Raw genomic sequence first — 243,793 nt, forward strand, 5'->3', positions numbered from 1 at the left:
GGACATGTGGATGGCTGACAGGGGTAGGGGGCAGATGACAAGAAGTTAGTTAATGGGTACAGTGTACGTGATTCAGGTGGTGGACACCCTAAAAGCTCTGACTTGACTACTATGCAAACTACACATGTAACAAAATTGCACACGTACCCTGTCAATTGGTACGATAATAATAATAATAATGAATAAATAAGAATCTTTCACACAGTGATCTCCCCACGGCTGGCATTGCCTTAATGAAATGCTGTCAACTTCCTCCCTTAGCAGATTACCAAAGCTACCCTCAGGCAGAGGCCAGAAAACACAGAAGCAAAGAGTTGGGAGAGAATTTTTGGCCTACCTGGTCAAGGCCCCTCCCTGCTTGCCTTAGAAATAGGAGACGACCGGCTGCCGCACACTCGTCTCAAAATCGAGGGGTCTGCAATGCATTCGGTCAAAGAGAAAGGATTTTGCAATTGCAATCTGAAGTCACGTATCACTCCAAGAGGTTTTTAGGGCTAGTCATTTGAGTTTTTATAAAAAGGACTGAGAATGGGGGTTACAAAGTGATTGTGAATTCTGAAATGTTCTTACATGCAATACTTTTTTATTGCTTTTAGAGAAACCTGAATGTATTTGATGAATTTTTTCTCTTAGAAAAATGGAAGGGACATTAAAACTGCCAGGCATGGTGACTCACGCCTGTAATCCCAGCACTTTGGGATGCCAAAGTCATCCACTTTGGGTGGACCACTTGATGTCAGGAGTTCGAGACCAGCCTGGCCAACATGGTGAAACCCCATCTCTACTAAAAACACAAAAATTAGCCAGTGTGATGGTGGGCACCTGTAATCCCAGCTACTCGGGAGGCTGAGGCAGGAGGATAGCTTGAACCTGGGAGGAGGAGGTTGCAGTGAGCCAAGATTGCACCGTTGCACTCTAGCCTGGGTGACAAAGCAAGACTCTGTCTCAAAACAAACAAACAAAAACCCTGCATATACACTCACACATATGCACATTCGCACATATACACACACCCATACATGGGTACGCACGCACACCACCATTACCACCTCTGTGTTAATGAAACCAAAAAGAAATTTAGCAGATTTTAAGGGTTTTATTTAAAGAAATTATATGTTAAACCATTGAAAATGAGGAAAAGATGGTTAAGAAAACCCAGGATTTCATGAAATATGAAGCTGATAAGAAGGCGAAGTTTCTTCTTTGGTTTCGGAACACCCGGTGAGCCAGATGCATCCTCTGGAACCAGCTTCTCTTAGTAATGGCAGTCTAGAAGTTTAAATGCAAGATGGTTGGTAAGGGAACCCCAGAAATGGGAGTGCCTAGGCTGCGAAGCTGGGGTGGGCGCGCATCACTTTGCCCAGGAGCTTCCTACTGAAGAAGGAGCTCCTTTCCCGGGGAGGGGGTGTAAAGGGTCCAAATCTTCCCACCCCAGGCCAGAGTTTCCTCTGTGGGGCGCATTCTCCCCAGACAAGTGAACATTTTCTAGGTGGACCTTTAGGTCACATAAAAAAATCACTCGGAAAATCCTGAACATGAAATATTTCCCTCTTTGGAGTGCTTTGATGTCCTAACAAAAGGAAAATAAAAGGCATCCTTCAAGGACCAGTAGCTCTTTCCCCATTTTCCTGGATCTGCTTGGTCTTTTTTTACCTCGCCACACCCCGAGTCAGGAACACACTATCACTAAGCGGGTGGGAGAAGTGGACCCGTTCACCTCTGCCGGCGGGACCCTCCCAGGACTGCCCGGAGCAGGACGTTGTGGATGAGGTTTGTCATTCGGGGTCATGTGGGGGAGAACGGGGAAGCCACGGGAGAAGGGGCCAGGTCTGCTTGAGTTGGGCCCTCTCTGGTACCCAGCACAGTGCAAGACACTCAGTAGCCTCCAAATGCAGATGGGTTTGCAATAAAATAGGCAACGCCTCTGAACGTTGCAACACCTGGGGAGGCAACAGGGATAAGCCGCTGTTTCTAGAACCATCACAGATGACGCAGTGGCAATGCTGGAGGCTATAAACTTATTGAAAAGACGCTGTCTTTGCCAAGAACATTCTGGAATTGCCTTCAGAATCCCGTAGGAGGCAGGGGCCCTGGCCTCGATGGCATTGAGGCTGCGAGGCAGCTCCCCTCCCTGCACCCCACCTCTACGGACGGAGGAGGAATCATGGTGTCCGGGAACCAGACAGAGAGTCCCACAGCGACGTTACCTTCCACAGACTTCGGGAAGAAGCACCAGGGCACTTCAAAGATGAAGTTGGAGAAGCAGCACTTCCGAGAGGCGCATTCCTCGGGGCTGATGCCCGGGTAGCCACAGTTTCTTCGGTCTGAGACCTCCATGACGCACTGATCCGACTCTGCCATGGGACAGGCACAGCACCGAGACCCAGTCAGGCCTGCTGTGCCCTGGAAAGCTCCACCCCTTCCTCCTCTGAGAGCAGCGCTGATTTGCAGCCTCCGTGGATCATGAGGTGCTGCCTGGGGCAGCATCCCCCGGGACGGCCTCCCCCGGGGACTGTGGAAGTGTCGGCCCCTGGGACCGCCTCCCCCGGGGACTGTGGAAGTGTCGGCCCCAGCGACGCTTGGCTGGCCTGTCCTCCGCGAAGGTGGGGCCTATGTGGGGTGGTCACAGTCAGAAGCTCTGGAGTCCCCCGCCTTGGGGAAATCATTTTGCCTCTCGGGACTCAGTGTTCTCAGTAAATGGGGTGGTCCCCCGGGCCAAGATGAGAGAGGGTTTGTGGGCACCTTGGTAAGATGGAAAGCGTTTGGACATGGTATTGATTCCCAAAGACACTGCCATTCAGTGGGCGCTCGTGAACAATCCACCATCTGCCTGGTTTGCCTGCGGGGCCCAGCAAGCCTCCCAGCAACAATCTTGGGGATGAATCCCCCTTCTCCAGAGGACGTGCCTGGTTCCACACACACAGGTGCACGACACACACACAACCTTCCTTTGAGCACTCGTCGGCGTTACGACTTGGGTCCTGATCCCGTGCACTAACATAAAACTCACTCCCAAAGAACCCTAGAAGGCTTCACTTCCTTCCCTAACATTTGAGGGCTGTCAGCCCTTATGTTACTACTGTCCTATTAAATACCTTCATTTCCCCATGGAAGCTTCTTCAGAAGTCACACTTCAAAAGCTAGAGGAGACCTCCTATATATATATATATATTTTTTTCTCAACTAAAGTAAAACTGATGGCTCCACACACACATCTGTTGAAAGAACTAACAGTGTAGAAACAGGGTAGGTGGGAAATTTTCATCTCACTGTTGGCTGACCTGGGTTACCTCTAGACTAACAGTCCAGGCTGGCCCCAGGCTAACCAACCTGGGCTACCTCTAGACTAACAGTCCAGACTAGTCCCAGACTAACCAATCTGGGCTACCTCTAGACTAACAGTCCAGGCTAGTCCCAGACTAACCAACCTGGGCTACCTCTAGACTAACAGTCCAGACTAGTCCCAGACTAACCAACCTAACCAACCTGGGCTAGCTCCAGACTAAACAACCTGGGCTAGCTCTAGACTAACAAACCTGGGCTAGCCCTAGACTAACCAACCTGGGCTACTAGCCTCAGACTAACCAACCTGGGCTAGCCCCAGACTAACCAACCTGGGCTAGCCCTAGACTACCTCTAGACTAGCAGTCCTCTAGGCTACCTCTAGACTAGCAGTCCAGGCTAGTCCCAGACTAACCAACCTGGGCTAGCTCCAGACTAAACAACCTGGGCTAGCTCCAGACTAACAAACCTGGGCTAGCCCCAGACTAACCAACCTGGGCTAGCCCCAGACTAACCAACCTAGGCTACTAGCCCCAGACTAATCAACCTGTGCTAGCTCCAAACTAACCAACCTGGGCTAGCCCCAGACTAACCAGCCTATGCTAGCCCTAGACTAACTAACCTGGGCTAGCTCCAGGCTAACCAACCTGGGCTACTAGCCCCAGACTAATCAACCTGCGCTAGCTCCAAACTAACCAACCTGGGCTAGCCTTAGACTAACTAGCCTACACTAGCCCTAGACTAACCAACCTGGGCTAGCTCTAGACTAACCAACCGGGGCTAGCTCGAGACTAACCCACCCAGGCTAACCCTAGACTAGCAACTGGGCCTCCTCCAGCCCCTGCTCTGGGCTCCGCCTGTGAAGCTGGGTCCTGGGTTGCCAGCTGCTGGCCCAGGAAGATTCCCTGGAAGATTACCTTGCTTTGGGAGGGGGTGGAAACACCAGGGGACCCCAGTGACACTGGAGTCGAAACAGCATCCATTGTCAAAACACTGGTCACTGGTGATTCCAGGGAAGCCGCAGTTCGTCCTGTTACGGGGGCTCAGCCTGGAGCACTGGCAGGGGGCTGTGGAAAGACCCTCAGTCGGCCCCACCCTGGTACCCCAGACCACACTGCTCCTTCTCTCAGAGGTTCTAGGGGATGCCTCTACTGTCTTGTTGCCACATAGAGAAACACAAAGTCTTATCTTGCCCATATTTAAGCAATGCAGTTTCCTCCTGAGAAGCCGATAGGGCTTTGCTGAAATTGTTATATTAGTTTAAAAGGAAAAAAAAAAAAAAAAGCCAGGCATGGTGGCTCATACCTATAATCCCAGCACTTTAGGAAGCCGAGGCGGGCAGATTGCTTGAGCTCAGGAGTTCAAGACCATCCTGGGCAACATGTCGAAACCCCATCTCTACAAACAATACAAAAAAAAAAAATTGGCTGGGCATGATGGTCCACAACTGTGGTTTCAGCTACTCAGGAGGCTGAGGTGGGAGGATCACTTGAGCCTGGGAGGCAGAGGTTGCAGTGAGCCAAGATCACACCACTGCACTCCTGCCTGGGCGGCAAAGCCAGATCCTGTCTCGGAAAAAAACAAAAACAAAACCCTCCTAGAGGAGGGTGAACAGATGGACCCAAGGCCAAGATCCAGGCGAGAGGTGAGTGCTCTGGGACTCCAAGGACCCTTGGTGGGAATGCCCTCCTGGCCCGACACGGGGCCCGCTGACACCTGCCGTCACTCAGCCTTTCCCTAGGAGGGAGGCCCTTCTTGGAGCCACCCTCCTGAGCAGCGGCAAATCCCATGTGAACAACACACATTGCCAGATGCCTTTATAGCCATTCCCCCTCTCAAGTTAATTTATGGTTGTGCTTTTTTTTTTCTTTAAGAGAAATAAAGAAAGCACATAAAAAGACCCTCTCCTTCACTTACAGGGTTTCTCACTCCCCGCCAGGGCACATAGCCCCAGGACGAGGAGCGCTGCCAGGAGCTGGGCGTCTCGCCGTCCCATGTCTAGCTCAGCTGCACCCCAGGGTGGCTTGCAGAATGCATGGTGCCCACTGCTGGGTATGTTTTATAATCTCCTCTCTGTTTGTCCAACAAGCAGAGATAACCTTTCTTCTCTGCCCCGTGGCCCCAGCCCTTCCACCGTGGAGGCGAAGAGGAGGCAAGAGGCAGCTGTGCCCTGTGCAGGCGAGGCTTCCGGGCCAGGGTGACTCTCTCCCTGCTCGGCGAGACCTCTTCCTGCCCTGGACAGGGAGTTGGGTCATGCCAGGCTGCCAGCGTGGAAAACCGGCCACGTGCAGGTCTGGGGCTGGGCACACACAGGGTCACACCCAGGAAGGGATAAGCTATGCATTTCTATTGATAGAGTGGGCAGGGACCACAGGAATTTAGAAAATATTAGGGCCAAGTTTACTGGGGAAAACGTACAGGCCAGCAGATAGCATGGAAAAGTCCCCTCCCTGAGGAAGGGAAGCATCTCAGAGGAGGTAAGAGACTGCTCCCAGGGCTGTGGTTAGAGCCTCCCCAACCACAGCACGATGCCCTTTGTCCCATCTTCAGCAGGAGGGGCTGCTCTCCATGGAGATGAGGCTGACAGGGTCAGCGGAGTAGCCTGTGATAGGCAGGTTTTAATAAGTTCATTTTCAGCCAACCCCTGAAATGGGTTATTTTTGTTCCATGGGAATGCTCTACATCTTCTGAAAGATGGCACCTGGGACCCAGCCCGTGGCCTTCCTGGGGTGGGATGTGCTGGAGAAGGATTCTGTGGACCTGACAGAGAAGACAGAAGCCAGAGAGTAGACACCCGGAAAGAAAGAGGGGAAAGTGTGGTGGGAAGGACAGAGGGGACCCGAAGTTCCCCACGCCAGGGAAATGACAGGGGGTTGCCAGTCTGTTTCTGATGGTTGAGCAGTCAGGGGCCCAGAGACGCAGGAAACCCAAAATCCTTGGTCCACCACGGGGCTGTCCTCAGGGTCTGGAGAGCAGGCCCCATACTCCAGGCCCTCATCCTCCAGGCCCCATCCTCCAGGATCCATCCTCCAGGCTCCATCCTCCAGGCTCCATCCTCCAGGCCCCATCCTCCAGGCTCCATCCTCCAGGCCCCCATCCTCCAGGCCCCCATCCTCCAGGCCCCATCCTCCAGGATCCATCCTCCAGGCCCCCGTCCTCCAGGCCCCCATCCTCCAGGCCCCATCCTCCAGGCCCCCATCCTCCAGGCTCCATCCTCCAGGCTCCATCCTCCAGGCCCCCATCCTCCAGGCCCCCATCCTCCAGGCCCCATCCTCCAGCATCCATCCTCCAGGCCCCCATCCTCCAGGCCCCCATCCTCCAGGCTCCATCCTCCAGGATCCATCCTCCAGGCCCTCGTCCTCCAGGCTCCATCCTCCAGGCCCCATCCTCCAGGATCCATCCTCCAGGCCCTCGTCCTCCAGGCTCCCATCCTCCAGGCCCCATCCTCCAGGATCCATCCTCCAGGCTCCATCCTCCAGGCCCCATCCTCCAGGATCCATCCTCCAGGATCCATCCTCCAGGCTCCATCCTCCAGGATCCATCCTCCAGGCCCCCATCCTCCAGGCCCCCATCCTCCAGGCTCCATCCTCCAGGATCCATCCTCCAGGCTCCATCCTCCAGGCCCCATCCTCCAGGATCCATCCTCCAGGCCCCCATCCTCCAGGCTCCATCCTCCAGGATCCATCCTCCAGGCTCCATCCTCCAGGCCCCATCCTCCAGGATCCATCCTCCAGGCCCTCGTCCTCCAGGCTCCCATCCTCCAGGCCCCATCCTCCAGGATCCATCCTCCAGGCTCCATCCTCCAGGCCCCATCCTCCAGGATCCATCCTCCAGGATCCATCCTCCAGGCTCCATCCTCCAGGATCCATCCTCCAGGCCCCCATCCTCCAGGCCCCCATCCTCCAGGCTCCATCCTCCAGGATCCATCCTCCAGGCTCCATCCTCCAGGCCCCATCCTCCAGGATCCATCCTCCAGGATCCATCCTCCAGGCTCCATCCTCCAGGATCCATCCTCCAGGCCCCCATCCTCCAGGCCCCCATCCTCCAGGCCCCCATCCTCCAGGCTCCATCCTCCAGGATCCATCCTCCAGGCTCCATCCTCCAGGATCCATCCTCCAGGCCCCCGTCCTCCAGGCTCCCATCCTCCAGGCCCCTGTCCTCCAGGCCCCGTCCTCCAGGCCCCCGTCCTCCAGGATCCATCCTCCAGGCTCCATCCTCCAGGCCCCCATCCTCCAGGATCCATCCTCCAGGCTCCATCCTCCAGGCCCCATCCTCCAGGCTCCATCCTCCAGGCCCCATCCTCCAGGATCCATCCTCCAGGCCCTCGTCCTCCAGGCTCCCATCCTCCAGGCCCCATCCTCCAGGATCCATCCTCCAGGCTCCATCCTCCAGGCCCCCATCCTCCAGGCCCCATCCTCCAGGATCCATCCTCCAGGCTCCATCCTCCAGGATCCATCCTCCAGGATCCATCCTCCAGGCTCCATCCTCCAGGATCCATCCTCCAGGCCCCCATCCTCCAGGCCCCCATCCTCCAGGCTCCATCCTCCAGGCTCCATCCTCCAGGCCCCATCCTCCAGGATCCATCCTCCAGGCTCCATCCTCCAGGCCCCCATCCTCCAGGCCCCCATCCTCCAGGCCCCATCCTCCAGGCCCCATCCTCCAGGATCCATCCTCCAGGCTCCATCCTCCAGGATCCATCCTCCAGGATCCATCCTCCAGGCTCCATCCTCCAGGATCCATCCTCCAGGCCCCCATCCTCCAGGCCCCCATCCTCCAGGCCCCATCCTCCAGGCCCCCGTCCTCCAGGCCCTCGTCCTCCAGGCCCCCGTCCTCCAGGATCCATCCTCCAGGCTCCATCCTCCAGGCCCCATCCTCCAGGCTCCATCCTCCAGGCCCCCGTCCTCCAGGCCCCCGTCCTCCAGGATCCATCCTCCAGGCCCCCATCCTCCAGGCTCCATCCTCCAGGCCCCCATCCTCCAGGCTCCATCCTCCAGGCTCCATCCTCCAGGCTCCATCCTCCAGGATCCATCCTCCAGGCCCCCGTCCTCCAGGCCCCCGTCCTCCAGGCCCTCGTCCTCCAGGCCCTCGTCCTCCAGGCCCCCGTCCTCCAGGATCCATCCTCCAGGCTCCATCCTCCAGGCCCCCATCCTCCAGGCCCCATCCTCCAGGCTCCATCCTCCAGGCCCCCGTCCTCCAGGCCCCCGTCCTCCAGGATCCATCCTCCAGGCCCCCATCCTCCAGGCTCCATCCTCCAGGCCCCCATCCTCCAGGCCCCATCCTCCAGGCTCCATCCTCCAGGCCCCCGTCCTCCAGGCCCCCATCCTCCAGGCCCCCGTCCTCCAGGCCCCATCCTCCAGGCCCCCATCCTCCAGGCCCCCATCCTCCAGGCCCCCGTCCTCCAGGCCCCCATCCTCCAGGCCCCCATCCTCCAGGCTCCATCCTCCAGGCCCCCATCCTCCAGGCTCCATCCTCCAGGCCCCTGTCCTCCAGGCCCCCGTCCTCCAGGATCCATCCTCCAGGCCCCCATCCTCCAGGCCCCGTCCTCCAGGCCCCCATCCTCCAGGCCCCATCCTCCAGGCTCCATCCTCCAGGCCCCATTCTCCAGGCCCCATCCTCCAGGATCCATCCTCCAGGCCCCATCCTCCAGGATCCATCCTCCAGGCCCCCATCCTCCAGGCCCCCATCCTCCAGGCCCCCATCCTCCAGGCTCCATCCTCCAGGCCCCATCCTCCAGACCCCATCCTCCAGGATCCATCCTCCAGGCTCCATCCTCCAGGATCCATCCTCCAGGCCCCCATCCTCCAGGCCCCCATCCTCCAGGCTCCATCCTCCAGGCCCCATCCTCCAGACCCCATCCTCCAGGATCCATCCTCCAGGCCCCATCCTCCAGGATCCATCCTCCAGGCCCCCATCCTCCAGGCTCCATCCTCCAGGCCCCCATCCTCCAGGATCCATCCTCCAGGATCCATCCTCCAGGATCCATCCTCCAGGCTCTCGTCCTCCAGTCTCCATCCTCCAGGCCCCCGTCCTCCAGGCCCCATCCTCCAGGCCCCCATCCTCCAGGCCCCATCCTCCAGGCCCCCATCCTCCAGGCCCCATCCTCCAGGCCCCCATCCTCCAGGCCCCCATCCTCCAGGCCCCCGTCCTCCAGGCCCCATCCTCCAGGCCCCCGTCCTCCAGGCCCCATCCTCCAGGCCCCCATCCTCCAGGCCCCATCCTCCAGGCCCCCATCCTCCAGGCCCCATCCTCCAGGCCCCCATCCTCCAGGCCCCATCCTCCAGGCCCCCATCCTCCAGGCTCCATCCTCCAGGCCCCCATCCTCCAGGATCCATCCTCCAGGCCCCCGTCCTCCAGGCCCTCGTCCTCCAGGCCCCTGTCCTCCAGGCCCTCGTCCTCCAGGCCCCTGTTCCTCCAGACCCTCGTCCTCCAGACCCTCGTCCTCCAGACCCTCATTCTCCAGGCCCTCGTCCCCCAGGCTCCATCCTCCAGGCCCCCATTCTCCAGGGCTCCATCCTCTAGGCCCCCATCCTCCAGGCCCCCATCCTCCAGGCCCTCATCCTCCAGGCCCCTGTTCCTCCAGACCCTCGTCCTCCAGACCCTCATTCTCCAGGCCCTCGTCCCCCAGGCTCCATCCTCCAGGCCCCCATTCTCCAGGGCTCCATCCTCTAGGCCCCTGTCCTCCAGGCCCCCATCCTCTAGGCTCCATCCTCCAGGCTCCATCCTCCAGGGCTCCTCTGGGTCCGGGTCAAGTACCTCCAGGCTCTCTGCTGACTGTTCACCACTGGGCAACCACAGGGACTCGATCCATGAAAACTCTGGCAAGGTCAGTTTCCTTGTTCTACATCCCTGTCACTTTAGTCACCATCATGATATAAGTGCCTGAGTCATTGTTTTCTCTCATATTCCCACCCACCTCTCCTCTCTGCTTCCTCCCCATCAACTCGACTTCCCACCGCTCACTGCAGCCCCTTCAGGATTCCTGCTGCGACCACCTGACCCATGCAAAAGAGACCACTTCTCGGCCTCTCACACTCTCCTGGCCCTGGCGGAAGCCTGTGTTGTCATAGGCATGCTTCCCTGGAATCCTGCTCAGGCCCCCACGCAGGGACACTGAGTGCCCACAGAGTTGGGAAACCATTACACGAGATGGGACGTCTGCAATAGAGTGGCATCGCTAGTTGAAAGTGAAGCTGTTCACAACCTCCACAACTGTACTTGGTGGCCACGTCCCCATCACATGGGCTCAGACTGGGGGGACTGGACATTGACTTTGAGCCCCAAGTCTTCACCCTCATGCAAAAACCATCCTCCTTGGAGATGCAGGCTGGGAAGGGCGCCATGTCCGGAGTCCCTGCCCTGCTGTCATCTGCCGACCTTTGTGCAGCCTGTCCCTTTCGTTAAGAATTTCAGCACTGAGTTCACTGTGTTCCTTGTCATGCTAAGACTTGGCCACATCCCAGGCATCTTCAACATGGCGGTGGATGTTTCATCAAAATTCACAGTCGCTCAGATTTTGTTTTTCCTCATCTCTAGGAACTTCTATCTCCACTCCACTTCTGCCACTTCTGCCACCCTCCCATGACCACACTCAGAACTTGAGCTCCACCTCTGAAAGAGGGTATGCAAATGTCCTTTCTGCCCAGGATGTCCTAAGCTCCTAACATTCTCCCTTTGTCTGAATCCTAAAGCCCTCCAATCCCCTATTCCCCTGTGAGCCCCCTCCTGTCTATCCTTCCTTCCTGCTTCTCCAGCCTGATTTCAACGGTGCTCACTTCACCCACCGTCTTCCTCACTGCTGTTTCCCACTGTCTCTGTGCCTATGCCATCTGCCTAGCGTGGCCGACACCTACCTTGAATTGTTGCCACTCTCAACGCATGATCTCAGCGCCATCCAGGCACTCAGGGCTGGCGCCCTCCTCTTTCTGTCTATCCTTCTCCACCCCTGCTCACTTCCATTTTGCACACTTTGGGGATGATACTTTCCATCAGTTCACATAGAAAGTCAACAAATGGGAACCACCTCAGCTATCACCCATGTGGACTTCCGCTTTTGACTATGGAGTCACTGGTACCAGGCTAGCCTCCCACCATGAGTAACTCTAAAACTACATAAGTAACAGTCTGCAGATGCTGAGCAGCAGGCAGTGCCAGACAGCGACCCCTGAGAGAAGAGAAACAATAGGGGGAGTCCCATGGCTGCCTTGGTTTCCTGGAGACGCTCTCCAGACTACAGCACAGGGAGGGGAACCCAAATAGCACTGAAGTCCCATCGGGCTGAGGAGACAGAGGCCAGAACTGGAAGCTTCTGAGGCAGGCGGGTTATCAAGGTAAGAGAAGGAAGCTCCAGAAATATAAAAGTGTGTCCTTTGAGCTTTTCGTCAAATACTATGCTCTTCGTGCCCACAAGGCCAGGCTAAATAGCCCCTGGGGACAGAACAATCACTGGGGAGGCTGAACTGAACAACTAGTGTAGGGTTCGTGGGGCTGGAAAGCATTTGAGCTCAGAGCAGCCAGAGGTGTTGACCACTTCAAGCATTCAATAAAGGCCATGCCGTAAAAAGAAGGCTGATCTTTCTAGAGGAAAGCTACTCAAAATCCATTCGAACAAAACTTTAAAACAAGTCTTGCAGGAATCAAGTTAACCTGCAAGTAAATTAACTGCTTGTATTAGTTCACTCAGGTTGCTGTAACAAAATACTACACATTGTGTAGCTTAACCAACAGAAGTGTACTTTCTCACAATTCTGGTGCCCAGAAGTCCAAGATAGGGTGTCAGCACATCTGGTTTCTACTGAGGCCTCTTTCTGCTTGCAGATGGCTTTTTTTCCCCATATCTCACATGGTCTTTCCTCTGTGCACGCACATCCCTGGCGACTCTTTTCTTATAAGGACACCAGTCAAATTGAACCAGGGCCCACCCTAAGAGCCTCATTTTAACCTGATTACCCCTTTTAAGACACTGTCTCCAAATGTAGTCACATTCTTAGGTAATGGAAGTTAAGGCTTCATATATGAATTTGGGGGAAATAATTCAACGGATAACACTACCTGAGAGAGCAAAGCATTCAACACTTTACTAATGAAGACAGTAAAACCTAAATACACAACATAACATCCCTAATGTCTAACAGAAAATCAGAAGTTACTAGATGTGTGGAAAGAACTAGGAAATATGGCCCATAATCATTAGAAAAATCAGTGAACAAAAACAGACTTAGACATGGCATAAAATGTTCAAAGATTGAAAGAAAAACATAATATAATAAAGGAACAAAAAGGAATCTCAGTAGATAAATGGAAACTAAAAATTAACCAGGTACAAATTTTAGAAATAAAAAATACAACATCTGAAATGAAAAATACACTGTATGGGTTTTCGATTAGATACTATTAGATGCTGCAGAGGAATGGTCAGTTTACTTGAAGTGAAGCCAGTGCAAGATAAACTATGCGAACTAGAGCATAAAGTGAAAAAGGGCTAAACAAATAAACAAGATTCCAATGACCGGTGAGACAATGTCAAGCAATCTAACATACATGTAATTGATGTACCAGTAGGAGAGGAGAGAAAAAAATCTTTTAAAGAAATACTTGATCAAGAATGAGTATTGAGTAGATATTCATTAGATTTTTCTGAAGTTGGTGAAAAGTATAAACCTACAAATCTTAGAGGCTCAAAGAACTTCAAGGAAGATAAATAGCAAAAATATCACATCAAGGCACAGCATGATTCGTCTGTTGAAAATCCGGTGACTTAAAAAATTCTTAAAGCAGCTGGAGGAAAAGACTTCTATAATTTGAATGTCCCTCCAAACTCATGTTGAAACTTAATCCCCAATATGGCCGTATTGAGAGGTGGGGCCTTTAACAGGTGATTGGATCACGAGAGCTCTGCTCTCATGAATGAATTAATCCACTCATGAATTAATGGATTCATGGGATGATGGATTCATGGGTTATTGTGGAAGGGGACCTGGTGGCTTTATAAGAAGAGAGACCTGAGCTAGGACATTAACACACTCAGCGCCCTCACCATGGAATACCCTGGGCTGCCTTGGGACACATCTGAGAGTCCCCACCAGCAAGAAGGTGCTCAAGAGATACAACCCCTCAACCTTGGACATCCCAGTCTCCAGAACTGTAAGAGATGAAGTTCATTTCTTATAAATGACCAGTTTCAACTTAGCAACAGAAAATAAGCTAAGACAAAGACATACAGCATGGAGGAGAACATAATAACAATAATGACTGATAACACAGTATTATTTACTCAACACTCATTCTTGATCAAGTATTTCTTTTTATCTGATAATGCAAACCAGAAGACAATGGGATAACGTGTAAGTGCTAGGGAAAAGTTCTATATTCTGAAAATATGCTTTCAAAACAATTGCAGAGTTGATTCATTGTGACAAAGACTGTAAGGCCTCCAAAACCTACAATATTTACTATCTAGCCATTTAAAAAAATCCAGGCTGGTTGCAGTGGCTCTCGCCACAATCCCAGCACTTAGGGAGGCCTAGGTGGGCAGATCACCTGAGGTCAGGAACAGCCTGGCCAACATGGTGAAATTCCATCTCTACTAAAAATACAATAATTAGTCAGGCATGGTAGCTCATGCTTGCAATCCCAGCTACTTAGGAGGCTGAAGCAGAAGAATCGCTTGAACTCAGGAGAGGTTGCACATACCCCTATATTGTAGTCTTAAGCTGTCTAAAAATAAAATTTAAAAATAACAATGGAGGGAAATATTTGTATTCTATTTTTCTTAAGAAAATGTTACAGAAATGAGCCTTATGAGCCTTAATCCTTTTTCCTCCCTCTATAATCTTGTCCTGAAAATAAGATATTTAGTATACTGGTTGTTGGGAGACAGTTCTCCATAAATTTCTCACATTTCTGCACATCCTGTGAATAAGAAACTAACTATCCTTATGGCATAAGACCTAAACTTAAGGCACAATATTAAGTACTGCCTTGACATCTGGTGAAACAGAGAGGGCCTCAAGCAGCCTCACCGAAAGTTCCCCTCCCATCTCTACTCATGGATAAGGTCCCCTAGCCAAACAACCCTCCCTATCAAGGGATCAGGCACCGTGCTTGCTTATCCGTGAGTAGCAGATTTCAGTTTTCTGCCAGCCCACAGAATTATTTAAACAAGCCAATTGCATCCTCCTGGGGGAACCACTAGCCACTACGCCCTCTTGATACTACAAAGCCTGCTTTCCACAGCCTTTGCTTATTCACTCTGCTCCTGAATGCCACCTCTGTGTGGCTCCACATGGCACAGTGTCCTCAGCCCCTGAGCTATAAGGATATGGGACTCACAAACTGCTATTGTTCTCACCTATGTTGTGTTGGGGGTGGCGTGTTCAGTCATCCCATCATCCTAGGGTGAAATCCCCCCCTCACTAACGAAATGCATAGGAGGCAATTAAAACAGTTCTTTCTTCCAGACTATCTCTCCAAGGATGTTTGGGTCACAAACAATCTTGGAAAGTGGATAAAGTGTCTCCCTCTGAAGCAAAGAGCAGGCAAGCTCACTGTCCCTTATAAAACACTTGGATCCCTAAGTCCAGGGCTTCTCTCCTATAAGGCAACCCACTGTGTGTGCAGGCACCCATCTGAGCCCATTCCCAGTCCCAGTCCCTTGGGGGTCTTGGAGGCAAAGAGAACCAACACAAGTAACCTTTCTTCATGCTGCTTGCTGTAGCATGAGTAATAAAGTCATTTGTCTTTAAACCAGGAATCTCCTGTCTTCTGCCAGCAAACAGGAAACTGGCAGACTCACCTGCTGGCTTGCACGTAGGATATAATAAGCTCAGCCCTTCCCACTTCTCGACACTGATAGACTAGATCAGATGAAATGTAGAAAATCCTTCCAATACTTGCCTTTAGCTTCACTGAGTCCCCTTGTAGCACGTGCATGTGTGGGCATGTATGGTTTGGTCTAATTTAGTCTGTTTGCTACCTCAAAAATGTCCAGCTCAGGGCACTGTTAAGAGCTGAAAAGAACAAGTCAGAAATCCTTTAAAAATAATACTATTTATTCTTGTGTTACCAACTGGTGTCTTCTGTCTACTTGGACCTTTAAGTCAGGGAGCCCCTTCTTCCTAATGGCCATCCCTTCCTTCTGGTAAGTTACAAGGACTGGGATTTGCCAGGTGTGTGTCTCTTTCTTATGAGCTGATGTTTCCTATCAGACTCATAAAAATTAAATATTGCAACAAACCACCCCTCCCTCTACTTGCAAAGAAAGGTGAGGGAGTTTTCTTAAGTTAACGATATCTTTCCCAGTGACCTTACAAATATGAACTTAAGCCACAGCTTGCCTTCGAGAATTAGTTCCTGGTCTGACCTTTAGTTCAATAAATGCCCTGAACAGAACCCTGTTGTGTAGGAAATTATCTAGAAGCAACTGTGGCCTCCGAGTACATAGCCAGTGGCAGAACAGAGGTGTGCATAGACCAAATTAAGGTGTGAAACCTGCTATTTATTAAATCGATTGACAGCACGTAGTGAAAAATGAAGGGAAAGAGAAGGTGAACACCTCATAGAGGTGTGGGAGGGTAGAAGGACCACACGCCTGAATTCTGGCCACGAGGAACTCACGCATCCTCTCCGTCTCTCCACCTTCTCCACCAGGATCATAGTAATGGAGATCTCAGCTGGGGACCAGGAGGTGGAGGGAGCCTGGGGCTAACACATGCTCTTGCTTTGTCTAAGAGATTCTGGGGGAGGGCTTGTGAGCTCAGCTGCAGCCCCGCACGATCCACAGAGCAGCCCATGTTTACTGCGCATTTCCGGGGCCAAGCGCAGGGTGGGTGGTCACCGTGAGCTGCTGGTTCAGGGCTGAAGGAGTTGTCAGCCTAGAGCACACCATCGGTTCCCTGTGGCGCGGCCTTCTCATCCTTTTCTCTCCCTAATGACGTTCTTGTTGGTTCCGTCCTTCTCATCACACAGCATATCTCACAGAGGACCACGCCTTCCCTGTCCACCTTGAATACTCCTTATGAATGTGTGCCCCCATATGCACCTGACATACCTCCAGTTTCCCAAAATCCACTTTGTTTTCTTGCCTCCCACAGCAGAATTGCCTTGTCTCACACAGTGGTGACAGCACTCTGTAATAATCTGCATGGGCCAGGGCTCCTTGGTTGCAGGTAACAGATACCACTGTTACGGCCCAACTCTGTTCTTCTATGTTGAAGCCGGAACCCCCAGCGCCTCAGAATGGGATCACATCTGAAGAAGGCGCCTTTACAGAGGTGATTAAAATTGTGAAATCAAGTTTAGCCTAAAGCTTCCCCCTTACATATTTTAAATTTGGACTAAAGGTTTCTCTGTACATCGTGAACTATAACAGGTGGAGGCGTAAACCGACCGTAGCCTACACTTGTGCCCATCACCGAGTTCTGACCAATCAAATGCAGCCAACTGTCCGAACTGAGGGGCCAGTCACCGAGTTCTGACCAATCAAATGCAGCCAACAGTCCGAACTGCGTTCAAGTGAGGCAAAGGCGGAGCTGTAACCAGTCCGGCTGTTTCTGTGCCTCATATCCATTTTCTGTGCCTCACTTTCCTGTCTCTGTCCATAAATCTGCTTCCACCCCATGACTGTGCTGGAGTCTAAGCCTACTCTGACTCAGCAGGCTGCCCGATTCGTGAATAGTTCTTTGCTCAATTAAACTTCTTTAAATGGAATTCAGCTGAAGTTTTTCTTTTCTTTTCTTTTCTTTTCTTTTCTTTTCTTTTCTTTTCTTTTTTTTTTTGAGAGGGAGTTTCACTCTTGTTGCCCAGGCTGGAGTGCAGTGGCACAATCTCAGCTCACGACAACCTCCGCCTCCCGGGTTCAAGCAATTCTCCTGCCTCAGTCTCCGAGTAGCTGGGATTATGGGAATGTGCCACCACACGCGGGAAATTTTGTATTTTTAGTAGATGGGGTTTCTCCATGTTGGTCAGGCTGGTCTCGAACTCCTGACCTCAGGTGATCTGCCCGCCTCAGCCTCCCAAAGTGCTGGGATTACAGGCATGAGCCACCACGTCTGGCCAAGTTTTTCTTTTATCAAGTTAAAATGGGGTTGTTAGGGTGGGCCCTAATCCGACCTGACTGGTGTCCTTATGAGAAGAGGACATTTGGACACACAGACCCCAGACACACAGACAGACAAGCATGGGAAGAGGCAGCACAAGGGTGCTGCTTGCAAGCCAAGGAGCAGCTTACAAGAAAAGTGTAAACTGACATGTAACTCCATTGAGCAGATCTGAAGTGGAAGGGCGCTTTTTATTTTTTTTTTTTAAGACAGTGTCTCACTCTGTCGCCCAGGCTGGAGTGCAGTAGCACAGTCTCGACTCACTGCAGCCTCCACCTCCTGGGCTCAAGAAATCCTTCCACTTCAGCCTCCCTAGTAACTGGGACTACAGGCATATACCACACACTCAGCGAGTTTTTGTATTTTTAGTAGAAACAGAGTTTTGCCCTGTTGCCCAGGCTCCACTGAGTGGAGGCCCAGGGAAACCACAGGAAGGCAGTGACCCACCTTGTTAACTGGCTCTGCCTGCAGTCCTTGGTGAGAGCGGTTGTTCCTGGCCATCGTGGCTGGGCCATAGGCTCACTGCTCTATGGTAGATGGAAGATATGGGCCTTGGTAATATACTGAAATGCCACAGGAAACCAAACCAGAAGTGATTTAACCCACAAGCACACTTAGGTTTATTTAACATGATGTCTCAAGGTGGGTGGGGGGCTCAAATCAGTAGCTCAGGATTATTAAGGCTCTAGCTCTTGGGCCTTACCTCATTATTACATAATGGCTGCCTGCAACACCACATCACACCCACCTTCCACAACACCCAAAGGCAGGCTGCAAGGGCTGGCCTAGGAAGCCAGAGGGCGCTCTTCATTCATCAAGGGAGAAGCTTGCCCCACCTTCAAGGAGATGCCCCCTATGTCTCATGGGCCACATAGAATTGCATGGCCACTTCTGGCTAAAAGAGGGGCTGGGAAAGTGAATTCTTTCTCCCCCTTCCTTCGTAGAGTGCAAGTTAGGTAAGAAAGAACGGATGGTGGACAGCCAGGAAACAGTCAGCTACGAGATGTTGTGTGGAAAGCCCACCTTTCTGACACTGGAGAACTGTGGGAAGAACGGACAGGCCACACACCAGCTGGGCTCTGAGAACCCCCAGCTTCTGCTCCACAGTGAGCCAGCAGGAATCCAAAGGGCATGGGCAGACCCCAGGGGCTCCTTCACCCCACCCAGGGGTAGAGAGGGCAAGACGGGGTAGAGCGAGGTAAGAGACTGAGCAATGCGTTCCCAAAGACTGTGACCGACATAAGCTGTGCAAATTATTATGACAAACTGAATTTTAAGAGGAATTGGACTAAATAAAGTTAGCTCGTTTTTACCTGTAATTAGCAGACAGAGAGTGTAAGATCAGACATACCATAGATGGAAAAGAAAAGCTAAAACTTCCTTGCACATCTGAGAGGTAAGAGGAGGTGTCTGTGGTCCCCCTGACACATACGTGACATATGTATTATTACGGCTCATGTGTGTGCTGCTGTGTGCAGGGGGCAGGGGGCTTCCCGTTCCTGATGGTTCTTCTTGGTGGGTGTCTCCCGGCCTCTCAGGCCTCTTTATCTGCTGAACGTGGTAGCCAAGGGTTTGGGAATGATTTGCCAGACTGGTTAATGTGGAAAGAGCTGGCCCCGCTCAGTTCTGCACCTCCCTCTTCCTCCCTGGAACCATCTGGCTGCAGAGAGCAGGAGCTTTCCAGAGCTCCCGGGGGACCCCATCTCCAGTATAACTGTGCAACGTGTGCCCAGCACAAGAGCACCAGATGGAGGGACAGGTGGGAGGAGGAGGAACCCAGGGTGCATTTAGCTTGGGGCTTGCTGAGCTGAGGTCCCCAGAGCAAGAACGACTAGGTTGGGGGGACACCCTCTCCCAATCCTTGCCAAGCTACAGAGGGGCCAGTGGGAATAAAGTGACATTTTGGCTTCTGTATCCCTCCCCTGCTGTTCTATTTTCTAGTTCGTTCAGATCTGAGGTTGGGGAGGGGTTTTCCTGGAGGGGTCAGTCCATTCCACCCTCTGCAATTTTTATTACACATGCTTTCAGACATTCTGCTACAGGTTTCATCTCCTACGCCAATTTCTATTTGGGAAAGCAAATAAACGGAAAGGTAACTTGTATCACTTGGTCGCTGGGGCATCCGCGGTGAATAGTTAAGAAATGCCAGGGGAGTCGGTGTCCATTTTCATGCCTGGACAAGAGTGCGGCTTGGACTTGCATCCTGCTGCACACCCCACCGTCCTGCTGCACACCCCACCGTCCTACTGCACACCCCACCATCCTACTGCACAGCCCACCGTCCTACTGTACACCCCACCGTCCTACTGTACACCCCATCGTCCTACTGCACACCCCACTGTCCTACTGTACACCCCACCGTCCTACTACACACCCCACCATCCTACAGTACACCCCACCATCCCTGCTTTCTGCACTCAGCTGCCCACTTGTATCCCAGCTCAGGAAGCCCAGAAGATGCAGAACCTCTGCGAGAGCCCAGGGCGAAACGCTGCGCTTCACTTTCAAAGAAAGGAAAATCATTCATATTCTTTAAAAGAATGAACAGCACAGATTAATATCGATCTCTTTTAATTTTTAGGCCAATTTTGAGTAGTCAAAGTCAGAGCAGTCAATCTGTGTTGTGAGCCAAGGCACAGCTGCAGAACCGTGTCTGAGGTGTCCGGTGGAGGTGGCAGCCGAGCTCTGGGACTAATCACCGTGCTGGGGACGGCACCGCGTCAGGATGCAGGCAGATCCCTGCAGAAGTGTCTAAAATTCACACTCCTCTACAGGGGTGAGGGGGAGGGAGGAAGAGATGCTTTAGTGAGGATAAATATTTTCTTTCACATTTAAACAATTACAGAGTTTTTACTTTAAAGTATCAATAGGCACATTCTTTAGAAAACATGAACTGTCAGCCGGGCACGGTGGCTCATGCCTGTAATCCCAGCTCTCTGGGAGGCTGAGGCGGGCAGATCACCTGAGGTCAAGAGTTCAAGACCGGCCTGGCCAACATGGTGAAACCCCGTCTCTACTAAAAATACAAAAAAAATTAGCTGGGCGTAGTGGCACACGCCTGTAATCTCAGCTACTAGGAAGCTGAGGTTGAACTCAGGAGGCAGAGATTGCAGTGAACCAAGATCGCACCATTGCACTCCAGCTCAGGGGCAACAGAGCGAGACTCCATTTCAAAAAAAAAAAAAAAGAATACATGAACTGTCTTCAGATTTTGTCATGCCTTCCCCCTCTATCCTAGGCAAGCTAGAAAGCGTTACCAACAGTGGCTCTTCACAGGCTTTTAGTTAGAGATGTGAAGAGAAGCCGGGGGGAAATCGGGTTTCTTCCCAAGTCCGTTAGCCCTGCCTTTCTATTCCTGGACCTAAATGCAGCCTGACTCAGGCTACCCCATTGCACCACCACTGGCGGCCGTGACTCTGGGTAAAGGCATAGCTGGTGATGCTGATCAGAGCCTCTGTAGTCTTAAATGACTTTTCTAACTAATTCTAAATCTTCAGAACCCATGGTATAAAAAGGCCATACCTTCTGGAGGGACGTCGATGGTATTAGGATAGAAGCACCAGGGGACCCCACGAACGGTGTCGTCGAAACAGCAGCCCTTATTTGCACACTGGGAGGGCGTGACACCAGGAAAACCACAATTCTGTCTTTCACGGGGGGCCACTGTACACGTCTCTGAAAGTGCACAGGTAAGAAGCAAAGTAAGTTGTGGGCTGAATTCCTTGATGTTATCATGCACACACCCATCCAGCTTCCTTCTCCAATGACATCAGCAACTGTCCAGTGAGGCAGATATAAAACCCTCAGGACATGAGAGGGAGACGTGGTCCTCACATCCTGATGTGCAAACATTACGCTCAGGGAAAATGCAAGGTGCCCCGGGTTTGTGGACTTTGCATCTTTCTAGGTAACTTATTTATTCACTTTTTAATTTCAACAAATGATTATTAAATTTTACTCAATACATAAATATTTACTGAGCACCATTTGTGTGCATGAGAAGCGGGAGCTATCATGGCAAAAGCCAGGCACTGTGCCAGGTGAGAGAGACCCAGAAATTAAAACCAGAGAAGTCATTAATAAGAGTCTAAATATCTGGGCCCAGGCTCACGCCTGTAATCCCAGCAGTTTGGGAGGCCGAAGGAGGTGAATCACTTGAGGTCAGGAGTTCAAGACCAGCCTGACCAACATGGTGAAGCCCCATCTCTACTAAAAATACAAAAAATTAGGCGGGCATCGTGGCACACGTCTGTAATCCCAGGTACTTGGGAGGCTGAGGCAGGAGAATCACTTGAACCCAGGAGGCAGAGGTTGTAGTGAGCCAAGATCGCACCATTGCACTCCAGCCTGAGTGACAGAGCAAGACTCCATCTCAAAAAAAAAAAAAAAAGAGTCTAAGGATCTGATGGAGGAGAAAGGCAAGAACATGTGCGAGACAACGCAAGGCCATCGTCCCAGGGTGCCCAGGGTAACCACGGGGGTAGGGCACTCCCCGGAGAGGCCAATGACAAGCAGGCTGAACAAAGCAGGGGGGCTCCCTGCAGGAGGAGGTTCACCAGGTGAAGATGGAGCCGCATGGGCAAAGGCCATTCCAGAGACCCAGGTGTGTTCAGGAGGTGGAAACCCATTGCAGGTAAGGTGAGAGGACCGGGTGGGGTGGTCTAGTTGCCGACGGAGGGTACAAGCTGTGAAACAGCTTGAAGCAGGGCAGTGAGGAAAGGGATCTAGATGAGGAAGACACGTGGACAGATGGGGCTGGCTGGGGGCTGCCGCAGGATCTTATGCAAGAGGTGCTAACACCAGAGCTTCAGGCTCTGAGCTCCGCGGAATCAAAGGTCTCAGAAAGCAACCTATTAGGATCTGGTGGTTGACAGCCTGCAGCAGGGGGTGAAAGAGGAGCCCAGAGCACCCTCCGGTCCCTGTCCCTGTCTTGGGGCATAGGAGGGGAGGAACTCAGTCTGGCCACACTGGCTCAGGTGAGGGCGCCCCAGGGGAGGCCGAGAGGGGCTGTTCTCTTGTCTGCTTTGCTATCGGGGACTGCCTCGAGCTGTCTTTGGAGAAAGTGTTCCTGGCTTGCTGGGAAGGATCCGTGTTCACCTCCCGCTGCCCAGCAGCTTCCATGGGAACCTTGCCCTCCTGGGGTCTGGACCCGTCGCGAAGTGAAGGTGATCATCGCCCACCCCCGGGGCACTGTGGGGGTCAAGAGAGGCCCCGTGGTGAGGGAGGATCATCATCCTGGGGGTCGGGGGGGTTTCCTCCGCAGGGAGGAAGATTTCCAGCCCCGGCGCTCTGCCTCTGGCAGACTCTGTCTTGCCCACCCGCTTTGTCGCATGATGGAAATAAATGGAAATGGTTTACACACACTAATGCACTAAACTGTAATCACAATTTTCTAGATTTCAGTTGTAACAGGATCATGGACCTGAGTGACCCGCAAAGACGCTCTGAGCCTTGAGCCAGAGGGTGTGTGGGGTGGGGAGAGGAGTTTGCCACGGCCTCTGTGATCCCACAGCACAGGGGGCAGAGCTGGGGGCTGGGGTGGGGACAAGGGCGCAGGCAGATGGGCCTGGGGGTGGCCAGCACGGGGACCCACCCAGTTCGTTCTGTACACCGAGGCCACTTCCTCTCTCGGGTTCCAAAGCTCCCCCGCTCCCTGCCATGGGCTTGGGGGTCTTCCCACTGCAGCCCAATGCTGGCTGCTCTTCTATGCTGCCCAAGCCCACCCCTCAGGCCTGGTACCCCACAGCAGCGATCAAGAGGTGGCTGGAGGGCAGTGGGGGCACGGACAGCACCACTGGGCGCTCCCTCTTCAGGCCTCTCTGGAAACCCTTGCTTTGGAAACGTGGAAAGCCCTTTCTCCTGCCCCCACCTTGAAACTGTACCTAACAACGGCAAGTAAGTTATTCAGCTCCCCGCAGCTGGCAAAGTGCAAGTCGCAGATGCTGCCACACAGCATTTCCTGACAGCCCTAGGGCAGACCGTTGATCCATTCTGCAGGTAAAGGAGTTGAGATGCAAACACTTCCCAAGGAAGCAAGAATGGCCTCCTCCTCCACTCCCTAGAAGGACCCAGGGCAACCGATCCACTTGACAACACCAGGGAATATGGGTTGCCAGCCACGCACTCATGAGAGAGGTGGCTTTGACTCCCAGAGCATGGATCCCAGGGGAGCCCAGGAACCTGTAGGAGAGGGTCTCCCCGTTGGCCACCACTGGGACGGGCATTCGGGCCTGTGGGAGAGGGTCTCCCAGGTGGCCATCACTGGGACGGGCATTTGGGCCTATCTGGATGGGCCTTGGGAGGGTCTGCCCCTGGGGGAGACGTTGGCATGAACACTCAAAAGCACTATTCTGAGACCCCACGCCAACACTTCCTCTTTGAAACATGACACTTGGGAGGATTGTATAGTCTTCCTAACACAGGAAAACAGCCCCGACTGAAGGCAGCCCCCTCCTCGTCGCACTTCTCGAAGGTCTCCGGGGGCCCTGCCACCCTGCTTTACTCTCCACCTGCTTTTGCCGATCCTGTAAATTGGATATACTTTTAAGGGCCTAGAACAGCACCTGGCACAAAACAGGTGCTCAAAAATATGTATGTAAAACAGTGGCTCCTGGCGGAGGCTGCCCGAGCTGGCTGTGGCCCCACAGAGCAGGAAGAAGCACGCCTTACCTGTCTGAGCCTCGGCCAGGGTGCCGAGGGCCAGCATGGACACCAGGACCAGGGCGCAGATCACCTTGTTCTCCATGGCGGCCATTGCCTCCTCTCTGCTCCAAAGGCGACCCCGAGTCAGGGATGAGAGGCCGCCCGAGCCCCGGATTTTATAGGGCAGGCTCTGTTTGCTTAAAGAGCGTTAGATAACATTTGCCTAAGGAGGCCCGGGGATCCTCTGAGACAATAATCTCCACTGATTTTTATCAAAGGTGTTTCCTAGACATGGTCAAGCTACATGGAAGGATTTGCTGATAGACAGAGACGACATGTGGTGAGGTCATCTTGGCTGAGGGATCTGAGATTCAGAAAGTCCCTCTTTCCAATGGGAGTCTCCTCCAACCTGACCTTAATCCAGGTCCTACTCATATCTGAGAGGCCCTCCCGCCAGGGTAAATACTGTACTCACTGCAGAAGTGATTCATAGTGAGAGATGGCCGGAAAAAGGCTTGGCCGTGACAACAGTGGCTCACGGGGTGGCCACCGTGACCTTGCAGGGGGAAGGGAAGGAGCTCATGAAGCCCATTCCATCTAGGCCTAAGCTAATTCTTTTACAGTGGAATTGTTTTAATAATGAAATTGTAGGCCTGGCGCAGTGGCTCATGCCTGTAATCCCAACACTTTGGGAGGCCAAAGTAGGCGGATCACTTAAAGTCAGGAGTTTGAGACTAGCCTGGCCAACATGGCGAAACCCCGTCTCTACAAAAAAAAATACAAAAATTAGCCAGGCATGGTGGCGGGTGCCTGTAATCCTAGCTACTCTGGAGGTTAAGTCAGGAGAATCACTTGAACCTGGGAGGCGGAGGTTGCAGTGAGTCGAGATCACCCTACTGCACTCCAGCCTGAGCGACAGATTAAGTCTCCTTCTGGGAGGGGCTGGGGGCAGGAGGGAGAAAAAAATAGTATATACGAGCTGCCATCAAAAACTGACAGAGTGAACGTGGTTCACTCCCCTGTGTCTATGGGGCTCCCTCCCTCCCCCTCCCACGCCTTCCCAGTTAGTCCCCTGGACTCCTGTATTTCAGAGGACAGCCTCCTGCTCTCCTGTACCATGCCTCACTCCCCTCCCCTGCTTGGAGCTTTCTCTTTCATAGCTCTTATTACCTCCTGCTGGATAAAACAAGTGACTGACACGTTATGTTGGTTATTTATTCATTGCACTCCTCCCTGCAGCAGACGGGAGGGCGCATGGGAGCAGGGGTCCTCGTCTCCTAGTGCCTTGAGGTGGCCCCAGACCCTAGAACAGTGGCTTTGATTGGCATTCGAAAAACAGCTGTTGAAGAGCTGCATGAAGAAATGGACAACAGGAGCAATCTTTTCTTCTTCAGTGAGAAATTAGGCCCTGAGGGGAATGCATGCTAGCCTAACAAAGGTACTTTCTTTTCTTGGGTGACCTAGTCAGTACATTTCTGCAGCCCCTCTGGGAGGGGAGCCTGGGCCAGAATGGGGGCGGCCATGTTCCTCTTCGCTCCATCCCAGGACCCAGCCCCTCCTCCAGGGCTGCCACTCCTGCGCCGGGGTCTCCACTCCTGGGCCAGGGTCTCCAGGAGGGGCCTGACCGCAGGACCCAGGGAGGGGCCAAGGCCTGGTGTCCTCTGTGGTCAGCTTAAGTTTATTGAAAACAGGACGGGGGCACCAAGCCCAGGGTGGTGCTCATAGTGACGGTGGTTTTCCCTGCTCTAATTTCTCGGATCAAAATGGGGGCTCTTGGAAATGGGATGTAAATTGCACAATCATTTGGAGAAAAGGTGGGCAGTGTTCGGTGAGGTTTAAGCCATACAGATTTTACAGCTCAGCAAATTCTTCTGTTTCCAGGCCTGGTCTCTTAATCCCAGAAACATGTTCATACTTGGGCAGAAGAAAACACAGGCAAAGATATTCTTTTTAGCATTGTTTGTAACAGCTGGAAACAGGGAAAGAAGGAAGGAAGGAAAGGAGGGAAAGAAAAGCAAAATAAATATTCATTAACCAGGGAAAGGGAAAATGAACTTAAAATACAACACAGTCATCCCTTAGTCCCCCTGGGGGACTGGTTTCAGGACCCCCCGGGGATGCCAACACCCACAAATGCTCAAGTCCCTGGTATAAAATGACATAGTGTGCAGAAACCACGTGCATCCTCTCATACACTTTAACCATCTCTAGGTTAGTTATAATACCTGATGCAATACCTACACCTCATTTCATTCTGCAGATTCTACATAGTACTTGACTTGCGGCACACCCAAGTTTTGATCTTTAAGATGTTGTAAATAAGATTTCAAAATACTTTTTTTTTTTTGAGACAAGAGTCTTGCTCTGTTGCCCAGGCTGGAGTGCGGTGGCATGATCTCAGCTCACTGCAACCTCCACCTCCCAGGTTTAAGTGATTCTCCTTCCTCGGCCCCCTGAGTAGCTGGGATTACAGGCATGTGCCACCACGCCCAGCTAATTTTTGTGTTTTTAGTAGAGACAGGGCTTCACCATGTTGGCCAGGCTGGTCTCGAACTCCTGACCTCAGGTGATGCACCCGCCTCAGCCTCCCAAAGTGCTGGGATTACAAGTGTGAGCCAATGTGCCCAGCTGGATTTTAAAACAGTTTTGATCTGACATTACTGGAATCCATGGATGTAAAACCCATGAATATAGAGAACTAATTGCATACATGTATTATACTTTACATATATTATATATGTATGTATGTGAGTATCTTTCAGAAGATGAAAATGAATAAATAATGAGAAATATTGAAAACAAAGCGAAGTGAAAAATCCTTTAAAATGGTTTGTAAAGTAGGATATCATTTATAATGTAGATTTCCAAACTATGTGAAACAATGTGATATACTGTTGGAACTGCATCCAGATGAACAAAATGATGACAGTGTAGACAGGAAGGAGACACTGACTTCAGCATGATGGGTCTGTCTAGGAAGGAGGAAGCAGGAAAAGGCGGCGGGGTAGGGCGCAAAGGGGCCTTCGATGTCTCCGTAATGTTTTCTTTTGTTGAAGAAAAATCTGAGGGAAATAAGGTAAAAAGGTTAGCATCCATTAATGAGGGGCAGCGTAGATTCACGGATGTTGTTCTAGCATTCTGTACATGTTTGCAATTGCTTTCTTGGAAAGCCCAGCTCCTATCTCCTTGGGAGAGCTGTGAGATAACTACCAAGTGCCGGAGTTTGGCCTCCCACATTAGGGCTGGAGCGGCTGGAGCTGCCCCCAGGACTCTCCGTTTCTCGGGACAAGAGCTTTATCCCTGTGAGAGTGGGCGGAACCCAAGACCACACCATACATAGCCTTATCCATAAAAACCTGTTGAAGACAATTCCAGTGTGGCGAGGGAGAGAACGCAGAGGCGAGCGCCAGTCCATCATCAGTGGGGGACCCTGTGCCAGCATTTTCACAGCTCTGGGTCTTAGTTTTCTTATCTGAAAGACGCAGTGGCTGGGCCACAGGACATCTGAAGACTCCGCACCTCAGACCCTCTCCGGCAGGCATCTATGGCCATGGGGGCGTCTGTGGCTGTGCAGGCATTGCTTGTTTCCTGCGCCCAGCCGACCTCCCTGCGGTCTGGCGAGAGCCCCTCATTTTCAGTGCGAGGCCCCGCAGCCGCCCAGATTCCCCACAAGGGGGACGCGCAGTTGGGGAGTCAGTCTCCTCCTGACGCTCCCCACCTGCCCGCTGCCCCTGACCTGTGCCTTGGCAGGAGGGGGTTCTGTAGGTGGCCCTGGAGGGAGGGAGGAGTTTGGGAGGAAGTGGATCCGGGGCTCTCCTCCAGGATCCCTCCTGGGATCACCTGGGACAGGCCACGTCCCCCTCTCAGCCACAGCCCAGGTGGGCGTCCTCTCCACACACCATCTTCCCCAGGCCCCAGAGCAGACCCCTCACTCCCCTGCCCCAGCCTGGGGGGTTTACCAGCCGCAAGGAGACTTTTACACTGTCTTCACTCTCCTCGCATTGCCCAGATCCGCTGTGGCGAAGCCCGTTTCCTGGCAGGCCTCTGGTCAAAAAAGCAACTGCCACCCGAGGGACCCTTTACAAGGACACCCAGCATGAGGCCCTGGGGTTGGGGTCCTCAGGTATTGGAGGAGGCAGGTACTTTCCTGGCCAGGGAACTTGAGGCACAGACCCACAGCGTGGAGCGGGACCACATTCCTCAAATTAACCCAGAAGGAGAGGGGAATGAGTGGAGTGTGAGGCCAGGCTCCTCCAGGGAGAGTGGCTGAGGCGCTATGCTTCCATGGTGACAGTAGGGCGGTAACCTCGTCAAGTTAGCCAGCTTCTTCCAGAGCCACACACACCCAGAAAGGAAAGAGGAGATCCAGGACTCAGCATGGACGCAGGACGATCAGAAAGGCGTCCTTGGTGGCACACTCTCCAGACACCATCCACTCCCTCCGGACACCGCTCACACCCTCCAGCCACCGCCAACTCCTTCTGGCCACCAATCACACCCTCCGGTCACTGCTCAGTCCCTCCAGTCAGGGATCACTCCCTCCAACGACCACTCACACCCTCCAGCCACTGCTCACACACTACAGCCACCACTCCAACCCTCCGTTCAGGTCTTACATCCTGTGGCCACTGCTCATTCCCTCCAGTCACCACCCACACCCTCCGGCCACTGCCCACACCCTCCAGCCACCGCTCAAACCCTCCGTCCAGGTCCCATATCTGATCACTGCTCACTCCCTCTGGCCACAGCCCACACCCTTCAGCCACCACTCACACCCTCTGGCCACCGCTAACACCCTTTGGCCACCACTCACTCCCTCAAGCCACCGCTTACTCCCTCTGACCACCCCTCACACCATCTGGCCATTGCTCACACCTTCCTGCCACTGGCCACTCCCTCCAGCCAGAGCTCACTCCCTCCGGCCACACCCTTCAGGTGCCACTCAAAACCTCCGGCCATGGCTCACACCGTCCAGCCACTGCTCATACCATCCAGTCACCACTTATGCTCTCTGGCCACCGTGCACTCCCTCTGACCACCACTCACACTCTCCGGCCACTGCTCACACACTACTGCCACCACTGAGACCCTCCATCCAGGTCTCACACCCTCCAGCCACCACTCACTTCCTCCGGACACCACTCACACACTATGGCCACCACTCAGGCCCTCCATCCAGGTCTCACAGCCTCCGGCCACTGCTAACTCCCTCTGTACAGGGCTCACTCCCTCCGGCCACCACTCACACCCTCTGGCCACCGCTCACTCCCTCCGGCCACCGCTCACTCCCTCCGGCCACCGCTCACACCCACTACTTTGCCTGGCCTTGCTCTACTTTTGAGTTCTGTGTATGACACGAGCTGATGCTGATCTGCTGAGCAACCTGTTCCGACAGAAGAATGCCAAGTCCACAACGCACACAGGAGAGATGACAGTAATGGAGCCCCTGGAATTCAGTGGATGATTTTGATTCACGTCACCAGTCCATGCAGACACGCCAGACAATGAGGGAAGGAAACATATTATTTGGAATCAAAGGACAATAATACGTCAAGCACCAAATGCTACAAAGAAATCATGAAAATAGGCCTTAAACGAGTCATTCCTAGATTAACCTCCCCACATGTGAAAATAAGTCTTGGAAGTAGAAAGGGTGGGTTTGGTTCTGGTCCCTAGAGATGAAAACGTGCAGTGACTGCAGTTCTGCACTTCTGGGCTGGTGCGTCTTTCCTGAGTGGCTGTTGGTGGCTTTGCACGTGAGGTCACATAACTGCTTATCTCGTCAGGAATTTTGCAAGACCCCTGGAGAGAAAACCAGATGGACCTGTGGGAAAGGCCGCCCTTGCAAGTTGCTGCTTCTTTTGTTCTTAGTGAAGATCAGAAAGGAGCGTGAGGCTAGGCGTGGTGGCCCATGCCTGTAATCCCAGCACTGTGGGAGGCTGAAGCAGGCACATCATTTGAGGTCAGGAGTTTGAGAGAAGCCTGGCCAACATGGTGAAACCCTGTCTCTACTAAAAATACAAAAATTAGTTGGGCATGGTGGCGGGCGCCTGTGGTCCCAGCTACTGGGGAAGCTGAGGCAGGAGAATCGCTTGAACCAGGGAAGCGGAGGCTGCAGTGAGCAGGGATTTCGCCACTGCACTCCAGCCTGGGCAACAGAGCGAGACTCCATCTCAAAAACACAAAAAACAAAAAGCAGCTTGAAGGTTGTGCTGGAATCAGATGGAAGGGTGCCTCTTTCGGGCCTGCTGCTGGTGCCGGAACTCAGAGCTCCGAGGGTGTCTGCTCATGTGCAGGTTCCTACACGGGAGGCCAGGGGAGGATCGGGCTGTCTTCATCACCTCAGGAACTCAGGTGGCTGCTTGTCCCCTTCCTCTTCAGGTTTTTAGGTCTCTCTATAAATGAAAACAAAGGCATTATTGTTTTTAGCACTTCCAGCCATCCGTCCAACATGATGACGGAGCGGGCACCTGCATTTTGCCCTGTGGGAATTGTGGGGCTGTTCTCCACGATGAAGACAAGGTTGGCCTCCCCCTGGGGCTGCCAGCTCTGAGCGGATCCCAGGCAGGCATGAAAAGCTCCAACCAGCAATGCATCCGCAGGTCCCATCTCCGCCCTGTGACAGTTCCGTCACTTCCGTAGGAACCTTCCAGGTCTCGGCACTATGTTCCTGAGTTCTGGTTTGAGTCAGAACAATTTTGTTTTAAACCCCCAACTAGATAGAGAAAAGTGCTGGATGAAAATGAAGATGAGGCCACGGGCATGCCACCAACTAGCACACGGGACACTTCCCCGCGAGACTGAGTCTTCGGAAGGCCCTCACGTTGACTTTCCTCACAATGGACAACTGAAACCCACAGCGGGCCCGCTGGAAAGCCTCCCAGGAAAGGAAGTCTCTTCTGGGTCTCCCCTAGGACGTCTGAAGAGGGACTTGGGAAAGGGCGTGTCTGAGGCTGCGCATCTCTCGCATGCACTGGTGGGTTGGAGGCAGCGGATGTCTAAGGCGTTGTGCAGGGAGCAGGGGCCCCAGGCATCGCCGGAGCCAGCGTCACAGACGAGCTCCTCCACCGCAGCTTCACCACAACAGGGGAAACTGCCTCCAAGACCCTCCCAGCGTTTCTCAGTGTGCCCTGAAGCCCCCATGCAACACATTCACCAGGGTCTTCACCCCAGACCTCCCAATCAGACTCCAGATAAACGCCCTGCAATCTTCACATTTAACAAACAGCCTGAGAGAGGCTTCTGCACCCCTAAGTTTGAGATCTGTTGATTCTGCTGTGCAGTCACACTGGGGCCACGTCAGGGATCTGATGTGAGGCACACTCTGCCCTTGTTAGCTGGGGGGCCTCATGCAGGTGGCCTCCGCTGTAGTACAGGGAGGGTCACAAGGTTCTGTGGCCCAGGACGGTGCTGACATGGGAGGGGCTGAGGCGGCCCCATCATGGAACCGTTGTGAGCGGGCTCCCCAGACTGATTTTGAACGTTTGTCTCCAGCTCACCCACGACAGCTGGAAGACATGGCGGTGGGCTTCTCTGCCTTGCGCCTTCAGTGTCTTAAGGGGGACTTTTAGGATCACCAGCTCAGTGCTCAGCCCCTGGGGATCTGTGTCCCGTGAAGGCCTCCATGTACTGCAGACCCGTGTGGAGGACCGGCTTCTCCTTTCCTGCCCTTTGCCCTCTGTGCCCGCACGACCCTTCTGTGCCCCAGGCTCCCACAGCACCCTGAACAGTGAGGAGGTCTCCCATTCAGTTGTCCATCCTGGTCCTTTCTACAGTGCGGGCGGGCTGGGCTGAGCTTTATACTGAAGAGCATAGCAGGCCACTCAGTGCCTAGTATGGGGCCAGGCTGCCTCTCCCAGCAAGGTGAGCAGGAGCAAGCACTTTCCACCGAGCCGGAGCACAGCCCTCACCACGCCCCGAGGGTGTGCTCAGGGCTGCAGGGCGGCAGTGCTGGAGGTGAAGCTAGCCCAGGTCTCAGTCCCAGGCCTCAGTCCCAGGCCTCACCCTGTGCCCGTGGGCACCATTCTTTAGTTTCTCATTTAAAGCACAAAATCAGTGAGAGCAAAATGGGAGTTAACGCCTGAGGCACATTCAGCATTTGATGTCCTTTCTTGGCCAATTGTTTCAAATTAAATGAGCTTTTTAAAAAGGTCTTGGAGCCTTGGAGACAGAAAGCTGACTGGTGGGTGCCAGATGCTGGGGAGGAAAGTGGAGTGGGGAGTAACTGCGTGCTTCTGGGGTGCTGCGTGTCTTTTGGGAGATGAGAATGCTGGGAACTGACAAGGGTGGTGTCTGCACAGCCCTGGGAATGTGCTGATGCTACAGGGTTGTTCACTTTAAAATGGTGAATTGTATGTTATATAAATTTCACTTGAATTAGGAAAAAAAAGTCCTTACTTTGACGTCATTGTTAGTTCTTGGAAACTATGACTTTAAGCAAAATGATATATAATGAAACCAATTTTTTTTTCTCATCGACTTTATAACAAAATTACACTGCAAGCAAGGACGTTGCTGGAGGGCCTGTGCGCACTGTTTCTCCTCCAGCTGCAGTTTCTAAGATCCCATCAACCGTATTCAGTGAGGACCTCCTGTGTTTGAAACCATCCCAAGGAGTGGGGTGAGAGACTTCATCTGAGATCAAGCCAGCAAATGTTTCCCCAGCGCCCACATGAGAAAGGCGCCGCGTTCACCTGCCAGCGCGCAGCTGCCAGGGTCCCAGCGAAGCCCTAAGCCTCCTTCTTCCTCCTCCACCGTCTCAGGTTTCCCCTCCATGCCCGGGTCCTGCCAAGCCAGCCTCGCTGTTGGGTGCCCCCCTGCAGGCCCCTCCCACTTCCACGCCTCCCCCTCCAGGACCCTCCACCCCCCCACACCACCAATGCAGAGCTCCCCAAGCCTCTCCTGACTGCTGCCTCTCATCCCTGGCTCCCAGCGAGGTTCCAGCCCCTCAGCAGGCAGGCAAGGTCCTCTCCCGCACTGTCTCAGCCCCCCGCCCCCTCCCACTTTCTCCCTGCTCCTGGCGCACACGGGGCACGCCCGACCCATCCCCATCCCAGCAGGGGCTCCTCCTCGCTGCCTCCTCCTTTCCCATGTCGTGAGGCTCCTTCTTCCTCCCGGCCCCAGCTCCTCTGCCTGCCAGGCTGCACCCACCCAGAGCTGCCCAGGACTAGCTGTGATCTCTGTTTTCAGCACAAGCGTCTGACACCCTGGAGCCACCAAATCACTGCTGCTGAATTGACAACCACTGGGTCACGCCCTGGTTTTTATAGCAAGACCAGGGTTACATTTAAGGGACCTTAGGGTCAAAAGCCAGGGACAACGTGAGCTGGGGAGGGCGCCGCACCCACCTCCATCTGCTCGTGGATCCAGTCCAGGAAGGAGGTGACACGGGTGTACACCCCAGGCTTGTTCACCTCTGCGCAGCCGATGCCAAAGCTGGTCGCTCCCACTAACTTCCACAGCCTCCTCTCTTGACACACCAGGGGCCCCCCGCTGTCCCCCTGGGTGACAGGAAAGAAGCAAAGATTGGGGGACAGTCACCGCCATGCGAGATTGCTTTCTGTGGACAGTCTGCCGTGTGAGGCTGCTTGCTGTGGAGTTGGGACCCCCCTTCATGACGTCACAATGGATGACCCAGGTTACAGAAGGGAACCCACCAGCCCTTCCAGACACAGCATCCCCAAGGGAGGATGTCCCTCGGCCCCTTTGGGGTGCTGCCTCCAGCTGTGTGTCCCTTCCAGAATGCAGACCCTGACCCTCTGAAGCTCAAGGGCAGCTGGTGAGAGGGAGGGTCCACCTGGCCAGGGCCCTCAGGTGACCTGTGATCCACCTAGTAGAACTGGAGTCCCATCCACTGCAGCTTTCAGAGGGCCAGATTCACTGGTTCCCCGCCACCTGCCTCCCCACCACCTGCCTCCCCTGTGGTCCCCCACAAAGTCAGAATTGGAGGGGAGCAGCATGAGACCCCTCCCACCACCCAGCACTCACGCAGAGCCAGATCACTGGGTAAACACAGGCCTGGCAGCCAGGAAAAGGACTGATATCTTGAGCAAATTTCTTCTCCACGCCCTGTAAATTTACTTTTTGTTCCGTCACAGGGAAACGCTGGCAACGGCCTGTCCCAAGGGCTGGGTCACCCTGCCACGGCCTCGCCCACCGCCGTGGCCCCGTACCTGGCAGCTGTCCACGCCACCCTTCAGGTAGCCCGCGCAGAGCATGGAGGGGGAGATGATGCCACCGTACACGTCCCTGTGGTTGCAGATCTTGTTGGAAATCAAAGGGACGGCCGCGTGGTTCAGGACAGGGGAGGCGTCACCTGCTTCAAAGTGAGTGAGGGGATGTGTGTGAGAAGGAAGCCCGGCCCAAAACACAGAAGGCACGTGCTGAGACCAGGGGGGTGAGGGAACGAGGGACGAGGGGGATGCTCTCTGGTGTGACGCAACGGCGGAAAAGGACAGAGCCCTGCGGGTGGGACGAGCAGACTCCCACTGTCTCGAACCACGTCAAGCCCGAGCTTGCCCTCCTACGAGTGGCCGCAAGGGGCCACTCTGCTTCAAGGCAGGGCCACCGACTCTCCTAAGGTGTCCAAAGAGGAGGAGGAGTGGGGGCAACAGTGGCCAAGACACCTCCCCAGGGCACCAGCCCAATCAGCCATCAGAACACCCCAGGTTATGGGAGGGAAACTGAGGCTCAGGAAGGTCACTCCCTCAGCGTCTTTGTGAACTCTGGGATGGTCAGCAGAAAAATGACCCCAAAGACATTCTCACCCCAATCCCCAGAACCTGTGACTGTGTCACCTTACAGGGCAAATGGGACATTGCAGGTGCATTGAGGGACAGGCCTTGAGTGGGGAGATGATCCCGAGTAAGAGGGTGGACCTGACGAAGTCACAGGGGTCTTTGGAGGAGCCGGAGGAGAAGCTGTGACGACAGAGCAGGGACCAGAGTCAGAGAGTCAGAGAGAGATTCGAAGATGCGGCATTGCTGACCCGGAAGACCAAGGAGGGGCAGAGCCAAGCAGTGTGGGCAGAGTGCAGACGCTGGGAAAGGCCGGAGACAGATTCCCCAAGGGCCTCCAGGAAGAGCCAGCCCAGCCCACACTTGACGCCAGCGCCCTGAGACTGAGTTTGGACCTGTGACCTTCCTAACTATGAGATGATACCTTTCTGTCATTTTAAGCCACGAATTTGGGGTCGTTTGTTGCAACAGTCACAGGAGACTTAATCCACGTGCAATGGGCCAAGCACGCCCCCGACACCGAGGGATGGACCCCTCCAACTCAGCTGGTTTGTGACCCAGGCATCTTGGTGTTTTAAAGACTCCATAGATTCCATGGAGACAACAAAATCACACAATGACAGGACACTGAGGGGCTGCTCTGGGGAGCACATGGTATCACAAGACACTCAGCTTCCTGCCCGGAACGTGGCGAAACAGCTCAATGCATTATGGGAGAAGATTCCAGGACAGGCTGGAGCTGAAGCTACATCAGGACAGGGGCTCATCGGACCTTTTGCACTGGACAGAGCAGATTGACAGCTAGAAGAAAATCGGCAGCGGGATGGAGAATCTCCTGGGAGGATGAAGCTGCTGCACAGCCTCCTCTTCAGAGCCCAGTGTCATCAGAATGATTCTGGTGGGCTGGGTGGTCCGGAATGAGAGCCCACCATGAGAGGAAGGGGAGCGTAGATCGGTGTCCCAGCTCCCACCACACACCAGGGGTGCTGGTTCTGATGAAGCTAGAAAGGCCCTGGACCAGCCACACTGGCACAGAACTGGGCCTGGGCTATGTGGGTGGGTTGGAAACTACAGAGAGCTGTGAGTGCCCTCGGCCAGGTGGGCAGCACTGCCAGTGGGTGGGGGGTAAGTAAGCCCCACAGACTCGAAGCATCCGGGTCAGCTCCTGGGTGCCTTCAGCCGGGGGTGGGCTCAAGTAATCGGTGTTGAGAGGAAAACACTGAAATTCCTGTGTTAGGTTGAACTGTGGGCCCCTCCAAAATATGCCTACCTGCCACTATGGAGCCCAACCTTATTTGGAATAGGGTCTTTGCAGATGTAATTAAGGTAAGAATCTCAACATAAGATCTCCCAGCGTTTAGGGTGGACCCTAAATCCAACGACTTGCTGTCCTTATAAGACACAGGAGAGGGAAGTTTGAGATACAGAGACACAGGGGGCAAAGCCACGGGAGGAAGGAGGCTGAGGCTGGAGATCCAGCTACAAGCCCAGGAATGCCAGTGCAGCCAGCCGCTGCCACCAGAACCCAAAGGAAAGGGGTCAGAGCCTCCAGGAAAACCACCCTACAGACACCTCAACTGCGTGTGGAAATAAATCTCCACTTTTTTTGTTTTTGTTTTTGTTTTTTTAAACGCAAAGTCTCACTCTGTCACCCAGGATGGAGTATGATGGCATGATCACGGCTCACTGCAGCTTAGAATTCCTGGGCTCAAGCAATCCCACCCCAGCCTCCTGAGTAGCTGGGACCACCATGTCAGGCTAATTTTTGTTTGTTTGTTTGTTTGTTTTGAGATGGAGTCTTGCTCTGTCACCCAAGCTGGAGTGGAGTGGCATGATCTCGGCTCACTGCAACCTCCGCCTCCTAGGTTCAAGTGATTCTACAGCCTCAGTCTCCTGAATAGCTGGGATTACAGGTGTGCGCCACCATGCCTGGCTAATTTTTGTATTTTTAGTAGAGACAGGGTCTCACCACGTTGGCCAAGCTGGTCTCAAACTCCTGAACCTCAAATGGTCCACTTGCCTCGGCCTCCCAAAGTGCTGGGATTACAGGCATGAACCACTGCACCCGGCCCAGGCTAATTTTTTTTATTTTTTGTAGAGACAGGGTCTTGCCATGTTGCCCAGGCTGGTCTCAAACTCCTGGGCTCAAGCAATCCTCCTGCCTTGGCCTCCCAAAGTGCTGGGATTACAGGTGCATGCCACCAGGCCTGGCTAATTTTTGTATTTTTTGTAGAGATGGTGTCTCTCTATGTTGCCCAGGCTGGTCTCAAACTAATGGCCTCAAGGGATCCCATAGACTCGGCCTCCCAAAGTGCTGGGACTACAGGTGTGAGGGAACACACCTGGCCAATTTCCATCGTTTTAAGCCACGCAGACTGTGATAATTTGTTACGGCAGCCACGGAAAATGAATCCTCTTCCTACTAACAAAGAAAGTGATTGATGGAAAAACCTAAGACTCATGACCAGCTCTGTACTCACACTAAGGAAAGGGTGGCCCAGGCTTCATTTGCATGGACTATGGTTACTGCCACTCCCACTTCCCTTATTATTACAGCGATCTCATCTGCTGCTGCTTCCACTTGCTCTTTGTAGGATGAAAGAACACATCTTCCAAAGTCCCACAAGACAAAGAGTCTTCACAAATACGAATCTTTGAGTTCTGAATGAAGCCTGGGAGGGTTGTCTAGGTGGGCTCTGTATGTCCTCAGTTAACAAGGCCGGGGGTCCGGGCAGGGAAAGGGAAACACCTGCTGTGTTCGAGAAGGTCTAACTCTCTCCTGAGAAGGTCTGCAGGGTCATGTTGTCCCCATAACAATGGAACTGTGACTCCTGACCCACAGTTCCTTGGCTGACTGTGTGTCCCGAGAAGCTGACATGCACTCCCTGGCCGGGGTATCTGGGCAGCCCATGGGAACATCACACTGGGACATTGGGGGAGCCCCCTCCGCAGCCCTCTGGGTTCTGAGCTCCTGGACTCCGAATCTTGGCTTCAGCCCACTGACCTCCATCCTCTGTGGCCCCCCATCCTGACGTCCAGCACACTTTTCCATCGGGGAAGTTCTCTTCAGAGTTGGGCAGGCACACAGGCTGGATCATTTCTGCTTGAAGGGAAACAATAGTTCACAACTCAATTGAAGCAGGAGTCCGAGAAAACAATCTCATCTATGCTTCTGCCTCTGAGGAGCCCAAACTATCTCCCAAGGGAGGGAAGGTCAAGCCCTTGGTTACTTGAAACCGATCAGCTCACAGCAGGAGCACCTTACCCCATCCACCACACCCAGAGCATTTAAAACTGTAAAAGAGCCCTCCACCGTGGCAGCGTGAGGGAACCTAGACCAGGGTCAGCACACCTCTTGTGGAAAGGGCTGAATAGTCAATGTTGTAGGCTTCGTGGGCTGTGCGGTCTCTGGCTGCCATTGGAGCATGAAGACAGCCCCAGGTAATAGGTACCCACATAGGTGTGACTGTGTCCAGTAAAATGTCTATTTACCAAAGCACGATGGGGCAGACCAGGCTCTCAGGCCAGCACGTGCCCACTCCTGGCTAGATCACAGTGTGGGTGTTGCTTATAGAACACGGCTCCATGAATATTGCTATGGTTCCTGGGATATCTGGAGGCGACAAGTTTGCCTGTGTGTAGGGCTGGGTCCTGTGGGCCTCCCCCAAAGCCAGAGTGCCCTGCACATACCTCGGGCTTTCGTGTGAACACACCCTGAGGTTCCCCGAGCTTTTCTGTGCAGAACAGTAATGGAGAGGTAGAGAAGGAATAAAAGAACTCACTTGAAACTTTGGCAAAGTACAAGTGCTGGCACCTCATTTCCTATAACCAATATCATTAATAATAGTTGGCAAACTGGCACCACCATAATCATTTTCCTGCTTCTCTGAAAATATTTGTTTCTGGGCATTACGTGTCCATGTGATGGATGCAGTAATGACTCTGCCAGGTAGAGCCTGCAGCTGGTCTCAGGTCAGGATTCTGCTTCAATAAGAGGGAATTCACCTATTTATTATGCTTTCCCTGCTTTCTTAAGAAGGAAAGAGGGCTTTAATTTAATTGGGAGTAGTCTCCTAGTACTTTGTTTGCATCTATGAGATGTTTGAAAGTTTTATCAGGTGTGGCCCTTCTGGCATTTTTGTAATGTCCAGAGGGCAGGGCTTGACTTTTTCAAGAAACAGGGTCTTTAGGAGCTGCTGGTTGGGAGAGAACTTTTCTCTAATTCCAGGGAGCTGAGGGTGCCCAGCATCTTTCAGCTTGTAAAGAAATGAGAGGACTCCACCACACCACCTGGCCAGCCTGGGAGGTTCTGTTTCTCAACCAAGATGGCCCCTCTACCTGGAGAAACCAGGCAGGTGGGAGGCACTGGCTGAGTGACCCCTCCACAATAGGCTCCTGGACAGGAAAGTGCTCTTTGTCCCTACAGATGGATGACTCTCTTCCACCACCTAGAGGCCCCAGGTGGTCTGGCCTCAAGAGGCTCTTCCTGCCTCCAGGTGGCACCAACAGGGAGAAGGTGGCACCAACAGGGAGAAGGTGGCACCAACAGGGAGAAGGTGGCACCAACAGGGAGAAGGTGGCACCAGACAAAGCACACAGCCCACGAAGGCTCTAAAGTTATCGTTGGAACTACAGCCCACCAATCTACCTGGCAGAGTCATCAGTGCATTCATTCTGTAGGCCAGGATCTACAAACTACATTTAAGCAGGGTAACATTGAAAATGTAGGTAGGACTCAAGTCTGCAAACATGAGAGCCACATTGTCCAGGATACAATTGAAAATCACTTGTCATACCAAGAGCTAGGAACATCACAACTTTAATGAGAAAAGATAATCAACTGATGCCAACACCAACATGAATCAGGAGTTGGAATTATTAATATCTGACAAGGATTATAAAGCAGCCACATAAGAATGCTTCAATGAGCAATTTCAAATCCTCTTGAAACAAAGGAAGAGCTGCAGAACCACATAGAGACCCAGATGTACCATTGAACGTGAGCGGCCCGGCCAGCTTCATGAGGGCGATGTCATTGCCCAGCCTCTTTGGCTTGTACTTGCTGTGGTAGACAATCTTCTCCACCAAGTGGGATGGGGCTGGATTGTCCAGCAGGGAAACTAGACCCACCTGGATGGTCCATGACTTGGGGAGGTACAAGCTGAAATGAGAAGAGCAAGAGGTGAAGCACAGGAAAAGTCCAACCACTGAACTCATTGACCTCAGGTATCCTGAAAACCTAGGAAGATGGTGGGAGAGGTTATCAGGCAAGATGTGGTCCCATCACCCTGCTTGTTTATGCTGTATATGCAACTGCACTGCCACACCCTACAGAAACACAGACCCACACCCCATGTGTTTCCCAGACAGGCCTCACTCTCAGCACCTCTGAGGTTGTCTTGGCATTTGAGGGCTGAACTCAACGTTGGTCACTGCAAGGAGTCTATCAGGGACCATTCTTCATCAAACAGCAACAAAATAGGGGGTAAAAATATCAGGGAGAACCATTGTGTTTGGAAGTCTTTTCTGTAGTTTTCTTGCACTCTAAGCTCCTGAGATTTTAAGAAGAGACCCAGTACCTGACCCGCAACATATTCCCTCTAGCCTCCCACACCACCATCTCACCCTGTCTCTGCCATAACATGGTCCACTGGAATTAGCTATGGGAAGATCTAGGTCCTTTCATTTTTGTGGGTTTCCTCCAGCACAGGAGCTTCCTTCCTCTTCTGTCTGCCCTTTTTCTAGGAGCTACAATCCTTAAAACAAGCTCAGGGTCAGGAGTTACCCCCAGCCGATGATGATGGGTCCACAGTGAGGCTGGAGACTCCTCTCCAACTGTACATTACTTGGAGGTTGGTCTCTCTGTCTTCCCTCTGGACCCGCTTCTCACCACCCAAAGCAGCCCCACCCTGACATGACCCAGGAGTGAACAGGGGTCTGGGAAGATGGTCAGCAGCACTCACTCGTAAACACAGTGTGCAGCGGTGACGATCCACAGGGGCGTGATGACAGAGCCCCCGCACAGGTGGTAGCCCTGGAACTGAAGGCTGGCCTGCCAGGGCCACTGCGAGAGCAAGGACATGTTTCCACCCACGATGCGTGAGCTGTAGCCCCTTCTATGACCACAGGCTATGGAGGGGAACAAAGGCTTGTGGGTCCACCCTGCAGACTTCTTTGGGGGACATGGTGTCACCACCATGCACCTGCTCCTCTCTCCCCACCCTCACTGCCCCCGCTCCCAGAGCTCACAGCAGCTCTAAGACAAGTGCTGCAAGGGGGAGCTCAGCAGGGGAGGTGGTCAGGCTCTTGGGGAGACCTGAGGATGGTGGGTGCTGTGGGGCATGCAGTGGGAAAAGCACCTGCCCTGCTTGGTCAGTGCCCAGCATTGGCAGCACCACTCCCCATCCTATTCCCCCAGTGATGACAACACCCTGGGATGTCAGGAGCAGGCAGGAACCTTCTGCGGCCCCCTCCTCACTGCTGCTGGTGCATGCACCTCCCTGACTGCTCCAGACCCCACCCTTGTGGTGTGAACACTCCCCTCTGCCAGGAACGAGGGGCACTGCCCGAGGCCTGGAGTGGGCACTGTGCACGTGTAAGGAGGAAGTGGGAACTGAGTCAGGGACTCAAGGCTCTTCAGAGTGATGGGACATCATGGGCCTTGGTCCTGTCCGCTGCTAATGAGTTGCTCTGGCTGTCTCCCCCACCTGACAGGTGAGGCCGACAGGTGAGGCCGACAGGTGAGGCCGACAGGTGAGGATGACACTGCTCCCCTCCTCCAGCAGGTAGGGGTACACAGAGTTCCCGCCTGGCACCCAGGAGGAAGGGATACAGAGCCCCATGGGGGGAGAGGACTCTGAGGGCAAGGAGATAGGACTCAGCATGTACTTGCTCCCCCTGGACCCCTGCCTTTCTGGAACTCTTACCTGTGCACTGCAAGGTAACCACGTGGCCAGAGGCACATCCCTCCCTAAAGCGGAGAAAAAGTAGGCTCCGTGAAAAAGGCCCCAGATCTGTGAAAGGAACACTCTTAAAAACTCAATCTTAGGGTAACAGAAAAATAAATTCTATTTCCCCCTCTTTGAATATAGATTACAATTTTAGTCTATGTTCAAAAAAAAAAAAAAAAAACCATGAGGATGAGGTCACACAATTCATTGTAAAACACTCGACTAACAGTGAAGTATTGTGTATACAACAGGCCGTTCTGTATTTCTAAGCTTTAGATAGCTAGTGATAAAGGATGTGTAAGGAGATATATTCTATCAACATATCACGCAGTCATTGCATGGCGATTCAGCCCAATGTTCTCCACCTCCTGGCCCCTAGGGACACAAGAGTGCCCAAGGGACAGCGTGGCAAGCTCTCTAGGACTCCTTGTAGCCTGGGTTCACACACCTGGCAGAGGACTCCTTCCCCAGAGCAACAAAGTGTGATTGCCCCAAAATTGACACTCCTACCCCCACCCCCACACACAGGTGGAGACCAGGGTGTGTGCTTTTCTCATAGTGAAGGGAAAGGGATCCCAAAATCTTTGTAATGTTTTCTGCCTTTTGAGCCCCAGCTTATCATGCAAGAGAAAGCTAGTGTCACCAGACTGCGGATTTAGCACCCAACACATGAGCTGTCCCTCCAGACTGCATGTGGGTCCCGGGGTGCTTATTCATCCCCGACGGACAGACCAACAAGCCTACTGTTCCCAGAGCAGAAAATGCACATCTTAGGGTTTGGGCCTAGATGTCAGGGAGAGAATATGGAATTGGATTCAGAACTCTTGGCTGTATCTGCTACACACCGTCTAACCTGGGGCAAGGCATGTGGTCCCTGTAAGTTTCAGTTACCTGGTGGTTATTTAAGAACACCTGGTTTTACCTTCCCCGTGAGTTGTTGGGGAAAACATGTAAAATAAATAATGAATGCTAAAATACTTCGTAAACAAAGAAGGATAAATTTCTATCTTAATTTCTGTTTTTCTTCCTTTTACCCTCCCTCTCTTCCTCCCTCCCTCCCTTCCTTCCTTCCTTCCTCCCTCTCTTCCTCCCTCCCTTCCTTTCTTCCTCCCTCCCTCCCTTCCTCTTTTCCTCCGCACCCCCCTTCTTGTTTGCCTGCTTTCATTCCCCAGACACACCCAGAGTGCCTGTCACATGACAGTACATTGGTCACACTCACAGCATTGTTACCCTTCTACTCTATTTCCTTCCCTTTCTTTGTTGGGCCATACTCGCCCAGGTTCTCACACCCCCAGCCTGGCGCATCCACCAGTCTCATCAAGGTGGCCAACTCCCACCTCCCATCTGAGATAACACATGCATGCCTCTTAAGTCCTTGTAGAGTTGTGCATAGCATCACAAATCCAGCAGGTGACTCGATACCTGTGCAGACAACAGCATCGCCTGACCACCTACCTCACATATACTGAGTGGTGTAACGCAGTCACCTTGTCATCTGGCAAGAGGTGATCGATGGACACAAACTCCTCCCGGAACTGCCCCTCCAGCGAGCTCACTCTGAGGTTATCTGAACTTACATAGCTGCAAGCACATCAGAAAGACAGACCCGACATGGTAACTTTACACTTTGAAGCATTCAACCGATGTGCAAGTCACAATATTACAGGGATTGTACATGGGGGATGTCATTTTGTCCCCCCAAACCCATCAAAGGCTTCCTTTGCCAAGAGAATGAAGTTCACTCACCCTGGCAAGGCATTCAGTCCAGGCCTGCTGTGTTCTGGGATGACCCCCGCTTCTGGCCTGTACCTGACAGCCCCGTCCACCCACCCTGGGCTGCAGCCACACAGTGAGTGACCACCTCCTATGTCCTTGGTTGAGTCACTCTTTGCGCATTCCAGTGAAATGCCCTTTGCTTGGCCTGAAGCAAGTCCAGAGGGGAGGTGAGCACAAAACTAGGTGCAGTATTGTCGGGGGGCACCCAAGCAGGGACACCAAGCTCTCCAAGAACAGTGAGTTGGAGGAACAGGAGAGACATCCCTCACCTGCCCAGGACCAGCGCAGAGCCCCACTGGAAAGAGATGAACACATACAAGAAAGCGATTCCACGAACACCAGAGCCCAGCTCATGTTTACAGTGCCAGGACACAGGTCTTCTGGAGAACAGTGGTGAAAGTGATGCAACTTTTTAAAAAAGAATCACATGTTTGGAGAGTCACAAGATGGAAGATGGTGAATAAACAGCCATGTTCTCCTTCCCTTGTGAAATGAACAAAACACAGTACAGTAGGCTTGTTTTCATAGTGAACACACCAGCTTATCAACAGGATTTCTTCAGCTTACTGTAAATGCTATGGGGGTGTGTACGTAGAATACAAAGTTCAGTCAACTTTGAGTTTTGAGGAAAATGTAATCAAGGCGGCGGGCACGACCTTCGCAGCCCCTCCAGGGATTACTCAATGCACGGATTCCGCTGGCACTGGCATGAAAGAGCCGATGGTTGCTGGGATGGCTTGGCCCCAGGGCAGGTGGCGGGGCTTGTGCCAGGCAAGGGGACCCCAGTGCTGCAAGTGGAGCCTCATGAACTGTCCAAGTCTCAAAATGGTAACAATGACAGCCACAACCACACACTCGCCCAGTGTGCTCTTGCCCACCAAGCCCTTCCACACTCACAGCATCAGCGGAACTTCAGTTCCCCTCCAAGTACGTGCTATTATCATCCCTCTTTTCTAAGAAAGGAAACTGAGGCATGAGCTGTGTGTGGAACTTGCCTGAGTCTACACTGGGATTTGAACCCAAGCAATCTAGTTTGACCATCCTTTGGTTATTTATTTATTTATTTATTTATTTTTGAATCACAGATCTCTGACATAGGATGTAGTAGAGCAGAGAAGATTAAAGAAGGATTTTAAGGAGAATTTAAGAAAATAGAACAAAATGCAGAAATAAATCTTAGAAACTGAAGCAATGGATAGAGAACAAAAGAACAAGCCTATAGAGAAGAAAGTAGGCAATATTGGGGTGAGAGACGGGGGACATTGCATTCCCTGGATTTCCTTGTAGAGAGAGCGTATTAAGGATGAGAAGGAATATTTTACCAAATGGGCTGGGGTGGAAGAGAGACGGGAAGGCTACCCCCACCATGAGGTGGCCTCTACCTGATGCCTGGGACAGCTGGGGCTCCTGACTTGGGTCTGCTGGGTGGGGAAGGAGAGGGATTGAGCTGAGTTTTCCTGCATAACAGAGCAGAGAGGCCTTGGGGTTTGCTCAGACAGAGCGGTGGTCCTCCAGGACAGAGGAGGAGGGCAGAGAGAAGAGAAAAGGAGGCCCCCCAACACCCCCCACCCAATGAGTCAGAGGAAGAGGCTCAGCGGGGAAGAGAAATGCCCAATGGGGAAGCTCTCAGCTGTGTGCAGTGTGTGTGTGTGCGTGTGTGTGTGTGTGTGTGTGTACCTCTTCCTCCTTGTCTCTAAGGAGTAATACATCATTCCTGAAGACGTTAGTGTGGATGATTTTTGCTCTTCTCATTGAACTTGAATTGCAGCTCATTTCTGAATCTCAGTTGGTGTGGAGGGAGAGGGAGGCAGACCTCAGGGCTGGAGGCTGGAGGGCATTTTGGCTTCCACCAGCTTTGGGGAAAGACAGCTGAGAATATGATTCATGGAATTTGAAAACTGAGACTCTGTGGAGGACTCAGGGCAGTGTGGCTTTAATGACACCATCTACTTGAGTGCAAAGCAGAATGCAGCCTGCCTGCTTTGAGTGCTGAGACTTGAGAGCAAAGGGGAGTAAGGAGGCTGCTAGGGGAACCCGTGGAAGTACAGCGGCTGCAGGAAGTCAGAAGGAAGGATGCCAGGGGAGAGAAGGAGGCCCATGCCTAGGCCAAAACTGTGTCACTCCAATGCAAAAAATCAGGTAGGCAACACAAACACTAAAAAGTGAATAGTCAACTGTTATAGTTCTTTGTTCTACATGTTGCTAAACAACTGTTTTGGATGATTGTGTCTTCACTAAATTTCTGACTTTCAACAATTGGTTCTGTGGGGTTCTTGGGAAGCGTGCATGGGCATTGATGTGACCGCCAGGACCAAGCAGGAAAGTGTCCAGGAAGCTACTCTAGGAGCTGCAAGCTGAGGAGCTGGAGGGTTTTTTGGTTTTGTTTTTGTTTCTTACTTTGAAACTTTTTATTGCATGTTTGTATCTCCGATCCTGGCCTCACCCTGAGAACCCCCAAACATGCCACTTCCCGTGTGCCTTGAGCAAGTCACTTAGCCTGTCTGGCCTTGGTTTGCTTGCCTGTGAAGTGAGGATGATATCGGGCATCCTAAGGTGGATGTGAGGATGTAATCTGAGAGTGTTAAAGCACCCAATAGTGCTCAACTAAATGGTAGTTGTCTTTCTTCATTGTTATCCTCTCTGTGTTTTGCCCATGGGTTGGAAATGCTCTTTAACTTACCTTGGGAAACCCAGCTGGGCACAGGCAACATTTGCGTAGTGACCCTTCCAGTCATCGGAGCACATGGTCTTCCACGAAGCAGCTGTGAACACCTGGAGCACGGCATTCTGACCACTCACCCGGACTGGCCGATGTGCGGAAAGAAAGGCTCATTAGTGGCTGGTGGAACCCTGAGACCATAGGCAGGGGTTTCTCCACAGCCAGCTCAAACCCCTCCTCTGCCAAATCTGACCCACTTCTTGTCCACGGCAGCCTCCCCATCACAGAGCAGTGACTCTGGATCCCTGAGACTTCTTGGTGGTCTCATCTTATTGCTTATGTGGTCTCCCCAAGAGAGTCAGAGCTCCATGGAAGGCCCTCCCTGACCCCCAGCCCAACATGTCTTTGGGCAAATGCCAGTTCAATCCCAGCTGAGGACATGACCTAAAAATGGCAATGACTTGGACCCATTTTACAGATGGGAAGGGTTAGGGTTGGCTTCTGCTGCTTCCTTCTGTTTCCCCGGGGAGGAGCCATGACCTTACCACAGCGGTACTCGTCCTCCCCGTCTTTGCAATCCGAGACTCCATCACATCGAGCTGTCAGCTCGATACACTTAAAGGATGAGCGACATCTGTACTTCCCCGAGCAGTCGAAGTGGACTGGGAAAAGGGAGGAAGGCAGGAATTAACCAACAGCTCTTTCAGAGTGCAACACTAACAACTGTCCCCCTGCCACACAGTGCGGAGCTGGCCCATGAATAATGAAACCTGTATTGAAATTGCATCCCTGTCAGCAGCCTGTTTCCTGCAGCCCAGTTTCTGTTTTGAATTCCAAGGGGTGGGGCTGCTGTGCCCCACTTTATCTCGCTATGTGGCCTGGCCCAGGAACCACAGTGCAAGGTGAATTTAGACTCTGGAGGTCTCAAGGTCAAGAGAGAAACTGCATGGCGGGGGGCCGACCTGCTGAGCCGGCCGAGCAAGGAGTCCTGACTGAGAACTGCTCGGCCTTCCTGGTTTCTCTTACCGAGGGCAGAAAGTGAACGAAGTGTGGACCACACAGTGGGGCAGGTGGCGAATTGAACTGACCTGTGATTCAGGTATTTGAAAGAAAAATTGTTCCCTATTAGAGACCCTCCATCCAAATGACCCACTTTCTCAAAAGCCACATGCACCTTATTGTAAAAACAGCTGGTGCGCCTGCATTGCATGAATAGGTCTCTTTGTCTTCTCCCCGCTGCCCCGGTCAGTGCCTCCTTCCCACCTGCAGGATTCTATTTCATCAGCTGCCTTTGGCCACTCCTAACCGGGCAGGTTCCTTGGTGACAAAACCATGAGCATGGCCAGCAGCCCTTGCTGCACCCCAGACTGACTTTACATTCATGTGGGCAAATAAAACTTCAAGTCACCAAACCAAAAGGATGTTTGCCTCCAGTAATTAAGGCTGGGCAGCGGCAAAATGCTGGGGTGAGAGGGGGCGCTCATGAAAGTTTAACTACTTGGCTAGGTATTTGAGATCCTACTAAATAATGAATTGTACTCACTGCCCAGACCAATGGCCAGTGCTAATATCAATGCAATGATCCCAATGACGATGATTGGAAAAAACTTCAATGGCAGCAGTGACAGGATCTGTGCAGCGACGGCATCTGCATCTGAAAACCAGAAAAAGGAAGAGCAGAAAGCCATAGAACCTGACTTGGAGTGCCATGAAACTTACAAATGTAACTATCCTTTCCCCCTCCCCTCTTTGCAGAGAAGTCTCAGCCCAAAGAAAGGTGCCTTAATTAGGGAAAGGGCCACCCACCAAGGGGCACATTCTCTAGTTCAGTCCTACCTGCTCCACCTCTGACCCGGTTATTCCATGGGGGATGAGGGGATGTGCTATGGGTTGAATAGTATCTCCCAGAAAGACACATTGAGGTCTTAACTCTTAGTACCTCAGAATGGCATCTTATTTGGAGATGGCCTTGAGAGTCTTTACAGAGTCATCTAGTTAAAATGAGGTCATTAGGGTGGGCCCTAATCCAACGTGGCTGTTGTCCTTATAAAAAGGGGAAAACAGCTGGGTGCCGTGGCTCACTCCTGTAATCCCAACACTTTGGGAAGCCAAAGCGGGTGGATCACCTGAAGTCAGGAGTTCAAGACAAGCCTGGCCAACATGGTGAAACCCCATCTCTATTAAAAATACAAAAATTAGCTGGGCATGATGGCAGGCACCTGTAATCCCAACTACTCAGGAGGCTGAGGCATGAGAATCACTTGAACCTGGGAGGCAGAGGTTGCAGCGAGCTGAGATCGCACCGCTACACTCCAGCCTGGGCAACAAGAGCAAAACTCCGTCTCCAAAAAACAAAAACAAAAAGGAGAAATCAGAACACAGGGACAAACATGCATGAAGGGAAGAGGATGGGAGGAGACACAGGCAGAAGCCAGCCTCATGAAGATGAAGGCAGAGATGGGAACAATGCATCTGCACGCCAAGAAATGCCAAAGATTATTGGCAAACCACCAGGAGCTAGGAAGAGGCAGGGCACGGTGCCCTATGGGTTTAAGAGGGAGTATGGCCTTGATGACACCTTGGAATTCGGACTTCTGGCCTCCAGAACTGAGACAATAAATTCCTGTTGTTTTAAGTCACCCAGTTTTGGGGACTTTGTTTCAGCAGCCCTATGACACTAAGATGGAGGGGAAGTAGCATCCCAACTTCCAAGGCTGTTCCCCTGCAGAGGAGGGGATGAAACCCACATGGGGGGCTTGCAGGCAGAGGTAGTGCTGAGATCTCCCAGAGGAGATGCAAGGACAAGATGTTGATTTTTGTTTGTTTGTTTAAATTTTTTCTTATAGAGATGGGGATCTCACTATGTTGCCCAGGCTGATGTCAAACTCCTGGGCTCAAGCGATTCTCCCCACTTGGCCTTCCAAAGTACTGGGATTACAGGCGTGAGCCACCATGTCCAGCCGAGGACAGGATGTTGATACACCATTCTCCACAATTGCTGTGCACAGACACTGACAGCTTTCATTCCAGATCATCTCTTCAAGAATGTGTGTAGAGCAAACAGCCTTGGAAGATACAGATAGCGTCTCCCTCCAGAGCAAGAGGCAGGTTTGTTTACTGTCCAGTTTAACAAATATAATGCCTTCCTCCAGAGCAAAGTTTGCACAGGTCTGCTTGCAGACCACTATAAAGATGAGGGTTCCCTTAACTCTGGGATATGCGGCAGCAATGCAAACTGCCTGCACGTGCAGCATACACATAGGCTGCTCCACATGCCTCTGTGGGACTGAGAAGGCAAAGGCAGCCAGCACAAACAGGATGTTTGTGCCCCTTGCTGCACTGTGAGGAACAGAGTCCTTTGTCTCTGACCCAGGACTCTCGTGTCTTCCAAAGCACCCATGAAACTGTGGCAGGCTAAATTTTGGCTTGCAAGTAGGGTGACATCTCAGGCCCTTTACAGTTCTTGCCCCTAGAACCAGGCAAATCTGGTGGAAACAATATGTAAGGAGTGTCCAGATGCCTCACCAGAAGTATAAGCCTCTCTGGGCAGCAGGAGAATTCCCACCAGCACTCTTCCCTCCTGGGGAGAGCAGGCCATTTCACCTAAATTACCTCATCAATCCTAAAAATACATGAATGCCCAAGTTGTCTTTGTTAAAAATAAGGAAGATTGGAATCCAGAAAGGGGAGAGAAGCCTGCCCAGGGTCACACAATTGCCCAGGATGAGACTAGCACCTGCCTCTCTTCTCCTAGTCTTGGACATGTTGAGCCGAGAGCTCTGTCATGGAAGAGCTAAAAAGATCTTTCCCTGCCTGACCATAGAGACTCACAACTTCACCCTCTGGCAATAAGGAGTGTGATTATGAAATGATCAATATCAGCTGAGGCTGCCTAAGAAAGAAGAGAATTTGAAGACAAAAATGATGAAAAGACATGGAATGCGAGGAGAAAAGAGTGTGCAGAGGAGAGGGTGAGCAGGAGATGGAGGAAGAGCAGGGAAATAGAAGCTGCACTTCGCAGATGTGGAGGCTGGGAGGAACGCAGAGTGAGGGAGGATGAGAGATCGTGGCAAGTTCTGTGTTTTAGGCCTGGACAAGCTCAGTGGTTTGTTGACGCTGCATTATCCATACCTAGAACAGCAGGGGACACACAGTAGTCCTTGATAAAAATGTGCTAGATGAATGAGTGAATGACATCACGACAATGAAGGCCGTTTTAACTCAGTGTCTGAGACCAAGTCCTTCCAGGACAGCCCATCTGCGGTGGTGAGCTGGCAGAAAGGATCCTCTCTCCACCCTCACACCTCGATCCCCCGCACACTAACAATTCTCCTCTATGAGGATGCCCACCCTCCGTCTTATACTTAGAAATCTGCAGGAACCCCAGGAATGACATCTTCACATTCCAGCTGCTCTGTATTTAAGTTGGATTTAGAAAATGACCCCAAATTGTGACATCAAAGATTGACATTTAATCGAAAGGCTGTGTCAGTTCCCATTTGCCCTGCTTCTCTGCCAGGCTGCCCTGAGGGCACTGCAGGGGCCCCACGCCTCCTCTGTGCTTGGTCCTTGAGGACATTGCCTGGAATAAACAATGAAATGTACAGCATTTCTCCAAAGAAGGAATGCAAATGGCGCACAAGTATGAAAAAGCTTTCAACTTCTTGACCAGCCTGCCCAACACGGTGAAACCCGCCTCTACTAAAAATACAAAAATCAGCTGGGTGTGGGGGCACGTGCCAGTAATTCCAGCAACTCAGGAGGCCGAGGCAAGAGAATCGCTTGAACCCGGGCGGTGGAGGTTGCAGTGAGCCGAGATCACGCCACTGCACTCCAGCCTGGGCGACAGAGCGAGACCTCGTCTCAAGAAAAAGAAAAAAAAAAAGCTTTCAACTTCTTGAGAAATGAAAACAATGCAAATGAGGCATAACTACATACCAACTTCACAACGATTCACATGAAGTGAAAGGAAATGGCCCCCCACCTACAGTCACAGGGGTAGAAACTGTGTAAACTTCCCAGCTGTGTAAACTTAGACACCGGAAAGCTCAAAAACAGATGAAAGTTTTGACCTAGCAGTTCCACTTCTAGGAATTTATCCTAAAATGTCACCATAGATATACGCAAATATCGACCCCCAAGGACACTTAGAAGAATGGCACTTATAATATTGATGCACAGGAAACGGACCAAATCACCCACAAAAAAGAACGGGTGAAATAACAAATGAAGTACATATATAATGGAATACCTATAGGAGGACAAGATGATATAGAAAACGGTTGGCGAGATTTTCTGTAAAGGACCAGACAGTAAATACAGCACTTAAACTTCATGGGCCACGTGGTCTGTCCTAACGACCCCGCTCTGCTGTTATGGCGTGAAAGCAGCCACAGACAGTATGTGAACAAATGAGCATGTCTGTGTTCCAATAAAACTTTATTTACAAAAGAAGGGGGTGGGCCAGATTTGACCCATCAGCCATAGTTTGTCAACATCTAGAAAATATTTAATTATTTAATGCCATAGAAAGGTGAAGGTGATATCGTTAAAATTTTTTAAAAGCTTCAAAATAATACAAATAGTACATGTTACTTCCAAAGGAAATATAGATATATAGATAGAAAAAGGCAAGAAATTCAATAATAAATTGCTAATAGGATTATCTCTGAGTAATGATGCCATCGTGGGTAATTTTTAAAAATCTTTTCAATGAACTGTATTTTCTAAATTGTTCTTCTAATGAACAATACATTACTCTATTTATGAGGAAAACTTTTTGTTCCTCCCCACTACTTAGTCATAGCAAAATAATCAAAAAATAAGAGAAAGGAATATTATAGTGCTATTAATATTCATATTATTTATATTATAAAATATTAGGAACAACTATAGGTCAAACTATGATCAAATGGCTATGTAAACTGCATATCTACTTGATGGAATACTGTGATTCCATAAGAAAAAATTTATAAAAACCTTTTATGGGAAAAAACCCACCTGCCTATATCTGTACTGTGCATGAAACCACACATACGGGCAAAAGCAGGAAGAGACTTTGCAGCCATAAAAACCAGGTAAGTTTTGGGAGTCAGGTGATTGCAAGATTTTTTTTTCTTTCATTGACACTTAGCTAATTTTGAGCCATATTTTTAAATGCGTGTCTTTTCAGTTACTTGAAACCTCTTCTCCCACCTCCCATCCTTTCCAAACCTCCTCCAAGCCAATTTTCCAGTTGGTTTAAAAGAAATCATTAGGGTGACCCCCACTCCCACTTTCTGGAACCTCAGGCAGAGCTCCTGTGGTTCCTCCCTAGCACCAATGTGTCAGGAATCTGCCTGCGTCCAAGCCCTGACTTCCAGAACCAGCAACCCCACAGCTCCCTTTGACCAGTCCTGACTATCTCTGGTCAAAAAGATCCTAGCCGTATAGGTTGCTAGAGAGTCCACTGTTTTATCAGGCATTTGTGACTTATTTACGAAACCAACTTTTTTCCTTCAGTTGTTAGGAGCCACTCCGTCATCTGCTGCTGGATTTTAATCTAGGCCTCTAATATCTTTGGCGACATCCGGTTTATCCTGAGTTTTCGGAGGGACTGGTGGCCACTGCTTCTCAGGACTTCCTGGAGGACTCAGAGATTTCCTGGCCAGGATCTGACCTCCTTCAGGATTGACAGGGCAATTGTGGAGCCCCAGTCTCTGAAAACCTCCAACAAGAGAAGAAAACACCGGTCTCCAGGGAGAGAGCAAGGGGCTTAACGAAACGATCCCCTCTCCAATGCCCCTTCTCCCCGAGATTCTGCAGATCTAGGGAAGTGCAGGTGTCCAGCCTGTGGGTGTCAGAATGGCTGGGGAGACATTTCCCCCACAGGGACAGTCAGTCACATTGGTCACCTACATGAGGGTATGGGCAGAAATCACAGAGTCCTCACCTGGGTCCACTTACCTGGTGCAACAGGACTGATTTTCAAATCGTCAAGGCCAAAAAGCGATCGGAATGAGAAGGGGGCTTCAGCAGCAGGCGGATCATTTTCCCCCATGGTGACTGTTTCAGGACCTCTGACATCCGGCTCCGCCTCCACCTCTACCTCCTTAGCCGAGGAAGAACAGAAAGCATTTGTTCCCCTATTTATACTTGTAGCATCAGGTGCATCTTGATCATACGGTAAATCTTTGAAATTCGACAGTCCGCACAAAGCGCATTCAGTATCGATTAACCAAAAACAGTCATCTGGTGAGAATGCATTTTTGTCTGAGCTACAGCAGATAACAGAAAAGCTTCTAGAATTCGCAAAAAAAAAAAAGTATGAACTTATTTCTGCTAAGACAATGACTTTCCCATTGTTTGTCCAACCAATCTTCAAATCGATTGCTTTAGAGAGATTCCCTCTCACCATTTAGAAGTTGCCATATTGCTGTTGTTCAGAAGATAAATTACTCTCAAAGCCCTTTCCATTGCTTTTTTGCGATTGTTTTCACCTGTCCCACATAAACGCAATTCTTTCCCTGTGCGTGTGGTACACCTACCATAAGCATAAGTAGTTTCGGTACTCACATAATTCCCGAGTCCCAAAAATGTAGATGGCACCACGGAAGAGATAGTAGGCCACAGTATTACTGGCTTCCCATAAACACAGCCCTTTCCTGGCTCACACGGGCATGACCTAATTAAGAATGAAAGTACCCAAGCCGTCCGGTGCCCTGTCCTTCCCCCACATAGCAAAGTGGGGAGTGGCTTTGGACCAACGACTTTCATCAAAATAACCCCGGGGCTGTGTTTCCTACGAAAGAATTCCACCTATCACAATGCCAAGGAGACCAGAGACCTTTCTAAGTCATTCCCTGTAACTCTGAGAGGGTGGAGGAAACAGGCAAATAGCAGAAGCTTCCCAATTAAATTCTAGTTCCCTCTCCCAGATATCAGGCATGGCTGCTCTGGGAACCTGCTTCCTCCAAGGGCTAAAATCCACAGGGGCTCCAGCAGGCACATCAACACAGATACTCAGATCATCCGCTTTCATTCCCTTTGTGACTACCTGTTGTAACGTTTGAAATTCCAAAGGGATCTAGTAAGCCATTTGAAGCAACCTGTGTTTCCCAAGATCATAGTAAAATCTAAACAAGAGTTTTGTGCCAAAAATGTTCATTTCATTTCTATCGCAAGAAGAGCTTGAAAGAGTAACTTAGAAAAGCAAGAAGTTCATGTTGGGCCATTTTCTGGCTTTCATTCTTGCTGATACCTCTGTTTACTATCAGCATGTAGCCAATTACATAGTTTATCCATATAAAAAGAATAAGTGGGCAAATGGCTTCTGAAAGATGGAACCTGGGTGAGAACATCCCCTCCCAAACAGGCTGTGGTTGGCAGGCTGTACAACATTGAGAAATGTTGAGAAGCATCTTCTCTCCTCACACCCATTTTACTCACCATTTCTGGAGCTGCCATCATTAAAAGCAGAAATAATTTCCTTTTTCATTATAAAAACAAGTGTGATGGTAAGCAGGCCGCCAACAGGTTAGTCCAATAGGGGAATATTTTCCCCAAGTCATTCAGCCTTGTCGACTCAATCATCACAGCAAATGGCATTATCGCGGGCATCTATGTAACCCAAGCTGCCTTGTGGCTATCAAGTAGCCCTTCGTGGTATGGCTGCAGAGACCAGGGAGGGAAAAATGTGGCTTCCCTTTAATTAGTCAGTAAGGTGAGCAAACCTTTTCAGAAGCTTTGCATCAGAGAGTGATCGGAACACAGCCGCTCCTTTTACTTGAAAGAAGGGGTAGGCTCTGCCCAGTGCTGAGCATGTGGCCGTCAAGAGGGCAGACATACTCTCTGGTGGGGGTTTCTGTCCCTCCCTGTAACTGAGCCCCCAAGTTCAATTCTGCAGCTGCTCCTGCAGACAAAAGATGGGGAGCCTGAAGATGCTCATCACAGCCTGCGCTCCACAAAAGACACGTCATGTTTCCTTCCTCGGGGGCCTCTGCATCCCAAGAGGCTTCTGCACACAGCACTGCTTAAAGGGGTTTAACCGCTGCTGTGGGGACCAGAGCGCTGAGCATCTTCGAAGGGCTGAATTTACCACTGTGGATGGCAACTCGCGAATCCATGCATTTATTCAGCAAATACTTAGCAAGCATCTGCCATGAGCCAGACTCTAGACACAGTGCAGCCAGCAAGAAAAACAAAGTGCTCCCGTGGGGCCCCAGATGTTAAGCGCTAGGAAGAGATTAGGCCGGGGAGGGTCTGAGAGAGGTGAGGGCAGAGTGGTACAGGACAGCCTCTAGGGAGAGTGATGTTTCAGCAGGGACCTTGATGATGTTTTAGTAGAGACCTTGGTGACCAGTGAAGTGACATTCCTCCAAGGAGGGCGACCACCAGCTCCAAAGCCTGGAAAAGGGGCCACGCTGGAGTGTTTGAGGAACCCCAAGAGGGGCCGTGAGCCTAGAAAGCAGGGAACAGGGAATAGCTGATGGCAGATCCCACGGCCCAGGGGCATGGGAAGGGCTCTGGTTTGCCTTTGATGTGTGGAAAGCCTTGGGCGATCTGGATGGGGCAAATTTGGATTGACAGGCAGGGCATAGAGTGGGGTAAGGATAGGGGGACACAAGGACAGCCACAAGGAGGCTGCACCTCATGGGCCACAAGGGCCATGACTCAGCACGAGTGGTGAAGATGGTGAGGACTGGCTGCCTGAGGTTGATTTTGAAGGCAGAATTGGCAGGATGTGCTGACGGCAAACGCCTGAGAGATGCGTCCAGGCAGTCCTTGATTAAGACAGTCTTACTTTCTCCGTCCCAGTAGGTACCTGCCCACACACCTGTCAGTGCCTTTGGCTGTGATCTACGGTCTCCTTCAAGCTCACACATCTCTCCTTCACCTATTTCCTGACTACTCTTTCTGGTCCTTCAACGAATGTTTGCCCTCAAAGGCAATGACAGGAAATTTAACATGTCATTCTTTCTTTGCTTTTACCTGTGTGTTATAGGAGATGCTCCCCGCCGGAGTACAGCTCTGGCGGGACAGAGTCTGGAACGCACTTTCACTCCTAAGACCCCGCCGTGCCCAGCACAGCCATGTGTGTGTGACAGGGGCTCTGTATGCATAGAAGAGCTGATCATAAACCCTGGGGGGACAAATAACACCAAATCGACATGCAATAACCAACTACGAGGGCATGTTAACACGTGTGTCAGATGTAGGTCAAAGGTCAAGCCAGCTCCCCACGGGGTAGCAGGGAGAGGCCCTACAAGGGTGGCTGGTCTTCCTTGCTGTAAAATATCCTCTCAGAAAGTTTACCGACAAATCAATTCCATTGAGCTCAAACTAAAATTTTGAGGAACCAAACAAATAAGCTTATCTGGGGCCCAGCACGTGACAGTTACGCAGCCAGTGCCATGAGCAGACTTGGTTTCAGGGCATGAGCGCCTTATCCTATCCTGATGTCTCCTGGGAGCCCCAGGAAGCTTTAGTAACGATTTGCAAACAGCTTGAGTTACAGGCACATTCTCTTCAATAAGTGAGGGAGGAAACTGGTAGACTCTTCCCTGATGGGCTTGGAAGAGAACTTTTCAAGTTAGGAAGGTAGGATGAAGCTAGATGTAGGCATCTTCTTGCTTACACAAATAAGATTTTTTTAAGAGAAATTCATAGAAGCATTTTTCATTTTAATATGTTATAAACATAACACAATTGCTCAAAACAGGGTTTATTATTTAGAAGAGAAAAATATACTTGAGTAGAGACTATATTTCATACCCAAATCTACTTTTTCCCTCTGGGTCACAAGCTTTCTCTATTTGCAGACTTTCAAATTCAAGATAAATCATTTGATTGTGGAATTATTTCATCTTTTGAATTCCTCAAAGAAAAAGGATAATGAAGTGTGTGGACATTATGCTAAATGAAATAAGCCAGACGGAGAAAGACAAATACTGCAGGATCGCACTTATATGTGGAATCTTAAAAAAAAAAAAAAAAAAAAAAGTTGAATACATAGAGAATAAAGTGGGGTTCTCAGGGGAGGGTGTGGGGGCAGAGAAGGGTGTAGGGGCAGGAAATGGAGAGGTGTGGGTCAAAGGGTGCAAAGTTGCAGATGTGTAGGATGAAGAAGTCCAGAGACGGAAGATACAGCTGACAGCCAGAGGTATAATATCTTATTGAATACTGAAAATTTGCCCACAGCAGATTTTAGTTTCGGTTACCATGAAAAAAAAGTAAAAAAAGTAACAATGCAAGATGATAGATATGTTAATTTGCTTGATGACAGCGCTCATTTCACTATTATGAATATAGCAAAACATCCCATTGTACACCTTAAATACGTACAGTAAACAGAATATTATTATTATATTTATTTATTATTATTATTATTATTTTGAGACTGTCTCACTCTGTCACCCCGGCTGGAGTGCAGTGGCGTGATCTCAGCTCACTGCAAGCTCTGTCTCCCGGGTTCACGCCATTCTCCTGCCTCAGCCTCCCGAGTAGCTGGGACTACAGGCTACCACCATGCCGGGCTAATATTTTTGTATTTTTAGTAGAGACAGGGTTTCACTGTGTTAGCCAGGATGGTCTCGATCTCCTGACCTTATGATCCGCCCACCTCAGCCTCCCAAATTGCTGGGATTACAGGCATGAGCCACCGCACCCGGCCTCAAAAGAATATTATTTAAAAATCAGGCGGGGCACAGTGGCTCACACCTGTAATCCCAGCACTTTGGGAGGCTGAGGCAGGTGGATCACCTGAGGTCTGGAGTTCCAGCCTGGCCAACATAGTGAAATCCCATCTCTACTAAATATATAAAAATTAGCCAGGCATGGTGGTGCACGCCTGTAGTCCCAGCTACTCGGGAGGCTGAGGCAGGAGAATCACTTGAATCCAGGAGGCAGAGGTTGCAGTGAGCCTAGATCACGCCACCGCACTCCAGCCTGGGTGACGGAGTGAGATTCTGCCTCAAAAAAGTGAAAATAAAACTATATAAATAAATATCATAATATGCTCACATTTAATGGTGAAATATTGAGACCTTGTCCTCTGAAATGGAGAGTTATACAAGAAGGTGCACTAGTACCACATCTGTTCAACATTTGACTTGGGTTCCAAGTCAGTGCAATAAAGGCAAAAAAAATAGAAGGAACTATTATGCGTAGAGCTGCCATGAACATTCATAGACCAATCTTTGTGTGGACACACATTTTCATGTATATTTACCTTTATAAGAAACCCTCCAAATGTTCCCCAAAGTGGTTGGACAGTTACGCATTCCCACCAGCACAGTGTGAGAGCTCCTGTTACTCCCCAGCCTTGTGTAAACCTGGTATTTTCCATTTTAGCTCTTCTGGTGGGTGTGCTGTGGAATCACATTGTGGTTTTAATTTGCATTTCCCTGAGGACTAATGATGTTGAGCATCTTTTCATGTCTATGTATATATCTTCTTTTTAAAAGTATCTTTTTTGATACTTTGCCCATTCTTAAAATAGATGCTTGTTTTCTTATTATTTGTTATAAGTATATATAAAATATTCTGTATATTCTAGATACAAGTCCTTTGTCAGCTATATGTATAGTGATACTTTCTCCCAGTCTGTGGTTGACCTTATTATACTCTTTATGATGTCTTTCAAAGAGCAGAAGTTTTCAACTTTGGTGAAGTCCAGTTCATCAACTTTTTCTTTTGTTGGTTTATTCGCTTTATGTCCTAAGAAAGTTTTGCAAACTCCAACATAGCAAACATTTTTTTCTAGGTTTTCTTAAGGAGTTTTATAGTTTTAGCATTTACATTTTGAGTTAATTTTTGTATATAATGTGAGGTAAGGGTTGAGGTTCATTTTTCCTCATACCAATATGCAGTTTTCCTAGCACTAATTTTTTTTTTTTTTCAGACAGGGTCTCATTCTGTCACCCAGGCTGGAATGCAGTGATGCAATCACAGCTCATTGCAGCCTCGATTTCTTGGGCTTAAGCCATCATCCCACTTCAGCCTCCTGAGTAGCTGGAACTAATGCCACCATGTCTTTTTTTTTTTTTTTTTTTTTTTTTTTAAGAGATGGAGTCTCACTCTGCTGCCCTGGCTGATCTCAAACTCCTGGGCCCAAGTGATCCTCCCACTTTGGCCTCCCAAACTGCTGAGATTATGGGCATGAGCCTCTAGCACCATTTATCAAAAGCATTATCCTTCCCCCATTGAATTTCATTGGCATCCTTGTTGAAAATCAATTGATTGTAGGTGTGAATCTTTTTGCACTACCCAATAACACACTATGACACACCATGGCAACCTGATTTGTAAATGTTTATGAAAAAGCAAAGGACAAAACCAGAGGGTTTAGCACTATAGCGATTAAAACAGTGTAGAATGGGCACAAAGAGGGACAAATCAAACAAGAGAGCACACAAGTTAGAAAAAACTAATCCATATACAGTCACTTGATTTACAATAAGCCTCCTACTGCAATTCACTGGGCAAAGGATGGCCCTTTCAATGCGGAAGTAGATGAAAGTTTACCCCAACCTCACGCCATACACAGAATGAGTTCAAATGGATCATAGAGCTAAATATGAACAGCAAAAGTAGCAAAACTTCTAGAACAAAACATAGATATCTTCATCAATGTTGGATTAACAACAATCTCTTGAACAGGATGCAGAAAACTCTAACCAGAGTTCCCACAAATTGATAAGAAAAAGCAAACAACCTAGTGAAAAAAAAAAAAAAGAGCAGAATATCTGAACAGGAACTTCCCCAGAGAGGATATTCAAATGGGCAATAAGCCTGTGAAATGGTGCCCAATATCATTATCCCTCAGGGAAATACAAATGGGAACCACAGGGAGATACAACTACACACCACCCCCACCACAGAGTGGCTAAAATTAGGGACTGATAATATTAAGTGTGAATGAGGATATAGAGCTTTGTACAACTGCTTGGCAGTTCCTAATGGAGTTTCACGTGCTCTGTGATCCAACAGCCCCACTCCTAGATGCACACCTAATAGAAATGCATGCACAAGGCACTCAAAGACACATACAAGAACGTCCTCAGCAACATTAGTTACAATAGCAAAACAACTGAAAACTTCCTGAATGCATATCAACAGAGAAATGGATAAATGAATTATGTTATATTTATTTTATTTATTTATTTTTGAGCTGGAGTCTCACTCTGTCCCAGGCTGGAGTGCAGTGAGGCAATCTTTGCTCACTGCAACCTCCACCTCCTGGGTTCAAATGATTCTCCTGCCTCACCCTCCTGAGTAGCTGGGATTACAGGCATGCACCACCATGCCCGACTACTTTTTGTATTTTTTAGTAGAGACAGGGTTTCAACATGTTGGCCAGGCTGGTCTCGAACTCCTGACCTCAGGTGATCCACACCCCTTGGCCTCCCAAAGTCCCAAAGTGCTGGGATTACAGGCGTGAGCCACCACGCCTGGCTGGTATATTTATTAATCAAATACTACACAGCAATAACAGTGAACTAACTGTGGCTACAAGCAATAATGTGGATAAATTTTACAGGCATAATTTGAGGAAAAAGAAACTAGATATGATAGAGAATATGCTATATGGTTCTATTTACATGAGGCTCAACCACAGGCACAATTCATATACAAGTGATACAGCAGTTTACTTTCTGGGGCAGGGAGGAGATAACTGGAGGAGGCTGAGCTGGGGGCAGAGGTGCATCTGAGGTTCTGAGAATGTTCCAGAGCAGGCTATCTCCACCTTGGCACTAGTGAAATTTTGTTGGGGAGACTGTCCTGGGCACTGTGACATTCCCGGCCTCTACCCACTAGTGCCGGTACCACGATGTCCACCCCACCCACCACCACCCCCGCCTCATTTTGGAAACAAAAATGTCTCCAGACATTGCCAAATGTCCCCTTGGGTGGAGGAGGTACAAAATTCCCCTGGTTGCCCTGTTTGATTTTGGGTCGTGGGGGAATTAGGGGTGTGGGCTCATTTATGGAAATTCCTTGAGCTATATACATATGATTCATCAACTTTTCTGTACACATATAAAGCTTTTAAAGTTTTTAAAATAAAAAAAACAAGTCAATGAATGACTGAAAGAACCAGTAAGTTTTCCAGCAATCCGAGACAATAGACAGAGTGGGGTTTAATGTCTTGTTCACAGACAAGGAGACTGGGATCCAGGGTGGGTCAGGGCAGGGGGCCAGCAGGATCCAGGAGGGAACTCATTCCCTGACTTCTCCTCCACTTCCTTCCCCCATGCTCTCACGCATTCTTGCTCCCGAATACTAGCCAAGTCCCTATAGAGGCTGATCCCATGCAGGGGCTCGGTTGGACCTTTAGCCTCAAACCCCCGTGGTGGAAACAGTTAGGATTGGTGGACGCTGCACCCAGCATCCTGCAAACAGAATTCTGAAAACTGATATCTCATGCAAACAGGATATCAACTTTTGTCAGAAAGATCAAAAAGAGCTTGAGGTTTTTCTTCACAGCCTCAGCCTTGCCTCTCCCCCTCTTGTTTTATCTCCTCATTTCTGTGTGCAGGCGAGCTTCTTGGCCTACGGGCAGGAAGAGATGGCAGCGGGGGAGACGCAGCTCTACGCCAAGGTCTCCAACAAGCTCAAGGGCCGCAGCAGCCCCTCGCTCCTGGAGCCCCTCCTGGCCATGGGCTTCCCGGTGCACACCGCGTGAGTACTGCCCAGAGACCCCGGGGCCCAGCCAGTGAGGCCCAGCCAGTGAGCCAGACCCTGCTGCGGCCCCCGGCATGGAGCTGCAGGGGTGTAGGGTACGGCTTTCTGTCAAAGCAGTGCACCTTGCAGGGTAAGACACTGCCTCTTCACAGGGCCCTCTTCTGCTTTTCGTAAATGAGGTGACCTTGACCAAGCTTGTCCAACCCACGTGAGGCCCAGGACAGCTTTGGGCTTAAGCCATCATCCCACCTCAGCCTCCTAAGGCTGCCCTGTTCAATTTGTGTTGGCTGCCCAACACAAATTGGTAAACTTTCTTAAAATATTATGAGATTTTTTTTTTTTAGCTCATTAGCTATTATTAGTGTTAGCGTATTTTATGTGTGGCCCAGGGAGGCACAAGAATACCCCTGATATTCTTGACCTTTTAAAGACCAGCTCGGCTGGCTGACTGGGGGACCCTGACATTTGTGAAAATCAGAAGCCATGTATTACTCCGGGTGCCCCATTTTGGGGGTTTGGAGGAGATTGGGGCCTGGTTGTAATCTCTTTGTGTGGAGCTCAGTGACTCTGAAGGTGGCGTTTCAAGATATTCAAACTCTAACGTGAAAGGCCCCAAAGGCTGCCGAGTCTCTAACACTGGGACCAACTGTCAGCAGGGCTGTGCTTCCACGCTGCCCGGGGAAAGTCACTTGTCCTCAGAGACAATCCCTTGAGTGTCTGATAATGAAACAAATGGGTAGAAAACTTCAGACACAGTGTGAGCGCGACCCTGCTTACCCAAGGGAAAGGCCTGCATGTGGAAGAGCTTAGCGTTCAGAGTTACCGCTCTCGGAGAGGGAGGACACGACACCAACATTGGGTTACAGCCTTCATGGCAAACCAGTGCCTTAAATCTGACCCATTCATTTTTTCACATGGAAAAATGTATCAGAAACACACTTTAAATCTGACCCATTCATTTTTTCACATGGAAAAATATATCAGAAACACACTTTAGGTAACTTTGGGTTGGGGAAGGAGCTAAACTTTCCTTCCACACTATAACAAAAGCTTGGCCAAATTGGGTGAAGTAACTCTGAAGCTAGACAAACCCATTTCTTCTCCCCAAATCAGGGCTTTGTCGTCACCGTTATGTTCAAGCTAAGCCAGGGGCCTTTGAATGGGGAGTGGGGTCAGGCATGTGCAGGGTGGCCACCGAGCACCGTCCAGGCATTACAGACAAGGCAGCTTTTGTCCACTGCTCGCCACCCAGTGCAGGCAGGACACTGGGCCCAGAGAGTGCATTAGTGGCGGAGGTGGGACCCGAACCAGCTCTCCATGCCTTTGAAGGAGTCTACGCTGGATTTTACTACTAAACCTATAGCATGGACTTCTACTCAAAATTCCTTCCAGTTTAAACATTAAGCACATGTTGGAGGAAGAGAAATGTGTGTTAATTTCCCCACACCAGAGCACCTCATAGTAAGGGCCCTGCACCAAGGCTGTCTTGTTCAAACCTCTCCAGGTGGCCACAGCCCCATCGGTACCCACCCAAATAGCAGCATTCGGCATCATGTGGTGGGTTCCTCATGGACGCCCGCTGTTTCCAGTCTGCATTCCTGATAAATTACCTTTGCTCTATTCCATTCTGTTTCATTTGGTCCAGTTCTGCCCAATTCAATGCAATGTACTTACGTCCCAGGTTACCATGATGAAAAAGACTCAGTCCTGTGTTCAGGGAGCTCTTGGTCTAGCAGGGGAGAGCCGTGGGTGCAAGGGGACTGTGTAAGCTGTGACAAGTGCCTGCCTGGCTGCTTTGGAAAGGGCTGTTTCCCAGCAGAGAGGTGTGGGAGGTGAGCCTGGGGATCAGGGTCGCTGATGCTGGGGTGAGGAAAGCGTGTGTCTGAGCCAGGGGCACGTTCCACAGGGTGGGTCCATTTGCTCTAGGCAGTGGGGAGGGGCAGGCCAGGGAGAGGAATTGCAGGAGCGGGCGGAGGTCAGGTACTCAGCACTGAGACCCCGTGCCAAGGGCTGAAGCGGGTAGCCAGGGAAGGACAGTGAGGGGGAGGTGTGAGCTGGTCAGCATTGTCCAAAACCACGATGGCAGCACTCAGGGGACAGGCGCTGGAACTTCCAGCTGGAAGTTCAGCATCAGGCCCTCTTCAGAGCACCCCCCAAAGATCCTGGGTGTGCAAGGCTACACCCTGCCTCTCTGACCCTTTTCCCAAGAATGAGCGACGTGACTCTGTGTCTGTGTCTGCTCTTCTGCAGGCTGAAAGCGTTGGCAGCCACGGGGAAGAAGACGGCGGAGGAGGCCTTGGCCTGGTGAGTGCAGCTGCTCCTGTAGACCCAGGGGCGTTTGGGCTGAATGCCCTGTGCCTAACGACTCCCTCCCACCAGGGCTGACGCCAGGAAGAGCCGGGCGCCTCTGGGTGGGATGGGGCCACTGCGGAAGTGAAACAAAATAACCTCTCTGCCTACCCATAGTGCACTGAGGGAGGGGCACAGGGCTTTGGTTAACCATGGAAAGAGAAAGAGAGAACTCTGAACAAGGCTTTCTTCACTTACAAACCTGATTCAATCCAATTTGACTGCCAAGAAGAACAGGTTCACGTGCTTTGTTGAGTAAATGGGGAAGACATGATTGTTGTGTTGTGATAAGCACGTAAATGAGGGTAATTGTTAGAATAAAGTAATTAGGTTAAAAATGGTAGCATTTGGGTTTTATATTAGTACTGCTAATATTCAACCTATTTGAGTAATTGAAGAGCAGGCTGGGATTTTGCATACTTGTGTTTGATTATGTCCTCCTCAACTGCCTACTACGATGGATAAGATTGAGATAGATAGGAGGATGTTTGTGTTTATTGATGGAAAGATTTGAGACATAATTGACATCTTTGCTGATAGAGACTAGCGGCCACCATGCTCTCGGGCTGCCTCTGAGGGGAAGGGAGTTTACTGGTGGTCACGAAGCCAGGTGTGTGGGTCTAAGGGTGCCAGGTGTGTGGGTCGGGTGAGGGCTCTGATTCGAGGTGACCTCACCAGGTACCAGCTGCGTGAGTGATTCTGCAAGCCACCCACTGCCACGGGCCTGTTCTCTGCTCTGGGGATGGAGAGGAGGGCCACCGTTTCTCTAAAACCCTCTCCCACCTGGATGTGCTGTGGGGAGTCCTTCATCCTCTGCCCTGAGACAGCCACGGGGAAAATCAAACAATAAAAACCAGGTCCCAGGAGGCTGGAGTGTCCTCCCCAAAGCAGGAGGGCAGATACTGATCCTGGGTCTCTGAACGTGCAGTGTTCCCAGTGGGATGCCCCCTCCTCCTCCAGAAAGTGTAGGCCACGGGCAAAATGGGCAACCCCTTCACAGAGTCCACTAAAGCCAGTTGCCAATTTTGGATCAGAAACAAGCCCACTGCTGTGAGGGGCATGGCCAGCACCTGCCCACTGCAACCCAGTCAATAAGACTAGGAACCCCACCAAAAAACAGGGAGGCAATGGGGTCCCCTAGACTGTCAAGAGCACCCCAACCTCTCACTAGTAACCAGGGAGGTGGTGCAAATTAAGATATCATTAGAGCAAACAAGGTAACTCCAAGTGTTCATGAGGGTGAGGGAAGCGGGGCCTCACACGTCACTGGTGTCACTGAGGAAGGCAGTGCTGGGTATCTGCCAACCTTGGCAACATGCACAGCCCACCAGCCTCCGTCGTGTGTCTAAGCAGATTCCCTGGAGAAATGCAAGGAGCCTAAAGAGACATGTACAAAGATCTTGATTGCAGGGTTATGAAATGGTTTTAAAATAAAATAATTTAGATGTTCATCAATGCGGGAATGAACAAGTGCAACATTGTATATTTATACATGAACTATTACACAGCCTTTAACAAATTCGCACTGACAAACTTCACTAGACATGTGTGTATCAACAGGGATTAATTGAAAAGACATGGTAGAGGAAAAATGCCAGTTGTAGAATAATTTGAATAACAGCTTATGATTTATGTAAAACAAGTGCTATCTATAAGTCCGTTACTTAAATTTCTGGGAGAAGACAAAGCAGCTTCACCCTCTGGGTGAACCCTGGAAAGGGGGAGGGTGGGAACCACGATGGAGAGGAGAGGTAACTTCTTCTGTGATTTTTATTGAAGAGAATGTGGTCTTGCGTAAGTTCTAGTGATTGAATACTACTTTCTAAATTGAAAATTATATCACAGGCACTTTGCTGAGTAATTAGAAATTCTTCCAAACCATGATTTCTAATGAATGCATGGTAAATAGATTTGCTATCAGTTATGGAGTTTTTCTTCTTTCTTCTAAATAACCCTAAATAACCTTCTAACTTTCTTCTAAGTAACCCTAAATAGATGTTTCATGTGCAAAGTTTTGCCTATACAGTACTTTGTGCTCTTTCCTCGGGAGAAATTTCTGGAAGTAGAATTATTAATGCAAAGAATGTGGGCATTTTAAGACTCTCGATACCTATTGGCAAATTGCTTCACATAAAAGTTGAAAGGTCTGTCCTTAAGTCCTGCTGCACCTTTTACACATTGAGCAGAACTTTTATCCTTTTTATTGAAAAAATGTTTGTGAACTTGACAGATGAGAAAAATGCCGTCTCAGAGCTATTTTATTTCCATTTTTATTGTTAGTGACAATGAACTCCTATGTTGGGTCATCCGTCATTTTTCCTTTAATTTAAAATAACTGTCTGCCTGAAATCCCAGCCAGTCAGGAGGCTGAGGCAGGAAAATTGCTTGAACTGGAGAGGTGGAGGTTGCAGTGAGCTGAGATTGTGCCACTGCACTCCAGCCTGGGTGACAGAGAAAGACTCCATCTCAAAAATAAAAAAAAATAAAATAAAATAACTGTTTGAATCTAAAGAAACGCAGCAGGTACCTAAATTTTGTCTAGGTTTTTGGTTTTGGTTTTTATATATAATTTGAAGTTTGAGGTAAAATACAAATGTGAGGTTTTTCCACAAAATTTTCCCACACCATCAAGGAGATGCTGGGCCCACGGATCATTGGAAGACCAGGTTTTAGGTCTTGCTGTCAACTTTCTTTCATTTTTTCTACCTTTGACTTTGGAATCAGACTAAGGTGGGTCTGAGAGCAGGACTTACACTGACCAGGTCTGTGCCACACACAGCTGTGCTGCAGTGCCTCCCACCAGTAGGATGGCTGTGACATTAATTTATGTCATGAGCATATATGATGTGTTCAGTGTGCCCTACAATTCTGCATTGCTGTCATTGTCATTCTGTTGTGTGTCCTCAAAGGGGAAAACCCTTTTTGTTGTGACGGTGGGTGACGCCGGCTTGCTCTCTGTTGCAGGCTGCATGATCATTGCAATGACCCTTCCCTAGACGACCCCATCCCCCAGGAGTATGCCCTTTTCCTCTGTCCAACGGGGCCCCTGCTGGAAAAACTTCAAGAGTTCTGGAGAGAGAGCAAGCGCCAGTGTGCAAAGAACAGAGCTCATGAGGTCTTCCCACACGTGACACTCTGTGACTTCTTCACGGTGAGTCAACCCAGTGTGCCTTCAATGCTCACGGCAGCTGGAGGCATTTTTCTGTGCTAACCAGGCCATGATGGGACAAAGTTGACTTATTTAAATGGGATAGTCCAGAACTGCATCATTAGCTGGCACCTTCACATGAGCTGTCCTTTATTTTCCTCTTTGCCTTCATCTGGTCAACTCCTGTTCATCCTTCAGAACCCAACTCATTTATCCTCTCCCCTTTTTGAGTCTTCTCCAGCTCCCCAGGCAAAAGGAGTTGCTGCCCATTTTCTTGTTCATGTGTCTAGTGGCACTTTTGTATCATATGGGCCATGTGTCTGGTGCAGCACCGCATCCCTCACCAGACCGAGTCCCTCAAGGGAAGGCAGATGCCTCACTCATCTTTGCACCCCCAGAAACTAGCACAGCCCCTAAAACAGAGTTTGTGTTTCCAAAATGTGTGGTAAGTCAACTTAAGGACGGGTGATTGTTGGCTACCCCCAAATGCAGAACTTTTCCCTGTCTCAGGGACCAGCCGTCTGATTCAGAAAAAAAATGGCCCAGTGGGTAGCTCCACAGCAAAACACAATGGCCCAGCGGGCAGCTCTACAGGGGCACCGGGAAGACAAGAAGAATGTGGGAGCTGCTCAGGAGAAAAGAAGGAGAAGGGAGAGACAGACAGCCACTGCTCTACTCAGCTCCGCCAGAGGGGCTTAAGGAAGGGCACACCCACTTCCGCTACCGTGGCCTGGCCCCAACTCTGCTGTTGGCAAACTGATTTGTTCCACCCATTTCAAGGAATTCCATCAGGGCCCAAGGAACCCTCCATTCCAACACCAGGCCCCTCGGTGCTTGATGGAAAGGAGGAATGCAAACCTCTGAAGGGAAAAGATTTCTGGAAGATGTCCCAGGAGAAGCGGTACCTTCCAAAGCCTCCAACCACCACCCCAGATTGCCCGAGACTTGCAGGGATCCCCGGAGCACAAGACTAAACCTGGAAAAGCCCCAGAAAAATCGAGAGAGTTTTCCCCCTACATCGACATCAATGGTACTTGTGACAAGCTGACTCCCTTCTGGCTCACCCTCTGGAGCCAACGGGGAAAGGCAGGGCAGCCCAAGCCATGTGACACAGCTCAGAAATCAGAGCAGGCCTTGGCCCCCCGCTCTTTCCCCAGCCCACTGAGGCGCAAGCACACACACACACACAGATAGACACAGAGACAAACACATAGCTCACACACATAGACACACACAGATTGACACAGAGACTTACACATGCACACAGATACACACACATACATGCATACAGACATACATAGATATAGACACACAGACACACACAGACATGGAGACATACACACGGCACACACAGATACACACACATACATGCATACAGACACACACAGAGACACACAGATACACACAGACACACACAGATAGACACAGAGACGTACACACAGCACACACAGATACACACACATACCTGCATACAGACATACATAGATATAGACACACAGACACATACATATATACATGCATACATGGATACAGACATACACAGACACACACAGATAGACACACATACACACTACATGTACATAGGTACACATGCAAACAGATACACACAGATATACACACACAGGAATACACAGATACATGCACATAGACACACACAGACACACACAGAGACACACATTAGATAGACACACATGCACAAACACAGACATGCACATACATGCACATACATAGACACATGCACACATACAGACACACACATAAGCACCACATACACACATATGCACACAGATACACACATGCATACACACAGACACACATATAGGCATACGCAGACACACATAGACATACGCATATGCAGACACACACACAGACACACACACATATAGACATATGCAGACACAAACACACTCACACACCTCCCTCTGTCGTTAGCTCCTCCCAGTCCCCCACCCCAGGTCTGGCCTGGCCGTGGTTAGTGGAGCTTCCCTCACAGGCAGAAGAGTGTAATGGAGACTCACTGTGTACCTTGATGCTGTAAAATGAAAACACTAATCTTCCGAAGTGTGATATTGATCACAGCTACACTTATAACATGACTATTCTTGAAAATTACATATCTGAGGCCAAGAAACACAATGTGAGACGGATTCAGGAATGGACACGCGTTCACTGGGTGGTTTTGTGTTGAGTGCCGTTGAGGGCTGCAGAGAAAACAGACAGGGAGGAACGTCAGGCCGGCCTGTCCACGGGGAGACGGAAGCTGCATTAAACACTGTGATCTGGCCTCATACTTGGGCTTGTTAAGAAGCACTGGGAGAAATTCCGAGGGCAGCCCGGTGCTGGAAAGAGAAGGGATCAGGCCAACTCCCGCCAGGAGGATGTGGTGTCTGGGTTTCCCCTGTGGTCCGATGTGGCCAATAGCACTGGGAAGGTCTTCAAGCCCAAGGAGCAGCCTCCCCAGGGCGGTAGGCAACACCGAGCCCAGATGTCAGGAGAGGCTGCGTCTGGCTGGAGGATGGGGGTGGGAGCCCCACGGGCAAGGCTGTCGGGCCAGCACCTGTCGGGCTCCATGGGCCTGAGGGATTCTCCAGGTGACAGAGAGCCTGCAGCCTCAGGGGTGGGAGCTGCATCAGAAAGAGGGTCCTGCAGCCACTCAGGGGGCATCAGGGAGGCCGGGCCAGGGGCTGTGCAGGCTCAGGTCCTCCAGGGAGCAGACCCCAAGGCAGAATTCCCAGTGCAGGAGACGCACAGGGGAGAGACTGCTGGTGAAGGCAAAAGAGGAGGAGAGGGTTGGAGGCAGGCAGAGCCTCAGTACCTTAGAGGAGTCCCTGTGGAACCCGACTCAGTGCTCAGCCGTGGACGAGAGGGCGGCCCCGCAGCTGGAAGTGCAGCTGAGTCCCCCTCACTACAGGCTCTGAGCAGTGCCTGGGCAGCCTTGGAGCCTGCTAGAAACGTCCAGAAGCCAAATCATGCAAACCTGAGCAAAGCAGTGTGCCATGGGACTGAGGAAAGGGCCTAGCAGGTGATGAGCACGTGCCATGGAGGGAGGGGATGCAGTTCAACAACCAGGGGATTTCCAACCTGGGCACCTAAAGGAGACTCCAACCCGCAAAGAAACTTACCTGAAATATTTGAAAAAACCGAGGTCCAGGTATAGAACAAATCCATAACCCCAGACACAAAGGGACACGATAAATTATGTTACAGCACTTTAAACAGAAAAGAGTCTCACTTTAATTGCTGCCTGATTGTTATTAATTAAATTAATAGATGACTTCTGATGAGAGGTGTGGAAACACAGGCTCTGTCTCTGTCCCCTTAGTGTGAAGACCAGAAGGTGGAGTGCCTGTACGAGGCGCTGAAGAGAGCTGGAGACAGGCTCCTGGGCTCCTTCCCCACGGCCGTGCCCCTGGCTCTCCACTCCTCCATCAGCTACCTCGGCTTCTTCGTCAATGGCAGCCCCGCAGACGTCATCCGGGAATTCGCCATGACCTTCGCCACAGAAGCATCTCTCTTAGCAGGTGGGCAGCCCTGGCCAGTTGCAAACACAGGGCCGGATTCACAGTGAGTGAGCCCTCTGTGGCAGGGACTAGCCCCCGGCACATGGATGCAGTGGGTGGGTTCCAGGGGAGCAGAGCCCAGCAGCAATGGTGGGATGGCTGGGTGGGCTTTCTTCCGGGCTCAGTGGCTGCACCTGTCCTCACCCAGGCACTTCCGTTTCCCGCTTCTGGATTTTCAGCCAGGTGCCTGGACATGGCCCTAACCTGAGGCTGAGCAATTTAACTAGAGCCTCCTTCGTGAGCCACTACATCCTTCAAAAATGTAAGCCATTAGAAAGCTTCCAGACCAGCTTTGGTCTTCTCTTTAGGCGGGAATAGCCTTGTTCTCATTATGTGGTTTTTAAAATGCTTAGCTATATGCCAACAGCCTGGGAAAGTGCCCCAGAAGGGTGTGCCAAGCATCAAGCCTGAGTGGGTGACTGTGACGGGGTTGGAGGCTGGTGCACACAGGGAGTCAGGGCCTCCCCACCCCAGCCTTGAGTGGGAGACACACAAGTCCTACGTGACTTATTTCTGTATTTTCAGTATGAGCTTAGTGCTCTCTCCTTGGCCTCTCCGGGGAAAGATTATTTAGACTCATATTGAGAATCATCAAAATTCCCTTCTCTCCAAACACCAGCCCTGGCCTGGAGACCAAGGCTACCATTGGGGTTTAGTGGAAAGGATTGTGGACTTGACGTCAGAAGATGTGATTTTTTTCTGTGTCCCTGATGAGTGGCATGCCCTTAATCAAGTCATGTCCACTCTCTCTGTCTCTTTTTCTTTCTCTACAAAACAATGAGGGCTCTCACTCTTCAAGAACAATGTTGCCTGAGTCTGTGGCCCATCCCACCATAGTTCCCGGGACACAGAAGGCACTCAGTATTGCTGAGATTTGCCGACTCTAAAATCTGACGAGGCTGCAGTGCCTTGGTGGGAGGGCTCCCCACTTTCTCTCTCTGGGAGTGTGTCTGTCTGTGCTCAGACATATATGAAGCACAGATCCTGGCCTGTAAATCCATCCCTGAATCCTGGGCTTCCACTTGGATGGCAGCTTGTGAGTCTGGAGATCGAATCTGCTGAATAATTAGAAAGTCCCCCCCGGTCTTTGTGGATTAGTATCCTTTATCAAATGATGGCTCTTTCACTCCCAGGCCCTCCCCCAGTGAACCTCATTGGCAGCATCTTAAAAACAGGAAGACTGAGGCTGCAAAGGGTGAAGGGCCTGCCCAAGGTCCTGTGGTGTGTAGAGCGGTGTCCCCTAAAAATGGATGTCCACCAGGAACTTCGGAATGTGACCTCACTTGGGAATAGGGCCTGTGCAGATGCGATTGGTTGGGAGGAGTTCACACTGGAGTAGGGTGGGTTCCCGTAGGTGTAGAGGCCGCACAGAGACACAGAGAAGCCACACAGAGAAGTGATGTAGCCACAAGCCAAGGGATGCCTGGGGCCACCAGAAACTGGAAGAAGCCAGGAAGGACTCTTCCCGGGAGCTTTCAGGGAGAGCGCAGCCCTGCCAACACCTTGATTTTGAACCTCTAGTCTCCAGAAATGGGAGACAATACATTTCTGTTGTTTGAAACCAATCTAGTCCCCTAACCAGGCTGGCGGAGCAGGGACCTGAACCCACCTCTGTCCTGCTCCGTGCTGCCTGGGTTCATGCTGGGCAGCCCCACTTCCTGTGGGAGCCAGCGTTGACCTCACATCCATGCCCCGACCCTGAGCAGGCTGTGTCCTGCCCTTCCATGGCCCATGCTCTCAGCCTGACACCGAGGGGGTGGAGGGGACTCTCTCAGTGATGAGTGACCACTCACTGCTCTGAAGTGGCCAAGGTCCCTTTTGGGGCAAATGCATGAGGCCCCCTTGCCCACGTTGGCCCTCCCCAGTGAAACATGCCCATAGGCACAGGTCTGCAGAGAGAAGGAAACGCAAGGGCCCGTTCAGAAGTCGGTGTGACTCACTCTGACGTCAGCAACCTGCAGTGGGTCTTTCCCAGGCCACACTCACTCACATGGCAAGGCAGTCCTCCCCGACTGCTAAAAACAAAAGTCAGAAAAGGAATTTCCCCGCCACCTACACACTCATGCTGCTCTGGGCTGCGCAGCCTCAGTGCCCCAGCTTTCCTAGAGACCGTGGGAGCGTCCCATTTGCCTCTAAAGGCTCACCTCTCACGTGGGAGACAGCAGTGAGCCCCAACTTTGGGGCTCCAGGGAAAGGCTTGCATCACCCTTGACCTTTTTTAGGGGGTGAGCAGATCCTGTTTGTAAGTGCCCTGCCGTGGAGTGGGGGCAGGGTACGTCTGTGCACCGACACGGCGTCTCTAGCAGGAAACTTTAGGTTAGGAGGCTGATTTCCCACTGCAGCCTTGGCGAGCAGGTGCTGCCATCCTCCAGCAGATGCTGCTGAAGCAGAAATTGGGCCAGGCCCAGAGGCTTGGTCAAGGTCACCCTGCAAAAGGGGGCACAGTGCAGCCTAAAACTAGGTCTATCCGACACCAAAGTTTGTGTTGTTCCCGTCAAGACACAGACCGCCTCCCTAGGACATAAAATACTTTGTGGCTCAACTGAAATCAGATCCTGGCGGCTTCGGTGATGCCAGCTGCTCTGCTCAGACTGACCTGAGAGCCCCTGGCAGGACCAGGGAGGGCTAGGGCCACAGGGGCAGAGGACACCCAAAAAGACCTGAGACTCAGCCACTCCCAGGACTTCCTGCTTCACCAAAACAAGGTGAACCTTAAAGACACTGTGTGTTTTATAGTTTGGTTGCCTAAAGAGTTTTCTTCTTGAAACTCTACAATTAAACAAAAAGCCGTTGAACTGGAGCTCGGGCCTGCAAGTCCAGGCCACTGGGTAACGTGCACACCCCGGGGAATGGAGTAGCCGTTTACTCTGTGCATCTGAATCGTGCGTTCGGGCAGCTAGCCTGCAAACCGATAGGCCCCCAAGACCCTGAACCCACATCTCCATATCCTCCTCTTTCCTACTTCCTGGAAAAATCTGCAGGGATCCAGCCATCTCCTTTATGATGTGAGTTCTGAGCAGGCCAAATGAGCTCTGAGTTCTGAGAGCCCTTGCCTTGTGGAAGAAGCATGGAGGTCGGAGGAAGGAGGCATTTAAGTAACGGTGCCCTGGCACCCTCTGTGTTTCCCTGATTTCACAGACTGCTCCGTGAAGCCTTGCACCAAGCAGCTGCATCTGACCTTGGCCCACAAGTTCTACCCCCACCACCAGAGGACACTGGAGCAGCTGGCCAGAGCCATCCCCCTGGGCCACAGCTGCCAGTGGACCGCAGCACTCTACTCCCGAGACATGCGCTTTGTGCACTACCAGGTGAGAGAGCTGAGCAGGGGCTCATAAGAAGCAGATAAATGGGCTGGGCTCGGTGGCTCACGCCTGTAATCCCAGCACTTTGGGAGGCCGAGGTGGGCGGATCATGAGGTCAGGAGATGGAGACCATCCTGGCTAACATGGTGAAACCTCGTCTCTACTAAAAATACAAAAAATTAGCCAGGCGCGGTGGCGGGCACCTGGAGTCCCAGCTACTCAGGAGGCTGAGGCAGGAGAATGGAGTGAACCCGGGAGGCGGAGCTTGCAGCGAGCAGAGATAGCATCACTGCACTCCAGCCTGGGCTACAGAACGAGACGTCTCAAAAAAAGAAGCAGATGAATGAACGGCCACTCACCTGACAGCACATACCCCCTGGAGCCCTCCAAGGGAGATATGTTAGTAGCAAGGAAAATTTCTATTGCTTCCCTAAAGCTATTCTCTTTCTTGTGCAATTTACAACCAGCATTCCTTTATATGTGAGTTAGAGTTGCACAGACAACAAAATAGAAGCATTTCCAATATTAGAAAAGGAAGCTGGGTGTGATGGCTCACACCTATAATCCCAGCACTTTGGGAGGCTGAGGCAGGTGGATCACTTGAGGTCAGGTGTTTGAGACCAGCCTGGGCAACAGGGCAAAACGCTGTCTCTACTAAAAATACAAAAAATTAGCTGGGCGTGATGGCATGAACCTGTAATCCCAGCTACTCGGGAGGCTGAGGCAGAAGAATCACTTGAACCTGGGAGGTGGAGGTTGCAGTGAGCAGAGATCGTACCGTTGCACTCCAGCCTGGGCAACAGATCGAGACTGGCAAAAAAAAAAAAAAAAAGACAGAAAGGAAAGGACTATTGTAAAGATCTATGAATACATGTTTTGCTTATTAATTCTTTTTTATTTATTTATTTTTTAAATGTAGGGGCCATGCTAATCTTCTCTGCAGCATTCCAATTTTAGTTATATGTGCTGCCAAAGTGAGCACAATTCACTTTAAAGAATGATTTGAGTGAAACCTCATTCTCGGACTTCCTGCCCATGAATCGATGGGTTTAGAAACGAAGTGTGTGATGCTCCTTTCAGACCCAGAGAGCACGTGTGAATGAATCCACCATGTTCTGTATCGTATGAGAAGGTGTCAATAACCTCACACTGAGGAAGGCGGATGTGAAAGTCTGCTTATGCCTTCAGATCTTTTGTAGACAAAAAAGTACCTAGATGGATGGATGATGGATAGATCCCAAAATGTATTTCTTTTTTTTTCTTTTTTTCTTTTTTTTTTTTTTGAGAGGGAGTCTCACCCTGTCACCCAGGGTAGAATGCAGTGGAGCAATCTGTGCCCACTGCAACCTTCGCCTCCCAGGTTGAAGTGATTCTCCTGCCTCAAGCTTCCCAAGTAGCTGGGACTACAGGCACCCGCCACCATGTCCGGCTAATTTTTGTTTTTTTAGTAGAGACGGGGTTTCACCATATTGGCCAGGCTGGTCTCAAACTCCTGACCTTGTGATCCACCCACCTCGGCGTTCCAAAGTGCTGGGATTACAGGCGTGAGCCACCGCGCCTGGCTCCAAAATGTATTTCTAAATCTATCCAAAGAATTCTATGCTGCGTTTCATTACATTCTGTGCTATATATTGCCAGACAAAGCTTTGGACGGAGTCTTGGAGACACAGAACACATTGGAGGGGCAGAAAGCAGGAGGTGGCAGGTGATAGGCCTCCTATTGCTGCCATTTTCCAATGTAAATCTTTGCTCGAGACGTGAAACCCCTTTGCCTCTTTTCTAGACCCTGAGAGCCCTATTCCAGTACAAACCCCAGAACGTGGATGAGCTGACGCTAAGTCCTGGTGACTACATCTTTGTGGACCCCACGCAGCAGGACGAAGCCAGCGAGGGCTGGGTGATTGGGATCTCACAGCGGACAGGCTGCCGGGGCTTCCTGCCGGAAAACTACACGGATCGAGCCAGTGAGTCTGACACGTGGGTGAAGCACAGGTGAGTGCTGCCTCTGGCTGCAGCCCCGTCATCTCTCTCTGAGTTACTGTGTGAGAGTGCCCACCTGTCAACAGTGTGCTTCTAGACCATTCCATTATTGGTAAAATTGCATTCTCTATGCTGGCAAAATTATTCCTGCAGGTACATAGTAAACATCTTGGTTCGTCCCCGGTTTTCTGATGATAACATTCAAAAAAGAATGAATTACTCTGCATTAGAGTAATTTGAGATGGTAATCCCCAAATTACTGCAAAATACTACTTCTTTATCACACACATAATAAATTATACTCAGAGGTCCTGAGCTTGGGTTTATTTATTCTTCTGCTCCATGTATGAAATGTAAAGTCCTAGGGTGTATTATTAGTTTTCTATGACTGTATAATAAATTACCACTAAAACAAAGTGCAATTATTATCTTATTGTATTTATGGGTTGAGAGTCAGAGTCCAGCTTCACTGGGTCCTCAGCTCGGGGTCTCAAGGCTGTAATCAAGGTGCCTGCCAGGGCTGGGCTCCCCGCTGAGGCTTCATACCCTCGCCTGAGCATACACAGTTGTTGGTGGGAGTGATTTCCTTGAAGCTGTAGGGCTCCTGGTGAGTTGCTTCTTCATCAGCTGAAGAATCTCTTAATTTTAGCGCCTTTAGCATCATCTGGTGAGGCTAAGGATTTTCAGAATCATCAGATACTTGTTCTTTTTTGTTCGATGTTCTTCCCTCAATTTATCTCTTTCCTCTCCCGCTTCACTATAAATAACATGAAGAAACCAGGTGATGCACTTAACACTTTGTTTGGAAATAGCCTTAGCTATGTGACCAACATCATCACTTACAAGTCCTGCTCTCCATGGACAATTTCATTAAATTCTCTGGCACACATGGGAAGGATCCTCCTTGCTCTGATTTCCTGGACACCTGTCACATTCCTTTCTGAGTTCTCCCCGGAGGATTCACCTTTAGCATCCCTATTTCCTCTAGCAGTCTGTTCATGGTGATTTGGGCTTTCTCTGCCGTGCTACTCAAAAGTCTCTTAGCCTCTACTCACTGCCAAGTCCCAAAGTTGTTTCCACGTTTTAAGTTCAGAAGGTTTCCAACTTACAATGGTTTGGCTTAGGATTTCATAATGGTACGAAAGTGATATGGGTTCAATAGAAACTGTACTTCAAGTGCCCATACAGTCATTCTGTGCTACACTTTCAATCCAACATTCAACGAATTACATGAGATACTCAACACTTGATTATAAAATCGGCTTTGTGTTAGATTATTCCGCCCCATCATAGGCTACTGTAAGTGTTCTGAGCGTGTTTAAGGTAAGCTAGGCCAAGCTGTGATGTTCAGTAGGTTAGGTGCATTAAATGCATTTTCAATTTATGATGGGTTTGTTGGAACATAATCCCATCTGAAGTTGAAGAGCATCCCCTGTTTGTTAGAACAGCACCCCATTCCTGATATCAAATTTAGTAAAAGTTTAACCAGAGATGCAGAACCAGTCAGTTTCATACAATATATAATACATATAAGTATATGTACAGTTGTCCCTTGCTATCTGCAAGGGATTGGTTCCAGGACCCCCACAGATACCCAAATCTTCATGTTCTCAAGTCCCCGATATAAAATGCTGTAGTATTTACATGCAACTTATGCACATCACCCTGTATCCTTTAAATCATCTCTAGATTACTTGTGATACGTAATACAATATAAATACTATGCAAATAGTTGTTATATGGTATTGTTTTTTATTTGTATTTTTTAAATTGTATTGCTATTTTTTAATTGATTAATCTTTTGAATATTTTCGGCCTGCAGTTGGTTGAATCCACAAATGCAGAACCTCCAGATACAAAGGGCTGACTGTACATACATAGTATTTTATATTATATACACATGTATCACACACATATATATATGGAAAGGTATATATGTATACACACATCTATATTGATTTACTACAATGAATTGCCTTATGGAATTACTGGGGCTAGCTAAGCAAGGGCAGACAGGCAGGAAGGGAGGATCCTACTCAGGCTGAAAGCCCATGGGCAAGCTGAAGCTTGATGTCCACATGTGGCAGTTGGAAGGACCACCCGGGTGATGGGAGAGCAGTCACAGACACAGCTGCTATTGAAGTCTCTGAGTGTGAGGAAATCCTAAGTTTTTTAAAAAATGCCTTCCAACTGCATAAGTCAGGCCTGCTCAGAATAACCTTGCTTTTGATTAATTTAAGTTCAGCTGATTAGGGGTTCTAGTCGCATTTGTAAAATCTCCTTCCAGCAGCACCTAGACTAGCATTTGATGGGATGGCTAGGAAGGCTGTGTGTGATGCTTAGGATGGCTACTGCCTCCCTTCCATCCTCCAGCTCTCATGAGAATGCCTCTTGTAGCCCACCCTGATCAGACATGTGCTAAAAAGGAAGTCTAGGAACTGTCATTCAGTCTGGCCAAGTTGCCACACAATAAAGCCATTGCAAAGTATTAAGGTGGCTCTTGTGAGCTTTTTTACTCTCTTCTCCCAGGTTCCAGGAGAGTGGAGAGAGCAGGCAGAGGTCAGAGTACCCATGGTGAAAAAAGAGAAAAGCTGCTCAGCCTCACGGTGTGCATGTTGGGGTGGAGCTCTTGCAGGTGTCAAGACTGATGGTTGGAACAACTGAATGATGAGAGTGGGAGGAGAAGGGCAGAAATACACAGAAAAACCCTATGTTGTGGTTCTGGGCTTCCTGGCACCTTCAGAGCTGTGTGGCTGGGGAAGAGAGCCTGGAAAAACACCATCGTGGCCATCCCTCTGTCTCCAGGCAGGAGGTCTTAAAACCATTTTATATTTCACTCATTTGTTTAATTCTCTCCTAAAATGCTCCACAGCTTCTCTAGGGTTCCCCCCACCACCCTGACAAATAAATAAATCATTAAGTGAACACAGATGTATCAGCATCTACTCAATCTACAGATTTTCAGATCTGTGCTGGACATTTGCTGTGGACTTCTATTTCCAGCATCTATACATCCAGGGAATTATTTTCTGTACCCTTCCTAATGAGGTTCATGCACATGGCAAAACTATGAAAATTGTGACATTTTATTTGAGTAGTCATTAAAAGCTACTTAAAAATTGTCAGAGGCTATATGGATAAGCCTCTGTGTGGATAAGACTAGCATTTTCAGTAAATTAAGAAAGAACATATTTTGAAGAGCTGAAATAAATGATTGCATATTGGTCATTTTTATCAAACCCCCCAAAAAAGAAAAGAAAAGATGGTTTAATAGTACCTGATAGAAGCTCTTGGTGAAATGATTAGAATTTGCAAGAAATAGTAGTAAAAATAATGGAAGTATTGTCTGAAATATTTATAAAAGATTTGGTGACTATGGCTGATTTCTTTAAGTATTATATTTCTTTTTGCTAATTATTCATACACTGAGATTTGTATAACAAGCCAGGGACAGTACCTATGTCCCTGGGCTCCCCCACTAAACATAATAGCCACTTGACATTCAAGGAGAACAGATTCCAGCCAAAGCCCCACAGCTGTGCATACATGACTTCCATATCATCTTCTCTTGCGGCCATTTAACTTCTTACCCTAATGAATAAGAACTTAGGACCACAAAATGCAAATCTGGGATGAAAAATGCAGCCGTAGTCACATGTCTTTATTTATTGATGTGTTGACTCCTAATCCACTTAAATCTTATTTAAGGCAGCTTAAGAGATGTCCAATAGCTTTGCACACTAACATCACCCCCTGTGCCTGGCTCTGTGCCATGCATTTCCCTTATTAACTGATTTACTTCTCCAATACCCCCTGGATAGGCACTTTTATTGCTCCATTTTATAGTTGATGAAACTGAGACACAAAGAGATCAACTCAGTTGCCTGTGTTCACACAGCAAGTGAGCAGAGGAAGCCGGATTCCAGTCTTATACCTAATCCCACGCTTGGGCTTTCAACTATGACCTCAACTGCCTATAGAAGAGATCATTAAAATTTAAAAATAAGTCCATAAAATAAATTATGACACATCCATACAATAAAATATTTGCAGCTTTAAAATAATTTAAAGGGAGAATTTTATATATTGATTTGAAAAAATATGCAAGATTTATTGATAAATGAAAAAAATAAGTTGCAGAATGATGTGTATGGCATGATATACTTGTGGGGGAAGGGGAGAGAAACACATAACTGTCTGTAAATACATGTGCACAATAAGTATTTCTATACATGTGTATGCCTAAAGGTTCCCTGGAAGGGAGAGTGTCTAGAAACTTCTAACCATGGTTACTGGTGGGTGTTGGGAGTGGGAGCCAGGGGAATGGAACAGAAATGGGAGGGAGTCTTTTCAAACATGACCATTTCATAATGTTTAAATGTATGAAGTATATAAATGCATTACTTACTCAAAACATAAATTAATCCATTTTAAATTTCAAGAAGAGAATGTAAGAAAGCTGGGTCAAAGGGAGAGTAAAGCTAGACAAAGCTAGGAAAAGCTAGACAAAGCCAGGTCTGAGGTTTGTCCATACCATGGCGTGCGCTGTGAGCTCCCAGCTCCGAGCTTTCCCACATCCAGTGAGAAAACAGACACACATTCAACCAACAGTCATGGCCATCCCAGATGCGTGCAGACCAGCGGTTCAGGAGAAACACAATTTGCTGACATAGACATGTCCGTGGGTCCAGGGGCCACATCAAAATCACAGGATGTGGGTGCCACAGGGGATTGTAGAGATAACCAAAGGCAGCTCCCCTGCTTGAGAGGTGAGAAGACTCGGGCCCAGGAGGCCGGGTGACGTTGTGCAATCAAGGAAGCTCTTGCTTTCTTGCAAGCTCAGTTCACCACCTGATCCAATCAACAGTTTAAGGAATAGAGAGGAGATGCTGGCTATGCCCTAACTAACCATCTCAATTTCAGGAGGGTTGGGGCTCCCCTGTGGCCCCGCATCATTTAGCATGTCCTTCGCTCTCCGCCCGGGATGGGAGAGTTTCACGGTCACAGAGGAACCACAAAGACTCTGCAGAAGATGAGTCAGCGGCTATGATACTTTTCACTTCACAATTAATACATCAGACACCTGCCATCAACATAACCATTCCAGCTTTTATGCCTGACATTTCTGGGACTATTCTTTCCAGAGGAACTTTCTCTTGAGAAGTAATCAGTATTAATGAAAATTGCAATGAAAGGAAAGAGAAATAAGCACTGGGCTAGGTGCTGTGGGTTGTCTGATTGGTCCTGTTTTGGAAGCACCCTCATTGTGGCTGGGGGAGCAGCAAGACACCCTGACAAGCTGTGATCTGTGCTTATGGGCCAGTGAGGCAGATGACGGGAGCTGTTGGACTCCACTGTGCTGGCTAAATCTTTTCAAACTGCTGAAAATCCTTATTAAACATCTAAAGCTTTCAAAATCGGAAAATGATCCTTGAATGTCTCCACACATCACTGACATATTCATTAGTGGAAAATGGGGTCAGACAGCAATGTCCAGAGGCCAGCTGACCCATGGACTGACAGATAGCTGTGCAGATGTTGAATAATTACTTCCTACGAGCCCTGGTCAGGACTCACACTTGCACGATCCAAGCAGCAGAACCACTGGCGTTAGAGTGCCTGGAAACAGACCTGCAGGCGCACCAGGAGGAATCCCCCTGCCCGCCACAGAGGGCACCTTTCCAGGTACGAGTCTGCAGCTCTGATGCAGAGTACTTGTCAATTAACACATCAGTCACCCATCACCACTATAATGACCCCAGCCTCAGCCTCCGTGCCAGACGGTGCAGGGATTCTTTGGACTTATCTACCGCAAAATCACACTGTGATGTTTGTCCATTGCTTTGAAGATCAGAAATGGCCTGGAGAGACTGGTGATGGAGGACCGTATTCACAAACCACAGCAGCTTCCAATCCTCTGTCCAGGAGAGCAGAGGGAGCACCCCTGCGGGACAAAGAACAGGGGGGCTTGAGTGTGAGGGCTCGGGAGAATAAGTGCCATCCCCCAGTCAAGATGAGGACGTTCCCAACACTGAAGACAGACACAGCAGATTACTTCAAAAACCTCAGTGCAAGTTTACAGCAAATATCTCAGACATAAGAAAGGTACAATTAAGGGCTAAACTGCATCCTGCCAACATTCATATGTGGAGGTCCTGACCCCTAACACCTCAGAATGTGACCTTATTTGGAGACAGGGTCTTTAAAGAGGTGACTAAGTTCAAATGAGGGCATTAGAGTGGTCCCTGATCCAATATGTCTGGTGTCCTTATAAGAAGAAATGAGGACAGACACACACAGAGGGACAGCCTGCAAGGACACGAGGAGAAGGTACCTGTCTACAAGCCAAGGAGAGAGGCCTCAAGAGAAACCAGCCTCAATGATGGCTTGCCCTCAGACTCGCAGCCTCCAGGACTATGAGGGCATCTGTGGCTGTCGTTGAAGCCGCTCAGCTGTGGGACTTTGTTATGGCCACCCCAGGAAATGAACACAGGGACGTAGTGATGCAACCCCCAGATGGCAGCTATGTCCTTTTAAGAACCAGGGAGAATTCAAACACGTCTGTTTCATGGTGTAAGTTACCGTCAAGAGGCTCTCTTAAGTTAAAGAGAAAAATGGAAATGTGAAAATGCTAAGCTCTTTTCTTTCTCCTTCTGTCACCCATGTTCACAGCATAATCTTGATCGTATTTCATTTGAAAGACTAGCAAAATGCACTCCGTTTCTCTCTGTAAACCTCACAGATGTCACCAGTTGATAGCAAAGCCCTACTGTCTGCAGAGCGAGCCGCAGGGAGGCTGTGGGTGCCCTCGCCTTGCCCTCAGGAAGGGGAAACCAACCAATATTTCCTGTGCTAATGTGGGGCTATGAATTGTGCCTCACTGCTCTGAGCATGTTAATTTGAAGAGGAAACTGTCGATTGTTCCAATGAGACTATCTATATTCCTGGTCTACTTAGGATCAACTCAAGTGTGCATTTCCTATCTATTAGCATCTGACAGCTTGAGAAGATGCAAAGTAAATTGGCCTGGACCTGCCATAGTTTATAGATGGAGACAGGGCAGGCAATAGTGTGAGAAGATCAGGTGCAACGCAGGTGCTGAGATGCAGAAGAACAGATGCCCTTCCTGGCTCTGGACGGGTCTCGGTGGAGGCGTGGGAGCTACTGCTGGTTTTATGAGAATGTGGGGACTTGAGACCTCTATGGGAGAAATGCAAACATTTGCAAATGGGCTGGATAAATAGAAACGTGCCCTGTGCATGGCTGAGAACAGTAAACTGTGGCGGTGTGTCAGTTCCTCCCAGAGTGGATCAAAGGGGATGGTGTATTAGTCAGGGTTCCCCACAGACAGAGACAGAGACAAAGACAGAGAGACAGAGAGTGACCGAGAGAGAAAGAGAGAGAGAGATCTAGTTGAAGGAATTGGTTCAAGACTGTGAGCCTGGCAAGTCCACAATTTGCAGGGCAGGCCGGCAGATGGGAGACCCTGGGAAGCGTTGAGGTTACAGCTCAAGTCCAAAGGTGGTCTGGAGGCAGGATTTCCCCTTCCTCATGGGACCCCAGTTCGTTTTCTCTTAAGGCCTTCAACTGGTTGGATGAGACCCACTCACAGTGATGTGTCGAGACATTCAAGGACCATTTTCTGATTTAAAAAGCTTTAAATGTTTTTAATAAAGACTTACAGCTATTTAAAAAGATTGAGCCAGCACCATGGAGTCCAACAGCCCCATCATCTGAAGGGTGGTCTCTGCTTTACTCAGCCTAGTGACTTAAATGTTAATCTCATTCTAAAAAAATACCTTCATAGTGACATCTAAAATAACATTTGACCCAATACCTGGGTACTGTGGCCTAGCCACGTTGACATGTAAAATTACCCATCATAGACGGTGATCATTGTAATAAAACAAACACATCATCCACACTTCCTGAGTCTTGAGCACTTTGCACACGCTACTTCATTTTGTGCTCATGGGAACCTTTCTGCTGAGGTTGTCCCGGACATTCTCAAGTACGTACATGACCAGATGCTGGGTCTCCATGGCAACAACATGGTCTCACTTCTGTTCAAGCCATGCTTTCCTTCCCCCGCAGGATGTACACCTTCAGTCTAGCCACAGACCTGAACTCCAGAAGGGATGGTGAAGCCAGCAGCAGATGCAGCGGGGAATTTCTTCCACAAACAGCAAGGAGTCTTAGCAGCTTACAGGCCTTGCAGGTAATAGAACATTCCCTTTTCTCTTTTAAGTAAACTAAGCAAAACTACACTTTGTATTAACTTCACGGTGGACGCAGCTTCGTAGGTGTAGATTTTGTTCCATAGACACATCCTCCCTGCCCCAGAGCGTGGTCAGCAAGGGGGCCTCCCAGGTCTGAGGGTGCCAGGGGGTCCTGCCCTGGTCTGTCTGCTCTGGGCAGACAGGGAGCCACCCCTTCATGGCAGAGTGCCCCACCTTGAGCTCCTCAAGGCAGCTTCAGTCATGGCACCAGGACACGGGGCAAGGAAGAGGCAGGCACACAGCACTGCCCTGAATCCCGAGTTCTCATCCCATTCCCTCATTCATGAACCAAGAGGCCCCCAAAACGTCAACTGCCCCGGTGCCTTGGCCCCTCATCTTTTGAGGCAAAACTCTCCATAACCTGGGGTTCAGCAGACTCAGGCCAGGGTCCAGGGCACAGCAGGGCACCCCGAGCCAGCCACCCTTATGGGGCACATCCAGGAGTGCAGGCTGCCAGGCAGGGACACCAAGGAGCAGGCAGCCCCTCCCTGAAGGCAAACAAGTGACATCACATCCCAGATCCCTGTCCTGTGATCTGAAGCTTCACACTCCTTACAGAGGAGCCCTCAGGAAGGGGCTGTACCTGCTGCTGGCCTTTGTCTGGTTGCCACAGTAGTGGAAATGCCTCTCTGTCCTTGTTCTTCCCAAATTCGTCCGCCTGTGCCCTGCCATGTGCCGCACACATTACTTTAGGATCTCTCATCCCTGCTATCCCCAATCGACACAGGAGGCGCTATTCCTGCCCCCTACCCATTTTACAGATCTGAAAACTGGGGCTCATGGAGGCTAGGAAGCTTGTCGGAGAGCACACAGACTCCTAACCACCCTCCCATCAGATTGTTGGAAGGATCACATGAGATGGGCCATCCAGTGCCCACCACGGCCAGGCCCCTGGTGCGGAGAAACTATTGTGCCCAGAGGGTGGGGTCACAGTAGCCTGGCTTATTCCCTAGTCCCCAGGGCCCAGCCTGGTGCCTGGTCCATAAATCTCCAGAACAACCAAAGAAAGGCTCTGCCGGGACTTGTCAGTGGCTCACTCTAAGGTCAACGCTCACCCTCTGTTACGGATTGAATTGTGTGCCTCCAAAATTCCTATCTCGAAGTCCTAACCCCCAGTCTCACTGAATGTGATTGTATTTGTAGACAAGGCCTTTAAAGAGGTATTTAAGGTTAAATGAGGCAACACAGGTGATGCAATCTGATCCAATCTGACTGCTGCCCTTATAAGAAGAGGGGATGAGGAAACAGACACACAAGAGGGATGGCCCTGTGAGGACACAGGGAGGGGACACCACCGGCAAGCCCCAGAGAGAGGCCTCAAAAGGAACCAGCCCTGGCAACACCATCATCTCTGACCTCCAGCCTCCAGGACTGTGGGAGAGTAAACTTCTGCTGTGGAAGCTAAACAGTCAACCCACACGCAGCATCCCTGTCGCCATTTGCGCCTCCTGGCAGCTGGTGCAAATCAGCCCAAAGCTAAGTGGCCTTGGCAGGTCTTTGCAGCCTTGGTGGCTAGGTGAGGAGGCCTTTTCTTGAGAAATCAAGAATGTGTCTCCGAAGCTGGGTCCATGTGAAAAGGCGATCAGCGTTCACCATGTGAGAAAGGCCCAGACTTGGGAGAGCCGAGACTCCCCAGGGCTGTGGCCTGGGGATTTAAAAAGCTGATTTAAAAAGTTTTAAATGTTTTTAATAAGGACTTTCAGCTATTTAAAAAGATTGAGCTAGCACCATGGAGTCCAACAACCCTATCATCTGGAGTAAAACAGAGACCACTGTGTTTTACTCAGCCTAGTGACTTTAATGTTAATCTTATTTTAAAAAAATACCTTCACAGTGACATCTAAAATAACATTTGACCCAATACCTGGGTACTGTGGAGAAGTACCCAGGTATTGGGTAGGGGGAGAACCTGGAATGGAAGTCTCTGCTCGTAGCTCAGCCTGTGTCTAAACCGTGCTTTCAATGGCTGAAAACAGAGCATGCGTCTGCCTGTGAACTGGCGCCCCTCACACGGTCTTCTCTATAGGGATTTCACCCCTTCCCTACAGTAAGAAAATACAACTGGCCACAGGTCTGGTAGAATCATGGCCCCAGAGATGATGCCCTAAGCCCGGGAACTTGTGCATGTGACCTTATTAGGAAAGAGAGTTTCTGCAGATGGGATTGACTGGAGGGTCTTGAAATGGGGAAATTATCCTGGGTCATCCAGGAGGGCCCTAAACCCCATCACGAGTGTGCTGACGAGAGAAAAGCAGAGGGGATCTGATACAGCAGCAGAGGAGGCCATGCAGCCACAGAGGCAGAGACTGGAGCAATGTGGCCACAAGCCAAGGAACACCTGGGGCCACCAGGAGCTGGAAGAAGCAAAGAATAAATTCTCCCCTAGAACGTCAGAGGGAGCATGGCCCTGCCAACACCTTGACTTTGGACTTCCAGCCTCCAGAGCTGTGAGAGAATAAATGTCTCTTGCTTTGCACCACCCAGCCTGTTATGGCAGCCCCAGGACACCAATGCAGCACCTTCTGTCTAGAGAATTGGTGCAGCCCTGCCTCATTCCACAGATCCCAGGGGTCAGTCCATTCCACTCCCCACAGGGCTTTCTTTTGCTTTATCATCATATTCCTGTGGCAAAGCTCCATAGAAGAACATTTAAAATGCTCTGAGCTCTTCCAGGAAGAAAATACCCCAAATCCAAAACTTCAGCCCGCAACTTCAGGGACTTTTTTACTAGGCAGAATGAGGTTCCAAGCACATGCATGCTTTGCAATCTACTTGCAGATCAGCTCTCTACAGCTATCTAGGATTTTTTTTTTTTTTTTTGAGACAGAGTCTCGCTCTGTCGCCCAGGCTGGAGAGCAGTGGTGCGATCTCGGCTCACTGCAAGCTCCACCTCCCGGGTTCACGCCATTCTCCCGCCTCAGCCTCCCGAGTAGCTGGGACTACAGGCGCCCGCCACCATGCCCGGCTAATTTTTTTGTATTTTTAGTAGAGACGGGGTTTCACCATGTTAGCCAGGATGGTCTCAATCTCCTGACCTCGTGATCCACCCGCCTCGGCCTCCCAAAGTGCTGGGATTACAGGCGTGAGCCACCACACCCGGCCTCTAGGATGTTTTAATATTCATTCTGGGATAGGGGTGGTGGGTGCTGCCTCTTGGTGTCAGTGTAGGCAACCTCTGCATAACCACACTTCACATGCAAGAGAGCAAGACAGCAAGACAAACCTTCCCCTGAAGCTCTTCCCCAGGAGATGCATGTTTCTATCCTGAAACAAGCAACTGAAGTTCTCCAATAAGGGAAAGCAATACTATTCACTTGGCCTTACCGTATATCCGTTTTGAAGACTCAGCCCAGTGACCCTAAGAAAGTGTTTGCATGGTGACTGCAAACGTTCTCACTGGCTCACCAATCCCATAGTTTATGCACCTACCAAATGTAGTCAGGGCCACTGAGAACTGTCTGGTCCTGATAAATTTCAGCAGCTGGAAATTCTGCATTGTCCAGGCCAGCGTGGACTTCACAAGGGATCCACAGGATCTGGCAGGAGCTGCCCGTGGTGCTGACCCCAAGAATGCTTGCAAGGCAGGTGAAATTGGCCCCCACCCTACTTTCTGGTGTCCCTTCCTTCCCAGTAGTTTCCAATCACTTCCCTAGGTACAGGGACACCACAGGGGACCACTCTTGCCAGAGCGAGTGGCCAGTTAGTGCAGACCCTTGAGACTGGATCACTGTTCACAGAAGAAAGTCCAGACAGGAATGATCAGCGGCACTGGCCAGGTGGAAAATGAGTCCCTTCCTCCCCGAGGGTGTTTGGATGTTAAAGCCATTTGCATTTTCCTCTCTAGGATTTGGAGGGAATCAGGGCGATGCTGGGGCTGGTGTATGAGGGTTTATGCGGACAAGGCTTACCTCTCCTCACCTCTCTTCCTTACCCTGCTCAGTGGGAAAACACACACAAGAGCCGCCCTCTCATTTTAGCCCAGAGAGAGCTGTGTGGCCAAGAGGGAGCAGGGCAGGGATAGTGCCTGACTGAGCTGCCTCCTGCCCAGGGGTCCTCCCTACCCCGTCCATCCCTGGTCGCCTAGGCTCCAGGCAGGATTTGGTCCCCAGAAGGCCCCACAGCCCACCTCCCGTGGCAGGCCCTGTTCGCTCTGCCCCCACCATCTCTGTTAATGACTCATCTTTCCATGTTCATCCCTTGGCCCAGGGAGACCTGCAGCTCCCTTAAGCAGGGATGCTGTGGACTGCAGCTTCATGGACCAGCATGTGACATGCTCCCCTCTGCGGTGCCATGTCACAGGGAGGTTGAGGCATGAGTCCTGGGTGCCAGAGGGCAGCACCACTGGGCCTGTGTTGCTGCAGGGCTCCCCACCTCTTGCTCTGAAATGGACCCCCCTGGATAGCCTGGGCCTGGCTCTGGGGCTGGGAATGTAGGTGAAGGGCCGATGTCAGCTGGCACATTAGTGCCCTCCAGGGAAGCAGCCGAGCCTGGTGTCTCCCTCCAGGGTCCTGGTGCAGGGCTTATGCTCCACGCAGCTGTCCTGGTGGCCTCTAGCTGGCTCGGCCCCTAGCACTCTGCTCTCTGGTCCCAGGGGGGGCATCCTTAGCTCTCATTCACTCTCTTCATCTCATTTGCAGTGGGTTCCTCTCAAGGCCAGTCCCTCAACTTGATCAGCCCTGCACAGCATGGGGAGAAGGGTGGCCTAGCCCCTGAGGACAGAGCCCCCCACAACACCATCCCACACAGTGGAGGCCCCTCCCAAAGGGTAGCCAGCCTCGCTGCCCCAAGCATGACCTTTGGGCTACTTCCCCAAAGCACAGGCTCCCCAGAAAGAGGGCGGGCGTGAGCCCTGTAACTGCAAGGCTCCAAGGCCATCCTGCGGCTGCCTGAGGCCGGGGAGGAAGGTGCCAGAGAGCTGCTGTCCCTGGCTCGAAGCTGCTGGCCACCGCCAAGCCCAGTCTCATGCCAAGAAGAAGTAAATAAACTATAAAGTACTGTTTTCCTTTAGCATTCAGCCAAACAGAGAATGACCAGCTATGGGAAAACAGCAAGGGGATGGATGAGGGCTTCTCCCCTTGGTGCTCAGAAGCAGAATTCATACCTGGGAGCCATAAAAGGACGGCCCCTCAACAGGTCAACACCAGGGCAGTCCTGGAGGGTTTCTCAGAAGAAGTGTGCCAGCAAGAGAGGAGACTAGATATATAGATAGGTAATCTATACTATAACAATACATATTATAATATAGATAGGGATAATGTCCTAAGACGTCTCTATGGGAATGATAAAGACTTAGAAAAGACAGAAAAGTAGAAAAACGGATGTGTCATGGTAGGGGCCAATCCTGTCTCTTTTCATTTTCTTGATGTTAGAAGGCCCAGAAAATAAAACATTGGAAGAAATTGAAGAGATTGCCAATTTCATGTTCTCTTTCATTCTAATGATTTGGGCAAAATGGGCTGAGCTATTGATTAACGAAGGAAAAGATTCCCTCGCAGTTGCTGGGTGACTGGGAGAGCTGCCGTTGGTGCAAGTCCGGTGAGTTGGATGTTAAACTGCATGTGCCTTGCTTCCTGCCCCACCCCCCAGGCTACCGTTGCAAGGAAGAGCGTGCTGGTGGTTCGCCACGGGGAGAGAGTGGATCAGATCTTCGGGAAGGCATGGCTGCAGCAATGCTCCACTCCTGATGGTAGGTCATACTCAGGCGGGTCTACGGACAGAAACACTGTAGATCTAACCAATGAGATCTCCTTCTTAATGACCTTACATGGCACCAGATCCCCTGAGGCACCATTCTGTAGAATGACCATGTGTAGACTGTATGTGTGGAAAACGTGCCTGCTACATCTTCCTCCAGGGGTGTTCCATGTATGCATTTGAGTGTCTGTGTTTTCTGTAAGAATCTTCCATCAACTTCTCTGTGGATCATGGAGGAATGGTTCTCCATAGGAAGCAGTTACGCTAGTGTGAATGCTTGGACAGGTCTTTTCATCCCAGCAGCATATATATGTCATTTTGTTAGTGAATGCACCCCGACCTGTGGTCTCTGACCATGCCACTTCTGGCACATGCTGTACCTCTCAGTCTCATCTCTGAACCTCTCCAACCTAATCTTAACTGATGTAATTTTTGGCTATGCTGCTTAACAGATGGACGTATTCTTGAACATGCCTCTTGCACACCCCAGCTTTTCTCCTCTGAATGCCAGGAAGTAAGAATAGTGCTTATAAATACACATACCCACAAGCCAACCTCTGTATTGATGATCAATGTCCACATCAATGCTAATCTCCTAATAGGAAGCCTGTAGTGTCACAATTTCTAAGCCATGACCCATTACATAAATTAAGGCATTGAATGTAGTGACAAAATCAATTCACAGTTGCTAGGTTAGCCGAACCCTTTTGGGATCCCCCTCCAGAAGCCCAGCAGACCCAAGAAAGTGGGAAATGAGTAGGGAAAACCATTGGCAGATGACAATCACACATCAGAAAAGATTCTGAGCAGATAACATCATGATCAAGCATATTTCCAAGAACTCACAGAGCTAATAATATGGTCACCTCTATAAAACAAGATCAAGTAAAGATACAAGAGCTTAAAGCAACAATAAGACAATAGGTGGCTATCAGGATGCATTAACAAACATATAAGAAACTTTTTTTCAATAAAACAGTTTTTTTAGCTATTGAATTACTGAAGCTATAGATTGAACTGACACACCTTGTCCATGGTGGGGAGAACCAATACAAAACAATCAACACCAAAAATAGTTATTGAACTCCATAGAAAAAGAGAAAATATTTGGTCATCTGGACAAAAGATCAAGTCACTTATAAGGGAAAATATTTTAAAGGCACTGAAAATCCCCATCTGAAAGGAAACTCCTAGTGGATCTTTTCCCAAGGTAGAGAGGCCCTTGATAAAGTGAAGAATTACATCTAGTTTGTCTGAATTTTGTACATTGCAGGGTTTAATAAATCACAAGGAGGTATAGCCACGTCCTCCCCCAAGGTGACCAACCTCAGGGGACACAAGAGAGATTTGGGGGGCTCTACTGGCCTCTCCCCAGCTCAGCTCACTTTTGGCCCAGGCACCCACATCCTCACGGGGCCCCTCACCTCACCCCATATTCCACACAGACTCTGCTCCCATCAGGACCTGACCTTGCCCCACATCCTTGTCCTCTCCTGAGCTCTGCCCTCTGCCCCCAGAGTGATCACAGCTGAAGTGTCAATGACAGCAAAATACCTAAATGGAGTGTCTTGACATTTTAGAGGGGGATCACAGATGCCTTTGAGAACACAATGAAATTGATGGACTTTCTCTCTGACTTTAAAACTGCCTTTCCCAAGAGCTAATGTTGGCATTGAATAAACACCTCTAAAATGCAGGGTTCAAGCAAGAGTCTCTGCCCATGGAAATCCCAGGGAGGGAGTCTTCAGAAAACTCCTATATGGAAACTAAAATGCAGGCATGAAAAATTGCCCCCCGCTGACCCCTGCTGCCCCCCACTGCCCCTTGACTCTGGGTTTGTGCAGGGCTGTGGGCCAGGATGAAGGGGCCTGGCATATTCCGGGGTGCAAAGGGCAGGGCCTGCTATGTATGGCAGAGCAGGTCTCAGGAAGGTCAGTGTGGCTGCTGGAACCTCCTAATAACCAGGAGGCTTGGGGTCCCTTTGGAGAATGTGAAGGCAAACCAGAGTGCACTGGAGGGAGCAGTGTGTCGTGGTGTCCTGTGTGAGGATAATCAGTCATCCTGACGTGGTGACATGAGACCAGTGCCCCGATTCGTTGACCACTCCCTCTTGAGTCAGACGCTGGGCTATGGGTGTTACCTCACTGACACCTCACAATCGCTACTCTTTCCCTGTTTTTTACTGATAAGAGAGATGAAGTCATTTGTTTCTGGCTGCACAGTGAGGAGATGGTGATGCCAGGATTTGCTACCAGACTGTCAGATCTTAGAACTCAAGGTCAAACTCCACGTGAACCCTGGCACCGGGCAGCCTCTGGTGGGAGACAGTCCCAGTGAGCCCACCTGACTTCCAGCCTGGCTTCAAGCAATTGACTAAAGAATGCACAACACAGGCATCTCCAGCTCAAGCGCTCTGTCCCCTGAGCAAGAAGGATACGTTTAAAGCTAGGGGGATGGATCATTGATGCCAACTTCAGATTCTTACCGAGTTACACTAAACTAGTCATAGAGACACTTTATCAGGTTCTTCATCAGGAAAATGTAAGAGTTAATCTTCATGGGGCATTTTGGGAGGACAAAGAGGGTTGCATAGTTCCTGGGGCTGAAACCTAAGTTTTCTGCATTTGAGAAAATGTTGTGTGCACAGCCGAGCAGCACTTTCTTCTCAAATTGAAGCCACGTTGCAGAGCATGTTCAGAAACAACACAGTTGACAATAATTTCAATAATAACATTGCTGTTAGCGTGGGTCTTGGTCTTGGGAGTTTTGTGGAACAAATCTGTACTAACTTGATGAAACTGAACGTCTGATGCTTATTTATACTTCAGGGAAATACTACAGGCCAGACCTGAATTTCCCCTGCAGTCTGCCCAGACGGAGTCGTGGGATCAAAGACTTTGAAAACGATCCCCCATTATCATCGTGTGGCATTTTCCAGTCCAGAATTGCAGGTATGTTTGAGGGCTGTCTAGTAGGAAAGGTAACAATAACAGCAACAATGATTATGGCTAGCAGTCTTCCAGCCTGAGCCCCAGCTACACACCCTTTGATATAGTGTTAGCTTTGTCTCCAGTCTGCTGAGGAGGCTGGGGCACAGAGAGGTTAAGCAACTTGCCCAAGGTCACACAGCAAGAAAGTGGCAATGTAGAGGTTTGATCTAGGAATGGATGATTCAGGAAGTTGGCAGGAATGAAAGAAAGGCATGGAAAGAACAAGAGAGGGGAGGAAAAATCAACAACCAAGGAGCTCCAAGGAGCTCACTTTACAAATGGAAAAACCACATCCTCTCATTCGTTGGTTTTATTTCAAAATCTGTCACTTTGGGCTTTTGTTTCATGTCTGGCGGTTCTACTTCTACGTGACTGAGTTTATGTAAACAGAAGAGACCATTGAGTTCATCGAGTCTTCATTTCCTAAATTCAGAAAATGGAATCCAGAGAAGCAAGTTACACCAATGGTTAACTGCAGAGACCCCCACGGCCCACTCGCCCAGGGCCCCACTCAGAGGTGTGCTCAGAAATGTTTACCCACCTGCTCCAGGCAGGGTGGGAAGTCCGAGTTATAGAGTTATAGAGTTAGTTATAGAGTTATAGAGTCATGGAGTTATAGAGTTAGTTATAGAGTTAGAATCATAGAGTTATAGAGTCATAGAGTTATAGAGTTAGAGTTATGGAGTTATAGAGTTATAGAGTTGTAGAGTTATAGAGTTGTTATAGAGTTATAGAATTATAGAGTTAGTTATAGAGTTATACAGTTATAGAGTCATAGATTTATAGAGTTATAGAGTTAGTTATAGAGTTATAGAGTCATAGATTTATAGAGTTATAGAGTTATAGAGTCATAGAGTTGTAGACTTATAGAGTTATGGAGCCATAGAGTTATAGAGTCGTAGAGTTATAGAGTTAGTTATAGAGTTATAGAGTCATAGAGTTATAGAGTTAGAGTTATAGAGTCATAGAGTTACAGAGTTATAGAGTCATAAAATTATAGAGTTAGAGTTACAGAGTCAAAGAGTTATAGAGTCATAGATTTATAGAGTTAATTATAGAGTTAGAGTCAGAGTTATAGAGTTATAGAGCTATAGAGTCATAGAGTTATAGAGTTAGTTATAGAGTTATAGAGCTATAGAGTCATAGAGTTATAGAGTTAGTTATAGAGTTATACAGCTATAGAGTCATAGAGTTATAGAATTAGAGTTATAGAGTTATAAAGTCATAGAGTCATAGAGTTATAGAGTTAGTTATAGAGCTATAGAGTTAGAGTCATAGAGTTATAGCACTTGCTGAATGCAGTGGTGAGAATACTGCACTCCCCGACAGCTGATTCCAGACTCCCAGTGTGAGCTCCCAGGACACTGAGTCGGGAGGAGATGGTGGTCCCAGGCCTCTGTCCCTGGCTTGCAGGTGACATTTTCTGTCTTCCTCTTCTCTTCTCTGCATGTCTCTGTGCACAGATTTCCCCTTTTAGAAGGGCACTGTCACACTGGATTAGAGCCCACCCTAATTTAATTGATTGAGGTGCACACCCTTATTTTAACTTATCACTCTGTAAAAATCCTGTTTCCAAATGAGTCACATTCTAAGGCACCAAGGGTGAGGACTCTAACATGTTTTTCAAGGGAGGGGATACAGTTCAACCCAGAAGAGCCTCCACTGAAACCTCGCTCATCAGCTTTCAGGCTGTGCAATTTTTGTGCTGTAGGGACTCCCATATTTCCCTGAGAGCAGGGCTTCCAATATCACAGGGGGAAAGGCAGAGTACAGGCTTTTCCTTCCACGAGCTTCAGTGGGTCTTGAGTTTTCTCAAACGACCACAAATGTGAAGCCCCGCCCATTTCTGAGCTCACAGTGGTGCAGATCCAAAGCCCAGGCCCACGAGGCTGCTTCTCTGCTAAAGGTCTTAAAGCCTGAAGTCAAGGTCTCTGCTGGGCTGAGTTTTCATTGGGAGCTCAAGTCTCCTTCCAGACTCATTCTGCTGTTGGCCAAATTCAGATCCTTGCAGTGGGAGGACTGAGGTCTGTTCCTTGCTGGCTGTTAGCTGGGGGCTGCTCCCAGCCCTAGTAGAGGCTGCCCACATTCCTTGCCATGTGGTCCCCTCCATCTTTGCAGCCAGCAATGGAGAATGTTTTGCTGAATCCTTCTCACTTCACACTTCTCTGACTTTTTTCCATGACTGGCTGGAGATAATCACTGCTTTTAATGGGCTCACCAACTTGTCAGCCCCACCTTGGATCCCTTCCCTTCTGCCATAGGATGTAATTGTCCCAGGAGCAACAGATCATTCTGGTCATGGGTTCTACCCATACTTGGAGGCTGTGCAGGGTGTGTCACACGAGGGGGTGGAAACCCGGGGCCCTTTGAGGACCCTGCCTACCACAGGGAGCACATGGCTCATCTGCCATCAGAGGCTAGAATTATGAAGGGGCATTTTCTGCCTTTTTCACTATTTTCCAGGGGACGCGCTACTGGACAGTGGTATCAGAATCAGCTCTGTGTTTGCCTCCCCAGCCCTCCGCTGTGTGCAGACAGCCAAACTCATCCTGGAAGGTCAGTGAGAACCTCGGTGAGCCTCTCCTACTGCCTTGACCTTGGGGCTATTCTCCAAGGGGAGTGGGAAGGGAGTGGAGGTGGAATTGGATGACTGGCAATGAATGCCCACACCAAAGTCATCAGGCAAGTACGAGCCAGCCCTCCAAGAATGCTGGCAGGCATGCTGGGTCCATGAGCGTGTCTGGAATACCAGGACTGTCAGACCAGTAGGGGCTGGTGTAGCTAAATGCCAGGGCCTGTCCTCATACCGTTTATCTTTGGCCTCCGTCAGCTAGGCATTTTTAAAATACACCTGGAAAGCGGCATTCGAAAACCTTGAGAGCTGGGAACTGCTACGGTTCCTTGTAAGTCTGAATTGCATGACCCTTCCCAGGGCAATGCACTGGGCCAGTGGAGCTGTCCAGCGTCCTCAAGGGCTGATGTGTGTCAGGAAGTCCTGGGCAGACCCTTCTGCAGCTCCCATCTACGGGAAGAAGAAAGTTCCTGCCCATAGGAGAGCAGCTTGTCCCAGAGGCCTGGGCTCTGCCTTCAGCCTGAACCCTGTCCTGCTCCTCTTTGTCTGGGAAGGGGGATAAGATCTCGGTCCCCAGGCAGGGACTGGCCATGGCCAGGAGCATGGGTGACATGCGAGAGGGCATGTCGCCTCCATGGTGACAAGGGAGAGGGCAGAGCACACAGACGCAGATGCAGCAGGAGGGCAAATGTGGGGGACAGGGCTTGCCTCGACTTTCTCAGAGACCTAGGAAGTCAGGCCACCAGCAGAAAGTGGGGGCAGGGACTGTGGGAAGTTTGGGGTACGCCGAAGGTATGAATGCCTGTCAGGCAGAGGGGCCCAGGACATGGGCTGGGAGATGCAGAATGACCGCTGGGCAGCACTCAGAGCCCACCCACAGTTCGTGAGCATGAGTTTAAATGGAGATGCATCAGCCGGGCTAGGGGGTCTCTTCCAGCTTAGACCGGGAGTAGGTGGAGAGTGGGATGCAGGTAAGGGCAGGGTTGAGCTGTGAGAACGGTTGAGCCAGAGGGGACGGGAAGACTTGAGGGCATAGTGAGGGGGTGACCGTGCCCATGGACTTTCAGCTGGGTCAGCTAGGAGGCAGAGCACGGGGGAGGTGAGTGCAGGAGAAAGGAAGTGATCTGAGCGAGGCTTAAGGTCCACGAGGGGGGCTGCTTGGAGACAGCAGAGTTTGGCACTGCACCATGGCGGGGCTGCAGTGGCTAGAATGACAAGTCCCAGGTGGAAGGAATGGATGCTCAAGGCAGGGAGGAAGCCATGTCCTGCAGGAGGGGGGCAGGAATAGAGGGGCCATGGAGGAGCCATCCCGCAGATGGTGGTCTTGCCGGGACTTGCACATGGGGCCACATCAGAGCTGGGGCCACAAGGGGCCGGGCCCTTCACAGGAGGAGTTGTTGGGACAGCAGTGGATTCAATGCACACATGTGCATTGCCGGTTCCCATGTCCTCAGATCCCCTCCACCCCGTCAGAGACGCTCCCTCAGAGCACCTTCAAATCCAGGTGCCCAGGAAGCCCCAGCCAGGAGCGGACCTGGTTCCACCCCGGAGCCTCTCAGTCTCATCATTCCTGTCCTGTGCTCTCATGAACTTTCCATCCCATAATCCGGTCCTAGTTTCACGAGGCACAGAAATCCATTGTATCAGCATGGAGCATCCACGATCCACCTTCCACACACTTGAAAATGTCGAGACACTTTCTGCCCACCTCAGTCTTGCAGCTTCATCCTTTCATTTCCCACCCAACTGTGGCACAGGGCCCCACCCCTCTGCACGGCATCTCGGGTCACAAGACAGAAATGCAGACTTACTTCACTTTGCCTTGGAGGTTCCCATGCTGATTGCATCACGGCACCTCTGGGCTCTCAATGAGCCAGATGAAGATCAAAGAACAATGTCAGCTTCTTTGACCAAACCACGAAAGGACTTGCGAATCCCCAAAGGCCTGACGGCAGTGTAGCCGGAGGCCAGAGGCAGCTCCACCCGAGGGCAAGCAAGGCTTCCACAATCCTTGTCTCTCCTCACAACGCTGGCATGCACATACACATACCACACAGCACACACATCCACACACACCACACGCCACACACACACTACACACACCCACACACACACCATGCACATCCACACACCACACACACCCACACACACCACACACACCCACACACACTATACATACACACTACACACCACACACACACCACACACCACACACACCACCTACACCCACACACACCCACACACAACACACAACACACACACCACACACATAACATACAACACGCTGAACACACACACCACACACACCACACACCTCACACACACCACACACATACACACACCACACACACGACACACACCACACATCCACACACACACCACGTGCCACACACACCCCACACCCCACACACACCCACACACAACACATACCACACACCACACCACACACTACACACCACACACCACCTACACCCACACACACCCACACACCACACACACAACACACACCCACACACACACCACACACACCACATACACCCCTTGGGGTTTCACTTGGGGGCCGAGTCACAGACCGCAGAGGAGGAGACTGTAATCTTTGAGAGCCATGACCCCAGCTCAGGTGACAGGGTCCCGCGATGTCCGCCTCTCCCTGTTCCCATGCTCACAGCAGCAGGTCCCGCCTTCGTGTTTTCAGGAAGGCCTGAGAAACAGGACGTGGCCTTTCCAGCTCTGCGCTTTGGGAGGGACGAGGGTGGCAAGATCAGAAATGTGAAGGGGCAGGGTCTCCGAGTATCTGGGGACCCTTCAGTGTGAGGGTGGCTCTTAATAACTACGATGGAATAAAGCAAAATTGATATATAGCAATTTCATCCCTGGTTGTTTAGGATCAATGTATTTATAATTAACCAAACACCTATAATCATCAGATGTGAACCAAGCAAGAAATGCACACAAATATACGACAAGAGGGGATAGGCCTGTGCCTCAGTTTCCCCTCTTCTCCCCTGTCCCTGGTCTTTGCACCCCACCACTCAATGAGCGCATTTTGTTGGAAACCACCTAAGATGCTGCTGTTCTTCCACTAAGTTTCAGAATCACTTTGGTTTCTGCCACTGGCTGGCCGCCCACTAGCAGGCCATGCGAGAGTCCCCAGGTCGCCCGTGCCTGCCAGGCCAGCAACAACAGTCTCCTCTCACTGGGGCTTTTACTGCCTCAGCCTGCAAGTTTCCTTTCTAGTGAAAACCTTCGTCTTTCTTTCCCTACCCAACCTCTCTCACCACGATAACAACAACGAATAAAAAAGGAATCTCTTGGCCAGCCTTTGTAATAAAAGAATACGACTGACTAAAAACACTTTTCACAATTTTATCTTTTTTTGTCATTGTTCGTGGTTCCTCATTAACACACTTATTCTCGTTTTTGGTGGATTTTTTGACTTCTATTATTTGGGTCACTTGCATATAAAAAGCTTTCAAAAATGTCTTTTGCCAGCAATAATGTCAAAATCCTTAATGTGATCTCTCAGTGACCTTTAAGTGCAGATGATGATGATGATGGTGATGATGATGATGCCTGTTTAAAGGGCATGGGTTTATAAATCCTCTGTTAATTCAGAAAAACAAGGACACCCAGTCTTCTTTACAAGGCCTCAGACATGATCAACCTGCTTATCAGATGGTGTCTGAGATGCTAAGGTGCTCAACTTTGTTTAAATTCAATGTCAGAGAATGTCCACATGAACCATTTCACAGCCAAGTCCACAAAACACTGGCCTGCAAGAGGTCTTCAAAGGAAAGAGACCCACGGTCACACCTGTCTGGGAAGCTCTCACACTGTTCCTTCATCTTATTTGTTCACAATGGAAATGAGCTCTTCACAGGCTTGGGGGAGATTTCAGGGGCCTGGTTAATCAGGGAGGACTTGGGGGCCCGGTTGATGGGGGAGGACTCGGGGGCCTGGTTGATGGGGGAGGACTCAGGGGCCTGGTTGATGGAGGAGGACTCGGGGGCCTGGTTGGGTGGGGGAGGACTCGGGAGCCTGGTTGATGGGGGAGGACTCGGGGGCCTGGTTGATTGGGGAGAACTTGGGGGCCTGATTAACTTGCTTTAACCCTCTTTTCTAAGCATGCTTGATGAAAGAGCTCCTTCCGTCTACCTAAAACACATTTGAGGAACTGATTTTATGTCCAGCCTTTGAGTTCAATGACATCTTCTCCATTCCCAGTGAAAACATTCAGGTCTTTTTTTCCACTCAAAAAGAGATGGCCTTACTTTATGCCTCTTCCTTTAATCAAAATATAAAATGCTTGGGAAATGTGAGTTGCAGGGAGTCAGAATATTCCAGAAGATGGCTCCTTCCATTCTTCACCTCTTGCCCCGTCTGTGTAAGTGTTTATCAGGAAAGTGCCTCATGAGGCCAACATTCTTCGTGATGGGTCACATCTTGTCCATTGATCATTGGATCTGCCATGTTGGAGGATGCAGCCGGTGGGCTGGTTTCACGGTGGAGCTGTGCTGGGTGCTCAGGTGAGCCCCAGCATGAGCCTGCTGCCTGGGACACTCACCAGCTCTTGGGAGACTCTGGCCCTTCCTGGCACACAGGGGGCCATCACTCCTCTGATACCTTCCCACTGCCCGTCAGTTTTGACTTCAGAAATAGCACAGCTATGCTTAATCACAGAACGGTATTTGCCAAGAAGAAAATCACACTGTTTAAAAGGCATGATTTAGACGTGTGTGTGACGGTCTGAGATCTAAAAGGAGACTTATTTATGCAAAGTCAGGGTGGATGTTGAGGAAGATAAACACTTGTATTCTGTTGAATCCAGAACTCAAACTGGAGAAAAAAATCAAGATACGAGTGGAACCTGGAATCTTTGAATGGACAAAATGGGAAGCTGGCAAAACCACCCCAACCCTCATGAGCCTGGAAGAGCTGAAAGAGGCAAATTTCAACATTGACACTGATTACAGGTATGCTGTTCTAAAGTTCTCTGCCACTGGGGCTTTTCCAGTTATTGTTAAAGAAAAATTTCATGACACTGTTAAAATGGTAAGAAAGACTTTATTCAAGAGGGACCACTGCAGTGGGGTTTTGCAGCAGGGGAGAGAGGTGGGGCTCAACTCCTAATACAAGGAAAAGAGGGGAGTTATAGCCACAGAGCAGGGTGGGGGTCAGTGGATGGAAAATTCCTGAGAAGGTGGGTCATTCTTGCTAAACTGACCTAAATGGGGACTCTTGCTGAAGGCAGGCCAAGGTGATCAGACATCACCTGGGGGGTGGTAGAGGACAAGGAACTTGATCAGATGTCGAGGGTAGGAGGTTCTTGCTAAACTCACTCTGCAAGAACAGACACAGAAGCCCAAGGGTCAAGACCTCATCGAGAAGAAGGTTCAGAGGAGCTGGACTGCAGTTTAGTCAAGGAGAGAGTCTTTGTCATTCTCCACCCATGTCTGACTCTGCCATCACAGAGCCCTCCAGGTGTTGAGTAAGAATGTGTGCTGGAGATTGACTGTCAGTGCTTTGCCAGTTTTCAGCACAAAACTGGAGCCTCCCTGTTGACCATGAGCCTGCCTTGAGGCAGAGCCATCCTGGAAGAACATTCTCCTTCCCCAGCTAACTGCAGCTGAGCCTTCCTAATCCCTACGAAAGTGCCAGGGCAGCAGCCTCTCCTTCTCATCCTTCCAGGCCCGCGTTTCCCATGTCCGCCCTCATGCCGGCCGAGAGCTACCAGGAGTACGTGGACAGGTGCACGGCGAGCGTGGTGCAAATGGTCAACACCTGTCCGCAGGACAGTAAGTGCCTCACCATCCTCAGTATGAACAGCCCCTGGGGCTTGGGGAATTATCTCTGAGATGGAAATTGGCCAATTTTCTGAACCTATGAATGCCCCTACTTCTCCTGCCTGCCCCCCCCCCATTCTCCAGCAACAAAGTTTTCATCACTGCTGCTGCAGCTGCAGTAACCGGGTGCACAGACACACACTCCCCTGCCGCCCAGGCCCTGGGACCCCCCATCCTGGGACTGAGTGCTGATGGGAGGGGAATTATCTCTGAGATGGAAATTGGCCGATTTTCTGAACCTATGAATGCCCCCGCTTCCCCTGCCCGCCCCCACCATTCTCCAGCAACAAAGTTTTCATCACTGCTGCTGCTGCTGCGGCAGTAACCGGGTGCACAGACACGCACTCCCCTGCCGCCCAGGCCCTGGGACCCCCCCATCCTGGGACTGAGTGCTGATGGGACCCAGGCCAGCAGGGTCAGCACAAACCACCTGTGTCCAAGGGATTTGAGTCAGCTTCCTGGGAAACAAAAGAACAGAGAGAAAGAACAACCAACTTCCAGGTGGCGCCCCCTTCCCTGACCCATCACGCGGGTCTCCTAACCCTTCCGTGTTGCTTTGTCCTGGATGAAGCATGCACAGAAGCGCTGACTTCCCACGTCTTCCCCTGAGCTGGCAGGGACAAGCGTGTCTCCTGAGGGAGACCCACTCGGCCTGTGGTCTCCAGGTGTTCGTATCTAAAGCAGGAGTCGTAGCAGGCTCGTGTGACAAAACAACTGGCTGACCTTTCTAAAGTGAATCAGGTCTGGCTTGGGCGTCAGCCACCGCTACATCCCAGTCTGTGGCTGACAGGGCCCAGGCAGCCAGCGACCACAGGGGGTGGCTCAGCTCACTTCCTAGGCCTCCCCGAGGCTGGTGGGCAGCTGCTGCGTGCAGAGGAATCCATGAGCGAGGGTGGGACGCAGGCATCACTGAGCCGTTACCAGCCACACTACTTCTAGCCCGGGGGTCTCGCCAGGCTTCGGGGCACTCTGAGATAGCTCTGCCCCCCACCACTTTGGGGACCCCAGTCTAATAAAAGGTGCTCTCTGGGGCTGCTTTGACCTGGAGGTGTGCTTGTTTTCCACAGCGGGTGTCATCCTAATTGTGAGTCACGGCTCCACTCTGGACTCCTGCACGCGGCCACTGCTCGGGCTGCCGCCCCGGGAATGCGGGGATTTTGCCCAACTCGTGAGAAAGGTACGCACCCACTCTTGGCTCTTTGGGCCACAAAATCAAGCACCCCGAAGACACAGGTTTATCACATCCACTTCTCGGAATGAAAACAAGTGTCTGGCTGACCCAGGGCCACCAGGATCCACGTGCCTCCGGAGACTGTGCCCACCAGCTCTTATGCGAAGGGTGACTTCGGGCTGGGGCTGGTGGATAGGTCAGTCAACCTCATCATCATTGGCCACTTGCCAACTTTTTACCAGTCAGCTCATGCCATGACCCCTTGCAGCTCTCGTAGAAAAACAGACGGTCCAGGAAGGAGTAAGCAGTTTAGATGAGGAGGGAAGAAACGACTGTGGGACTCGATTCTGGCCTCTTCTGGGGACCTGGGGCAGGGCGGCTGATGGATGAAAAGGAGCCCCTTGATCCTCTTGCCCTTGGAGTCACCCAGCATGGAAGAAGCTTGAGCTGGTTGTAGCTGCCAGAGTGCTCAGGTGCTGGCAAGGGCCTTGTGAATGACAAACAGAGGATAACGCACACGTGGCATCTTGGACAACCTTGATTATCACTCAGCAAAGCCAGAGGGTGATGTCCAGTCCATGGGTGAATTGAGGCAGGCAAACTCAGGAGTGCAGATCCCACCCCAGTCCCAGCCCTTCCCTGCAGATCTACTCAAGGCTGGACTCGCCACAGTCCTGACCTTTTTATGAAATTCATCAGTCCACTGGTCAGTGCCCAGGCAGCACGTGCAGCACAGACAATGCCTGTCATCGGAGGTGCTTGAGGCCCTGACCTGGTTTCTTCACATAGCACTGCCACAGGACCACACTGGCCACAGCTTGTTTGCCATAAGTTGTGGGCAGGAGTGGGGGTTGCTGAGTCCCCCCAAGAGGTCGGGGGCTTCAGAGGAGCCCAACTCCCGGGCCCAGCCCAGTGACACCAGCCATGTGCCTGCAGGAGGGCTTAGCTCTCTAGCTACGCCTGCCTCAGCAGCCAGATGAGAGGTTACGCACACGAAGAGCATGCCTGCCGTGGGTCATTGTCACTCAGCAATTAGGCATCAGACACCCGAATCTCCCTTTCTTGCTCCATTTTCCTCTGCACCTGAGTAGAAACATGCTTCCCCTGCAAAATGTCTCCAGGGTGGTGTGTCCCAATTATGATCCAGACATTTCCGAGCGCCCTGGATTCTGGAGCCACCAGGTGAGCATTGTCCAAATAGGGCAGCTCAACCCCCCTAGGCCACACTGGTAGAGGTCTGCATGGATTTTCCTGGGGACTGTCCGGGGCAGCCCCGGCACCACCTGCTCCCAAAATGTTGCTCTTGCTTCTGCAAATGGGTCTCCCACACATGTGCTCTGATGCATCCCTCCTGTCCCTGCCCCCACTTCCCGCAGTCCCATATACACATACCAAGCCTCCAGCCCCAGGCGCTCCTGGGGGTCCACGTAACCAAGGGTGGCAGCACTGCACACACCAGCTGCTGACAGTTCCTCAAACCCATGAGCCTTTGTGGCCAAAGCTCCACCCGCTCCTTGGACCCTTCACCCCCTTCCATAGATGCCAATCTTGAACTTCCAAACTCCTGGACTTTCTTATGCTGGTCACGTGGTGTTCACCCTGCCCCTGCCCCTACCCCCAAAATAAGCTGGACTTGCTCATGCATATCGGAAAATACAAAGGAGTCTCTACCAAATGATGGGCCCCCAAATCAGGGCAGCTGGAAAGGGAGCACTCAGGACCCTCCCCGGCCAGCCCATCACCGCCCCCCGCCCACAGCCTCTACAAGCACGAGGAGAGAATCACCCTAGAGTCAACACCAGCCTCACTCAGACCCCCCTGCCAGTTGGCATTTTTGTAAATTTCATCTGCCTGAGGAATTTCTAGACATTAGAAAGAGGAAGGAAAGAAAGAAAAGAAAAGACAAAAACAAGAAAGGCTTCACCACAAAGCTCTGTTCCCACACATCCATTTCACAGATGAAGGGATGCAGGTGTAAAGGTTCACTTTGTGCTTTTCTTTTGGGTCTGAAAACTCAATGTCTGTGTCTTTTTGTGATGCTGAATATGAGAATATGAGTCACTCCTTAAGTGGTGGACGGCAATCTCCACCTCAGCCTGCAGACCTTTGTGGTGGGGGCCGTTCTACTCATTGTAGGATGTACCACCTTGTAGGACCTCTACCTGCTAGGTGTCGGCAGCACCTCCAACCTCAGTTGTGACAATCAGAAATGTCTCCGGAATTACCCAGTGTCCCCTGGCTAGGGGACATCCCCCACGGGGCACCGCCTGGGCAGATGTTGGTGCCATTCGATGGTGGCAGTGCCGGCCTGGGCAGTTGCAGACCCTCCAAAGTAGAGGAGTGCCTGACAGTTGGCTTTGGGGCTAGTCTGAAATTGATGGACTTGCTATAAGATATTAACAAGTGATTTAAAACTCTGTTCCAGATCCCTTCCCTGGGCATGTGCTTCTGTGAAGAAAATAAAGAGGAAGGAAAATGGGAGTTGGTGAACCCACCGGTGAAGACCCTGACCCACGGGGCAAACACAGCATTTAACTGGAGGAACTGGATCTCAGGCAACTGAGAGCCACGGTGATGTTCTCATAACCTCAGAGTGGAGAGGCAGAAACCATGCGCAGAGGCTGGGAGATGCTGCTGTTTCCAGAGGCATCTTAGTCTCACCCAATGTGATTTGTAGAAGCACAAGACGCACTTTTATATTCTGGAATATTTCCCTCCGGCTTTCGCCTTTGTAACTCCTATCTGTGGACCCATCGTCCACCAGCCCAGCTGCGGGGAGCACGGGGCAGGTGGCTGGGTGAGGATGCCGCCCTGCAGCATGTACACCGAGTGTCTGCAGCTGGGGACACAACTGCCCGGGACTCTAACTTCCAGGAATTAAAGACTCACCACACACGAAGGATCTAACCACTTCATTTTCCATGGTCTAATCATTAAATTCCCAATCGTTTTTTCTTTTTCTGCGTCCATCACTCTTTAGCCATATCCACATGGGCTAAAACAGGTGTAATAGTCAATAAAATGGTCCCAGAAAACCATCGACCAGATCAAAACTGGGTTGCTGCTCCGTGCTGTCAACATTCATGTTACTATGTCTCTGTGGTTGCTGTAACCAATGACCACAAACCTGGGGGTCATGGAAAGAACACAAACTTTACACACACACACACACACACACACACACACAGAGGCATATACACACATGCACATATGCATACAAAGACACAGGCACACACGAGCATGCACACACACAAACACGTGCACATACACATGCGCACACACATGCACACGCACATGCACACACATGCAGGTACACAAGCATGCAAACACACATACACATACAAACGCGTGCATGCATACATGCACACATGAGCACACACTCGCACACATGCACACAAAGGCATACACATGCAATGCACACACACAAACACACATGCACACACAGGCACACACATGCTCACATGCACACACACACACGCTGACTCTCCTACGGTTCCGGAGGTTGGCATTTTCTCAGCAGGCTATGTTTCTTCTGGAGCCTCCAGGGGAGGATCCTTGCCTTTTCTCACTTTTAGAGGCCACCTGCATCCTCCCTCCTCAAGTACAGCAGCGTAGCAGCCTCCAAGCTCTCTCAGTCTCTGCCTTCACAGCTACATCGCCTTCTGCTTCTGACTCTCCTGCCTCCCTCCTACAAGGGCCCTTGTGTTGACACTGGGCCCACCCAATAACCCAGGATCAATTCTCATCTCAAGAGCCTTAACCACACATGCAAAGTCCCTTTTGCCACATAAAGTTGCATATTCCCAGGTCCCGGGGATTAGGACATGAACATCTTTGGGGGTTATCCTGTAGCCTGCCATAACATACCCCAATCCTTCCAAGCACAGCAGAGCTGCCCGTACAGGGCCTCAGACATAGGGATTTGAGACCCTCCCCTTGCAGGCCTTTTTTGGCTTCTCCTATTCTTGTTTCTGATCACGTAGAGGAGAGAAGAGGACTTTGCCAGTGGGAGAAGTAGGCTCCCCCGATTTAATGGGGCCCCAAAAGAAGGGCCACGAGCAAAGTGGAGTCTGTCCATGATGGTGATGCTGAGGAAGCTGGTCCAGCAGGGGATGGGGTCTCCCCAGTGGGGAGTCTCATGCCCCAGCCCACAGGTCACACCTGCTCCCACAGCCCACACATGTGGTGCCTCATGCTGCAGGCAGAGATCCCAGCACGGTGTAGTGACAGTCCATCAGTCTTTCATCTTTTCTAGCCCCCTGATCCAGTGCAGGTGTTATTTCATGATTGCAGTTTGGGGCTGTGGTGGTGGCTCTGTGAGTGCCTTTTATAGTGTGAATGCAGAGACAGGGCAGGAAGGACCCATGCTGCACCCTCAGCCTCCCCTGTGAGCACCCAGGCAAGTGGAGGGCAGAACACAAAGGGAGCTCTTGTAGAAATAAAGATGGTGAACACCCCGGGCTGTGACAAAAACGGCCCACATTGTGTAGAATGCGCAGGAGGCCAGACCCAATAAAAGTTTCCTTGCTGTTTTAGTCAATCAAACACGACCTCCTGAGAAAAAGACGCATCTGTCTGTCCCTTGTTTTATTTCACTAATGATGTAGTTTTTCTGTGTCCAAACATAAAGAAGTTTGAAGTTGACACAGCCACAGAGAGCAGAGCATGCACCCCACTCACAGGCCTGCTTCGAGTCCAGGCCACACCGAAATGACGTCTTCAGGGAGATTGTTCTAGATGCATCCCAGCAGATACCGACTAGAGAAGAGATGGATTCACTGGGATGTAGGTGGCTGGGCAGTACGTCCTGCAACAAATACACCCCACCGCTGGGCACCTGGGTGGTTGTTCTTTCTCCTCAGCAAGTGTGTGGTTGGGTCCAAGTCCCTCCTGGATACCACAGTGCCACGCTCGCTAATCATGATGATGAATTAAAGTGCTCCAAGTCAAGGTATGGCATTGAAATCACAGTCACGTGTTCAGGTGGTCTGTAATGAATCTCTGGAATCACCTTCTCAGGGGTGAAGCTTCCAGGTCCCCCACACTGGGCAAAGCCAGACACAGGTAATTCCCCTCTCATCGTGCTGGGCTGCTCACAGGTTTTGCAAGGAGAATGAGATGGGTTTGAAACTCAGATCTCCAGATCTCCAGATCTAGTGTGCAAGAAATAGCATTTTCTCGATATTCTATGCTTCTGGTTCTGTCAGACCCTCATTCCACCCCCAAGGCAGAGGACCCCAGTTCAGTGATTCTGTTCCTCCAGAAGGAACCATTCGCTGTATGGACTGAGCCTTGCGGACAGAGCTGGGCTGGAAAAGGGCAGAGATGGAAATGCCTGGTGGGATTATCATGATTGGGTGTAAACTGTCTACTCTATGAACCAATAGGAAATCCCAAAAAAAGAAAACAAAAGACACTCTTTTTTCCTTCCTCTCCCTGGGTGGGTCGCTTTGGTGTTTGTGAGCCAAGTCTGACCCCTGCTGACACCGTCTGGAAGTGGACGTCCTGTCACCAACGCCATCCCAACCCATGCCCCACCCACATTCTCTTGTTGACTTCCTCACTGTGTGCTTGAAAAAAAACAAGCCTGGGCCAGGCACGGTGACTCAGGCCTGTAATCCTGGCACTTTGGGAGGCCAAGGCGGGCAGATCACGAGGCCAGGAGATCGAGACCACCCTGGCCAACATGGTGAAACCCCGCCTCTACTACAATACAAAAACTTAGCCAGGCGTGGTGGCGCATACCTGTAGTTCCAGCTACTCAGGAGGCTGAGGCAGGGGAATTGCTTGAACCAGGGAGGCGGAGGTTGGAGCAAGCCGAGATCGCGCCACTGCACTCCAGCCTGGCGACAGAGCAAGACTCCGTCTCAAAAAAAAAAAAAAAAGAAAAAGAAAAAAACAAGCCTGAAAGGGAATTCTACCAGCATTCCCTGAGGCTGAGCGGATGACAACGTTGTTTTGTAGCTTAATGTTCCCCTCTGAGACCTGGTTCTTTGGAAAGATGGAAAGTGGTGAGAAGGGGTCGGAGCCGGCCTCAAGCTGGGCAGCCAAGGGGCCAAAGGCCTAAGCCAGTGCCTGTCTCCAGGCTGCAGCCTGTGGTGCTGAAGAGCTTAAGGACAGGCCTGGGGCCACCAAGCCAAGCACTGGCCCTGGCAAACACTGCTGCACTTTTCTAAGAAGAAAGAGCTATCATAACCGTCCACCAAAGTACATCTTATTTTAGAACCAAATTTGAGATTTTTTTAAACGTGATTCATATTGGTGCATATTATGGGCTGAGTTGAATGCTCCCTCCCCCACCCAAATTCAACCAGCCAACAATTCTGCAAGGATCAGAGGTCGGAAGAAAGGAAAATGGCAGCATCAAATGCACAGCCACAAATCCCAAGAAGGCCCCAGGAGCCTGGGAGTGGCTGCGGAGGAATTTAGGGCTGGATGGCCCACAGGACATGGTGAGAACCACTATCATGGGCTGAATTGTGTCCCCCTAAAAAGCTATGTTGGAGACTGATATGGTTTGGTTCTGTGTCCCCACCCAAATCTCATGTTGAATTGTAATCCCCAGTGTTGGGGGAGGGACCCTAACCCTAACCCTATAAACATGGTATTTTTTATATCCTCATATCCTCATACCATATTTAAACCTATGGTAAGCACCTGCTCTTCCACAGGAACAGCAGATAACTGGAAATCTTAGAGGCCTTCCCAGAACTGGGGTTCATCAGAACATGGGTGGCTCCCGACCCATCACTCCCAGACCCAGAGCTTATGCACCATAGGGGAGAGGTGGTTCAGAAGGGATGTGCAGGACAACTAAAGTACAGTAACATCGAGGTCGCTTGCCCTGAGGGCAGGACCTATGGTAAGTACCTGCTTTTATGTAGGTATATACAGTAAAGGGAGCAGTCATAGCAGTGGGGTAAGGAAGGTGATTAAATAAATGACACTGGGACAACTGGATCACATTTGGGGAAAAGAAGGTTGGAATCACTCCTCATTCCTCATACCAAAAAAAAAAAATCAAAGATTTAAATATTTAAAAAAAAAGAAATCATGGGCCGGGCGCAGTGGCTCACGCCTATAATCCCAGCACTTGGGAGGCCAAGGCAGGTGGATCACTTGAGGTCAGGAGTTCGAGACCAGCCTGGCCAACGTGGTGAAACCCCATCTCTACTAAAAATACAAAAATTAGCCAGGCATGGTGGCAGGCACCTGTAATCCCAGCTACTCAGGAGGCTGAGGCAGGAGAATCACTTGAACCTGGGAGGCGGAGGTTGCAGTGAGCCGAGATCACACCACTGCACTCCAGTCTGGGCGGCAGAGTGAGACTCCATCTCAAAATAAATAAATAAATAAAAATAAACACTATCATAGAGTTAAAAAGTAAAAGGTAAGCTGGGAAAGCTGTGTGCTTCTCATGCCACCCAGTTCCAGCCCACCCCCTCCAGGAAGCCCTCCTGGCTGCCAGCCCACCTTGCTGCCCCTGAATCCCAGCTCAGGCGTCCTCTGCGCAATTCATGTCAGTTGTATCTGCCTTGTCCTATTGTTGCGGTCTCTCATCGCCTTGTCTGTCACTCCTTCCCAGGGGTTGCAATAGTGACCGTGTGCCAGGCTTCCAGGCAGCCCCAAGTCCAGTGGGACCAGTGACCCCCCTGCAAAGCTTCTCTGCTCTTATAGGCCAGGATTTCCCAGCCTTGGCACTATTGACATTTGGGGCCAGATACATCTTTGTCAGAGGACGCCCTGTGCATTGTGGGATGTCCAGCAGCATCCCTGGCCCTCCCCTACTGAAGCAGCAGTACGTCCCTCACCCCAGCCCACCAGTTGTGATAACCAAAGATGTCTCCACATGCTGCCAAATGTCCCTGGGGGAGCAGGATCGTCCCCAGCTGAGAAGTACCGATGTATTCCCTTCACAGGGCTGCATGAAACCCTGGCCTCAGGGCTCCCACCAGGGCACTCAGGCACAGCGCGATTGGGCACAGGTGTGTTAGGAGTCTGGAGTCGCACATGTGCACTCCTGCTGAGCAGACAGACCTTTATGGAGACGAAGGTTGGAAAGGAATCGGTGCACATCTCGAGCTGAACACTTGTGTGATGCTGCTACGGAGGAAGTCCGAGCAGAACTGGAACTTTGCGGACACTGCCCCTGGACGTAGGTGTGGGCCTGGGCAGGGGGAGCCACGCGGAGGTGCGACCAAGTCCTGCACGGACCCCACTGCCTCCGTGTGATGTGGTGGCTGTGCTGTGATGGCAGCTGAGCCCTGTGTCCAGCCTCGTAGTCCTCTTGGCTGGCCCCACACTCAAATTCTAGAACACTTAAGTGCACCATGGACACCACGAGGCTCCACGCTGTTGGACTCCAGTCCTTTAGCCCAGCTGGGAGCAGCCCTGACACAATAATTCTTCAACAGAGGCTTCTCCTCAACCCTGTCTCATGCTTCTCCTCTCCCCTCATCCCCAAGGCCGACAGACGGTGGCTGCACACACATTCAGGAGACTGCAGGAAATAATTTCCAACAGCAAATGAGACATTAATTATTCAATGCAGATAAACATCAACAACAGCGCTTCATCCAAAGGAATTCCACTGCGATCCAGGGGCTCTGAGTTGGAGCCCAGTTCGGTCCTCTACTCATGGTGACCTCAGACACAGTCTCTGTGTCTCGGGCTCACTGCTGTAAAATCATGCGGCCTGTCGATGGGTCCATGTCACTTGCAGCATCTTAGTCGTCATTCTGGAGGACACGTGCCCTCTTAGCAGTGAGCCCTAGAGAGGCTGACTCGCAGTGTCTGCTGTGTTTTCCAGTTTCCATGATGTAAACGCACCAGGGCTGATTCTGGGCTGCCAGTGTTTTGACAATTGATTTGCAGACTGCGTGAAAATTTAAAACTCAGCTCTCTTGAGCTGATATGAGCCACCCCAGCCCACCCCTGCAGCAGGCGCGAACGTTAGTTTGCAAGGAGAAGCCAGCTGAGCTGCTGCACTGACCTGCTGGGATCATCACAGCTGTGCGCTTCAGGCCAGTGCCTCTTCCTGCAGAAGGAAACAACATTCGCTCTACAGAGGATGGAAGGACAGAAGGGCTGAGGCCCATGTGCAGGCGGGGTCAGGAGAGAGAGGAGGCCAAGTCCCTGGGCCTAGGAAAGACGGGTGGGTGGAGCCAGGCCAGGGGCACTAAGTGGAACGCTGTCTGCTCCCTGCGGAGCACTGGACAGACTTTTGGTTCCAGGGATTCATCCCGAGCTGTGTCTCTTCCGGGATCCTTGGCCAGCAGCGACTCTGGCACCTGGAGCACACCTGAAGAGAGCCCCCAAGCTCTCGCCTCTCTCCAGCCCTGCTATCCAACCAGATGTTCCCACTCCTGCTCCTCCCTGCCTCATCGCCTCAGCCGCCCGGGGTGAGCCACCTGCTCTCCCAAGGCAAGACACAGCCGGCATGCTTCACACACTCACCTTGAAGTTCAGGGTTGGAAGGTCAGTCCATCCAGCTGAATTTCACTGCTGGAGATGTAATTGAATCAGCCCTGGCAGGAGCATCTGGACCACAGGAACAGGCGAACACGGCTGCGAGTCAGCCCCTCCAGGGCTGGCTGCTAAGAGGGCACATCGTGTCCTCCAGAATGAAGACTAAGATGCTGCAAGTGACGTGGACCCATCGACAGGCCACATGATTTTACAACGGTGGGCCCGAGGCACAGAGACTGTGTCCGAGGTCACCATGAGTAGAGGACCGAACTGAGCTTTAACCCAGATCCCAGTGGAATTCCTTCGGATGAAGCGCTGTTGTTGTTTATCAGCATTGAATAACTAATGTCTCATTTGCTGTTGGAAATTATTTCCTGCAATCTCCTGAATGTGTGTGCAGCCGCTGTCTGCCGGTGCATAGGGGGTTCTTCATGAAAAGTGAGAGGGGTCCAGCTGTGTGAAAGGCCTTTGCAAGTTGCCACAGCAAACTCCCAGAATTATGATGTACTTCTTCCTGTGTGGTTCCAAGTAAATGCCACTTCCGGCTGTCCAGTACCATTTTTTCCTAGGACTTAAGGCCACAAAAATGGATTAAGAAACACACATGCATACATGCAATCTTCCTGGTGAAGTCTTCAAACAAAGTTCTCCAAGAAGTCATTAAAAAATTAATCATCTGGAAATGTCATGTTTCTCCTTCTCTCTCCAAAATGTATTTCTTTCAACCATTAACTCATTCTCTTTCACTGTGTCCCATAATGAGACAAAACTGTGTTAGGACAATAAACCAAGCAATTTTCCAAAGAAGCTACAGCACGAAAGCAACGTAAATCCCGAAGGAGAAACGCCTGCGAATGAGCTCACCGAAGGCACACTCTCCTCCCAGGAGCCTCCCCGGAGAGGCAGCCCGTTTATTTGAGTTAGTGATTTTGGAAGACACACTGCATTTTCTTTGCCTCCAGCTATCCTTGAGCCATTTTGTTCTCCTTGCCAGGTACTGATAGCACTTATTATCTAGAAAATATAACCAGACTTTGAGGAAAGGCAAGGGGCCCTATAAATTATTTATTTTTTTGCTTCTCAAACTCTGGACTGAGGACCAGGATTACAGGCATTGCCTGGGAGCTTGTTAGAAATGCAGGGCCTCAGGCACCCCCGTCTCCTGTGTCAGCAGCTGTGTCTCAGCAGGATCCCCAGGGCATTGCCTCACAGTCAGGGTGGAGCAAAAGTCCCACCTGGCGTCCTGGTGAGTGGACCAGGAGGGGGCAGGTGAAGGCGATATTATTGGTCCTTCGACTCCAGACAAGAACTTGCAGCTTAGCCTGAGGAAAGAAATTAGCCCATATGATGAAACACAATCTGATGACGTAAGGATTTTTGTACTTATGCCCACATGTTTAGACATGGCAGCCCGCATCCTCTTAAACCTGAACTTTAACATACCGTGACTTAGAGCCACAAACAACAAAACAGAGGGCAGGAACCAGAGTTCTCCAGAGAAACAGCCAGTGGGAAACAGGACCCACATCCATACGGATACAAACATACAGATACAGGCTGGGAGAGGGAAGGAGAGAGGGGCATTGGCTCACACTGTTACAGAAGCTGAGAAGCCCCACGATCTGCAGGAGCTGTTGGCCTCCCGTCTGGAGGCCAGTAGGCTCGAGACCCAGAGAGAATCGATGTTTTCATTCAAGTCCAATGGCAGGAAAAAGCCAATGCCTCAGTTCAAAGGCCGTCAGACATGAGGAGTTTCCTCTTAGCCTTTTGTTCCATTCAGACCTTCAACTGATTGGATGAGGCCCACCCACCCTGGGGAGGGCCGTTTGCTTGACAGTCTCCTGATTCGAATGTTCGTCTCATTCAGAAGCCTCCTCACACACCCCCAGAGTGACACTGGGTCAAAACGTCTTTGCACCCTGCAGCCCAGTCAAATTCACATGTGCAATTGAGCTTCACATTGGGCGTTTCTGCCCTGGTAATGTCCTCCCATTACCAAGAGCCTGGCATTTGTCCTTCTTTTCAGTGGGTTTCGCAGCCCAGCAGCAGCTGGCACTCTTGTAGAGCAGCAGTTCCCAGCCTTTTGGCACCAGGGACAAGTGTCGTGGAAGACAATTTTTCCACAATCCAGGGTGGGGTGGGGGTGGGGAATGGTTTTGAGATGATTCAAGTGCAATTACATTTATTGTGCACACTTTATTTCTATTATCACGTTGTAATATATAATAAAATAATTATACAACTCACCATAATGTAGAATCAGTGGGAGCCCTGAGCTTGTTTTCCTGCAACTAGACAGTCCCATCTGGGGGTGATGGGAGACAGTGACAGATAATCAAGCATTAGATTCTCATAAGGAGCTCACAACCCAGATCCCTCACATGCACAGTTCACAGTAGCGTTCACAGTCCTATGAGACTCTAATGCCACCACTCATCTGACAGGAAGCGGAGCTCAGGCGGTAATGAGAGCAATGGGGAGTGGCTGTAGATATAGACGAAGCTTCACTTACTCATCCACCCACTGCTCACCTCCTGCTGTGCAGCCTGGTTCCCAACAGGGGTTGGAGGCCTCTGTTACAGAGGACCCTCTCCTGACCACCAATGACACCCACGAGCTCACCGTCTTGTCTGCCCTTCCACAGCCCACGCCCCCTCCTCAGCCCACGCCCCCTCCTCAACCCACGCTCCCACCTCAGCCCACGCTCCCTCCTCAGCCCACGCCCCCTCCTCAGCCCACGCCCCCTCCTCAGCCCACGCCCCCTCCTCAGCCCACGCCCCCACCTCAGCCCACGCCCCCTCCTCAGCCCACGCCCCCTCCTCAGCCCACGCCCCCTCCTCAGCCCACGCCCCCTCCTCAGCCCACGCTCCCTCCTCAGCCCACGCTCCCTCCTCAGCCCACGCTCCCTCCTCAGGCTCAGCACTGGGAAGAGTTCGTTCTTCCTCACCTCAGCCCTCATGTGTGGAGTCCGGCCCCTCAGTCATCCACTCAACAGACATTTATGAGGGAATGCTTGGGTGCCATTAGCACTGCTGGGAAAGCAGCAGTGGATCAGATACAAGCTCACTCTCAAAGAGCTTATATTTCAGTGGAAGGTGGTGAGCAATGGACTAATAAGCCAGTGAACACATAACACCTCCTCTGCCAATACGTGAGGTGAAGAGAAGACAGCAGAGAGGGGGACAGAGGCGGAATACAAATGTTATGTTAGCAGTGAACAATCAGTAAGTAAAATAAAAACATCACTTATAGTAGCATAAAGAAACCAGAAGCAAAAGAGGATGTACTGCATGATTCGATTTATATACAACTATTTAGAGACAAATCCAATCTGTGGTGACAGAAAGCAGCACATCAGACGCTTAATGCTGGGAGTAGGGGAATGGATTGCAAATGGGCACGAAGATATTTTCAGGCCGACGGGAATCTGTGTGCTGATTGTAGGGTGGTATATTAGTCTGTTCTCACGCTGCTAATAAAGACATACCTGAGACTGGACAATTTATAAAGGAAAGAGGTTTAATGGACTCACAGTTCCACATGGCTGGGGAGGCCTTATAATTATGGCAGAAGACGAAAGGCACATCATACATGGCAGCAGGCAAGACAGAGAATGAGAGCCAAGCGAAAGCAGAAGCCCCTTATAAAAATCATCAGATCTTGCGAGCCTCATTCACTACCACGAGAACAGTATGGGGAAAACTGCCCCCACAATTCACTTATCTCCTACCAGGTCCCTCCCACAACATGTGGGAATTATGGGAGCTACAATGCAAGATGAGATTTGGGTGGGGACACAGCCAAACCATATTAGGTGGTCACATGGTTGCCTACATTTGTCCAAACTCATTGAACTGTTCACTTAAAATGGATGTTTTACTGTCTACAAAATATACTTCAAGAAAGCTGATATAACATGTTTTTAATTTTTTAATTAGATTGGGATATTAGGCTACTGGTGCCAATGCCCAAGGGCTTCCCGTGGGCCCCACGGAGGGCCAGCTCTTGTCACACCCACCGGGTGAGGCACAGAGAGGCCAGTGTTCCCTGAACCCATAGCCAATGGCAACTGATAGAGCACTTCACATATATCTTTATGATGGTTAGGGTATTTGGATGATTTTGTTAATTTCTGAGTTGTCTACATTTTGGGGCGTTGGTTGGAAGCGACACTCTTACCAGGTTCGCACAACACAGGAGCCAGATTTCGAAGTGGCACAGGCAGTCTAGGGTTGTAATTACATGAGCTCAGGTTGGTTCCTCCATCCGTTAGCCACCAACCCCCTTCCAGTCCCTCTTCCACATACCTCCCTTCATTCTGTGCTGTATTATTATTATTATTATTATTATTATTATTATTATTATTATTGAGATGGAGTCTCACTCTGTTGCCCAGGCTGGAGTGCAGTGGCATGATCTCCGCTTACTGCAAGCTCCGCCTCCCAGGTTCACCCCATTCTCCTGCCTCCCGAGTAGCTGGGACTACGGGCACCCACCACCACACCCGGCTAATTTTTTGTATTTTTAGTAAAGACGGGGTTTCACCATGTTAGCCAGGATGGTCTCAATCTCCTGACCTCCTGATCCACCCACCTTGGCCTCCCAAAGTGCTGGGATTACAGGCATGAGCCACCACACCTGGCTGCTGTATTATTATTTACTCACATACATATCTTGCCATGACGTTGCAGGGATGCAACATGAGTTTACTACTCCATGCTCCTTCCACATAGCCACCCCCACTCCTGCCCAAGCCTGACTCCATACGCAGTGTTTGATCATAGTCCCCATTCCATAAATTGTGGTCATATTAAAAGTGAATAAAATAATCCCCAGAGTTTAGTTGTGTATCATTCTATTTCAATAGTTGTTTTTATTGTGGTGGTAAAACTAATATAACCTAGTTATAACACTCTTTATGATATTAATATAGCCTCTAATCTGTCAAAGTTTCTAATTTTGTGGGCACTCCTTTTTATTGTATTTGCAAAAAGCAGTAAAATCCAGGAATGCAGTGTACTCTTGTTCCCGGACCAGGCTGAGTGTCGGGCAGCTATTTCTTGTGACCCAATAATGAGATGCAGATGAACTGGGGAGGAGGAGAGTTTTTATTTCTGAAACCAGTTACAGGGAGAAGGCCTGGAAATTATCACTAGGCCAACTCAAAATTACAAAGTTTTCCAGAGCTTGTATACCTTCCAAGCTCTATGTCTACATGTAAGTGTGCATTCATCTGAAGACTTAAGTGATTAACTTATTTTAATCTATAACTAATGTCTGAGTCCTGGAGACCTTCCTCTGGAGCCTCAGTAAATTTACTTATCTAAATGAGTCCAGGTGCTGGGGTGATTACCCTTATCTTGACTTCTGCTAAATCTTGGAGGTCTGGGGAGTTCCTTCAGACTTCCAATAAACTTGTTTGTGGAAGCCTGGGGAGTTTTTTAACCCCAGTAAAACTTGTTTAATCCTAAATGGGTCCTGTTAAGAATTCTTTCATTATTTTGTCATGCCTTAAGGCCCAGGAAAGGCCTGGGCAAAACCCTTGGTGGGCTTTTGTTACATTTCAGCCTTTGTATAGGGGCACTGGCTTTTCTTAGCTTTTAATATTTAACTTAACTACTTGGTCAGTACTGAAGCAGTTGTTATGGAGGCCTGCGTTAGTGAAACCTGGCCTTCCACACTCTGTGTTACATACTCTTACAAATCCAAGTTCTAGAAAATTGTTTTCAAATAAATTTATCTTATGCAGCAGCTGTGTTCTGGATTGCAAGTGGATAAAATGAAACTGAGTGGATTTAACCATGCAGCACCAATAACTACCAGGTAGGGGCTTCCCACGTGGAGGTGTCAAACGAAGTTCGTTCCCTGCACTCCCTCATGCAATCCTCAAGGCAACATGTGAGATTTGCAATGAAGAAATTATACAACACGCAGAGATCACAGAGCTAGCTAACTGTGACGCTGATGTAACCTGGAAGTTACCAGTCTTTGAACTGGACGACTGTTACACTGAGCCGTGAAAGCTGACGGTTCTCAAAATGTGGCCCCTGGACTAGCAGCACCTGTCCCCACTGGAAACTTGCTACAAATGCACATGCTCAGGGGTGGATCCGAAATTTGGGATGGGGCCCAGCCATCTGTGATTGGACAGGCTCTCCAGGTGATTCTGATGCAGCTCAACCCGAGAACCATTTCTCTTGGGGAAGTGGCTTTGTGGAGGAATGCCACTACAGATCCAATACAAAGAATGGCCCTGGGAGGTTGGCAGTCAGGTGTTCAGGTCAGGTTTCCTCAAAGGCAAGACTCCTATATGACAGGAAGATGATCCTGTGACTTCATAACTACAGATGTGTGTGTGTATATGTATCTATGTGTGTGTGTCTATGCCATTTGTATACACTTTTTTTTTTTTTCTTCCTACAATGTGATGAAGAATCAAATTGCAGGCTCTTAATCCACAGAAATTCCCCCTTGTGATCTGAGGCTCTGCCAAGCAGTGGCCCCTCCCCAAAGCAGCCCCAGTTCTCCACTTCCCTCCTGGCCCCCACCCTTGATCATGGCTCCTGAGCATTTTGGGTTTTGTCCAGGGGCTCACTAAGAGCTCTGAGCAGGAAGTTCTCACTACAAAGATTCAGCTGTGGGCGAAAACCGTATCATTTCCCCAGGTGACGTGGGGTGTGAGGGCAGGGCTGGAGTGCCCTGGGTTCACTGGGGAGCTGCAGAGACTATCACTTGCCTTCCAGGAACCCTTACCGTGTGCCAGCTTCCACAGGACTGTGGTGGAAATGTGGTCAAGGTCTTAGGAGCAGGCCACACGGGGATGGTTCATGCACTGAGGGAGGGGTGTGGAGCCTCTGATTCTGATGGGACTCCCAGGGGTGCTCACAATGGCAAATGGGCTGCTGTTACCTCCTAGCACTGGACTCTGGGTCACCCGCAAGTGTAGGTCACTTCCTTGCTGGTCAGTAATGGGGCACAAGTCACCACAGCAGGCGCTGCTCCTGAAACTCTCTTCAGGGATAGCACGGGGGGAAGTGCAGGCAGCAGGCAGAGCATGGAGGTCCGTGTGGTGCTCAGTCACTATGGCAACTAGAGATCACAGAGCCACAGTCACCATCCCCCTAGGGCACCTGCCCAGGGAAAAGGAGAAATGTAAAACCACAAGCATACAATTAAGAACAGGTGCAGAGACCCAGCGGCTTCCAGGGCAGCTTTGAAGGGATCCCTCATCTCTCTGGTCCCAGGACATCTGTGCCAAGGGCCAAGAATGGGCCTGATTATAAGGAGCAGCACTGAGGTTCCGATTAAATGCTCAACCCTGCCTGATCTCTTACAAGGAAAGGGTGTGATATGTCCCCACCCAAATCTCATGTTCAATTGTAATCCCAAGTATTGGAGGTGGGGCCTGGTGGGAGGTGACTGGATCATGGGGGTGGATTTCCACCTTGCTCTTCTCATGATAGAATTCTCACGAGATCTGGTTTAAAAGTGTGTGGCACCTCCTCCTTCTCTCTCTTCCTCCTGCCCTGATCTTGTAAGAGGTGCCTGCTTCCCTGTCGCCTTCCGCCATGATTGTAAGTTTCCTGAGGCCTTCCCAGCCATGCTTCCTATACAGCCTGCAGATCCCTGAGTCAATTAAACCTCTTTTCTTTATAAATTACCCAGTCTCAGGTAGTCCTTTATAGCAGTACAAGAACAGACTAATACAAGGTGTCCATGGGGAAAGACACATGGAGAGATTTGGGCAGAGAAGAAAGAGAGGCTGGAAATTTGGAGCTGCCAATTCCCCTGAACCCCTGTTGTCTACAGAGGCAGCTCCCCTTTGCTCTCCCTTCTCTTTCTCCCCTCCTCTCTCCTCCTTTCCCTCCCCCTCCCTTTTGCCCCCTTTTCCTCCTTTCACCTCCCATCCCCCATGGAACCCAACACTCCTCTATTAAAAAGCCTTGCAATGACTGCACCTGGGGAAGTTGCCTCTTGAGCTGATGCCACTTCCCCAGGACCCACCTCACACCTCTCATTGCCTCCAGTCCCAGAAAACAGTTGAGACCATCAGAGGCAGGGTGAGGAGGGCCCAAGACCCCCCTGGGAGGAGGTTGCCTCAACATGGAGCTGCAGGTCCACTCCAGCAGGTAGCAGCTAGAGCCTGGGAGCAAGTGTGGGGTGGAGTCTGACAGTGCCTGCCCCACATGGAAGAGAGCGAGCCTGGATTAGGCTGGGTTTCAGGGTTTAATATGTTGGCTCAACCCCTGAGAAAGTGGTTAATAATCCTCCAGGTTGGCTAATTGGACAAAGTTAATGAGATTGAAAAGCTTGAAATCCTGGCACGCTCTAGAGAACAGAGCTCAAAGACTCAAGGAAATAGAAATGTAGAAAGGCGCCTACTATTTTCAACTGACTCAGACCTTCCCTAATATGCTTCTTCCCCAAGGGGCCCAGAGGAAGAGAGGAAATGCATTGGTGAGTCCTTCACCAGCTCTGTGGGCCGTCCTCTGTGGGCTGGAGGCCGCGCCACTCTAAGCACCAGAGTAGGGGTGGCTCTTAACCATCAGAGACAAGGCAGGTCTCAATGCCCCAAGGAGCGAGGGATTGCAGGTAACAGTATTTTGACCCATAATTGTCTATGGCAATGGGTCCTTGGTCACAGGCACCCCAGACATGAGACAGAGACCTACTAAGTGCTGTTTGACATATTTAGGTGGGGAAAGCCCAGGTCTGCTAGGAAGAATCCTGCCTCATGGCTAAATCCCAGGTACCAGACTTAAGGCAGTTTGTCACCTTTATCACAGGGTTCCAACATGAGGGCCCTTGAACTCTCCTATGGTGAGAGGCCATCTGTTTCCTGCTGGGATCCTGACTGAGAGGATGGTGCCTTCACAGACCTCACATTTCAGTGAGGGGGAGGGTCAGCACAAAGGTAATTATGCAAATTAACACAGCAGGAAGTTCTTATCAGGAGATAAACAGTACAAAGTCATGCACAGCATATCCTGTTAAACCAAAATACAAAGTAAATAGTGAGAAGTAGGGTTTGATTTAGAGTCTATCTTGATCAATTAAAAATTATGAACATTGGTCCATTTTACCTTGTATTTTAAAAAGGTAAATTAGGCAAAATTGCAACTATGCCCAAATTCTTAAAATAATAGTAAGTCAACATTAACGGTGGCGGTAGAGTTCTTATACATTTTCTGACTATGTTTTATGAGAGCAGAACGCAACATTTTTAACTTCATGTTTGACTTAATACATCATGTGTTCAGCAAAAGAGTCATTTTTACAAAAATGTGTATGGCCTTTAATTTTCCCAAGAGCTCTTCATCATCCTTTGAATTAAATTATTTGTTTTGTCAGGGCTGGTTTGTTTCTGTTTGTTTGTTTTTTCTTGTATCCCCCTAAGTAAGGAAACAAAGGACTAGTTGTTGACAGTCTCATACCCTATTGTTACTTAGTCTCATTTTTCCAGAACCTCCTTTGTCAGTAGCTTTGTGTATAATTTGAGTAGTCCCCCACATAATGTTAATCAATTCCATGAAACCTTACAGCGTTTCCAAGATTGAAAATTTCCCTTTGCCATCCATTGGTGTTATATTTGTATTGTGTTGTGGAAAATTTGACAATCAGAAAAACTGATTGCCAAGCACGTGGACACAATGGTTAGAGGCAGAGAGATGCTCAGGCTAAACAGGGCAGGTGTTCAGTGAGGGTGCAGCCTTTAAATGGTGCGTTTGTGGCAAATATTTTCAAGGCAGTCTGACCACTTTTGCTTCTCTACCAACTTTCTAATACGGGGTCCGAATAACGAATGCTTGGAGGGCATCCCTGGCCTACCCCAGCCCCAGGCACAGTGCCTGGCACACCCTTAGCTTTCCAGAAATAGTTATTGACTGGATGAATTGCAAATTATGGTAAATGGCATTGGTAAAAAAAAAAAAAAAAAAAAAAAAAACTTCAGCCAAATTAAATTTAAAGGAGTTTAATTGAGCAATGAATGATTTGCGATGCGAATCAGGCAGCCTTCTGAGCCAGGGTAGGCTTAGAGACTCCAGCTACGTGATGGAAGCATATTTATGGACAGAAAAAGGAGAGTGACGTACAGAAAACAGAAGTGAGGTAGGGATGCAGCTGCATTGTTTACAGCTCGGCATTTGCCTATTTGGATACAGTTCGAACAGTTGGCTGCATTTGATTGGCCAAAACTCAGTGATTGGCACAGGTGTAGGCCAATCTGCTTACACCTCCACTTGTTAGTGTTCACGACTTACAGAGAAACCTTTAGGCTGAACTTAAGTATGTACGGAGGCTAAACCTGGTTTAACAGCATAAAGAAAAACAAAAGAGCCAGGAAAGAGGACACCAGAGAGGCCTTAAAGAGTCTAGAGGCAGGGAAGGCCTCTGTGCGGGGTGAAATGGGAGGAAGTGGCTGAGGAAAAGAGGAGCATGGGGCAGGAAGTACGGGTCAGGTCAGGCGAGGGTACCACGTGTGAGTGTGAGGCAGGAGCGCAGCAAGGTGGAGATGGGGAAGGCGCGATGACGTGGGCCCTGCAATGACGCTTGTCTCTGTAAACCACAGAGCAGCAGCGGTGGACAGGGACAGAGGCAGTAAACACAGGGCATGATCCCCTCCCCACCCCAGGGCCAGCAGCCCTAAGGAAGAGTGACTTAGGAGAGTAGTGGCTGACCAGCTCCAGCAGGGCCTGGGGTCTGTAATCCTGCTTGAGGGCTTCCAGAATTCCAGTGCTGCATGCTACTTTCGGTTTAGAAATAAAAGTATTCAGCTGGGTTTGGTGGCTCATGGCTGTAATTCCAGCACTTTGGGAGGCCAAGGCGGGAGGATCGCTTGAGCCCAGGAGTTTAAGACCACCCTGGGCAACATAGCAAGACCCTGTCTTTACAAAAAATAAAAAAAATGAGACTGGCTTGGTGGTATTCACCTATAGTCCCACTACTCAGGAGACTAAGGTAGCAGGATCTCTTGAATTAAGAGGTTGAGGGTATAGTGGGCTGTGATTGCACCACTGCACTCCAGCCTGGGGAACAGAGTGAGACCCCATCTCTAAAAAAAAAAAGAAAGAAAGAAAGAAAAGCATTCTCATAGTGTGATTCCCTTGTACCTGTAATAGGTCCATTGCCTGATACACTCTGCAAATCAATATGCTAAGACCCTGAGCTGCAGCAGAGAAAGAGGCTTAATCATGGGGCTACCAGAAGAGGAAATGGCAGGAAACCTCAACTCTATCTCCCCAATGAGTGTGGGGCTAGGGTTTTTAAGGGTTTTGGCGTAGGCTGCAGTGTGGAGATGGTTGATAGGTTGGAGAGTGGAATGAAGCCGTGGACAGGGAGATGGAAAAAGGGTGTTCTCATGCTGACTCGGTTCCTGTTGTGGGGATCTTCAAACCGGTTGGCAACAGCTGTTCTGCTGGAATTCAGGATCTGCTTAAGCAATTCTTAAACAGAAGCCTTACGATTCTAACAGCAGGGAAGTTCCTGTCTAGAGGAACAGTGGGGTGCAGATGGTTGGTATCTCATGCTATGGGACTTTCCCTTACAAGGAAGTGGGTCAAAGTGTAGCCTGATTAATGTTTAATTATAATGATATTTCTGTCCAGAACTATTCTTAACCCTGAACCATGGCTCCACCATGATTTCAGATAGCAGCGGCAGCAGCTCCCTTCACCCTCCGCCTTTCTTTCTCCACCCTTTTCTACCTTCTGTCCCTTCCCTGCCTCCCTCTATTAATGGTGCCCTGACTACAGTTCCTCCCCTTTCTCCACTATCTACTTGCCCACTCAAAACCACCACCATAACCACAAAATGCTGTGTGCAGTCCCAACAAGAGTGTCCTCTGAGGCTGCGATCTCAGGGCAGGAGAACAGAGAAGTTATCCAGGGTCAGGGCCAGCCCTCATACCAGCTGGGGGAAGAGCAGGTGGAGTTGAAGGGTTTCTCCAAGGTGGAGGTCCCAAAACCCCCGCTCAGGAAGGCATTGATGCAGGGTGGTGCTAGACATCCCCTAGACAGGCTCCGGTGAAACTGCCTTTGCAGTATATTATGACAGTAAGAGAAGTCCGACATCATTGACTCTATCTTGCTTCTGACTACCACGCCATCCTTGGTCATTCCTGGGCACAGGCCAAGCTAACTTTGGGGAGAATTTATAGTTTAACTTGAAAGCAAGGATGATAACAGTCCCTTCCTAAAACTAACCCCATCCGTGCTCAGGAACTGAAAACCACCTTGTAAGACTAATGAAAGGCCACAAGAATAGGATTATAGGAGGGACCTGAATTCTGCTAAAATGTAGGCATAGTTTCTATAATCCCTTCTTTCCAGGGGCCATGTGGGGATTTGTGATTTTTCCCAATTGCTTCTATAAATAACATCACTATTGTAAAACCTAAGTTTTTTTTTTTAATTATTATTATTTTTCCAGACTGACCCTTTGGGGATCTGGGACTCATGACTCAACCGGTCTTGTGGCCCCACCCAGATGCAGACTCAGTACATGTGGACCATTTTCTGCACCCCTATGATTTCATCCCTAACCAATAAGCAGCACCCATTCCCTAGCCTCCTGCCCACCAAACTGTCCATAAAAACCCTAGTGTCCAAGGCTTTGGGGAGAATGATTTGAGTAGTAACTCCAGTTCTTCTGCGTGGGCCAGCCTCGTGTCAGTGACACCTCTTCTCTACTGCAATGCCGTGGCCTCGGTAAATTGATTTTGTCTGTGCAGTGGACAGGAAGAGCCCATCGGACGATTACACTGGCCGGGGGCCTGCTCTGAGGATGCTGACGCCAAGGAGACTCAAGAGAGCTGGCAAAGGCCGGGAACAGCCCAAGGTGGTAGAGATACCTGAAATAGGAATCACGCACATCTTGAGATCAAGATGAATATCTTAATATTTCAGCTTATGATAAAGACATTTGGTGATCGAAACTTTTCTCTACCCAGAGTCACATGCTGCAGTCTCCATATCTGGTCAGCTCCTGCCAGAGCCAACCCTTCTGCAGACAGCAGCTGTCCACGCTGGAGAAATTACAAAAAATAACTGCCTGATGCCAGCGGAGAGTGAATAAGATGAAACCAATTCTGGAAGGGAGTTGACACTTGGAAGAAAGGAGGGCAGCAGGGAGCTTCTGTCGTGAAGGCTGTAGTGGTGGCGGTCGTAGCCATGACAAGTGACCAAAGGAAAACAGAAAACCGCAGGCTTTCTGGTCTGCAGAGCCAGCGGACTAAGCTCATGGCAGCCGCAGCTGATAAAAAGCAAGTGAGCACCCAGGACAGAAAAGGCCACAAGGAGGAGCCTCAAATCCTGTGGGTAAACTCTGCCCAAATTAGATCATCAGAGCTTCAGCCTTTGGTGACAGAAGCCCTCATCTGCACGTCTTCCCAGCAAAATGGAAAGCGAGCATTCCCCATACAAAAACCAAGTGCACTAGACTTCCAGCCACTGGGCTGAGCTCTTCCCCCAACTCCGACTCCACCGCTCCCAGCTGTCCTAATTGAAACTCAGAGTGGAATACCAAGGTCTTTTTAAAACAAACAAATAATATTCAAACTTCTCATCAAGGACGCAGTTGAGAAAACAGCAACAGTTTGTTGTTGAGCCACAAATTAAGCAAAACCTTGCTTCTGACAAAGGAGAGAAAATGTAGAGGATTTCTACAATCCAAAGAACAAAACAGCCCAATACAAACTTGAAACATATTTGAACAGGCATTTCCCAAAGGAAGAGATACAAATATTCAATAAGTACATGAATGAATGCCCAATGTCATTAATATTAGCTAAAAAGGACATGATGGGGGCAACTGGTACAATGTGAATATGCACTATGGATTACAAAAATTATATCAATGTGAAATTTCTTAATTTGATAATTATACTCTATTTATATAATATCTTGTTTTTACAAAATAGATACTGAAATAGGCCTATCATACTCAAAAGGTTGTGAAGAAATGGTGTATGTCTACCGTGTATTTATACCTTCTCTACATGCTATTCTCCCTCTGTCTCTCTCTCTCTCTCTCAGCAAGATGATAAAGCAAATGGGGCAAGATGCAAATAATTGCTGAGTCTAGTTAAGGAGTATAGAGGAGTTTCATTCTCTATTCTTCCAAGTTTTCTTTAAGTTTAAAATTATACAAAAATAAATTACAAAACATCAAAAACACTAAAAAGTACTGAAGTTTTCAAGGACCAATGGGGTCTTGTCAACCGGACAAAACAGTGGCATGAAGAAGCTACCACTGGCCAAAGTTGTGTCTGTCTCTGCATCATAAAGAAAAGTGATTGGAGTGGATTGAAATGCATTGACTCAGTGACATCCACAAGCCCATGGTGACTATGCAAAAAAGATCCAGAACAAAGGGACTTGTCACCTTTGAAGCATCTGCTAAACTAACACCTCGCTTATAAAATTGGTCATACAAGGGAAAGAATGAAAGGTTTTATTCTGTTTTTCTAGGAGGAGCTGCATTTCATGGGAACCAAATAAATCCATGATTTACAGCCTAATAAATTCAGAAGGAACAGTGGAGTTGGAAAAACACCATCTCGCAAACCATACTTGTAGTGGGCTGAATCATGACCGCAAAGATATCAGGCCCTAATCGTTATCTGGGGTTAACTGCTAACAGTGGATCAACCAGATAGGCTATGCCTTAGGCTGTAATGAAGGAGGAAGTCTGTAGCACCACAAATGTGATTTCCAGCTAAGAACATTACCGTGAATCCACCAAACCTTTAGCTCCAGCTTCTTTGGCAGTAAGAAGTGCCCAGAGCTTAAAGAACAAGAGAGCCCAGACAAGCCCAGAAGATGAGATATTCTGCCAGGCAGCCCGCCCAGTCCCTTCAAAGCCAGCAACATGAAAGGGACTGCACTGAATGAAAAGAATGGGGTGCAGGGATTTCCATGAAGCTGACAGCCTCCAGCTTCAGACTCTGCACAGGCACAGGCCCCTTGCAAGGTCCAGACAGGGTGTCCACCTGGCCCTGTGTTTCATCTATTTTGCATTAGTGAAGGCTTTTAACCATAATCGTGCCTCTGCCACTTTCCCCTCTAATTTCAATCAGACATGTGTCCCCTCAGGTGGAAGGGCATTGAAGTGGCCACAGGCACTTTTAGAATCTGTTTCAGGGGCACTAATTGAATTGAATCAAGGGTGGATGTGGTGGTTTGGGTTCCAGAGAGTATTTGTGTATGCCACTGGTTTGCAGTAATTTTCATATGTAGTACAGTTGCTGCCACCTGTCCTGGAGTAGTATCACTTCCAGAAATACTTCTAACACTCATTTTGCTACTTACCTAGAATTGAGACACGTAAGTGCAGGGTCAAACTTCAAATTCCAGTATGAACCTGTCCTCCAGCTCCAGCACCATTGCGTGTGGGAGTGCAGAAGAAATTAGGTTCAAAGTGCACTGAGTCAGAAGCTGGGCTATGGAGATCATTTCAATCATCAGAAGTGGAAAACTGTAAGAGTGCGCTGATGCCTGCTTCTAACCAGAATATCTCCTGTCAGGGGCGTAATGATATATCATATATATTTTTTTCTTTTTTTGAGACTGGGTCTCAACTGTATTGCCCAGGCTGGAGTGCAGTGGTGCGATCACAGCTCACTACAGCCTCAACCTCCTGGGCTCAAGTGATCATCCTGCCTCAGCCTCCTGAGTAGCCGGAATACCAGGCTAATCTTTGTATTTTTTGTAGAGATGGGGTCTTGCTATGTTGCCCAGCTGGTCTTGAACTCCTGGTGCTCAAGTAATCCTCCACTCAGCCTTCCAAAGTGCTAGGATTACAGAAGTAAACCACCATGACCAGCCCATCATATATAATTTTTTTTTTTTTTTGAGATTGAGTCTTGCTCTGTCACCCAGGCTAGAGTGCAGTGGCACGATCTCGGCTCACTGCAACCTCCGCCTCCCAGATTCAAGCGATTCTCCTGCCTCAGCCTCCCGAGTACCTGGGATTATAGGCGCGTGCCACAACTCCTGGCTAATTTTTGTACTTTTAGTAGAGACAGGGTTTCACCATGTTGGCCAGGCTGGTCTGGAACTCCTGACCTCAAGTGATCCATCCACCTCGGCCTCCCAAAGTGGTGGGATTACAGAAGTAAGCCACAGTGCCCTGCCCCTGTCATATCTAATTTTGGATAAGAATCCATGCAATTGGATTTATCAGCACACCTGTTTGTCATTTGCAATCCTGTAGCAGTTTCGTGCACGGTGTTATGTTTGTATGTGAAGATGAATGTTTTATGCCCCTCAATTATCAGTAGTGAACAAACCACACTAAAGAAAGAGTGTAATTATCTTGCTAATATCCCTATAGAAAATATTACAAAATAGTTGTAAAAAGAGGCAATCAAAGAGTATGCTGGAAAAAAATGCAGGAAAAGACGTATTACAGAGTTGTATTAAGCAGTGAATTAATAACAATATTCTGATAGTTTTCTAGATTTTGTGCTGCTTATCCACTTTTCATTTGTAATTTTATTATAATTTATTTTCCTATTCTAAATAAACATTTGTTTTAATCTAATTTTATATTCATAATGCTGTATGTGCTTTCTTTTTTAGATTTTTTTTAAATGTATTTCTTTAGGCTGGGCACAGTGGCTCACGCCTATAATCCCAGCACTTTGGGAGGCCGAGGCGGGCAGATCACCTGAGGTCGGGAGTTCGAGACCAGCCTGACCAACATGGAGAAACCCTGCCTCTACTAAAATTACAAAAATTAGCCAGGCGTGGTGGCAGGCGCCTGTAATCCCCGCTACTCGGGAGGCTGAGGCAGGAGAAACATTTGAAACTGGGAGGCGGAGGTTGCAGTGAGCCAAGATCACGCCACTGCACTCCAGCCTGGGCAACAAGAGTAAAACTCCATCTCAAAAAAAAATGTACTTCTTTAGAGATGGGTATCACTATTTTGCCCAGGCTAGACTCAAACTCCTGGGCTCAAATGGTCCTCCGGCTGCAGCCTCTCATGTAGCTGGGACTACAGGCTCGCGCCACCATACTCGGCTTGTGTGCTTTTTCTTAAAGAGGCCCTGTTCCATGAAAGGGCCGTGTATGCAAAGTAGACCCCAAATGCCAAAGGAGCCAAGAAACCAAAGGAGAAGGCAGACAAATCCAGTTTGTCGATATTGGTTGATGTATTGGGGAACTTACACATGGAAGCGTGGCCCTGGGCGGCCACAGGACAGGTGGCTCTCTGCACTGTTACTCCCCAGACCTGGGGCTTATATACTGCAGGGAAAGGGCATACACGCTCCAGCAAGACAAAGGCAACTCTCCAGGACAGCAAGAATGCCATGTGCACTGTGGCCTCTAATTTGTGCGGCAACGTCAAGGTTGACAGGTTCTTACACCAGAGACAGTAGATAAAGCGGACACCAGGAGGCATTCACAGGACTGGGGCCGATCAGACGTCAACATGGTGGGTTGCCATCCAAGAAGGAGCCACTTTTGTCTCCACGGGCCCCCTGTTTAGAGACATAGCCCCCAGATTATGTCTCTAGAGGACATTTTGGGGTGAACTGATAGTGTCTGGGGTGAACTGTTTCAGGGTGAACTGAAGATGTCTGGGATGAACTGAAAATGTCCTTGACATTTGTTAAACTAACTCTAAAGGACATTTTGGGATGAACTGAAGACACTTGCTCTCTGAGTAACTCAGGAGAGGGGAGGATACATGAAGCAGAGCCATGAGAGCCATGCACGATGGGGAGTCGGGCTCCCCTGGGAGGTCCTCGCTTACCTGCCCAGGAACAAGGGGGTGGCCAGGCACTGGGGAGAGAAAGGAGAGGCAGAGTCTGAGACAGTCCTCAAGAAATAAGAATGAGGTGCAGGTGGCAGCCTCTAGCACACTAAGAAACCGAAGCGTGTGCAAAACAGGCCAAAGCCTGGCCTGCGGGCAGCCCTTCTCCCCAGCGACCTGCAGGGCCCCCACAGTGGGCCTGGGCTCCACATGGAGAGGCGAAGGAGTGGGAGGGAACCCTGCGGGGCAGCGGGCGGTCTCCTACCCAAGCTGGCCGTGTACCCATCACACTGCATTCGAGGAGCATTGCACACAGCAATCCTCATGTTCTAAGTGCTTCCTACCTCCCTTGTGGGAAATCTGAGAGAGGGGTTTGGGTACAGAATTACTCTCCCATCTCAGCCAGAAGCCAAACTTCCATTCACTGTCTCCCGCAGATTTACAGTTTTCTCTATCCAAGAAGACACCACTGAAAAACCATGGCAAAATCACGTGGTAACCTTCAGTTTACAGAACTTGAAGCAGAGACTATTTCAGAAAGAAAGGATAATAAAGAGGTTTATTTGCATTTGTCAACCAACTTAACACACAGCTGAGAAAGAAAGACTAAAAACCCTCTAATAAAGATTGTTAACTGACAGAAGCATTTTGTTTTTGTTTATTTTTTGAGACAGGGTCTCGCTCTGCCACCCAGGCTGGAGAGCAGTGGCGCGATCTCCACTCACTGCAACTGCCACTTTCTGGACTCAAGCAATCCTCCTGCCTCAGCCTCTCAAGTAGCTGGAACTAGATACACGCAGCACCGCACCCAGCTAGTGACAGAAGCATTCTTATGATACGATCTCCTCTCGGCTCACTTCATCTTAGTCATGGAGGTCTGACTGTCTAGTTTCTTCTTCTTCAGAATTAATGTTTCCTGAAAAGAAAAGAGAAACATGAGCACATCTCATATTTACTTCGTTCTATTTTTAAAGTCTTTATTCACTAACAGATCTTTTGCCGAAAAAAATTATTGTAACTATTAAGCATTCATCAGTCAAAACTTGAATGTTAAATTTTATCTCATACGCACTTCAACAGTTTTTTTCTTTTGGTACCCGAAATAAAATAAGCAAAATACGTACTCAAAGTAAATGCTAAGACAAGACTATCCATGTAACATCAGTAATTCTCTTATGCCTGCACACCTGTCCAAAACAGCCAGATTTGTGGCTAAAACATGTAATTGCTTGGCTATTAATTTAAAAGAAAAGCAGGCCGGGCACAGTGGCTCATGCCTGTAATCCCAGCACTTTGGGAGGCCAAGGCAGGCAGATCACTTGAGGTCAGGAGTTCGAGACCAGACCGGCCAACATGGTGAAACCCCGTCTCTACTAAAAATACAAAAATTAGCTGGGCATGGTGGTGCATGCCTGTCAACCCAATTACTTGGGAGGCTGAGGCAAGAGAATCGCTTGAACCCGGTGGCAGAAGTTTCAGTGAGCCGAGGTCACGCCATTGCACTCCAGCCTGAGCAACAGAGCAAGACTCCATCTTAAAAAAAAAAAAAAAAAAAAAAAAGCAGAAATTTGCCACATTCTTATAAGGCGCTATATTTAAATGTTTTGTGAAAGGTAGAGTTATTTTTTATTATTAATTAAACTCTATAACTTTCACTGTTGGGTATATTAAAGAAGAAATTAGCAGGGTAAATCTCCAATGTAATGTGGGATTCATGATGAATACATGCTGAACTTGCATTATTTTGATAAATGTTCTGCCAACTAAGCCTATTTTGTATTACTCCCTTTTCACTTAGGGCCCTCCTGACACTGTGGCCTGGGTGACCCTTTGCTGGGGGCTGTTCTGTGCCCTGCAGGGTATTCAGCACCGTCCTCGGCCTCCACCCAGGAAGATGCCAGCAGCACCTCCCTCACCAGCCTCCCAAGTCTCCAGACATTGCCAAATGTCCCCTGGAGCCCCAAAACCACTGAGTTAAGGGGGTGTTCCCTCTGTCCAAGGCTGGTGCATGAACCCACAGTCTCAGACGCCCGCTGGTACTGGGCATCGTCCACTCGGCCCCATCTCTCCCAGTCCGGTTTTCAGGATTCCTCCTGCTCCATCCCCTCTGTTATCTCCCCCACCAAGTTTCTGGGGCCTCCTGCCTTGCCTGGCTCCAGGGCACCCATCCTCATTGCCCCAGAGAAGCTCAGAGAGCAAGCCTGATACAGGCAATCCCCACAGCCCCCAGAGGTCCCGCCTACTGGGCTCAGGATCAAGTTCAAAGGCCATCTGGTTCCAAGGGAAAGGGGCCACCTCCCCACCCCCACACTCTTCTGCTGTCAGACTCTGCTCTCTGCCTGGAATTTCCTTCCTGGTTTCACCCATTCCTTGCCACCTCCCTCCCAGCTAACCCGGAGTTTCCTGGTCCTGCCCCAGGTGAGTCATCACCTCTCCTGGGTACATGGTAACACGTCCCTGTCACTGCAGGGAACTCACTGATTCCTTTATTCCAGCTTCCCATTAGGTGCTGGAGGGCGAGAGCCCAGCCCCTCACTCCCACACTGCCTATCAAACCCAGTGTCTCCCCCTCCAGCCGTGCTCCACAGTGACTAAGGACTGACATCTGTGGGCCCAGCTGGATGCTGCTGTAACACCGTGCATACTCTAGCCACTCAGTCCTAACAGAATCCTGTGGACTCCCTACCTACCAGGGCTCACTCTGTCCACCCTCCCTGTGCAAGTCAGAGAAGCAGAGACGATGCTCACTTGTAAAGCCAGGTTTCCACCTGACCCCACGTCCCACCTCAGCACTGCGTCACTGGGTGCATCGCTACAGCGCTCAGGGGAATTACCGATCACGAAAGTCTATGCGTGCTTCAAGCATCTAAGAGAAAACTGCTTTATGTGATTTCATTATTTCAGGTATTATTTTCAAAGGAATGGGAAGTATATTCTTAATTTACAACAGAGACAAACTAAGTGGAATGGGACTGCAGACCCCGTGCCTGAGGCCGCCGTGCCCAGGCTGTTCCCAGATGGCCCTTTCCCTCACAACCACGACACACTCTTTCAGTCAGATGTGAAAAGTGCGTTAAGGGAAGAGAGTCCTCTCTCTGGGCTTTCTGCAAGTGCCCACAAGCACTTGGGGAAAGATTTTTAAAGATTCCAGGAACCTGAGGCTTCAGTCAGTCAGAACTGAGGTCAAATCCCTGCCCTATGAGCTGGCAGAGGCAGAAGTTTCTAGATTAATCTTACATACAAACCCATTGAAAAAGAGCTCGTTCCCGACACCACTAGTCTGAAACCATACTCCCGTTAGTCAGCCCTGCTAAAAATCATGCAAATCCCAGCACTTTGGGAGGCCGAGGCAGGCCTCCTGTGTGAGGTCAGGAGTTTGAGACCAGTCTGTCCAACACGGTGAAACCCACCTCTACTAAAAATACAAAAAAATTAGCCGGGCATGGTGGCATGCACCTGTAATCCCAGCTACTTGGGATGCTGAGGCAGGGGAATTGCTTGAACCAGTGAGGTGGAGGTTGCAGTGAGCCAAGATCGCACCACTGTACTCCAGCCTGGGTGACACAGCAAGACTCCATCTCAAAAAAAAAAAAAAAATCACGCAACAGAAGCAAGCCAGGCTCTGCATGTCTGACAGGGCTCTCCAGCCTGGGGACGGGCCCCCTGTGACAACGCGCATGGGCACCGCTGCACACCCAGGCCCCTCCCAGTGCAGCTAGGCTTGCAGGAGGGCCTGCCAGGAAGCAACGTTCTGAGATGGCTCCAGTGAGCGCTCACAGGGGGCCCCCTAAGCCTTCCCCGAGTCCCTGGGGCCCAGCTGAAGGCAGGCCTTGGTGGAGGGAAGGGGAATCCCACTGTTCGTGGCCCCTAAGTGCAGGCCCTCGCCCCACTTCGCTGCGCAGGGACCTCACCCTCATCCATGTCATAGTGGAACTCCTCCTGGTCATACTCCCGGCTCTCTTCCCGGAGGACGTCTGCATCTTCATCTCCAGGCCTCATGTCCTTCTCACCCTCGAAGCCCTGCAGCAGAGCCTGGGCCTCCTCCCCGGGTTCTCCTGCACCTGAGATAAAACACAAGTCGGAAGCCTGAGTTCCTGGGAACAATGGAGCCTGCAGACCTGTGCAGGGCAGCCGTCCCCTGGGCTGCCGTGCCCCCACCCTCCCCCTCCCACTGGCAGCACCTCGTGTTCCCCATCTCAACATCCACCCAGCCCAGCCCAGGCCTGGCCAGGGGAGCAGCCCAGTCCCCACTGTAGTCAGTGGCTCGGGGATGGGAGCAGGTAGTCTGATAACTTTCATTCCTGAGGGTGTTGATGAGACTCTTGAGAAAGAGAAGTCCCCTGGGGTTCCTGAGAGTGCCAGCCAGGGGAGCCAGCAGAGAGGAGAGCTGGGACAGAGGGCAGAGGCTGCCCGGCCATTCTGGGGGCTGTCCCGGAGCTTCCCAGTCACGTGAGCCAAGAAATTCTTAGCAGCATGAGTATTCTTTCACGGAAGCCAATCGGAGTTGGCTTTCCTCCGCTTGCCATGGAAGGGATCTCACCCGGGGTAGCCACCTTCAACTTTCCCCAGCACATTAAGGACTTCCAGAAAGACCACTGGGTTGGACATGGAGGCGCCACGCGGACCCTTCTTCAGGGAAGGGCTGTCCCCTCAGCTGCTGTCAGTGCCAGCCCGGTGTCACACCCACATTCACTCACTGACCTAGGTGAGGGGATAAGGGTCCCCGAGACGCCACAGTGCTCCCCATGGAATGAAGCAAGGTTGTGGAGGCCACGCCTCTGCCTCTGTCCAATCAACCCTGTTTCTTTCCTCTCCCCTCCGCTCTCCGGGAGTGTCCTCCAATCCCAAAGGCTCTCCCTAATAACATCCCGCACACTCAACTGACCCAGCATCTGATTTTCAGAGAGTCCAACCACACCTGGCCTGAAAACAGGATGTCCCCAACTCCCACAGCCCAAAGGCGCCCCACACCCTCCATCCCACAGCCTGGGGATGCCCCACACCCTCTGTCCCATAGCCCGGGGGTGCCCCACACCCTCTGCTGCCTCCACCCCACAGCCCGGGGATGCCCCACACCCTCTGACCCCTCCACTCCACAGCCCGGGGGTGCCCTACACCCTCTGCCCCCTCCACCCCACAGCCCGGGGGTGCCCCACACTCTCAGCTCCTGGAGCGTCTTGGCCAGGTCCATCCGTAGAGGTCGGCTTTTTGGGGAGAGTTGGTGTCCACAGGGCCAATTCAGTGATTTTGGTAGCTTTCCATTTTGGAACAACAGTTACTAATTCTTCCTCCTCTTCCTCTTCTCCTCTTTCCTATTTTAAGTGCAAAAATGTACATTTACCAACATTTGTGTCATCTTGGTCTGGAATATTAAAAGTGAGGGAGGAAGGACAAGTTTTGAAAGACAGGTTTTGGCTTGTGTTTCAGCCTTTTTAGGACGTCACTCAGGAATCAGACCAGTTGCCGACTATCCATGGTATAATCTCAGGGTTGAGAATGGATCTTGAAAGAGCCAGGGTGAGGAATAAGGTCTCCAGAGCAATGCTGGGCCAGCGAGCTTTATAATGGGTGCCACAAAAGGCTTTCAGATGAGCATGTCGCAGTCGCCTGCAATAGCTAAGACATGGCCAGGACTAAGTGGCCAGAACTGAGTGACCAGGAGTAAGTGGTCTTTTCAATTGTTCAGCCACATTTTGCAACTCTAATATAAAAAATCGTGTATTATATAATTATATGTCTATTGAGCTTAGTAGAAACATAATTATTTATATTATTCTTTATATATTATTTATATAATATATAACAGCCATTTGTTTTAGGCTTAGGCCTAAGAAGTTCCTAAGATGTCCATATGATATGGATTTGAATAAACACGAACGCTCAAGTGTCAAGGATTATGGGGAAAAATAAAATTCAAGGAAAGCAGAATGAGAGTTCATCAAGTCTGAACGTGGAACACTTTGTAATAAAAAATGTACAATTCCGACAATGGTGAGCAGCCAACATGTGCCAATTTTGCCAAGCATATTTGCCTACTTCTCAGTTTTGTGACTATCACAAAATTCCAAAGATCTGAGCATCAGCACTATGACTATGGAACACTTCGCTGCCACATAGGTGATAATACCGATGACAGAGAGGGGCAGACACCTGCCTCTTCCACTGAGTCACTGGGAAATCAATTACTCTGTATTTTGGTCTCAGAGTGTTCGAGTACGGCCACCCATGAAGGGTGACACCAATGCTGCAGGACAGGGTCCTCAAACGTGACTTAGATCAGAATCACCCAGAAAGCATTAAAAGACAGATTGCTAGCCCCACCCCCAGAGTTTCCGATTCAGCAGGTCTGGGATAGCGTCCAATAAGCTGCATTCCTAACAGATTCCCAGGTGAAGCTGACAGCGCTAGTTTGGGAACTGCACTCCACTTTATGTATAAAACCAAGAGGTGGAACCCTTTCACATTGCTGGTGGGAATGTAAAATGCTGCAGCTACTGTAGAAAACATTTGGCAGTTCTTCAAAAAGCAAAACAGCATCACCATATGACCCAGCAATTCCACTCCTCGGTATATCACCAAAGGAACTGAAAACAGAGATTCGACCAGATGCTTGCACACCAATGTTCATTGCAGCATTATTCATAATAGCTAAAATGTGGAAGCAACTCAATTGTCCATCAACAGACGAATGGATAAGCAAGAACCTTGAAAATGTCGTGCTAAATGAAAGAAGCCAGACACAAAAGGACAAATACAGAATGAATTCATTTATACGCGACATCTAGAATAGGCAAATTCATAGAGAAAGAAAGTAGATTAAAAGCTATCAGGGGCTGGGGGAGGTCGAATGGGGAGTTGTTGCTTAATAGGTACAGAGTTTCTGTCTGGGATAACGGACAAGCTCCAGAAATGCATCGTTCTCACAGCTGCACAACACTGAACGTACTGAATGCCACTGAAAGCATGCTTTAAAATGGCAAATTTCAAACTCTATAAATGTACATATAAATCCATAATTTAAAAAGAAACAGGGAGTGAGCCGTGGGCTGCAGCTTGGCAAGCCCTACTCTAGAAGGGATACATTCCCCTTACTAGGGAAAGAGAACACGGAGGCTCTTCTGTTCCACCACCATCCTAATCCATCCCCACAGCACAGTGGGAGGCCTTCCACAAAGCCCTCAGGTTGTTGCTGCATTATTTCATGGGTGGTTTTTCCTAAACAGCAACAGGACTTGGGGCTTATATCAGTAATTCTTTCTTAGATGTTACTGATGCTCCTTCTACCTTCTTCTCATCATCCTGAAATACTGACTTCTAGGAACTTTTTCCAGTAGAGTCTAAAGCTGCAAAGCACTTAATAAGATGGGCTTTATTTTTATCACTACACAAATGTAAAAACTTGCTCAATCACCAGTAACCCTAAACAGTTATTACCAGTGCTGACAAGATATCAGTTTAACCAATAGGTTCCTTCAGGGAACAGATGAGAGGTGTCCAACCCCATGGAAATCCCAGCAAAATACTAAATACCTCCCTGTCACAATCAAATCCTAAAGCTGACTGTCTTTCTTAGGCTTCTGACTATGTGTGTAGGAGGTTACACACACACACACACACACACACACACACATAAATGGAGTGGAACCTCGGGGGAGGACAGTATGTCAAATTCCTCTACGTTTTGTTAGATGCAGGTGACTTACAGGAAGCTGCCTTCCACCCAGACTAGAGCACCCTGCGGTCCATGAAGAATCCATGCTCAGAGGAGGTAGGGCCTCTTACTTAGCAACAAAATCAAGCATTTTGGCCATTTCATTTTCTGGTTTTCTAGGGACCTGCCCCTAGCCAGTGGTTCCTTTTAGCTGGAGCAAAGCAGGAGAAGAGGCAAAGAAGACAGATCACTGTGAGGCCACACAGGATTCTGGTCAGCCAAGAAGGCGGACCATGAGCAACCACGGGCTGTTTGGGGAAACTAAATAACCGTGGCCAGAGTGATGTGCAGAAAGTAGAATATCACAGGAGCGGGAATCAGGAAAAGAGGGTGGCTGAGGTCAGGGCCGAGAGCCCTGGGGATGTCCAGACTGTGGCCACTTGGGAAGCAGCAACGGAGCATGGACAGTCACTCGATCATGGGAGGTTAAGGGATAAAGATTCAAAGACTCCCTTTGGTTTTAGAATCTAACAAACTCTAGGAAGAAAAATGAGAAAAGTTAAAAAACTGTCTGGAGGGCTGGGCGCAGTGGCTTACGCCTATAGTCCCACCACTTTGGGAGGCTGAGGCAGTGGATCATCTGAGGTCAAAAGTTTGAGACCAGACTGACCAATATGGAGAAACCCCGTCTCTACTAAAAATACAAAATTAGCTGGGCGTGGTGGCACATGCCTGTAATCCCAGCTACTCGGGAGGCTGAGACAGGAGAATCGCTTGAACCCGGGAGGTGGAGTTTGCGGTGAGCCGAGATCACACCATTGCACTCCAGCCTGGGCAACAAGAGCGAAACTCCATCTCAAAAAAAAAAAAACCTGTCTGGAGAGCATTGAAGAGCATTGAATTGAAAAATTAGTGATGAGTTTAGACTTAGGATTCAAGGCCAGGGCCCTTGGGGTGAAAGGATGGAGCATTAGGTAGAGACAGCAGTGGGTGGCACGGAGCAGGTGCGGGACAGGCCCTCATGCACAGGATCTCCCGCAGCCTTCCAAGCTCCCCACAGTGTGGCTTCTACCTCCTGTGACCAAGGATAGCTTTCCACAGCCTCACACCTGAGCCCAAGGTGACGAGGAGTCGGTTTAAAGCAGGGCCTCTGGGTGATGCCAACGGCTTGATGAGGGACACAGCAACAAAAAAAACAAAACGAGGTGACTTGGCTCAGGTTGTGACATAGTTTGGGTGTTTGTCCCCTTCAAATCGCATGTTGAAATGTGACCCCCGGGGTTGGAGGTGGGGCCTGGTGGGAGGTGTTTGGGTCACGGGGGCAGATCCCTCATGAATGGTTTGGTGCCTTCCCTGTGGTGATGAATGAGTTCTTGCTCTATTAGTTCACACGAGAACTGGTTGTTAAAAAAATATATATATACCTGGCACCTCCTCCCCTCTTTTCCTCCTCTTTTGAGCTATGGTACCAGCTCCCCTTCACCTTCCATCATGAGTGGAAGCTTCCTGAGACCTCACCAGAGGCCAGGCAGTTGCGGGTGCCATGCTTTTTGTACAGCCTGCAGAACTGTGAACCAAATAAACCTCTCTACTTTATAATCTACCCAGCTTCAGGAATTCCTTTATAGCAGCACAAAAAGGACTAACCCAGGTTTAAAGGGCATTGATGTGATGGTAGACCCAAACAAGCCGTTCCCCGGCTTTCTTCAGAAAGAAAGTATGCAGATATGGGAGAGTTTGTGTACAATAATATATTCTTAACTCATTAGGAGGGGACACCTCAACAACTTCAGAGACCAAAAAACAAACAAAAGCGTGATTCCACGCTCCTCCTTAAAACTCAAAATTTCTTACAGTGAGAATGACCTCAGCTAAACAAATAAGTCAAAAGGATCAAAACCACTACCAGGGTCAGGAAATGTTACTGAATTGCTAATTATCTACAGGGATTGGTCAGACATTAATAATGAGAGGAATAGGAACACATATATTCCCACCTCAACACACATACGCATCTCGATGCCTTGTAACGGCAATATTAGCTGACTAGCTTTACTATTAACCAGGGAATGTCAATGTAGTGTTAATATTAATGTTAGATATTGGAAAGGAAAAAACGAGAGAAAGACTTACCAACGGCACGTTCAGAGGAGCATGCTGCACACCGGACAAGCTAACAGTCACTGGACAAACTGTGGCAACACCAGTTACAGATTCAGTTTTCACTTGCAGGACCTAACACTGTCTAGAACCCTCCCACTCAGGATTAGTTTTTTATTTGTTGTTTGTTTGTTTGTTTGTTTGTTTTTGAGACAGAGTCTCACTCTGTCACCCAGGCTGGAGTGCAGTGGCGTGATCTTGGCTCACTGCAAACTCTGCCGCCCAGGTTTAAGCGATTCTCCTGCCTCAGCCTCCTGAGTAGCTGGGATTACAGGCATGCGCCACCATGCCCAGCTAATTTTTGTATTTTTAGTGGAGACAGGGATTCATCATGCTGGCCAGTCTGGTCTCAAACTCCTGACCTAAAGCAATCCACCGCTTCGGCCTCCCAAAGTGCTGGGATTACAGGCGTGAGCCATTGTGCCCCGCCAGGATTAGTTTCTATCAACAAAAACGGTATCTATCAACAAAGTCTAGAGTTCTGCAATAAATGGGAAATGATATTGTTTGCTTCTGGCAATTTAGTTCTGTACTAACACATGCAGATAAGGAAAATGAAAATGTGAAAGTGCCTAAGAGTTGGCATAACTTTTAGGCGAATCACCTCCAACCTTGCAGGATCAATATTTTTGAGCAGCTACTTCCCTGTTAATGTAACAAAACCATACATGCTCCGCAACTTACCATATCTGTTAAACGATATTCACCATGCTGTTCACACCCAACATCAAATACATACTTCCCAGGGCCAACAGGCTACGAGCAAAGAGAAACCATTCTTAAGTGTCAACACCCAGCAGAAAATACAAAATACAAATGTCACCACCACAATACCCACCTCAAATCACCAAATTGGGTAAAGTGTAACGTGGATTAAGGAATGCTTCTGTGAACTCGTGGCTGATGGGATTGGAACTTATATGCCCTGTTTTGTTTACTTTTGGAAACTTTAACCACATTTTACTTTTTTATAAAAGTGATGTATTCATTTTCAGAAAACCTCAGTGAATCAGTATCCGTAGGCAAACTAGCTAGAGATGGAACTACTACTAATATTTTGATGCATTCTTTGTAACTTTGCTTCTAGTATACATGGTTAAATAAAAATCTGATCATAATTATACATACTAACTCATACTCTATTTTTACTGAGAAATATGGCATGAACTACTTCCCGTATTTACAAATATTCTTTCCTAATACCAGTTGCCACCTGGTATTTTACTTCATCTATGGATTGCAACCTGTTTTACTCAGTTACTATTGTTGGTATTTGGGATACTGATTTTTTTTTTTTTTTTTTACAAAGAACGCTCCAGCAAACGTACTCTGAGTTAAAACTTTATGTACGCTTTTGATACCATCCTTAAATTATCAGAATTTCTGGACAAAAGCATACATGTGTTTTGATTAGATGAGGCTCTAATCGTTTCATTCCCATAACTGCACTTAAGAGTCCCAGATCCTCAAACTCTTGATTTTAGGAGTGTAAAAATGTTCTATTTTTACATGTTTTTTTATATAAAACAACGGGGTCTCACAATTTTAATTCACTTCATTTCAGTTGTTAGTAAGTCTGCATTTTTTTCAAGATTTTTAGCCATTTAAATCACATTGATTGATAAAACACTTTATATATTAAATGTTGCAAATATTCTCTCCTCATTTAACAGTCATCTCTTAGATTTTCTTTACAGCATTTTCTAATCTATAAGAAGTTATTTTTATAAAGCTAAACCTATTGGTTTTTCCTTTCTATTTCTGTTTAGAAAGTTCTCTTTCCTCATTTCAAGGTTAACATTCATCTACATTTTTTTTCTATATTTCCTAGGGTACATTTAAAACTTTACTTCTTCTAGAAAGTATCTTCATCTGTGTGCCGGCAAAACTAATATTTTCCTCCCAAATAATTATCAAGTGTTCCTAGCACTATGTCTTGACTCCTCCCATCATCCCTTTGTTAATTTGACATCCTTATTGTGTGTGAAATTATTTTATATACTGGGAACTGTCTCTAGACTTTCTAATTTGCTTCACTGGTGTGTGTGTGTGTGTGTGTGTGTGTGTGTGTGTATCCTGGTATCACACTGTTTTAATTATTGAAGTTTTGTAGTATTGATAACTTGTCCACAAGGACATGTACAGGGAATTTTCTGAGGAAGAAACACAAACCAGCAATAAATGTGTGACAAGATGTTTGACCTCACTAGTAATCAGGGAAGTACACATTAAAACAATGAGATGACATTTTTTACCCATAAGATTGGAAAAGAACAAAAACAACATTAAAGACTGAGAATATCCAATGTCGATGAGAATATATGATAAAGAGACTCATATTCTATTGGCAAGAGTATAAACTGACACCACTTTTTAGGAAAATGGGCACTACCGATTGTGATTCTAAATGCCAATCCTCAAAGGTTTCACAATTCCATTATCTAACCTACATAATCGTCCCAAATGTGCAAAATGACAAAGATGTACCTTTATGTATATTTTTGTATCCTGACACAGTATGATCCTAATTATGTAATTAAAACCCCCAAACAATAATTCTGTGTCAGATGACTGTATTAGAATGTGCTTACATGACACACAGAAATAGTGTGGAAGGATTGGGCCCAGGGTGGTGGGGCAGGATCCTAGTGTTTAAATGCTTTACAATTGGAATGTACTTGTGTATTATTTGTATAATTTAAAGTTTTTTACTAACTAGCAAAACAAAGCCTCCATTTTTACCCTGATTTTTCAGACTGGTTTAGGCTGGACAAGTTGATTGATTCTTCCAGATTCATTTTCACCAAATTCTCTTCCTCTGCAACCACCTTCCCATCTCCTCCAAAAAGACCCACAGAAAGTTTGCTGGGAATTATATAAACAATGTATGGGTTTGAGGGGAATGTGCTGTTTTGATGAAGACTAAAAGTAAAATCTGTGGTTAGGGCATGAATTATATGTAAATGAAAACTGGGTTCTAAGAGAGTCTGAAGAGACTTCGTTGTATCAGCTAAACATTCCCTCTGTCAACTTCTAACACCATCAATTTGCTCCACAAATTCTCTCTTCAGGGAAAGTTTCTGCTCAACCCCTGATCAAAGCTACCACGATGGCCTGAGTATTAGCTTCTGAATTATTCAAGGTTTCTCTGCACAATAAGGGCAAGAGGAACCACCGAGTCTTCCAAACAGAAACGACCCACCGTGGGTGCTAGAAGCTGGCAAGCCTCCAGACCCAGGGCCAGGCCCTTGGCAGCCTTAATTCCCACCACAACTAGGAGCATGCAGGCTGGCCTGTAGCATGAGGAGGGAGCTGGGGGTCTTCCTCCCCAGGGATGTTGCACCTCCCCTTCCAGGGAAACAAAACCCAAACACCTCTGTGCTCAATTGCAGGAAATAGATATTTGGTATCTGATTTACCCATGAGAAGGAATACACACAAGAGGTTCAGATGCCCTCTCGTGTTATATAACAATGCAACAGGTACCCGCTGAAAGACAGTGGGAATTTGTGCTGAGATCCAGAGAAACGGGCCAATCCCTCCCTCCCCCCAATTCTGTGCTCTGTGGGTACCAGAGGCTCAGAGAATGGCACAGCTGTCCTGTTCTCCACATTTGAATAGGCCGGACTCAGTTTTCTCTGAGTTTTTGGTATTCTCTGGTCACACATTTGCACAGGCTGCCAGAGGGGGTTATTTTGTACTTCATTGGCAAATGTCACTTCCCATGGACTTACATTTTTGTTCAAGAACTTGCCCTGGTACCTGTGGTTCAGGTGAATGAGCTCGGCCGTGCCCTCCTGCTGTCCATTCACCCAGGTGCCAACATACTTACTGCCCGTCTCCGCGTATAAATAGGTGCCTTGTCCATGCCTGGTTAAGACAAGGGGAACATGGTATTTCGTTCCAGCACAGTGAAAAATCTCTCAGGTTTAAAACACAGACCTTGACATTGAGGGAGGCCCAGGCTGTTGCAGGCTCACAAGCGGTGTAGCTTCTATATCTGTGTCCAGTCAGAAGGTGCCCCTTGCTCAGTGTGCCCCAAGCACAGGACATTGCCAGAGGCACAGAGGACAGGCCAGCTGGACAGAGGCAAGCCTCCTGTGTGTCAGCTGCTTTCCCGAGGGAAGAGGCAGAGCTAGTGGGAGCTGTGGCTCAGGTGCCCCAGTGGCTCTTCTGTGCCCTCCACTCCCTGGGACTCTTGGGTGAAAGACTCACGTGCTCTGCCCCAGCTGAGGTGCAGATGTCAGATACTTGAGTCTACACTTGCACAGAAAGGCATCCTTGCCTCAAAGCCATAGAAAGATTGGACCTGCCTGGCAGAGTTGGTAACTGGGCTTTTGTTATGATTCTGTTCCTCAGTAAGTGTAAACAATCTGCAGACATCATGTTCTCATTATATAAGCAAATCCCGTTAAGACCCAAGATAGAAACCGAACCTTTGATGAGCAAACCACTCTCCAGTGTAGGTGTCATTATTGATGTAGTAGTATACGCCATGGCCGTGCCTCAGGTCATTTGCCCACTCTCCTGAAAGGAACAACACAAAGGCAAGCCCAGGTGAGAAGAAGGGATCGATGCCCTGTACCATGTCTTCAAATTGTTAACCATGGCAGAGGCAGATGTGTTGTGAAGCAAATGAAGCCCATGCACGCACAGGCCCCTTCTGCTCAGGAAATCCTGCAGAAGAGAGATTTTTAACAGCACCGACCAAGGCTGCTGTCTGTTTCCACTCTGACATCCCTCCACCCCTTCCTTTTGTGCCAGATGGCACAGGTGCTGAGCCACGGTGGACAGTGGGCTAAGAGAGGGCTGAGTCAGGAGTTCACGGGGTACACAGTGAGGTGTATGGATGTGGGCCACAGCCACCTGCAGGTACTGACAAGCACATTTCACAGGTTAGTCAGAGGCACCACGAAGATGCAACGAGGAGGGAGACAAACCAAGGTTGTCTGACCCATTGCCAGTGATCCTAACACCACACTTCATTTACCTTGCAAATGTTTAGAGATCCAGCAACAACTCCAGGGCTTGACCGTCTATCCTCAGCCACCTGCCAGCATTTCAGTCTATCTCCCACCCAATCATCTGACTCCAACGTGCCACCCTAACCCCAGCTGCACACCAGCTCCATCCGCTGGTGCCATGCCTCTGTTTGAACTCTTCCCTCACCTCCTCACCTCCATACGGCTTCTGCTAAGTCCTTATAGGCTTGGTAGGCAGTACTGAAATTGGCAAGGATATCATAAAATTCATAATACCACTCCATGATGTGGACAACTGCAAACTACTTTTGTCAACCACAGTATGAATCCCTGCACTAGAAAACTCAAAACATCCTCAAATGTTACAGCTCACTTAGGAAAGAAACTTAACAGAGGTCTCCCAAAGGTGACAGCTCTTAAAAACGTGCATATTACACCAAGTCATTAAGCTAAATGATATGTTTTGAGACTATGAATAATAAAAAGCAAATGTTGATCAATTTGTTGATCAAAGAGAAAAGAAGGAATTATATTTCTATTCTCTCTATAGAAAACATTACAAAATGCTTGCCATATGGAGAAGCATTCAAAGAGTATTAGCTAACAAAGGTAGAGAAAAGCTATTCTAGAAGTATGTCAGACATTAAAACTCAGACTACTTAGATTCTGTGATGTTTGCGGTATTTTTAAATTTTTAACTTATTTTGATTTATCATTACAAATGAAAATTCACTTTTATACCAACTTTATATTTTCTTTTTTTTAAAGAGGTTCTCAAAACTTACATAAGCTTCTGGCTTACGCAAAAACTGGACCCACTTCCACATGAAGATAAAGAAAACCCAATAGGCTAAGAAAATGCTAATTATTCAAGTAATATTTGTTTATGTGAATAACCCCAAAATTTATCTGCAGAAGGAACTTCTACATATTTATTTCCTCAATCATCCCATTATTTACTCAGCACCTACAATGTCCTGGGCACTTTGTGAGATGAACAAAGAGCTGTACAAAGGACAGTGCATGTCCCCAGGGCGCCAGCACCAGCCTGAGGATGGAAGGTTGGCACCTGAGCAGCAGCCGAGGACAGGGAAGGCAGCACAAAAAGCTGCATGGCACAATTTCAAAAAGTGGGTAAGTCATTCAGAAAAGAGCAGGCTTACCAAAAATTCATGGAGAGAGGGAAGGTGGCAACTGCTAACAATTAAGGAAGAGGACTAGGTCCCATGATGTGATGTGTGACAGGAACAATGTGAACAAGAGAGATGAAGATCCCCAAATTGAGATAATTCAGTAAAAAATACTTCAGGTCCCTGAACCTAAATTAACCATGAGGATGTGCAAATACCTAGAGGGATTTGTCTGGGTCTTAAGGGGCAGTGATGTGTCTGGATTTGTAGCATTTGCCAGGTTCTGTGGTGTAAATACTCACACCGCGGCCAATTTCAAGCTACACATGGAGCTGGGAAGAGATGCACAGAATGGGTTTTTGTGAGCTACTATGAGGGGGTTCCAGCACAGCCCTGGGGCATAGAGACCTCAGCTGAAACAGGTACATCATTTGGTTTCTTCCCAACAAAACATCATGACAAAATTATTACATCCCTCCTCTCTTGGCCATGTCAGAGGATCTCCAGGGTGTCATGGTGAGAAAAATATATTACATATTTTGCAGAAAATTTTCAAAAATAAAAGAGAACAGTTAAGTTGCAAAAGACACTAAATTTTGCACCAAGAGGACTGTGAGCAAAATTTTTTAAAGTCCCAATCTACTTAAAAAACCTGTTAAGAGGCTCTGCCCAGCATTTTGTAATGCCACCACAGGGACCCTGCACAAATAGAGAAGGTAATTCAGAGAAAAGTCACCTGCTGAGGCACATCTCTAACAGCTATAAGTCAAGTTTCCTTTTTTGAGGTGAGTGACATTTGTAAACTTTATTATTGTGGCTTTAAATTTGCACTTAATTTTTTTTTAAAGTCTTTCTACCCCAATCCTATACTTTCTGATCATTCTTGAACTTGTCAACTGAGGTTTTTTCCAACTATATTTCTTCTCAGGAGTAACTCCCAGTTGGTTGGTTGGTTGGTTGGTTAACTGGTTGGCTGGGTGGTTGGCTAGTCAGTTGGCTGGTTGGTTGATTGGTTGGCTGTTTGGTTGGCTGGTTCGTTGGTTGTTTGGTTGGTTGGCTAGTCAGTTGACTGGTTTGTTGATTGGTTAGCTGTTTGGTTGGCTGGTTGGCTGGTTGGTTGGTTGGTTGGTTGGCTGGTTGGCTAATTGGTTGGTTGGCTAATTGGTTGATTGGTTAGACGGTTGGTTAATTGGTTGGTTGATTGGTCGCTTGGTTGGCTAGTCAGTTGGCTGGTTGGTTGATTGGTTGGCTGTTTGATTGGCTGGTTGGTGGGTCAGTTGGTTGGTGTGGAGCAGGTGCTCCTTGGGTAGAGCAGTTTGTCTGGCACTTGGGATTGAAGACAATTTAAATGAGAAGCTCTCCAAGATGCTCCTCCCCCCTCAAATGCTGGTTGGTCACTGGTTTGCCATGCTGACCCATGGTCTTGCCAAGTTGGCTCCCTAAACTGCTGGGTCAGCCAAACACAGGAGAGAAGGAGCCCACACTTATGGGGAAACACTCGGTGTCAGACCCTGGGCAGGGTTCCGTGCACTTGCCACAGCATTTGGTATGTGTAATCGCTGAAATATGGTTTTACAGATGCAGAACCTGAAAAGCAGAGAGACTGCATGCATTTCCCAAGGTCCCACAGCTGGTAGGTAGCAAGACTGAAATGAAAATTGGAGTCTGTCTAACACCATGCTCTCTTCTCCACAAGCATCCCAACAGTCAAGTGCTCATTTTTTCCAGCTCCTGCCATTCGGGGGCTTCCAAAAAACCCAGGTTCAAGTTATCATATCATTCTTGTTTCTCCACAATGTCATTCTTAAACTTCTTTGTTTTGATGAGTTCTGTTTGACAGGCAACAAGGCCAGCAGGGAATAGGGATGCTCTTTCTCCCCCTTAACCTCAGAGTCCTCAGTTGGCCCTACACCCCCAACCCTCAGCATCAGTACTTGGGGTCCAGGCCTCCCCAACATCTGGCACCCACCCTCCCCTCCATCTCATCCCCCACTACCCCTAAAAACCTCGGCCTTCCTGCCTGTATCCAAGTCACCCGCCACCCAGGACTGTCTCCCCACTCCTCTCCTGCAGCACTGTAGCCTCTGCTGGCTCCTGGACTCCCTAATTGGACTTGTGTGACCATCTGGGAGACAGGTAGGGTACTGGACTTTATGCCACAGGGTCCTGACGTTGAACACACTGCCCTGCACAAAACCATTCTGGCCCATTGTGATGGCAGCCAGCCAAGATACACTGTTATGAATAACTCAGCCATACATTAACTGAGATTTTGTGATTGGAAGAGTATTGGCTTACTATGTTATAATTAATATTATAACTTCTGACCTCAGTTTCCATTGCTGCCTTCATGAAGTAAGACACTTATTTAAGCTTTTGTCAGAGAAGAAATCTCTGGGTAGTGGCTAAATCTTGCACCCTTTAAGATACAAAGCCATCTGGAGAATCAAAAATCCCAACTGTTACCAGAAGAGTTTTATATGTTAGTGTGGCATAATAAGAAATATTGGTCTTTATTCATGGTTCCCAGCACAGAGCTCCTAAAACCCTTGACATTTCCTGACTGATAGAAATGTTTTTGTTATTCAAAATGAGACTCTTTTGACCACACCTGAACTTATGCAAATGAGGCCCAGGATGGCCTCAAGATGGGACTGAACACCAGAAAGACCAAGTGATAAGAAGGATAGAACCTCCAGCCCCACCCACCAACTCTGGTAAAGAAGAAGGAAGGGGCCAGAGATTAAGCTCAGTAAAAACTCTTGAGCAAGATTTGTTGAGCTTCTGGGGTGATAAACATATCATGTGCCAGGAGGGTGGTGCGCTCCACCTCCACAAGGACAGAAGCTCCTGTGCTTGGGAACCTTCCAGGCCTTGCCCTCTGTACCTCTGCATCTGGCTGTTCATCCATATTCTTTATAATATCCTTTACAGTAAACCTGAGTAAAGTGCTTTCCTGAGTCCTATGAGCCGCTATGGCACATATCAAACCTGAGTAGGGTGTTGTAGGAACCCCCAATTTGTAGCCGAGTCAGGTAGAAGTGTGGGTACCCTCGGGATCCACAACTTGAGGTTGACATCTGAAGTGGGGCAGTCTTGGAAACTGAGCCCTTAACCTGTGGGGTCTGTGCTAACTCTGGGTGGTGTCAGAATGGAGTTGCATCATTGGAAACTCAGTTGGTGTTCACAGAAGACTGGAGAAGTACACAGCATGGAAAATCCATGCATTTGGTGTCAGAGAAACAGTTACCCCTTTTTAACCTTCATATTCAAAATTCCTTAAATCCCTTATCCTAAATATCTTCGTGTGTGTGTGTGTTGTTCAAATTGTATCAACATCTACACTAAAATCAAAAGTGACAAGAATGAGATTAGGTGCATAAGGATTTGGAAAGAATTAAATTAAGCCCCAAATTAAATTGTTTAAAGTTGATTTAAAAAGCAGATGGTGCTTCTTATAGAGCAAGCCTTCTGGGATTTATGAAACAAAACAAAACAATTTCTATCTAACAGGGATGGTATTAAAACCCTCCATCTTGGTCTCAGAATTGGACAGAATCATCACTGACATCTATTAAAATAAGAACCACCTACTGGTTCTTATTTTATCTAGGAGCAAAGCAAGCAACTACAGCTCGCACTTGGTAAGCATATGTCCTCCTCACTAAGAAGCGATGCTGTCACAAGTGGTACATCACAGTCTTAGCCCCAGTTACTGAGTGCTCACTATGGATCAGGCAAGGTTGCAGGTGTCTCCCTGTATTTATCCATTGAATCTTCATGCTACAGATGAGAAACTGAGGCAAGGAGATGTGAAGTCACCTATGCAAGCTCACACCTATTGTCACCAGAGTCCAAGGTTAGGGTGACAGATCTTTTTGGAAATCTGAAGAAAACTAGACAATTTATTTCTTCCTAGGGAAAAAACAAAAAGCCCAGAACACAGAATTTTATATACACTCTCTGAAGACTCACAACACGCTCCCTGCTGGTCCCCCTGCCCAGGTTTGGGATATCACTAATGTTGTGGTCACACCAGGTGACAATGGCACAAGGGGCGGCAGGGAGGTTCTTGGAAATAAAGGAAAAAGAATCCTCCTCAAACATAACATTGGCCTGTAAGGACTTATGGCACAGGTAGGAAAAGTCAGTTTAACAAGGCAGGAAGACTCCCAGATAGGAAGCCCTGATGTAAGGAAACACTCGATCTGAAGAAATAACACATCCGTCAGATGGCGGGGTTGGTCAGAAATGGAAAATGCAAAGACAGGTTCAGGAAGATGAATGCCGCAGAGCAGCTGAAGCCGTGGGTCCACCAGCTGCGAGGCCTGCGTCCACTCAGGAGCCTCCCTTTTGTCTGCTCCCAGGACATGGACATGCTGGCCACAGGGACAGATTTCCCACTACAGATTCATTAGTGAGTTAATTAATTACAAGGCTTTCCTATTTCTGCATCAACGCTGTGAATATAGTAACACGATCTGTGTTCGTTGAATGAGTAACTGGAGAACTTTAAGCTTTCTCATACATGTCAGTATTCACAGACAAGTTCAGTCATAAAGAAAGAAAAACAAACTTCTGTAACACGAAAATCTGCTTAGTGATAACATTTTACCTTCATATCTGGATCCATCTGGATATATAAAAGTGCCTTGACCGTGCTTTTTATTTCTAACATATTCTCCGATATATCGAGCACCATTTTTAAATTTGTAGATCCCCTGAAACACATTGATTATATCATTCATATCATTGCTGAATGTAGCATTTGCTAACAGAGTATTAAATAGAGAAAACCATCCAGTCAAGTCAACGGTTCTGACCTGGCCATGTCTTTTACCGAATTCGTAGCTCCCTTCGTAGGTGTCCCCGTTGGGTAGCCGTGCCCTCCCACGTCCGTGCCTTTCGCCTGCCTCATTCCGACCCCCCTCATATTCCTGGGTAATGAAAATTGACACAATTACAGCTACCATTCATTAAGCGCTAACCATGTGCTAAGCATTTTGTAAATATCATACCCTTGAGTCATCCCACTATGCTAAACCCCTGGCACTATACTCAATTGTCCCACCTTTCCCGCCTTAAAGTTGAGGTAGGTAACCACGCCTGGGCTAGATGAGGCACTGGTCCAAGGCCACACCCCAGCACATGTCCAGGGCGGAAGCCTCATTCCCTCCCTCCAACACAGAGCTTGCAATTCATTGTGATAATCCTTTACCCTGTAAGCAAGGTTAACCAATTTGTGAAAAATGCTAGATACTCTAAGCTGTGTTCTTAGTAGGAACATGCTTGAAATAGCACATGCGGGTAGAACAGTTCAAGTCCACACAAATACCTCCCCGTTTGCTTCCTTCAGTAATCCAGGATTTCAAAGGCAAATGCCCAGAGAGAAGCAACTCTTCCCTCAAATGATCCCTGGGGCGGGTTGTGGCCTGAAGAGACCTTTGCCCTGCAAGGAATTTCCGATGGAAGGGACAGGTTGGAGGGCACTGAGGAGTACACAGGGCTCCCTTGCCGATTAAGTTTATCTTATTTTTAAAACCCCTAGCAAGAGACTTAAGGTTCAAACACTCATGACCCAATGCTGCAATAATTATGTATCTATCTGTGGTTTGTTTTTGTTTTTGAGACAGGGCCTCACTCTGTTGCCAAGGCTAGAGTGCAGTGGCACAATCTCAGCTCTCTGCAACCTCCGCCTCCCAGGCTCCAGTGATCCTCCCACCTCAGACTCCTGAGTAGCTGAGACTATAGGCATGCACCACCATTCCCAGCTAATTTTAAAATTTTTTTGTAGAGACAAAGTCTCACTATATTGCCCTGGCTAGTCTCAAACTCCTGGACTCAAGCGATCCTTGGCCTCCCAAAGTGCTGGAATTACAGGTATGAGCCACCATGCCTGCTCAATTATGTGTCTATCTTAAAAGTAAATCAATAAAAAATGTGATCAAAGCTTGCAATTTTCCTATCCTTCAGAAAATAAACGTTCCTTAGCACCTAATACATGGGTATAGAGTGAATATAGTAAATAATAAAATGCTGAAAGCATCCAGTAATGATTTAACATGGGTATCTCATAACATCACACTGTATTTCTTAAATATACATAATAAAATTTATTAAAAATTAAAATTAAGAAATTGAATTGGATGTATATAGACTTATTATAACACAAGTACTGACACACTACATTGAGGACTTCAGAAATAAACGTCTGTGCAATTCTTGCCCTTTTCTAGCACTGTTTGAACCACTAATTCCTGCCTAGAATATAAGGTAAAAATCTGCGGCCTTACAGATTTGTTTCAGGGTTAGTTTACATCAAAATGTACAAAAGTCCCCTCCTTCCATCCAAGATGCTTCCCAATACACCCAACACTGAGCCGCTGGGGTGGCTGAATAAGACAGAAATCCTTTAAAATGACCCCAAATGTGATCTGAACCTAAAAATTATAGGCACTAAAAGGTTACAAATCAGTGGGGCCATTTGAGGAGACAAACTAGAAAGCTTGCTGGTCAAGTGTTGCAGGTTGGGTTCACCTAGAAGCAGACCCTGAACAAGTGATTTTTTTTTTTTTTTTTTTTGAGACAGAGTCGCTCTGTTGCCCAGGCTGAGTGCAGTGGCGTGATCTCGGCTCACTGCAACCTCCGCCTCCCAGGTTGAAGCCATTCTCCTGCCTCAGCCTCCCGAGTAGCTGGGATTACAGGTGCCCGCCACCATGCCCAGCTAATTTTTTGTATTTTAGTAGAGACAGGGTTTCACCGTTTTGCCCAGGCTGGTCTCAAACTCCTGAGCTCAGGCAATCTGCCCACCTCGGCCTCCCAAAGTGCTGGGATTACAGGTGTGAGCCACCGCGCCTGGCCTGATTTTTTTAAGTGCTCTCCTGGGAGAAAGTAGTAAAGAGGGCAGGGAAGTAGACATGAAAGGGCAGGCAGCTAAGGAAGGATGCCTTTGCAGGTGAAGTCCCAGACTTGGCCTAATCCAACAGGGACTCTGGGGGCATCAATTGCACTGCAGACTTTGTCCTGCTTCTTGCACTAGCTACTGGCTGTCTGGCCGGATGTGAATTTCAGGCACTTCTGGCTCTCCATACTGGGCAGGTAGTTCCAGTGCACAGAGGTGATAGCTTGAGTAGCAAATCAGGCAGAAGCTGGGAGATGAGTGCCCAGAGCTAGCAAAAAGGTCTGGGCAGGCACTGACAGCACCACTGCAGAGTCGCTAGATTTTTCAGTTAATTCTCAAAGTACCTCAACTCTGTACTGTGCATGCAGACCATAGTGGCTGAGGTTCCCTACCTGTCAGCCATGGAGAGGTCACTCTCTGGAGTAGGGAGGAACTACTCTCTGGGTGATAGAAATATTCCCACACAGAACCCAGCTCACAGGCTGGATGTGCCCTCTTTCTCCTCTCTGCTGCCTAACTCAGGAAATAACTCCAAAGACCTGGGTCAGTTCAGATGGGGACTGAAGAAAGCACATGTGAGGATACGCCTATAAGGTAATATCTTCAGGAACCCTCTCCTGAGCCCAGGGCCTCCTCAGCATTTCTTGGAGGCTGCCAGGAAGCAACTATCCTCCATGCATCTAAATGCCGGGGGAGCAAATCTCAGCTGCAGAAATGACTTATTCAAGGGCAGTATGGCAGCGTGGGATGATCTGCTCATCCAAGAAAACTGCCTCGATGGGAATTAACACAGGGAGGAGGAAACTTCCAAAGCCTTCTGCTGGGAAATCTTTGCCTTTAATGGGAGGCAGGATGGGGATGGGGGAAGAACGAGGCGGCATGTGGTAACCAGACGTCACAGCGTTTCACTTTTCACCATCAACTTCCAGGACGCACGCAGGTATGTCTGGCGTGGCCTTCGTCCCTGCCGGGGATCCTGGGGAGCTGTGGCTCAGACCTCTGGTTTCTGCGCCTCCTCACTCTCCAAACCCAACCTCGAGGTTCCCCCGCCGCTGCGCACCCTGGGAAGCCCCTTCTCACCAGGAGCTCTCACCCCAATATCATTCTCTCCCTCCTCCTCCAACTCCTCCGAGCCCAGGTCCGACATAGTCTCGCCCCAGCCTGGATCACAGCCGCAGCGCCTCTAGCAGGTAGGTAGCAACCGCCTCCACCGCCGCGTCCCGCGTCGCCATGGAGACGCGGCCGGTCCCGCCTCCCTCCCAGCCCGGAAGATGGGGAGCGGGGACAGGCGACACGGACGAAGCGGGAGGAGCCACTGGCAGCCTTTGCGTACTGTCATAGCAACGGGAAGGGCACCTCGACCAATCACCGCCCGGGAATACGGAGGGGCGGGGCGGAAGGGACGAGGTGGAGCCAGTGGCAGCACTCGGGTGCCGTCCTAGCAACGAGGGGCCGCCTCGGCCAATCACTGCTCGGGAAGGGAGGGGGCGGGGACTGGGCAGGGCCTGAGCGGGTTCCGTGCCTGGCTGCCCACCGGCTCTCTGACCTGGACCTCGCCGTCGCTGGCCCCTGAAATCCATCACTTTTGTCGGCTGTTCTGTGACGCCACAACGAGGAGCCACCTGGGTACTGGGCCCTCAAGAGGAAGGACGCGGGAAACGCGTCCGGGCCAACTCTCGAGAGGGTTTCACCCCTGCCCAGTGCGGGCACTGCCCGCTCCCTTCCGCCCCCAGGCCTCGCAGGCCCCTCCGGGGGTGCTGCCCACCCCCACTTACCTTTCTAGGCTCTGCTGACCCTTCGGGATTCGCGGCTAGCTGTGATGTGTCCGCCAAGATCTCTTCTCTTGTCTGTAAACAACTTCACTCTCAAGGAGGCAGCTCTGGCCTCTCAGCAGGTGCGGCCTACACTGATGTCCGTCCGGGTTTTACATCCTTACCCGACCTCGACATGAGTCCCAGCCCCCTCGGGCCTCTGACTCTCAGGTGTCCCCTACGATCACCTGTCCTCTCCTCTCGCTCCTGGCTCCCCTCCACTGTCACACACCCACACAATCACAGACGCACACGCATGTACACGTGCAGGCTTGGAAATCTGCTTTACCTGACGCACTCCGCCTGCCGAAGGCCCCTCACGATCTCCCGTTTCCTCTGCCATCATCCCAGTCTGCAAAGCTGTGTTATTTGTTGTTGCTGCAGGAGCTGGGGAGGAGTGACTGAATAACTATAGGATTTGGTCTTGATGGGAGAATCCCAGAAGCCAAATCCACGCGGTGAATAAGCTGTTGATCTTCCAGAGCACACATCCCCTAGAGATTCTTCCCAATGCTAATATGAAAGGTTACAACCATAACCCATCATCAGGCCCAAATATATTACTTACTGAATAAATACACAAGTTACAACAACACACAAGATTCCAAAATTATGTCGTTTTTTAGATGCAAAGATAAAAATGTTGTAAACACCAAAATTTAACAGCTTTTCTTATGGGGAAAAGTGGGGAGTTAGGGATAACAGATGATTATTATTTTCTTCTCTACATATTGGCAGTTACCCAGTTACTACAATTAAGCATGTCCTATTTTTATAATAAAATGCCGGAAGCATTTTAAATGTTAGAAATCTAGAATGGTAACATAAGTATATGCAAATAAATACTCATTTTTTACATTTAAAATGTCAGAAATTTAGCTTTCAAATTTGTCCTAACAATGACAGTAACCAGTGTTTACTAAGTTCTGACAGTGTGTGTGGGCACTGTTTTAAGAATTTTATATGAGTTATCTTATTAAATCCTCACTATCATTCCTCCATTGAACATCTAAGGAAAGGGAGTTATAGGGGGGTATAAACTAAAAATAACCTCCTAAGCCCCACCACAGCCAACTGAATGGACCCCCTCTTGGCCAAGAGGGCCCCAGAAACCTTAAAAACTGAGTTCTCAGCCATGATGGGAAGGGAGGTCAAACATGCCTCACTAATACCCTTTTGCAGTTTAGACACAACAACTAACAAGCATTAATGTTAAAATAGAGATCATAAGACTGACAGAATGGACGCTGTGGCAGTAAGATACCAACTTATAAACAGCACCTAAGGCCATGCCAGGCATGAGTTAAGTCATGCATCCCTACACTTAAAAGAATAAACTATATTTTAACTACCTGGAGAAGGTCTTATGACTCATGTTTTACATCCTGTACTTGAGCAAACAATCTTACTGTGAATCTCTCAAATCTTATCATGAGTTCCTCAGACTGTTGATGTACAAATTAATACGTAAACTACTGACACTGAAAAGGATACTGATTTGTTTCTAAATCATGACGTTTCACTGATTGTCTTGTGCATATGCAGAAAACATTTTAGCCTGTATGTTGTCATCTGTAGCCAATGATTGTAACGTCTATATTGTCCCTCCAATGAAAAAAGACAACTCCAATATGAGGAGTCCCCTTCCCATTCCTCAACTTTCTTATAAAAGCACTGCAACTTGTAACAGACTTTGGAACACACCCAACTTTGTTGGTGTGTCTTCCCCATTCAATCTTCAAATTTGGCTTTCAATAAGCCTTTATCAATTTCTGCCTCAACAGCCTTAACTTTGGTCGACAGCAGTTAAGATCCTTACCCAAGATCATACAGCTAGTGGGATTCAAATCAAGCCATCTGACCCAAGAGCAATTGTTGCCCATCACTATACTGCCTCCCAGATCTGTGATATAAAGAAATAACTATAGTTTTCTGGCAGTGACTGTAAACCATCTACCAAGCAGAGGACCACTAGTTCAAATGCCTTGGATTGCAAACACCAGAGAGTGGCTTAAGCAAACCATATGGTTAAGCAAACCCTGTTCTGGATCACATCATTAGCAGCTAGACGTCTAGCTATAGCTATTAAATCCTAAGGTTTGCAATTTGATTTCTATCCCATACAAATTAGCCAGGGTCTTCCCTCCCAAATCTTTCAGTCAATCTATAGTAATTTCACCACACTGTGGGTTTAGCAATTATCCAAATAATTGACACTAAAGGCAAGAAGGGGTGAACAACAGGATGGGCCTCCCGGCATCTCCTGCAGCAGCACCTGGACTGGATTCTAAATTCCTCCTTCCAGAAAGAAGCTGCATCCCAGCCCAGATCCAGCTGAGAGCCACAGCTGCCAAGAGGCAGTCGGAGCTCTGGGCACCTCTCTGTGCACCCAGGAAGCCCCAGGAGGACTTCATCAAGCCAAGTCGATGCCTCACTCAGAGCCCCAGGATCCCTGACCCCTAACCCCACAGTGACCTGGAAATGCCTGGTGATGCCAGAAGCAGCGCTTTCCAATTCTGAAGGCCCTCAAAATGCTTGCTCAGCCCACCTTCCTCCTTTCCTGGGGCGTGGGAGTGGTGGGGAGATGAGAGGCAGAAAGATGAGGACATCATCAGGAGGTTTTTCCTTACTGGAAAATGAGAGGAAATCCTCTTTCACTACTTAAAAATCAAAAGGAGCTGTCCATATTCCTCTGGCAGGGGTCTCCCATCATCCCCCGCGAGGCCTTCCCATTATCCCCTGCGGAGCTTTCCCATGATCCACAGAGGCCCTTCCCATAACCCTCAAGCGGGAAGTTCGCGCAAGTGCGGCTCTGCAGGGAGGAGCGAGGGCCGAGGGGAAGGCCCTCGGGAGAGTGGAGGGCAACAGTGGCCACGGTTCCTCTGTACTTCGTTTCTTCCGTAAGAAATGATCTTCTTGTCCTTCTTAAGAATAAATGGAGCGATCCATTTCCTTTTACCCATTAACCCCTTCAAAAAGAAGAAAAACAGTCCCAGGCTGGCCATGGTTGATCTCTGCAGAGGGGCTGGTCAGGGTGCCTTCTGCTTCCTGGTGGGATGGCCTAGGCCGGGGAAACTGTTGAAACCACCCTGGGGCTGCCTTCTGTATTTTCCACAACCTTCCAGGCCCACCTCCCAGCTGGAGGCCCTGCAGCTTGGCAGTTTCCATGGCGACTGAGTCCCTAAGTGTGTCTCTTCTGAGCTCTCCTGGACGGTGTGGAGAAAAGGCCTTAAGAACTGAGGGGCTTCAGTAAAATGCAAACAGATTTTTTTTTTGTAGGCACTGTTCAGATGAAAAGCAGGGACTTTCAACAAAATGAGTTCAGGTCCATCTTAACTATAGAACTATGAGGTTGTTTATTAGAATAATTGTACTCTGGTAAATTTACCAATTTCATATATATGCATATTTATAAACAAACATATTAGGGTATATAGATAGAAAAAGTTCTATCTACATGTAGAATCGAAAACTTTTTAAAATAGTGTTGGTAGTATCACACATTGCCATTTAGTGGATAGAGACAGACCCGAGACTGGAGCCCTAGCTCCATATACTTCTTTCTGAAGTCAATCTACTCATCTGTAAAATGGGCTGTTGTGAGGTCAAAATTAGATATTCATAATGAGAGTAGCATAGTGCCTAGCACAAAGTAAAGCACTTAGTAAATGGGAGCTATTACTATTAATTGTACTGTTGTTAATCTTACAATAGGTTAAGCACCTTTTGTCTATCAGTATGTTTGGGGGGGAATTTTAACTCAAGTTTATCTTAATCGTTTTCAGTCGTGTTTTTTTCTTGAATAGAATCAAACTGCCAAAGATGATTCTGTCAGTTGTTTGTGACAATCAGAAGTTAGTCTGTGATGAACAGATTAGTTTTAATGCTCATATTCATTAGCACTAATATACATAAGGGTGGGGAGAGACTGAAGCTTCTGGAAATATATAGACAGGTAGATTCTTAAGCGTAAGTAGGTATTTGAACTGTTTGTGGATTATGTCTCATAAAATTGGCACCCAGCAAGGAGGAAAATGCCAGATACACACACGCCCATACCTGAGGTATGTAGGTCAATGGAAGGCTATTGAAACACAGTTGTCAAGAGAGAAATGTAAATTATTTTTCACCCAGGAAGTGAGATTATTCAGTGATGCATCATAACCAGTAGGGAAAACAGTTTAGTGGACACCAGCGTGGAGACAAGAGATGTCAGAAAATTGGATAGACTCGAATTTCACGTTGGGTAGCAACTCAAGGACATAGCTCAGTGCTTGGCACATAGTAAGTGCTCAACCAACACAGGTTTATCCAATTGAATGTTAGATATTATTTTGCAACAGAGCTGTGCTTTATGCAGCAGTAGGAAAAGAGAAAAATTGACGTGAAATTTTTTCTTTTTCTTGTTTTTTTATTCTTAAATCACACTCCATTTTCCGAGGGCTCTCTCAGGATATCAGTTGCTTAACTACGTCTGAGTGTCTTCTAGGTCGAGTACTAGGGGATTACAAGGAAATGAGAAAGAAATTACAGACCCATTGGGGGGGCAAATTCTACATTAATCTACACTGTTAAAAAAAATTTACCAGGGCCGGGAGCGGTGGCTCACGCCTGTAATCCCAGCACTTTGGGAGGCCAAGGTGGGTGGATTGCCTGAGCTCAGGAGTTCAAGACCAGCTTGGCCAACATGGTGAAACCCTGTCTCTACTAAAAATACAAAAAATTAGCTGGGCATGGTGGCGGGCGCCTGTAATCCCAGCCACCCAGGAGGTTGAGGCAGGAGAATCGCTTGAACCCGGGAGGCAGAGGTTGCAGTGAGCCGAGATTGCACCATTGCACTCTGGCCTGGGCGACAAGAGACAAGAGTGAAACTCTATCTCAAAAAACAAAAACAAAAACAAAACTATTATGCCTTCTGGCTACATGTTAATCCTTCATTCCAAAGTGGAGGTCACTCTTTCCTACTGGTGGATATGTAAGGCTGGTTCTAGTTTTGATGCTGCAGATAGCCTCACTCTAACCAGCAGTTGTGGTGGGAGATCCTGTGCTACATGGGGCTGTACTTTTCAAGGTCTAAGGGTGGATCAGATTTTCTAGAAAAGGGACGGGGAAAGAGGTGGCATGCTGAACCACGTGTCCATGATTTTCCCAGAATAAGGCTCCCCCTACCCAACTTACAGGAAGGTCATGATCAAATAAGATAACGAGGATGAAATGATTTGGAAGTGCTATAGAAATGTAACGTGTATATTTAGCTCAGGTTTTAAAATCTTTTAATTATGTAACATTTGATGCATGCAAAAGAACACATATTCACGTATGCCAGCAAAGTAATACAGTGAACACCTGTGAACCCCTGCCCAAAGTAAATAGATGAATGAGTAAATGAAATAAATATAAACATCTGAATGCGTAGATCTTTGTCCACATCTCAAATTCAGCTCTTTGGATTGCAGCTTTATAGAATTGAGAGATTGCTGAGCCTAAATACATGTTGCTGCATTGCCTCCGAGAATGGCCGGACCTATCCCCACTCTCACCAAAACAGAGTGTGGGACTCACTGCTCCCTCGCCTACTGTAAGTCCTATTTTTCTTCTTTGCTAATCTGATGGACAGGCAGTGTCTCATAGTGACTTTAGTTTGTATTCATATTTTCTCGATTATTTGAGAAGATAAGCATTTTTCCCCAAATGTTTATTCTTCACCTATGATAACCCTTGTTAATTATTTACATTAGTTTTTTGCAGGCCACTTTCATATATCTGTGTATGTTGTTTTCTCTTTCTGAAATGTGATGCCCATGTTTCTCTACCTGGTGAACAATTTGTCAACTTTAATATCTTATCAGATGTAACCTTCCTAGGGATGCTGTTTCTAACTGCTGCCAGCCCCTTCTTACCGTCTCTCTGGTTGTGCTTCTGATGCATTCCCTACACAACTGGAACGTGTTTCCAGGTCAGCCTCCCTAAGCACCTCCCAGGGCCTCCACCCCACAGTGTCGCACAGAACTTGACACATACCAGATGCTCCAATTATTAAATATTACTGAATACTTTTAGAAAATTGGGAACATACAATAAAGTATAATGAAGAAAATAAAGAAAACCAATAATCTCACTTCCCAAAGATAATAACTACTGCCATTTTGGTGTGAATCCTTTCATGCTTTTAAAATGCATATATATGTCTATTTAATTGAAATCATTCTATTTGTCATTTACATTATCACATGTCATTATATGGTGAACATGTCAAAAAAAATTTCCAAAGTGTTTTAAAGACAATAGTATTTCACCTTAAGGATATACCAAAATTATTATGTCACAAATGTTGGATAAGAGAATGCATGAAAATCTTTAATATGAAGTTGAACAAGGTAAGGGGTATTACTTAAGGAAATTATACTCCTTTTTTTTTTTTTTTTTTTTTTTTTTTGAGACAAGGTCTGGCTCTGTCATCCAGGCTGGAGTGCAGTGGCATGATCACAGCTCACTGCAGCCTCGACCTCCCAGGTTCAGGTGATCCTCCTGCCTCAGCCTCCCGAGTACCTGGGAATACAGGTGCCTGCCACCACACCTGGCTGATTTTTTGTATTTTTTTTTGTAGAGACAGGGTTTTGCCATGTTGCCCAGGCTCAAACTCCTGAGCTCAAGAGATCACTCACCTCAGCTTCCCAAAGTGCTGGAATTACAGGTGTGAGCCACCACACCCAGCCTCCATTTTGTTTTTAAGAAAACAATGTTTCGGGTGTCTTTTCTCAGTATCTCATTCACTCATGTTTCTTGGGTGACTACCAGAAGTTCCTCAGCTCTGGGTACTGTTGCTGTCCTCCTCTTGTGGTGCTGGCATACCTGCTTGTTTGAATTGCCTTTCTCCTCTCCTCAAGCCCATTTTTAATTATGTAGTTACTAGGACAAGCATCTAAATAGTTGTGGAGCAAATACAGTTATCAGAAGAGCTAAATGAACCATTTCACTCTCCCTCTACAAAGAGGAAAGCCAGAAAGGTTTTAAACTGGACTGGTAATTTTAGGTTCCCCAGAGCTGGCTTTGTGCTATCTGACCACTGAGGCCCTGCACTGGGAGGGACGAGACGGGGCCGCTGGCAACCACATCCGGGTGGTACTAGAACAGCTCAGTGCTGTTATCTATGACCCCAGAACAGAGTCTCAGTTCAGGGGCCCTAAAAGAGTTTCCCCACTGAACAAGCATGGAAATGTGAAAATACATATTTATTAAACAAGATAAGTGAAGATTGTTTCATTTAGAATGTGATTCACTAATGTATTTCTTTGATTACTTAGTTATCTTGGTATGTTCAAAATATTGTGGCTTTCTTTTTAGCAGTTCTTTATACTAATACATTTAAAGAGGGTCCCAGAAGGGCACCAGGCTTTAGGATGGCTAGAAATGGGGACATGGCCTGGTCATTTTGGGTCATCTTGGCCCTGGTCTCAGTTCCAAGGATGTGTTGGAGAGAGAATAGGGGTGAGAGCTTAGGAAAACTCTCCAGAGTGAAGAGGCAGCTTGGCTTTATTAGGTTGTTTTCTTCACCTTAATCCTGAAAACCTTTTCAAGCTAACTGGCAGCAAGCTGGACATCAAGGTATGTGTTTAGTTCTAGAAACTTCTCTATGTGTGTCATGATATTTTCTTTTGTTACTATCTTAAGTCATGCACATATATGATATGTATTACAATGTAGTAGAAAAAGTAAAATTTATACAGTAAAGGGAGAAAAAGGACCCATGATATTTTCTTTTGTTACTATCTTAAGTCATGCACATATATGATATGTATTACAATGTAGTAGAAAAAGTAAAATTTATACAGTAAAGGGAGAAAAAGGACCCAGAGAGCAAGAACTCATTAGCCTGCCTGTGCCCAGCATGACCCTGCAAGACAGGCATCTTACTCCCAAGTTCACTACCAGAATAAATGAATTAATTGACTCTAAAAGGGTTTTGAGAACAGTTTCAAGTTATTATTGCTTATGCTTCCTCCCCTACATTCCAGATCCCACAAAGAAGCCACTTCTTGGGCTGACCTTTTTATCATCCACCTCAAACTCAACAAGGGCAAAACTGAACTTCTTCTCTCCTCTTTATTTCCTTATCTTAATGAAGGGCCCACTTGCTACCGGTTTACTAAGCCAGAATCTGAACATCATCAATGTCGGGGACCAGTTCTTTCCTTCCCCCTTCCACAACCAATCTCCAAATCCTGGAGAGTCTTCCTTCCAAATTATTCCAAATCCATCTACTTTTTTCCATTCCCACTGCTTCTTCCTTAGTCAGGACACCATCATTTTCTGCCAAGAAGACACCAACAGCCCAGGTGGTCTCCCTGCCCTTAGTCTCACTGTCTTCTGATCTATCTGCTGCACTGACCAGAATCATCTTTTAAAACCACACATCTAATCTAATCACGTTGTTCTTCAGTTTAAAATCTTTCAGTAGTGAAGTCCAGACTCCCTCATTCGATTATTAGGCTCTGAATGATGTGGCCACTAAGTCCGTCCCCAGCCTCTTCTCTTGCCTTATGTTCACACACCACACTCTCTGCTGTGGCCATAATGACTTTCAGTTCCCCAAACCCAACTTTCTGTAGGATTGCTGGGCCTTTGCCTATGCTGTTTGTTCTCTGCTTGGAACACCTTCCACTCTTCTTTTGGGTAACTCGATGCCTTCTCCAGGTCTCAGCTCAGCTGTCACTTACACAACCCCATAGGCAGGCTTTATCCCCAACCCTTGTCCACAGTGTCCTCCAGGTGACTGTGTCTCCCAGGTGGGTAGCCCCTGAAGTAACCCTCTACACTCCATCACTGTCAGGCAGTTGGAAGGCTGGAGAGGCATGACCCCTCAGAGTCAACCTAGATCCTTGTGGCTTCAGCCCCCAGCAGGTAGGGAGCCCACCAAGCTTCAACTCTACAGCAGAGACACAGCCAAGGCTACTGGTATGTGCAAAATATTGGCTTGTGAAAATTACAGTATCCAAAACATGATTTTTTTTCTAAAAGAGCTTTTTAAATTTTGTTTTCTAAAAGTTAAAACCAGAAAATTTCTGATTTCTGACAGGTTAAGGATTTAGGGGAATTTTTAAGTTATGTGATGTGAGGTTCTCTGTAGTTTTGTACCAATTAGATTGTTCATTTCCTAAGAATGAGGACCTCTCCTATTCATCTTTGTAATAGGGACAGTGTCTTACAGATGAAAACATTCAATGACCCTACATTAGAGGAGAAGAAACTGGAGCACAAATTGGTTGAATGTTCCCCCATGTGACACATTTAATAAGGCTAATGTTGTTGAAGTGGAGGCTGGGCAGGCAGTAAGAGGATTCCCTTGCATACTTGCACGGTGAACATGAGTACTGGCATCGCAGGCCTCGTTCAATGTTGACACTCTTGAATTTAAAGTGGCATTTCCATGTACTCTTACAGATGTTCCTTCATTTGCCATCAGAAGGATAGCTGTGAAGTGATATATAGGAACTTTGTAGGCATATTTGATTTTTAAACCTCTATTAACTTTGTGTCAAATAATCAAAGCTTAACAGGATTTTATATTAAGGATGGTGAGAGGGAATCAAACTTCATTTTTAGAGAAAAATAGCAAATCAAAATCAGCTGATGAAAGGGACTTTGTGGTTCTCTCCTTCCTTCAGCTCCTGATATGAGTCCTAGACTTATTACATATTCATACTAATTAGCTGTGCTTTCCAATAATTAGAGTAGCCATAAGCATTTGTACACTAATTCACAGTTCCTAAAGCATCCTTAGGAATATTAGCATAAATGTTTATTGAATGTCTCCTGTGTGCCAGGCATGATTCTATACATGATAAGGATTCACTGATGAATAAAACCGGTTAAAAAAATCTCTGCTTTCATGGTGCCTACATTCTAACACCTTACTTTCCCCATTCATCCATACATCAACCCCACAGAGTCACACTAGGAAAACTGGAGTTCAGGAGAGTAAAGTGACTTTCACAGGGTCCCAAAAATAGTAAGTTTGGGGTCACAATTTGAACTTGTCACTCCAGATTCCAAGTCCCATGCCTTTTTTTTTGCTAGGTCAGTATTCACTGTGGAATCATAACTGATGCTCAAAAAGATGATCTTGAGTAATATTCAGGAAAGAATATCATATTCAATAAGTTGCTTTTTTTTTTCTTTTTGAGACAGACTCTCACTCTGTCACCCAGGCTGGAGTGCAGTGGTGCAATCTCAGCTCACTGCCACCTCTGCCTCCTGGGTTCAAACAATTCTCCTGTCTCAGCCTCCCAAGTAGCTGGGATTACAGGCACATGCCACCACACCCACCTAATTTTTTGTATTTCAGTAGAGACGGGATTTCATCGTGTTGCCCAGGCTGGTCTTGAACTCATGAGCTCAGGCAATCCACTTGCCTTGGCCTCCGAAAGTGCTGGGATTACAGTCATGAGCCACCACACCCAGCCCAATAAGTTGCTTTTATTATTGAGTTACATAAGTCTTTTTTAGAAAAGATTTAAGATACAAGAGTTAAACACTAATGATCTTAACCATAAGAGTTAAAACTATAAATTAACTGGAAAGGAGCAGCTGCCTAGAGGAACCCAGGGCATGCGCATTCTGATGGCCACAGTGAGTGCTGAGGTCTTCAGTGTAGGCTGTGAGGGGGACTGGCTGCCTACTAAACTGTCAGCCTCTGGTAAGTAGGGTAGATTAAGCTGATGGAGCAGAAAGCCTCACCATCCAAAGCCATCCTTTCCCAGACTCCATGTCTGGTGGGAATAGATAGGCAACCCGGGAAAGAGTACAAAAGTGTGTGTCTTAGTCCTTTTGGGTTGCTATAAAGGAATCCTCAAGGCTGGGTAATTTATAAAGAAAAGAGGTTTATTTAGTTCATGGTTCTGCATGCTGAACAAGAAGCATGGCACCAGCACCTACTTCTTGCGAAGGCCTCAGGAAGCTTCCATTCCTGATGAAAGGCGAAGTGGAGCAGGCCTCACATAGTGAGAGGGGAAGGAAGAGAGAGAGCATGGAGGGAGGTGCCAGGCTCGTTCTAATCAGTGCTCACAGGGACTGATACAGTGAGAACTCACTTACTACTGAGAGGATAGCACCAAACCATTCCTGAGGGATCTCCCCCCATGACCCAGACACCTCCCACTAGGTCCCACCTCCAACAGTGGGGGTCAAGTTTCAACATGAGATTTGGAGGGGACAAATACCCAAACAATATCAGTTTGATAAAGAGGATATGAGTAATTTCATTCTCCCATCAGACAGTGTTTGTTTAAAAGAAAAGTACCATGTCCATAAATCATCAAATGCTGGCCCAGAGGGAACTTTAAAGAACAGCCCCTTGATTTAAGCCACACAGTTTACCAAACTATAACTGGACTGAAGAGTATGCTCTTTTTTTTTTTTTTTTTTTTTTTGAGGCGGAGTCTCGCTCTGTTGCCCAGGCTGGAGTGCAATGGCGCAATCTCAGCTCACTGCAAACTCTGCCTCCCGGGTTCAAGCAATTCTTCTGCCGCAGCCTCCCCCGTAGCTATGATTACAGGTGCCCGCCACCATGCCTGGCTAATTTTTGTATTTTTAGTAGAGACAGGGTTTCACCATGTTGGCCAAGCTGGTCTCGAATTCCTGACCTCAGGTGATCCACCTGCCTCAGCCTCCCAGAGTGCTGGGATTACAGGCATGAGCCACCGTGCCTGGCCTAAGAGTATGCCTTTTTGCAGACCCCATAAAAAATTTCCAACTTGCTTATCTCATGTATTTGCACTAGCTCAACTGCAAGAATGACTCCTTAGTTGATGGGTCAGTTTCCTATTTCCACATACCTGACCTCATTCTACCTATAGGCATAAACTCAAGAGGAATTTACAACAGATGGGCTCAGGCAACAAGTTAGCCCCAGAGTGGAGCTCAGCGACAGAGGAATGCTTCACTGAAAGAAATGTAAGTCCCTGAATCTGATTCAAGCCTTTATCAAGTCCTACTTCAGTTAGAATCCAGTTTACTCCCCAAATACCCGTGAGTACTCTCTCAGTTACTATTTCCCTTGCCACACATATAGAAGAAAAGCAAGAAAGTTACTCTGCTGGGAGACACTGCCAAGGGCTCTTAGAAGCAAGAAAATTTGCCTATTTTATACAGGTAGTTTAAAGAGAACCACCCTTATAAATGGGTGTTTGTCCCCTTATGATTTCAGGACACTTGCAAAGCTCCTCTCCTCCAATATGTCTCTAATTCAAGTATCACAGTGTCTAAAATTCTACCACTAAAATGCCATTACCTAAATTCAGCACAGCCTTCTGTCATCATGTTGATATTTCTTTAAATATCATGCCAATAGTTTTAAAATCAAATGATACTAAAGGTATATAACAACAAACAGTCGGGCCTGGCTTTATCCCTTCAACTCCTCTGTCTCATTCCCCTACCATTTTCTACTCTTTTACCCATTTCTTCTGGTAGTTCCCTATATTTCTAAATAATATGAGTAAACTATGATTTTTATGTCCAATTTTAAAGCTTTTCTATGGACCTCTGGTTTTAGAGACAACATCTAGTTCTCTTACATCCCTTGCCACTTCCCCTGATGCTGTAGGACAGACAGGTCTGTCCCACCCACGGTGACTCAGTCATTGTTCATGGCCGCTGCCCGTTCTTCGCGATCAAAGAGGAGAATTCTTTGGAGGAAACAGAGCTTTCATACGTGAATCAACTGGGAAGCGAGTCAAAAGTACTGCAACTGGAAGTGTGGCATGGGGAGGGGGCCGTGGCCAGTCTCCTCACTGGGCTCCTGGAAGTGTGGCATGGGGCAGGGGTCATGGCCAGTCTCCTCGCTGGGCTCCTGTAGGACTGAGAACACCTACTCCTTCACACCTAATTATGTTTGCTGGATTGGGTTATAGTTCTTCAGTGTGTGGACTCTTGTCAGTTTTATATCCGTAGACCGAGCACAATGCCTGGAATACAGAGCATGCTTAATAATCAGAGGCTTTTCATTGTATTTCTTATCAACAACACTAGTAACTGAATATAAATCACCCTTCCTCGCCAGTCAGTGCACCATACCATTAGAATTCTTGCTTTTTGATCAGTGGAGATAAAATGAGTTTCTTTTCTCTATGTTAAGTAATCGGGTTCTGATTTTCCCTTTTCTTTCTCTCTAATAGTGTTTAATGCTCTAATGCTTTCTAAGCATGAGGTATTTTCTTGAGTCTGAAGCCCAGTATCCTCAAAGCCCCCTTCAGGGAAACCTCAGTTCCCTGTCTGTCAAGGCCTGTCACTGGCTTTGCCTTGGCCTTCTCTGGGAGAATGTCTGCTCCTTAAGTTGATGGCATACAAGCTGAGGTGGGGAGAAATTAAAGTGTAGGATTTCTGTAGGCAGCTAATGTTTTATTACTGGAGTGCAGTGATGCGATCTCAGCTCACTGCAACCTCTGCCTCCTCGGTTCAAGCAATTCCCCTGCCTCAGCCTCCTGAGTAGCTGGGACTACAGGCACACACTACCACGCCCAGCTAATTTTTTGTATTTTAGTAGAGATGGGGTTTCACCATGTTGGCCAGGATAGTCTCGATCTCCTGACCGCATGATCTGCCCGTCTCAGCCTCCCAAAGTGCTGGGATTACAGGCGAGAGCCATAGCGCCTGGCCTAAAATGTATTATATAAGCATCATAGTGACCACAAAACAAAAACCTGCAGCAGATATACAAAATGTAAAGAGAAAGGAATCAAAGCATACCATTACAAAAATCATCACATTAGAAAGGAAGATAGTAAGGGAGTAACAAAGCAACAAAGGAACAACAAACCGCCAGAAAGCAATTTTTTAAATGGCAGTAGTAAGTCCTTATCTATCAATAATTAATGTAAATGGATTAAATTCTGCAATCAAAAGATAGAAGTGGCTGAATGGATATTAAAAAAAAAAAAATCTAGGTGCTGCCTGCAGGAGACTCAGCTTTAAGGATACACATAGGCTGAAAGTAAAGGCATGGGAAAAGATATTCCATGCAAATGGTTACCAAATAGAGAGCAAAAAAGATACTTATATCAGACAAAACAGACTTTAAGTCAAAAACTTCATAAGAGACAAAGTCACTATATCATGATAAAGAGATAAATTCATCAAGAGGATATAACAATTATAAATGTATATGCACCCAACATCAGAGTACCTAAATATATATTAACAGAACTCAAGAGAGAAATAGCAATACAGTAATAGCAGGGTACTTCAGTACCCCATTTTCAACAATGAATAGATGATCCAGACAGAAGATGAATAAGGAAACAGTGAACCTGAACAACATTCTAGAGCAAATGGACCTAACAGACATACAGAACACTCCTTCCCCCAGCAGCTGAATGCACATTTAAATGTACACAGAACATTCTCTAAGATAGATCATATGTTAGGCCACAAAACAAGTTTTAACAAATTTAAGAAAATTAAAATCATATCAAGTATCTTTTCTGACCACAATAACATGAACTAGAAATCAGTAACAGGAGGAATATTGGAAAATTCACAAATATGCAGAAATTAAATACACGCCTGAACAATCAGTGGGGTCAAAGAAGATATCAAAAGGGAAATCAGAAAATTCCTTAAGACAAATGAAAATGGAAACAACATACCAAAACGTATGGGATGCAGCAAAAGCAGTACTAGAGGGAAGTTTATAAAGAAAATGTGGTGTATAGCTGTATCTACACAATGGAATACTATTTAGCCTTTAAAAAGAAGGATTTCCTGTCATTTGCAACAACATGGATGAACCCGGAGTACATTACACTAGGTGAAATAAGCCAGGTACAGAAAAACAAATATAGGCCAGGCATGGTAGCTCACTTCTCTAATCCCAGCACTTTGGGAGGCTAAGGCAGGAAGACTGCTTGAACCTGGGAGTTCAAGACCAGCTTTGGCAACATATCAAGACCCTGTGTCTACAAAATTTAAAAAATTAACTGGGCATGGTGGCATGGGCCTGTAGTCTCAGATACTCAGGAGGCTGAGGGGGAGGATCACTTGGGCCTGGGAAATCAAGGCTGCAGTGAGCCTTGACCATTGCACTCACGCCACTGCCCTCCAACTTGGGCAACAGAACAAGACCCTGTCTCAAAACAAACCAACAAACAAACAAAAAAGAAAAATATGCATGACCTCACTTATTTTTGGAATCTGAAAAACTTGAACTCAGAGAAGCAGAGCATATAATAATGGTGGTTACCAGGGGCAGTAGGGTGGGAGAAATGGGGAGTCGCTGGCCAAACAGTACAAAGTTTCACTTAGGAAAGATGAGTAAGTTCTGGAGAGCTAATGTACAGCTCTAATGTATAGTTAGTAATAATACATTGTATACTTGAAATTTGCAAGAAGAATAGATCTTAAATATTCTCACCACCAAAAAAAAAAACAATAATGTGAGGTGATTGGATATACTAGCTTGACTGTGGCAATAATTTTACAATGTATTCATATATCAAAATATCACATCCTATACTACAAATTATGTAATTTTTATTTGTCAGTTATACGTCAGTACAACTGGGTGGGGGGTGGGGGGGTGGGAAGAAGCTGTCTCGATATGAGGCCGAGGTGTCCTATATATCCTGAGCCTGTATGATCGCCTTTCAAGTGTAGAACCTGTAGGTGATGGGATGCCTGAAAGGTTTGAAAATCAGGAATGACAAGATCAGATTTTGCTTTAGGAGGGCAATTTGAGGCAGCTTAAAGAGCGGATTGCAGGAGGTAGAACTTGGAAGTGAGAACGCTGTTGCACAAGTGCAGTGAGAGAGGGGTAGCCTCGAGCCGAACCAGTGGCAAGGGCCAGGGCTGGGGAGACCATTGGAGAGAGGGGTGGGAGCCACACTGGGCTATCACCGGGAATGGAGAGCTAGAAAAGAGAGGAGAAAGCACTGGCAGAGGGGGCCTGCGGAGAGAAAGAAGGTCTGACGAAAACCTGGCCAAAAGGAGACGACTGGAGCCCTGGGCCCTCCCGCTTGCGGAATGAGGGGCCGGCGGCCTTCCTGGGGCTGAACCCTGCGTGGCAAAGAAGTGGGCAGGTTTTCTTTCTGCCTGCAGAAGGCTTCTCAAATGCCTAACAAAGTGATGGATTTCACGCAGCACAGCTCAGCAAAGAGAGACACAGATATCAGAGTGTTCTAGAAACAAAGCAGGGCCCCAGGGGGAAACTGCGAGGCCTAGCAGGGCAGGGGAGCCAAACACAGGGAAGAATGCCTTCTCCATTCTCCAGAGGGAAGCTCAACGTGCCTGGGGAAGGGTGCGAGGGGCACTGGCCTGTTGGGACATTTACAGCCAGGCCTCGGGTTGGTTTTATCCTTAAACATTGTTTTATCCGGGGGCAGGCTTTTTCCCCGGAAAATTTCCCCTCTGCCTCACTTTGCTCTTCCCCGAGGAGTGGGCTGGGAGCCCCCTCTGCTCTGAAGCCATCCTGGGGGTCCACTGTGGGTGTTCGGCAGTAGCTTCTAGGGGACTGGCCAGGCCCCTCCCTGGGGCTGCCTAAGGAGAAGAGTTGTTTCTGGGGTGACATGGGAGCCTGTGTGCCAGGGCACTGGCCCGCAAGGGTAAGAACCCGGCGGGCTCCCGCAGCCTAACAGGGAGCTGCCTGTGTCACGTGCCTGCGAGGTGGGACACAAGTTGGCTTACAAGTTGGTTCGACATAGCCAAATCCGCGTGCCGCATTTCCACGCTATGGAGTGCTAGTCTTCATGATTGTGCCCCTTGACATGACACAATAGGAATAAAAGCCGGGAGGCCAAGCAAAGGCCGTCTTTGGGGGTGGGGGCGCGGCGGCATGTGTCCCTCGCCGCCTGTGGGGAAGACCTGCCTTGAGGACAGAGCGCCAGGGGTGCAGAGGCCGCCTGGGACTGCCCGGAGGCCGGTGGGGAGCGCGCCAGCGAAAGCCCGTGCGCCCTCGGAGCCGGGGAAGGCGCGGGCCATGACCCGGGTTCGCCCGCAGAGGCCGGGCAGTGCCGCAAGGCGTGGGGGCGCCCCCGCCCGGTGGCCCCGGGGCTGGTGCGACCCCGGGCACGCCGGGGCCGGGGCCGGAGCCGGGGGTCGCGGCGGCCGGGGAGGGGGAGGAGCCGCGCGGCTCCGCCGGCGCCCCGCGGGCCAGGGAAAGTGAAAGGGCGGCGGGGCCTCCCGCGCGCCGCTCCAGGAAGTCGCGAGCAGGAAGCGCCCGCGGCGGCCGGGCCGGGCTGGGCTGCGGAGCGCGGGCCTCGGCGGCGCAGGTGAGGCGCGGGGCCGGGGCCGGACCGGGAGGCAGGGACCCCCCGCCCCACCGCCCGCACCTGCGGGGCAGCCGGCGCTCAGGCGCCGCAGCCGCTCAGCACCTGCGGCGCCCGCAGGGAGCCGGGCGCGGGGCCCTGCGCACTCGGAGCTCGGCTCCTCTCCTTCCTTTTCTTTTTTTTCGGGGGGAGGTGGGGGCTGGTTTGGATGTTTTCCGAGAGCCGGGGACGGTCTCAAGCTATTTTCGCGGAGGGAAGTCTTTGAAATACGACATCTAGAAGAGTGGCCCTCGGCGACAATGCCGGGCGTTCCCGGACCGGGGCAACGCTGGGATTCCGGGGAAGTGGAGGCAGAGGGAGCGGGCACGGGGCCGGCAGCCGCTCCACGGAGTCCCCGGCAGGGGCGAGCTTAGCTGTCCAGCCGGGTCCCCTGCCCACCCCGGCCCGGGCCGCGGTGACAGCTGAGGGTCCAGAGAGCCGGCAGGAGGGGACCCTGCGCATTGTCTGCCGCGATGGGGACGTGGGCGTGCCCGCGGAATTCACCTCCTCCGGGGACCAGCCGCCCAGGGAGGAGCCGGCACAGAACGCTGGCTCGGAGCGCCGGCACCCTGGGCCTTTGCGTTGTTTGTCGGCTGAGCAGCTGGTTCCCGGAGCCCGTGGGCCTCCTGGCCAATGCGAGTGACAGCGACCTTCTGGGTTTATAATAAAGGGCTTGACGCGCCGGAAAGTCCCCTCGCCGCTGGCCACCAGCCTTCCAGCCCTTACGGCCCACGCTGTAATCCTGGTGACCGAGAAGGTACGTACAGTCTAAGGATTTGCATTTGAACGAAGGATACTGGCCAAGCCCCTTACCACCCCCACTCCCCGCTAACACCCCAGCCCGCGGCCCCAGGTTTGAATTTCCAAAGGAGGAATTGCTAAAGCCTGCCCTTTCCGGGTCTCTCTTAGCTCTTTGCCTGGAAGGTGCCTGCCTGCCTGCCTGCCGGCCCTTGAACTTAAATTGTCTGAAGTTGTGTAAGTGGATAAATATTTTAGACTTCCCCCCGTTGTTTTTTTATTAATCCCCTTTGAGAGCAAGCTTGAAAACACCTGGCCCCAGACCTGTGATTCACCAAGTCATTTTGGAACTGCATTTACACGCTCTGTTTCATGCAGCCCACCTGTGATGTTCTCTTTGTTGGGGGTTGGAGGCAGGTAAGGGAGGTGGTGCAAATGGAATTCAGGTTCCTTGCACTTCAGCCAAGGGGAAAGAGATAGTGACCATTTTCATTCATCTTTAATATGGAAAGCGCCTTTAAAAGCAAAAAGCCATAGAAAGCACACTCTGGACAGGAAGTTGTATTCTATCTCGTAATTTAAAAAAAAGAAAAGAAAAAATGCATGAAAACTTTTGGAGGAGAATTGCATTTCTCACCCATCTTTGCCTGTAAAGTGAGACCCAGTTAAAAAAAAAATGTCATGAAGTAGATTATTTAAAATATCTGTGGGGCCGCTTTGATTATGTGTAATGCCACCTCAGCCCTAAAAAGACTGATGAACCTTACTCCTGCTATTGCTCACTTCCTATCCCCATTATTTGAGTCTCTGCAGATTACTTGGAACCTTCTAGGCAGCACAGATCACATGTGGGTGGGTCTGGGAGTGGAGCTTGTGAATGTTTCTTTTCTCAGCTTATTCTGTTTTACAGTTGCCTAGGGTGGGTTTTTTGAAGAAATGGGTATAAAACCATGTGTCTTTCAGAGTTTGTTTGTTTTTTTAACTTTTAGTTTCAGGGGTACATGTGCAGGTTTTACAGGTTGTAATAAAGATGCTCTAATGGGCTGTTTCCTAAGTTACTATCTTTTTTTATTTTTTTAAGACAGGGTCTCGCTCTGTCGCCCAGGCTGGAGTGTAGTGGTGCAATCTCAGCTCACTGCAACCTCCGCTTCCCAGGTTCAAGTGATTTTCATGCCTCAGCCACCCGAGTAGCTGGAATTACAGGTGTGCACCACCACGCCCAGCTCTTTTGTGTATTTTTGGTAGAGATGGGATTTTGCCATATTGGCCATGCTGGTCTCGAACTCCTGGCCTCAAGTGATCTGCCTGCCTCTGCCTCCCAAAGTGCTGGGATTGCAGGCATGAGCCACCATGGCTGGCCTAAGTTGCTGTGTTTGACAGTGCAATGAAACTGGACATTCTGCCGCTTTTCCTCCCTGGAATGGTAAGTTCCAGGGGCGCCTGTAGAGAGTGACTTTTTAAAAAAGTATCTCTTCTTTTTATGTACTTGGGCAGTGTGCCAAAAACTGGGTTTAAACCAAGTGATTTGCTCCCATTCTGCTGCCCTTTCTCTGCAGGGGATGGGCAGGAAGAAGAGTGGCTGGAGGGAGGAGGTGGCTCAGAGAAACAGGACAAACTGGAATCTGCCCCACTTATCCAGCTGACCCAGGCGAGCCGCCTAGCCTCATTTTTCTCCCTTGTGAAAAGAACGCCCTGCCTCTTCAGGGTGGTCACGGGGCTCAAATGAGAGCATGTCAGTCATGGTTCGTGCTTCCAGAGGTCTTGACCCACTCAAAATGAAGTGGTCTTTAGTGGTGCTGCACAGGCCAGGGAGGAAGGGCCTCATTAGTTGAGCTCTTAACATCCCAAATGTAAAATCACTGTCTTTGCACATCTTAACTGCACTCACTATGAGAATTTATAGCACTTTTCTTTCACCCATTTTACAGGGAAAAGAATCCATCATTGTTTTAAAAAGAAATCAAAGAGGTTTTTTTTCCCTTCTTGATTTGTCAGTGCCTTCTGGGCCTTTGATGTTGTTGTCACAGGTTTTATCAGAGTTGGAGGTTTTTGATTTATTTAGTAGATGGCAATGGAATGTTTCCAGACACGCTGGACATGGAGAAGCGGCACTTAAGAGGAAGACGTTTGCTTCTGACCATCCGTTTCCAGACACTGTTGAACCAAATTCTTTACTCTGAAGTTGTCATCACAAAGTCGTTTCCCAGAGTAGATCCAGACCCATTCTGGAGCCCACCCATTTTGAGCAAAATATTGCTTAAATCTAGAGGTTTGAGCAGACGTGGTTTTGAAGTATTTGTGGCTGTTCATTCAACGTGAGTTTCTTGAGCACGTGGTCTGTGCTAGGTTCTGGACAAGGAGATGGAAGTAGGACCTTGCCCTGCAGTCCCGGGCCTTCCTCTTTTGAATTTACAATGAGGATAATATCAGCTAGTGTTTGTTGCACATTTACTACGTACCAGGCCACTTATCAAGTGCTTCCCATAGGTTATCTCATTGCATGTTTATAACAACATGGATGCTATCATCCCCATTGTTTAGCCTTGAAGGAGAGGGAGCAGAAAGGTTAAGTGACTTGCCTCGGCTTACACAGCCCAGGGTCAGCCTTGGAAGGAGGAGGTATTGGAGTGGGGTGAATCCCACCTGTTCAGGCCCTGGAGGACCTAGGAGAAAGGTGTAGTTCTGGCTGGAGCAGATAGAAGAGATGAGGGGCGGCTCCTGGGACGAAAGCTCAGCAGGGATTTTGAATCTTTTTGTAAAAGGTGGTATAAGGGAAAAATCCTTGGAGAATGTGCATTTTTGGAAGCTCACTCTCGAGGGAGGCAAAAGTGCATGTGGGGAACTGATTGGCTTTGGAGGACGCAGTGACTCAGGAATGTCATGAGTTTGACGTTGGGATGGGAGACCAGGCCTGCCTGCTGTGCTGGGCCCCTTCTCAGTTCTCTGGCCTCCCTCCCCATTCCTTCCTATATTGCTCTGCCTTCAGCCCTGGCTTCATAATCACGTCATTTTCTGTGACCTCTGAGGTGACCACAGGAGATGAAAAATGAAGAGGCAGACGAGGCAAATTCATTCCTCCTTTGGATTCAAATGGCAAAGTCACAATTAAATGATTGGTTTGATCTGCCCTCTTGTCTAGGCCCACATTTCTCTGTCACTACGGTTCAAAGGTGGCCTGGTCCATAGGGGTGGAACTGAGGCAGTCCAGTGCCCTGGCATGCCTTGATATCTGGGCACATAGCGTGGCTGCTGGACACATACTTGGTTTTGTGAATGGGTTGATCTCTAGATGCCTCCCAGATAGAGATGAGTTCCTTGGTTCCTTTTTATCCACCATCAGAACATTATTTGAAATTCATTTCCAGGTTCTCAGAACAAACCGCCTCGAGGGTAGATACTCTACCTCACTCCCCCTCTTCCTAGTAACACTCCTGGTGGGGGCCCCTGCTTGTATCAGACGTGCAGCTTTGATCAGGACTGGGTACTGCTACTGTATGTGTGTGTGGTTACTTCTGCCAGTAACGCTGAAGGTGTGAATGTCACGACACTGGACTCTGAATGCCTCTCCTCCTCCTTGTAGAGAGCAGAGCTGCTGCCAGAAGGAAGGGGACAAGACCCAGCAGGACACCTTCTTTCCACGCTTTCTAGCCTGTGGGAGCGGCAGGGGCAACAGAGAGGGGACCTGGAGCCAGGATTAATGACTCATTTATGAAGCATCTTATTCTGCGACCGAGGCTCAGTGGTCAGTGGCGACGTAAATGGCTCGACTCCCCGCTGGCATTCGCTTCATCATCTCATTCTCCAGGGATCAGTGGTGAGTCCTGGTGGGGCAGGCCCTTGGCATGGAGCTGTGTATAGGTGAGGGCTACTGTGCAGGTAGTTGTGTTGCCCCAGTTTCATTATAAAACACATAAAACTTGAATCACTGACCTCACCCATAACCGTTGAGTTGCTTATTGGTGGTGGAAGCCGTGACCCAGAACAGTGCTGAGGTGTCCTTTGTCCTTGGTACTGGCATTGTCAGATAGTGTTTGGGCTCCCGCGTGGTCTCCAGTGGTTTCTCTAAGAACCATGGTCCCTACAGAAAAATGACCACTGACTACCAGCGGGGTTAGCAAATGGCTGTGGTGAAATAAGCACATAACTTATATATAAGTTACACAACTCTGAGATCAGACGAGTGGCCTTGCTGGGGCAGAACTTTCAGAGAGAAAATGAAATGTTCTGGTGCAACCCAGAATGCTGCTTTCCGTTCAGAGAGCGCCTCCCCTTGCATATTCTGAGAATCCTTCTCTTAGGTGGCCTCATTAATTCCATTCTCCTTGAAGGAAACAGTTGACAAGCCCAGAGTCTGAAGCTGGGCTCCCTGGCCTCTAACTTGTCCTGCTGACCTCTTCTGGGAGAGGAAAAACTTTGCTTCTACCCTCGTAGGTTCTGTTTTGGGGGACCTGGGAATCAAACGGACAAAAGACAGACTAGCAAGAGAAAAGACAGATTTCACCACTTACGTACGAGAGGTCATAGAAAAGTGTCCCTCAAAGGGGCATTTAGAATTCTGGGCTTATGCACCGTCCGTCCTTCACAGGGGAAAGGGAGTGAGAGAAAGGTACCTGTGGGCAAACGAATGGCTTTTTGGAAAGACAAGTGGGCCCTCAAGAGAACAGAGAACAGATGAGCGATGTGGTAGTTTTGTGATCATTCCTGTTTCAGTGCAGTGTGGAGGCTTCTCATCTCCAGTGGTAAGAGTCCAGTTTCCCTGGCCCCTCCTAAGGGACAGGATTTATAGCAGATGGATTCTTTTGACTTCTTTTGGGGAACTCTGCTTTTCAGTAGCTAAGAGAATTCAGGAACGCAAATGCCTTCTGCTCAAAATGATTTTGATGCCACAGCGGCGGATTCTGGGCCCATTCATCTCCTCCACGCCAACCCCCTGGCAGCCCCCAGCCCTGTGCAGCTTCTCAGCCCTGCTGGTTGGTGGAGCATCCCCAGGGTGTCTCAGGTTTGATTTGAGGGCATCTGTGTTCTTCAACCAGATTGCTTCTCTTCTTGATTTATTTCATGTCTGCTGTGAGTCTAGCCACAAGTGCCTGAACACTTAGGTTTTATTTAGTGAATGTCTAGCTTCTTCATTTTGTAAGTTTATTTTGATATAATTTCAAACTCACGTAACTTACTAACATCTGTAAGAATGTTCCTGTAGAACCGCTGTATGTCAAAGATTAACATTTAGCCTCATCTGCTTCTCTCCCTGCCCCTCCACAGTGTGTGTGTGTATGTGTGCATGTGTGTAGATGTATGTTTGTACACACACACTTTTCTGAACCACTTGAGAGTAAGTTGCAGACATCATACCCTCTTATTTGTAAATACTTCCATGTGTATTTCCTATGAATAAGACGTTCTCTTATAAAACCACAGCAAAAAGATCAAAATCAGGAAATTTAACACCGATAAGATACTGTTATCTAACCCGCAGTCCGTGTTAAAAACAATATCAAATGTCAAATATCTGTGATAGCATTTCTTCTTCTGTTCAGGATCTAGTTCAGGTTCATACATTACATTTAATTATCCTATGGGTCTCGTCTCTTCATCTAGCACTGTTCCTCGGCCTTTTTTCATCTTTTCTGAGCTTGGCTTTTTTTTCCTCCTTCTTCTGAGACAATGGCCTTGTTGTGTTTGAAGAGTTCAAGCCACTTATTTTATAGAATGTGCCACATTTTAACTTTGTTATTTCCTCATCCTCATGATTAGATTCAGATTATGCATTTTTGACAGAAATCCCATAGAAATGAGGCAGCTTTCTCTTTAATGGAGAAGGAGCTGCAGGCATGGGAAGAGGGAGGGGAACTGGAAGGAACTGAGTGAGATTGGATTGGAATGAAAGGTCTCTGGATAAACTGGTGATGGTCGATATAGAAATAGAGAAGGGTGTGTGTGTGCGTGTGTGTGGGGGTGTGTGTGTAAAATGCACCCCGCTAGGAGGTCCTGGGAACAGTAAGAGCACTAAAGTGAGCACACTTTGGTCCGGGATCTTGTTTTCTGCATGGCATCTCCCACTAAAAGGAGTCAGGAGTCCTTGGAGACCTGGCCAATGCCAGGACTGGGGCAGGGCAAGGAATAGATGAGCCCGGAACATCTTGTGCCAGGAAATAAGGAAGTGCTTACAAACAAAGGGCCTCTGACTTGTCAAATCTAGGACAATCTTAGATTTACAATAAATGAGACTCATGAATGATAGCCCATTGAATAGCGTAAGATTCGGTGAGTCCTACTGATACAACTAACGAAGTAGGAGAAATGCACGCTCGCCATACAGTGGAAGCTGGCCGCTAGGTGGAGCGGGGATGTGGAGCCGCTGCAGGGTACCCAGCGCAGGCACAGAACGCCATGGATGCACCCCGTGGGGCGTCAGCTTGAGGAACAGGATATCTACATTATCTCAAAGCAGGTTACCAGAAATTCCATATTCATTACTTAGAGGGAAACGTAGTGGTTTCACTGAGGAACTATGAGGCAGACAGCACTTTAACCAATGACCAACGTCAGTGTCACTGCCCTCCTGCACCTTCTGACGGGATACTCTGAACAGGACATGGCATCGCTTCTCTGTCTCAGAAAACATAGACAGAATTACAAAATAAAAAAGGATTTTGGGAGGGCTGTTTGGCTTCTGGGGGTTTGAGCCCATCCATGCTGCAGAGTGAAGCAGAGGATGTCTTTGGACTAATTTCTGCACCAAATCATATCACTCAGTAATTCTCAAAAGTGTTTCTTTATTCCTTATTTGCATGTGATTGAGGTAATAACACTCAAACAAGGAGACAGATATTTTGCACAGAGCCTCTCACCCTAAGCAGGCTGCCATTCACCTGAGAACACGTGGTCTTCCAGAACATCTCTGAGGAGGCCCAGGGGGCACCCCCATCTGGTGCTGTCATTGCTGAGACCTGCTTTTTTGCTAGAAATGTGGGATTTTTCATATTGGTGGAAGCCAAGCATGCTATAAGTAGTCATAACTGCAAAAAGTAAGCAGAACACTGAGGAGCAGATAGATTAGATCTTTTTTTTATTGTATTTGTTTTATATTCATAAGTCTAAACATAACACAAAACAAAAATGAAAGGATTATATTAGCCTCCTGGGGCTGCTGTAACATGGTACCACAAGCTGGGTGTCCTGAAACAACAGGAATTTACCCTCTCACAGCCCTGGAGGTCAGAAGTCCAAAGTCAAAGTGTCAGCAGGGCCACACTTCCTCTGCAGGCTCCGGGGACAGACCCTTCCTTGCCTCTTCTAAGCTCCTGCTGCTGCCGCCGTTCTTGGCTAGTGGCTGCATCACACCAGTCTCTGCCTGTGTGGCCACGTGGCCTCCCTTCCTGTCTCTGAGTCTTTGTGTGGCCTTCTGGTGAGGACGCCAGTCGTTGGAATTAGGGCTCACTCTATCTAATATGACCTCACCTGAGCTAATCATGTCTACATGACCCTATTTCCAAATAAGGTCACGTTCTGAGGTTTTTGGGTGGACATGAAATTATGGGGGATGATATTCAACCCAGTACAAAATGAACAAAAGGAAACATATCATCCAAAACATCTGCTTTATAAATGATAAAGAAAACGTAGATAGAATTACGAAATAAGAAAGGACTTCGGGAGGGCTGTTTGGCTTCTGGGGGTTTGAGCCCATCCATGCTGCAGAGTGAAGCGTCTGCCTACCCAGAGGCCAGGCGTATCGGGGTGACCACCAGCAAGGCAGCGGCCCGAGTGTGGCTGCCGCGGTTTAGCAATAGTCATGGGAGCTGAAGTCAGACCTTTCAAAGAGGAAAGTCTAGCCTCCAGCCACTGCGTCCCCCATCCCCAAGCCCCAAGTCCTAAGTACAGAAGATGAAGAAATGAGAGAGGAAAGACGAATTTGGAAATAGAAGTAGAGTTGGCCTGACACCAGCTAAATAAATACAGCGTTTTCCTCTTCAGTCTTTAGGAACATTCCAGTTTGCTGTGTAAATGGACCCTTCACCCAATTCTACAGGACAGCTTCTGTCAGCCTGGCTACACCGTGGCAGTGACTCTTCCCAAAGGGGCTCATTCATTAAGGTGTCTCCCTCCACACAAGGCTGAACTAAAGGTTCCAGAGGCATGTGCTGCCCCTTGTGTGCTCCTCAGTGTTCTCAGGGCATCTCTAGGCGTGTGCTGTGAGCACCAGCCGGGAGTCACCCCGCAGAGGAAGGCAGGAGCCCAGAACGCATCACCAGGGCCTGATCACCCAAGCAGCCCTGACCATCGGGAACGCGGTGTGTGTCGGGGCCTCAGCACTCTTCAGACCTCAGCCCGACAAAGGGAGACAGCCTTCCTTCTGGGCTGTCTGGGTGGAGAGTGGAGATGTGAACCCACAGCCCATAGGACAGAGCTGCTCTTCTCAAAATCCTTCCTAGCTGGGTGATAACACCTGTAGAACTGGCACTGTGGATGGAGAATCCTCCTGCATGGAGCAGGAGAGATGGTCCATGGACTTGTCTGAGACTGGGGAGGTGCTGGAGGCAACTTGGCCTGAGAACTTTGTTCACCTGTTTTGAGGAGATTGGAGAAGGAAACCCTGTACTCCAATGAGGGCCGATCAGGGTCACCCATCAGCCTTACTTGCCCTAGTCAGCTCCAGCAGGTGGGGTGGAAGTGACCAGTTTGTCAAGCTGTGGGCTGGACAAGTGAGCATTGAGGGCCGGTGAAGCCCAGTGGCCTGGAATCTTCCTGCACCAGCAGTCGAAGGCGTGAGAAGCAGTGGTGGCCTAACAGACAGCTTCATCCAAAGCGCTGAGACTTTCTTTCCTTGCCAGAAAGGATGGTTTTCAGAAACACGAGGACAGAGGCTGGGGCTTCTGGAGCAAATCCACTGTACCCACATAGCCTTTGTTCTTTGGGCTTTGGGATAAATGATAGGCTCGCCTTTTAGGGTTTCACTTTTTTCCCATTTGGCCCTTGCCATGGGCTTGGAGAGGAAGCATTGGAGAAAGGCCATTGGAAGATAGTTCCCTGATGAAGAAGAGAGCACTGGGGAATTTCTGTCTTCAGTCAGCAGGTATTCTGCGAGTTGGTTTGGTTTGGTTCCTTCCCCAAAGGCACAGGCATTCCAAAGGTTGTAGTTTTGAGTCACACGGAGCCACCAACCTTTCTTTCCCACCTGAAATATGGTCTTTTTTTTTTAAGAAAAATCTGGAAATATTTATTTGACCCCTACTTTAGCTGGTGACCAGAGAAGAAGGCAGCTCTGGGATCCTAGGATTTTAGTTACTTGTGGAAAGCTTCCCTCGGAGTAAATCACAACATTAAAAATGTAGATGCGCAGCTGGGAGAAGCAACCCCTTATCCCAGGGACTCTTGGAAACGCTGCCTTTCTTTGTCCTGTGTAGGACGCCGCCTTAGGTAATTATTGATTCAGGTTGTTGGTGGCGCCGTTTGAAGTCTCTTCCCAGGCCACAAGCAGGACAGGTTCTCCAGGGTAGGGAGATGTGCCTAGGACACAGAAGAGCTGCCCCTCGCCTTCCACTCATGTCAAATACTTCTTTCTCCCAACCCATTTTGTTGCCCCAAAAAGTATTTTTCTATGCGGTGGTTGAGACTCTTAGACTGGAGTTGCCCTTTGTCTTCTTTCTAAGGCACCTTCTTTTCTTCTTTCTTCCTCACACTCATGCTGACTCTTTCGGCTGCTTTTCTCCCAGCCAAACTGAGCGAGGGGCTTCGTACCAGTGTTTCTGTCATTGGCCTATTGAGAGCCTGCCAGCGTCACTGCCTTTTTCTCTTTGAGGGCCGTGAAATATTTATATGTCTGCCTTGCTTGCGTGCTTCTGAAAAGTTGCATAGAAACCAAAGAGCCAAAAATAAATATGATCTTAATTGCCCAGGATAGCAGGCTACGCCAGAAACTTGTGGTTAGTTTTGTTGTAAACTAAACATTTCATCGTGCTTGTTCTGCTTTGTAAACTCAAGTGTGCATCTCGAGTCCCAGGTTTCCCTTTGGTTACGGTTTCTTTAAATAAATGAATGCTTTTGATATTGTGACGTAATAATAAGAAACATGCTTTTGGTCTCTGGCCCTGGCTCTGGGCACACAGCTCCTACAACCGTTAGTGCTGAGTGTCTTTTTGTTTGCTAATGAGGTGACTGTGGCTGGGGCTCCAGGACAGCCTCCTGGGGGACTGGTTGCCAGGGCAACCGACCGCGTGACCATGTAATTAGAGGTTGGGACTCCACCCGTGGACCTCTGGGGAGGGGAGGGAGCCCGCAGAGGTGGAGTGGATCACCAGTGGCCGGTGTTCTGCTCGATGGTGCCTGTGTAATGAGGCCTCCACAGACTCCCTCAACGACAGCGTTTGGGGGCTTGCAGGCTGCTGAGCACGGGGAGGTTCCCGGAGGGTGGAGCCCTGGGGAGGGCACAGCAGCTCCGAGCTCCCTGCCTCATACCTCGCCCTGTGCATCTCTTCATCTGTATGTATTCTTTGTAACATCGTTTATAATAAAGCAGTAAATGTGTTTCCCTGAGTTCTACGAGCTGCTCTGGCAAATTAATCGAACCTGAGAAGGGGTTCTTGGGAACCACCCTGAGAGCCAGTTGGTCAGAGGAGCAGGTCACAACCTGGGGCTTGTTGCCATTGGCATGTGAAGCGGGGCAGCCTCGGCCGGAGCCCCGCCCTGTGGGGGCTGATGCTGACTCCTGGAAGACAGTGTGAGAACTGAATTCACTTAGAGGACATCCAGTGTCGGCTGGAGAATTGCTTGGTATATGGGGAAAACCCCTACACACGTAGTGTTAGAAGTATGGTATGTTGTGTGTTGTGCATGAGGGTAGGAAAAGCAGTCTGGTTTTTCCTGTCTCTTACAGTGTTCAGTTTCCATTTGGACAAAGCAAACGTGGCAATATTTTTTAATGTTCCAATATTATAGTGACATAAGTAATATTGATAATGGCTGTAGAACTGAATGAATAATACACAGCATAAGAACGTTTCAGAACACAGTGATATGTATTCCTAACATAACTTCTGTTATTTCATATCATCCTCTCCCACTGTTTTGTGTTTCAGGTACAGAGCCTTCATTTTTATTTTGACATTTCTGCTGTATGCAAGTTTTCACTTATCTCGAAAGCCTATCAGCATAGTTAAGGTAAGAATCATGGAAAGCACTGCCTGTCGTCTCTGTGAGGAGTTCGTCACTTGAAGAGCTTGTGGGGCAGAGGATGGGGATGGTAGCAGGTACATGGGGAAACAGATTATGTAGAAACAAGTTATTCTGCTGCTTTGGCTTTTCGGTTTCCCTTTTCTAAAATTAAAGTCTTTTAAATGTTTTTTGGATTTATACTTTCAGAGGTAGTAGACTTTTAGTTTTATTAGTTGACAGTTCCAGAATTTGAAAGCTTAGCTAAATATTTATTTTATCTTGTGTGACTGTTCCTTCCAAATGTATCCAGTCTTAAGTGGTTCCCCAAATTCCAGCTCTTCGTGCGATCCAACCCCAGGTCTGGCTGCGGAGGTGGCTCTCCATTGTTCTTGGAATGCTGCATTTTTGTCTGAGTGATGGGTGGGCAGGAAGTTGTTAAGCAGGTGTTCTACTAGACTTTGAGAAAAGAAGATTAAAGCAGACAAGCCTACATAATCACCAGTCATAACCTGGAGAAAAGCAGGAATAATTTTCTTACCCTCATTGGGATTACGTCACCCGGCCTGTAGACCATCAGGGGCCTGAGAGGCATTAGAGTCTCTATCGTAGAAGAACGAGGAAATCATCCACTGCCAGAGACAGTGCATTCACAGCCCAGTGGCCCCTCGCTCACTCTCCGGGAGTTGGCAGGGACCCAGCTCCAGGACTGCAATTCTGTGACCTTTGGAGCTGTGCTTCCTCCACTCCTGCCGGCGGCTGAGCCCTGGGTGGCTGCCCTCCGCAGCCCTGGTGGGCAGAGGCAATGCAGAGGCTGGCTGTTTTGTGACAGTCCTAGGTTCCCCACTCTCCAGCAGCTTTCAGGGGATGTTAAACATTCATTTACCCAAAAGATTCTAAAATTCCCCCTTGGCCCCTGATAAGCAAGAAACTTCCATGCCTCTCAAGTTGTTGACTGAGGAAAATGTTTGCAGACCTTTGAAAATGTGGTTTTTAAGAGAGAAGAATATGAAAAGAGGTGGTGGGCCTTAAACACTCATCCGCTTGACAAGAGACTCTCAAATCAGTACCAGTAACCAGTCATTATAAATCTGAATACTACTACTTCTTGTCTTTCTGGTTAGAGAAATATACAAACAGCTCAAGAAAATGGTAAATTATAAAGATGGAAGTGACTATTGAAGAGACTTGGTGAGCGTGTTGGAGTTGAAGGATCTGGTGTAGTTGGGGAGCCTGTGTGGGGTTTCAGGATTGACCTAGAAAGGTTGGGTGTGGATTGTAGGGGAAGAAAAACAGCTTTGCAGGTGGGAGAACTGCCTTGAGTGCTACGTGCAGGGATGGGCGTCTCCATGAAGGCACCACCTGTTGGGCTGGGGGGCTGTTGGGGCAGATGTAGCGTGTAAGGTGGGCTGGCCTTTGGGGGAATCTTTGTCAGGCCGCAGCTGTTGGGGTCCACCTGATGACTATGAGGGCCCCTGTGAGCCAGGAGCAAGTGGGAGCCCTGTCCCGGTCCCTCTCCCGGCTTTCCTGGTGGTCCATCTCAAAGCCCCCGCCCCTGACTCTCGTGTGTAGTGGTGTCCAGGCCACTCAGGACTTAGGGCTTCTGAGGAGGCGGTGTCAGGGTCAGCTCTTAGTTCAGTGTCATAAGTAACAATATAAATAACTGCCGCTTACAGAGCCCTGGGGTATGACAAAGTGCCACATACATTACCCCTGTGATCCTCACAGCAACCCTGCGAGTGCCCCTGTGAGGAAATTGAGGCTCAGGTCTTCGTTCCCCAGGCAGGGCTGCCACACACTCCAGAATTCCCTGTGGGTCAGGCTGCCTCCAGGGCCCCCACTCATCCTCTCTGTGCCTCAGGGTTTGTCCGGGTTTAATTACCTGAGTACAGTCCCAGCATCACCCTCAGATCCTCCTAAACGCAGATTTCCTGACCTAGCAGCTGCGATGTGCCTGGGCATGGATTGGCTTGAAGCTGAATCCTGTGGGTTTCTTTACCTTTCAAGATAGATCAGAACATCACACCACATCAAAACTAAACTTTATAGTGCCTTCTGAAGCGCCCGTGTGCTTGAGCTCATGATATAAATGGCATCAACGAAACTGAAAGTAGTAGTGATTCTGTTGACCCACAAAACAGTTGAGTGATTATTTACAGCCTGCATTTCCCAGAATATTGTAAGCAAAACCAAAGCAAAATATATTTGCTTACTTGAAATTGAACCAGAGGCTGTGAATTAGAAAGTGATTCTTATTCTGTTATGTCATTTATAGAATGACATGGCACACCAGGTCACATTGAAGTTAGTTAAATGGAATGTTTAGACTTACCTTTGATCACTGCTGATTAATTGTATTTTTCTCGATGATGATGATAAAACCAGGGCTGGGAGGATAGTAGTGTTATAAGTGCAACCCTGTCCCTTCTACCTGCTGCTCCAGCTGTGGCCCAGCCTCAGGACTCAAGGCAAGCGTCTGCCCAAGCTGGTAGACAGGTGAGTCTGACTCCCAGCAGAGATCTTAGCGCGAGCTCTTTTCCCCTGGACTGGGCCAGAAAAGAAACCTGAAAGCAGAGGCTTCCTGGAGAAGCTTAAACTGCAGGGGTCCCTGGAGCCAGGGGGATGGCAGCATTGATTTGAATGTGAGTGTGCCCACCCCTCTGTGGACACACAGGACTTAAAAGGAGAAAACTGGCTAGGCGCAGTGGCTCACGCCTGTAATCCCAGCACTTTGGGAGGCCGAGGTGGGCGGATCACCTGAGGTCAGGAGTTCAAGACCAAACTGGCCAACATAGTGAAACCCTATCTATACTAAAAATACAAAAAAAATTAACCAGGCATGGTGACGGGCGCCTGTAATCCCAGCTACTGGGGAGGCTGAGGCAGGAGAATAGCTTGAATCCGGGAGGCGAAGTTTGCAGTGAGCCGAGATCGCACCATTGCCCTCCAGCCTGGGTGACAAAGTGAAACTCCATCTCAAAAAAAATGAAATAAAATAATCCTCAGTGGCAGACAGAAAACAAAGTCTGAAAAGCTGGAAGTATGTACTATGGGTGGGAAACTTGTTATTTGGAAAGTTCCAATTCTCCCAGTGTTAATATTTAAATAAAATGCAACTCCAGTGAAAATCTTAGCAGGGTTTTTTTTAATTGAATAAAATAATCTTAAAGTTTGTATGAAAGAATGTCCAGGAATTATCAAGAAAAGTGTAAAGATAACATTTTATGATATGAAAATATGCAAAAGATTAACATATTTTAATACCATAATCAAATTATAATATTACATGAGAATAGACAAAAAGGTCAGTAGAATAGATTAGAAAATATGGAATATTTGACAGAGCTTATTTAATAAATTTAATAAATGGTGTCGGCACAACTGGTTATTCGTCAGGAAGAAATAAATATTGAATCCCTATTTTATAAAAACAAATGGCCCAGGCACTGTGGCTCACACCTGTAATCCCAGCACTTTGGGAGGCCGAGGCAGGTGGATTACCTGAGGTCAGCAGTTCGAGACCAGCCTGGCCATCTCTACTAAAACCCCATCTCTACTAAATGGACAAAAATGAGCTGGGTATGGTGGCGGGCAGCTGTAATCCCAGCTACTTGGGAGACTGACGCATGAGAATCACTTGAACCTGGGAGGCGAACGTTGCAGTGAGCTGAGACCACACCACTGCACTCCAGCCTGGGCGACATGAGTGAGACTCCATCTCAAAAAAATAAAATAAAATAAATGGATTAAAGACATGAATGTAAAATACAAAAAGTAAAAATCCAAGAAGAAAATTATGTTTATCGTAGGAGTGAGTGTGAAGTTAGGAAACCCAAAGAAACAACGGGTGAGGGGGATGAACAAGCAGTTTACAGACACGGAATTCAGATCGCCAGGAAATATGTGAATGGCGTTCGAGTCTGCCGGTATTCCATATGCAAATTAAGGCAACACTGTGCTCAGTGGCTGGCACAGCATTGCCCAGGGCAGTAAGTGCTATTCACTGGTGAGGGGAGAGGAATTTTCATGCGTTCTTGATGGGATGTCAAGCGTTAGCACCTTTTGGTGACACCCAGTGAAATAAAAAATACTACAGCCTTCAGACATACTTCTGGGAATTTCACCCTAAAAATAAAAGCACCTTACTTAGGAATATCTTCATAAGCATCTTTATGGCAGCTTTGTAGTGACCAAAAAAAGCAAAAAGGAAAAAAAACAATGCTGGATATCAAGGGAACCTAATAAGTAGGTAAAAGTTTGAATAAATTATCACAAGTCCATATTATGAAATGTGCAGGTCCCTAAAAGAATTTATCACAGGCAAACCAGTTGACTCAGAAACATTTCCAGGAGGTATTTTGAGTAAGAAGTTAACATGTGCATAAGGATGTATAGAATGATTCCATTTTTGAGAAGTAAACAATGACCAAGAAGCTCCTCCATCTATTTCTGTATCCTTCATGAGTGGAGCATTTGCATGTCTGTCCCTGAGTGTGTATAATGCATTTCACGTGGCACCTGTGACTCATCGCAGGAGGCTGGCCGTGGGCAGGTGCTGTTGTCTGTGGGGGAGAGCCTGGCTGGTCGCTCCTACTTTTGGTACCAAAACTTTAATTGCTCTTCCAGGACTTAGATAATGCTTTGGAGAATTCTTGTAGCCTTATAAAAGGAATGTGAAGGACTGGTTAGAATCAGTGCACCCACACAGCCTAATGAGCCACGTAAAGTTGACTAGACAGATCGTCAAATGCAGATGATACACACACACACACACACCCTCTGTGTTGGCTGAAGGTGGAGTGAAACTGGCCTAACCCCACTGTCCTCCAGGGGGATTCAGTGAGGCCCGAATCCCCTGCTCCTGTCCTGTCCTCTCACTGTTGCCTTTCAGTGGCTCCTGCACCCTCCAGACTGCCTGATAATCTCCTCTATTGGAGGCCACGTACCTGCTGCAGAGAATGTGTCACATGGCTGTAGTCTTAGGCAACTTAGGTGGGGGCTGAGAACCCAGGGCAGGAATGAGTGGTTTCTGTCTGCGAAGTGGCTCAAATTCAGCATGGAAAGAACGGAGCCTTCGTGGAATGCAGGCAAATACAGTGAATGTTTGTGCCTAAATGACCGCGTGGGGCTCTGCAGGTGTAGGATGAGGGAGGAGTCCAGTCTTTTCTAGTGTCATGAAATTCCCACCGCAGCTGCCTGCTGCTCCCCGGACGGGATTTCCTCTCGCTGCCAGTGGGAGGGGTGGGGAGGGCTGGATGTGGCGAGGGAGTCTGTAGACAGAAGACATTGCCAGCTCCCGGCCCCGCCGCCTTCCCCGCACACTCGTCGCGCTGTGACTCCCGGCCCCGCCGCCTTCCCTGCACACTCGTCGCGCTGTGACTCCTGGCGGTTTCCTGGGTTCTTCCAGAAGATTGGCACCTTTCTTCTCCCACCCCCACCCTCCACCCGCGATGGCATCTGCTGTTTATTTTTGTTGCTGTTCTGTGTGTTGCATGGACGCTTTAGCAGCCGTGATGCCCGCGTGTTCACAGGGCCCACTCAGCCTCCCACCTCACATAAGTGTGGAGTTCAGTTGCTGCAGAGGCTTTTGCCTGATCAGTTTTTAATATCTACCTGATGTCGCAGGTTGATTTTGTATGTAACTTGTTGAAAGGCACTTGTGTAAAAAGGTGTGAAGAAAGCTGCTTTTATGAAAGCAGACGTTTCCCAAAGGACTTGACCCCCTCCCCAAGTATTTCCACAGGGATGGTGTGGCTATGCAGAGGTGAGGGTGCTTCCCTGAAGCGCTTTGGTGAGAATTTGCTCACCTGGCTAGGGGTTTGCTTACCAGTTCATCTTAACCTAATTAAGTTTGCATTGTCTCTGGAACGCCACGTTTGGGGGATAAAACTCATAGAAATACTGAAATATAGCAATGTTGTTGAAAACCTGTGGTTATGTAAATATCCTCAGAACTCTTTGTGCTGGAGTAATATGAAATCTCGATGGCTTTGGCAGCAGCCTTCCAACAGGTCTGCGGGGTGCAGGTGAAGGTGACCTTTCCAACATCAAGGAGAAGGGCCAGAGAGGCGCCCGGACTCACAGCGGCCCTTTTCTGGACCCTTCCCAGGGGCAGAGGGCCAGAGAGGCACACTCTGATTATGGTCCATCTTTATAGTAACGCTGGGACACAGGCATTGTCATGCCAACTCCATAACTGATGGCCAGGGAGTGTAAGTGATGTCACCAAGGCCAGAAGCCACAGAGAGGCACCAAGATCCCAGCTTAGGCCTGTCTGCTGCCGAAGCCTATATCCCTAACCAGGATGTGAGACCCCCACTCATTACATAACAAAACTAGAAAAACTTTTCTGCTTATTTATGAAAAAAAGGGAGCATTTCTAATCGGATATGTTTTCCACAGGTGGTTCCTCCCCAGAAATATTAAATCACAAAGGATATAAAATTCTGTTTTAAGCGGCGGCCTGCAGAATCTCTTTTTCCTTTCTTCTGCGCCAGGTTAATGTTAGAAACTTCAGCTTCTCCCTGCACATGATTCTCCCTCAGCCGGGGAATGTCCTGTATTCCTGCCCTAGCTGTGGCTTTCTTCAGTCAGAGGTGAATTGTAGTGGCGATGCTTAGGTCCTTTGGGTGTGGCCAGATTGACTTCCATGGGAGGCAGCAGGGAAAGGTGGGCAGAAACACCTGGCTTCTGAAGGTGCCAAGGAGGAGAAGTGTCCAACAAGGCGGCAGGTGAATGGAGAAAGGCCGCAGATACCAGCTTGATACAGAGAGGAAGGGCTGCAGGCACCCGCCCTGGGTCTCAGGATCACACTCCCAGCCCCTCACGTCCACCTTGGGTGGAGAACTTAAAACACAAGCAGGAGCAGCCAGGGGGCCCCAAGCAGTCGGGGAGCAAATGAAAGCACTCTCTTCCTGAGATGCCAGGAGGTCAGCATGGCGCCTCCAGGGAGGACCAGCTCTGCCAAGGGAGCTGCCGGGCAGATGATGACTTTGCATTGTAAAGTAGAGCCCTTGGCTAGTTTTTGGGGACAGTGTTTAATTATAGCAGAACAGCCCAGTGATGACGGCAGAGTCACGTGACCATGGAGCAGCTGCATCCCGTGTGACATGCCAGGACTCAGTGACGTGGCCCACGTGCTGCCAGCTATAAATCAGGGTGTCTAGCTCCGATTCAAAAGCCCTGGCCTTTTGAAAGTGGCCAGCCGTGTTGGCCACTCCCTCCTGAAGAGGAGGGGCAGGACTTCCGGCTGCTGCCTGCCTGGGCACTGGGGTGGCTCCCTGCCCCGCGTTCTGTGCCCTGACCTGGAGCCAGCTTTGTGCACTGCCCTCCAGACCCCTGGCCTCTCTCAGGTTCCAGCTCACGAGGACACCCCTCTGGTATCATGGGCACTGAATGGGCACTCGATCCCCCTAAGGGACACCCCTCTGACCACAAGGACTTCACTTGCCGCCATCACTCACGCTTGATGGGGCAACTCCTTTGAGTCTTGAATAGTGCAGAATGATCACTACAGAGGCCCCTGAGAAGAGAAGCATGGGAGTGACAGAGGCCACCAGGGAGGGACACACAGTCACAGAGCACATTCTGTCTTCCTCAGTTTCCCCCGCAACAAGACGAGCCCCTGCCACATGTGGCGCTGTCCTGGAAGTGTTGTTCCTCTTCCCAAGGAATGCGCTGAGGAAGAGCCCACTTAGGCCCCTCTGCCTCCCAACGAGAAGCACCCACTCAGGCCCCTCTGCCTCCCAACGAGAAGCACCCACTCAGGCCCCTCTGCCTCCCAACGAGAAGCACCCACTCAGGCCCCTCTGCCTCCCGACACATGAGCTTTCCTCTCTGCCCAGGGTTTGTTTCACAAGGGCCGTGCCATCCTAAGCTCTGTGCAAAAAGCCTGGTGTTCAGCGTCACGGGTCCCAGTGACTTCTGTAACTGGGCAGCAGCCTTGTCTGCAGAGGGGGAGACCGAGGCAGGGGCAGCAAGTAACATGCTCACACAGCCAGTCACCAAACTCCAGGGTGATGGCTTTCCCCTCCTCCCACCTCCCAGACAAGTGTCTCCAACCCTGGCCCTGCTTGCTGGTTCTGTGGACAGTTTGGTGGGTGGGTGGTCCCCTGCCCCAGGGATATTTTTAAATTGAGGTATGATTTACACTTACTAAGTATACAAATCTTCAGTGTACAGTTTGGCAGATCTGTACATGCCCATAGGGGTAGTCATCCTCTAGGTTAAGGGATGGACCCTTTCTGGCTCCCAGACAGCTCCCCATCCCCTGTCCCACATTGTCCCCCTTTAGGTAACCGTGACTCTCACCTCTAGCCGCATGGATTCGTTGCCCATGCTTGGACTTCCTATGAGTGGAATGCTGCAGTCTGTACTCTTTCGTGTCTGGCTTCTTCTGCTTCATGTTATGTTTGTGAGGTTCATCCTCATTGTTGCCTGGACCTGTAACTTGTTCTTTTTCACGGGTGTGTGGCGTTGAGTTGTGTGAATCTAGGAAAATGTACCCCTTCTTCCTTGTGGACAGGTGGTCAAGGATGACAGGCAGTCGGCTTTCAGCTTGGAGCTCTTAGAACTAAAACTGCTCCCGAGGCTCGTCTTCCGGTGGCATATGAAGATGGCTTATGTTCGTCACGTGCTCAGGAGTGGGGTTGCTGGAGAGTCCTGCTGAAACGTCACCAGCAGGCATTCTTGTGGGTCCTGCAGACACACCGCCAGCAGCGCCTTGTGTCCCTCTTAGAATGCAGGGTGCAGGTGCCCTGGGCAGGCTGCTGGGAGAGGAGGGGTGACTGTTCCTCTCTGTGCCCCATGCTGAGCCTCACTGAGGGCACTTCCTCTCCCTGCTTCTGCCCTCCCATCACGTCCCAGGGTGAGCTCCACAAGTACTGCACTGCTTGGGATGAAGCTGACGTCAGGTTCAGCAGCCAGAACAGGAAGTCTGGGTCCGCTGCCCCCCACCAGCTACCTGACAATGAGACCGACTGTGGCTGGGCACCGTTTGGTAAGTCGATTATCGGTCCGTCCAGGAGCCGAAGCGGCTGTCCTTCCAGCACCCTTCCAGCCTTGCTATTAATAATTTTAGCAGCAGTAATGCTGTTCCCAGATGTAACTGCATTTCCATGACAGCCCTCTCCTACCAAAAAGCACATGACTTCACCGCCACTGTGTCCACAGTGCCTGTGCGCAGAGCTGTTCCTCCTGAAAGAAGGTTCTCTTTATGGGGAAATGTGCTGAAGATCATTTGCATTTTGTATTTTGGACTTGCAGGGCATAGTTCTGTGGGTGAGAAGAAGAGAGAGACACGAGGCGCTGGTGTGGGTGCTGGCCTAGGCAGGCGTGCTGCAGAAAAGCCAGTGGACACGTAAAACAAAAGGCATCAATCAAATGTGCAGCCACCATGCACAATGGGGATTTTTATCTCATCTGAATGACGCCTGTATTATATTTAGTGATTATTTGAAACTGCGGTGACTTCATTTTCCTTTGCAAGAAACCGAACGGAAAATGCACCGCCTTGTTTTCTGTGTGGAAAACCACGCGTTTCACTAAGTACATCCAGATTTCGGGAACAGATGCTTTGTGTTTTATAGCCGTGCTCTAGAACATAAACTAAACAATACTGAGCTTGTCCTGCTGGTTTTCAAATTCATATAGATAAGAACAACTATCAGCAGCTGCTTGGGGCCCTGGACTACTCCTTCCTGTGCGCCTATGCCGTGGGGATGTACCTCAGGTAGGTCCGCTTCAGTTTTCCAGACCCTTCCTGATTACCTGGCCCCTCCGTGCAGAGAAAACATCCGCTATGCTGAAGTGCACAGGCGCGCGGGATTGAGGCCCCCGCTTGCCACTGGCTTCCCTGCTGTTCCCTTCCCAAAGACGAGGCCAAGCTTAGGAGAGAGCAAGTGCGTGTGCTGTGCCCACAACACAGGACCTCGAGGCAGAGGATTTCCATGTCCCGGGCACTGTGCCAATTGACACAGGCTGCCCTCAGCTTTCCTGGCCCTGAGGTTTAGGACCTACCATGAATCCTGCCGATCCTGGGACGTGGTCATTCAGGAACAGAGGACTAGTTTCCTGTTCAGCAGAGCCCAACCTCTCCTGTGGTTCAGAGAGGTTGCCATGTGTTTACGTGCCCCAAATAATGAATTTCACCTGATGATCGGAACAGTTGACACAGGATGTGCTGAACAGCTCTACCTGGATGCCCAACTTGGCCCCAGAACTCTGAGCACAGCAGAGGCAGCCATGCATGGCGGGTGGGGAACTCCAGAGAGAGACCGGCTCGGATCTGAGTCCCAGCTCTGAGTACAGCAGAGGCAGCTCTGCGTGGTGGGCAGGCAACTCCAGAGAGACACCAGCTGGGATCTGAACCCCAGCTCTGCCACCTGCTAGGATGTGGCCTTGAGCAAGTTACTATACCTCTTTGGGCCTCAGTTTCCCCTTTGCAACATGGAGGAAATAATAGTTCTTATGTCATAGGATTGGGGCAAAGATTGAGTTAATGTATGTAGAAGCTCACAACGGTGCCTGGCCTGTGCTGCCAGCCCAGCCCATTCTTGATCCCACTTTGAACTGACCAAGGCAGGTGGTGAATATTATATGGGTCATAGGACGTGTGATTGGCTGATTAAAAACTGCTATTGTGTCAGTCCAGCCAGGTTTTTTTTTAAAGGCAGTAAAGGGATGTTCTAGCCCATTTTCTGTTGCTATTAGCACAATATCTGAGCTTGAGTAATTTATAATGAAAAAAGGTGTATTTAGCTCTTATCTAACTGGGAAGTTCAAGATTGGGCAGCTGCATCTGGCAAGAGCCTCGTGCCACATTGTAATGTGGTGGAGGGCGTCACCTAGCAGAGGCCCCTGTGAGATGGGTTAGCAGTGAGCAGGGCATACAAAACAGACACAGCACAGGGGTGACGTTGCTTTATAGCAACCAGCTCTCACCTCTCACAATAGCTCATCAGTCCTGAGAGCGCGGCCACTCACTCCTGCGGATTCATTCCTTCGTCAAGGCGGATCCCTAATGACCCAAATGCCCTTCAGAGCTCCCTGTACCTCTCAACACAGTTATACTGGGGGCCAAGCCTCAACACAAGTTTTGATGGAGACCAACCATAGTCACACCACAGCCAGGGACTGAGGCATGTGGTCCCAAGAGGCTTTTGTTCAGAGACAGAGGTCTTTGCCGCCTGGAGAACCCCAGGGATCCCCATAAATGTTTAGCTGCTTCCCTGAGACCTGCCCAGAGTGTAGGATCATCAAGACCTGGGCCCCCCTACCCCGCTCAGCCCTGGTGGGTGGGTGGTGCCCAGGCAGGCAGCGTCTGCTGTTGGAGGAGAGTGCATAGCTCTCCCTTTATTGAACGTGTGTATTTGCCTCCTGCTGCAGAACTTGTCTGAGTGAACAAATGAATAATAAAGATTTGGAATCCCAGAGTGTGTGGTGTGCAGCAGACCATGAGCCTAGCTGGAGAGAGCGTGGTGTGTACCTTGGGCTTCCTCAGGGCTTGGGTCTCAGCCAGGCTGCCAGACCTTCTCCATTTTGAGGTCAAATGTTTATATTCCCCACACTGCAGTCTTACTGAACACAAATAATCTGTGGTATAAAAAGACCCAAAGTGGGAGTGTGTTTTTCTCAGTTACTAGAAAACTGTATTTAAATCTGGTTCTCAGCTGGGGGCAGTTTTGTCTCCTAGGGGACATTTAGTAGTAATGTCTAGAGACATTTGTGGGTGTCACAGCCAGGGAAGGGATGTTGCTGGCATCTAGTGGCTAGAAACCAGGATGCTGCTAAACATCCTACAACACACAGGACAGCCCCTAACACCACAGAATTACCGGAGCCAAAGTATCAATAGTGCTGAGGTTGAGAAAGCCTGCTTTAAGTAAATAAACTGGTTTATTGTTGCTTATTTATCGGTAAAGATAATTCCTATGCAACTTGTCAGTAAGGTTATTAAAACAAAATTTGGTCTAATGTGACATCTACACAGTAAACTCATGACTGAAAACAAGGGCACATGCTGCTGCATTGAAGGGGCCTTTTTGTGTGACAGTCCCTACCTGAGGTCTCAGTGATGGGTGGTGTTTTGTTCGCTATGTCAGATGAAATCAGATATGATACGGTAAAGCCATTCAGCCCAGGTACTGCCTGGTGGGTTCAAGCAGGTGCAGCGTGGACTTGAATCCCTGTATGAGTCCCATGTAATGTGAAATGGTGTTTGTTCAATTAGACCTTTTCTTTAAAATTTTTCAGTAGAGATCAAAGTAGGCCCAAATCATATAGCAAGATTAGAGAATACTTCTAAGCCTAGCCAGCAGCACCCAGCTCTCAGGAGCCCATCTGGTTGTGCCAGCTGTGCTGTGACCTGGGCAGGTCAGCCAGCCTCTCAGGGACCTATCTCCTGGTCTCTGAAGTGGGCAGGTTGAAGTCAGTAACTCTCTAGCTCTAGAATGCTCTTGAGTCTGTGTGTGGTGAGGTTTTAGCTGAAATTTTCACCTGGATGTTGTCTATAATTTTAAGTTACTTTCTTCTGCTTTAGTGTTTAAAAGGTTATTTGCATGATCCAAGGTAGATCTTTTTTACTTGGTGAATTCGGAAGGAAAATCTCTCTGGCGTAGGTTTTTGAGATGAAAGCTGAGAACATTGGAGCTGACTCCCGGAGTGGGGTTCATGGCAGGCAGGTGTCACTGTGTGTTAGGTTTCCTGTTTATCTGACTCCTAGAATGACCCTACAGAAGAAAGCGAGACCCATAGAGTCTCTAATGCTTGCGAAGGGCTCACGTCCAGAAGGGCTCACGTCCATCCGTGATACTCTACAGCTTTTCTGTTTACTTAATAAGTCACAATGTTAAGTTGGTCCATAGTGACATTTCCCATAAAACAGTAAGGGATGTTTTGGATGGCATTAGGTATTGTGCTGTGGTGGCGGCTAAAGACTGTTAAGTCTGTTCCCTGCTGTGAAGCTGGAGACTTTTTACCACCCCCCTCGAGGCTGTTTTAGTGAGGCGCTAAGCATCCCTTATGCCACCAGGTCCCCAGACAGCTCTAGAAGATAAGACACCAAAGAGGGTAGCTGTCTAGTGAATCGCATTGCTGTTCAGAAGGATCAGAGAGATGCCACCCCAGCATTTCAGACCTTACCATAGAGCAAATCTTCTGCCTTTAAATCAGGTCAAAGTGGTGTGGCAGGAGGCGGTAGTGGCAAAGCAGCTGAAAGCCACTTCCCCACTGAGCCCAGCCAGCCAGGTGTATTAACACAGGTGACTTAATTACAGCTCGTGGGGCCGAATGACTTGCTCAGGGTCATAAGTATTCTCATGACATTTGGTGTAGTTTGACAGTTGGAATTTTAAGACACTATATACATTTACTGGATATGGTTTATGTGAAAGCAGGATTAACTAGCAAGACAAGTTCCTGTTTCCTTTCATTGGCAGCTATCATAGATAAGTCATAGTGTTTGAATTTTATTATTTGACAGATAGGACTTTTACTAGAAATAAAATCTTCTAAGATGTTGCCAGTCTCTGGTTTCTGGTGAGTAAACACTCCATAGGGAAATAGGTGTATGAAATCTTCCTGGAAATTGTAAGGCTTGAGAGTTCCCCAAGCTCAGAGAACAGCATGAAAGCATCCGGCAAGAAACAGCCACGAGGTTGTTAACATTCGGGCGTGTTTGTTATTCCTATTTGTCTTTCCTTCTCTCCACCTCAGTGGCATCATTGGGGAGCGCCTGCCGATTAGGTATTACCTAACTTTTGGGATGCTCGCCAGCGGAGCCTTCACCGCCCTGTTCGGCTTAGGGTATTTCTACAACATCCACAGTTTCGGATTCTACGTGGTAACTCAGGTAAGGGTTTGGGTCCGTGGCTCACCATGTACGGGGTTTCCTTGGTGAATAGGGTGGGGTGTTTATGTCACGTCACCTCTGTCAAGGTGTTGGGAAGGGGGAGAAGTGCATCCTGTCGGAAGTCAGGGTCAGCTGACGTAACAAAGTCCTTCCTTTCTCTTCTGCTCAGAAATTCCAGCAACCAGGAGGTTTTCCTTAATTTCAGGAGTTGCCTCGTAAAGAATGCTGTCTGTCAGTGCCCCGGCAGGGAGACTGACATGCAGAGCCCTTGGGAGTCACTCTGTCTTCATGTGGATAAGTTTGAGTTGTTTTATCTTGCGAAAGATTTGACCACTTAGGGGTTGGAGGGTGTGTCCTCCAGCTGAAGCCCCAGCTGCAGTCACCCTAACAGCGGTGGCAGGGAGTTCCCACCAGGGAGCACCCCAAACCATCCCAAGAGGGGCTGGTTGGGATTCCAAAGAACAAAGCACTGAATGCTGGGTGATCAATTTAAAGCATGTATTAGGGGAACTTACATACTGAGGGCTGCAGTGTATGGTCGCAACACACAGCGGGACAGGGCGTTCCACCTAGGTCTGTCCACAGCGAGGGGTTGGCATATGGAGTTTATTTGAGGGTTTAAGGAATTTGGCTCAGGGCCAGGGTTAGTTTCTTTCCATGTTTTGGGTCAACAACTGAAACACCTTTATCAGTGCCTAGGAGTGTTCAGGGACCAACTTGGGTCCAAGCCTACAAAGGAAAACCTGCAGCTGGTTGGGTCGCAGTGAGAGGAAAAAGGGGGAGACCTGAGGAGTCTACAGAGGGATGCAAGGGCGGAAGGAAGGGCCGACTTTGGAGTTGGGCAGCAGGAGGGGGTGTGAGGCAGTCAGTGGAGAGAACAGGAGAGATCATGAAGGTGCTAGAAGGGGAGAAGGCCTGAGGACAGCCCGCGCTGGCTTTGCCCTTGGAGCTGGAGCCCTTCCGGAATCTCCTGGCTTCTGCCCTTCCCAGCAGTCCTGTGGATCAATATTCAGCAGCCGAGGGAAGCTGCTGAAATAATGATGCTCATCTCGGGCTTTGTGATGCTTCTGGGGCTCCCCAGATAGCTCAGGGGAATGCTATAAAACCATCAAGCAGATTGTATTTAATTTTGCTTTTCAAGATTTTGCCATAACACTTGAAAAAGTTTGGCTATTTTAATTACAAAAGCAATTCACACTTGTGTAGTAATATAGAAAATTAGAAGGGAGGAGAAAACAATTTTCCAGAGTCCCAGCATGTTTCTGGAGTGAAGGCCCAGCCCGGTCAGCCCAGAGGCAGCAACAGGTAGACCAGCGGCTCCCAGGCGTGTTCTAGAGCAGAAGTTTCCAACCTTTTTGGCACCAGGGACCAGTTTTGTGGAAGACAGTCTTTCCACTGGGGACCAGGGTTGGGGAGAGGAGGATGGTTTGGGGATGAAACTGTTCCCCCTCAGGTCATCAGGCATTGGATTCTCATGAGGAGCGCACAACCTGGATCCCTCACATGTGCAGTTCACAGTAGGGTTCACGCTCCTACGAGAATCTAACGCCCCGCTGATCTGACAGGAGGTGGAGCTCAGGCGGCAATGCTTGCTCTCCCACTACTCACCTCCTGCTGTGTGGCCCGGTTCCTGATAGGCCACGGATCAGGACTAGTCTGTGCCTGGGGTTGGGGACCCTGCTCTAGAGAGCTGGCTTACTGCAGTGAGGTGGTCAGAGCTGCCAGGCTGGCCCAGGGTTGGGGACCCTGCTCTAGAGAGCTGGCTTACTGCAGTGAGGTAGTCGGAGCTGCCAGGCTGGCCCTGGTTTCGTGCAGTCTTGTAGAGCCACCCCCGAGTCTCAAGACGCTAGAGCGTCCTCAGCAATACATTCCCCAAGTCCCTTCATGAAACTCAAGTCAGGGATTCTTCAAAAGTGCAGAGATACTTTGTCCAGGCACGAAGTCAAGTTTGTGTTCATTCCAGAGAATGATTAACAACGGTACCTTCTCCATGGCATGGTAAGGGAAACATGCAATTCACAAGCCGTGTTTATCATACAATTCTATAAACAGTTCATAAAGAGAAGAAAGGTTTTCTCTCTTTAAAAAGTTTGTATTTGTTTATTTTTTGAGATGGGGTCTTACTGTGTTGCCCAGGCTGGAGTGCAGTGATGCAATCACAGCTCACTACAGCCTTGACCTCCCAGGCTCAAGCAATCCTGCCATCTCAGCTTCTTGAGTAGCTTGGACCACAGGTGTGCACCACCACACCTGGCTAATTTTTAATTTTTTGTAGACAAGGGGGTCTCTCTATATTGCCCAGGCTGGTCTCAAATTCCTGAACTCAAGAGACCCTCCTGCGCTGGTCTCCCAAAGTGCTAGAATTACAGGCATGAGCCGCTGCACCTAGCCTCTTTCTATGAAGTTTTTGGATTCAAAAGAGACCGGGAAGCTTGGCCCGACACTGTTATGAGGTGTGATCTCCTGGTGGTGGGGTTCTGGCTGGGTTTTTTTTCCTTGCTTTTCTCTGCTTATTCTAAAATTTCCACAATAGGCATGCATTGCTTTTATTTTGAAAAATATATAGATACCTGTATACATGGTTTAAAAATATATATGTAGTTTAAACTGTATATAAATATAAAACTGACAGTCCATCTCTGGCTGTCGTGCCCCCTGCTTTGTGTAAGTGGAGCAAGCTCTGTGCACCTCCCTGCAGCACTGTCCCGGGCCTGCTTCCCACGGGTCAGTCTCTCCTTTGGCCTCTCCCACAGGTCATCAACGGGCTGGTGCAGACCACCGGCTGGCCCAGCGTCGTCACCTGCCTCGGCAACTGGTTTGGAAAAGGAAGGTGAGAAAAAGCAGCCCTGTTTCCAATAGCAGATGAAAACTAGACCATTTTACTTTTAGTTTTTCTGTAGACTGATTACAGCAAAAACACTTTAGTATCCTCTTTAAAATAAGATGGCTGAAACCTCTGGGGCTTGAATTGCTGAAATTCAGATGGCCTGTGTCCCACGAGACAGGGGAGCTCCGCCCTCGCACTGTGGGCCCGGTGAAGTCCGTGTCACTCGGCGGCTCCTCTGACAGCTGCATCTGGCCTCCCAGGTGTTGTGGGAGATGCAGAGTCCAGGACCCTGCCCCAGGCCTTTTGAAGCCAAAGCTACATGTTAACGTGGGAGTTTGGGAAGTCCCGACCTGGGTCACCCAGGGCACAGCACCAAAGTAGCAGAGCTGGGACCCAGCCTGGCGAGTCCAGATTTATTTGTAAATGGCTTTTATTTTATACAGATAAATTTTATCTGTATAAAATTTATTTTATACAGATAAATTTTGTTTATTTGTAAAATTCAGCTCAGCCAGGCCAAAGGCTTATTTATGGTGGACGATCGCAAACAAGATGCGGAAGCTAAAACGGGAACACCAGCGTCATCAGGTCTTAAGTCTTAGATACTGTGCCTCATTCACCTGGTGTGTGCATCCATGAGTTTTGTTCAAATGACAGTTCATCAAGTGACTGTATGTATTAATTGATTGTAGAGGCACAAATTTTAATTTCAGGCCTTCCAAGACTTTCAGGGAAAGGCCTCTTTCTTCTTCTTGAGTACAGAATGCGCTCAGAGCGAGAGGTAGAATGGGTGATGGCACAGCCTGAGGCCACATAAACACATCAGCTCTCGTGAGCATCGCGAGTCCTGCATGGCACAGAAGCAGGGTCTGCATGGCCCCCGTTGATTCTGCGCCGACTCCCTACTTTGCAGGCACTGCTGCGCCCTGCACTGCTGGACTCGTTTCAGCTTCTCAGCTCCATCTTCTGTCTTCTGTTTTGTTGTGCTGCAGGAGAGGTTTGATTATGGGGGTCTGGAACTCCCACACCTCCGTGGGCAACATCTTGGGGTCATTGATCGCTGGCTACTGGGTGTCCACATGCTGGGGCCTGTCCTTCGTCGTGCCTGGAGCCATCGTGGCAGCCATGGGGATAGTGTGCTTTCTCTTCCTCATTGAACGTAAGTGCACGTGGCCTTGGAGACCACCCACCAAGGGAGGCCTCGGGTTTCCCTGCCCGGGTGGGCCTTGGGGGCGAGTGTGAGAGCTGCGTGGCCTAGCGCCCTGTTTGCCCGTGGCTGCCTCAGCGCTCTTCTTACCAGGGAGACTTCCCCGGGGAGCCGGTTCTCTCCTGGTTTTGCTGGATTTCCTACTCTCCCCTGATTCTGGAGTGACCCATGTCCCCATTCCTTCCTCCCGTCCTCCTGTCCTCCCTTGCCCCGGCATCAGGCGTTCATGCATGGGAGTCTTCCATCTTCCCACAGGCTGTTCCTTCTCATGCCCATCTTGCCACCACAGCCTGAATTGGACCCAGTCAGCTCTTTGCCTTCTGATAAGATATATCTTGGACAGTGTTATAAAAGACTTACTTAATATCTTAACTGGGTAAAAAGTATCTCTTGGAAAATCAAATCTCTTATTCCATTTCAGATTCAATAGCAAACTTTTTATTTTATTTAATTGAATTTGAAATTCGTTTCTGAAGTAGAGATCCAGCAGGCTCTGGTGCTGAGAAGATTCAGGACAGTTACAACAAGAATAGAGATACCCGGGTGGCCCTGGCGGTCACACGACAGGGGCTCGAATCCCGCAAGCCATTCTGATAAGCTGTACTCAGCTCTTAGTTCTTTGACTGAGTTTAAAACCACTGTGAAACCATATGGCAGGAGACAGCTCCCTCATGCTGCCTGCCAGGTAGGGACACTCAGAGCCAGCTCCCTCCAGCCACACTGGGCATTGCTGATCACTTCAGCTCTGCATGCAGAAGTTAATCCATATTCCATTTAGTCGCTCACTTTTTTTGTCTTGCAAAAGCTAACCTTTTAATTTTTAAGGTAACCATCCTCTGGCCACACTGTGAGTTTGGAGACTCTCACCCCATGCTTCTGTGTTGGTGAAAATGGAAATAAACATTCAGATGAGGAATGTCCAGACACACCCATTGGTGTGAGCAAAAAGTGGGGGCCCCGGGCTGCACTCCGCTCCCCTTTCCCCGCTTCTGCAGAGGCTGAGTAAGCCTTCGGCCACACCCCAAACAGCCTGAGCAGGGGCCTCGTGGGATGGGTGGGGGTCTGGATCCCTCCCAGTGGGCCAGCATGTGGCTTTCCGCTCTGGCTGGTGTGTCACTGCAGTTCTGAGAAAGGCCATTTCCACCACCTGTTTTCTTCCGCTCTGGTTCCTAGAACCTGGAGTTCTGTGCCCCTGCGCTCCAAGTGTTTGAGACACCAGCCACCCGGAGAACAATGTGCCTCTCTTTGTTAGCGCACAGGGGCCCCTGGGTGTCTCCTGCCTGAGGGTAGAGTCCATGGGGTCTTTCGTTCTCTTCCTTAACTGGAAAGGGGCTGGCTCTGGGGAGAAAAGGACATGTGGAAGGGAAAGGAGCTTGCTCAATGGCCGGGACCTCAGCACCCGCTCCAGGCATTCACGGCCCTATGTTGATGTTTGTCTCTGTAAGCAGAGAGAGCTCGGCTCTTGTGAATAAGCCTCCCTGATCCAATTTGGGCAGATAGCAATGAGCCAGATGCCCCCTGTCCCTGGGTCCTCTGGCCACAGGCCCACTCACCTACAGGAAGGCTGCATGCTTCATCTCTAGCCAAACAAAACCAAACTACCAGAACCTCCTGCCCAGGGAATCTTTCTGACACTCTTTCCCCTTGTGCCTGGGAGGTGCACTGTGTCTGAATGATGAGACCCAGCTGAGACAACAGTGGCTGGATGCTGAGTCTGAGAACAGGAGCTCTTTGCAGATAGGGAGGAAACATCAAGTGCCCCTTGGTTTGTTTCTGCCCCTCCTTGTCCCGAATCACTGATCCTGGGCAGGTACTAAAGGCATCAGATGTGCAATTCTTGCGGTCAACAGAGGATGTGGCTTTCTCTGCTGCTCCTTCACTCCTGTCTCCTGCCCAGGGTGAGCCCCAAAGGACAGGGCGTCCCCTGCTCCTTTCTCAGGCCTCTCTGAGTCTCCTTTCTGAAGCTGTTCTCAAATGTGTCCCAGCCAAGGGACGTGTGTGCCCAAGTCCCTGAAGGTGAAAGCCCAGGAAGAGCCATATCAGGGGAAGCCCCTGGCTTACCCCTGGGGGCATCACACTGTGAGTGGATACCGATGGGGTGAGTTGGCTGATGTCCTTTAAATTGGTGACCATACATCACAGGTGGACCATTGGGACTGCCCAACATGCCGACCATGTGTCCTTGGTCAGTGGCCTCGCCCTATGGGCTGTGCCCAGGCCAGGAGGGCGACGCACCCCACAGCCAGCCACGGACCTCTGGGTGCAGACCCACCTGGCCCTACGGCATGTTGATAATAACCTTATCAACAAAACCCAGACAAGAGGTTTGATGCTGGCCTCGAGGCCAGCAGGAGTGTACTCGGCGGCTGCATGTCCCTCTATGATGTCACCCTGTGTTGCGTGGGAATGGACTTGGCTGTGGGGAGCCTGCAGCCCTGTAGCTCAGTTTGGGTTGCAAGGCAGTAACCAGTTTCATCCAAGGTGATAAAGAGACCAAGGTGCTTGGTAGTCAGAGGGGGCTGCAGAGGTGGAGCGAGAAGCAGTAGGGCTGGTTTCCCGCAGCACCTAGAGGCCTGGGGTCTGACTCTGGGTTCCCGCATTGCTCGGGGCAGGTTGCTGGTGTCTGTAAAGGACACGCTGAAGCCTCACTTCTGGTTCTGTTCCTTTTCAAGTTTCCTCCCTTCCTTGCATTTACACAAAGATGTTTGTTCCATATCAAGATAGATGTTTTATCTCCACTCATTTTTATTTCTAATGAATTTCATAACATGAAATACCTCATTACAGTCATTCTTCCAGCCTCGCTCCCCTGATGTGCTTTTCCTGGTTTTGCTTTTCTTCTGGGGCTTGTCCTCTGAATGAGAGTCATGGGCTTGTCCACACAGTGTCCGCATGCTCTGCTTGTGATTATTGGCCACGCTGGGAAGTATTTTCCATATTTAAAGTAGCGTTCACGTTCACAGTGTTGGCACTGGCTGGCGGTGATCTGCCATACCCCCCTTGCACACAAGTGGGCTGCCAGGCCGAGTGACTGGGGACAGGCCGGGGCGTGTATGGGAGTCACTGGTGGGCCAGCCAAGCTGTGCCCTTGCCCTCACCTGGCATGCTATGGCGATGGCTTTTTTCTGAAACGAATGCCGATTTAGTAAAGGTATAAGATGGCATCTTGTGTTTTATTAAATTTTATTGTGTATATTTAAGGTATGCAACATGGTGTTACAGATACATAGAGATAGTAAAAAGGTTACTAGTAAAGCGAAGCAAGTTAACATAGCCATCGCAACTCACAGCTGCCCACTTTTGTTTTTGTGGCAAGAGCAGCTCAAATCCACTCATTTAATGTGAATCCTGCATACAGTCCAGTTTCACACCCGGTGCTCCCGTGTTGCCCTGTCCTCGGGTTACGTAGCTTGCTTGGCATTGCCATGGTGGTGGACCTGCTCAGCCTCACTCATGTTTGCTCTTTCAGATCCGAAGGACGTCAGGTGCTCCTCCACCCTGGTGACGGTAAGGACCCTGTTTTCTTGTCCTTTTCTAGAACAGTGTGCAGTTCTGACCACTTCCCCAGCCTGCTCCTGCCTGTGCGGTGTCAGACAGAAACACATAGGGTAGACAGAAGTCCCACCCTCAAAACATTGGCAGTTCTAGGAATAGAGAATATTCTGTTTTGGGTTTTGCTGATAATAACCTTATCAACAAAACCCAGACAAGAGGTTCAATGCTGTCCAGATGAAGGACTTCATGCTAAGGGGAACCAAAGGCTGGGTCCTGGCCAGGCCTCCTCAGGAGTGGAGACCTCCTGGTTTCCCCAGGGGCCTCAGTGTGACGGGGAAAAACGCACGTGTCATCTGCCTGCCATCACTTAAGTTGGTGGCTGCACGTCTCAGGTGGCCGAGAGGTCTGCCCAGCACGCCATTCCTTCTCTTCTGTACCCCTGCCCAGCTCAGCCAGCGTAGGCCCTGCAGGCAGGATTGCTGACCACGTTGGCTGCCATGAATGAGCCCTGCCCTAGCTGCCTCCACCCGCAGCCAGTCACCACTGGCCACTTTCCCACCTGGCTAAGGCCAGCCCTCCTGCGGTACCGGTCCCCTCCCTCTCATGGCCCAGGGCTTGACTCCCGCAGACACACCCCCCGCCCCAAATACCATTCCTGGCACACTCATGTAGTATTGGTGGCTGTCTTGGAAGAAAGTCCCTCTGGCCCTCATGCCTGCTCCCAGCCGCCCCGCTCCCCATGTCCACTGGCATGACACCCCTCCTGTCTGCAGGCCACTGCCACCTCACGGGAACAGCCCATCAGATCCCAGCAACGTCACCTGGACACATAGGGTGGTCAGCTCTCTGGCCTCACCCTGCTGGGCCTGTTGCCCGCGTCTGACCCGATGCTTCCCTCCCTCTGGGGGTCAGCTCTCTTCCCTCCCTCTGGGAAAGGCTCCCCTCCCCGGGCTAACATGTTAGTCACGTCTGTGCCGAGTGTCAGACCCCCGATGTGGGGGTGCCCCCAGGCTGCCCTGCGGCCTCCTCTCTCCTTGTCTGCCCGCTCGCTGCAGGAGAGCGCGCTCGGGCCTTTCAGCGGCCCCAGGTGCGTTGATGTCGAGTCACCATGCTGTCCCCAGAGTGACCCTCCCCTGAGCTCCGCAATCTGAGGTCTCACCACCACTCAACCTTCCCACGGAGATGTCTGAGTGTCCTTCAGACTTAACACGACCGGAGGAGACCTCTTGATTTTACCCCTGCACAAGCCGATCCCCCAGCATCCCCCATCTCAGTCAGGAAGCTGCTGTCCACCCTGTGGACAGGCCAGACCCGAGGAGCCAGCCCAACACCCCCTCCCTTCAGCCCCACACCCCATCCTTGGCCATGTTCTGTCAGTTCTGCTCTGTTCTGTGAGGGGGTGTGGAATGGAAACCCTCTCACCTCCTCCGCCTCTACCACCCTGGTCCCCGTCACCACCGTCAGCTCTCCTCCGAGCCACTGCTCATCAGCCTCCTAGAACGATCCACTCTTGCTCCCCAGAATCTCTTCTTCACACCTCACTTGCAGAGACTGTATTGATACAGACACCAGAGCACATCAGCCCTTGCATAACACAGTCCAGTGGCTCCATGTCGCCCCATGTGAAATCCTCACCAGTCCATCTGGTTGGTCTCTGTCACCCTCACAGAAGGGTGCGAGCCCCTCGGGCCTGGATCATCACTGGGTCCCGGCGCCTGGGGCAGCACCTGGCCTCATGCGGGAGGGGGCCAGAGTCCTTTTTCTGTCTTTTCATACCTCGGGCTCCTGGGTGTGATTCATATGGAAAGAAGGGTTCTGATACTTGATGACAAAAACAAAGAAACAAAATGAAGTTTGAAAACCAGCTTGGCCTTCAGGAAGGTCAAACACCATATGATGTTTTTAAAACTATGGTTGATATTTTAAAATGTTTTAAAAAGCCGTGTTCCTGCCATGAGCATGAATTTCAATTTCCAAGCTTGTACAGTCGTGCTGTGAAGTAGCTTAAAGCTGCCCGGACCAGCCATCTTGAGACTGGGGAGAACTTCGCACACACCTTCCGCCCTGGAACATCTTCTGTCCTCTAAGAAGAGCTTTTCTCACGCAGGGGCGGCCAGGCCTGAGGATAGGAAGCAGGCGTGCAGGGGGTTTTGGGGAGGGGCAGCTCTTCCTCACACACAGCTCTTAGGAATATGAGAGCTCATCTAGGCGAGAGGCATTGCTTCTGCTCCTTGTGTGTATGAGTTTGGGGCTGAAGCCTGTGTTTCATTCTCCCCGTTCAAATCCTCTCCGAGCAGTTCACTGAGATCTACTGGTGCCCAGGTGTCCCCGACGTGCCCTGAGGCAGGTGGTCCAGAGAAACAGCTTCTCGTCCTCTCTCCTCTCCATGTTGGCTGGTCGCAGAGGGAGAGATGGCTGATATCTGGGGATATTTTATCAGCTTCTGCAAACAGCCCCAAAGTTCTTTTTCCTGCAGGAATGTTACCTGCTCTGTGCAGGACACCAACGAGACCCTTGTCACGGGCCTTCCTGAGGGAGCTGAGGGCAGTTTGGCCAATGTGCCATCAGCTGCTGTCCTTCTGTAGTATCTTCCCTTTATCACAAATGGGAGCTTTTGGGCAAAGCAAAATGCATTTGTAAGAGATTTCAGATGTGCTGACTTGTTCTGGGAAGTTCCCATGTGGAAGTGTTATTTTTAGGATAAAATTCTAATTTTTTCCAATATTTTAAAGTTCTTGTTATGGAGACTTTAAACATATAAAAAGGTAAAAATAACAGCATAATGAACCCCTGTGTGCCCATTACCCAAGTTTCCAACAGTTGGCCAATCTGACTCTATCAACGCCCCTTCTAATACTATCCCTTCCCACCTCCTGCTGATGTATTTTGCAAGCAAATAGCAATCATCTTAATATTTTGTCTCTGACTACTTCAATATGTTTCCAAAATATAAGGACTCTTTTATGTGAAACAAAATGTACTATACCATTATCACACTTAAAAACCAATGGCAAAGAATAGAAAAACAGTAGAGAAAATCAATGAAACCAAAAGTTGGTTCTTTGGAAAGATCAACAAAATTGATCATCCTGCACCTAGACTGACCGAGAATAAAGGAGGACTCAAATTACCAAAATCAGGACCAGGAAAGGTGGCATTTCTGCCACATTTACTGAAATAAAATGGATTATGAGGGAACTATATGCCAACCAATTAGAAAACTTTGAATAAATGGAAAAATTCATAGAAGGACAGAAACTACCAAAACTGACTCAAGAGAGGAGGAAATCTGAATAGATCTAAAACAAGTAAAGAAATTAAATTGTTAATTTAAAAACTTCACTCAAAGAAAATCCCAGGACCAGATGGCTTTACTGGTAAATTCTGCCAAACATGGAAAGAAGAGCTAATACTAATTACTCACAAACTCTTCCAAAAAATAAAAGTGGGGGGAAACTTCCTAATTCATTCTATGAGGTGTTATCGTAATAACCAAAGAAGACTAAAACCTCTTAAGAAAACTGTACAACAGTATCTTTTATGAGTGTAGATGCAAAACTCAATAGCAGCAACCTGAATTCAGCCACCTACAAAAGGATTATATACCATGATCAAGTGGGATTTATCCCAGGAATACACAGTTGGCTTAACAGGTAATGTTAATGTAATACACCATTTGAATGGATAAAGGACAAAAGCTGCATGATCATCTCAGTAGAAGCAGGAAAAGCACTGGACAAAATCCAGCACCCTTTCATGTGAAAACACTCAACAAACTAGGAATAGAAAGCAACTTCCTTGACCTGACAAAGGGCATCTAATAAAACCCACACCTCAGAGTGTGCTTAATGGTGAAAGACCAGGTGCTTTCCGCCTGAGATCAGGAACAAGACTAGGAGGCCTGCTCTTGCCATTTCTATTTACCATTGTAATGCAGGCAGGCCAGTTAGGCAAGAAAAGGATATAAACGGCATGCAGATTAGACAAGAAGTAAGACTACTTCTCTTTGCAGATGACATGATCTTTTATACAGAAAATCATAAGGAGTCCTCAAAAAAATGGTTAGAGTGAATTAACAAGTTAGCAAGGTTGCAGAAAACAAGACCAGTATACAAAAATCAATTGTATTTCTATACACTAGCAGTCAACAATCCAAAGATGAAATTAAGGCCGTTTCATTTACAATAGCATCAAAAAACATTATGTGAAGCAGAAGAAACCAGTCACAAAAGGTCACATATTGTATGATTTCATTCATATGAAATGTCCAGAATAGGCAAACCTAGAGATAGAAAGAAGATGAGTGGTTGCCAGGGACTAGGGTGGGAAGAAAGGGGGGATGACTGCTGACAGGTATGAGGTTTCTTTCTGGAGGTGATGAAAATGTTCTCAAATTGTAGTGATGGTTGCAAAACTGAATTTAAAAACCACTGAATTGTGAACATTAAATGAGTGAATGGTACAGTATGTGAATTCTGTCTCAACAATGCTATTACAAATTTTTAAAATCTATAATCCTTTCTATTATCATACAGCTACTCAATGGTCAGATCTGCTGATTGTCTTATAAATGATTTTGCACTGTGTTTAAGCAAGGCCTAGGCAAGGTCCACTCCTTCTGATTGGTTAATTTAATATGCCTCTTAAGCCTCTTCTATTTATAGGACCTCAATGGTTTGTTTTGTTTTGTTTTGTTTTTTTGGTTTGGTGTTATTCTCCTTTGAATTGCTTTTGTCAAAATAAAAAATGGTCATTTTTTCTACCAAGTTTCCCACATTTGAGGCTTTGCTGACCTTGTACCTGGGGTGTGTTTCACGTGTTCCTCTATCCCCTGTATCTCCTGTAAACTGGAAACCTTGATCTGATCCAGATTTGATTTTTCTAATTAGTTTTTGTTTCAAATGAATCACAATTAATATGAAAGAGAGTATTCAATTCTTTACCATTTGCCTTGAGTCTGAGGGTGCTAATAAGAATGTGTCTCTTTATGCTTCTGCCCTGTGCTATTGAAGAGCCATGGGAACTTGTTCTTTTGATTTGTATTTGATTCCTAGGTTACTTAGGTTTAGGATATCTATTTTGTGCCCTAATCTAGGACCTCATTGGGTCCAAAACCCTGTATCAGTTGTGTCAAAATTAATGCTTTTTATTAATATCTTCAGATTAGTTGGGGTTGTGTTCAGCAGCAAGCAATAGAAAAGCCCACAGGCAGTTACTAAAACAAGATGGGAAGGTATTTCTCTCTTCTATTCAAGAAATCTGGAGAGAGCCAGCCCAGGATGATGTGGGGTGTGCGTGTTGAGTGTCAGGGACACAGACTCCTCTTTTCCCCTGTGCATGGCTTCATGCCAAAGGTGATATATTCCAACCAATTAGAACAGTGCCAGGCACAGAGTTGATGCTTAATAATTATTTGTTGAATGAGCGAATGAATGATTGGTCAGTGGCTGCTGGAGCTCCAGCCATTACATCTGTATTCCAGCCAGCAGGAAGGAGGGAAAGGACATTAGGGACAGGCCCCTTCCCTTTCAGGAGACTTCCTAGCATTTCCTAACATCATTTCTGCTTAGCTGACCACATCAAGCTGAAAAGGAATTTTAAGATAGGCTTTACCTGAGCACCCACGTTCCTGGCTGAAAAGCAGGAAGAAGAGGGCCCGGGTGATGCTGGTAGCCTCTGCTCACTGGGGGGGGGGGGGGGGGGGGCCCGAGTGCTGGGGAGCAGGAACCCATCTCTGCTTCTGCCTGAAATGGTCGGATGATAAACTGGCCAGATAATCACCCCTAGCCTGGCAGGCTTTGCCCTCCCTCTGAGCACAAAACAAATGTATTTTTAAAGGTATTTTGTTACATTTTCAAGTAATAAGATCAATAGTTTTTCTTAACCTTCAGAAACCTTTTCAGGGGAAATGCCTCGAAATGTAAAGGGTGGGATCCAACTGTCCATCTGAATGGAGTTTAACCCATGCTCTGTCTTCCCCGTGTTTCCCGCCTTTTGGAGGCCCCATAGATCTCTACTTGCAGATCTCACAGTTAGCGTGCAAGCCTGGTGGTTTTTCTTCTCAAATGCATCCAGCACTAGTGCCAGAAATCTAAATCATCTGGGCCTCTCTAAGCCTTAGAAATTGTTTTGTTATGATTTATACTAGAGTGAATGAATAACATCTTTCTAAGTACAGACTGATTCCTTATTTTAAAGGAAGTTTGTTTGGACTATTTCATCAACAAACAACAACATTTTACCACTGGAGAATTTCAACAATTATTTTTATACCATTAATTATCTTCAAAAGGGGTTCTACATAGAGCCCTATAGAAATAATGATTAGGAAATGGTACCTTTATTCTAGTGCCCAAGAAACTGCCTTCATTTCTTCACTTTTCACTTGGTAACAGGAGATAATTTTGAAATGATTTTGAGTTTTGGAGTGCATCAGTGCAGTCCTTCCACCTCCCTGCCCTCTAGCGGCAGGTCCACATTCTGGGGCTGTTGAGCAAGCCACACTCCCCTTCCGTAGAGACGTTTTTTTTTTTTTCCTTCAGAAGCATTCGGCTGACCTAGGGAGGGCAGGTGTTCCTCACATGTTAAAGGGAAAGATTGGTCTGTGCCTTTTCATTTCAAAACCGTTGAAACAATCTCACAGCCATTCAGAAAAGTTAAGTTGGCTTAATGGGTATTTTTACATTTGATTACACCTCTGTCTTAGCTCTTTCTTCAAGAGAGGATTTGATGTTCACATTCTATTATCTGAGAGTCTGGAGTGTTGAGATCAACCATTATTCTGTTTAAATCAGTTGTCTTATGTCCTCTTGGTAGCTTTTTTGGGACGATAGTAAGTATCCTTGCTACAGTAAAGCCAGGTTTAATTTCTAGCTGTTGAATCAGTATCGCTCTAATGAAACTTTTTTTTTTACCAGCACTCAAAAGGCTATGAGAATGGTACAAACAGATTGAGACTCCAGAAGCAAATCTTGAAGAGCGAAAAGAACAAGCCTCTGGTAAGTCACACACAACTTCCACTTCCTAGAATGTCGGAGCTGCAGGAAAACTCCTTTGAGCCACGTCGGCTCTCTGTCCCTCTGCCTATGTGACATGTGTCACAAACATCCAGGTCTTAAAAAAATTCTGTCTCATTGTATTTCTTCAGTAAAATTTGAGTTTGCCCTTATTGGCTTTCTTTGGATTTTACACTTAACCAATTCATTCATTCAGCAGCTCTGCACCTTTCAATGTCCCAGGCACTATTCCAGGTGTTGGGGGCGGTGCTGGTGTAGACGGAACGCAGGCAGAGACATCCCCCAAGCGGTGCCAAGCGGCAGGAAGACAGGCTGAGCAGGCTCTATTTTCAGCTGGCCTTGGGAGGCTTCCCTAGGCAGGCAGTGTTGAAACAGAGCTGTGAGGGACTGGAGGGAGAGTCTGCAGGTGCCTGAGCACAGAGGGTGTCAGGGTGAGGGGCGCACGGTGGGCTGGCCACGTGAGGTGCACACAGAAAACTGACATCATGGGACCAAGAAAAGGGAGAAGCAGGTAACAGAAGGAGGCATCTCCACCTCCCCTATGTCACAGATGAGGAATTCCGGACACAGAAATGCTAAGTTAATCTGCCTTGTCATCTGCGGTAGCAGGGAGGCCTCAGTGCAGGTCTGGCCCACCCCTAGCACCTGAGCCTCCTGTGCCCTACCCTTCCCATCATCGATCCTTGTAGAAGCTCCTCACATTGCTGCTGCTTAGCTGACCACACCAAGCTGCAGCAGGCATTTTAAATTTGAGTTTAATCATTGAAGTTATAAGCTGTTCTCTTTCTAGATCAGGTTTTTGTTTGGTTGGTTGGTTGGTTTTTTTTTTTTTTGAGACAAGATCTTACTCTGTCGCCCAGTCTGGAGTGCAGTGGCATGATCTCGGCTCACTGCAACCTCCGCCTCCTGGGTTCAAGTGATTCTCCTGCCTCAGCCTCCCTATTAGCTGGGATTACAGGCACCCACCACCACACCTGGCTGAATTTTGTATTTTTTTAGTAGAGATGGGGTTTCACCATGTTGGCCAGGCTAGTCTTGAACTCCTGACCTCAGGTGACCCACCCGCCTTAGCCTCCCAAAGTGCTGGAATTACAGGCTTCAGCCACCACACCCGGCCTCTAAATAAGGTTTAACCTTCTACAGCAGACACAGGGCCTCTCCTCTGTCAGAAAGACTCCTCCAGCATGTGTGAGGGGCTGCTCTCCCTATCTTTTTAAATTAAATAGCTTAAAGGATTAATGTACTAAACATGCATCTCACTTTTTTATTGACTGCAGAAATTTATTTGTAGTGGCTGAAATATTAGAAAAGGGAAGAATGATGTCTCGTGCATCTGGGTTCTTGGATTTTAGGGAGACAGTAGGCAGTGACTAATTCAACCAAAATGCTTTAAAATCTGTACTTACTTCTGAATTCACATTTAAACAAATCATGTCCCAATCAGTGTCCAAAAGGCTGTCACCCCTCTCTGATGATACTGAAGCCTGCCACTTGTTCTGAATCAAGACCACAGGCCCTTTCTTCTGGTGTAGTAACTGACCCATAGAACTAGCCTTGGCTTCTAAGTATAGTTTCTCTCTTTCCTTTTCCGGCCCTCTAAGAAAGGCTGTTTACAGACTTGCCATCAAGGAGCCAGTTATGTAAGTAAAGGCACTGGCAGGCCTTATTTCAGGCTGAGGGTGACGACCACAACCGGGCGCATGCTGACCTCGCTTATGTGGCATCCCCTTTCGGCAGGCCTGCCATTGCTCTTGGGTCAGGGTAGGCGGGGAGAGTTCCCCATGAGGTTGGCTGCACACCCTGGATGTCCCCTTTCCCAGAGTGACCGCTGGGCTCAGTGGGGTGTCACCCAGCCCCTGACCTCCACTCCTTTTTAGACAGAGCTGCTACACTACGTCACGTAGCAGGTAGTTTCTCAGTGGCCTCTTGAAGAGACATGTAAAGAAAGCTGGGGGGCGGGGAGCAAATGTGGGAAAGAGAATGAGGCGCTGCTGTCACTTGGCCACGTGGTGAGCCCGCAGGTCCCCGCGGGCGTTTTAGAGGATTGTCTTGGGGACGGTCGCACTTGCCGTCCCTGTAGTCACTTGTCACTTTTCCTCCTTGACGTCTCTGAGGATCCTTCTGATTGGCTGTGGCTCAAGAACTGTTGCGCCCACCAAATGCGGCGTGAGCGCGGAGTGGGTATTTGGAGGTTGAATGTGACTCCACCGTGCACTTTGCACGCCAAGTGGGGACTCCACAAATCTCTCTGTGATGGCCTTTCCCAAAGGGAAGCTGCAGACCGCATCGGGTAGCGGGGTGAGCTTAGCATTTTTAGATAGAGCGATCATTATTACGCAGTCCCCCCACATGCGTCTGTGTGTGTTTTTGTTGTGTGTGGGGGCATTTTAGTAGAGGGAACCCTTTTCTCTTTGAAAGTGTAAGCCCTAAGCGTGGAGTGCACTGGCCACAGAAGCCCCCACACCCACCGGGGGCTCCACAGATCCCATTTGGGGCTCTTGGGACACAGACTGGAAACTGCTTGTTTAGAGGCAGAGGTGCCTGTTGGCCTCCAGCCTTGTCTTGGTCCACCCAGTGGCTTCTTGTTTGCTATGTAAGGAGGAGGCAGCAGCAGCCCCCTGTTTGTTTTGGAAAACCAGCCATGGCCCCACACTCTTTCCCATCTCCTCCAGGAGCAAACAACTGGGGTATGGTGGCTACAAGTCCTGTTTAAGATGAGTGGCTGTGAGCACAGGGCCTGTTCTCAGCAGAAACAGAGCCTTCTGTCTGTCTCGGGGGCTCCTTGCTGCTTAGATAAGGAGCAGAGGGTCTGTGTCTGTAGCTTTAAACCAGCCCGGCAAGTGGACCCTGAAGCACTTTACAAATCCTGCAAGGGCCGTGGGCGGCCCTTGGGCATCTGGGTCCTACCTGAGGCCAAGTAGGTCTTCTGTGTTGACCTGCGGTCACTTCTCTGCGGGTCAGAGGGTGCGCTTCTCCTGGCTAAGCGGCCTCGTTCCCGTTGACTTTTCTCCAGCTGGCTGCATTTCACCCACTGCTTAGCCTGTTTCCTGCGGAACAGCCTGTGAAGTCCTGTAGCCCTCAGCTTGCTATGAGTGGAACTCGCCTGGGGCTGCCCCAGGGACTGCTTCCGTGGGGCTGGGGGAATTCGAGGCTTCTCAAAGCCCCCTGAGGAGATTCCAGTGCTTAGCCACAGTAGAGCATTACTGATTTAGTTTCCTAAACTGGACGATTAGCAGAATTCATGAGAGAAAAGTTTATTCAGAAACTCAAGTCGCCATTCTTTGCTTTCATGTGCCGTGATGGGATTATCATCAGGAGCATGTTAGGCATCTGCACTCAGCCTTGTCATCTTCATTCCAGAGCACCTGACTATGTGGCCACATGTGAATATCTTCATCAGAGACCCGCTCTCCACGCCAGAGTCCTGGCTGTGAAGCCGGGCTTCCTGGGGCACGTAGACGCTGGGCTGCCCCCAAGGCCACCCGTTGTGTGCACACACTGGGCTGCACTCGGTGCCACCTGCCACCCGGTTTCCAAATGTCTGTTTTCCACTGGAAGAGAATTCTAAATATTCTAAATATCAAGGGGCAGGGGAATGTGGAATACATTACCATTTTCTTTTTTTTTTTCATTAAACTACATTTTTAGTCCAACTTATAACAGGTTATAGTGAGATAAGTACCACAAAGCCTGTTTGATTTTGTGAAAGGTCTGAGATACCTAGAAGCATTTCTTTGTAAGACCTTGAACCTCATAGCTCACTCATGAAGAATATTTTTATTTTATTTTCATTCTTTTTTGAGACAGGGTCTTGCCCAGGCTGAAGGACAGCCGCACAATCACAGCTCACTGCAGCCTCCACCTCCTGGGCTCAGATGATCCTCCTGCCTCAGCCTCCAGAGCAGCTAGGACTACAAGCGCATACCACCACATTCCACTATTTTTTTTTAAGGTCTTACTGTGTGGCCCAGGCTAAGATTATTATTATTTTTTATTTTTTATTTTTTTAGTATTTATTGATCATTCTTGGGTGTTTCTCGGAGAGGGGTATTTGGCAGGGTCATAGGACAATAGTGGAGGGAAGGTCAGCAGTTAAACATGTGAACAAGGGTCTCTGGTTTTCCTAGGCAGAGGACCCTGCGGCCTTCCGCAGTGTTTGTGTCCCTGGGTACTTGAGTTTAGGGAGTGGTGATGACTCTTAAGGAGCATGCTGCCTTCAAGCATCTGTTTAACAAAGCACATCTTGCACCGACCGCCCTTAATCCATTTAACCCTGAGTGGACACAGCACATGTTTCAGAGAGCACGGGGTTGGGGGTAAGGTTATAGATTAACAGAATCTCAAGGCAGAAGAATTTTTCTTAGTACAGAACAAAATGGAGTCTCCTATGTCTACTTCTTTCTACGCAGACACAGTAACAATCTGATCTCTCTTTCTTTTCCCCACATTTCCCCCTTTTCTATTCGACAAAACCGCCATCGTCATCATGGCTCGTTCTCAATGAGCTGTTGGGTACACCTCCCAGATGGGGTGGCGGCCGGGCAGAGGGGCTCCTCACTTCCCAGACGGGGCGGCCGGGCAGAGGCGCCCCCCACCTCCCGGACGGGGCGGCGGCCGGGCGGAGGCTGCCCCCCACCTCCCGAACGGGGCGGCTGGCCGGGCAGGGGTTGCCCCCCACCTCCCTCCCGGACGGGGCGGCTGGCCGGGCGGGGGTTGCCCCCCACCTCCCTCCCGGACGGGGCGGCTGGCCGGGCGGGGGCTGCCCCCCACCTCCCTCCCGGACAGGGTGGCTGGCCGGGCGGGGGCTGCCCCCCACCTCCCTCCCGGACAGGGTGGCTGGCCGGGCGGGGGCTGCCCCCCACCTCCCGGACGGGGCGGCTGGCCGGGCGGAGACGCTCCTCACTTCCCAGACGGGGCAGCCGGGCAGAGACGCTCCTCACCTCCCAGACGGGGTGGCGGTCAGGCAGAGACACTCCTCAGATCCCAGACGGGGTCGCGGCTGGGCAGAGGCGCTCCTCACATCCCAGACAGGGTGGCGGGGCAGAGGCGCTCCCCACATCTCAGACGATGGGCGGCCGGGCAGAGACGCTCCTCACTTCCTAGATGGGATGACGGCCGGGAAGAGGCACTCCTCACTTCCCAGACTGGGCGGCCGGGCAGAGGGGCTCCTCACATCCCAGACGATGGGCAGCCAGGCAGAGACGCTCCTCACTTCCCAGACGGGGTGGCGGCCGGGCAGAGGCTGCAATCTTGGCACTTTGGGAGGCCAAGGCAGGCGGCTGGGAGGTGGAGGTTGTAGCGAGCCGAGATCACGCCACTGCACTCCAGCCTGGGCAACATTGAGCACTGAGTGAGCGAGACTCCGTCTGCAATCCCGGCACCTCGGGAGGCCCAGGCAGGCAGATCACTCGTGGTCAGGAGCTGGAGACCAACCCGGCCAACATGGGGAAACCCTGTCTCCACCAAAAAATACAAAAACCAGTCAGGCGTGGCGGTGCGCACCTGCAATCCCAGGCACTCGGCAGGCTGAGGCAGGAGAATCAGGCAGGGAGGTTGCAGTGAGCCGAGATGGCGGCAGTACAGTCCAGCCTCGGCTTTCACAACTTTGGTGGCATCAGAGGGAGACTGTGGAAAGTGGGAGACGAGGGAGCGGCATCAGAGGGAGACCGTGGAAAGTGGGAGACGGGAGAGGGAGAGGGAGAGGGAGATTATTTTTATGTTATCCTTGCTCTGACTTGAAATCCCACTCTAGGTTGGGGAATCACTCTTCTTTGCTTTAATGAATGTACACTTTGTCCTTTAGGAACATCTAGACAATCAGAATTCATAAATTTCAGAATAGGTGTATTTTAAAATAATGTTGGTGTATTTTAAAATAATGTTGTTTCTGGTCATATATGGCCATTGTGAACTCCTAAAAAATGCAGGATCATGTAAAGAATTTCTTATTAGCATTTCGATAAAAATTACACATAATTCCACCACTCGGTGACAACCATTGTTGGCTTAGATTTTAGCTTCTTTCTTTCTAGAAATAGATCCTATAGTTGCCTAGTTACATACGTAGGTATTTAAACATTCTTTGAGGTTATAATGACATGCAGTTTTGAATGATGTGTTATTTAATGTGTCATAAGCATTTTCCTGTCATTAAAATCTCCCAACCTTTTTTTTACAAGTTGTCATTCGTATGGATGTATTTGAATTTTCTAATTTTTCTCAATGATGATGTGACATCCATTTTACTTTATAAGTATCTTTTTACTTTTCAAATTATTTTTTGCAAATAGATTCCTAGAATTTCTGGATCAGAGGATCTGTGTACCTAGCCGTTCATGAAAATGCATGAATGCTAATCATTCTAACACAGTGGCCAGGTGGGAATGTCACCCAGGATGTCTCCAAGGCAGTGGAAGAGAGAGCCACCAGGCACCCTCGTCATTAGGAAGCCTGGCCCCACTTCACCCAGACTGCCCGGCTGGTAACACCTTTCCTTTTTGTTCCCAATGGATTTGCCTCCAGGACCCAGAGATGCAGTGCCTGCTGCTCTCAGATGGGAAGGGCTCCATCCACCCGAACCACGTCGTCATTCTCCCCGGGGACGGTGGGAGTGGCACGGCCGCCATCAGCTTCACAGGGGCCTTGAAAATTCCAGTAAGTAAACGTGCCCAGGAGGAGTTTCAGAAAGAGCTGCTGTGCTGGCTGTGGGAAGTCTGGTCGGTTGATGATTAAGCTTAAAAAGAAATCTGTGGTTGTAGAACCCGGGGATTCGAATCCATAGCCAAAGCTAGACGCTGCACAGTGCTAGCTTCAGGACTGAATATGGCTGCAGCGATATTTGGTTTGCCTCATACCATGTTTAAATTTTTTTTGAAATTCAGTTTCTCCATTTAGAAATTCAGAAGGTTCATAGAAAAATGGGGCTCCCTGCCTTCACTGGAAAAACGGAAAGCCTGGCGCCCTGGGCCTGCCCCCATGTGACAGGTTGGGGAACTGAGGCCCTGACTACTGTGCCACCTGGCCCCTGTGGCCCGGCCCCTCCCCAGTGCACTTGCCCTCCCACAGGCCTTGAGCGTGAGCCCATGGGAGGCGCTGGCACTGAGTGCCGTGCCGTGGCCTTCGCGAGCCCGGCTGGATTCTCTTTCCCTTTAAAGTGCCTTTAGGCGGGGCACAGTGGCTCACGCCTATAATCCCAGCACTTTGGGAGGCCGAGGCAGGCAGATCACCTGAGGTCAGGAGTTCAAAACCAGCCTGGCCAACATGGCAAAACCCCGTCTCTACTAAAAATACAAAAATTAGCTGGGCGTGGTGGCAGGCGCCTGTAGTCCTAGCTACTCAGGAGGCTGAGGCGGGAGAATCGCTTGAACCCGGGAGGCAGAAGTTGCAGTGAGCCAAGATTGTGCCACTACACTCCAGCCTGGGCGACAGAGCAAGACTCTGTCTCAAAAAAAAAAAAAAACACAAAAAGTGCCTTCAGTGCCACAGCCCGTGGTCTGATTGCCCACGTGTGAGCAGAGGATGCCAAGAGTAAGGGGGAGGATGCAGGGACCAAGGGAAGAACGAGTAGCACAGGCGGGAGAAGCCCTCAGAAGCTGGACCGGGCTGGTCCTCGGTGGTGCTGCTGGCCTTGCCTCCAGACTAGAAGGGCGTGATCAGCGGGTGATCAGTATCGGGAACAAGGTGACTTGGAGCAGATGAGCGGGAGGGGCACTGTAGGGAGATTTCTTGCTGCTTTCAGTTTTTATTACATTCATGGACTCTCTCAGCAGAGAATCTGAGGAGCCGTGCACAGGGTGTGGAGACACTGTGTTCTTCCGATGGGGGCAGAGAGCTGAGAGCAGGGGCGTGGGAGGGAGACCAGACCCTGCCGTGTGGGCTGGGCAGGCTGTCCAGGGTGGGCTGTCCAGGGGGCGCTGTCCAGGGTGGGCTGTTCGGTGGGTGCTGTCCAGGGAGTGCTGTCCAGGGGGCACTGTCCAGGGGTGGGTGTTCAGTGGGTGCTGTCCAGGGGGCACTGTCCAGGGGGCGCTGTCCAGGGTGGGCTGTTCGGTGGGTGCTGTCCAGGGAGTGCTGTCCAGGGGGCACTGTCCGGGGTGGGTGTTCAGTGGGTGCTGTCCAGGGGGCACTGTCCAGGGTGGGCTGTTCGGTGGGTGCTGTCCAGGGAGTGCTGTCCAGGGGGCACTGTCCAGCGTGGGCTGTTCGGTGGGTGCTGTCCAGGGCGTGCTGTCCAGGGGGTGCTGTCCAGGGTGGGCTGTTTGGCGGGGCTGTCCAGGCCGTGCTCTCCAGCACTGACAGCCACAGCACCAGGGAGCAGACACAGCTCTCGCTTGTTGACACGACCTAGAGAAAGGCAGAGGGCCGGGGCACAGGCCCGAGGCTCCTCAGCAGGTCAGGGCTGGAAGTATAAACAATGCAACCCAGACCTCAAAATCATATCACAGAAATTAAAGACTGGGGAGAACCTTGGCTTCAGAACAGAAAGTATTCCAGTGCCCAGGTGAAACTGGGTCTGCAGAGGTGGACCCTGGAGCCAGTGTTCAGCCAGAGGAGAACGTCCCAGCCCAGGGTGGGCACCAGCTTATGGGGAAAGGGCTGTGCATGCTGGCCTGTGGAAGCTGCTGGGTTTAAGTAAAAAGATTTGTTTTTAATTGTGTCCTTAATGCTAGTGACCTTTTCTGCTGTACCTTCCTCTGTAGCTACCCCCAAATACTTGTACTAAAAGTAGGGTGCACACTAGCATAAAAATACAGGTTTTTATATAGTGGAGGTATAGACAGTATGGGCTTCAGAGGTCCCGCTCAAGCCTCCCCCTGCCACCGCCAAGCTGAGTGTTCAGGCAAGTGTGGCACACTCTGAGCCTCCATGTCCTCATCTGTCACACGGGTTCCATCCCTGGGGTAATACCATATGTTGTTCTGAGGATGAAGTGAGGTCATTTAATGACAACTAAGCACAATCCCAGGCCCATGAAAGGCATACGGTAAATTACACGTACACATCCTCATCAACTGTGAAGACATCAACTCGTTTCATTTTAGAATGACTTGGCGAAGTAGAGCGCTGGGTTCCCCCGGCCCCCATTTTGATTGATTTCCAGTGCACAGACGGCTGGGGGATTCAGTGCCACAGTGTTACTGGATTTCTCACTCTGAATTTTCAGATGGCATCTGGAATTTTTATCTCACAAGTGCCACCTCTTTCTAAAAGTAGACATAAAACAAACACAAACAGGCATTTTACAGAACCCACCACTCGATTTCCTCACTCATACCTACGTGTCTCTTTTCACTATTTTCCCTGATACGGACTGGTCTGTAGTACTCACAAGGTGGGATGCGGTAGCCTGTATGCCTGTGTGCTGACACAATGGTCGGAATTGTTTGATCTGTGTGTTTCCAGGTGGCTTGATAATGTACAATGATTTCAGTTCCAGGGAAGAAGGAGCCATTCAATACTCAGTCCACTGCACCCGGCTATACGAGAACTCTTTTAATAGCTAAGTTTTCCAGGCGATGTAGTATGAAAATCAAACCCATCCATGTTTGCATTGACTCGACTCTGATGTAAGGACACTGGGTTTTGATCCTAAAAGGTAGTCTCCATTTCGAAATTCAGAAACGCCGTAGATAAATAGGGCTTCCTGTCTTCACTTGAAAAGTAGAAAATCTGGCCATGCTGGGCCTGCACCCCATGTGACAGTGGCCGAGGAGCTGCAGCTGTGGCCCCACCCTTCTCAGAGGCCCCGCCCCTCCCTGGTGCCCCTGCTCGGGGTGAGCGCTCCACTGTTCCCTCGTCCTCACTACACCACACAGCGGTGCAGCACCCTCCCCAGTACGTGTCTGGAGGTGCCAGACCAGAGACAGGATGTCTTTATGGGAGCGAAGTCATATTTAACTCTGTTGCATGTTTACACACACCTGCTGACTCCACATTTGGAGGAGACGCCTGACTGCTCTCTCTTTCAGGGCGTGATAGAGTTCTCACTGTGTCTGCTGTTTGCCAAGCTGGTCAGCTATACTTTCCTCTTCTGGCTGCCCCTGTACATCACGAATGTGGGTGAGTATCCACGCTAGAACACATTAAATTCCGCACAGTGACTGGGGTCTGAAGTCTCTTCTATCTGCTGGTTTCTAGAGTACTGAAAACACAAGGTCATGAAGGGTGATTTGAGAGGCACACCTTTGAATAAAGTACTATGATGAAACATGGGCTAAAAGAATTCAGATATGCAAATTGTATTGCCATAATGGTAAACTTTATGGGGCTTAACGGTTGACACGTTCTATCCCAGCTAGGGCTACCAGTTCATGAGGTACTTCCTGTTCTGGGGCAGCCTGCGTTTAAACATGGGCTACACTGAACTTTGGATCATAGCAGCCAGTGAACAGAAGCAGAGCCTCTGGGGACCTGAGAAAAGAAATCTCTGATACTCTGACCTGGAAATGGCTTCTGGGAGATAGCGTCTCATTTTTGGCAGGGCCGACAGTTTGCTTTATGTTTCAGAAGCCCCGCAGTGGCTACAGCTATAGATTATCAGAAAACGTGCCAGTGAAATAGTGACATGCCCCCCCATGTCATGTGTGAACACAGGACAGACAAGAGGGGACGAACAGTGCTTAAGGGAAGGAGCCACTGAGTGGGGAAATTGGAACCCTGGCTGAGAGGAAGCGGGGATGGTCCAGGAGCACGTGGAGGGCTCTTCGCCCTGGGAGCCAGAGAGAGCAAGAGGAAGGAGAAGACACACGCTGGGCCGTCAGGGAGGGGCAGAATCCGGCGATGTCTCAAAGAGGAGGCCTTTGAGAATGGGGGAGGCTGAGGAGCGCAGACCACCTATTCTGGGGATGCAGATCCCACCAGAGGAGGATGCTGGCAGCACGAGGCTGGAGACTGAATACCCTGGGAGGGAAGTTGAGGAGGCGGTCTGGGGACTGTCCCACAGCCTAGCAGGGACAGGGCCTGCCCCAAGGGCCAGTGACTGGGGAGGCAGCAAGGAGCGCCCTTGGATCCTAAGGTTCCTTCCCTGCCTTGTGACCCCCGCCTCACTTTGGCCAGTGAGCTGCACACAGCTGGGCCTTCTTTCTCCCTTCTTCCCCTGTGGTTGCAAAAGGGGTGACGTTCTCAGGACTTGAGTCTTGAACTGCTGACATTTCCAGTCTGTTTGAAAAAAGCAAAATTTTCTGTCCATGCCATTGATGATTCGGAACGGCTGGGTTTGACCCACAGCCCCAGATGCCGTGCAGTTTCCTCTCCCACACCCGGCTGGCTCAGTCCACCTTAAAGCCCAGTCTCCTTTCTCACGCCGTGGCCAGCTCAGTCCACCTTAAAGCCCAGAACCTGTACAAAACCTCATGGAGGGCACCCTGAGCTGGTGCCGGGAGGCCTCTGTGTCCTCATCTGCAGTTCTAAAGCCATGTGGTCAGACAGCACGTGTGACAGGATGATCGAGCATCCAGGCGCCTTCCACACCTCCACTTCTGTCCTGTGTTAATCTAACTTTATGGCGGAGGGGCCCCTGGGGGGCCTCTGAACCAAAGGTGGGATAATTAGACTGAGCAGAGGAAAGCCACGGTTTTTGGTTAAGAGTGTTTTCATCCTTTCTGTGTTACTTGTTTTTTAAATCTGAGTTAACTACTAATTGCTCCTCGGTATAAATCAAGCTTATGAAGCCAGAGTCCCGTGCACGGGTCCTGTTCTGCCGTGGTGTGTCGCTGCGATGCGTGAAGGAGATCCTCACTGTTTCACACTCCGTTGTCATTTCAATAGATCACCTTGATGCCAAAAAAGCGGGGGAGCTCTCCACCCTGTTTGACGTGGGCGGAATCTTTGGTGAGTTCATTAAGACTTGTTCTGCTGCAACAATAATTTCGCAAGGCGCGTGATCTCCGAGTTGATTCACTGCTCAGGGGAACAGGGTTCCCCAAGGTCTCATATCCCCTGAGTGGACCCAGCCCAAGAGGGTCAGGCCGTCACCTGGGGGTGGTTTTATTGTCTCCCGTCCCTCCCCAGGGCCCTGACTCTGCACTTAAACAGCTTCCCTCAGAAATAGCATGCCAGCTGGACTCAGGGGCTCATGCCTGTTATCCAGCACTGTGGGATGCTGAGTTGGGAGGATCGCTTGAGGTCTTCTTGTTATGAAGACCAACCCGGGCAACATAACAAGACCCCTCTCTACAAAAAAACATAGCTGGGCGTGGTGGCTCGAGCCTGTGGTTCCAGCCTTGGGAGGCTAGGATGGGAGAATGGCTTGAGTCTGGGAGGTTGAGGCTGCAGTGAGCCATGATCATGCCATTGTGCTCCAGCCTGGGTGACAGAGTGAGACCCCATCTCAAAACTAAAACAAAAAAAGCAGCAGCATGTCTCCTGGGCAGGTGACAGACTGGCCACCTTAGTACCTTGATAGGTAAAGGGGCTTCGAGGCTGGCCTAAAACCTGAACCTGCAGATGTCTCCTAGACTCTCACATCTGACCACAACTAATGGAGGCCTGTGGGGAGGTCAGGGCTGTGAGAAGGCTGCCTGCCCGTGATGCATGGAGAGAGGGGCCTGGGAAAGGAGGAGACCGTTCTCCGGGCTCCTGCAGTTCTGCTTCCTCCCCGTGGGCTCATGCCCCGGGACGTCAGCGCCTGAAGCCCGCCTCTCCGTTGCAGGTGGGATCCTGGCCGGTGTGATCTCAGACCGACTGGAGAAAAGGGCCTCCACCTGCGGCCTGATGCTGCTGCTCGCGGCCCCCACGGTCAGCCGTGCTGCCTTCCCTGGGCCCCAAAGCCTGCAGACAGTCCCCCACTGTCCTCCCCGCCAGCCAGCATCCTTCCATCTGGCCCGTGCTCCACTTTCCTGACAAGCCCACTTCATTCCCTCTCATGCCTCCTGTCCCCCGACCCCTCCCTTGGCACCTGCAGGCCTCCACCAGGCTCCCTCTGCCATGTGCACAGCTGCTGCTGGTTTAGCATGGGCTGCGTGCAAGCTGCTCCTCTCTTTGGGGTGCCCCCTTGCCCCAGACAAGCTCCTGCCCATCCTTTGGGATCCGCAACACCTCCCCAACCTCTTAGGCATCGTTGACACCTCCCGTCATGATGCATGGTGCATAGTGCTTTTCAGGCATTTCGTAGCTCCTGACCTTGGGCTGTGACACCCCCCTCTATGCCCCAGTTCCCTCATCTGGAAAATGGGACGTCAGTATCACCACCTTGCAGTGGGTTAGAAACAATGCACATGGTTACTGTTTTTATCATCGTAACATTAGAGGTAACAGGCTTGTCAGTGGACGCTGTAGCTCTGCACGTCTGCCCCTCCGCTAGCCCCAGAACAAGGCCTGGCTTTCAGCCATCTTGGGGTTCTGGACATGGCCCAACACAGAACATGAAAGAATGCTGAGTGAAGAAATGCTTGGGTGGGCCCCTTGCTGCCACTGGGGGTGGGCAGCCTGAGGACTTGGCAGTCAGACTTGCAAATCAGGAGCTCAAGAAGGCAGCCCCTTGGCTGGGTAGGAGCTCAGGAAGGCTGCCCTTGGCTGGGGGTGTAGGGTGGGAGCACCCTGCAGACTTCCCCAGGTCGCCTGGGGTGCTTGGTCCAAAGCCCTCGTGGTGGGGACAAGGCTCAGTACCTGAGACGGGAGGGGGCGTGGCCGTCACAATTTTTTAGGGGTTTCCACTCTTGGGATGGCTGCCTGAGAATCACCCGCCGGGTTTTTGAGAAGTAGATTTCCAGCAATCTCGCACTGCTTGCAGCCAGCCATGGCTTTGACCTTGTGTCTTGATGTCCACAGCTCTACATCTTCTCCACCATCAGCAAGATGGGGCTTGAGGCCACCATCGGTGAGTATGGAGGCCTTCCTGCTTTTCTTCCACACACGTTTTTAAAGTTCACACAGCTGGCAAGATGAAATACTAAAATCCACAGGCGCACTGAGCTGGTTTAACTGGAGCACATGGTGTGGCTAAAATTGTCCCGTGTCCTCCTCTGGGCAAGGCCATCTGGAGAGGCCGGGGTCTCCTCTCCCCAGTGCGAGGCTTGCCATTCTGTGGGTTTCAGTGTGAGCTGGAAGAGTGCGAGCCTGGTCTGGGGCAGTGGCCCTGGGCACTCAGTGGAGAAGCCAGATGTGACCTTGAGGGCAGCCCCTCCTGGGGCCTTGGTGGGGCTGGCGGGGCTGCAGCAGCCTGCGACCTGCCACCTGCACCCTGCACCCCGCACCCCTGGTGGTGAGAGCAGCCCAGGCTGGCTCTTGGGCCACGTCAGGTAGCCAGGAACCTGGCGGTGTGACCTGAACAGGGTCCGGCCAGGAGCCAGGGCAGGTGGCCCCCAAGCCACCTCCACCCAGCTTTGTCAGCTGCCCCTCCAGGAGTGGTTGCGTAACCTTGGAGGACTATTTTGAACACCCTGCAGGCAGCGCTATCAAACTATGCCTCCAGCACTTAGAAGTATGCTTTCTGTCCTAATGAGCCAGCAGTGGGGATGTGTGGTCCCCTTAAATGTTATCCAGAAGGCAGCTTGCCCACAGGAGAGGAAGCGGAATTTCCTGTGACCCCCACCTCAGGCCAGAAGCTTCCTCACCTGAGTGTGAGCCTAGAGGAGAGTTTAGGAAATGACCTGGTCCAGAGAGAGGGTGGGGGTCTGCCCTCAGCGAGCACCACAGCAGCTGTGGGTGAGGAGAGGAAGGCCTTTCTGCTGCAGATGAAGCAGGGGTCCGCCCAGGCCCAGGGTCCGGCCTGTGATCGCTCCCTCATGGTGGCAGCTGCTGCCCTTCGAGGGTGGATGAGCCTGAGTCTTAGGGAGGGTATGATTTGCTTTAGCTCCTCACTAGACAAGTTTAGAGGAAGCTGTTTCTGCTGCACCCCCTCCCTGTGCTCCCCAGGCGCCCACCTCAGGCTGCTCCTATGCACGCGGGGCTCTCTGGAGGGCACATTTCCATTCTCTGCCCCTCTGCCTCCCACAGCCATGCTGCTGCTCAGCGGAGCCCTGGTCAGTGGGCCCTACGCGCTCATCACCACCGCCGTCTCCGCCGACCTGGTGAGTAGAACCGGGAGAGACACCAGCCCTGTGGGCACCCTGCCATGTGCCATTCATGACAAAAGTGGCCTCCATTACTGTTAGTAAAACTGCATTTGCAGAAGCACGTTTTTGGCAGCTCACCTACACCTGTGGTCTCCAGCCTTCCCGCACCTGCCCCCCTGCTCACCCTTCTCCTAAAATCATGGGCAGGTTGGTGCAAAACTCACCGTTCAGCACAACAAAAGGCTCTTGGGCGCCATCCTCATGACTCAGGCGCCTTTTCAATCCAAGGGGGCAGGGGAGAGGTCCTGTCCTGGACGCCTCTGCAGAGAGAGAGGGGCCACGAAGAGGCCCCGGGGGATTCGGCCCTTCTCATCCAGGTACCATGCCCTGCCTTGGTCACCTTTGTATTGGACATGTCCTGAAACTGCCTGAGTGTGCGTGAGCATGCAGACTTGTGTCTGCATGGGCATGGAAAATTCTGGAAGGATCCACATCAGACCATTAGCAATGGTCAGCCTTCACGGGGTAGAGGCAGAGGAGAGACTTTCACTTATTTTTTAGACTTCAAAATACGTAGGTTCTGGATGATTTTCATATTGTGTGTTCTTTATTTTATATACATATTACGAGCATATACAAGCATTTATTTTTTTGAATGCTGGTTCATTTTTATAGTTTTAGGCTTCTAGGGCCTGTTTCCCCTGATCTTTTTCCCCTCCTATTGTCCTCATTTTGGCTTTTTTCCCATTATCTATGCAACATTTTCAAAACCAGAGCTCCTGGCGGCTGCTCACCGAGGACCTGCGCCAGCCTTGGTTTCTCAGCTCTCCCCTCCTCCCTTCTTCCCCTGGCGTTTGCTATTGATCAGGTTGAATTTTAGGTCCTGCAGAGACATCTGACAGGGGTCCCAGGAAGGCCCTGGCTGTCGAGGAATCCAGCAGACGTGTGGATGTGTCTGGGAAGGAAGGCCGGCGCAGCTCAGGGCAGGGGCGCGCATCACGCACCTTCACGCCTCTCACGCTGGCTGCTCTGGGGCCTCAGGGAGGAGCAGGACTGTGCGGAACAAACGTTTTTTATTTGAAGAGAATCCTAAGAGTTCTTGTAACTAGAACCAAGCATTTCTGATGACTTTTGACTCTTAAAAACCCTTGAAGTTTTAACTCTCCAAGGCAAGCTTGGGGTGGAGTTTAAATAATGGGAAACACCCTCACGATGAGTTGTTTTGCAGAGCAGTTTGAGTAGATGGTCATACAGAGGCTTAGGTTTACTTCTCATGCTGTGGCGATAACTGCACGTCTGTTTTTCCTCTCTTCTAGGGGACTCATAAAAGTCTGAAAGGCAACGCGCACGCCCTCTCCACCGTGACGGCCATCATTGACGGGACCGGCTCTGTAGGTGCGCAGAGAGTTTTAGCTCTGGGAGGTTTGGTGTCTTAGGGGAAATCACATTGTCACATGCTCGTGAACAGGTACCCAGGGTTCCAACTGCATCTATAACATTGGGTGGCCCGGCTTCTTACTATACGAGCAGATGAGCAGGGGACATCGGCACACAGAGATGGTCACGCATGCCTGGGTGGCTTCAGAGAGACGGGCGTGTGACTAGCTGTGTGTGTCCAGGTTTTCACCCGAGGCAGTGGTTGGCAAACTACAGCCCGTGGGCTAACTCAGGTCCACTCATTATTTATCGCCTTCATCTCAAGAAAGGCAGAATCTTATTTAAATTACAGAAAAACCAATTGGTCCAAAATCATACAGGGTTCTGAGTGTTACCAGCATCATCGAAGCTCTTGAAGAGAATTCAGTGGCATATTCTGGAATTTAAAAAGGTGGCAGAATAAGCAAGCCATCCCCTTAGGGAGCAGGCAGGTGGAGCTGGCAGAGCGCCAGTCTCCTCGCCCATGTGCAGCCTGACGGCACGGCCGTGGCCTTCCCTGAGCCCTTGTATGGGGAGCACGCACAGTGGCTGCGCCTGCCAGGCGAAGATCAGGAGTTGCCACACCTGCCAGGTGAAGATCAGGAGGGTCCTTCCTACATGGGGGACGTTATGGGGGGCTGCCTGGTGTGGCTGTCACAGCTAATGAGGACCTGGGGTGCCAACCTGTGTGTCACTTGCTGCGTGGGGGTCTCCAGTAAAGCCGAGTGTTTGCTAGATGAAGGTGGCTCGGTAGACCCAGGTCAGCCAGAACCTGGTGCTGGAGCCTTCCCGCTGGCTCGTGCAGGGAGCTGATGTTGCTCTTGGCTGCCCCTGGCCTTGGTGCCAGCAGGCTGGAAACATCACAGCACGTTTCTGGGTGCCCACTGCTGTCTCAGTGATGCAGAATGCAAAGCCCTCCCGCCACATGGCCTCCCTGCTGCTCCTCCGAAGGCCAGGCTGGCCCCCGTGCGGGCTCTTGGCTCTGGTCACACCCCGTGCCTGGGAAGGTCCCCACAGGTCACCTCGTGCCGCACTCCCTCGTGCCTTGAGTCTTTGCCCAGATATCATCCTCTCAGTGAGACTTCCTGGGACCACCCTGCTGAGAACGCATGAACCCTTCTGACCCGGCCTCCAAGCCCCTCTCCCGGGTCTGTTCTTCTTCGGAGCGCTCTCCCCATCCGCAGTGGGATTCGGTGCACTCCTCTGCTTTGTCTCCTCTGTCTCCTGCCACTGGAACGGAAGCTCCAGGAGGACGGGATTTGCCTGGTTCTTTGCTGTATCCCAGTGAACTGAATGAGCTGCTCCCAGACAGTTAGAATTGCAGCTGGGGCCCAGGCGGCTGACTGCACAGTGAGGAGCCAGGCCGGACAGGCCCCAGGCGCCCCCGCCCAGCCCTGGGTGGCGGGAACCCCAGCTCCACGCTGCTGCTGCTGCGTTTCCTTGTTCTGCATTTCCTTGTTCTGGTCTTGTTCTGAGAAGCAGCGGGCAAGGTGGCCGTTGCCATGTGACACACGGCCTTGTTCTGAGAAGCGGCGGGCAGGGTGGCCGTTGCCATGTGACACACGGCCTTGTTCTGAGAAGCGGCGGGCAGGGTGGCCGTTGCCATGTGACACACAGCCTGGTTCTGAGAAGCAGCGGGCAGGGTGGCCATTGCCATGTCATGTGACACACGGCCTGGTTCTGAGAAGCGGCGGGCAGGGTGGCCGTTGTCATGTGACACACGGCCTGGTTCTGAGAGGCGGCGGGCAGGGTGGCCGTTGCCATGTGACACACGGCCTGGTTCTGAGAGGCGGCGGGCAGGGTGGCCGTTGCCATGTGACACACGGCCTGGTTCTGAGAGGCGGCGGGCAGGGTGGCCGTTGCCATGTGACACACGGCCTGGTTCTGAGAGGCGGCGGGCAGGGTGGCCGTTGCCATGTGACACACGGCCTGGTTCTGAGAGGCGGCGGGCAGGGTGGCCGTTGCCATGTGACACACGGCCTGGTTCTGAGAGGCGGCGGGCAGGGTGGCCGTTGCCATGTGACACACGGCCTGGTTCTGAGAGGCGGCGGGCAGGGTGGCCGTTGCCATGTGACACACGGCCTGGTTCTGAGAGGCGGCGGGCAGGGTGGCCGTTGCCATGTGACACACGGCCTGGTTCTGAGAGGCGGCGGGCAGGGTGGCCGTTGCCATGTGACACACGGCCTGGTTCTGAGAGGCGGCGGGCAGGGTGGCCGTTGCCATGTGACACACGGCCTGGTTCTGAGAGGCGGCGGGCAGGGTGGCCGTTGCCATGTGACACACGGCCTGGTTCTGAGAGGCGGCGGGCAGGGTGGCCGTTGCCATGTGACACACGGCCTGGTTCTGAGAGGCGGCGGGCAGGGTGGCCGTTGCCATGTGACACACGGCCTGGTTCTGAGAAGTGGCGGGCAGGGTGGCCGTTGCCATGTCATGTGACACACGGCCTGGTTCTGAGAAGCGGTGGGCAGGGTGGCCGTTGCTCAGAAAGCCATGCTTTGGCTTTTGCTGTTCACCAAAGTGAGACCAGACCAGCCTCGTCTCTGCCCTTCATGTTGGTTCCTTCCTTTCACTGGATCCAGAGGGGCTTTGAGTGTATTGGGTGGCGGCAGCAGTCACCCCTCTGATCTTCTGTCTTGGGCATCTCAGTAGGAAGTCGGGGGACTGCGGGGCTGAGCTCAGTTCTGGTTGACGTTGTGACTGCGTGGCCTTCTCTTGGCCTTGTGCCCCAGTGGCCTGCGGTCTGCAATTCGGTCTGACTCCACTGTGAAACCCTGTTCTTAAAGCTAACTTGGCGCTCTACTGGCAACCCCGATTGCTGTTTTAAAAGCAGAGGATCAGCATAAAAAAAGAGAAGGAAATCATGAACTAGGTGAGAAAACACATTTTTCTTCATATTCTCAAAATGAGAGGGAAGCAGAAGTCTGTGGCTAAGGGTGGAGACCCTGCATCTGTGAACAGAGGCCACTGCCCACCACTGCCCCCAAGCAGGTGGAGGGAGGCACAGTTCTGAATGCCTTCGGCCCCTCACAAGGAAGGTGGCACGCACACCGGACCCCCTCTGGCCCTCTGTTAACCTGCACCAAGTCCTGACTGTCCGCGGAGCTGCCGCGCCCACCTTGATGGCTGCTGCGTTACACCAGAGGCAGGACCAGGACCCGACTCCTCCAGGCTCCACTGCCCATCAGTGCCTGCTGCCTGCTCAGTGAATGGTCACCATGGAAACGGCGCTCAGGCCTACCCACCCCCACCACCACGCTTTGGTCATTGTTCCTTCCATGAGTGAGTGCTGCCCAGCGAGACAAAGTACAGGCTCCAGTGGGAAGGCCACCATGTCAGCCAAGTCCCTTCCCGAGGGAGTTGCCCGCATGCTTATTCAGTGTCACTGTCCACTCCTTGGCAGTGACTCGGGTGGAGGCGAAGCATGACTAATCGTAAATCACCCCTGCCTTCTCCCAAGTGCCACACGGTTGGTTGACACGGTGTGCGCCTGGGGCGTTCGCAGTGCTTAGAATCGCAGGGGTTGCCGTTTCTGTACATTTCATGCAGAGCAATTAAATAGGGCACTGCATTTTTCTTCAAGTTAATTTTTATTTATTAAAGTAAAACATAATGTACCTTAGAAGCCAGACAGTCCTACAAGCTTATCATGTTGTACAGCGGCGTTCCGTCCCCCTCCCCAGCCCTCTCTTTCTAGAGGCAGCCAATTTCAGCTGCCTCTCTCTGCTTACCTACGTATTTCCATGTTTCTTGGTTCATCATCTGAACGTCATCAGCTGTGCTCCTCTTACGGAGGAGGGGACCTGGCTCCCTTCCACCCCGACATTGCCCACCCCTCCTCCTCCTCAGTTATACCAGCCATGCTTCTGCCCTTCACTTTCCAGCCAAGAAACAAACTTTAATTATGCACCCTCAATAGATACATCTTGTTTTTTCCCGGGTAAGTAAACATCTCATCTTTTCCTCTTTTTCACATTTCCGACAAAGTTCTTCCTTCCCTGCACCGTGGCCGCCATCCTGCCCTGCCCCACCCCTTTCACGCCATCAGCCTCACTCCGCCCACTGCGCGGCTTGGCCCCAGAGCACCTGTCACCACGGTGCTGGGAGTCCCCCTCCTCTCTTGCCTGCGACACAGCCCTAGCAGTCTAGACCCGTTTACCACTCCTGTGGTGGAAACTGTCTCCCAGCAGCTTCCTGAGTTAGGGGAGGTGGGTTCTGCAAGCTTACAAGTGCGTGATGGCTGGATTCTGCTCTCGCCTGAGGCAATGTGGACGTGGAAACACCTTCTCTTCAGAACCCCCGTCTTCCAGCCTCCATTGCCGTCACTGACACGTTCACAGACATTCTGACCCCAGCCCTTGCTTTCTGACCTTCTCTTTTTTCTCTTAGAAATCTCCAGGTTCCCTTCCTTACCCCGGGAGCCTTTCTTCATCCACCGTCCTGGGGCACCTGGTGGCACCTTCAGTCTGGAAACACCTGCCCTTCATTTTAGGGGAATTGGGCCCCTATTCGTTTGATAAGTTTTCCTACCATTTTCTGATTTGTTTTTTCTTTCTGGAAAATGTATTAGTCAGATGTAGGCTTTTCTGGATTAATCCTTCAACTTTCCTTTCTTTCTTTCCCTTCCTGCCTGTCTCCCTGTTCTTTCTTACACTTTCTCAGGGAGATTCTTGACTTTATTTTCCACCTTTGTATCGACCATTTTACTTTTCCTGCCATATTTTCAATGTTTACTGATGTTTCTCTGCCCTTTCAGTGCATCCTGTTTTATTTCATGTTAGACTGAATCATGTGAAATTGATAACAGGTTTTCAGCCACAAAAAAAAAAAAAAATGGGAGTGTCCTGAGGTTCAACTTAGTCTTCTGTTGGCTCTCTGCGGGGAGGTTCAACTTAGTCTTCTGTTGGCTCTCTGGGGGTGCTGTGAGCTCTGGGAATGTTCTTCTCCTCCAGGCTCCCTCCTGCCAGCTTGCTTGCTTTCACGTTGGGGCGTTCCCCAGACACAGGGCAGACCTTGGTTGCCCCTTCATCACTTCCCATGGAAGAAGGGGCCCTGCATAGTGGTTTGAAGTCTCTCTGTGGGGACAGTGTGCTGGCTGCTGGTCTCCAGGCAGTGGGACCCTGCGGAACCTGCAGGAGGAGACTCCTTCAGTGCCCAGGGGAGCCTGGGTCCAGCTGCCGACATCCTTGCCATGGCATGGAAGCTTGGTGGAAGCTGGTGTCTTTCCCCAGATCCCCTGTCGCCTGTTAGGTGAGCATCCCTGTCCTGCACTGGGCTTAGTGTCCCCACGGGTTAAGCTGCGCTGTCCTGCACGGGGGCGTCAGGAGGAGTCTCTTTATCAGTGAGGATGAGAAAAGAGACCTGGGATCCGAGGTGCGGCAGAGGGAATGTAGCTAACAGTTTGTGATAAAAGACTCAACCCATGCACCTTTTTTCTCTTGCTGACCCCCTTCCCTTCCCCCTGCCTTCCTCCTTCCTTGCCTTCCCCTCCCCTGTCTCTTGGGCTCCACTGGGCCTCGCTCTGCTCCAGGTGTCCCTGTGCTGTCTCCCTCTGAGGATGCTCAGTGGAGCAGGGAACACTGGAGGCTGTGTTTGCTGTCAGCCCTTCTGTGTCCATCTTCCAAAACTACGTGCCCTTCGGTGGGAGGATTTATCATCTTTAGAAGTCAGTGATGGTGCAGTTCATGTTGCTTGCGGGGGTGGAGATAACACATGAGTAGCCGACCATGTTTACCTGGAAGTTCTGAGAATTAAAAAAAAAAAAAACATACAATTGCTCCAGGGATTATAAAATAGTAAGTGCACTTTGTGAACACTTGAAAAAAATGAGTGCCTAGGGCATGAAAGACCCTGGTTATCTTACCTCTCAGAGTTGAATATGTCAGTTCATAGGTTGGTGGAAATTCTTCATGCTTTTTCCCATGCATCTACCAAAACAGGCCATCCTACATGTGTATCAGAATTCATTTCAGTCCCTCTTGGTAAAATGCACCAGATGCTACAAAACACATTCTTAAACAGCAGTCCTTGGGCATTTAGGGGGATACGTTATTTGTTTTCATCATTTAAAAACACATCTTGACATAATTTCAGACTTTGAGAAAGTTGCAGAAATAGTACAAAGAATTCAGACATTTTAGTACATGTGGTTCATCATGCACCCCTCGTGTTTTTACACACACACACATGCACACACATGCACACACACATGCATAATTTTTCTGAACCACTTAAGAGTAAGATGCACACATGCTGCCCCTTTCCTCATAACTATCCAGCATGTACTTCCTAAAAACAAGGAGTTCCATGACAGACCACAGTGCATGATGAGAATCAGAAAGTGAGTGTTGAAAGAATATTAGTATCTACAATTCTTATTCAAATTTTACCCAGTTACATTTTTATAGCATAAGAATATCTAAGATTGTGCATTGAATTCAGATTTCCTTACGTGTACTCAAGAAAATAATGGGAGTGTTGGATGAAAAGAATGAACATTGCAATGTCAACACACATTTTTAGGATGGTTCTGGGAAAAGGCTGTGCCAGCTCTGCCTTCCCAGTATGGAGGCGTACAGGTGGAGTATCCTTATCTGAAGTACTTGGGACCAGAAGTGGTTATGTCTTTTTATTTTTTCAGATTGTGGGATATTTGCATTATACTGGTTGAGCATCTCAAATCCCAATTCTGAAATGCCCCAGTGAGCATTTCCTTTGAGTGCCAGCACTCAAAAAGTTACGAATTCTGGAGATTTTGGATTTCAGGTTTTCAGATTTGGAAGGCTCAACCTATACTAGGCCTTGTACCCGCTCCCAATCTGATAGGCCAGGATGAGGTAGTGTAGTTCCATATGTGTTCCTTTCATTGTGAGTGAGGTGTTGAGCCCCATTCTGTGTGGCTGCTAGTTATGTGCTGGGATTTTCTCTAAACAGCACCATGTGTGTCCATTTGCCTGATTTCAGGAGCAGCCCTGGGCCCCCTGCTGGCTGGGCTCCTCTCCCCGTCCGGCTGGAGCAATGTGTTTTACATGCTGATGTTTGCAGATGCCTGTGCCTTACTGGTAAGTCGGCCTATTTTTAGTCCAATCCACCTTGAATGCAGATCTCTGTGGTTGTGGCCAAATACTGGTGGAACTTTCTCCCATGCATTCCTGAGTTATCAGAGAGGTTTGGGTCTTCCCATCTTTTCTAAATATGCATGGTTTAAAGCTCCTTCTCTCTCTGATTAGAAAAAGTCAGAAACAGAAGCAGGACAGTCTTGCTCTGCAGCCTTGGGCGGGATAGCACAAAGGCCAGGAGCATGGAGCTCCGTGGCTCTAGATCCTGCCTGTCACCTGTCATGTGTGTGACTTGGGCAGGTTTTGTAACCTCTGCTCCACAGTTTCCACAGCTTTAAAATGGGCATGATAATGGCACCCAGTGACAAGATTGTTGTGGGAATTAAAGCAGATGATACACAGAGCCTGGCCTCCCAGTGGTCATCACTGTCCTGGTGTCCCTCCTGCAGCCATGCTGTCAGACGGCGGGAGCGGCCCCAACTTCTTTCACCTGAAGGGATGGGAGAGAATAAAGGAGCAAAGAGGTTGCCAGTGCAGACACTGAGTCGCCTTCTGCCCCCTTTTCTCTGGGCTCCTGCTTCTGTGCCCTCCTGTGTTGAGAAAGTTTGAGGTTTTCCCCTGGGTAGGGAAGACCAGTGATGATGTCACAGTCACATAGATGTGCAGCTGTGAGGGGCGCATACACATCTTTACAAGTCACCTGGCCACAAAGTCCCCAGACCCACAGCCATGCCTCTCCTCTCACTTCACCAGACAAAACCTTAGGCTGATCCCAATAAAAATGAGTTGAGAATTTCAGAAATATCCACTCACTCAATTAAATGAAAGTCTTATATTTTAATTCCAGGAAATTCTAAAACTCAACTTCCCCACCACATACAAAATCAAATACCGACTCTCAACCTATGAACTTACTAGGTTTAAATGGCTGTTCTTTGGATCATCTGTGGGTTCTTTTAATGCCTGAATGTTCTAATGAAGCCTCCAGATGGATTTCCACTAAGTAGCAGTAAAATTCCTGTCATTACAACTGTTCAGAGAATCTGAAATATCTTCTTTAGAAATATCTGGTAATATATATTGAAAATTGTTTTGATGCTTAGCCAAACTCATAAGAAAGTAAAGGAACTCCCCAGGAGCCAGAATTGTAAAGGCAATATAAATACACAAGCTCAGGAATCAACGGGTTGGGGTGGTTGTGCCCACACTGGGTAAGAGACAAGGCGTTAGGCTGGCACAAGATGAGGATTTGGAACTGGAGACTTCGTCATAGAGCCAGGACCCTTGAAGAGCCATGCTTGCAGTGAAAGAGTATTCTAGATGATATCTGCACACTGGCACAGGAAGAAAATGGGAATCTGCCCATCTTAGCCAGATTAGGGGGAAAAAATCTCCCTTGAAAATTTTTAGCCATAGACCTCCCCACAGTCAGCTTTAATCTTTGAGCTTATATAAACATATTTTAAATGAGCAAAGTTGGTCCTTAGGCAGTGATAATACAGAAGCAAATAGGTACAAATCTCAACCCTGCAGCATAGGATTTCTGTAGCTAACACCCTACTAAAGATGAGCTCACAATCCAAAATAATGAAACATAAGGAAGCAATCCACATTGAATGACAGTAACAGACATAAAAAATGGTGGAATTGGACTCCCCCAAAACTGCAGATAAAAGAGTTATGTAAACTAAAAATAAATATATGCAATGTTACTAATGACATAAAAAAAAGGAACTGACCTCATGACAAAAAGAACAAGACACTATCGAAAAGACAGCGGGCTTCAAAAACAACCAAACAGGAGTTATAGAAATGAAAAATGTGATCTTTAGCCTGGAAAAAGACTCAATGGATGGGTTAGAAAAGCAAATTAGATACCGCTGAAGAGAAGATTATTGAAGTGAAATATAGATATGAAGAAATTATCCAGAATTCAGCACAAAAAGAGAGATGGAAAATATTAGAGAGAAATTAAATATAAAATGGAGGACCAAATGAGATGGCCTAAAGTTATCTGAAAGTAATTCCAGAGGAAGATGATAGACTGGATTTGAAGCAATATTTTAAGACAAAATAGCTGAGAATTTTCCAGATACATGAAAGACAAACATTCTTAGATTCAGGAATCAAATGACTTAGAATTCTGTACCTAGATAAACTTGCACGCAAGAGTAAGGGTGAAGTGAAAACATTTTTAACCAAAGATGCTCCCAGCAAAAATTGCTAAACAGTGTATTTAGAGAAGGAAGATAGATCCAGAAGGAAAGTCTGAGATGCAAGGAGAAATGCAAGCAAAAAAAAGTGATATTCTTAAGGATGAATCTAAATGTACTCATTGACCATATAAAATAGGGGCCAGCTAACTGTGGCCTATTTTTGTGTGATCCTCCAGCTGGGAATGGTTTATATTTTTAAATATGTCTTTAAAAAAATCAACAAAAGAATGTGCAACAGAAACCATATGGCTGCAAAGCCTGAAATATTTACTATCTAGACCTTTACAGAAAAAGCTTTCTGACTCTCCGTTTAAAACAACAGCAATAATGACTAATTTGGGCAATATAAAAAAGAACTGAAATACTGAAAATGTAAGGTACATGTGGGACAATGAGAGTTCCAGTACACTGCAGTTCTTATATTGTCAAGCCAATAGCAATAGAATGTGTAACCTTCAAGGCAATACAGGGAAATGAAGACTTAATCTAAGAGAACCTAGGGTCAGGGGAAGCATAGAAAAAACAGGGTAAATACAGAAATACAGAGCAACATGGATGAAAATGATCCCAGCATACCAGCAACACAGTAACAATAAATGGACTAAACTCATCAGTTAGGAGCAGAGATTGTCAGGTTGCTTTTAAAAATACAGGCACTGATTATTTACGAGAAACACACCTGCTACACTGGAATTCCGAAAAGACGAAAGTAAAAGAATGGGAAACTACACGACAGGTAAATAATAACCAAAGGAAGCTGGATTTGCTGCGTTGGAAGAAAGAGACCTAAAGCTGAAGCACTTGGGAGACGGGGGCTTGTTGCAGTGGAGAAGGAACTGTACCAGGATGTGCAGCAGGCCCGTGAGCTTGAGTTGGGCTTTTCAAACCTAAGAACTAGACATACCTTTTTCTCTTCCCTGATCAACATGCTTTTTGGTATCTTTTCACCAAAATAGACAAGTGTTTCCTCCCAAGTCTGGGGCTGAGAACCTCCATGATCTGAGCAGGTGTCCTGGGGGGCCGGAGGGCACCATGCTTCCTGCCTCACAACGCACACTGATGGCCAACTCCGGGGCCTGCAGGACTGCCTGGCACACAACCGAAGGCCTCAGGTCTCCAGTGCGTGTCGCCTGGGCTCCTGGAGTTGGTAGGGCCCCTCCTTGTTGGTCATTCTTGCATGCATGAGCCAAACACGTGGGCATGTTTTGAAATTGGATCTCTGTTCTTCAGAACTGTCACCATTTACAGTTCATCCTGTACCCACAGATAACACTTGCTACTACATTCTTCATCTTTTTCTCTCTCTTAATGATCAGCTTTTCATAATCATAGGCCTCTTCGGGCTAGCACTTTTCATACATCACACTTGGCAGGATGTAGATGTGGGTAAGGTACCGGCTCAAACACAATAAGCCTGTGCCGGTAGTTGGAGCTAGAGGTTCAGATTCACACAGATGGATTTATTTAACAAAAATCTTGCTATTGCCACCAGCACTATTGTTCATACCTGCCGTGTTCCCACGACCTTTACCACCTAATTGTCGCAAACACCTTTCATGCACCAAGCAGAGCAGCTGGATGCATCTTATCTGTAGGAGGGGCCCCTGTTCTCTCCAGCTTGAACTCACCTCATACAAGGGACTCCTAAGCTCCTACTTGAACCACAAGCACCTAAGAAAATAGAAGAGTTTCTGCCTTCTAGAGCTCAGGCCTGAGGCTTGGGGGTGGGGCCATGTGTTTGGTTTTTAAGTAGCCCCTCGAGACCCTCCAGCACCCCTTCCCTGCCTCCCCTGGACCAGTGATCCACCCTGGGTCTGAGGGCATCTGCTGCCCTCTAAGAACGTGGGGCCACGTCCAGGGAGAGCCCTCCTGAGGGCTGATGTCACACTTGGGGAGAGACTGGATCCACACTGGAAAATGCACTAGTTAAATTGGAGGTAGCACAATCATTTGTCTGGATTTGCAGGCTGGCGTTGAGCCCTCGAACATGTGAAGGGCACGGAGTTAAAGCTCTGGGTCCAGTGAGGAGCCAAGGCTGAGGCAGTGATGTTGGTGGAAAGCCCTGGGCCCCGGCCAGGCCTGGCCTCCAAGGGGCTCCCAGTGGGGTGCGGCTGTCCTGTGACAGCCTCTTCAGACCCCAGGGCTGGCGCCAGAGGAGGTGCTCACCTGGCTTTAGAGTCGCCTGAGAAGCTCGAAGGTCCACCCACTGGGCCACCCGCATTATGGTCCTCTTGTCTTTATTTCCTTTTTCCCACTGTGGACATTTCATGATTGGATTAATTTTAGTCTAAACGTGACTTGAACCCAGAAGTAGTTCAAGCTGCATCTCTCCCAAAAGCCTTGTTTTCAGGGCAGCTCCTGGTTCTTCGTGGGCCCTCATCAGACAGCCCTGCCCTCATCAGACAGCCCTGCCCACATCAGACAGCCCTGCCCTCATCAGACAGCCCTGCCCACATCAGACAGCCCTGCCCACAGGAGCCCAGGCCTCCGGCTGAGCATGCAGGCCCCACTGCTCTTGCAGGGAGGCCACCCCAGGGAAGGTGCTGTGGGGAGAGAGCCACCCGCCCAGGCCTTGCGGGCCAGGTCCTCATGGTGCCCACGGCGCGGGCCACCCTGTGCCTGCTCCAGTAACAGGTGGGCTCACCTTTGTTTTGGTGCAGTTCCTGATCCGCCTCATACACAAGGAGCTGAGCTGCCCAGGGTCAGCTACGGGGGACCAAGTTCCGTAAGTCCCACTCGGGCCCTGACTCCGTGCGTGAAAGCCGGCTCCAAAGCGCCTTCTGTCCTATCTGCCTTCCGCACCTGGCTTTCCTGAAAGAGAGAAAACGTGTGGCTTATCTTTTCACGGCACGCCACCTTCACTCTCGCTTTTTCTTTTCTAATAAATACCTCTGGATGGGTTAGTGGTAATCTCTCCTCAAACCCTGAGTGGAAAATGTGAGGGAATTGCCGTCTTTGGCATTCTGTTGGAGCTGCAGCCCCCCAAGCTCTCCTTGCCTTCCTGCTCGCCCCCTTCTCCCTCCCTCTTTTCCCTCCCCCCTTGGTCCTCCCTCGCTCCCTTCTCACTTCTTCCTGGCCCCCAGGAGGCTGCGGGAAAGGTGCAAGGGTTATCCAGCATCCAGCACCCCTGCAGGAGAGGAATTCCTGCTGGGCCGGGAGGGCAGCTGGCTCCCCATGGGATTTGCACATGGTGTGTGAGGTTCAGCATCTCTTGCTGAGCCACTGCTGGCTGTTAGAGCAGCTCTTCTTTCAACCTTTCTTTCAGATTTAAGGAACAGTGACACCCCACCCCAGTCCCGTGGAGGGGGTCTGGGCCCACCCTTCACAACTGCCTTTCAAGGACAGTTCAGACAAAGGGCCCTGCATGGAAAGAGTGACCTCCCTTTGCCTTTTGCACACGCACCTGGAAAAGACACAGAAGCCAACCTGAGAACTCCTGGTGCTATTTTAAAGGAGACATATTGCTGAACAGCAGTGAGAAAAGTCTGCAGGAACTGCTGCCTGAGCCGAGCCAGAGAACCGAAGACCCGGCCGGCCCTGGCCTCACAGGCGTGTGCCCATGCAGCCATCCAAATGCACGCGTGACAACAAGGCCGGGAGGGTGGGGGGGGTGCACAGGTAGCCCCGACCCTCTCAGGCATTTCAGCCACAGAACATCAAAGTGAGCGAGTGCTGCGCCGGCTGTGGCTTCAGAGAACCAGTATGTGCCATGTGGAAAAACAGGACACCAGAGCTCACCAGACAGTGCCGGCCAGCAGAGAAGCAGAGAGCCAGCGCCACACAACATCAAGAAGGCCAACAACCAGGCTGGAAACCAAGACGGAGCTCAGCCCCACCACATCGCCCCAGAGGCTTTTCCAGCACCCACGATGCTCCGGACTGACCTGAAAACTAATTGTCGAGAAGCCAAGGGTGAGGAGACAGGAAGCACCTCCGGTTGGAGGCACCCAGGCGTGCCAGCCACAGAGCGCCCCGAAGTCACCGTCATCCCAGCCCCTGGCCTTCCTGCTGCCCTCCGGGGCCATGGCGCTGCTGTTCAGCTCAGGCACAGGGGCACAGCAGAGGCTTGGGAAGCGGTCTCCCCACCGGCACTGGGATTGGCGGGTCCAAGCCCAGCAACTGGCTTCGCTCCACAACACACACCACACCTGGGACTGTTTTTAATACATAGCAACAGACTGGGTTATTTATTTAAGATGTGTATTGTGTCATATGAAGTTTAAGAGACATAAATGGCATTTTGTTATTTATTAAGACAAACTCCAATTGTTCTCTGGCTGTTTTTTTCAGTTGTGTCTAGCAAAATACTTATCTGCCCTTTGAAATAAAATGTTTTTGTTTAAAAAATCTCAGAACACTCAGAGAATGTTGATGATTTTTGCTTACATTTCCATTACGCTAAAAAAGGGAACTTCCAAATCGTGTTGTGTGTTTTGGGTTTTCTCAGGTTTGGACACATTGAGGTTTCTCGGGTTTGGACACATACTGGGAAAAGACCATTTCCAGCAGAAAAGGGGCCTACCTCTCGGTCCCTTGTTTGCACAGAAGGCCAAGCTGAAGTAAACAGCCATCTGGGTATTTTATAAATCACGCAGTTTAAAGAATATCCTAAGATTTGTCCTTGACGAAGAGGTGTCACACCCCGTGGTGGTGGGGAAAGGTGCTGACCTTGGGAACTACATGGTGGGGTCCAGGCTTTCAAACGTCCTCAGAATGCTGACCGTCTAGATGTGCATGGTGCGGGCTTTCTCTGGATGGAGTGCTGTGGAAGTTCACTTGGGGACCTCTCACAGCAGCAGGGCAAAGGTCAGAAACAACACACTGTGTGTCCCGCAGTTCTCAGGGGCCTCCTGCCCGAGCTCTGCGGAGAAGCCCACAGGAGGAACAGACCTGGCTGTGGCGGCTTCTGTGTGCCAGCTGCCCCACCAGATTGGCTCACTCTCTTTTTAATGGCAAGTTATTTATACATTTAAAAGCTTTCTGCTAAAAAAGAAATTCCCTAAACACCAAATGGATGGAGTGTGTTTCCCACACACGCAGCGCACTCAGCTTGTGCTGGCCTTTCCCGGTCCTCCACCCAGTGCTTCCCGCTCCTGGGAGTCTCCCACTTTCCCTCTCTCCCTGACCTGGCTCCAGGCACCAGTCCAGCCCTCTCCCGCTGGTGTCACAGTGGCCTGGGCTGCCCTGAGCCCCTGCCGGCTGCCATCCCTGAGGACGGGCACCAGCCCCGTGCTCACAGGGCACCTCTTCCCTCTGGGTGTGCAGCACTCGTATCCGTGGGGTGAACAAGCGAGGGATGAGGCCGTTGGCACAGTATCATTACAGGATGCACAGAGGGCTTTTTCCATAAACAAAATTCTTTGCATTCACTGCCCCCTGCCTCTCCAGAACTGTCCCCTCTGAGACCTCATCTAGTCAGAGGCCCAGGGCTGGTGGGCCGGAGCGGATCCTCCTCACCCCATAGCCACCAGCCAGCATTCAGCACAGCAGCTCTGAGGTGGCGATTGCTATTTCCCCAACTCAGTGAACTAAAGTACTAGAAGAAAATCTCCCACAACTCACAAAGGAAGAGCAACTTCCCATTTCTGAATCCTCTGAGCTAAACCCTGAGAACTTTTGAACATGGAGAGTCTATCCTTTTTTTAAAATGAAGAGTATACGCACAGCTATTTTTTAAAGCAATTTAGCGGAAATTCACCTTGATTCATGGATGGAAGATTTCATCATGACTTTTAAGGAAAAAAGTACATGATTTCAATATAAAAATACATCTTCATTTGAGCATAGCTGAGGTATTTTCCATCTGCAAACAGCCAGCTCTGAGACACACACACTTGCCGTCCTGTGAAAGCGTGGCTCTGCCTGTCACGCACGTCTGCACTTGCCGTCATGTGGAAGCGTGGCTCTGCCTGTCACGCACATGTGCACTTGCCATCCTGTGGAAGCGTGGCTCTGCCTGTCACGCACATGTGCCCTTGCCGTCCTGTGGA

The 243,793-nt window shown here is 49.3% G+C and overlaps 6 protein-coding genes, 2 long non-coding RNA genes and 1 pseudogene across 61 annotated transcripts; 3 read left to right on the plus strand and 6 right to left on the minus strand.

Annotated features, from left to right (window-relative positions):
• Positions 1 to 1,076: 1,076 nt before the first annotated feature.
• TFF2 (trefoil factor 2) lies at positions 1,077 to 5,315 on the minus strand. The gene is made up of 4 exons (XM_525480.5): positions 5,200 to 5,315; positions 4,200 to 4,349; positions 2,208 to 2,354; positions 1,077 to 1,269 (listed from the first exon to the last, which is right to left on the minus strand). The coding sequence occupies exons 1-4, from the start codon at positions 5,276 to 5,278 to the stop codon at positions 1,256 to 1,258; spliced, it is 390 nt and encodes a 129-aa protein (XP_525480.2). The 5' UTR covers positions 5,279 to 5,315; the 3' UTR covers positions 1,077 to 1,255.
• A 14,614-nt stretch (positions 5,316 to 19,929) lies between these two features.
• Positions 19,930 to 24,169, minus strand: TFF1 (trefoil factor 1). Its single transcript, XM_009435660.4, has 3 exons — positions 24,045 to 24,169; positions 20,898 to 21,050; positions 19,930 to 20,143 (listed from the first exon to the last, which is right to left on the minus strand). The coding sequence occupies exons 1-3, from the start codon at positions 24,127 to 24,129 to the stop codon at positions 20,127 to 20,129; spliced, it is 255 nt and encodes an 84-aa protein (XP_009433935.3). The 5' UTR covers positions 24,130 to 24,169; the 3' UTR covers positions 19,930 to 20,126.
• Positions 24,170 to 32,491: 8,322 nt separating this feature from the next.
• TMPRSS3 (transmembrane serine protease 3) lies at positions 32,492 to 55,043 on the minus strand. 3 transcript variants are annotated; one of them, XM_016938575.4, is made up of 12 exons: positions 53,084 to 53,654; positions 47,682 to 47,792; positions 46,684 to 46,800; positions 46,160 to 46,283; positions 43,159 to 43,284; positions 41,680 to 41,723; positions 40,717 to 40,882; positions 39,745 to 39,914; positions 37,758 to 37,853; positions 34,190 to 34,332; positions 33,365 to 33,517; positions 32,492 to 32,608 (listed from the first exon to the last, which is right to left on the minus strand). In XM_016938575.4, exons 1-12 carry the CDS (start codon positions 53,532 to 53,534, stop codon positions 32,585 to 32,587), a joined length of 1,725 nt encoding a protein of 574 aa, XP_016794064.3. In that variant the 5' UTR covers positions 53,535 to 53,654; the 3' UTR covers positions 32,492 to 32,584. The 3 variants fall into 3 exon arrangements, with proteins under 3 accessions (XP_016794064.3, XP_063659727.1, XP_063659726.1); XM_063803657.1 differs by lacking the exons at positions 32,492 to 32,608; positions 33,365 to 33,517; positions 34,190 to 34,332; positions 37,758 to 37,853 and adding an exon at positions 54,566 to 55,043 and having other exon boundaries at positions 39,533 to 39,914; positions 53,084 to 53,228; XM_063803656.1 differs by lacking the exons at positions 32,492 to 32,608; positions 33,365 to 33,517; positions 34,190 to 34,332; positions 37,758 to 37,853 and adding an exon at positions 53,693 to 53,987 and having other exon boundaries at positions 39,533 to 39,914; positions 53,084 to 53,228.
• UBASH3A (ubiquitin associated and SH3 domain containing A) lies at positions 45,119 to 105,639 on the plus strand. 6 transcript variants are annotated; one of them, XM_016938576.3, is made up of 16 exons: positions 45,187 to 45,618; positions 61,656 to 61,798; positions 64,052 to 64,105; positions 67,115 to 67,301; positions 70,621 to 70,819; positions 71,007 to 71,120; positions 73,997 to 74,166; positions 75,944 to 76,152; positions 84,235 to 84,358; positions 90,006 to 90,105; positions 92,942 to 93,064; positions 95,567 to 95,659; positions 100,504 to 100,648; positions 101,364 to 101,470; positions 102,586 to 102,695; positions 105,115 to 105,639. In XM_016938576.3, the coding sequence occupies exons 1-16, from the start codon at positions 45,553 to 45,555 to the stop codon at positions 105,250 to 105,252; spliced, it is 2,082 nt and encodes a 693-aa protein (XP_016794065.2). In that variant the 5' UTR covers positions 45,187 to 45,552; the 3' UTR covers positions 105,253 to 105,639. The 6 variants fall into 6 exon arrangements, with proteins under 6 accessions (XP_016794066.2, XP_063659724.1, XP_063659725.1 ...); XM_016938577.3 differs by lacking the exon at positions 71,007 to 71,120 and having other exon boundaries at positions 45,119 to 45,618; XM_009435791.4 differs by lacking the exons at positions 45,187 to 45,618; positions 61,656 to 61,798 and adding an exon at positions 61,812 to 61,931.
• On the minus strand, positions 75,044 to 75,142 carry LOC112206685 (U6 spliceosomal RNA; annotated as a pseudogene).
• A 24,806-nt stretch (positions 105,640 to 130,445) lies between the features above and the next one.
• On the minus strand, positions 130,446 to 157,265 carry RSPH1 (radial spoke head component 1). 9 transcript variants are annotated; one of them, XR_001712524.4, is made up of 13 exons: positions 157,098 to 157,244; positions 154,839 to 154,936; positions 154,514 to 154,585; positions 150,661 to 150,774; positions 150,453 to 150,558; positions 144,162 to 144,252; positions 143,488 to 143,595; positions 142,468 to 142,590; positions 140,410 to 140,481; positions 139,699 to 139,757; positions 135,073 to 135,226; positions 133,826 to 133,975; positions 130,551 to 130,830 (listed from the first exon to the last, which is right to left on the minus strand). XR_001712524.4 is itself a non-coding variant. In XM_016938589.4 (11 exons), exons 2-11 carry the CDS (start codon positions 154,893 to 154,895, stop codon positions 130,778 to 130,780), a joined length of 1,005 nt encoding a protein of 334 aa, XP_016794078.3. In that variant the 5' UTR covers positions 154,896 to 154,936; positions 157,180 to 157,265; the 3' UTR covers positions 130,446 to 130,777. The 9 variants fall into 9 exon arrangements, 6 of the variants coding, with proteins under 6 accessions (XP_016794078.3, XP_009434401.4, XP_009434435.2 ...); XR_010154401.1 differs by lacking the exon at positions 139,699 to 139,757 and having other exon boundaries at positions 130,446 to 130,830; XR_010154402.1 differs by lacking the exon at positions 139,699 to 139,757 and having other exon boundaries at positions 130,446 to 130,830; positions 143,460 to 143,595.
• LOC101057534 (uncharacterized) lies at positions 153,859 to 155,144 on the plus strand. Of its 2 annotated transcripts, none has more exons than XR_010154404.1 (3): positions 153,859 to 153,928; positions 154,522 to 154,632; positions 154,934 to 155,144. It is a non-coding gene; the product is annotated as an uncharacterized LOC101057534 (long non-coding RNA). The 2 variants fall into 2 exon arrangements; XR_001712528.4 differs by lacking the exon at positions 153,859 to 153,928 and adding an exon at positions 154,284 to 154,364.
• A 40-nt stretch (positions 157,266 to 157,305) lies between the features above and the next one.
• SLC37A1 (solute carrier family 37 member 1) lies at positions 157,306 to 242,150 on the plus strand. Of its 38 annotated transcripts, none has more exons than XM_063803463.1 (22): positions 157,306 to 157,449; positions 160,006 to 160,127; positions 166,405 to 166,501; positions 176,165 to 176,398; positions 183,663 to 183,744; positions 192,260 to 192,733; positions 193,387 to 193,465; positions 197,449 to 197,584; positions 200,338 to 200,414; positions 201,404 to 201,570; positions 205,088 to 205,125; positions 212,031 to 212,111; positions 218,652 to 218,783; positions 222,092 to 222,182; positions 223,890 to 223,952; positions 224,773 to 224,858; positions 225,891 to 225,939; positions 227,058 to 227,131; positions 228,433 to 228,511; positions 235,493 to 235,590; positions 240,464 to 240,528; positions 241,069 to 242,150. In XM_063803463.1, exons 6-22 carry the CDS (start codon positions 192,541 to 192,543, stop codon positions 241,082 to 241,084), a joined length of 1,524 nt encoding a protein of 507 aa, XP_063659533.1. In that variant the 5' UTR covers positions 157,306 to 157,449; positions 160,006 to 160,127; positions 166,405 to 166,501; positions 176,165 to 176,398; positions 183,663 to 183,744; positions 192,260 to 192,540; the 3' UTR covers positions 241,085 to 242,150. The 38 variants fall into 38 exon arrangements, with proteins under 38 accessions (XP_063659533.1, XP_054531155.1, XP_054531157.1 ...); XM_054675180.2 differs by having other exon boundaries at positions 192,601 to 192,733; XM_063803461.1 differs by lacking the exons at positions 157,306 to 157,449; positions 160,006 to 160,127; positions 166,405 to 166,501 and adding exons at positions 171,674 to 171,810; positions 172,517 to 172,603; positions 172,756 to 172,821.
• LOC104003445 (uncharacterized) lies at positions 232,410 to 240,535 on the minus strand. The gene is made up of 3 exons (XR_010154403.1): positions 240,448 to 240,535; positions 234,393 to 234,474; positions 232,410 to 234,272 (listed from the first exon to the last, which is right to left on the minus strand). It is a non-coding gene; the product is annotated as an uncharacterized LOC104003445 (long non-coding RNA).
• Positions 242,151 to 243,793: the final 1,643 nt, after the last annotated feature.

Source organism: Pan troglodytes, chromosome 22 (assembly GCF_028858775.2).
Source record: "Pan troglodytes isolate AG18354 chromosome 22, NHGRI_mPanTro3-v2.0_pri, whole genome shotgun sequence".
In the NCBI taxonomy this organism is placed as follows: Eukaryota; Metazoa; Chordata; class Mammalia; order Primates; family Hominidae; genus Pan; species Pan troglodytes.

Coding starts and splice junctions, on each gene's coding strand:
- TMPRSS3 (XM_016938575.4), bottom strand. CDS start 53,534: ATGGTGAGAGGGAATCTCTCTAAAGCAATCGATTTGAAGATTGGTTGG. Junction 47,793..53,083: donor AATCAGTCCTGTTGCACCAG/GTAAGTGGACCC, acceptor TCTGGTTTTCAG/ATGCAGATGCCGTCGCTGCA. Junction 46,284..46,683: donor GGAGGACGAGTACCGCTGTG/GTAAGGTCATGG, acceptor CACATCGGCCAG/TCCGGGTGAGTGGTCAGAAT.
- UBASH3A (XM_016938576.3), top strand. CDS start 45,553: ATGCCAGGGGAGAGAAGGAGGCCCATGCCTAGGCCAAAACTGTGTCAC. Junction 84,359..90,005: donor GCAGCTTACAGGCCTTGCAG/GTAATAGAACAT, acceptor CCCACCCCCCAG/GCTACCGTTGCAAGGAAGAG. Junction 101,471..102,585: donor CAACACCTGTCCGCAGGACA/GTAAGTGCCTCA, acceptor TGTTTTCCACAG/CGGGTGTCATCCTAATTGTG.
- TFF2 (XM_525480.5), bottom strand. CDS start 5,278: ATGGGACGGCGAGACGCCCAGCTCCTGGCAGCGCTCCTCGTCCTGGGG. Junction 4,350..5,199: donor GGCGGGGAGTGAGAAACCCT/GTAAGTGAAGGA, acceptor GTCTTTCCACAG/CCCCCTGCCAGTGCTCCAGG. Junction 2,355..4,199: donor CCACCCCCTCCCAAAGCAAG/GTAATCTTCCAG, acceptor GTCCCATGGCAG/AGTCGGATCAGTGCGTCATG.
- TFF1 (XM_009435660.4), bottom strand. CDS start 24,129: ATGGCCGCCATGGAGAACAAGGTGATCTGCGCCCTGGTCCTGGTGTCC. Junction 21,051..24,044: donor CCTGGCCGAGGCTCAGACAG/GTAAGGCGTGCT, acceptor GTGCACTTTCAG/AGACGTGTACAGTGGCCCCC.
- RSPH1 (XM_009436126.5), bottom strand. CDS start 157,161: ATGATGTCCTCATCTTTCTGCCTCTCATCTCCCCACCACTCCCACGCC. Junction 150,559..150,660: donor TCGGTAAAAGACATGGCCAG/GTCAGAACCGTT, acceptor AATGTGTTTCAG/GGGATCTACAAATTTAAAAA. Junction 130,831..133,825: donor CCACTATGACATGGATGAGG/GTGAGGTCCCTG, acceptor TTTTCTTTTCAG/GAAACATTAATTCTGAAGAA.
- SLC37A1 (XM_063803441.1), top strand. CDS start 182,918: ATGAGGCCTCCACAGACTCCCTCAACGACAGCGTTTGGGGGCTTGCAG. Junction 201,571..205,087: donor CTTTCTCTTCCTCATTGAAC/GTAAGTGCACGT, acceptor TTGCTCTTTCAG/ATCCGAAGGACGTCAGGTGC. Junction 212,112..218,651: donor GCGAAAAGAACAAGCCTCTG/GTAAGTCACACA, acceptor ATTTGCCTCCAG/GACCCAGAGATGCAGTGCCT.